The 232,928-nt window shown below is 42.5% G+C and overlaps 4 protein-coding genes, 2 long non-coding RNA genes and 1 pseudogene across 10 annotated transcripts; all 7 read left to right on the forward strand.

Moving 5' to 3' along the window:
• Positions 1–4,515: 4,515 nt before the first annotated feature.
• Positions 4,516–156,721, forward strand: LOC124146870 (glycoprotein 3-alpha-L-fucosyltransferase A-like). Of its 4 annotated transcripts, none has more exons than XM_046517386.2 (4): positions 4,516–4,991; positions 100,626–100,718; positions 134,296–135,792; positions 152,814–156,721. In XM_046517386.2, exons 3-4 carry the CDS (start codon positions 134,783–134,785, stop codon positions 153,154–153,156), a joined length of 1,353 nt encoding a protein of 450 aa, XP_046373342.2. In that variant the 5' UTR covers positions 4,516–4,991; positions 100,626–100,718; positions 134,296–134,782; the 3' UTR covers positions 153,157–156,721. The 4 variants fall into 4 exon arrangements, with proteins under 4 accessions (XP_046373342.2, XP_046373347.2, XP_046373341.2 ...); XM_046517391.2 differs by lacking the exon at positions 4,516–4,991 and adding an exon at positions 91,541–91,632; XM_046517385.2 differs by lacking the exons at positions 4,516–4,991; positions 100,626–100,718 and adding an exon at positions 129,290–129,436.
• Positions 74,436–74,849, forward strand: LOC125374873 (putative protein TPRXL; the record flags this gene model as incomplete). Its single annotated transcript, XM_048386557.1, has 2 exons — positions 74,436–74,534; positions 74,736–74,849. Coding segments are annotated over 2 exons (213 nt in total), but the record flags the coding sequence as incomplete, so codon positions are not given.
• LOC125374874 lies at positions 74,889–76,934 on the forward strand (annotated as a pseudogene).
• A 16,057-nt stretch (positions 156,722–172,778) lies between the features above and the next one.
• LOC124146871 (DNA damage-regulated autophagy modulator protein 1-like) lies at positions 172,779–196,233 on the forward strand. Its single transcript, XM_046517393.2, has 7 exons — positions 172,779–172,973; positions 180,007–180,136; positions 189,935–190,002; positions 191,387–191,529; positions 192,911–193,091; positions 193,735–193,820; positions 196,031–196,233. The coding sequence occupies exons 2-7, from the start codon at positions 180,015–180,017 to the stop codon at positions 196,223–196,225; spliced, it is 795 nt and encodes a 264-aa protein (XP_046373349.2). The 5' UTR covers positions 172,779–172,973; positions 180,007–180,014; the 3' UTR covers positions 196,226–196,233.
• Positions 183,825–187,012, forward strand: LOC125374655. 2 transcript variants are annotated; one of them, XR_007218724.1, is made up of 4 exons: positions 183,825–183,835; positions 184,717–184,836; positions 185,525–185,647; positions 186,104–187,012. It is a non-coding gene; the product is annotated as an uncharacterized LOC125374655 (long non-coding RNA). The 2 variants fall into 2 exon arrangements; XR_007218723.1 differs by lacking the exon at positions 183,825–183,835 and having other exon boundaries at positions 184,527–184,836.
• A 6,104-nt stretch (positions 196,234–202,337) lies between the features above and the next one.
• On the forward strand, positions 202,338–204,603 carry LOC124146873. The gene is made up of 2 exons (XR_006862742.2): positions 202,338–203,136; positions 203,644–204,603. It is a non-coding gene; the product is annotated as an uncharacterized LOC124146873 (long non-coding RNA).
• A 3,974-nt stretch (positions 204,604–208,577) lies between these two features.
• On the forward strand, positions 208,578–220,230 carry LOC124146842 (ferredoxin-fold anticodon-binding domain-containing protein 1 homolog). Its single transcript, XM_048386263.1, has 6 exons — positions 208,578–208,648; positions 209,188–209,388; positions 214,088–214,253; positions 215,529–215,732; positions 217,572–217,730; positions 219,079–220,230. The coding sequence occupies exons 2-6, from the start codon at positions 209,205–209,207 to the stop codon at positions 220,226–220,228; spliced, it is 1,863 nt and encodes a 620-aa protein (XP_048242220.1). The 5' UTR covers positions 208,578–208,648; positions 209,188–209,204; the 3' UTR covers positions 220,229–220,230.
• Positions 220,231–232,928: the final 12,698 nt, after the last annotated feature.

The following is a 232,928-nucleotide window of genomic DNA, read 5'->3' on the forward strand; positions in this document are numbered from 1 at the left end:
CAAGCTACCATCATATAGCTGGAGTGCGGCGTAAACAAGAAACAAAGCAAACAAAGCAAACTTTCTAATAAGAATGATTTTATCCTGTCTACAGATATAACACACGTCTCAAAACTCACATTTTGAGATAATAAACTGTTAAAGATGTCATCAGTCGAAATAGAACTGTGTTGTTGAAATGGCTTATATTTTTTCTATACGATTTCTTAAAAACATTCCATAGTCCTACGTCTAAAGTGAAATGGCTATTTCATCACGTGGGGTTTATTAGATCCGGGGTAGAATAGGTCTTCAGCAACCCATGCTTGCCGTAAAAGGCGACTATACTTGTCGTAAGAGCCGACTAAAGAGATCGGGTGGTCAGGCTCGCCGACTTGGTTGATGCATGTCATCGTATCCCAATTGTGTGGATCGATGCTCATGATGTCAATCACTGGATTGTCTTGTCCAGACTCGATTATTTACAGACCGCCGTCATACAGCTGGAATATTGCTGAGTGCGGCGTTAAACAACAAACAAAACAAACAAATAATTATTGCCAGGCAAATGTACTAAAGACATAGGCCTGTGCTGCACGTGCGTTCCATATGATATTTAGATGTGGTTTGAGTGTATCCGCCATCAATTATCCCAGCTCGGATTCGAACCATGGACCTCATGAACCCAGACCAGGCCCCTCATATTCAGAACCAAAGAGGGGACTCCATGTCCTGCTATACAATTACCTTACTCGGACAATAACCGACATTGAGAACCCCGCTTACATCCGACCTATTATATACATGTCACTAAACAGATGGTATGTCATATGTTATTACTTGGTTTCATTATTAATGTCTGTATTTCATGGCAACAAACTATGAATTCAAACGGGTCTCCTACCATGACAGGAACATCTTACTTTTCGCCCCGTCATCGCATAGCCACGCCTAGTCACGAGCTATCGTTAGATATCATCCACAGGCAGCCCACAACCTCACTCATCATTTAGATGACTGTCGTAATGGCAGCTGCTGAAACTAAACTTGGGAAAATGTGACCTCAAGGGCACGAGCGTTGTACTTGGTGCACTGATGGAGATGGGTATCCTTAGGAAGGAGTCATGTTATGGACAGTTGTCATAACAGCCCTCAGGAGTGTGAGTGAGTGGATGATGATAGTTGAACGCCGCATCAGCAACTCGGCGAGCCCCAGGAGTGAGGGAGTTGGGTTTAACAGTGTTCCAGTAATAACACGGCGTGTCAGGTTAATGTGGGAGGAAAGCACGAAGTGATGCAGGTCTCAGACGCTTACCACTTCGGTGAAACCCACGAGCAAGGGTATGGTGCTGACAAACCTAGAAACATAATGGGCGTGAAACGGGATTCGAACCTATAATTATAGGTTTCTGGCGTGCCCAAGGGACGCAACTCTGCACAGCGAATCGCGGCGCCTTAGACGACTGAGCCACCTGGGCCCCCGAGCCCCAGGAGAGATGAGACTACTACACTCTCACCCGTAAATAATTTTATAGCACACGAAAGTTTCACATGTATTATTTCCCTTTGGCCAATACGGTTTACTTTATATTATAGTAAAAGCCTTTCTACAGCTTTGTTTTTGTACAACTGCTTTTTTTATAATAAAGTTTAAAATAATTTAATTTCATTCAACGACGCGCGGAACCAGTTATGTCAGTTTTGGAACACTTATATTCTCAAAGCTCCGTACAGCGATATGTCATACTTTGTCTAGGAGACGAGGACATGACTGCAATATGTTATATGTCATGAACTGTTTTGCAGTCATGTTCGTGGCTTTCATTGCGCTGCGTAAGCTTACAACGTGTCGAGACTGATTCTTTCCACGATCTATTAAGATGAATTTACTTTCAGCCAACGTGAGTTTTCAAATATTCCGCACAAGGCAGTGCAATAAATGCCATTAAATAAAACACCTACTCATTCTGTATTTAGAAAGTCATATTCTGGAATTTGAACTCCGAAAGGAAATACTTCATAGAGCTCGCACATCTAATCATACACTTTCTGATACAGTGATATGTTTATGACAAAGGTATCTTCTGTCGCAATTATAGCATTTACACCATATGATACGGCGAGAGTCAACGCCGGCAGCAGTGTCGGAGGTGTTGACGCGTTGAACACCAAACAGGAAAGGTGCCATCCCAGGTGTTGAGGAGCGAGTTGGTGTTTCAGGAACACGTTGTTCTAAAGCTGGGTTAATGGATACGAACTCGTGCCGTAGGCGTAGAAGGCGGACACATGAACCACGGGCCTACATATCTCATTGCGCATTAATGACGTACTTATTCAACAAAGGACATAACCTGGTTGAAAGTTGTATGAACTGTTTGTGTTTGAAAATACTGAGCATTAGTCATAATATGACTTGCCTTTGCATGCATGTATTTTTTATTATTATCATCATCATCATCATCATTATTTATATTATTATTATTAGATGAGTTGTGTTCTTGTGAAGCGTGACAGATGTAGCTATTTTGGTTCAACCAATTCTTCTTTAGGCAAGACAGTTGATTTAGAGGTATTGTGAGTGTGGTGTTTAATGGCGATTTTTGATTACGATAATACCACTAGTCTAATCGATGTTAATACCTGAACAGTATAACCTCGTTAATAAGGACTGTGCCGTTTCAGTCCAATCGTCCGGATTAACAAATGTCCGTATGAGCGAATTCCGTATTCAGCAATGTCACGTTGATCATATATGGACGTCCGTGCGAAGATTCGGGTCAGAATAGGTCTTCAGCAACCCATGCTTGTCGTAACAGGCGACGAACGGGATCGAGTGGTCAGACTCGCTGACTTGCTTGATGCATGTCATCGTATCTCAGTTGCGTAGATAGATGCTCATGATGTCAGTCACTGGATTGCCCGGAGTCATAAAAGTGGAATATTGCTGAGTGCGACGTTAACCAACACACAAAAGTAATGCGCAGGATGGCGAGGTTCCTAAGACGAGCAGGATCCGGATTCACGAGGCTTAAATACATATTACCGGGACGCTGTTCAGAATTGCGTCCCTTGGGCAAGCCATAAACCAATTATCGTGGGTTCGAATCCGGGTTCACCCTAATTATTCTTCTAGATTTGACAGTGCTCGTAGAATTAATCAAAGTGGTAAATATCAAAGACCTGCATCACTGCGGAATTCTCTCCTACATCAAGCTGACACGCCACGATATAACTGGAATACTCACTCACTCATACTATATTACACATCCATAACTAACTGTTGATTATTTTAATAGTTCACGTGCTGTGTAGGTGAGCCTTACTTATAACGGTGTCTAATAACATTGGGGCACGGGGGCACAGTCGTGTAAGGCGCCGCGAATCGCTGTGCAGAGCTGCGTCCCTTGGGCACACCAGAAACCTATAATTGTGGGTTCGAATCGCGGTTCGCACCAATTATGTTTCTAGGTTTGTCAACACCACACCCGTGCTCGTAGGTTTCACCGAAGTGGTAAACGTCTAAGACCTGCATCACTTCGGGCTTTCCTCCCACATTCAGCTGACACGCCGTGATATAACTGGAATACTGTTAAAAGCGGCGTTAAACCCAACTCACTCACTCACTCACTCTAATTACAGGGGTAGGATAGTGGGTACCCGGTTTGCTTCTTCGACATTCAAAGGCTCCGGGTTTGTTAACGCTAAGTGATCAGTATAGAAAGAACATTAAGGGTTTTCAATTACTCACAGCCACGCAACAGGAATAAAAAATAATTAACGGATGGTGGATAAAAGATGAAAGTACCAGTGAGCTCTGATAGATGAGCGGTTATCAACCTGTGCATCAGAGAATCTATTAGTGTCATCTTTCAACTCTCACGCTGTGGATTGCGACGTTGTGTAACCATTCATTAAAATATCTCACAGTCGGATTGAAAATCCCAGCCTTTCATCACAAACCGAGAGACTCCGTTCTTCCTTCCAATGCTTAAAGCTCAGCTGATGGGTAATGCGATAAATGGTCAAATTTTGTAAATTTTAGGGTATTTTTAGCCTCGCCTTGTCGTCAGAACCTCTCTGTCTCCTGCCAAGCCTCGTCCCATCTTGTCTGCGCAGTACCGGACAGCTTCCCCTTTTCACAAGAGGACATGCCATCTGGCCTCACAGCGAAATTAGTCCCGTCTCAATCAATCAATCAATCAATCGTCACACGCCAATGTTATATAAGCGTGAATCGACGCCAGTTCTGCAGAGAAATCATATTACACCGTTTTTGCACTCACGTAAATTCCTTGGGGGTAGTTTGCAGTAGGTTTATAACAGAAACAAACCGGTTGACGTGTGAACTGCTAGCCCTGCGTGACACAATTCATCCTTCATTTCTGGGATACGCAGATGCCGGCCCTCATCTTCTCATTGCAATCAGACCTGTCGCATCACCAATACATCACGTGACCAGAAAGCGCGTGCATGTCGGTAATGAGGCTCCCGTGGCCAACTGATGCGCTCGCCCCTTCCGCCATCTTGTAGGATGCATCGCTATATATTGATTTGCCTCTGTATCATGTTTGTCGGAAAAATGGCGCAAGCGATTAGGGGAAAATCGAAGTGGAAAAACTCCATTATGTAATGCCGTCGGACCTCCACACAGTCGTCCGAGCAGGGCTAATCTCAAAGTTCCTCTCCCGCTCGTTCGGGAATCCGTTTAGACGAAGAATGCGCCACCAACACTAACGATGGTGAAGTGTCAATGACAGCTTGGCCGCTGTTTGTGTTGCCATAGTGACCGGTCTCCCTAGAGATGGGCTAGGACGACCGGGGATGATTCCATAACTTTCATGTAAATACCAAACGGGAATGATGGAGATTCCAGTCCTTGGATTGGTGTCGGACTCGTGGATCGTACGTGGAGTGTCTTTCCTTGAATAGCGACAACAGCCAGGAGGATACGGTGCAAGCCTAAAAGAGTTCTCGTGGAATATGCACCACGACCGATCAATGGCCACACTAAGGTAGGAACTGCCTAACTCCTCGCGATCTCTGAGTCATTGTATCTGTCAACAAATCTGCTGTTTCCTCCCATCTTATTCCAGCGTTCAAGGCGTCATCAACTGGTACAGCTCCATCGTTGTTTAAGCACAGAAAGTTATACAACAGTGTTGCTGGCAACACCGCTAGTTCTCGGGTCATTCCGAGGCATGTATTTGTAGCTACAGTGCGTTCCGATTGTAAACAACTGGACAAGCGATCGCTGATTTGGGCTTTGATCGGATGCCTCACGTTTAGGTTAGAATTGTTTGATTGGTTGATTTACCCTGTATATTAATCCTACAGATTCCACACATCGTGATGGAAGAAAGCTTTGTTTACAGTCGTATGTTCTCTTATTCTCATGTTGTCCCAGATCTCGTCTTAAAAACTGGAGCTATTTCATTCATGTCAGAACTGGCATCTGACAACATAGACCACAAATCTCACGCGATCTCACGATCGCATTCACGGCACGTGCATTCAACGCGTCAGATGATGAATGTATGATAATATGTACAATTGTACGAAATGGTGCACCATCAGATGATGAAATTTATGGTTTTCAATTTCATTCTGTTTTCATTTTCAATTTCGTATATGATCTTTTTTTCTCTGCCTTGAATATTGAATTGACTATTTCTTACAAAATAACATATTTGTACGTTCCAATAATCACGATGTAAAGGATTAGTATTTGTCACAATTTTACCAAAAAAGCAATGCGTGTGATGCTCATCCCCGGTTTTCTCTTGAACATTAAACAATCAGGATCCGGTAGTAAAAGCACTAACCACATCAATAGCAGTAAACAGAAGTCAACAATAAATACTGAAATTCTATTTTTTAAAATGAACTACATTGGTCATTGATATTTCACCACTGTTGTTTTAAGGTAGGGCTATTGCTAAAAGTAGACCTATTGCTGAAGGCATAAAATGTCGAACCAAGAGAGACCCTAAAAGGATGGAGAGATAATTATTTCAGCTTTACACCACTGCCAGCAGTGTATTGTGTCGGGCAGAGTAAAGTTTACCGTTATATATGTTCATGGAATACAACAGTAAATACGTTTTCGGCGAGGAGGAATATTTTGACTGAACTTAATGAAAATATATATATATATTGTAACTAGATATTGACTCGTTTGTACTCTTTTCCTTTTTATAGTAATTTGTGATGGTTTCCGTTTTCGAGAATACCTGGGGCGGTCGGGTAGCCTAGTGGTTAAAGCGTTCGCTCGTCACGCCGAAAACCCGGGTTCGATTCCCGACATGGGTACAATATGTGAAGCCCATTTCTGATGTCCCCCGCCGTGATAATGCTGGAATAATGCTAAAAGCGGCGTAAAACCATACTCACTCATTCACTCGAGAATACCTGTGTAGCTGATTTTCTATCACCCATTCATATAATACCCATCAACATATTACCTATTACAACCTGTGGAATCTGTTTACGCAGATGGGGACTGAATATGTTCCTGGGTTTACCTTTTGAATTGTCTTCAAGAGGGAATGGTAAACGGAGTATGTGTTGCACGAAACGCAATACACACAATATTTTGGGGCGGTCGGGTAGCCTAGTGGTTAAAGCGTTCGCTCGTCTCGTCGAAGACCCGGGTTTGATTCCCGACATGGGTACAATGTGTGAAGCCCATTTCTGGTTCCCTCGCCGTGATATTGCTGGAATATTGCTAAAAGCGGCGTAAAACAATACTCACTCACTCACTCACAATATTTGACAAGCAGTACAGCATATGCCCCGATACCGATTACAATACGACCACGAATATAATGATCATATCGTGACCAGCTTTTGAAACATGTAAGATGTTATGTCTTTTTATACTGACAGTGTTATCATTTCTGTCGACCCGTGAAGATCCGGGTCAGAATAGATCTGATTGTAATTCATCAGTTTGTATAATCTTGGACGCGGCGTTAAACCCAATTTCACCTCACCTCACCTCATCAGTTTGTGGAAGGTGAGGTGAGGTGAAATTGAGTTAACGTCGCGTCCAAGATTATTGCACTTTTATAGCGACGTGCATGCACGTGTATGTGTGTGTGTGTGGCTGCTTGTACTAGTCCAGACTGATGCCGATTTATAGTGCTAGGCCAATGAGATACCATGCCGCAGTTTAACATGAATACCCCACTCAGACACAGTATACTGACTCCGAGCCGACCAGTCCTTGTTTTAGCCCCTTAATGCCGAGCGCCAGACAGGGTAACAACAAGTACCATCTTTTAACGTCTTTTGGTATGACGCGGCTGGGGATCGAACCCCGGACCTTCCGCTCTCCGGGCGGACGCTCTACCATTAGACCACGGAGGCGGTCATTTGTGGAAGGAGATAAATACAAAGACTATATGGACTCCCTGGTTTGTCTCACACAGTAGGGGGGCACGGGTGGCCCAGTCGTCTAAGGCGCCGCGATTCGCTGTGCAGAGTTGCGTCCCTTGGGCACGCCAGAAACCTATGATTATGGGTTCGAATCCCGGTTCGCCCCGATTATGTTTCTAGGTTTGTCAGCACCATACCCGTGCTCGTGGGTTTCACCGAAGTGGTAAACGTCTAAGACCTGCATCACTTCGGGCTTTCCTCCCACATTAAGCTGACACGCCGTGATATAACTTGAATACTGTTAAAAGCGGCGTTAAACCCAACTTACTCACTCACTCACTCACTCACACACACAGTAGACTGCTGCCATGTTGGATTCGATCAGATTCCTTCAGATATTGAGTTGTTCAGCAGTCTGGTGATTTCATGGCTGAAAACCAGGGTACCGTAGTCATCATCAACAGATGTTGCACTAATTGTCACAGTCACCAGAAAATTATAGACCTGTCGTCGGAAGTCAGTGTTCGTCAACTATTTTTTTCGATGGCCGGACGCTCACAACCGTATAAGGTCGTTTAAGGACAGTGGAAGCCGTTTTCGTGTCAGATTAATTGATTGTAACTTTATTGCATACCCAGTGGTTAAGGTCTGCGTATGAACCATTTATAAACTATTGTGAGAGAGAGTATAGTATGAGAGTGAGTATGGTTTTACGCCGCTTTTAGCAATATTCCAGCAATATCACGACGGGGGACACCAGAAATGGGCTTCACACATTGTACCCATGTCGGGAATCGAACCCGGGTCTTCGGCGTGACGAGCCAACGCTTTAACCACTAGGCTACCCGACCACCCCTAAACTATTGTGAGTCGGAGATGATGTGCACGTTGATGAATTCATTATTAACATTATTATTCATTACCGTGTGTTCCCATGTTTTTTAAGTGAACAATTGACTTGCCATTGCATGTGTTTGTGACGGGTGCCACCAGTGGGGCAGGATACGCTCACCTTTTCGCTAACACGGTATCGACACTATTTGATAGTGATTCAGTTTCACATGTTCATGATATAGTCGGAATAATACAGTCAGAATTGACTCTGCTATTAGCAAAGATTTCTTATGATTATGAACACTGTTCTGTCGCTTTTATTTAGTAAAATACTGTAAATGGACGAATGAATCCAAGCGTTCTGGTCGGAGTCAGGCCTTGGAAAGTGTTTGGTACACGACCAGCATCGCATGTCATAACCACCTCATATTCATCCAGCTGTTCCTTGCATAACAATGAGGTACTGGGGACCTATTCTGCCCTGCGTACCCTTTGGGGGAAATGCTTATGATACAAGAGACCTATTCTTCCCCGAAATCCCCACACTGAGACAAAAATGGGGTACTGGGGACCTATTCTGCCCTGCATCCCCTTTGGGAGAAAAGCTTATAATACAAGAGACCTATTCTACCCCGAAATCCCCACAGAGAGACAAGCATCAGGTACTGGGGACCTATTCTGCCCTGCATCCCCTTTGGAAGAAACGCTTATAATACAAGACACCTATTCTGCCCCGAAATCCCCACACGGAGACCAACATGAGGTACTGGGGACCTATTCTGCCTCTGCATCCTCTTGGGGAGAAACGCTTTGAATACAGGAGATCTATACTGCCCCAAAACTGTTAATGTGCCCGGTGTAAGTGTCATAATGTTCTTGTATAGACATCAACTCGACATTCTCACATCCAATCCTTGCCGGGTCAAATTGTCACACCTCTGTTAACGGTTTAAAGTTGGAACCCGTTGTGTGGAAAACAGCTTGCTCCCTGTGGTATATTTATCACTTGATGTGAGGAGTTTGTCGAGTCTCTCGAGGTGTATGTTCAGATCAGCCTTCTCTGCTGCAGTAGGTGCAAGATGGCACTTAGCTTGATTCGACCATTCCTTATTTGCTTATTGTTTAACGCCGCACTCAGCTATATGACGGCGGTCTGAAAATTATTGTGTGTGGACCAGACAATCCAGCGATTGACATGAGTATCGATCTATGCAAATGGGATACGATGACTTGCATCAACCAAGTCAGCAAGCCTGACCACCCGATCCCGTTAGTCGCCTCTTACGACAAGCATGGGTTACTGAAGACCTATTCTAACCCGGATCTTCACGGGTCCATATATGATAGTGAAGTTAGTGGATACGTTGGGCGTAATTATTAAAATGGGTCTTTGATAGGCATTTAAAACTTTTTTTTCACATTAATTCCTAAAAACAAGGCAAGGTAACAACACGTCCCATATTTTAACGTCTTTTGGTATGACGCGGCTGGGGATCAAACCCCGACCTTCCGCTCTCAAGGCGGACGCTCTACCACTAGACCACGGAGGCGGTCATCTATGTTTAGGCCTTTCATATCATATATCCTATCGGGGTTGAAATACATTTGTTGTTTCTCATACCTTAATATTCATTTAATAATTAAGCGCTGTTGAGAAACGACCTTAAACTTAAATTTCATTTTTGTCCACGCCATTCCATTTATACTGTTTTGTTGGTTTGATTCGTATGTTGTTGTTTGGTGTTTTTTTGTTTTTTTTTCGTCTTTTGTTTTTTTTTTTTGTTTTTTTTTTGTTTTTTGGAAGGGGGGGGGGGGGGGGGGGGGGGGCGGGGCTAGCCGTGTTCAATTGGCTTCGGGCCCATCTCAACTTTCTACGAGAATAAAAAATGTTCTTTTATCTTTCGGGTGGATGTAGTCTGTTGTCGGAACCCACTTTTGCCCATGCGTGATGATGGTGAAGAGTTGGAGTAAGGGGTGGAGGAAGACGTCACTTCAGGTACAAAGAGATTGTGGGGGTTGTAGTGGAGATTGAGTTTGTGTTGACGAGAATCAATTCTGAGTTAGGAGAATAATCGCGCCTTAAAAAGATTCATGAATAACAGAGAACAGATTAAAAGATAGACCGATAAGACTTATATTACGTGATCAATGAATAAAACAAACCTACCACACAAGTTCTCATTAACAATTTCCTTTGATATAAACAACATTATACATGAAAGCCCGTTCACGTGCTGTATCTTAAAGTGACATTTTAGAAAATGTAGTTTCAATGAAGGTGAGGTGAAATTGGGTTTAACGTGCACGTACCCGTGCGTGCGTGCGTGTGTGTGTGCCTGTGCTAGTCCAGACTAATGCCGTTTTATAGTTTTGGGCCACCGATATGTAAATCATGCCGCAGTTTAACATGAATACCCCTCTCAGACATTTGTTTTATCCCCTTAATGTCGACAACCAGGCAGGGTAACAACAAGTGCCATATTTTAACCTCAAATGGTGAGACGTTTCCGGGGATGGAACCACTGACCTTCCGCTCCCCGTGCAGATGCTCTATCCACTTGACCACGGATGCCATTTGTAGTTCAACGAAGACATAGTTGACTATGGATTTAAGCTTCTGTAATATTATTGTTTAATGCTTGTACCAATATCATAAATTTAGAAAAATAAAATCCTTAAGTCGACCCTGTCTTCATGCCTCTGTAACAAGGTGACCGTGACAGACGTGTCTATGAATCACAACTGACAGCTGCACTATTTCTCCCACAGAGTGAGAGGTGTGGAGTGTTGACGTGGCCTCCTAGGGGAGCGTCAGTTGATATGCTGGTAACAAGTACCGATTAGCAAATTGAAACTTTTTACACAAAGAAATCAAAAATGATGACTAACTCCTGCATGGATATTCTTATCCCCTAGTTTGGAAAAACGTGAATACAGCGATCAGAATATGCTTCAATCTGTCCTCCGTCCGTTTTCCGTTCCCGGAGCAGAACTAAAAAACAGTTGAATAGCTCTGGATGAAACTTGCCATATAGATAAGTCTAGTGGTGACTTTTGATGTTTGGGATATTGTAGAATACTGAACAGCATTATTTTTGGCATCTCTGAACTTAAAATATCCACTGGCAATGGACCCAAAGTTGGGTTTAAGTAGCCAAACTCCGAATTGCACCAGATCGGGGGATATGTCATCTCCTTATAACTTGTTTTATTTTCGTTCTGATAATTATGAAATACATAAGTTCTATAATATTACATATGCGTGACACCCGAGAAGAGTTAGAATAGGTCTTCACCGCCGTCATATAGCTGGAATATTGCTGAGGGCGGCGTTAAACAACAAACAAACTAAAACATATGTGTGGATATAGTAGGTCATTAACCATGTAACCACAACAGAGAAGGTAGGTATTTATTAACTGTGTCCACACTATACAACTAAATATTTATGGACAGAAATATACACAGATAATTTAATTCGCTCTTTTAGACATGTATACTAAAACACTTTCAAGGTAAAAATGGTATTAAAAAAATGAAATTCCGTTCTCAGTATTTAGGCATGAGAATATCAAACACAACAATGTCATTTTCTCATAGTCATCGTTCTTTTTCATAAAAGTAAATATTTACCGCTAAGTTCGTTTTCTTGTGCTTCGAGTTAACGTTGATTATGCATTTTGATTATGCGTTTTGATTGTCTGTCAGTATACATACATACATACATACATACATACATACATACATACATACATACATACATACATACATACATACATACACACTCACACACATACATCGTAAGAGGCGACTTACGGGATCGGATGGTCAGGCTCACTGCCTTGGTTGAAACATGTCATCGTATCCCAATTGCGTCGATCGATGCTCATGATGTCAATCACTGGGTTGTCTGGTCGAAACCCGTCATGTAGCAGGAATATTGCTGTTTGCGGCGTAAAACAACAAAGAAACAAACAACACGTTGTGCCAATGTGACTGTAGTGGCAGTGTTATATAGACGGCTCGCCGGAGTCTGGTTGTTACATAGGGACACAGTGCCACACACAGGTGGAAAACAATGAAACAATATATATTATTTCCAATTCTCAAATGGCATGCAGAAGTTCTGCTGCTACCAATATCAGATGAGCCACGATTACTAACAGAGAACTAGGATTACCGCAATGCTTGTATTAACATACACGAACTCGCACACGTTTCAAATGGAAGTAACTTAAACTGTTCTTTGCTCAACTTGGCAATATTAACTTCCGAGGTTGATTTGGTTCGAGTTTCTGAATTAATTTGCATAATTCCCCCGATGCCGCTTCTAACTTAAAACACGATGTGGTTTTTTTGTTTTTTTGGACACGATGATATCCCATACATCACTTAATTTACAAAATATAACTTTTACCGAAGTGATGTGGCTATTACCACAACCAGCCTCGTTTAAAAGAACGTCTGTATACTCCACTAACCTCGTTTTAAGACACGGCTAACATTGCTAGAGGTCAGTCCACCATAGCAAAGTACACACAAAACAACAGTCATCCTAGGTTATTGTTAACGTTGATGGGGGTACGGGTGGCCCAGTCGTCTAAGGCGCCGCGATTCGCTGTGCAGAGTTGCGTCCCTTGGGCACGCCAGAAAACCTATGATTGTGGGTTCGAATCCCAGTTCGCCCCGATTATGTTTCTAGGTTTGTCACCACCATACCCGTGCTCGTGGGTTTCACCGACGTCTGAGACCTGCATCACTTCGGGCTTTCCTCCCACATTAAGCTGACACGCCGTAATATAACTGGAAAACTGTTAAAAGCGGCGTTAAAGCAAACTCACTCACTCACTTAACGCTGATAACGTCGCTTTTTTTACTGCCTGTGTACGGCGATAATTGAATAAACCACTGGGGTTTTATGAGGGTTTTTAATGAAAAAAACGAGGGAAATGATTCGTCCAACTTATGAACCTTCATAATATTTAGACCCGTGAAGATCCGGGTTAGAATTGGTCTTCAGCAACAATGCTTATCGTAAGAGGCGACTAACGGGATCGATGGTCAGACCCGCTGACTTGGTTGATGCATGTCATCGTATCGTAAATGCATGGAGCGATGCTCATGATATTAATCACTTGATTGTCTGGTCCAAACTGGATTATTAAGACCGCCGTAATATAGCTGGAATATTGCTGAGCGTGGCGTTAAACAACAAACAAACAAACAAATCATAATAATTGTATATACATTTTGGTAACCAAAAAACGGTCGCCCGAATACAATGAACAAGCAGCTTGCACTGGTCGAGATTTGAGTTGTATGTCGGCTACAAAACTGGATACAACCGGCCTTGGCAATTACGCCCGTGCAACACGACTTTCTCGTGACAACTCGCTCACAGCTGTTGCCTCGAAAAGAGTGTTTAGGGAGGCTGCGTGTGGATGAGGGTCCAGCAGGTGCTGGGATGCACTCAATGATGATGTTTATCGCTAGCAAATTGGATATTTTATTAAAAGCGCACTTTTCAATTTTTGTCATTACTGAAATATTCCTTATCCCCCGAATGGCTTGAGTTGACTGTAAAAGTATTGAGCGAACATGCAGTTTTCTTCGTTAATTATTAATTGCGATATTTCCTGTTTTTAGAGGCGAGGCGAGGACTATGATACAACATGACATGAATCGACCCTTCGCCAAGTGTTGTGGCAAACTAACCATACTAGGCGGAATAGCTTTAAAACGGACGCTGTTTCGTTTATAAAGCTTTTTATGAGCGTGTAATGTCTATCTGAATTAACACAGCTACCGTCCATCTCCCTTTGAATAAGTGATAGAATAAAGCCTCTCTTAAAATAAAGTACTTTGGTAATAGAGCACCACAGCCACTTCCGACCGAGGTCAGTGCAAACACCTTTCGTCCATCGACAGAGCGGTGTTTATGTCACTTGTACTGTTCTTATCACAAAACTTCACACATCGCGAAGTCTTTAACCGAAGCCAGGTTCATAAAAAGAAATTGGATTTTTTTAAAGTCTGCCCCGGAGCAGGGTCGTATTCAAGGAACCCACTGAGAAACCAACGTCAACAAATTAATCACTCCTCACAGCGCAGCAGGCGTCGGCACATAGGCAACGGAAAGTGGATTTGTGACTGGTGGGAGGCTTGAGGCCCTGTTTGGGAGTTTACAGACGTACGGAGTATCGACGTCACCTGTGCTGGGGCTGTAAAGGTCAAGGTTAACGGCCAGCGTGGCACGGGAAGGCTGAAATCGCATCGTGAGATGATATTGTGTCACTCATCGATTTTCAATACGACATACTTGCGTAAGAAAACCACACTACTGGGCTTGCTATTCTTATTATCTTTACAAAGTTTGCCAAATTAAATGCGTGTTTCTTTTCAATGGATCAAAGATGGGAACGTGTGTCTTCATTAATGGAGAACTCGCTTACCGATCGCATGCATGATAAAATTAACGCAACAATTATTCCCACAAAGTCAGAAATGTGAAACGTTCGGTTTTTCCTCAGGATGCCTCGGGAGTTTGACGGGTTGTTGTCTGAGCCAATAAACACATTGACGTAATAAACGCGAATGAAGAGGTTGCCATGGCAATATGTTCAAATTTCTTTAACACAGAGTACACATTAGAAGGGAGTTATATTTAATATCAGCTGTAAATAGATATTTTGTATTCAATGTCCATTAAAACACATAAATGTTTCACGAAAATTACGCATCATTAGATTTCCCTCCTTTTTTACAGTTTATGGATAGTTTAAAATCAGCTGTCGTAAGCATGTTTACAGACTGTCCATCTTACTATGTGGATGCGGGGCGGTCGGGTAGCCTAGTGGTTAAGGCGTTCGTTCGTCACGTCGAAGACCCGGGTTCGATTCCCGACATGGGTACAATGTGTGAAGCCCATTTCTGGTGTCCCCCGCCGTGATATTGCTGGAATATTGCTAAAAGCGGCGTAAAACCATATTCACTCACTCACTCACTCACTATAGGGATGCGCCAAATTACGAATCAGTAGTTACCTCCCCTTCTTTAACAGGATCGGGATGTCAGGCTCGGCAACTTAGTTGATGCATGTCATCGTATCCGAGGATCATTTCTCATGTCAGTCACTGGGTTGTCTGGTCCAGACTCGATTATTCACAGACCCCGTCATATGGCTGGAATACTGCTGAGTGCTGCGTTAAACAGCAAGCAAATAAACCAACCCCCAATTCCTGCATTGCATTTTAATAGATACAGTAAAGTACGGTTATAACGAACTCAAAGGGACTACTTATTTTAGTTCGTTATAACCGTAGTTCGTTATAAGCATATACACAGTATAACTACAGCAAATAGTCGGGACCAAAAAGTAAGTTCGTTATATCCGTCAGTTCGTTATAAGCGTGTTCGTTATAACCGTAGTTTACTGTAGTCATGTTTAATGTCAGCTGTGAGCAAGTCATTGATTTACTGACATTCATTCGATATATGATATAAGCCAGTTCCACATACAATACGGAGCGATATATTTACCTCGCCATCTTGAATGGCATGATGGGAGTCCTTGGCTTAATTCTACGTGAATATGGAAGCCTATTCAAGGAATGGAGAGCCAAATTAATGTCCCAGTCCCTCTTGGGGCTACAGGGCAGTACCATTACGTTGTGCTGTCCTGCCTTAAAATTACATTTACTGTTATTGATTGTGGTTAGGCTGGACAGGATAGGACAGTAGTGTTCTGACTGGACATCTGTAACACTGTACAGGAGTACACGGGCTGGACATCAGCAAACACTTGTAAACACAAAATGAACATCAGTAAACACGTATTAGACAGGAGTAAACCGGGACTGGACACCAGTAAACACTTGTAAACACAAAAAGAACATCAGTAAACACGTATTCGACAGGAGTAAACACGGACTGGACACCAGTAAACACTTGGAACCCGAAACCAATAAAATAAACATTTGTTAGACAGGAGTAAACATGAACTGGACACCAGCAAACAAATTTGATCAAGCATGCTAATAACGAAATTTACCTGTCCTTGTGCCATCAACATTTTTTACCTGTTGTGCTATTACCAAATTTGACCTATCACTGAGCTGTCAACACATTTGGCCTGTGGCTTTGCTATCGACAAATGTTGGCCTGCTGTGCTATAAGTACAAATGAACTGACGTAAAGCTTCAAGCACAGTTGACCTGACGTAAAGCTACAAGCACAGTTGATGTGTCGTAATGCTGTAAGAACAGTTGACCTGACGTAATGCTACAAGCACAGTTGACCTGACGTAATGCTACAGGCACAGTTGACCTGACGTAAAGCTATTAACACAGATGACCTGACGTAGTGCTATGAGCACAGTTGACCTGACGAAGTGCTATGAGCACAGTTGACTGACGTAGTGCTATGAGCACAGTTGACCTGACGTAGTGCTTTGAGCACAGTCGACCTGACGTAGTGCTATGAGAACAGTTGACCTGACGTAAAGCTATGAGCACTGTTGACCTGACGCAATGCTACAAGCACAGTTGACCTGACGTAATGCTACAGGCACAGTTGATCTGACGTAAAGCTATTAACACAGTTGACCTGACGAAGTGCTATGAGCACAGTTGACCTGACGTAGTGCTATGAGCACAGTTGACCTGACGTAGTGCTTTGAGCACAGTTGACCTGACGTAATGCCATGGGCACAGTTTACCTGACGTAATGCCATTGGCACAGTTGACCTGACGTAATGCTACAAGCACAGTTGACCTGACGTAATGCTACAAGCACAGTTGACCTGACGTAGTGCTTTGAGCACAGTTGACCTGACGTAAAGCTATGAGCACAGTTGACCTGACGTGGTACAATCTTTATAGTGGCCCTGGCGTCGTGCTAGGAGTACCGTTGACCCGACTTCGCGCTATAACTGCAGATGTCTATGGGCAGGCGCGCGGTGATGTAGCACTTGCTCTATCGGGCCTGGTTCAATAACGGTATCTCTGTAAGTGACAGTAACAGCGATAATATCCACCATGCCGTCTCTCTCCCCACCACTATCACCCCAAATACAATTATTGCAAACGGACACTCTGGACGTGTGTGTTTTCCTTCAAAATGTCCAAGAAATAACCTTCACTCCCGCCACCGGGGGAGCGGGAGAATTATAGGCAGTGTTAAGAGAGGACTCCGATAATAAAGCGTCTCGTTATGCCCGCCAATCCCCCATATATCTGCTCTCTCCACGTGCCAGACGCCAGGCTCTTGATTTACGACGAGTCATCATCGCTACGGACGCTTCGAGTTTCATAATGGGACCTAGTTTAAACCGCTATACAGAGGCAAGGAATCGGGAACTTAAAGTGCTTTATGATATCCCTCCTCAACATTCGGGAAAATTAAAGTAACAAGAAACTCGTTCACCGTTATTAGATACTATGTAGCTGTTTCTTCGTTCGTATTATTTCTCCGAGCGGTAACAGGAACGCCACTTTCTCCTGCCTCGGGTTCGACACGATGCAGCGATATTGGGATTTTCTATATGCAGCCTGACACCGAGATTAATATGGCGCCTTTACGTGGCTAATGCTGTGGTTTAATAGGCTCGTCCGATCGTAATGTCTTCTGATAATGTTACTTTGTTAACTCTCAGACAAATATATAGAATTGGTTACCCATTCCGCGTAATGACATATAAAGCGGGATGTTTACAATGTTTGATAATATTTTCTGGTAAATCACCTGCACGATGATAACGCTGTTGATGTTATTACGATGAAAGTGTTTGCTGTTGCTGTTGGGATGATAAGTGATGAAGAAGAGGCTGCAAACAGACAAACATTTAATGTTTGTATGACATGTTTATGTCAGTCAGAAACTTTTAAATACTGCCTTGGTATAGATTTGATATAAACAATGATAAAAATGTCTCTGGTACTTATATCACGTAAACGACAAGGGTGAGGAATGAGTGAAATCTTGAAAGCGTGGCTTTGGTTTCCTTCTGTAACGGACGATCTTATATTTCTGTAGGAAGGTTAGCAGAGGCGAAGAGCATCACTCACTCACTCACTCACACAAAGCTAACTCGTATGTTAAAGTTTTGCTGTCCATCGTCCATTATTTTTATTTCGTTTGTTTGTTGTTTAACGCCGCACTCAGAAATATTCCAGCTACATGACGCCGATCATATAATAACCGAGTCTGGACCAGGCAATCCAGTGATTGACATCATCAGCATCAATCCACGCAATTGGAATATGATGACATGCATCAACCAATTCAGCGAGCCTGACCACCCGATCCCGTTAGTCACCTGGCCTCTTACGACAAGCACAGTCGCCTCCTACGGCAAGAATGGGTTGCCGAAGATCTATTCTACCCCAGACATTCACGGGTCGTCAATTTTTCAAGGTGGAATGTGATTCGGTATGAGGATGTTTGGTATCCGAAACGTTTGGTACACGAGTGTTTTGTGCCCGTTGTTGAACCGAAGCTTTCACGAACAGTACAGACCAACCCTATTTGTCTTGTCTACATTTAAAAAAAATGTGGTCATGTTTTTATTCATATTCATACCTGTTATGGTTTGCTTTATGCGCTGTTCCTTATCTTGAAGGAATCCTAACCAATCGTTCAGCCGATTTTTGGTTTTGCCACACAAACCACAAATTATAACCATACGAATTCGAAACTGAAATACCTCAAGTCTGTCTGACCCAATAATTATATACTGGTCCATGTAAGTACAGATATATGCATTTTTGTATGTAGACCAGTTGTCTAAATCGTAGGATATTTGGAAATGGCCGCACTCAAACATAGTCCTGGAGTACATGTAGCCCTTTTAACGACAGGAATTTTCTGTCATCGATCGTCGGATTATCGAAGATGGTTGATAAGCTCTCTGTGGTTGATGGTTCAGGGGCAGATAATCTGTCTTTGGGATGACGTCTGCTGCGATGTTGGCAGACGATAGCTCACGAGAGTCGTCTGCCTAAAGGGTCCAGACAATGCCTAATGATAGCTCCTCATTGTCAGTTCACAGACGAGCGACAGACGATCGTTTTCTGAATATTATAGCCGCTTGCGAGATGTATTGTATGGTCCCGTCTGATTGTGGTGTAGCAGACGATAGTTTATGAGTGTCGTCTGCCCGGGGTGTTACGTGGTATAGATTGGGTGTTTCCTGTGCCGGAACGGTAGCAAACTATGACGCCTGCCGGTCTCGTTTGTTTTCATAGTTTCTATGTGTGAGACATTAAGCTAGGGTAGGCGGCGAGTGAAAGCTGTGGTGTTAGACGAGGTGGTCTACACCGAGGTGGTGTTTGGTTGTTGCTTACATTATTCAAATGCTTTGCTTGCTGATAAAGCGTAAGGTTATGTGTTTGTGTCTGACAGGTGCAAGACTATATGATGAAGTCGGACACTTCGGGCAACAACGTCGCCGTCTTCAACACGTTTCGGTCCCTGTTGCTGTGTCGGTTTATTAGATTTAATGCCACCAGAAATGGATTGCGTTCTCCAAAATTTTACGGAGGGGTCTATCTTGTCTGTGACAAAACAAGCCCCGGTCGATGTCGAATCCTCCCGATTCTTACCATTTCGAGTCCTCGGTGTTTCAGCACCATTTCCTATATGCTTTGAAAAGTATTTCTGTTGCTTGTATGACGTGTTCATGACGTGTTCTTGACGTGTATGTGGAAGGAAAACTCAAATAGACAGGCGGTACATGTTTGGCACTTTGGTGATTTGTTTGTTTGTTTGTTGGTTTGATTGTTGTGTAACGCCGCACTCAGCAATATTCCAGCTATATGACGGCGGTCTGTAAATAATCGAGTCTGGACCAGACAAACCAATGATTGACATCATGAGCATCGATCTAGCAATTGGAATACGATGACATGCATCAACCTAATCAGCGAACCTGACCACCTCATCCCGTTAGTCGCCTCTTACTACAAACATAGTTGCCTTTTGCGGCATGCATGGGTTGCTGCAGATCTATTCTACCCCGTATATTCACGTGGTGGCTCTTTGGTGAAACTCGCGAGCACACGAATGCTGTTTACATACCAAGGAATCTTGGAGTAAACTCTATCACCAGCTGATAAGGGCAGTTACCAGTGACATACCTTTGCACATCAAATTATGGCACCCGAGTCCTCGGACTTTTAGATGTTGGCGTTGTTAATATCAGTGAGTGAGTGAGTGAGTGTAAATAAACGAGTCTGGACCAGACAATTCAGTGATTGACATCATGAACATCGATCCACGCAATTTAGATACGATCACATGCATAAACCAAGTCAGCGAGCCTGACCACCCGATTCCGTTAGTCTTCTTTCACGACAAGTATAGTCACCTTTTACGGCAAGAATGGGTTGTTGAAGACCTATTCTACCCCGGATCTTCACGGGTACTGTGAGAGTGAGTGAGTGAGTGACTTAGGTTCAATGCCGCTTTCAACAGCAATTTGACAGGTGTTGTTCCAGAGTTCCTCACTTTAGAAGTACCAACGTGCACGTCCTGCGAGAAACACAGTTTTAACTTGGTGTTAGGTGAAATTGGGTTTAACCTTCGCGTCCAAGATTGTTGCACTTATAAGAACGCGTGTGCGTGTATGTATGTGTGTGTGTGTGCGTGCGTGTGCGTGTGCGTGTGTGTGTGTGTGCGCGCGCGTGTGTGTGTGTGTGTGTGTGTGTGTGTGTGTGTGTGTGTGTGTGTGTGTGCGTGTATGTATGTGTGTGTGTGTGTGGTTGATTGTGCTCGACCGGCCTAATGCCGATTTATAGTGCTAGCTCACTGAGATACCATGCCGCAGTTTAACATGAATACCCAGCTCAGACACAGGATATTGACTCCGAGCCGACCAGTCCTTGTTTTAGCCCCTTAATGCCGAGCGCCAGATGGGTAACAACAGGTACCATCTTTCAACGTCTTTAAGTATGACGCAGCCGGGGATCGAACCCCGGACCTTCCTCTCTCCGGGCGGACGCTCTACCACAAGACCACGGAGACGGTCGGTTTTAAGTTGACTCTTGTCTTGGCGTGACAATAATAACAAAGAAACCCGTTCCATTATCATAAATAAAACCCTTTTCATGATAAGAAAACAAAAGCTTTGCAGCTGATACTTTATTGGAGTTCCTACAACCACTGCCATAATCTATATTCCCATCACACAACCACAATGGTACGGGGTGTGTTTTCTGATCTGATGAGGGGGCACGGGTGGCCCAGTCGTCTAAGGCGCCGCGATTCGCTGTGCAGAGTTGCGTCCCTTGGGCACGCCAGAAACCTATGATTGTGGGTTCGAATCCCGGATCGCCCCAATTATGTTTCTAGGTTTGTCAGCACCATACCCGTGCTCGTGGGTTTCACTGAAGTCGTAAACGTCTCAGACCTGCATCACTCCCGGCTTTCCTCCCACATTAAGCTGACACGCCGCGATATAACTGGAATACTGTTAAAAGCGGCGTTAAGCCCAACTCACTCACTCACTCACTGATGTGATGAGATTTTTCTCGGAGGGAGGATTTACGCCTCTATGTTGATGAAAACAGACGGGGGTGGTTGTAATCTGCGTCTGTGCTGTTGTTTAATAATAGTACGGTCAAATCACACAATTTTTGTATAATTGAAGTGTGAAATGCCTTTGTGTTTCACGCGTCTTCTAACGTTATATGAAGCGATTACGTGGACCTTAATAGCGGTATTCTGTTCACTTACTGACGTTTGCTATCAATCTAGTGGTCTAGTGGATAGAGCGTCTGACCGGAGAACGGAAGGTCGGCGGTTCGATCCCCGGTCGAGTCATATCAGAAGACGTTTAAAGTGCATCGACGTCATTATTTTAGTGCAATAATCCTGAAAGCGACGAGACACCACTTATAACGAGAATACAACAATATTTAATATTACATCTCTTGACATGTGACTCACCATACTCGCTACTCTACACACTATATAAATGATGTCTCCTTAACGCTGTGACATCATTCGGAGTGTACACCTAACAAGCAAGTAGTAAGTGGGTACCCGTTAGGATGATAATTTGAACCTTATATAGCCTAAAAGCATACGATACAGGTTCAAGAGCTGAGAGAATGATATTTCATTGACGGTGGTAATACTATTTCTGAAAAACGTTTCTGTGTGCAGTGTAATGCCATGTAAATGAACATCAAGATGATTATGATGATATGTAGCTTCGTTATGGCTGATTTACTTGTAAGCCGAGATTGATTAGGTTTTGACCCGGTAACGGTCCGTATTTGTTAAGTGCATGGCTGCATCCTGTTGATATGGAACCAGGAGAATGGTGATCAATTAAGCTGCCAGTTCAAAAGGATGCTTTGAGATTACAAAATCCATCCATTTCTCATAATGCCTTCGTGTTGTGTGTGGTGTGGCGGGGGGGGGGGGGGGGAGGGGGGTTGGGATCTCATAATGTCTTCTTGTGTGTGGTGTGTGTGTGTGTGTTTGTGTGGGGGTGTGGGGGGGGGGGGGGGGGGGGGGGGGGTAGGTCCCGGTTCCTCGTGCTTCATTCCTTGATCTTTGGGACATTTGTTCCTGAACATGGTGACCATAGATACAGTAACATTTCTGGCTTCAAAGCTTCAGGACAATTTGTCAAAAATGAAATCAAATGCTATCTTAGGTTTACTGAGAAAACAATATGGGAATTGCCTGGCTTCCTCAAAGATAACATTTATGTGAAATTTGGGGATAGGCCATTTAGTCAAGAAGTAGACCCATGGGCTCCATCTATGCTTCCTTTCTTGAAGATCTGTTTCTGTCTGCATATGAAGCGGAAATTTTCTGCTCGGATTGTCAAAGTCAAAACAAGTGAATTTGGACAAGAAGTTTAACTTAAGCTTCAGGTATATCGATGATCTGATCTCGGTGAATAATGTTCAAATTGCCAACTCCCTTCCCCTGATGTATCGTCCTGCACTCCAAATAAAAGAGATAACTGAAAACGCCTCATCCATTTCATTGTTAGATCTATGCAGGGAGGTTCACAAGGACAAACAACTCTCGAAAGGACTTGTAGGACATGAGGGATGGCTTTTACTTTCCAATAGCCAACTTTCCCTTGACGCCTATCAATATTCCTGCAGCTCAATCCTTTGGTGTCTACATTTCGCAACTTTTGAGATATAATTGAGCATGATGTTTCTACGAAAATTTCAAAAAGCGTCATACGAATCTTGATCAAGATTTGTTTGATCGGGCTTTAAACATTTTAATGAACATGCGGAAGTATTTTCAAATTTGACGCATCGGTGCAAAAACGGTGTCCACTGCAATTCCCTATTTTCACTTCTGACATGTGTTCTTGTGTTTTTTCTTGACCAATTGACTTGCCTGTGCATGTGTTTGTGATGAGTGCTACCGGTGGAGCAGGATACGTTCACCTTTTTCGCGAACAGCTGGTATCATCACTGTTTTAAGTGATTCATAAACATATGCATATGATGTAGTCCGAATCGTACAATAGGCTTCACCTTTAGCAGATATTTCTCCCCAGAAAATTGGTACCTGCAATGTTAGCTCGTGTAATAAATGTTGCCATGGGAACCATTATGAAGTCTGTGCAAATTCAGCGTGTGATATCAATCAAATGTTATGAAAATACAGATATAATTGAGTATACATATTCGTTTCATTTTTAAGCACACCGTGTATTTATATGCTTTTGAACTATCATTGAAGCGTGTGGTGTGACCGTCTGATGGTATTCCAGGCGGGAGTCGAAATTAACCGCCTCAGAATAATGGCGTTATGTTGAGGAGGGACCACTTTGGTGTGTGTTAATCACAGACGCGTTAGTGGAATGAGGAAGCTGAAGATCGGTGGACCGATTTATCATTTTCCATCATGGTGTCTTGCGAATAAAATCATTCAGGGTAAACTTGTTATATCAGGTCCGTTAATCAGTTACTGTTATGAAATATGGATCTATAGTTTTATATACAAAAATAGATGCGGTTGATGTACACGAGTCGTGTATTCAATGCATAGATGGAGCGTAAAGACAAGATAGGATGGAATAGAATGGACCTATTGTATACATGAGTTATTGTCTCGGTTTCAGCTCGGTCTAGTTAGGAAGTTAAAAAAACTGTCTATACAATAAACCATGCAGAATTGTAAACCGCCGCATGAATCGGTATGAATCATACTTTACAAACAGTGAACTATTTGAATCTGTGCCCAACTATGCACAGCAAGCACCATACATGTGATTATAAAGACAACTAACTAAAATTTCTAATATCAAACCCCTTGTTTTACATGTGTTTATTGAACAAAGTCATGCTTCATAGAAGCCTGGTATTTAATCGTAGTGAACAATAAGTTGCAATAGCAGTGTGAAGGGAGAAAGTTCGAGTGCGTGTTACGTGCTTGACCGGAATTCCTCCCTGGAACCATTCTGGCTGGCTGCCTGAATAACATACGATACATTGCAAAGGTAGTGCGCAATAGAGCTATTCGGGTAAGGGAGATAATCACTCACTCTCAGTGATACAGCTTGAATAAGATACGATTACAGCATTGCAAGGTCAGTGCGTGATAAAACTCTATACTACGCCTATAGCTAAAGGAGATAATCGCTCAGTGCGCAATAGTTTATTCTTACAAAATATAGACCGGTTAACTTTAGCGAAAGGAGATATATTTCCCCTAAACATGTTTAGCTCTTCTGAAAACAAAATGAACAAATTGCATGGATTATCTACATTACGAAACGTGACTAAGTCACAGAGTGGTTAAACCATGTCCCGATTAAATCACTCTCATTCCATTTTAAAAACTCCAAATGTTTCAGAGAAACCAATATGGCGCTCTCCATCCGTCAAAAGCAAACTAACCTTTATCCCTTAAGTGTGTAATCTGCTACCCCAGCTGGGGCCATTGGGTAACAATTAATCGCAAGCTGTCAATATACAATACAAATAATACATCAAGATGGCAGTTTCCATGTAAAGATTAAGTATTTCTAAGCAACTTGCTTGCCAAAGGTATAAGGATCTATATCGAAACTCCGCCTTTACAGTATTAAAGAAGTTGTTATCCATAAATTGTGTCTACTTTGTCATCCGACAACTTCTATGCAATGTCTATCAAACAATGGGGAACAGGGTTTAAAAAAATGCTAAAATATAAGCAGGTTGGTTATCATCGAACTCCAGCTGGGCTTGTAGACGACTCACCAGTCTAAGATGTATTGAAAAAACACAATTAGTTCTCAACCTTATCTAATGTTAATTCAACAATTTATCACAAACTTAGCAGTGGGATATTCGGGTAATAATCTATCATAATTCTATTGAATGTTTCTGTACATTCTATCAATGTCTATTTGTACAAAGCTGTTTTATGTACGTACAGAAGTGAGACAGTAATAAACTATTGTCTGTCTGTCTACAATGTATTCCGTACAATTAAACCGACAGCTCAGCACAAATATATCATACATGGAAAATTGTATATATTTGGAAATATCATCTATCCAAAGCATATACAAGCTTGTATATCTGGATGTTTTTTGCAGTGAAAGATCTGTATTGCAGGGAGAGACACCTATCTTAGGCGGGTCACAGTCCCGTTACACAACATGACGTCATTGAGATCTTGGCCCGTTCCAGAAAGCGATCTTTGCGCTACGATTGTCGTAAGACTCTACTGAAATATGGGAGTAACGATCCTCTTAGCACTAAGATTACTTTGTTGAACGGGCACCAGATGACCAAAATGGGCGTTCAGAATGACTTAGGCTTTGGGTGACCATTGGATTGGCTAATGTGGTCTCGGTTTCAGCTAGGTCTGTGTTGCAGGGCGCGACACATCTCTCTCTTAGGCAGGGCACAGTCCCGTTACACTACATGTCTGTAGATGGCACCTAATGAGGATTCCGTAAAGATCGGACTAGAAAAGCTTGGCGTAAGAGGCGACTATGCTTGTCGTAAGAGGCGACTAACGGGATCGGGTGGTCAGGCTCGCTGACTTGGTTGATGCATGTCATCGATCCCAATTGCGTGGATCGATGCTCATGATGTCAATCACTGGATTGTCTGGTCCAGACTCGATTATTTACAGACCGCCATCATATAGCTGGAATATTGCTGAGTGCGGCGTTAAACAACAGAAACAAACATACCTTATCCTGTCAGTTGTCCATTGGGTGCGTTGTGTGTTGTGTTCAACATTTTAGGGTTACAACAGAACATTTCAATAGTTCATTACAACCGTTGCGGCAAGTGGTCTTGGGCACAGCGCACAGGTCACAAATCAGGTGAAGCTAGTTGGGAGAATAGTCGGATGGGTGACCCGCAGTCGGCCGCTTGACTCCTGAAATTTTCTTGCCCCCACCCTGATGCACATGTAACGCACGTGGTGTTTCCCTTGGCAGGTCACTCTGTTATACATCTGTTCACCCAGCAGTCAATGGGTACCCGGTAGGATGAGTTGGATGTTAATATGGCAGTTATCGTCCAGCGCCTCACAGACAGCTTGGTTTGTATACTCCCAGGGAGCTGAGAATGATAACGCGTGCACATTGATCGATTGCCCTGAGTGATAATATTAGGGCTGGACATTTGTGTATTGAGACGAATTGTATTGAGAAGTACACACATAATTATTATTTATTTTTAATTATTTTAGTCAACCCGGGACATGGCCATGGATGAATCTAGTTTCATTGCAGCATCTGCTGTGAGAAACTGTCGAATATTCCCGATGTTCTGGATTTGCAATAAGCAAGCCTTTAAGATGTGGTTGACATTTTTTTTTTTTCAAAAGTGGTTCAGGACATATCTTTAAAAAGTGCTGCTGAGTTTGATTGGTGTAGCACCTAAAGCTAGTACTCTGGTGGATTCTAGAGGATTCTGATAGTAATAATGTATGGTTTGTACTGTACGTGATTCCTTGTCATCGAGGGCCAGTGTGGTGTGCGCAACTCGACTGTTGTATGACGTGGTGATTGAATCTGTCCTGATTCGTTTCTTCAGAGATGAAACATCTTATTATCTTCCCCAGGAGTTACAGCCATGGCATCTTCCCACATCTTTGATTTAAATGTGAGCATCCATGTTCTGCCAGAAGAATATTTTTTATAAGGTGTCAAATTGCGGATCAAAGTATTTCCACTCGTAGATGACAGGCGTGGAACCAATTTCTTGCACGATCTCCATACTTTTCTCAACGCACTTTAGAAAGGGACGTGTACAGTTAGAATTATTTTTTTTTATGACAAGACAAAGACAAAGACAAGACAAGACAAGACAAGACAGGGACAAAGACAAGACAAGACGGGGACAAAGACAAAGACAAGACAGGGACAAAGACAAGACAAGTCAGGGACAAAGACAAGACAAGACAGGGACAAAGACAAGACAGGGACAAAGACAAGACAAGTCAGGGACAAAGACAAGACAGGGACAAAGACAAGACAGGGACAAAGACAAAACAAGACAGGGACAAAGACAAGACATGACAGGGACAAAGACAGGGACAAAGACAAGACAAGACAGGGACAAAGACAAGACAAGACAGGGACAAAGACAAGACAGGGACAAAGACAAGACAAGACGGGGACAAAGACAAGACAAGACAGGGACAAAGACAAGACAGGGACAAAGACAAGACAAGACAGGGACAAAGACAAGACATGACAGGGACAAAGACAGGGACAAAGACAAGACAGGGACAAAGACAAGACAAGACAGGGACAAAGACAAGACAGGGACAAAGACAAGACAGGGACAAAGACAAGACAAGACAGGGACAAAGACAAGGCAAGACGGGGACAAAGACAAGACAAGACGGGGACAAAGACGAGACAAGACAGGGACAAAGACAGGGCAAGACGGGGACAAAGACAAGACAAGACAGGGACAAAGACAAGACAAGATGGGGACAAAGACAAGACAAGACAGGGACAAAGACAGGGCAAGACGGGGACCAAGACAAGACAGGGACAAAGACACGACAGGGACAAAGACAAGACAGGGACAAAGACAAGACAAGACAGGGACAAAGACAAGACAAGACGGGGACAAAGACAAGGCAAGACGGGGACAAAGACGAGACAGGGACAAAGACAAGACAAGACGGGGACAAAGACAAGACAGGGACAAAGACAAGACAAGTCAGGGACAAAGACAAGACAGGGACAAAGACAAGACGGGGACAAAGACAAGACAAGACGGGGACAAAGACAAGACAAGACAGGGACAAAGACAAGACAAGTCAGGGACAAAGACAAGACAGGGACAAAGACAAGACGGGGACAAAGACAAGACAAGACAGGGACAAAGACAAGACATGACAGGGACAAAGACAGGGACAAAGACAAGACAGGGACAAAGACAAGACAGGGACAAAGACAGGGACAAAGACAAGACAGGGACAAAGACAAGACAGGGACAAAGACAAGACAAGTCAGGGACAAAGACAAGACAGGGACAAAGACAAGACAAGTCAGGGACAAAGACAAGACATGACAGGGACAAAGACAAGACAGGGACAAAGACAAGACAAGACAGGGACAAAGACAAGACAGGGACAAAGACAAGACAAGTCAGGGACAAAGACAAGACAGGGACAAAGACAAGACAAGTCAGGGACAAAGACAAGACAAGACAGGGACAAAGACAAGACGGGGACAAAGACAAGACAAGACAGGGACAAAGACAAGACAGGGACAAAGACAAGACAAGTCAGGGACAAAGACAAGACAAGACAGGGACAAAGACAAGACGGGGACAAAGACAAGACAAGACAGGGACAAAGACAAGACATGACAGGGACAAAGACAAGACAGGGACACAGACAAGACAAGACAGGGACACAGACAAAGACAAGACAGGGACAAAGACAAGACAAGACAGGGACAAAGACAAGACAGGGACAAAGACAAGACAAGACAGGGACAAAGACAAGACAGGGACAAAGACAAGACAAGACAAGACAGGGACAAAGACAAGACAGGGACAAAGACAAGACAAGTCAGGGACAAAGACAAGACAGGGACAAAGACAAGACAAGTCAGGGACAAAGACAAGACAGGGACAAAGACAAGACAAGACAGGGACAAAGACAAGACAGGGACAAAGACAAGACAAGACAGGGACAAAGACAAGTCAGGGACAAAGACAAGACAAGACAGGGACAAAGACAAGACAGGGACAAAGACAAGACAAGTCAGGGACAAAGACAAGACAGGGACAAAGACAAGACGGGGACAAAGACAAGTCAGGGACAAAGACAAGACAAGACAGGGACAAAGACAAGACAGGGACAAAGACAAGACAAGACGGGGACAAAGACAAGACAGGGACAAAGACAAGACAAGACAGGGACAAAGACAAGACAGGGACAAAGACAAGACAAGTCAGGGACAAAGACAAGACAAGACAGGGACAAAGACAGGGACAAAGACAAGACAGGGACAAAGACAGGGACAAAGACAAGACAAGACAGGGACAAAGACAAGACAAGACAAGACAGGAACAAAGACAAGACAAGACAAGACAGGGACAAAGACAAGACAAGACAGGAACAAAGACAAAGACAAGACAGGGACATAGACAAGACAAGACAGGGACAAAGACAATATATATGTCTGCACATACACATACTCACATGTATATAGGAGAAGTACTTGTAGGTGCAATTAGAAGTGTTCTTTGTACCGGGTTGTCAATTACATGCACAAACATATAGTACAGACACAAATATCGTATGTAGCATTTTTTATGGAATATAAGTAACCCTGTAATAAAAACTCAAAGGCCTAATTTGGCACGGCTATTATCGTTGGTCCTTTTTCACCATCCCGCGTTTCTGTTTTTCGGCAAACGTCTTCAACGTGCTCCAGATTTCTCCCATATTAAATCGACACGCCATGATCACGCCACAATAACTGGAATACTGTTCAAAGCGCTTTTTAACCCGCTTCACTCACTCACTCTAGTCTTACGTATTATCATTCATCGATCTATACGTTCCTAGAATGATTTTATAGCCAACAAATTCAAATTTCAAATTAACTTTGATACTTTAAACTACTTTAAAAACTCTATACCAACACTAAATCAATAATCCATCGTCGAGAATACATCACATAATCTTGTTTATTGTTAGACCGATAATACAGACGAGGTTTTAAAGGTCTATTTTAAAGATTTGATCTAATAGCGATTAACAATTTACAAAAAAATTCCGCCCGTTAGATCAACTGAAATGCATCAAGGGAGATGGGTGTCTTTTCTACTGGTGGTATAATCGAATATCTGCGTCTAATCACATAGTCATGACCCGCACTGGCATGTGTTAACGTTTCTTCTCGTCAGCCGCTACGATTAATTGCCCCAACTCGCCGAGTCGTCCATCCTTTACACAATTTAACAAAATGTCTTCTTATTTTATTCGATTAATGAAACTTGTTGCGCGCGACGTGTTGTGTAGGGGCTGTTTTATGCCTTGGAGTCGGCAACTGTAATGTCATATCAGAAAATAAATATGTCCTCCATCCAACGTGTGTGGGTTTTGTACACGAAACATGTATGATAATTGGAAAACGAGGTCTTGCGGTAGATGGGAAATCAATATCATGCAAACGCGTTATCTTAAAGTTATTGTCGCTTAACGAGTAGCTAATACTGTGGATTAATATACCTTGTTGACATGTTTATTTATAAACAAAAGCGACAAGACCCATTCCAAAATAATAATGATAAAAGCAACAAATTCTTTCCATGATCATAAGGCACCTCTGCTGAACGCAGAGTTAATTATACGATTCCGACAATATCATAAGCATGTGTTTATGACTCGCTATCGAAAAGTGATGATACCAGATGTTGGCGAAAAGGTGGGCGTGTTCTGCCACACCGGTGGCACCCGTTGCAAACACATGCAAAGGCAAGTCAAATATGCACTTGAATAAACATGGGATATGGTACAAGTCAAAATAGGGAATTGCATAAGACTGATGCTTTAACGTTGGAGCTGTCCTTCACACGTCGACCATAAAACAGTTTTATAGTTTTACTAAGACCTTGAATGCTGTCCTGATCAAACAATTTTGAGCAAGCGTATGGCGTTCTTGGAAATCTTCGAAGAAAGAGCATGAACGATTGTTGTGAAATGAAGAGACCAAAGCCTGGAGCTGTTGGAATATTGCTCGACATAAAGGGTAAGTTAACAGTTGCATAAAGAAACAGATCCGCAAGGGAGGGGGGGGATAGAAGCCAAATTAGTGCCCATGGGGATGTCAACTTCCTCCATTAAAGTCCTGTCCCCCAATTCACATATTATTTTCTCAGTAAACAAGTGGACGTTTGTTTTCATTTTTGGCAAATTGTCCTGAACCTTTGAACCATGTTCACTGGCAAACGCCCCACAGATCACTAAAAGATTATTTTTTTTCTTAACTTTGTCTTGTTGGATGGTAGTGACAGTGTTTCCAAAATTCACGAAAATCCTTTTAATTTTTGAGAATCTACATCACATCCACCTTTCTCTGAATACTTTCTGTGAATGAAACAAATTCCTTCCTTGAATGTATTACGGATTTTGGTGATGTGTCTCAGAGCTTGGGAATCCGTACAAGAGAGGAATGGGGATGTCAAGCCGAACGTTGGCGGTACTGATGCAGGTCCTGACAGATACCTGTTCCTCGGGGATCAGTGTGATGTTGCTCAATTTGATTGTTGTATGACGTAGTGATTGATTCCGTCCAGATTCATTTCTACAGAGTGAAAGGAATTACAGCCATAACATATTTTAATACCTTTGATGTGACTTTGAAGGTCCAGGTTCTGCGAGAAGAATATTTTTTATAAGGTGTCAAATTGCGGATCAAAGTATTTCCACTCGTAGATGACAGGCGTGGAACCAATTTCTTGCACGATCTCCATACTGTTTTTTATGAAACGCACTTTAATAATGGACGTATGCAGTGAGAATAAGTTTTTTTATGGAATATAAGTAACCCTGTTATAAAAACTCAAATGCCTAACTTGGCACGGCTCATCATCTTTGGTCTGTTTTCACCATTCCAAAATTCCTGTTTTTCGGCAAACGTCTTCAACGTGCTCCCGATTTCCCCCTAATTAATTCGTGGCACCAATTTCTTGCACGATCTCAATCTGTTTCACGCAAGTCACTTAAGCAATGGGCGTGTACTGCGATTTGTAGCAATAGGGGCTGAGTTTGTGATGAACGGACGCTTTAATCACTAAGCTACCCACACGACCCGGAAGTGACACTTTGGGATTTGGGTAGCCTAGTGGTTAAAGCGTTAGCACATCACACCAAAATCCCAGGTTCGACTCACTTCATTTGTACTGTTTTGTGGCAATAGTTTGTTAAAGGCAGTAGTGATGATTGTGGCAGCAAATTGATTGAGGCGCTCGTACAATATCGTATTTTGGTAGTGACCTTGACAGAGAGTAATTAAGAGTAACCTCCCTTAGTTGTGGTTGATTATAATCCAAACTCCGCCCTTGCTTTTGACACCTGCTTTACCCTTTCGGTATAGAGAGTTCCGCTGTAAGGAGCTTGTTGATTCACTTCCGTGACTTACATTGTTCGAGCAGTTTCTAGAAACAGTTTCGAGAAGTCTGGCTGTACCTGTATACGGGTGAGACGAAGGCGATTCGAGACCTCTATTTACGGCCTTATCTGCTTCCCCATAGCGGACTCGAGGACTATCGAAGAGAAGCGTCATCCCTGTGTGCTTCAAGGCATTCCACTGTGACAAATCCTGGACATTCGTGAGAGAACTGTCGGTGTAACTGAGCCTGTTATTTATTGCTGTTGCCACATACACGTATTTGACCCACTGTATTGCATTTTATGATTGTAGACCTAATCCCGTGTGTTTCATTGTGGTTTGTTAATGTTCATTGATCGTGAGGGGTTGTTGTCTGATTTCACGGTACAGTACGTGTCAATTTCTGGCTTAGCCTTCGTGTTACTGCTTGGGAGTTAACACGTAACAATACACTGTGTTGAGCCTATTTCTGGTGTCTCCCGCCGCGGTATTTCTGGAATACTACTAAAAGCGGCGTAAAACTAAACTCGTCACTCACTTTATTGACATATATATCCCAAATGTTCCAATAGTATAGATTGTTACCAAGACAACATTCACAATCAAGCACCAACAACTATTAACCCATAAACTAATGTCAAGGACCATCTTCATGAGGCAAGGTAGTTAACAGACTTAGTAAGTCCAGTTTCCACTCTTGCCGAAGCAGGCTGGAATTATGGAGTCACATTTTGGCTGGATCAACGAGTCTAGATCTATACATAGTCCAATCAAAATCGCCTAACGAAATCGACATCCGGTTCGTAAACTGCCATGCAGATTTCGGTCGATTGCAGGATTTGCAAAGCATGTGTATCGCTAATTCGACGTCAACAGATCTTTTCAAACTCTCTTTAATCAAGGTTGTCACGTCATTTGGTGCACTTCGCAAAGTAAGACCCATTGTATCACAATACAGATGTTGAATATCGATCAGATCGTCTTGACCGGCAGACGCCATTTTCTTTGAAGCAAATGCAAGTTATATGAGAGGTCGAATCTGATTGGTCAATAGGAGGGACATTGAAGGGACATCACTCGTAATAGCCACTGGTGGCGCTACGATCGAGCCCAGAAATTCCATTCCCAACCTTGTGGTTAAAGCGTTCGCTAGCCACGCGAAGCCCTAGGTTCGATTCCTCAAAATGGGTACAATATGTGAAGCCAATATCTGGTGTATCAAAGCATTATATTGCTGGAATATTTTAGAATCGGCGTAAAACCATTCTAACTCACTCGCTCTTCTTTTAATGATGGGAGGCCAATGCCTACTTAAGAAACATGGCAAAAGAAACGCATCCCTAAGTATACGGAATGACAGCTGGAATAGCACTGCCATGGTGATTTAAATCAACCCTGCTATCGGTTTGACTAACATTTATGTTGGACTAAATCAGCCCTGGTATCGGTTTGACTAACATTTATGTTGGACTAAATCAGCCCTGGTATCGGTTTGACTAACATTTATGTTGGACTAAATCAGCCCTGGTATCGGTTTGACTAACATTTATGTTGGACTAAATCAGCCCTGGTATCGGTTTGACTAACATTTATGTTGGACTAAATCAACCCTGCTATCGGTTTGACTAACATTTATGTTGGACTAAATCAGCCCTGGTATCGGTTTGACTAACATTTATGTTGGACTAAATCAACCCTGCTATCGGTTTGACTAACATTTATGTTGGACTAAATCAGCCCTGGTATCGGTTTAACTCGCACCCTTAACAACTCCATCTTGAGATAATATTTCTTCAGCAAGCTCATTTCGCCAGTTAATGAGGATTGTCTCCCCTGCCTTTATTGCATGGCGGGCCGCTGTGGGCAAATCTCACGTCAAATTGCTGACGTTGGGGTCGCTATTCGCGCTGACAATCCCATCCAGACATTTCATAATATTTGTCCAGTATGAAGCGACAAATTGGCTTTTACCCGTCATTGCTGCCACAAATCGAGTGATTGAGCCAAGCGTTACGCTGTAAGGAGCTTATTGATCTCTTATGATGGAGAGCTCCTCATCAACAGATACCTGTCAACGTTGTTCGTACTTGATGTACTCCCAACACTGTTCTACGTTTTCCTCCGCTTTTAGGATTCGCTATGAATAAAACATATTCCCGCCTGTGCGGTGTGGGGAGTTCACCTAATGTCAGCCTGTATATTTACTACAAACTACATCCTCCCTACTCGACATTTCGCAATCTGTCAGCCTCTGTACCGATCTCTTAGCTCCTTTGATCTTGGGTTATTTATGCCGCTTGTCATTGCGCGTGTGTATCCAGTTCGAGTGATCAGTGGTTCTTACAGTAATGCAATATTCATATCAGAAGGAACAGACAAAATGGCGAGTAGCCTTTACACTTAGTTGTTTTTGTTCAGTTTTGTTTGTGACGTGAAGGTGTTAAATTTGATTACTAAATAATTTCCTAACAGAAACCACGTTGCTGTTCAGATGTATTTGTGTATAACGAATGTCAACTCTTCTGTTTATAAATTCATCCCATGGTGTTTAATATGTGTACGTGCATGTCATTGTGAGTGAGTGAGTGAGTTGGGTTTAACGCCGTTTTTAACAGTATTCCAGTTATAGCGCGGCGTGTCAGCTTAATGTGGGAGGAAAGCCCGAAGTGATGCAGGTCTCAGACGTTTACCACTTCGGTGAAACCCACGAGCACTGGTATGGTGCTGACGAACCTAGAAACATAATTGGGGCGAACCGGGATTCGAACCCACAATCATAGGTTTCTGGCGTTCCCAAGGGACGCAACTCTGCACAGCGAATCGCGGCGTCTTAGACGACTGGGCCACCCGTGCCCCCGCATGTCTTTATATGTATATATGAGCCTGCTTGGACGCCTGCATGCGTTCCCGTGTGCGTTTATGTATGAGTGAGTGAGTGAGAAAGTTTGAACATTATTCTAGTTATATCACACTAAGCGTGTCAGCTTAATGTGAGAAGGGGCGGTGGGGTAGGTAGTCTTTAAAACGTTCGCTCGTCACAGCGAAGACCCGGGTTCGATTCCCCACATGGGTACAATGTATGAAGTCCTTTTCTGGTGTCCCCCGCCGTGATATTGCTGGAATATAGCTAAACGTGGCGTAAAACCATACTCACTCACTCATTAATTTGGGAGAAAAAACCCAATGCCGGTATCTGACAGTTTGTACATGGAAATGCTTGACAATATCATTCATGATTTTACAGTAAGTCAATTTTGTCATGATACTCCTCCCAACCCCAGCACAACATCCGCGACTCGTGAAGATCCGGGGTAGAATGGGTCTTCAGCAACCGATGCTTGCCGTAAAAGGCGACTATGCTTGGTCGGGTGGTCAGGCTCGCTGACTTGGTTAAAGAATGTCATCGATTCAAATTGCGTGGATCGATGCTCATGATATTAATCACTGTATTGTCTGGTCCAGACTCGATTATTTACATGCCGCCTGAGTGGGGCGTTAAACAACAAACCAACCAACCCCATCACAACATCAGCATCCTCCCTGCGGTGACTCGCGGTCCTCTCCGATCCACTCCTCCTCATCCTCAGGGGCGGTCGGGTAGCCTAGTGGTTAAAGCGTTCGCTCGTCACGCCGAATACCCGGGTTCGATTCCCGACATGGGTACAATGTGTGAAGCCCATTTCTGGTGTCCTCCGCCGTGATATTGCTTGAATATTGCTAAAAGTGGCGTAAAACCATACTCACTCACTCCTCATCCTCATCACGGCACCAGCCCGTCCTGGGCCCACTTGCTCAAAGCGATCTTAGGGCTGTGATGATCGTAACTCCCATGCTTTAACATAGGCTTACAATAGTCGTAGCACTAAGATCGCTTTGTGCAAGTGGGCTCTGGTTAGTAAATTCCATCTTTACAACACACGAAACACAAGGCTATATTAATGAACATAGTGAGTGAGTGAGTATGGGTTTACGCCGCTTTTAGCAATATTCCAGCAATATCACGGCGGGGGACACCAGAAATGGGCTTCACACACTGTACCCATGTCGGTAATCGAACCCGGGTCCTCGGCGTGACGAGCGAACGCTTTAACCACTAGGCTACCCGACCGCCCCTTGTATGAACATAGCTTCCAACCTGACAGCTTAGATGTAACAAAACTCCACAAACTAAGTTATCGCTTGTGTCTGTGAAGAATACACACTAATTCCTCAGTCAGATAAAAAGTGTTACACTCAAACCACGGTGCGGCGCTTTGGGACTTGGCTGCATTTTTTGTGCATGAAGAAAAAGGATTTGAGTTTAGAGGACTGAAATCTAGATTGATCGGCTTAGCTCTTCAATAACCCAGGGACATAGGCGCGCAAACCAGTTGCTCGTTTTCTACATAAATGAAGAAAGCCATACGTTTTATATGCATGTATGTAAATCCGTTTACTGCATACGGTTGTGGTCGGCTTTTCGCCGTCGACGTTTCCCTGGGGGGTATGACGTCACGCTGTGATCAACGTTTTGCCAAAGACCTATTCAGATTCATATTCAGACTCAATCACGCTTCGATTCCCCGCTTGTAACATACTTTAAATTTGCTATGAATTCATCCCCGCGAGGCACCGATGTAAGACTCTCTGTAACGTTATTTCTGAAAGTGACGTTATTTTAGAAGCGCTCTGATTGATCGAGGACGGAGGTCAGAAGGTCAAGCGCGTTGCGTGCAGTCGACAGTACCGACACGCTGCCACACGCACTCGTCCCTTGATCAGCCCGATAATGACGTCAGATTCGACGTATTTAATTCAATCAACCAATCAGATGGTGGCATGTCATTAAGAAGTAATTATGCTGCCATGTCGGTGATGTTTACGATGTCTGGAGTGTCGGGTCAGGATGCAATAAGCCTTATTCCCGTGCCCTCGCATGCTATTTGAAGTTTGCCATTTGCGTGCTGTCCTTTTACCTGATTAGATAGATTGTTTCTGGGAAATGCAATTGTGCCCGACCATCCCCTGCTTCGAGGGCGGTGGGGTAGGCTAGTGGTTAAAGCGTTCGCTCGTCACGTCGAATGGGTTTCTAGTCCCCCCACGAGTACAATGAATGAAGACCCGGTTAGAAAAGGTCTTCAGCAACCCATGCTTGTACAAGGCGACTAACGGGATCGGGTGGTCAGGCTCGCTGACTTGGTTGATGCATGTCATCGTATCCCAATTGCCTGGATCAATGCTCATGATGTCAATCACTGGATTGTCTGGTCCAGACTCGAGTATTTACAGACCGCCGTCATATAGTTGGAATAGTGCTATGATATATTTGCAACGACCCACGCTGTAGGGGGTGCTAAGGCACACAATCAGACACCGAGCCTGACCGCCGTCATAGAGTTGGAATAGTGCTATGATATATTTGCAACGATCCACGCTGTCGGGGTGCTAAGGCACACAATCAGACACCGAGCCAGACGGGCCTAAGATGCTGTTGACCAAGTCTATCCCAGAATCCCCTAGGGGGGTGCTGCTCTATCTTAGAGGACCGACTCCTTGATACTCTTGGCTGGGATTTTGTCTGGATATTAGATATAATTTTACTTAAAACTATAAGCGTGAATATTGTTTTAAGAATAACACTTCTAACAATGTAATTCTTCGTGGCATACAATTTCTTTCAGCTGTCTGAAGCAAAAATGTTTTTGCAAGAATGTTCTGGGACTACTTTTTCGAATAAATCCCATGATTAAATTCTCGGTCCCTTACCATTCCTACTTTGGCTCAGATCAACTCTTTCTTGCAGTATCAGCCTTAATTACTGCGTCAGCAACTACAACAAAAGGCTTTTTGCTGACTCGACAATATTTCTGGTTAAATGTCGCTGGTGCTTGAAAACCAAACCAAACCACATGTACATTCAGTACAAGTAGACCGACAAGGGATCAACGATAACTTCCAGACGACGACATGTTCATGCTAATCACATTTCTGTTCCCGACTCCAGTCAAGTACACCTACCTAACGTTACTAACGGCGTCATATTTGGGATCACACTCTGTTATTAATCGATTATCCGTAATACGCTCAAATCTGCCCGCATTATATGGAAGCACCGAAGGGCCAAGAAGGCTTTGCCAAGCCAAGAAAGCTTTTGCGGGTGAACGCATGTCTTACTTGGCAATCACGACAAGTCAGTAGACTTCTGTCATCACACTTCCTTAGAGCGTGGATCATGTCTTCTTATAACCGTGGCCATTGTCAGTTCTTTTTGAGCTGGGGCGGTGGGGTAGGCTAGTGGTTGGTGGTGCTCGTCACGTCGAAGGCCCGGGTTCGATCTTCTACATGGGTACAATGTCTGAAGCCCAATTCTGGTGTACCCCGCCATGATATTGCCGGAATATTGCTAAAAGCGGCGTAAAACCATACCCACTCGCTTTCTTGATCTCCTTGACTGGTACCATTTGGAAACATATATTCGACAGGTTGTATTTTCCCTCGGTTGCCGTAGTAACTGACCTTGACCTTTGACCTACATGTATAGCAAGGTCAATATGAAAACACCCATATAATAACGTTGTAGTATAATATACTTGTCAATGAATCGTCCACATCAAAATAATAAATGCCAAATACAATTTGCACATGTAGAACCTCCCTCGTGGTCTTAAGTGTACCAGAGTGTAATTCCTAATGTAATATATGTTACATTTCAAGTCTTACAAAAGGCTTTGTCTATTCATACCAGAGGAGGACCGCCTCCGTGGTCTAGTGGTAGAGCGTCCACCCGGAGAGCGGAAGGTCCGGTGTTCAATCCCCCGCCGCGTCATACCAAATGACGTTAAAAGATGTTACTTGTTGTTACCCTGTCTGGCGCTCGGCATTAAGGGGCTAAAACAAGGACTGGTCGGCTCGGAGTCAGTGTACTGTGTCTGAGTGGGGTATTCATGTTAAACTGCGGCATGGTATCTCAGTGAGCTAGCACTATAAATCGGCATCAGTACGGACTAGTACAAGCAGCCACACAAACACATACACGTACATGCACGTCGCTATATAAGTGTAATAATCTTGGACGCGACGTTAAACCCAATTTCACCTCACCTCACCTCACCAGAGGATCTCGACATAAGCAACAATGTGTCCACTACGTGGGCTAACTTTCCGCTGCATTACTTGAACCATTGAGAAAGACATTAACCACACGTTTGTCAAATCGTGGAGGACTGCCAACTATTTCTCATCGACGTAAACACCCTTGTTTGTTTCTCTCTTTAAACTAAACTTTATTACAAAAAAACGTCTAAAACATTCCTTGAAAGTTAAAATGGATCACATTTCGTCAAATATGGATGTCAAGCCTAAAGCGTCTCCCCGACACAACGATGTTTGTAAAGGCGTGAAAGAAGTCCCGTTCGCGGCACGTTCACGCCGGCGTAGTTCGTGAAAGTCACGTTCCGGGCGAGATTTGACGAGATATCGGGCGAAGCTGTTGAAGTCTCGCACGGTCACGTTACCTCTGTTCCAGGGCGTAAGCGTTAAGGCGTGTTTAAGCTGTCGATTGGAGCCTGCGGCGTGAGGATTGTGTATTTATTGTAATTGATTGTGGTGTAATACACGTGTAATATCAACTTGCTTCTGCCACTTGACACGTAACTGCTTGTAGCTGTCACATCTTCATCGAGTGGTTACATATCGCCATTTAACTGGAGCTGATCAAATTCAGCTGTTATCAATGGGGTTCAGTCCGATTATTTTAAGACGGTATCAGAAGTCGATATTCAGAAGCTTTTGATTGGCGTTAAAGCACAGCCAGGAAGCAACCAAGAACCACGATACATTATGGGATATTAATTGTCCTTCCAAGAATACCTAACATATAATTAGCAACCCAGTTGGTTACTAATCATAACAGTACAATACTGTCCACATTCAGATAATCTCTTATCTCATTAAAAACAACACACAAAAAACCCTTTGAAGGTCTATCTCATTATCTCGCTATAAAGAGACCCGTGAAGATTCCGGAGAAGAATTGGTCTTCAGCAACCCATACTTGCCGTAAAAAGGGACTATGCTTGTCGTAAAAGGCGACTAACGGGATCGGGTGGTCAGACTCGCTGACCTGGTTGATACGTGTCATCGATCCCAATTGCGTGGATCGATGCTCATGATGTCAATCAATGAATTGTCTGGTCCAGACTTGATTATTTACAGACCGCCGTCATATAGCTGGAATATGCGGCGTTAAACAACAAACAAACAAACACTATAAAGAGATAAGACTGAGATTAGGTGAGGTGAAAAGAGGATTATTCGTTTGGGATTATTGCACTTTTATAACGACGTGAATGCACGGGTCTGTGTGGCTGTTTGTACCAGTCCGGACTAAAGCCGGTTTAAGGGGTCCACTAAGATACCACGCCTCAGTTTAACATGAATAACCCGCTCAGACACAGTATACTGACTCCGAGATGACCAGTCCTTATTTTAGGCCCCTTAATACCGAGCGCCAGGCAGGGTCCCAACAAGAACCCCACTGGACCACGGTGGCAGTCACATGCTTCAGATGGAAGTGTGGTCTACAACTGTTGTTGTGCCGTATATAGTTGCAAGGCCCAGTCGACTCAGGCGTCGCTGTGCAGAATTGCGTCCCTTGGACACGCCAGTAGCCTATGATTGTGGGTTCGAATCCCGCTTAGCCCCAATTAGTTACTACTTTTTTCAGCACCATACCCGTGCTCTTGGGTTTCACCAAAGTGTTTAACCTACATCACTTCAGACTGGGGGGCACGGGTGGCCCAGTCGTCTAAAGCGCCGCGATTCGCTGTGCGGAGTTGCGTCCCTTGGGCACGCCAGAAACCTATGATTGTGGGTTCGAATCCAGGTTCGCCCCGATTATGTTTCTAGGTTTGTCAGCACCATACCCATGCTCGTGGGTTTCACCGAAGTGGTAAACGTCTGAGACCTGCATAACTTCGGGCTTTCCTCCATCATAAAGCTGACACGCCGTGATATAACTGGAATACTGTTAAAAGCGGCGTTAAAACCCAACTCACTCACACTCACTTCAGACTGTCCTCCCACATTACGCTGACACGCCGTGTTATAGATGGAAAACTGTAGAAGCGACATTAAACCAAATTCGTTCACTTGACACACCGAGACCAAACTTTAATGTGGGGGAAGCCAAACATCATATACATTTGTGTCTTTGGTGAAACCCAATCGGCTTCATCTGGGATTCTCATCAACGACCATGAAATCCTGTCACGAGCAAGGGACGCAACTCTGCAATATGTGAAAAAGTATACACTTTGTAAAAGCGAATTGCCACGCATTACTCCTCTGGGCCGCAAGGGTCCCCCTTCTGAAATAAAATCATTCACAATTCCCAAATCCTTCGACAGCTTATGTGCTGCAGGATCAGTCTTGTTAAAGTCGTGTACCTCGCAGCCATGTCCGGGAGCAGTTCAATAGGTCAATAAAACCCTCAGATAAACACGTTTACTTTTCCCACCACGCATATACTGCATTACTGCCTTGAAAACCGGGGTCGCACATCTTGCCATAATGTCTAGTATGAAAAGCGTGAACTCTCAGCGCAAAGACCTGGTTATTCACAAGCCGATCCCATTCTTTCTGGTACAACTGTTTTTTACATTATCTTTCAAGCGAGCATGATGTGACTCAGAGTGACAAAAGTATTATGACCAGTGACTTTGAATATGTGTTATTTATAGCCAGACTGGACTATCTAGGTCAGCCCGGTTTGAACAGCCAATCGCAATAAGATTGAGAACCACGCCATTGTCGCACTGCCTGCGGACGTCAGAGAAGACAACCATTAATAGCCACGTGAATAGTAGAAGTTAAATATGCATAAGACTTCCATTTTAACAAAGAATTTTATCGAAGTATTATTTTAGACGGAAGATAATATATCCCAAAAATGGTATGCATTGCACACGTGACAAAGGGCGTTTTATCTGCGATGTACTCTCGTATGATGTGATAATATTAGTAACAATGTGCATATTTAATATACGCCAAATCCACGCCATAGAGCGTGCTCAAAACGCTTCATTATTACTCCGTTCTTTGGATCAGTTTGCACTCGTTGTTTATATTCAGCTCCCTGAGGAGTGTACAACCCGAACTGGCGCTAGAAGGGCGATTTGCTGTTCAGAAGTTGGGGGGTTTTACGTGGCCACAGAGGTCAAGGTCATTGGCTGAGGGTTTTCGTGTAGTGTTAATCAGAAATACGCTGCAGTTCTAAATGGGTGCTACCTCAATAGTTCACTGAGAATGTCCAGTCACGTCGTACCTCACTAACATTAGTTTTAGGGAGAATGTTATGTTGTTGTCTCAGTGTGGATATATGTGTGTTAGTCTTGTGTCACAACAGGGTGTCCATGCAATGCGGGGCTTCCATGAACATGTGGGGTAATCCGACATTATTTCTAAAAACAGCAGTAACAGTTATTACATAAGCAGTTATAAGTCTGAAAATGTTTTGCAGAAAATGAGTCCTAAGGTCTGATGCCATGTTTCTCTGTCATAAATTTGAATTGAAGCTTGTGAATTGTTTTTTCAGTGTTCCGAAGATTGGTAGTTATAAAATATAATGAGAGATTTTAAAATGTGATTTTTTACCCAAAAGATCCCTTATCTGATGGTTGGTCACATTATTATCCAAAAATATTCTTCCAACTTGTTTTCTTTGAAACAGTAACAACTGTCTTGTGTGTATATAGTACAGCTACAGCCGGAGTGGTAGAGCGATTGATGATGTCATTTAATTGTGACGTCATGTTAACGATGACATCAAAATCGTCTTCAAAGCATCGTGATTCTGTTTCAATGTACATATCGTGAAAACGCCTAGGGATCGTTGATCTCACCCAAACAATATCTCCCGTGGATGCAAGTTTTGGGTGACAAATAGACATTATTACACGAGAATTTGCGTCATATACGAAACGAGTGTCAGAATTATGTATTTCGAGAGCGAGAGCGAGAGCGAGGGTAATACATGATTGAGTGAGTATGGTTTTACGCCGCGTTTAGCACTATTCCAGCAATATCACATCGGGGGACACCAGAAATGGGCTTCACACATTGTACCCATGTCGGGAATCGAAACCGGGCCTTCGGCGTGACGAGCGAACGCTTTGACCACTAGGCTACCCGACCGCCCGGTACTACATGAAGTCTTACACGAGCTTCTCAAAATATATTATTAAACCAAGTGAAAAGATCATTGACTGTGCAAACCCGATACAGCGCCATTAGGATGCCTATTACCAGAACCACTTTCGTACCATCTTCTGAAACAACGGCATCCGTTTGATAAAGAAGAAGTGGGCCAACTCATCCTTTCCAGAGGCAAGTAGGTCAGTCGTTTCCCTTTAAGATACAAGTTGTTAGTTCGATGCCCCAAATGAGCTCTATTTATAACTTCTATGTTTTGCGTTCAGTCTGGCTGTGGGTATACCAAAACGGGCGTTACCCTCGTTCAATGGATTTCTAATGATGGATTTGTGACTGTTTCGCTGAATGCACATTATCAATAGTCGTGATTGGCCTGCTCGGGTATTTACTGTTCTATAGCCACTTAACCCAGCCTTAACATAATCAGTCTTCATTAAGTTTGAGGAAATAAAAGAAAATTTCCCCCCTTTGAAACATCCTCGCTAAACTACAAATTACCTACAGAACGATATATTTAACTCCATCATATGCATTGAACATTGAATATTTATTCAAATATTTACTAATTCCAGTTATTGTCTGTCGCTCGGCAAAAACTAACCTCATTACACAGAGCGAACACGGCTGAACCTGAATGAATAGGGCTCGTTCCAAATTAATGTTCCGTTCTACCAATTTGCATACGGTGACCTTGGATGTTAACTCCCAACACTGCGTCTCAATATCTGATGACGGAGTGGAAGGCAACAATTGTCAACAAGCTCCTTACTCGATGTTGCGCTGCCTGGACATATTTCCGCCAGCGCGAAGCGACTGACTTCTGTCAATGTGAAAGGGCTAGAACAACATTTACACATCGTTAAGATATTTACCAACGACGAAGAACAAACAGACTCCCGTGTAACTTGTATTCCGGGTCGGTCTTGAGCGTGATCCTTGATTACGGTCGTGGTGAGAAATAACTGGCTTGTAAGGTCGAGAAAAAACAGGTGCGTGTCAAGGAGACAGTTTTGCCACATGAAGCAACTCCCCAAAAGGTGTTTTTTTACGTCTGGAAATATATTTTCATCTTCGTTAAGTAACTGACATGAGTTTTTATTTGAAAGGTTGTTATTGATGGGCCAGAGCCAAGAAGGTGGTTCGGCGGTAACTAAAGAGAGGAGACATGCCATTTGTGTTTGGTCGTGGCGTTGATTTACACCCCAAGCTTAATGGCACTCTCTTAGTTAAATGTGTTTTTTTGTTGACCTTGTATTTTAACGACCTTGCAATTTAATGTCTGACAGATACCCAGATCAGTGTTACAAAAATTTAAAGGTACTTGATGATAATGGTAAAACATTGGGTTTTAGATGTGAGAAATGTATTATTTGTTAGTGGCTTTGTATGCATGGATTTCCCAAGATGTGGGTGATCCACAGTTATTTATATAATTATATATTTAAGCAAAAACTAAAGGATTTATTTTGTCAACAGTGGCACCAAAGTATTTCTGTATCACTTTATCTCAGCAATTACGGCAAAGTAAAATCATGGTTACAAACCGAAAGATATTTAACTTGTTTAAACGATAAAAGTTTAATTAGAGCTTATTGTAAACTTAAAATGTCTTTGCACAATTCTAATGTAAATGTAAGTCGCAGGTCCAAAGACGGTGATATTGTGAACTCTATTTGTACAAACTGTTCACCCGGAGAAGTAAAGGGTGAATACCATGTCTTACTTCTATTTGAAACGTATGGTAAACAACGGTTATAACGAACTCAAAGGGGCCACTAATTAGGAGATAAACCGCGCTAAATTTAAAATTTGAAACCTCACGCTGCGCGCTCGGTTCCAAATTCAATTTAGCGGGGTTAAATCTACAGGTAACCTAGCTCTACATTGAAAAAACACAGTATGTTTATCTCCATTCTACCATGACTAAATTAAACGCGAACTCTTTGGTGTTAGCAAATATACTGAGTGAAACGGCATGGATTGAGTTCAGTGTTTTGAGTGGGTTTTCGATCTGAATTACGGAATCACCGAACAAAATATGGTGCTGTATATACTCAAGCAGTTTGTTTACACCGTAATACTTCACTCGAACATATCACAGGCATTGAAAGCATATAAGCACGGCAACTTGGTAAGCTAACATGAGGTGAGCATCCCTAAAGAAAACAAAGCAAGCTTTGCAAGGCTTTCGCTCTACATCGCGCGTCACCATTATGACGTCATATCGCTCATTGTGACGCAAAAGATATGACGTCACAGTCGTATATAGAAAAGCGCCAAAATTTCAAGCTCTCTGTTGTCTCCAAAACGTAAATACATTCCCTTTGTTGATTTCTGTCGTGTTTTTCTGCACGAAATGTATTGCCACACATCCTTTGAATATTGTAGTAACCGCATCTGTGCATTTTGTAACCTGTAATTGTAGATATAGTTATTTAAATATGCCTACCGACAATGACTGAAAATAGTACTATTCTATGAATATTAGCTTCCGCGGTGATGCGGTCGTCAAACCAGCTGTTTCAATCAGAGGGGGTTTATTGTGATTTAATAGCCTCTGATTGACCAATCAGAATCGAGTAAATTCCAAATTCATGGTAGAATTTTAGTTCGTAATAACCTTAGTTCGTTATAAGCATATATACAACAAATGGCCGGGACTAAAAAATAAGTTCGTTATATCGGTGAGTTCGTTATAAGCGTGTTTGTTATAAACGTAGTTTACTGTATTCCCATTTGGGGTATACATTTCTCCCCATGTTGCATTATAACAGTAATTGAGATTTGAACATGGATACAGTGAAACGTAGATGATGGCAACAGACAAACAGGTTTGCAGCAAATTGTTATAAGTTTCACTGTGCCGATACCCGCAAATTTTGTTATAATTAAAACCAGATTAATGTCTAGACAACCACCACCATCAGCCATACCCACCTTCCGCCTCTGACCCCCACTTTTAACATTCATTCCGTTGAAGAAGAGTACTCTTAGTGTCTGCTGTCTGATGTGAAACATCTCCGCCAATGTTTTACGCATCACATAATAAGACAGTCTCTCCGTTTCTCTCCGTTATGTTGTTATGATAGACCTGAAGAGAGGTTCTCAAGAAGGCTGCATTATACTAACAGGCACTTGGTTATTCCCAAGACGTATGATATTCATCTACTTCAAGATGCGTTCCAACTCTCTGGAGGTTCGTGGTCTGCTGGTCCAACTAAATCACAACTGTTCCTCTGGTCAACTAAAACATGCTTGATAGGGGCAGAGCAGTACTGACCAACAACCCTTATAATGGTTAATATACAATTCTACTTGCTTGAGGACTTAAACATTGTCATGTGAAATATATATGCGCGATACGGGCCTCTATGTATACATTACAAGCCCTTAGTATGAATAGAAAACTGACTTGGGATCTATGGCGTTTCACTGGCTCAATCTACTTATAAACATTGAAGTTATGATCAGTTGGGAATCGATAACGGCAGTCGTCTTTCTACAAAGCAAATCTGATACATGATACTAATTGTAACATTACGTCTCCTCCCGACTAATCAAGAATATTGAACAAGACAGGGAAGGCTGCGCGTCTTTGGTGTCATGACTGTTAAATCGGCCCGTCCTCCCTAGAGATTGTCCATCTTTGTAGCTGAAAGATGAAAGTGTTTCATGTGGTATGTCACGTGGTATGTCACGTGGTATTTATGGTATGTGGTATGTGGTATGTCATGTTGGTACAACCTACCTATCTCACAGTGGATAGTAACATTATTTCATATTGTACATTAACGCTATCTCATAGTATATAGCATTGCTATTAACGTTATTTCATAGTGTATTGTACTATTATTGTTATCTCATAGTGTATAGTATTGTTATTAACGTTATCTCATGGTATATAGTATTGTTATTAACGTTATCTCATAGCGTATAGTATTGTTATTTACGTTATCTCATAGTGTATTGCATTGTTATTAACGTTATCTCAAAGTGTATAGCATTGTTATTAACGTTATCTCATAGTGTATTACATTGTTATTAACGTTATCTCATAGTGTATAGCATAGCTATTAACGTTATCTCACAGTGTATAGCATTGCTATTAACGTTATCTCATAGTGTATAGCATTGTTATTAACGTTATCTCATAGTGTATTACATTGTAATTAACGTTATCTCATAGTGTATGACATTGTTGACATTATCTCACAGTGTATTACTTTGTTATTAACGTTATCTCATAGTGTATAGTATTGTTGTTAACGTTATCTCATAGTGTATATCATTGCTATTAACGTTATCTCATAGTGTCCGGGTTAGAATAGATCTTCAGCAACCCATGCTTCTCGAGAGGGGGACTAACGGGATCGGGTGGTCAGGCTCGCTGTCTTGGCTGATGCATGTCATCGTATCCCAATTATGTGGATCGCTGCTCATGATGTCAATCACTGGATTGTCTAGTCCAGACTCGATTATTAACAGACCGAAGTCATACAGCTAGAATATTTGGAATATTGCCGAGAGCGGCGGTAGACAACAAACATTTAAAAACGAAAACATATTGCTACGTAGGTGGTGGGGTAGCCTATTGGTTAAAGTGTTCGCTCGTCACGCTGAAGACCTGGGTTCGATCGCCATCATGGGCACAATGTGTCAAGCCCATTTCTGATGTCCCCCGTCGTGATATTGCTGGAATATCTCTGAAAGCGGCGTAAAACCATACCCACTCATTCACTCATTCACATATTGCTGCATCGACTGTCGTGATGATATGATACACTAAAAAACGAACCAAACAATCAGCGGTTGATGTTTTTTTTTTTTAATCTCTTCAATCTCCAGGTGATGCGCAAGTATCAATTTAAGTACTTTTGTATTTAACTGTCTGGGCAATGGGGAACAAGATCCTTCAACCTGGTTGATTCTTCTCACATTTAGAATCCTCATTCACAGACCCCGTCGGGAATGCTCTTGTACCGCGTTGAACACAAATAAGGTTGCGTAGACGTCTAGCCCGTGACGTCACGTTGCCTACCGTCACGATGCAATCTTAGCGGTGACACAGACCTAATGTACAAATAATATGCAGAATTGTATTTACATGATGTGTGACATAATTTCACAAATACAATATAGATGTGAAATTTCAAAAGCTAGGACACTCGTGAATGTAGCCTAGTTGTTAAGCGTCACGTCCTGGACCGCATCTGTTATGACATCGTGAGATGTCAGAATCTTAACAGCCGTGACTTCAAGTCTCAGATAGGTGTTAAGGCTGACATTGTCAAATAGAGACTCACTTAACACGTTTCACTTAGATGCCTACTTCTTGATAAGAATACACGCCCTTTCATACCACGACGGTATAGTTATAGCAACAGGCTTCATGCTATATCCTGTCGGGAGCACGGGTACTCCTGTCGTCTAAGGCGCCGCAATTCGCTGGACAGAGTTGCGTCCCTTGGGCGCGCCAGAAACTTATGATCGTGGGTTCGAATCCCGGTTCGCCCCTATGTTTCTAGGTTTGTCACACCATACCCTTGCTCGTGGGTTTTACCAAAGTGGTAAACGTCTGAGACCTGCATCACTTTGGGCTTTCCTCCCACATTAAACTGACACGCTGAATATATTGGAATACTGTTCAAAGCGGCGTTAAACTCAATTCACTAACTACTCCCATATCCAGGGGCGGTCGGGTAGCCTAGTGGTTAAAGCGTTCGCCCGTCACGCCGAAGACCCTGGTTCGATTCCCGACATGGGTACAATGTGTGAAGCCCATTTGTGGTGTCCCCCGCAGTGATATTGCTGGAATATTGCTAAAAGCGGCGTAAAACCATACTCACTCACTACTCCCATATCCTGTCGAAGGCCTTTTCGTTGTCAAGAAAGGCAGCATGGATGGGTATTGGGTGCCAGTCTTAACATTATGAAATAACAGGCTGAAGACGATGTGGGAAGTCAGGATTAACAGTTTTAATGTCGGGTTCCAGTTTGCCTAGAAACAGTCTCTCAAACACGCGATAATTAGAAGGGCTGTATTTAGCTTTATTTCCTTTGGAGGTCGGAATAATAGCTCCAGTTCTCATTATGACAGGGGGCCACGGATGGCCTAGTCGTCTAAGGCGCCGCGATTCGCTGTGCAGAGTTGCGTCCCTTGGGCACGCCAGAAACCTATGGTTGTGGGTTCGAATCCCGGTTCACCCCTGTTTGCTGGAACACACACCTTTGATTTAGCGTCCTCATAAAAGTCCGTTTCAATCTCCGTGTCCGTGACGTCATTGTCATCAGTCCACATAGTGCAGATGTCCTCAAGTGATTGAGTATGGTTTTACGCCGCTTTTAGCAATAATCCAGCAATGTAACGGCGGGGACACCAGAAATAAGCTTCTAGCATTTTACCCACGTCGGGAATCGAACCCGGTCGTCGGCGTTACGATCGAACGCTCTAACCACAAGGCTACCCGACCACCCCTATAAAGTTAAGACACTTATGTAGTGTTAAGATATGTTTATATATAGTGTTCAGACACTTATACATGCAGTGTTAAAATACGTATACCTATAACGAGTCGCTATACAGATATCCTGCACAGTGAGGGGCGGTGGGGTAGCCTAGTGGTTAAAGCGTTCGCTCGTCACGCTGAAGACCTGGGTTTGATTCCCGACATGGGTACAATGTGTGAAGCCCACTTTAGGTGTCACCCGCCGTGATATCGCTGGAATATTGCTAAAAGCGGCGTTAAACCATACTCACTCACTCACTCACTCACTCACTCACTCACTCACTCACTCACTCACTCACCCACCCACTCACTCACTCATACACAGTGACATTGGGGACTACGATGCGTGAGCCAATAAATCAGCAGTCTTCGTTTAACATAAGTAAACAGCCTTGGCCTCATCATCTTGCCCCCTGGGGATGCCAGGCCTTGTGACGACGTCCTGCACGACCGCCCAGCCTCTACACCATCGGTCTTATGTCACGGTTAATCTCTGCATCAGCAGTATCTGCCGCATCACTGATCATCGCTGAACATAACCGGTAATCATTCGTACAAACACTAATGTTTCGCTAAGTATCTTGAGCGAAGATCGTGACTGGGCCAATGAGGACCCCATTCAACACGCGGAGAGAGGTCGGCGTGCAAATTGTCTGTCCGACAGGCGCTATGAAATATTTACAATATCACGTGATCGTAGGAGGTCAAACTGGCGGCAATTGCTAGAATCCCATGCATGGTCGTAGTTTTCCACTGTTGTTGATAATGATTTAGACGTGAACTGTGTTCGTCAATTTCCCTCCCTGATTGTCTGGAGGAATGGGTGGTAACCCAGACGTCCTAAACGAGACCTTTAACTCGGGTACACGCCATTACTTCCTTGAAGAAAATGCTACTGTGAGATCAGGTCATATATGTGGAAATGTAACGAGATGCGATGATATCTGTAATTTGGAAATTTAGATCAGAATATGTCGAACTTATATTGGCCGTATCACGTGTCATCGCGGCTCGGTCGAGATGGTACTGCACATAGAGGACAAAATATACTGTACAAAATAAGGGATTATGAATTGGGGGGGGGGGGGGGGGGGTTATGAAATTGGCTGCTCAGTCTTCATTACAAAAAGAATATTCCCCAAATATTTATCATCCCTAACTTATTTGGTACATGAAAATTGCTGATGTCTGCAAACTAGAATTTGACAAAATAATAACTTTAATCTTTAGAATTTGTTATGATGTCTGTTTGTTTGCCGCAGTTTTACATGAATACCCCACTCAGACTATATAGACTATACTCAGACAGTATACTAACTCCGAGCCGACCAGTCCTTGTTTAGCCCCTTAATGCCGAGCGCCAGACGGGGTAACAACAAGTACCATCTTTTCACTTCTTTTGGTATGACGCGGCCGGGAATCGAACTCCGGACCTTCCGCTCTCCGGGCGGACGCTCTACCACAAGACCACGGAGGCGGTCTCGCCATTACATCATGTACAGCTTAACACATTGGCAGTGCTCAATCTATTTCTTTCTATGCTTTGTCATCGTTGAAACAATCTGCCCCGTCAGCACGGTGTGAAAAGGAAATTGTGTTCTTTCGGAAATAATGAATGTTTTATTTTGACGAGATTGAAATAGTTAATATTTTATAACTAATCGACGGTTGTAAAAGGAACCACCAATGAACACGCATTTCGAGGAAGAACTAAATATCAAGTCATTCAACATTGCAGAGAATGTTGTCATCGTCACAGAATACAAGCCGCCTCCGTGGTCTTGTGGATGGGGTGTCTGCCCGTAGCGGAAAGTCGGGGTTCGATCCCCGGCCGCGTGATACCAAAATACGTCAAGAGATTGTTCTTGTTGTTACCCTGTCTGGCGCTCGGCATTGAGGGGCTAAAACAAGGACTGGTCGGCTCGGAGTCAGTATACTGTGTCTGAGTGGGGTATTCATGTAAAACTGCGGCATGGTGTCTCAGTGGGCTAGCATTATATAATCTGCATTAGTACGAACAAGTACAAGCGACTAACGGGATCGGGTGGTCAGGCTCGCTGACTTGGTTGACGCATGTCATCGTATCCCAATTGCGTGGATCGATGTTCATGATGTCAATCACTGGATTGTCTGGTTCAGATCCGTCATATAGCTGGAATATTGGTGAGTACACAACAAACAAACAACAAGCAGCCACACACGTCCATGCATGTCATTTTTATAATGTTGAACTCGACTTTAAACCCCATTTCACCTCTCCACAGACAACAAATTTATCTTAAACCAGCATGTATGCGTGTATGCGCTTCCGCGAAGATTTAGCAGAAATCGAGGTATGACCTGAACTGCGCATGATCAGTGGTATTGTCGTCTGTGCATTTGATTAGCTATTGTAGAATTATGGGCCGTGATTTTTGTAGGAGCCATGAGCTGGAGTTGATTATTTACTGTGACATAGCTGTAAAATCGGTGATGGTGACGAACACCATTCGTCCACTCCCTGACATAATTATATAAAAACATTGCTACATGTACCTTAAAATCGCATACTAATTCTGTTGTGGGTGCGATCTCACTCACTCACTCACTCACTCACCCGCTCATTCGCTCACCCGCTCGCTCGCTCACTCACTCACCCGCTCACTCACTCAATCACCCGCTCGCTCTCCCGCTCGCTCACTCCCTCGCTCACCCGCTCACTCACTCACTTACCCGCTCACTCACTCACTCACTCAGTCACTCGCTCACCCACTCACTCGCTCACCCACTCACTCACTCACTCACTCACTCGCTCACCCGCTCACTCACTCACTTACCCGCTCACTCACTCACTCACTCAGTCATTCGCTCACCCACTCACTCACTCACCCGCTCACTCACTCACTCACTCGCTCACCCGCTCACTCATTCACTCCCTCACTCGCTCCTTCACTCACTTACCCGCTCACTCACTCACTCACTCACCCGCTCACTCGATCAATCACACGCTCGCTCACTCACTCACTCACTCACTCACTTAACAAAAAAGCTCCCACGCAGCACTCCGCCATATTGTTTAAACCCACCTGAGTCATCTATTTCGACGTGTTTCTGAATTAGAATAAACACGATAAACACGATAAACACGATAAACACGCCGACAATTGTCAGACACAAGTGAAACAGTTGACTTCGGTAGTTGGACTACCAACATGTAACATAACACCTTTAAAATAATGTTTGAAATCCAGACATCAGACCTTACGCCTGGTTCGCCTCCTCTGCTCTCATAAATGTCAGAGTTTCTCAGTCTGTCAGTGCAACATAGGTTGCCGACATTGATGACTCGGCTTGTTGCTTCATCTGCACATCCCCCTCGGCAAAGCCTGTCTCACAGCATCATCAACGTTGATGTGTGTGACGGTCACTACTTCATTTGCACGTTCTCCCGGCCCTGTCACCCACAAACACGTCGTGTTCCGCATAAATTGCCTCCGGCTTGCCTTGCCTTTGCATGTGTTTGTGACTGTACCACCGGTAGGGCAGGATGCGTTCACCTTTTCGCGAACACCTGGTATCATTACTTTTCGATAGGGATTCATAAACAAATGCTTATGATATAGTCAGAATCGTACAATCGACGCAGCTTTTGGCAGAGATTTCTTATGAATATTGAAAGACTGAACCCCACACAGTATTAGAATCTGTATTTTACCAGGAAAGTGTTATCCCAAAAATAATTTGAACACTTTCTAAATGGCATTGTTTATTCATAGCTGTCTGCCATAGGAGCCGTGCCAATTTACACTTGTCAGAGGGGTACACAAAGTACGTGATCTAGACTACCAGTTCTTGAAGCTTCTGTGGCTGAGTGGGTTAGACCGCCGTCTTTGTGTGCTGGCGATTAGGTACCGCACTCTGGTAGTGTGGGTTCGAATCTCAATCCCCCAAAAGTACTAGTAGTTTACGACAAAATGTGTTAACCTAAATATAACATTTGTTACATTTGACCACTTTCTTAATGGCACTGGGGCGGGCGAGTAGCCTAGTGTTGTAAAAGCGTTCACGCCGAAGACCCGGGTTCTATTCCCGATATGGGTACAATGTGTGAAGCCAATTTATGGTGTCTCCTCCTGTGATATTGCTGGAGTATTGCTAAAAGCAGCGTAAAAAATATACTCACTCACTAACTCAGTCACTCATTCTAAAATGGCACTGTTTATTCATTAACATGGAAAGGGTTTTGTCACTTTTATTTTGGGGAGCACGGGTGGCCCAGTCATCTAAGGCGCCGCGATTCGCTGTGCAGAACTGCGTCCCTTGGGCACGCCAGAAACCTATGATTGTGGGTTCGAATCCTGGTTCGTCCCGATTATGTTTCTAGGTTTGTCAGCACCATACCTGTGCTCGTGGGTTTCACCAAAGTGGTAAATGTCTTAGACCTGCATCACTTCGGGCTTTCCTCCCACATTAAGCTGACACGCCGCGATATAACTGGAATACTGTTAAAAGCGACCTTAAACCCAACTCACTCACTCACTTTTATTTCGTATCATGTCCAGTGAGGACTTATCGTCCAGTATTTCCCCATGATACCCATGCTACCATCACGGATCACAGGTCGTTCCATCAATGTGCCAGACAGACCCCCTAATTGTGTAGTGGGTGAAGGTACTGCCGTCACCCCGACATCCCCAGCAGCGGCTTCATCACTTGGGGAGCATCCACATCGGCGACTCCGAAGCCAAGTCCCAAGGGACTGTTCAGACAATTTTATTTCTGACACCAGAATCATCATTTCCTAACGCCAATGACTTTGGGCGATATTGGATATTCGTAAACTTCTAAATGTGACATTTACAAAATCTTGCAAGAAAATCATGTTACAATCGTCTTCTTGCGTACTTTGGGGTGTTCTGCTATTTTTTATTTCATCGGGTTTGGACTCTAATGGTTATACGAAATTACATATTACACAGTTAAACCGACTCTGGCGCTACGTCAGAGGCTATGATTGCTCAACATGTCTATTCGCACACCAACTATGGCGCATACACTGGGAATAGGGGGAGGATGGACCAGCTGGATGCTAAACTCTACATTATCATTCTCATATTACTCGTGACACGTGTATGTGTCTGAAATTGTACCCATGACACGTGTGTCAAAAATATTACTGACACATGTGTGTGTCTGAAATATTTTCCATGACACGGGTGTCTGAAATAGTTATCATGACACGGGTGGGTGTGCGTGTCTAAAATATTACTCATGACACGTATGTGTCTGAAATATTACCCATGACACGTGTGTGTGTCTGAAATATTACTGACACGTGTGTGTTACCACGTATTTTGTAAATACATGCCATGTACCGCATATGCTGGGTTAGGCGTTGTGTTGGGCTTCAGTACACCAGAGTACAAATCTGCCTCGAAAGGAATTTCAGCTTTTATCAGGGTGTCGGCTTAATGCTCCGACATATTATTGCATTTGAAATATTGATATGCTGGGCAAAAGTGATGAAGGGATACTGGTGCGCAGGAAATACAATCATGTGTACTTGACCTGGACATCCCTGGTGAAGGGATGAGACACCGTGGTTATGGTGGTGTGGTTGTGATGGTTGTGTTGGTGTTGGTGTTGGTGTTGGTGTTGGTTGGTTGTGTTGGTTTGTTGTTTAACGCCGCACTCAGCAATATTCCAGCTATATGACGGCGGTCTGTAAATAATCGAGTCTGGAACAGACAATCCAGTGATTGATATCATGAGCATCGATCCTCGCAATGTGGGATCGATGACATGCATCAACCAAGTCAGCGAGCCTGACCCCCCGATCCCGTTAGTCGCCTTTTACGACAAGCATAGTCGCGTTTTACGGCAAGCATGGGTTGCTGAAGATCTGTTCTACCCTGGATCTTCACGGGTCTGTTGGTGGTGGTGGTGGTGGTGGTGATGATGATGATGATGATGATGATGATGATGGTGGTGGTGGTGGTGGTGGTGATGATGATGATGATGATGATGATGTTGGTGGTGGTGATGATGAGGATAATGGTGATGATGATGGTAGTGGTGGTAGTGGGGGTGCTGTTTGGTCGAACCTGCGCTACACATTTGAAAACCACAGCAATCTGATTGCATGGACATGACATATACCACTCAAAAATGTTATGGACCACCAAATTCTTTCATTACTATAGTTCATCTACCATGTCATGACACTGATTAACTATAATAAAGAATCGGCTCGTCCTTAACTTGCATTGAGTAGAATATATGACCATGACTCGTTACAGCTGATTTCCATAGACATCCTTTATCCTGTACTTTATCCTGCGATGTCAAGGCATAGAAGGATGACCATCAAAGATACTGCGACATCCACCTCGGCGAACTCGGGACTTCACAGGAGAGGACTTATAGAGATTGATAGAAGCAATAATTGACGCTCCTCACAAACACGGCCCATCAAAATACATATCCGGAACACGGGTCATGGCGCGATCGCGTCTCAAATTGGATGTTTTCTTTTTTGTGTAATTATCCCAAATAGTTTTTATTGCGAACAAGTTTCTTTTTTAATTCGGGCCCTGCCATTAGTCAATATATGTGCAGTGAATTCCTCTATATGCCATCGCTCAAAGACGATAACGCAGACTGTCAAACCCCTTGGGACCCAATATCCCTATTACACTCGAAATTATATATAAATGTGTTCCTATTTCGTATTAATAACTTTGGAATGCCATTCGGCGCATCCTACGCGGGTCACGACATGTAGTGCCATGGGAGAGGAAGATATTATACGGACTACTTTCTGATGAGATTGTGTCTCTGCGTGCACTGCCGGAACTACTCTTGGGATGTGACGTCACGATGGACCGGCTCGAGCTCCGCGGGACGGCTACACTATCTGGTCGTAGCTGGGGTCTTGGGGGACCTCATGTGTCAGAGAGGTGTAGGGGTCATGTCGCCTTGGTTTCGTTCTTCGTGCACTGGTGGTGAGTTGGAATCCGAGATTCACACCGATTCTAAATCCTGTGGGTTGAGGTGAGGTGAAAAGGTGTGTGTGTGTGTGTGTGTGTGTGTGTGTGTGTGTGTGTGTGTGTGTGTGTGTGTGTGTGTGTGTGTGTGTGTGTGTGTGTGTGTGTGTGTGTGTGTGTGTTCTTGTCCGGACCAATGTCGTTTTATGGTGCTATCCCACTGAGATACCATGCCGCAGTTTAACATGAATACCCCACTAACGCACAGTATACTGACTCCGAGCCGACCAGTCCTAGTTTTAGCCCCTTAATGCCGAGCCCCAGACAGGGTAACAACAAGTACCATATTTTAACGTCTTTGGTATGACGCAGCCGGGGTTCGAACCCCGGACCTTCCGCTCTCCGGGCGGACGCTCTACCACTAATCCGCGGAGGCGGTCTAAATTCTGCGGATGTACTGTTTGTGAGCAGTAAAACTACTCCTACTGTGTCGCATGAATACACTCACCTGGTATCATCACTATATGATAGTGATTCATAAACACATGCTTATGACGTAGTCTGACTCGTACTCCGGTTTCAGCAGAGATTGCTACCGGGTAGAGCAGGACATGGTTCCCCTTTTCAAGAACACCTGGTGTCATCACTATATGATAGTGATTCATAAACACATGCTTATGACGTAGTCTGAACCGTACTCTTGTATCAGCAGAGAGTGCTACCGGGTAGAGCAGGGCATGGTTCCCCTTTTCGTGAACACCTGGTGTCATCACTATATGATAGTGATTCATAAACACATGCTTATGACGTAGTCTGAATCGTTCTCTGGTATCAGCAGAGATTGCTACCGGGTAGAGCAGGACATGGTTCCCCTTTTCAAGAACACCTGGTGTCATCACAATATGATAGTGATTCATAAACACATGCTTATGACGTAGTCTGAATCGTACTCTGGTATCAGCAGAGATTGCTACCGGGTAGAGCAGGACATGGTTCCCCTTTTCGTGAACACCTGGTGTCGTCAGTGATCTTCCGTGATCCATTGATATATTTTTCTTCAGTATTTTTTTCCTTTTACGCCCAATGGAATCCGTTTCCTTGGATACTCGATTTTCTGACGTTGACGTTTTATTTAAAATTTATATAAAGTGTTTCTCTACCCCGTGTGTAGTATAGTTTCCCCCAGAATTATAACTGTTAAAGCACGAGGACGCGTGTGGATGCGCTTTCTTGTAATAGCAGTAGTGAAAGAACGATGTTACCAAGGATACTTTACAGCACGGTGGTAGTAATTTGAGCAGCGTCATGACGTCAGCCCATTATGACGTAACTCAAAAAGTGTACTTTATCGCAGGATAAAGTACAGTCGGCGCCTTTGATATTTTAGCGAAGCATCCTAGATATTATGATAATGGTTCTGATTTTGCCCTTTTCACTACGTCTAGTTCTTGTTATCTGTATTAGTTTATTAATAGACTACAATACATTACCTGTATGCCTTGAATTTCATTTCCCGACAATGGTTGTTAACCAATTCCATTTCGGAGTTACTCATCGTCAATGCTAATGTCAATAAAAAACACGGTTTTTAACCAGTAATATGGATTCTCGTCAGAGCAGAATTCAGTTCGACTTCGACAAAACAGACATTCCTATCTCACATACATCTTCTTGTACAGTAAATAGCATCGCGGACATCAGCTTCTTACAACCCACTGATGAAGTACCATCTCCGACGTCTCTCGATATAAATATAGTAGTGATGATTTGTTTCCAGGAAGACAGGATCTGGTATTCATGTCCAATGATATGTGTTATTAAAACCTTCAGTCTGATCTTGACTCGAGCTAATTTACTTCCTTGCACCATATTCTTTTTCTTATAGGTAATAAAGAATTTATTCGGCTTTCAACGTTTATGACGTGTATAATGACAATGGCAGCTCTCGCGTCGGCTACAACCACAGTGCGGATAGGTCGCTGCGGCAATGACGGTCTGTGTTATAGTTGGGAAATGGGGTTGCACGTCGCCTTCAGGATTCTTGCACTTATATAGCGACGTGCGTGCGTGCACGTGTGTGTGCTTGTACTCGTCTGGACTAATGCCGATTTAATAGTGCAAGCCCATTGAGACACCATGCCGTATTTTACCATGGATACCCTACTTAGACACAGTATACTGACTCCGATCAAACTAGTCCTTGTTCTAGTGAGTGAGTGAGTTGGGTTTAACGCCGCTTTTAACAGTATTACAGTTATATCGCGGCGTGTCAGCTTAATATGGGAGGAAAGCCCGAAGTGATGCAGGTCTCAGACGTTTACCACTTTGGTGAAACCCACGAGCACAGGTATGGTGCTGACAAACCTAGAAACATAACCGGGATTTGAATCCTTGTTCTATCCCCTTAATGTCTAGCGCCAGGCAGGCTAACAAAAAGTACATCCTTTTAACGCCTTATGTTATGACGCGGCCGAGGATCGAACCACCGACCTTCCGCTTTCCGGGACCACGGTGTATGTTTTAAGAGTCCGGACGGACCGAGAACAGCTCCCAGACATTTGTCCTGGAATAGCTCAATAGTTTCTTTTCAGAAAACAGTCATCAAATATTCATTGTTTTCTCAACCGTCCGTAGCTTTCAAAGATTATTCATCGTTTTGTTTAACTATCGCAAACTATCAAAATGTCGTTAAGTCTACAATCAGGCTGGGATTAGCATTCTAACGCTATGATGTCCCTCCTGGTTGTCCCGAGGAGACCTGCACTTGCAGGAATCAGTCGATTCCCCCGACAGACAAACACAACACGGGATTCCTACTCTATCATCTGAATATTTGTCTATTTGCATTCCTCCCATCGTTATGAATATTTACATATGGAGGAGTTAACTGCGAGTTCCTTATAACTAAGGATGAAATATTGGTGCGGATAAGAAACGATATTCTAGCGTTTTAAGTTCGAGAGTACTGTATCACTGTTTATGTTTAATTTATTATCCTCAGTTTCGATTTCTATCGGTATTCCAAGTTTTATAACTACCTTGCAGTTTACGGTGAATCGATGCGTATACGCCTTGGGGTTATTATTGATAAAACTTAAAGGCCAATGACGCATCAAGACTTTTTTAAGCTAACCTGACCTTAAGCTGACGTCACGCGTTCGTCTATGGTTTAATGTCTTTTGTTTGTATTAGAGCTGACGTCACGTGTCCTTTTATGGTTGGATGTCACATATCCTTATTAGAGCTGACGTCACGTATGTCCGATTGTGATCTGACGTCACATGTCCGCCTGTGATATGACGTCACTTGTCCGCCTGTGATCCGACGGCGCATGCCCGCCTGTGATATGATGTCACTTGTGCGCCTGCGATATGACGTCACATGTCCGCCTGTGATATGACGTCACTTGTCCGCCTGTGATCTGACGTCGCATGCCCGCCTGTGATATGACGTCACTTGTCCGCCTGGGATCTGACGTCACGTGTAGGCCTGGGATCTGACGTCACTTGTCCGCCTGGGATCTGACGTCACGTATGTCCGCCTGTGATCTGACGTCACATCTTCGCCTGTGATATGACGTCACTTCTCCGCCTGTGATCTGACGTCACTTGGCCGCCTGTGATCCGACGACACTTGTCCGACTGTAATCTGACGTTACTTGTCCGGCCATGATTTGACGTCACATGTCCGCGTACCAGCTAGTGTTCAGTGTCTTCCTCACGATGGAATTATTGATGACAATGGTTGGTAAATTCTTCCCGCAGCGACTGGAATAGCGTCAGATTGTCACTGCTGTTATTTCATTATCAGTGAACCATTCGATCAATATTGCACGTAGCTACTTGCTCTGAGAATTGACTGAGCCATGAAACAACAGCACGGGTGATATCAACTTTGATCAATGGCGAAACGGATGCGGATATTCCGCCCTTACGGAAGCCACTCGTGCACTTTGGGATTGAAGGTCAAGGTCACGATACAATGGAACATGTTCTGCGCATGTTCAACGCTTAGGTGTGGCAAGCGTCGGTAAGGACAAACACTGAACTGAATCACCCGACCCAACCCTGTGGCATTTCCGACCCACTGATTGAAGCTGAATGGTTTATAACCACAGCTAACCACATTACATTACTCATCTCACCCTTCAAAGGCTACAGACTCACTTAGACTCGGAATCATAGTGTACGATATCGATATATCGATACTGGGAACCGGCTGACCGATGAACCTGAAAACCTGTCATTTCCGTCTGAGTGGCCACAGACGTCCATATCACAGTAAGTGGTCAGGACAACAGTCTCTAAGAGGTTGTGGGACGATCTTCACATCCTCCGGTATGGCAATAAGTCCCGTGATGAGGGTTTTGTGATATTATATGATGCTCAACTGTTTACCGTCTGGGTACGTGTCGTATAGAACGTCCCGAGTCCGTCCTTCGTCCAGTAGTCATTGAGGGCGGTTATGTGATCCTTTGTATTAGACCGGAAGTGGTGATCGAAGTGCGCCCCTGCTGAATCCTCATCCCAAACAACGCTGCAATTAGTCTTCTGAATGGAATATGATGATAATCCATACATTTCTACTTATAAGGCTTCGACTGTAGGAGCTGTGTGATCTATGGCGGGTGTTTCATTCTCTTGATGTGTTTCTGAAATCTGTGATTAAAAGTCGCGCACCGTTAGTGTCTCTTTGATGTGACATGTTCATTTAAATTTGGACTTTTTTTTCAAAATTATTTTTTTTCATGTTTTTTTTCTGGTTTACGTTCGCGGTTTGAGGCACTTTGTGTTATTCACATAGCAGCAACTAAATCATTGCCATGATATCACGTTCACTTAAACTTGTCTCAATTTAATGAACGGAAGTTCTTATAGTGGATCGGGACAGCCTCCGCCGTCTCATAGCTAGAGCGGAGTTTGGTGGTTCGATCACCGGCCGCGTCATACTAAAAAGCGTTAAAATATTATGCTTGTTGTTTCCCTGCCTGGCACTCGGCATTAAGGGGAGAAAATAAGGGGTGTGGGGTACATGCTAAACTGCGGCATGGTATCTCAGTGGGCTAGCACTATAAAATCGGCATTTGTCCGGACTAGAATAAGCAGCCATACACACACATGTTTGCACGCACATTGCAATAATCTTGAACGCGACGTTGAACCCCTTTTTACCTCACCTCGCGTTAAACCCCATTTCACCTCATCTCACGTTAAACACAACCTGTCATGGCCGCGACAGATGCTTTGCAATTTAGATGGTCGTTGCTTATAAAGAGGTTATTTAAAAAAACCATTATACCACACTGACATGAATAAAATGATAACTGAAATAAATTAAAATAGTATTATACCTCAGTCCCCAACGTATCCCTGGGGTCACATCTTCCATTTAACATCTGCAGTGACAGTTATACTCTCACAACCCAAGCACAATTCCTGCAGACCCGTGAAGACCCGGGGTAGAATAGGTCTTCTCCAACCCATTCTTGCCGTAAAAGGCGACTATGCTTGTCGTAAGAGGCGACTAACGGGATCGGGTGGTCAGGCTGGCTGACTTCGTTGATGCATGTCATCGTATCCCAATTGCGTGGATCGATGCTCATGATATTAATCACTGGATTGTCTGATCCAGACTCGAATATTTACAGATCCCCGTCATAAAGCTGGAATATTGGTGAGTACGGCGTTAAACAACAAACAAACAAAACATTTTCCTGCAACTTTTACAACCCCATACATTATACGGGTTGTCATTGACAACGTATAAATATCCTGTTTCCGTGTTTGTCGGAACAGTGCGATAAGCATATATACGTATATAAATGTAACAGCTGTGCTGCCAGTATTCAGTGGAAACCGACATGACATTCAAGAGAGTGGCTGAGGTATCCTATACATTAATGTAAATAAATCCATTATGACGGCGTCCTGCTATATCTGTTGTTTCAGATTCTGAGCCAGGTGTTCACAGGCTTTTTATTCTGGCTTCGTAAAACTGACACAACTAAAGGTCATTTTGCAGACTTATAGAGGAAATACATCCCAGGTATAGCATTTTTAAGTCAGAGAAATCACTCGACTCCGGAAGTGTAATCAAGAGATTCTCATGATGTCTCCATAACTGATAACGCCTTTGGGATGAGGATGGTATATCATGGTTATCTGAGATACGAAACTGAAGATGTTGAGGCTGTCAAGTCCGCATCAGCTAATGGTTTCTAAGGTTGATACGGTCATGTATTGAGTGAGTGAGTGAGTTTTGTTAAATGCCGCTTTTAACAGTATTGAAGTTACATCACGGCGTGTCAGCTTAATGTGGGAGGAAAGCCCGAAGTGATGCAGGTGTCAGACGTTTACCACTTCGGTGAAACCCACGAGCACAGGTATGGTGCTTACAAACCTAGAAACATAATCAGGGCGAACCGGGATTCGAACCCACAATCATAGGTTTCTGGCGTGCCCAAGGGACGCAACTCTGCACTGTGAATCGCGTCACGTTTTGAGGTGTTGGAGAAGTGTTGATAAATTAGAACACTCTCGTTACAGTAAGTCATGTTGTTTGTTTGTTGTTTAACGCCGCACTCAACAATATTCCAACTGTTAGACGGCGGTCTGTAAATAATCGAGTCTGATCCAGACAATCCAGTGATTGACATCACGAGCCCCGATCTACGCATTTGAGATACGTTAACATATTACGACAAGCATTGGTCGCCTTTTACAGCAAGCATGGGTTACTAAAGACCTATTCTACCCCGGATCTTCACGGGTCACCAAATCTTTCACCACCCGCTCGTGATAATAATTTGTTTTGATAACGAACTAACCAGTATCGAGGGAAGGCAGACAGATTTGAACTTATATCTAAGTTTCAAACTTCTTTCATAATTGATTTTTATTGAATCTCTGACAGTCCAGTTGTAAAATCAATGATTTTCTATCAATTGCCATAATTGACCCCCGTGCACTGTTGGTCTGGCCACATGACCTCATTCCGACAAATCTGTTGCGGTTTCCGGTCTGGTTTGCCGAGGCAAATCCCTTGATTTGGGCCTGTTGACCAGTCTACTGACCACCAATGTCGACTGACCTCACGCAATTTACAGAAAATCTAATTACAAGATTGAAGGATGTCGCGTCCTATAGTTCCCGGCTTTGGTAAACAAGATGACGTCCGCCCATGTTGAGATAGCGACCCGAGCGTCTCACAGCGCCCACCGCAGTCGGGAAAACAGTGATGGAGAAAGGTTACATCGCAAATAACGGAACTCGGCGGTTCTGGCAACCTGCAATTAGCAACGTTGCGGTGGGATTGAGAAATAAACCCCGTTCTTGACCTCGCGGCGCTGGGCCCTGATGGTCATACAAACTTTGACTTGTCTGCTGTCTGATACTGGGTTTCATGTGGTTAATCATGTCTGTCCATCTACCTTATGCAAGACTGAACGACCTGCCCAGATATCCATGGCGTCTCCAACAGCAGGGGAAGGCAGTCTTGTAGGTGTGGAGTGTAGGCTTATTCTCTGTAGGCATCCGAAATCTTGTTTTCAGCATAGTGGTAAACTTCTAAGACCTGTATCACTTCGGGCTTTCCTCTAAATTAGCACGCCGTCATATACATGTAATTGAATTCTATTTTGTGCTCTAGACCCATCGCTATATGGCTGAAATATTGCCGATGCGATGTAAAAATAGTTTTAACTCACTCACTCACTATGCTCCAGGTTAAGTCTTCAGCTGAGAATAAACGGCAATATGATGATGATGATGATGATGATGATGATGATGATGATGATGATGATGACGATGATGATGTTTGTTGTTTAACGCCGCACTCAGCAATATTCCAGTATATCACGGTGGTCTGTAAATAATCGAGTCTGGACGAGATTCGGCTATACGATAGAACAACTGTTTGATTGGCATTGGTGAGGAAATAACTAAACGTACAACTTTATGGATAACAATTTCTGGTTTATTGCATATAGCCATATATCGTATCCCAATTGCGTAGATCGATGCTAATAATGGCTATCACGGGATTGTCTGCTCCAGACTTGCATATTTAATGTACAAGAAACTAGAAGAGTTGTTATCCATAAAGTTATTTATTTTCTTAATCGTTTTTACGGGTTCTGACGCGTTGCGATGGCCTACAAATATCAATGACGCTCTACTCACTAGGCTAAAAAACCACGCCCGCGTTTGAGTTGGCTGTCGTTCCACGTGTTTTCCCCCCAGCCTAGCGCCAAGCAGTCCTTCTGTAGTTCAGTGTTTGAATCCTTATTAACGCCGTAGTTTCCAAGATACATGACGGTCTGTAAATAATCGAGTCTTGACCAGGCAATCCAGTGACTGATATAATGAGCATCGATCCACACAATTGGGATACGATGACATGCATCTACCAAGTCAGCGAGCCTGACCACCTGATCCCGTTAGTCGCCTCTCCCGGCAACACACGACAACCATATACCCAGACCAACCTTAGTTCTGACAAGCGGAAAACAACATTCACTCATTAAAAATACCTATACTGTAGGGCACAAGAAAGTATACACATGAAAATTAGATTTGACCAAACAATTACAAATGTTATCTAAATGTCACAATAGGCCAAAAACACTTCTACACACAACTATGGTACCCGTTTCAAATACAAGTACATCACCATAGAATAACCATTTCTTGTTTGTTCCAATTTAAGCCAACATCAAACATGGGTGTATACTTTCTTATGCCTGGCAGTTTCGCTGTGCAGAGTTATGTCCCTTGGGCACGCCAGTAAGCTGTGATTGTGGGTTCGAATCCCGGTTTGTCAGCACCATACCCGTGCTTTTGGGTTTCACCGAAGTGGCAACGTCTGAGACCTGCATCACTTCGGGCCTTCCTCCCACATTTAGCCGACCACCGTAATATTACTGGAATACTGTTCAAAGCGGCGAGAAATTGCTTATTCACTATATCCCTGAGATATGTATATCTGTTATTTGTACAGCGTTATTTTGCAGGGTATTTGCAGTGCGGCATTGTATTACCTTCCATGTATAAAATGCTTGTGAGAGAAAAATATTTAGATAGAGGATGACAAACAGCAGACCAACATAAGTTTTAGTTAACATTCGAGTGGCAACACCTTCCAGACCATCTCTACTATTCCAGACACCCTGATGCCAACGCCGTCATTGCTTGCAGAAGATCTACCTTGTGTCTGGAAACGAGTTTTGGAAAACAGTAGCTTGCAAATCTTTGTCTTATTTAAAATCAAGTTGATTCCGTTTTAAAAAATAGTTTCAAAATTTCAACGACACTGCCTCAAACTTCATTCCCTTCTATAATAATATTATTTCAAACCAAAAACTTTCCACGCCGCAGGCATTAGAACCAAGTTAACTCTGCAGCCTCCCGTTTCCTCGAGAAATAGCGACAGAGCCTTCAGATACAGTCGATAGTCCTTTTCATATCTCTCAAGTTGTGGCTTCAGTTCGCGGCACAGCTTCGTGTTATCTCTCTTTACGCTCATTTTGTCTTCACGTGCCGCCATTTTCTCTCCTGTTGACTAGAATTCAACTTAACGGTATTCACACTTGTCAAATTTGTCATGCAGGTTTCTCAAGTTGGTGATTCTGAGTTGAAGACGTTCCTCTCTCCTCTGAGAGGATGTAATTTCGTCTTCGGAACTCTACAATGGTTTTCCGTCAATTTACTGAGCTGATTTTTTCCCGTTCTTCAGCAACTGTCGACTCTGTCAAGACACTTTGCGAACTAGGAGCTGGTTTTAACTGATCATTTTTTAATAGAATGAGTTACAAAGCATGTATTCTTTATTTTTGTTTCATTTAAAGCCTGCTGGACAATATTACGTGTTGAAAACGTTTTTAAAGAGGAGTTAATTTGACGATTTCTAAGGATGTGAAACATTTCACTGATTTTAAAACGATGATGTAGCGTGTTGGAGTGATGGAAGCATCGTGTACAGTATAAAACATTCCCCATCGAACAGGTAATTAAACCACACTAAATGTGTCGCGATGTGATACAGGATTGTATCAAGCGGTTGACACACAATCAGTCACTGGTGTTTTTTGTGTACATTATGACTATTGTGTAGAAGCAATCTACAGAATCTCGTTACGAAATACTTTTTAAGGTTAAATGCATTTTAAATTTGTTGCCGCGACTTGAATCGATGATAGGCGTTTTTAGAACTGCTTTACTTCCAAGCCGTGTGTGATATGTCCAACGTGTTGTGATATATCCGACATGTTGTGATATGTCTGACATGCTGTGTGATATATCCGACATGCTGTGTGATATGTCCGACATGCTGTGGGATGTGTCTGTCTTGCTGTGTGATATATTCGACATGCTGTGTGATATATCCGACATGTTGTGTGATATGTCCGACATGCTGTGTGATATATCCAACATGTTGTATGATATGTCTGACATGCTGTGTGATATATTCGACATCCTGTGTGATATATCCGACATGCTGTGTGATATGTCCGACATCCTGTGTGATATATCCGACATCCTGTGTGATATGTCCGACATACTGTGTGATATATCCGACACGCTGTTTGATTTATCCGACATGCTGTGTGATATATCCGACATGATGTGTGATATGTCCGACATGCTGTGTGATATGTCCGACATGCTGTGTGATATATCCGACATCCTGTGTGATATATCCGACATGCTGTTTGTTACAAACGACTTCATGGAGGCTCTTGACTCATGCAGAGAGTACGAGTGAAATTTATTCACCTCACCACTTGCATATATGTATTGTTGGCTTGGGACTGACTGCGACAAGGTCATTCTGGGTGCATTAATGTTTAAATCTGCCAAGTGTGATGTATGACAGATCACGCCAAGAAAGTGAGACCCCTACACCCATGTGAGGAACATTCTCCCCATCTTCATCTTCTTCATCTACACGTTACCACCATCGACACGCCTGTCCGAGCCGACGACACTTCATTCCGACACTTCCTCGACGTCACGCTATTCGACCATCAACCCATCAACAGTTTTCACAGGCTAAGAAGTATTTTTTGTAGTCTGACACTTCGGTAAAAAAACGTGCCCGAAGAGGGGAGTCTTAAAATGTTGTTTTAACTGATTTCCACGTTCCCCCTTGACAGCAATTTTATTTGAATGAAATATTCAGATAATGGCCTGATCGGAGCTCTACATCAATACCAACAGCGGTTGTGATGCTCTGGCGAGGCATAACGCCCACAGCAGGAACAAGGGTGGCGAAAACAATGCGGATTCGGGGCTGGTATTAAAGCCCTTATACGTCTTGGCTGTATAAGAATCCAAAGCAAATAAGTTAGCAGAAAGGTCAAGGATGAAGATAAACTGAATGCATGTATAAAACACGCTTTAAAAAAGATCAACGAAGACGTCAGCAGGTCGGTTGGCCTCGTGGCATTTGGTCCTATTTTGAAAAGACAAATATAAGATCTGTCAACGTCGGGCTGTGCACACGGCGATGTAAAGGGGCTATATGTCAGTGCTGGTGAGGGTCTTCTGACCGCACCGCTGACACCAGCCATACAACTGCTGATGGTGAACTTTCCCATTTTCAAATGAAGACATCAGAATTGACAGGCATATACTGTTGAATTAGGCTTATCCTTCAATTCTAAAACAGCTCGTGCAGCTCTGACAGAAATGTGTTTAGGCCTCAGTCACAGATCCTTGGTAGGACTCTCGGTGGCGGATTCTCGTAGAATCTTCTTGCCGTGGTCTAGCGGTAGAGCGTCCGCCCGGAGAGTGGAAGGTCGGGGTTCGATCCCCGGCCGCGTCATACCAAAAGACGTTAAAGTATGGTACTTTTTGTTACCCTGCCTGGCGCTTGGCATTAAGGGGCTAAAACAAGGACTGGTCGGCTTGGAGTCAGTGTACTGTGTCTGAGTAGGGTATTCATGTTAAACTGCGGCATGGTATCTCAGTGAGCTTACACCATAAAATCGGTATTAGTCCGGAGTAGTACAAGCACATACACACTCACGCACGCATGCACGCGGGCACGCCCGTGCTACCCGTGCTACCCGTACTTATGGGTTTCACCAAAGGGGTACACGTCTGACACACACACACACACACACACACACACACACACACACACACACACACACACACCATTCACACACACACATCACACACACGCATCACACACACCACACACAACACACACACACACACACACACACACACACACACGCACACTCCTCTGGGCTATAGCAAATCCATGTCACATACCATTATTACATGAAAAGAAATGACTGACACAATTTATGAATAACAACTTCTTTAATTACTTTAATGGCGACGTTTCGGTATAGATCCTTATACCGTTGTCAAGCAGCCTTGTATCTGCTATGTCATCCGTCAACTTAAACGTAATGCCTATCAAGCAATTCAAGAAATGACTGGACAAAAATTACAAGCTGTTTAAAAAACATCGATTCCTCAATAAACATTCACAACCAGATACCATGCTTGCCGTAAAAGGCGACTATGCTTGTCGTAAAAGGCGACTAACGGGATCGGGTGGTCAGGCTCGCTGACTTGGTTGATGCATGTCTTCGATCCGAATTGCGTGGATCGATGCTCATGATATTAATCACTGGATTGTCTGGTCCAGACTCGATTATTTACAGACCGCCGTCATATAGCTAGAATATTGCTAAGTGCGGCGTTAAACAACAAACCAACCAACCAACCAACCACAACCAGATACAGCTTGATGTACCACAAATTCATACGAACTAAACAACGCATACCAGTACTCTGAATGAGTGAGTATGGTTTTACGCCGCTTATAGCAATATTCCAGCAATATTCCAGCAATATCACGGCGGGGGACACCAGAAATGGGCTTCACACATTGTACCCATGTCGGGAATCGAACCCGGGTCTTCGGCGTGACGAGCGAACGCTTCAAACCACTAGGCTACCCGACCACCCACCAGTACTCAGACACGCAAAGATATTCAAACGAGGTATTTCGAAATTTATAAAGACAAAACAAGACTTACTTTAGAACGATGTAGTATAAATACAGTAAACTACGTTTATAACGAACAACGGTTATAACGAACTGGCGGGTATAACGAACTGTTTTTCTTGCCCCGGCCATTTGCTGTGAATATGTTGTGTATATTCTTTTAACGAACAACGGTTATAACGAACTAAAATTAGTGGTCCCTTTGAGTTCGTTATAACCGTAGTTTACTATATTAGCAATAAGTGCTTACGGAAACTGTTAATGTTAAACTAATGTAATTCAGATTAGGGTTTTTTAACAAGACAAACCTCCATTGGTGACGTACATATATTCTGGCTTATCAAACATGTACGGGACTATGCGATTCCTACACAATTTCTTTAGTTTAATACCAACAAAACCAAAGCGGTTGTATTTTATATCCAGCGTTTATTGTGTATTCATGTCGTTACTTGAGTACATAACGAGATTTGACCAGACAAACAAGTTATTGATACTGCAAGCAATGATCCACGCGTTCGAGGTACGACAGCACGCAATCAACCAAGTCAACAAACCTGACCACCCGCCACTAACGACAAAGACTACTTGGAAATCCCTCGGGGTTTGAATACAAAAAGGGTCATACTATGTTGTTTGTATATACAGTAAATTACGATTATAACGAACTCAAAGGGACCACTTAATTTAGTTCGTTATAACCGTAGTTCGTTATAAGCACATTTACAGCATTTATATATATAGCAAATGTACTGGTTCAAAAAACAGTTCCTTGTATCCGTCAGTTCGTTATAAGCGTGTTCGTTATAAACGTAGTTTAATGTACTCCGAAACGTCGTGTTCCTCATAATAAAGAAGTTGACATCCATAAATTCGCTGCCTTATGTGTATCACGTCTGAATGCCTTTCAAAGACGTGATCTCTGGACATGGTCAATAGAGCATTCCTTTATACAGTTATTGTTATTAGCACATATAAAACGTGTATACTATTTGTTAAGTTTGTCAATGTAAGGACAAATTCAGTCATGACAGCTGAGAATGAATGTAACTCCTTACCATTTTTTTGGTCAAAATGATAGAATCTATAAATAAACATTTATATCAGAGAGGTTTAATAATTTAACAACAGGAAAAGCGCGCGCTGACGTAACGCCTACATTTTACTGTTATAAGGGTTAGAATAAGAGTTATCGGTCTTGTTTGAAGCAGTTCTCGTGTCCAATATGGAGACCTTCGCGAGAGGAGCAAGTCTTCTTCCGGAATGACACGAGTTGGTCACGTGATGAATGTCACGGCGTATGCCGGAAACAGATGAAAACCTATAGAACACGGCCCTTTGTCATACAAGGGTACGATTTGAAGTTGAATTACTGAAAATATATATAAAGGAATTGCCATATTCACAATTATGTTTGTTTTTTTTAAAAAGTTGACTCTGCGTACCACATGTGATTTTATTTCGTATTTCCTCGTTGTCACTAAAAGGAGGCCATATTTATATATGTTACCGCCAATGTTGTTATATGAAGTCATGTATTTAATTTTTAATGTATCTTCGCCTGTATTCTTATTGAACCACAGACGCGGAAGATGTGATCCTTTACCTACAAAGTACATTTTTGTGTTTTTTTGCTGGCTGTTTTTTTTCATTCTTTAATGTGGTTCACGTGACAAGTTTCACGTTACCATCTGTAGGAATTTCTTTCCCGTCGAAACAGTTTCAATAAAAATAGCGACTCTGAAGAAAATGCAAAGGTTTCTATTTCCCCTGAGGGCATGGTGGAATCTGTGAGTTCCATGAATACATGATTACACACGAGTACATCTTACACACTTGACATGCCCCAAAAAACGTTACTTATTCTCGGATATACACATGACGTCACCAGCCTACATCTTCCCGTGGCAAGGGCGTTAACTGACTATAAAAGTCCAATTTCCACCATTGCCGAACCAGGCTGGAATTCCTGGGCTCGATCGTAGCGCCACCAGTGGCTATTACAAGTTATGTCCCTTCTATGCCCTTTTTATTGACCAATCAGATTCCACCTCTCATATCACTTGCATTTGCTTCAAACAAAATGGCGGCGCCAAGTCAAGACGATCTGATCGATAATCAAGATCTATATTGAAATAAAAGGGTTTTACCTCGCGAAGTGCATCAAATCACTTGAGCACCTTGATTAAAAAGATGAAACGATTTTCAAACTATCTGTTGATGCCAAGCTGACGGTACACATTCTTTGCAAATCCTGCAGTCGACCGAAATCTGCGTGTTGAAATCCATGTTGTATGCGAACGGGATGTCTAGTTCGTGACGTGATTTGGATTGGACTATGCATAGACTCGTTAATCCAGCCAAAATGTAATTCCGGAATTCCAGCCTAGTTCGGCAAGAGTAGAAACTGGACTTTAATAGTCAGTTAACGACTCTGCCCGGGAACACGTCAGCCTACGAATATTTCTCTTCATACTTGTAGGTGTAGTTTGTTTATGTTGATTTTAAGCAGATACGTGAATTGTAGCTCTCCGATAGTTATTTAGGAACACGCGTGGCAGATTAGGTGAGAGTGAGTATGGTCTTACACCACTTTACGCAATATTCCAGAAATATCACGGCGGCGGACACCAGAAATGTCCCAGCAATATCACGACAGGGGACGCCAGAAATGCGCTTCGCACATTGTACCCACGTGGGAAATCGAAGCCGGGTCTTCGACGTGACGACAAACGCTTTGGCCACTAGGCTACCCCACTGCCCCTGATTAAGTGAGAAGGTTACATGAAGCTGGTCAAGGTGGTTACATATGCAGTAGATGATTTCAAAACCTGTGAACCGTTGTGAAATTGGTATGGACTTATTTACCACAATGTCGCTGTGACGAGGAAGGAATGGGATATTGTCTCGACTCTCTCCTCTGTCCGTGTCTTTGCTCTCTCTGCGGATCTTTAGTCATTTTGGGAGAAAGTTTAGTCAGAAGAAATAGTTCATTATAGTGTCACGTACATGTTCCCAAGACAAGAGCGTTAACTGACTATAAGAATCCAGTTTCCACCCTTGCCGAACTAGGCTGGTATTATGGAGTTACATTTTGGCTTGACTAACGAGTCTATGCATAGTCCAATCAAAATCGCGCAACGAAATCGAAATCCGGTTCGTAAACTGTCGTGCAGATTTCGGTCGATTGCAGGATTCGCACAGCATGTCGTCAACAGATATTTTCCAAATCTTTTCAAAGTTTTTAATCATTTGCTCACATGATTTTATGAAGTTCGCGATGTAAGACCCGTTTTCTCACAATATAGATCTTGATTGTCCATCAGATCGTCTTGACTGGGCGCCGCCATTTTGTTTGAAGCAAATGCAAGTGATACGAGAGGTGGAATCTAATTGGTCCATAGGAGAGGCATAGAAGGGATTTAACTCGTAACAGCCACTGGTGGCGCTACGATCGAGGGTTCGGCAAGGGTGGAAACTGGACTTTTATAGTCAGTTAACACCCTTGCCTCGGGAAGATGTGTCACGTACTACATACATATACATCAGGTCATTTCACAAGTTGACCCGTGAACCCGAGTTAGAATGGATCTTCGGGAACCCATGCTTGCCGTTAGAGGCGACTAAAGGGACCGGGTGGTCAGGTTCGCTAACTTGGTTAATTCATGTCATTGTATCCCTTTTGCGTTGACGAGTGCTCATGATATCAATCACTGGATTGTCTGGTGCAGGCTCGATTATTAACAGACCACCGTGATATAGCTGGAACGTTGTTAAACCACAAACAAATGAAATGAAATGAACATTTCTTTTATAGATGAGCACCCAGTAAAAAACGAAATATTGAAATTGTGCGCACAAATAACATCCTCACCCTCACCCTCATCCTCACCCTCACCCTCATCCTCACCCTCACCCTCATCCTCACCCTCATCCTCACCCTCATCCTCGTCCTCATCCTCACCCTCATCCTCACCCTCATCCTCACCCTCATCCTCGTCCTCATCCTCACCCTCATCCTCACCCTCACCCTCGTCCTCATCCTCATCCTCACCCTCACACTCATCCTCACCCTCATCCTCACCCTAACCCCCGTCCTCATCCTCACCCTCATCCTCGTCCTCATCCTCATCCTCACCCTCATCCTCACCCTCATTATCATCCTCATCCTCGTCCTCACCCTTACCCTCATCCTCACCCTCACCCTCATCCTCACCCTCATTATCACCCTCATCCTCATCCTCACCCTCACCCTCACCCTCATCCTCATCCTCATCCTCACCCTCACCCTCATCCTCATCCTCACCCTCACCCTTACCCTCATCCTCATCCTCATCCTCACCCTCATCCTCACCCTCATTATCACCCTCGTCCTCGTCCTCACCCTCACCCTCACCCTCATCCTCACCCTCACCCTTACCCTCATCCTCATCCTCATCCTCACCCTCACCCTCACCCTCATCCTCATTATCACCCTCATCCTCATCCTCACCCTCACCCTCATCCTCATCCTCACCCTCACCCTCATCCTCGTCCTCACCCTCACCCTCATCCTCGTCCTCACCCTCATCCTCACCCTCATCCTCGTCCTCATCCTCATCCTCACCCTCATCCTCACCCTCATCCTCACCCTAACCCCCGTCCTCATCCTCATCCTCACCCTTACCCTCATCCTCATCCTCACCCTCATCTTCATCCTCATCCTCACCCTCATCCTCACCCTAACCCTCGTCCTCACCCTCATCCTCACCCTCATCCTCACCCTCGTCCTCACAATCATCCTCACCATCATCCTCGTCCTCATCTTCATCCTCACCCTCAACCTCAACCGCATCCTCAACCTCAACCTCATCCTCACCCTCATCCTCATCCTCGCCCTCATCCTCAACCTCACCCCCACCCTCGTCCTCACCCTCACCCTCACCCTCGTCCTCATCTTCATCCTCAACCTCACCCTCGTCCTCACCCTCAACCTCACCCTCACCCTCGTCCTCTTTACCCTCACCCTCGTCCTCGTCCTCAACCTCACCCTCATCATCACCCTCATCCTCGTCCTCACCCTCACCCTCATCCTCACCCTCACCCTCACCCTCGTCCTCTTTACCCTCACCCTCGTCCTCGTCCTCGTCCTCAACCTCACCCTCATCCTCATCCTCACCCTCACCCTCAACCTCACCCTCACCCTCATCCTCACCCTCACCCTCACCCTCATCCTCACCCTCATCCTCGTCCTCACCCTCACCCTCACCCTCGTCCTCACCCTCGTCCTCACCCTCACCCTCATCCTCGTCCTCACCCTCACCCTCACCCTCATCCTCGTCCTCATCCTCACCCTCATCCTCGTCCTCACCCTCGTCCTCGTCCTCACCCTCACCCTCACCCTCGTCCTCACCCTCGTCCTCACCCTCACCCTCATCCTCGTCCTCACCCTCACCCTCACCCTCATCCTCGTCCTCATCCTCACCCTCATCCTCGTCCTCACCCTCGTCCTCGTCCTCACCCTCACCCTCACCCTCATCCTCACCCTCGTCCTCGTCCTCACCCTCACCCTCATCCTCACCCTCACCCTCATCCTCGTCCTCACCCTCACCCTCACCCTCACCCTCACCCTCATCCTCGTCCTCACCCTCACCCTCACCCTCATCCTCACCCTCATCCTCGTCCTCACCCTCACCCTCATCCTCACCCTCACCCTCACCCTCATCCTCACCCTCACCCTCATCCTCATCCTCACCCTCACCCTCATCCTCGTCCTCACCCTCACCCTCATCCTCGTCCTCATCCTCGTCCTCATCCTCGTCCTCACCCTCACCCTCATCCTCAACCTCACCCTCATCTTCACCCTCATCCTCAACCTCACCCTCGTCCATATCTTCATCCTCAACCTCATCCTCATCCTCATCCTCATCTTCATCCTCATCCTCGCCCTCATCTTCAACCTCACCCCCATCTTCAACCTCACCCCCACCCTCGTCCTCAACCTCACCCTTACCCTCATCCTCATCCTCAACCTCACCCTCATCTTCACCCTCATCCTCAACCTCACCCTCGTCCATATCTTCATCCTCAACCTCATCCTCATCCTCACCCTCGTCCTCATCCTCAACCTCACCCTCGTCCTCGTCCTCAACCTCAACCTCACCCTCATCCTCGTCCTCACCCTCACCCTCGTCCTCGTCCTCACCCTCACCCTCATCCTCGTCCTCATCCTCAACCTCACCCTCATCTTCACCCTCATCCTCAACCTCACCCTCGTCCATATCTTCATCCTCAACCTCATCCTCATCCTCACCCTCGTCCTCATCTTCACCCTCATCCTCAACCTCACCCTCGTCCTCGTCCTCAACCTCAACCTCACCCTCATCCTCGTCCTCACCCTCACCCTCGTCCTCGTCCTCACCCTCACCCTCATCCTCGTCCTCATCCTCAACCTCATCCTCGTCGTCATCCTCAACCTCACCCCAAGCTCTGAACACCGCCTGACATTCCCTACTCACCAGTATTATCCCCAACCCTCCCGAATATGTCGGTGTATGGACATTGTCAATACTCTCTCCTACATCAATGGTGGATTAGCTCCCTGTCATTAAATGTCAGGAGATTCTGGTTTCTGAAGCAGCGCCTTCGTGTTTCTATCACTGCTCTCTGGTAGCAAGAATGAATATTCATATTTATATTTGCACACATCACTCCCCGTCACATTACCCGTCTCTTCACGATGTAGGAGTAAATGGATGTGTCAGTCACAGCTCAACATCGCGAGCAAGAGCTAAAAGAAATCATTCTTCATGTTCCTTTTTAAATAAATATCAAGCGGAATGTTTTTACAATGTAACACGAAAGTCCTTTGTGAAAAAGTGAAAACCTCTTAATCTGGATTTAAACTGAATTAAAAATGCATAATGTGTCAGAATATTTTTCAAATACAAAAACTATAACTAAACACCGGCCGTAAGAATTTCTGATCATCGGCGTCAATCTGGTGTCCTATTTCAAACAACTTTTCTTACACCTACAAAATTTCATTATAATTGCAAACACCAATGCCCTCTGTGCGCTTGTCAGGGTCTAGCTTCGAAGGCTGCGCAACCTACATCTTTGCCAGGGGGGTAAAGAAATGTCACATGATTTACGTGTAGTTTTCTTGAAAATCGCAATTATATTACTCCAGCGTTTCGGGTTTCACAAACTGCCCTATTATTCTTCCAGGATAACGATATCCGCATGCGGCGTGTGCTATAATGTTTCAGAATTTATAGTTGAATAGTTTTCACTCGGAGTCCATGGATAGCTGTGTACGGAAGCGCGTTAGGGCCGTTTTTACCAAGTTCGGAAAATTATCCATGCTTTTTTTTAATCCCAGGGGTGGAGCATCATCACTGAATACACTGATGGTATATGCGCATGCGCCGTGACGCAAACATGCCACCCGCCGTTGATGACATTTAGCGGTTTCTGGGCCGTACATTACCGACCTTATATAACACGCGTTATATATCATAATGACCGACCGCCTCCGTGGTCTAGTGGTAGGGCGTCCGCCCGGAGAGCGGTAGGTACGGTGTTCGATCCCCGGCCGCGTCATACCAAAAGAAGTTAAAAGATGGTACTTGTTGTTACCCTGTCTGGCGCTCGACATTAAGGGGTTAAACAAGGACTGGTCCTTGTTTAAACTGCTCGGAGTCAGTATACTGTGTCTGAGTTGGGTATTCACGTTAAACTGTGGCATGGTATCCCAGTGGGATAGAACTCTGAAATCGGCATCAGTCCGGACTAGTACATGCACGTGTGCATCCAAGTGCATACACATCGCAATAATCTATCTACCCTGAGGGGGCACGGGTGGCCCAGTCGTCTAAGGCGCCGCGATTCGCTGTGCAGAGTTGCGTCCCTTAGGCACGCCAGAAACCTATGATTGTGGGTTCGAATCCCGGTTCGCCCCAATTATGTTTCTAGGTTTGTCAGCACCATACCCGTGCTCGTGGGTTTCACCGAAGTGGTAAACGTCTGAGACCTGCATCACTTGGGGCTTTCCTCCCACATTAAGCTGACACGCCGCGATATAACTGGAATACTGTTAAAAGCGGCGTTAAACCCAACTCACTCACTCACTATCTACCCTGAAACGCTGGGCCAGTGGCCCTGGGTAAATGTAATTTGTACAGAATGATTACCCTGTAGACAAAAGTGGTCATTCCGAGTTTGAGTCAGTCCCAGCAACACATCCAGGCGACTTAGTGCATCGCGGTGGTCGGGCTTGGTGACTCGGTTGATTGTACACCGACGGCGGGGATCGCTGCTTCTGATATCAATCCCGACTGCTGCCACAGTACACCGACGGCGGGGATCGCTGCTTCTGATATCAATCCCGATTGCTGCCACAGTACACCGACGTCGGGGATCGCTGCTTCTGATATCAATCACGATTGCTGCCACAGTACACCGACGGCGGGGATCGCTGCTTCTGATATCAATCCCGATTGCTGCCACAGTACACCGACGGCGGGGATCGCTGTTTATGATATCAATCCCGAATTGCTGCCACAGTACACCGACGGCGGGGATCGCTGTTTCTGATATCAATCCCGATTGCTGCCACAGTACACCGACGGCGGGGATCGCTGCTTCTGATATCAATCCCGATTGCTGCCACAGTACACCGACGGCGGGGATCGCTGCTTCTGATATCAATCCCGATTGCTGCCACAGTACACCGACGGCGGGGATCGCTGTTTCTGATATCAATCCCGATTGCTGCCACAGTACACCGACTGCGGGGATCGCTGCTTCTGATATCAATCCCGATTGCTGCCACAGTACACCGACGGCGGGGATCGCTGTTTATGATATCAATCCCGATTGCTGCCACAGTACACCGACTGCGGGGATCGCTGTTTCTTATATCAATCCCGATTGCTGCCACAGTACACCGACGGCGGGGATCGCTGATTCTGAAATCAATCCCGATTGCTGCCACAGTACACCGACGGCGGGGATCGCTGTTTCTGATGTCAATCCCGATTGCTGCCACAGTACAGCCACGGCGGGGATCGCTGTTTCTGATATCAATCCCGATTGCTGCCACAGTACACCGACGGCGGGGATCGCTGTTTCTGATATCAATCCCGATTGCTGCCACAGTACACCGACGGCGGGGATCGCTGATTCTGAAATCAATCCCGATTGCTGCCACAGTACACCGACGGCGGGGATCGCTGTTTCTGATGTCAATCCCGATTGCTGCCACAGTACAGCCACGGCGGGGATCGCTGTTTCTGATATCAATCCCGATTGCTGCCACAGTACACCGACGGCGGGGATCGCTGTTTCTGATGTCAATCCCGATTGCTGCCACAGTACACCGACGGCGGGGATCGCTGCTTCTGATGTCAATCCCGATTGCTGCCACAGTACACCGACGGCGGGGATCGCTGTTTCTGATGTCAATCCCGATTGCTGCCACAGTACACCGACGGCGGGGATCGCTGTTTCTGATGTCAATCCCGATTGCTGCCACAGTACACCGACGGCGGGCATCGCTGTTTCTGATATCAATCCCGATTGCTGCCACAGTACACCGACGGCGGGGATCGCTGTTTCTGATATCAATCCCGATTGCTGCCACAGTACACCGACGGCGGGGATCGCTGCTTCTGATATCAATCCCGATTGCTGCCACTGTACACCGACGGCGGGGATCGCTGTTTCTGATGTCAATCCCGATTGCTGCCACAGTACACCGACGGCGGGGATCGCTGTTTCTGATGTCAATCCCGATTGCTGCCACAGTACACCGACGGCGGGGATCGCTGTTTCTGATGTCAATCCCGATTGCTGCCACAGTACACCGACGGCGGGGATCGCTGTTTCTGATGTCAATCCCGATTGCTGCCACAGTACACCGACGGCGGGGATCGCTGTTTCTGATGTCAATCCCGATTGCTGCCACAGTACACCGACGGCGGGGATCGCTGTTTCTGATGTCAATCCCGATTGCTGCCACAGTACACCGACGGCGGGGATCGCTGTTTCTGATGTCAATCCCGATTGCTGCCACAGTACACCGACGGCGGGGATCGCTGTTTCTGATGTCAATCCCGATTGCTGCCACAGTACACCGACGGCGGGCATCGCTGTTTCTGATATCAATCCCGATTGCTGCCACAGTACACCGACGGCGGGGATCGCTGTTTCTGATATCAATCCCGATTGCTGCCACAGTACACCGACGGCGGGGATCGCTGCTTCTGATATCAATCCCGATTGCTGCCACAGTACACCGACGGCGGGGATCGCTGTTTCTGATGTCAATCCCGATTGCTGCCACAGTACACCGACGGCGGGGATCGCTGTTTCTGATGTCAATCCCGATTGCTGCCACAGTACACCGACGGCGGGGATCGCTGTTTCTGATGTCAATCCCGATTGCTGCCACAGTACACCGACGGCGGGGATCGCTGTTTCTGATGTCAATCCCGATTGCTGCCACAGTACACACCGACGGCGGGGATCGCTGTTTCTGATGTCAATCCCGATTGCTGCCACAGTACACCGACGGCGGGGATCGCTGTTTCTGATATCAATCCCGATTGCTGCCACAGTACACCATGGGCGGGGATCGCTGTTTCTGATATCAATCCCGATTGCTGCCACAGTACACCGACGGCGGGGATCGCTGTTTCTGATATCAATCCCGATTGCTGCCACAGTACACCGACGGCGATGATCGCTGATTCTGAAATCAATCCCGATTGCTGCCACAGTACACCGACGGCGGGGATCGCTGTTTCTGATATCAATCCCGATTGCTGCCACAGTACACCGACGGCAGGGATCGCTGTTTCTGATATCAATCCCGATTGCTGCCACAGTACACCGACGGCGGGGATCGCTGCTTCTGATATCAATCCCGATTGCTGCCACAGTACACCGACGGCGGGGATCGCTGTTTATGATATCAATCCCGATTGCTGCCACAGTACACCGACGGCGGGGATCGCTGTTTCTGATATCAATCCCGATTGCTGCCACAGTACACCGACGGCGGGGATCGCTGCTTCTGATATCAATCCCGATTGCTGCCACAGTACACCGACGGCGGGGATCGCTGTTTCTGATATCAATCCCGATTGCTGCCACAGTACACCGACGGCGGGGATCGCTGTTTCTGATATCAATCCCGATTGCTGCCACAGTACACCGACGGCGGGGATCGCTGTTTCTGATATCAATCCCGATTGCTGCCACAGTACACCGACGGCGGGGATCGCTGTTTCTGATATCAATCCCGACTGCTGCCACAGTACACCGACGGCGGGGATCGCTGCTTCTGATATCAATCCCGATTGCTGCCACAGTACACCGACGGCGATGATCGCTGATTCTGAAATCAATCCCGATTGCTGCCACAGTACACCGACGGCGGGGATCGCTGTTTCTGATATCAATCCCGATTGCTGCCACAGTACACCGACGGCGGGGATCGCTGCTTCTGATATCAATCCCGATTGCTGCCACAGTACACCGACGGCGGGGATCGCTGTTTATGATATCAATCCCGATTGCTGCCACAGTACACCGACGGCGGGGATCGCTGTTTCTGATATCAATCCCGATTGCTGCCACAGTACACCGACGGCGGGGATCGCTGCTTCTGATATCAATCCCGATTGCTGCCACAGTACACCGACGGCGGGGATCGCTGTTTCTGATATCAATCCCGATTGCTGCCACAGTACACCGACGGCGGGGATCGCTGCTTCTGATATCAATCCCGATTGCTGCCACAGTACACCTACGGCGGGGATCGCTGTTTCTGATATCAATCCCGATTGCTGCCACAGTACACCGACGGCGGGGATCGCTGCTTCTGATATCAATCCCGATTGCTGCCACAGTACACCGACGGCGATGATCGCTGATTCTGAAATCAATCCCGATTGCTGCCACAGTACACCGACGGCGGGGATCGGTGTTTCTGATATCAATCCCGATTGCTGCCACAGTACACCGACGGCGGGGATCGCTGCTTCTGATATCAATCCCGATTGCTGCCACAGTACTCCGACGGCGGGGATCGCTGTTTCTGATATCAATCCCGATTGCTGCCACAGTACACCGACGGCGGGGATCGCTGTTTCTGATATCAATCCCGATTGCTGCCACAGTACACCGACGGCGGGGATCGCTGCTTCTGATATCAATCCCGATTGCTGCCACAGTACACCTACGGCGGGGATCGCTGTTTCTGATATCAATCCCGATTGCTGCCACAGTACACCGACGGCGGGGATCGCTGCTTCTGATATCAATCCCGATTGCTGCCACAGTACACCGACGGCGGGGTTCGCTGTTTCTGATATCAATCCCGATTGCTGCCACAGTACACCGACGGCGGGGATCGCTGTTTCTGATATCAATCCCGATTGCTGCCACAGTACACCGACGGCGATGATCGCTGCTTCTGATATCAATCCCGATTGCTGCCACAGTACACCGACGGCGGGGATCGCTGTTTCTGATATCAATCCCGATTGCTGCCACAGTACACCGACGGCGGGGATCGCTATTGCTGCCACAGTACACCGACGGCGGGGATCGCTGTTTCTGATATCAATCCCGATTGCTGCCACAGTACACCGACGGCGGGGATCGCTGCTTCTGATATCAATCCCGATTGCTGCCACAGTACACCGACGGCGGGGATCGCTGTTTCTGATATCAATCCCGATTGCTGCCACAGTACACCGACGGCGGGGATCGCTGTTTCTGATATCAATCCCGATTGCTGCCACAGTACACCGACGGCGGGGATCGCTGTTTCTGATATCAATCCCGATTGCTGCCACAGTACACCGACGGCGGGGATCGCTGCTTCTGATATCAATCCCGATTGCTGCCACAGTACACCGCGGGGATCGCTGTTTCTGATATCAATCCCGATTGCTGCCACAGTACACCGACGGCGATGATCGCTGCTTCTGATATCAATCCCGATTGCTGCCACAGTACACCGACGGCGGGGATCGCTGTTTCTGATATCAATCCCGATTGCTGCCACAGTACACCGACGGCGGGGATCGCTATTGCTGCCACAGTACACCGACGGCGGGGATCGCTGTTTCTGATATCAATCCCGATTGCTGCCACAGTACACCGACGGCGGGGATCGCTGCTTCTGATATCAATCCCGATTGCTGCCACAGTACACCGACGGCGTGGATCGCTGTTTCTGATATCAATCCCGATTGCTGCCACAGTACACCGACGGCGGGGATCGCTGTTTCTGATATCAATCCCGATTGCTGCCACAGTACACCGACGGCGGGGATCGCTGTTTCTGATATCAATCCCGATTGCTGCCACAGTACACCGACGGCGGGGATCGCTGTTTCTGATATCAATCCCGATTGCTGCCACAGTACACCGACGGCGGGGATCGCTGCTTCTGATATCAATCCCGATTGCTGCCACAGTACACCGACGGCGGGGATCGCTGTTTCTGATATCAATCCCGATTGCTGCCACAGTACACCGACGGCGGGGATCGCTGCTTCTGATATCAATCCCGATTGCTGCCACAGTACACCGACGGCGGGGATCGCTGTTTCTGATATCAATCCCGATTGCTGCCACAGTACACCGACGGCGGGGATCGCTGCTTCTGATATCAACCCCTATTGCTGCCACAGTACACCGACGGCGGGGATCGCTATTGCTGCCACAGTACACCGACGGCGGGGATCGCTGTCTCTGATATCAATCCCGATTGCTGCCACAGTACACCGACGGCGGGGATCGCTATTGCTGCCACAGTACACCGACGGCGGGGATCGCTGCTTCTGATATCAATCCCGATTGCTGCCACAGTACACCGACGGCGGGGATCGCTGTCTCTGATATCAATCCCGATTGCTGCCACAGTACACCGACGGCGGGGATCGTTGCGTCTGATATCAATCACGACTTACATCATGACCAGATATCGGTCCCTAATCGCTGTCAGGCCCTTTTTTGTTGTTTGATTGTTTGTTGTTTAACACCCCACTCAGCAATATTTCAGCTATTTGACGGTGGTCTGTTAATAATCGAGTCTGGACCAGTGATTGACATCATGAGCATCGATCCACGCAATTGGGATACGACGACATGGATCAACTAAATCAGCGAGCCTGACCTCCCGATCCCGTTAGTCGCCTCTTACGACAAGCACACTCGACTTTTACGGCAAGCATGGGTTGCTGAAGACCTATTCTAACCGGGATCTTCACGGGTATGCTTGTGCTAGTCTGGACTAATGCCAGTTTTATAGTGCTAGCCCACTGCGATACCATGCTGCAGTTTAACATGAATACCCCACTCAGACACAGTATCCTGACTCAGATCGGACAGTCCTTGTTTTAGCCCCTAAATGCCGAGCGCCAGACAGGGTAACAACAAGTACCATCTTATAACGCTTTTTGGTATGACGCGGCCGGGCCCGCACCCCCGACTTTCCGCCCTCGGGGCAGACGCTCTACCAGACCACGGAGGCGGTCTTCCTTGGTATACATACCACACTATTCGTCCGTAAAACGCAGTGTCCGGATAAACGAGGTCCGAACTAACGGAGTTTCAATGTATTGGAATGATGAAGAAGACCAAGATGGATTCACCAGTACAGTTCTCAAAGAGACTTACATACATCCCGTGAAGATTCCGGGGTAGAATAGGTCTTCAGCAACCCATGCTTGCCGTAAAAGGCCACTATGCTTGTCGTAAAAGGCGACTAACGGGATCGGGTGGTCAGGGTCGCTGACTTGGTTGATGCATGTCATCGATCCCAATTGCGTTGATCGATTCTCATGATATTAATCACTAGATTGTCTGGTCCAGACTCGATTATTTACAGACCGCCGTCATATAGCTGGAATATTGCTGAGTGCGGCGTTAAACAACAAACAACCACCACTTACATACAATTTGCATCGACTCTTAAACTAGAATATCTTTTTGGTCCCAGCGTGTTTCCACACACCTCATCCATCGCCCCCAACAACGCTACAGGTTGCTCCTCATTAATTTCCGCTCATCTGCTGACGAAGTGGATGATATGTGATGTCCTATACAGCGTCCCCGACCCCGTGTATAGCCGTCCAATTAACCATGAACGTCCGTACATCCATCAGTCTGTCAGTGTTCGCTGCCATGGCGGAGATACCCCTCAAGATCGATGCCACTGATGGATCGTAGTTGATCGATCTTCGCCAAACATGCCGTTTCTCATTGCTGTGATAGGTGTTTTACTCTTTCTAGGCTTGTATTCCTGACATAGAAGGCGGTCGGGTAGCCTAGCGGTTAAAGCGTTCGCTCGTCACGCCGATGACCCGGGTTCGAATCCCGATATAGGTACAATGTGTGAAGCCCATTTCTGGTGACCCCCGCCGTGATATTTCTGGAATATTGTTACAGCAGCGTAAAACCAGACTCTCCCAATCACTAACATAGAAAAACGCGAAGCAGTAGCTAGGATAACAGAGAATAAAGGTTAAAAGGCGATCGCGTTTTAGCAGAATATGTAGCGTTGACATTTTGTGATGGCAACTTTAACAACACTGTCAATCTTGTTGTCCTCGTTAAATGGAAGTGGCACTTTTATGTATAAAGTTTAGATCTAGACTGGATTTACAACAGCAGACGAGATTAATAAGAAGTATAATTATGATATTCAAAATTGTGGAATTTATACAATTGCTACACCTGGTCCCCAGCCAGTGGCAGCCACTGTCCCCCATTCCTGTTTTAAGTGGGTAGCAAAGTATGTCAGCTTTTAATGTGGGAGGAAATCCCGAAGTGATGGAGGTCACTTTTGCCGCTTAGCTGAAACCCACGAGCACAGGTTTGGTGCTTACAATCCTAGAAACATAATCAGGGCGAACCTGGGTTCGAACCCACGATCACAGGTTTCTGGTGCACCCAAGGGACGCAACTCTGCACAGTGAATTGCGGCGCATTAGACGCCTGACCAGCGTCAGTAGATATGAAATAAAACTATCCCAGCAACCGATTTGCGACAACATTAGTCTAAATGGACATTAGTTCCAAAGGCTAATTACCCTGTAGCCATGACAGTGATATGTCTAGAATCAATTATTTGCCCTTACTTATGAGACGCTAGTCCCATTTGTTAACCCATACGGTCATCCTGAAACAGCTGTGAGCCTATTTCACCTCTCATTATTACTACTGTTTATAGATATGATAAGATCGTATTTTATCAATGTGCCACACGGCGTATGTTACACTGGAATAAAAACAATTATCTCAGAAATATGATATACTATCCAGTCTATAAGGCATATGAGACACAATTATACCATAGTAAAATTAATGGTCCCTTTGAGTTCGTTATAACCGTAGTTTACTGAAGGCAGTGATAACGTCAAGTCGATGGCTTGCGGTACATACACATTTACTTTATACGGGTAGATGATATACAGTAAACTACGTTTATAACGAACACGCTTATAACGAACGAACGGATATAACGAACTGTTTTTTGGTCCCGTCCATTTACTTTTTATATGCTGTAAATGTGCTTATAACGAACTACGGTTATAACGAACTAAATTTACTGTTTACTGTTTGAGTTATAACCGTAGTACTGTAATACAAAAAGAGCGCTCAACGACGTTTTGAAATATCAGTACATTTAAAAACCACTGATACAAATATTTTTCTATTAGATAAAAACATATCACAGTTTAGTTCAATTAAGTGCATTGATAGTCTGAAGATTAATGAGAGAGATGAAATGTCCTAGTCTTAAACAAAGTGTTCGCGACAGGGAAAGCACGAGCAATGGCTCTTCACAGTGCATCAACTGGATCCATGTCGACAAAAAATGGATTAACTTGAGAGACTTCCTGGAACATAACCATCAGAATAGAATTCCAAAAAAAGGTTTCATCTTCAACACTGCGGAGATTACAAAATTTACTAATACGTTCAGAAAGCGGATTTTTTTTTAGATTTGTGTCCCTATGAAGTTCCGGGTAGAGAATAGGGCGTAAGAGGCGCCTAACGGGATCAGGTGGTCAGACTCGCTGAATCGGTTGATCCATGTCATCGTATCTCAATTACGTGGATGGATGCTCATGATGTCAATCACTGGTTTTTCCGGTCTTGACTCGATTATTTACAAACCACCGTCATGTAGCTCGAATATTGCTGAGTGTGGCGTTATACAACAAACAAACAAACAATTTTATATTTACTTGATGTCAGATGACCTTGGATATATAAGCCTTGGTTCAGAGACGAAACACATGAGGTCTTACTCACAGACTAGCTAGGGTTAGGCTAGGTGCTCCGGGGCACCAAGGCGACAACCACTCCCACTATGTGCTGACCTGGCACATAGTACTTCTTGTATACAGTTAACTACGGTTATAACGAACTCAAAGGGACCACTAATTTTAGTTCGTTATAACCGTAGTTCGTTATAAGCACATTTAAAGCATAAATACAGCATATGGACGGGACCATAAAAAGGTTCGTTATATCCGTCAGTTCGGTATAAGCATGTTCGTTATAAACGTAGTTTACTGTATATCTACCCGTATAAAGTAAATGTGTATGTACCGCAAGCCAACGACTTGACGTTATCTCTGCCTCCCGAGAACCATACACCGATCCTCCGCATATAGGAATATGCAAATACAATAAACTACGGTTATAACGAACTCAAGGGGACCACTAATTTTAGTTTGTAATAACCGTATTTCGTTACAAGCATATAAATACAGCATATATATAACAAATGTCCAGGACTATAACAAAGGTTCGTTATATCCGTCAGTTCGTTATAAGCGTGTTCGTTATAAACGTCGCTTACTGTAATCATATTCACGGGGCAACGGTTGTAACAACATTCGCCAGTTGATACAGTTGAGAACAGGACACAATCCATCACTTGGTGTTAGCGAGTATCTAAGTGAATTACATGTCAACAATCAAGTAAAACTTGAAACGAGATATGAAAATCTGTTTCCAATATGTCCTTGGAGAAATAGATTTCATATGATGGAGAGGCGATATGTTCACCCCATGAAGCTTTCAACAAGGCTGAGGGTGGTTTTCAATCACTTCCCTGACAGGCGACGGTCTATTGAGCGTACACAGCCCGCCATGTTCACGTGATATCAAGTACACAAAGGGTTTGATTGTTAAGAGATTCGTCCAAATTGGATTGCATTACAAAACATTGATTTGCAAAAACTGCATGTGCTCCCACCAGGGGGGGTGGGAAAACAGTTGAAATGTTTGTTTGGATTGAAAATGATCGAGGGTAGAAGTGGGTATGGATAATTATAGTACCGTTAGATTTTGTCTCAGGCCGCACCTGTTCGGTGTTGGTTGCGTCGGTGTTTTGTCATCCCTTTTAAAACGGACACAATCACCTTGGCAAAACGGACACTGTCACCCTGACAAAACGGACACTGTCACCATGACAAGACAGACACTGTCACCCTGACAAAACGGACACTGTCACCATGACAAGACAGACACTGTCACCCTGACAAAACGGACACTGTCACCCTGACAAAACGGAGAATATCACCATGGGGTGACGAACAATGTCACCCTGACTAAACGGACACTGTCACCCTGACAAAACGGACACTGTCACCCTGACAAAACGGACACTGTCACCATGACAAGACAGACACTGTCACCCTGACAAAACGGACACTGTCACCCTGACAAAACGGACACTGTCACCCTGACAAAACGGACAATGTCACCTGACAAAACGGACACTGTCACCCTGACAAAACGGACACTGTCACCATGACAAGACAGACACTGTCACCCTGACAAAACGGACACTGTCACCCTGACAAAACGGACAATGTCACCTGACAAAACGGACACTGTCACCCTGACAAAACGGACACTGTCACCCTGACAAAACGGACACTGTCACCATGACAAGACAGACACTGTCACCCTGACAAAACGGACAGTCACCCTGACAAAACGGACACTGTCACCCTGACAAAACGGACAATGTCACCTGACAAAACGGACACTGTCACCCTGACAAAACGGACACTGTCACCCTGACAAGACAGACACTGTCACCCTGACAAAACGGACAATGTCACCTGACAAAACGGACAATGTCACCTGACAAAACGGACACTGTCACCTGACAAAACGGACACTGTCACCATGACAAGACAGACACTGTCACCCTGACAAAACGGACACTGTCACCCTGACAAAACGGACAATGTCACCCCTGACAAAACGGACAATGTCACCCCTGACACAACGGACAATGTCACCTGACAAAACGGACACTGTCACCCCTGAGAAAACGAACACTGTCATCCTTGACAAAACAGACACTGTCACCATGACAAGACAGACACTGTCACCCTGACAAAACGGACACTGTCCCCCTGTCAAAATGGACACTGTCACCCTGACAAAACGGACACTGTCACCATGACAAGACAGACACTGTCACCCTGACAAAACGGACACTGTCACCCTGACAAAACGGACACTGTCACCCTGACAAAACGGAGAATATCACCATGGGGTGACGAACAATGTCACCCTGACAAAACGGACACTGTCACCCTGACAAAACGGAGAATATCACCATGGGGTGACGAACACTGTCATCCCTGACAAAACGGACACTGTCACCCTGACAAAACGGACACTGTCACCTGACAAAACGGACACTGTTACCCTGACAAAACGGGCACTGTTACCCTGACAAAACGAACACTGTCACCCTGACAAAACGGACACTGTCATCCTAACAAAACGGACAATGTCACCCCTGACAAAACGGACACTGTCATCCTAACAAAACGGACAATGTCACCCCTGACACAACGGACACTGTCACTTGACAAAACGGACACTGTCACCCCTGAGAAAACGAACACTGTCATCCTTGACAAAACAGACACTGTCACCATGACAAGACAGACACTGTCACCCTGACAAAACGGACACTGTCCCCCTGTCAAAATGGACACTGTCACCCTGACAAAACGGACACTGTCACCATGACAAGACAGACACTGTCACCCTGACAAAACGGACACTGTCACCCTGACAAAACGGACACTGTCACCCTGACAAAACGGAGAATATCACCATAGGGTGACGAACAATGTCACCCTGACAAAACGGACACTGTCACCCTGACAAAACGGAGAATATCACCATGGGGTGACGAACACTGTCATCCCTGACAAAACGGACACTGTCACCCTGACAAAACGGACACTGTCACCCTGTCAAAATGGACACTGTCACCCTGACAAAACGGACACTGTCACCATGACAAGACAGACACTGTCACCCTGACAAAACGGACACTGTCACCCTGACAAAACGGAGAATATCACCCTGAGGAAACGAACACTGTCACCCCTGACAAAACGGACACTGTCACCCCTGACAAAACGGACACTGTTACCCTGAGAAAACGAACACTGTCACCCTGAGAAAACGAAAATTGTCACCATGACAAGACAGACACTGTCACCCTGAGAAAATGGACACTGTCACCTTGACAAAACGGACACTGTCACCTGAGAAAACGAACACTGTCACCCTGACACAACGGACACTGTCACCCCTGACAAAACGGACACTCATCACTGACTAAACGAAAAAAAATCTCATCGTAGCCCCAATCCCCCCCCCCCCCCCCCCCCCCTCCCCCCCCCAGCTCCCGAGATTTGAGCCTGTATTAACTATAGAAACAACCCCATATGAACATTATAACAGCGTAACCCTCCACTTTAATCCGCTCTCCTCTGCTTAGAACGCCTCCCGTGTTATACAGCTTAACTAATTTCCATTCATCACCGACAAACACTCTGCATCGAGCCCGCAACTGTTAGCCAGCTCATACATAGACCAATGCCATTCTGTGGGTGCTCGACAGCCAACGGAACGATTTATCGGTTTTTGTCCGCTTCCGCAGCAACGGTAGATGAAGTGCATGATGTGACTGTCGGACCCACTGATGCTCAATCCAGGTAGGCTAGGCTTAATTTAGCATCATCACATACCTAGCTCAGCGTTCAATTACTGAAGGGCCGACACTGTGTTCTCTGCGAAACATCATTCACGATGGCGTTCAGTGCGGTTGGATGCTGTAAAGGTAATTAATTTCGAAATTAAAAGTATTTTTTATGAAAATACAGTTTTGCAAATTGTGTGAGAGGTGGTTCTATCGGTAGGGCATGCTTACCCTTTTCGACCACCTGGTGCCATCACTAATTTTTAGTTACCCATGCATTATTTTCACCGCTATTTTGCCATTACGACCCGTGAAATTTGTTTCGGGGATTATCAAGATTGGTTATTCTCTGGCGTTGCGGTTTTTTAATATTTACTTACAATTAGTTTTTTGTAATTTTTTCGAAAGTGTTTCAAGGTCACATCTTTATTCTAAATTCTATTTGAAATGCAGTGATTTGATAATAGTTCCACAGTTGGCCATTATCGATCCGTTTCATGCCTGTGTATCCATCGGTACAATATACAATGTACAGACATATAATAAACAGATGGGATATATTAAACATATAGTATAATGAAATACAGAGCGATCTGCTTCCTCGCTTTGTTTATTTGGAAACAGCTGTCGCAACTTGTTTTCAGCATCATGCAAAGATAAAATGGTGTTTTTTTTAATATTAAGTTTTGTCTAGAATGACCGTGCACATGTATTGATTTCCCTGTTTTCGACGTCATAAAACTTGAATATTGTTTGTTGATCAACGTCGCAAGCGGTAACTAATCGAGTCTAGACCAGACAAGCCAATGATTGATGCCGTGCCAAGATCAATGAAGTCGACCCTTAAGAGGAGGTTCCTAGGGGACTATTCTTACCTGGAATGTCAAATGGCGGCGTATAACACCATTCAATCATCATCGAACTGAAGGGCTGATAATAAAACTATTAGTGATGGGTGAGTGAGTGAGTGAGTGAGGGAGGGGGGGGGGGGGGGGGGAGCGTCTCTGTTATGATAACTACAGTTATTTCAAAATCGTTACATGCAGGACAAGCTGTGTTATGTCAGTTGTGACTGGGTTCGAGTGAGTGAGTTTGGTTTTACACCGCTTTTAGCAATATTCCAGCAATATCACGGCGGGGGACACCAGAAATGGGCTTCACACATTGTACCCAAGTTGGGATTTGAACCCGGGTCTTCGGCGTGACGGGCGAACGCTTTACCCACTAGGCTACCCGACCGCCCCTGGGTTCGAATTTTCGAGAGGTTCTTTAATATTATGTCCAGATTGGTCTCAAATATTGTGGAGTTAGTAAGCAAACTGTTTATCTAAAATAATGTCTCAGTTGTAAAAGCGGAGTAAGGGGGTAAGGATCGATCGGATCGTTGAAACAAAGCGGTTGTTTACGGCCCGATTGCAGGAGATATACACAGTTGAAATGGAAACGCGCTGAACCGTCGGTAATTTCGGTAGCAAGTGAGTAGGGTTTCACGCCCCTTTAAACAATATTCCAGCAATATCACGGCGGGGGACACAAGAAATAGGCTTCACACGTTGTACCCACGTAGGGATTCGAACCCGGACAATCGGGGTGACGCACGAACGCTTTAACCATTAGGCTACCCCACCGCCCCTGTTTTCGGTAAACGTAATAAGATTTATTTATAGACAATCATAAACCCCATTGTTTTTCTATCCGAAATACTCCTTTGCTGAAGAGATTTGTTAGTACCAATTTATAATTACTGTTGTGTCACCATGACTCGGAGCCGCATGACTTTGATATTGAACAGGTTACTGTAGGGAGACAGGATAAGATGAGGACCCCGTCTACGGATCGCCGTCATGTAGCTGGAATACCGAATCGCGTGCGGCGTAAAACAACATACAAACACAAATCCCTGGGAGCAACTTCGGGAATTTTTTGGACGTTTGTGATGTTTAACGCCGCGGTCAGCAATATTCCAGCCAAATAATTGCAAATGACCGCAGCCGGTAAATAATCAAGTCTGGACCAGGCAATCCAGTGATTGAGATGCGCCACGATCCCCGCCGTTGGGGTATGACAAGTCAGCAACCAAGTCAGCGAGCATGACCATCCGATCCATTAAGTCACCTTTTGCGATCAGTGTAGAATGCTTGAGAACTATTGTTGCCCATCTTCCCGAGGCAAGGAAGTTAACTGACTGTAAGAGTCCGGTTACCACCCTTGGAACTACGCTGGAATTTCTGGATTCGGTCGTAGCGCCACCAGTGGCTATATCGAGTTATGTCCCTTCTATGTCCCACTATTGACCAATCAGATTCCACCTCTCATATCACTTGCATTTGCTTCAAACAAAATGGCGGCGCAACGTCAAGACGATCTGATCGAACATCAAGATCTATTTTGAAATAAAACGGGTCTTATTTCGCGAAGTGCACCTATTCACTTGAGGACTGTGATTAAAAACATGAAAATATTCGGAATATATCTGCAGACGCTAATTTGACAGTTCACATGCTTTTCAAATCCTGCAATCAACCGAAATCTACACTGCAGTTTACGAACCGGATGTTGATTTCGTTACGCGATTTTGATTGGACTGTGCCTAGACTCGTTAGTCCAGCCAAAACGTAACTCCAAACTTCCAGCCTTGTTCGGCAAGAGTGGAAAATGGACTTGTTCAGTCAGTTTACTCCCTTGCCTCGGGAAGATGGTTGTAACCCGGAATCCCCACAAGGTTCCATTTAAAATAAGCCAGTAATTTGGGAAGATGAATATCATAAAACTATTGTAATAGATTGGTTACAAAATCGCAGTATTATATTTCAGATAAAATGCAGTCTGGTTCCCTGGGTATGCTGCGTTGGCGCTACCAGTGTAGCGCCAGCGCAGCGTACCCAGGGAACCAGTCTGGTTGAAATGCCCCAGTAATAGTTACCTCCCCTAGTTAGATCCATCATAGTAATTTGACGCCCAGTGTCAGGAAATACGCAGGCAGCGCTTTACGATCCCTTTCATTGGAGCAGAGCTAAAACCTCTTTGTAAAGTACGAATCCATTGTAAGTATGTAGATGCACGTCTCAGCCTTCGTGACGATATTTTATATGAAACCTTGTACTTAAAGGTTTAACTCTATTAAAGCTTTTTCAAGAGCGACGCTCATTCCCTACATATATGCACACACACTGCGCTTAAACGGCGATTTCATTGAGATCGAGTGCTCTGTAGGTGTGAAGCATCTGATTGAAACCGACATCTGATATGGTTTTGAGTAGACCCGATAGTTTGTGTCGAACGTTGTTATTTTAACTGGTGGTTAAAACCTCCGACCCTATATGACGTGTCGTTGGCATCGGAAACAGCCGTGTGTCGCGTTCTGTTCGTTGGTTATCATCATCATCATCATCATCATCATCATTTGCTTTTATAACATTAACCATCATCACAATCATCAATATCCCTTTTCCGAGAGTACTTGGCCTCAATTTTAATTATTCATTCTTATAATCAATACATTTTATTTTTATAAAACCCCATAGGATCCGGGTTAGAAAAATGTTTTTAAATGTTTTACGATATGGCTTCTTGTGCTTCGTGCGCTATATCTATCGGGGTAGCCTAGTGGTAAGAGCGTTCGCTCGTCACACCGACGGTCGATGATTCAAATTCCTAAACGGAATGCTGGGATATTGAAAAACTACATAAAGCCATATTCAGTGGCTGTATTTATGAACTCAATAATTGAATGAATAAAAGCGGAACTAATCTCAAAACTCATATTTCCCTGTCGCTGTTCACAGTCTGTCTATATACCCCGCTTCCATAACAACGCCCTTCCCGTGCTGTCGTGCTATCAACATTTCAACGCTGCAGTCTTTTGTCGCCCAGGGATCCCAATACAATACTGATAACCATATGGCGTGATGTATTCAGCATTCAATAGAATAAAAGCGTAAGTGCCTGCTTTTAAAAAACATGTCTGAATAATGTCAAGCTTCAATCGACAACATCAAATAACGAGAACAAACACACATACAAACGTGTAACAGATGTCCCGTTAGGCTCCGTCAGAAAACTGCATGATTAATCACGAGAGAAATAAACATTTTATAACATATGTGAGTATATACGTGTGTAGTGCTTAAGGCTCGTAAGTCATTTCACAACGGCGTTTAAACATGGAGTGGTTGACGGTTAACGCAGCTTTAGGACGGAGTGCGTACCTTTTAGTGTAAAATGTTAGTACGTCAATGCCAGACAATAACCATCCTCGATTGTCCGCCGAAACAGTGTGAGTTGGATTTAACACTGGTTTGAACAGTATTCCAGTTATATCAGCGTGTCAGCTTGATGTTTGAGGAAAGCCCGAAGTGATGCAGGTCTCAGGCGTTTACCACTACGGTGAAACCAACGAGTACGGGTATGGTGCTGACAAAACCTAGAAACATAATCGAGGGGAACCGCCGAAACAGATTCCATTTGGTGTATAAGGCAAAGTATCATGAATGAATGGATCACTGAAATCTGTGATCACAATAGGTGTTCGCAAGAGCATGTCCTGGGACACCGATAAGCTTCATACGTTTTTTCGTGATGAAGTTATAAGTTTCCAATGTAATTATTGTTTTGGTGATGCGACGCAATTATACTATGTTCTGCTTCTGGTATTTAAAAAAAGTCGACACTGAACGCTTAACATTCGCGTCGCTCTCGTGTCTTGCTATTAACTATACAAGTTAGGCGTTTCAATCAATCAAATCCAGGGTGCCTAGGTTTCATCGGGGCCATCTCATTAATTAGGCATTTAAGAAGTCTCTTGTTGCCAATAGCTTCACCGCTATCACTTTAGACCACTTGGCGGTGATGGATGATGCAGACTGACTGATTGCATGATGCTGAGGAGACTGCGGCTTGTGTAGAGCGCCACCTGCCGAGCGATGTGACCACGTGGCTGGGGAAGTTGGATGCCCGATGTCCATTCTTCATCTCGTAGTCCAGGGGACGATTTCTGATGCGTTGGTTGGTTGAATGATGTTAAAGCACCATTTAGTAAGGAGAGTGGTTTCCGATACGTCGGTTGCTTGTTCGCTTTTTAAGCACCTTTTCGTAAACGAGAGATGTCTGATGCATCGGTTGCTTGTTTCTTGACCAAGCAACCTTTAGTTCACGATAAGAGGTACTGATGCATTGGTTGGTTGTTTATTGTCCATGCATTTTTAATTTCACGATAAGGGTTTCTGATGCATTGGTTGGTTGTTTATTTCCATGCAACATTAATTCACGATAAGGGATTCTGATGCATTGGTTGGTTGTTTATTGTCCATGTAATTTTTAGTTCCAATAAGGGTTTCTGAAGCTTGGTTTGGTTGTTTATTTTCCATGCAACATGTTGTTCACGATAAGGGTTTCTGATGCATTGGTTGGTTGTTTATTGTCCATGTAATTTTTAGTTCACGATAAGGGTTTCTGAAACCTGGTTTAGTTCACGATAAGAGTTTCTGATGCATTGGTTGGTTGTTTATTGTCCATGTAATTTTTAGTTCACGATAAGGGTTTCTGAAGCCTGGTTTAGTTCACGATAAGAGTTTCTGATGCATTTGTTGGTTGTTTATTGTCCATGTAATTTTTAGTTCACGATAAGGGTTTATGATGCATTGGTTGGTTGTTCATTTTCCATGTAATTTTTAGTTCACGATAAGGGTTTCTGAAACCTGGTTTAGTTCACGATAAGAGTTTCTGATGCATTGGTTGGTTGTTTATTGTCCATGTAATTTTTAGTTCACGATAAGTGTTTCTGAAACCTGGTTTAGTTCACGATAAGAGTTTCTGATGCATTGGTTGGTTGTTTATTGTCCATGTAATTTTTAGTTCACGATAAGTGTTTCTGAAACCTGGTTTAGTTCACGATAAGAGTTTCTGATACATTGGTTGGTTGTTTATTGTCCATGTAATTTTTAGTTCATGATAAGGGTTTCTGAAGCCTGGTTTAGTTCACGATAAGAGTTTCTGATGCATTGGTTGGTTGTTTATTGTCCATGTAATTTTTAGTTCACGATAAGGGTTTCTGAAGCCTGGTTTAGTTCACGATAAGAGTTTCTGATGCATTTGTTGGTTGTTTATTGTCCATGTAATTTTTAGTTCACGATAAGGGTTTATGATGCATTGGTTGGTTGTTCATTTTCCATGTAATTTTTAGTTCACGATAAGGGTTTCTGAAGCCTGGTTTAGTTCACGATAAGAGTTTCTGATGCATTTGTTGGTTGTTTATTGTCCATGTAATTTTTAGTTCACGATAAGGGTTTATGATGCATTGGTTGGTTGTTCATTTTCCATGTAATTTTTAGTTCACAATAAGAGTTTCTGATACGTGGGTAGGTTGTTTATTGTCCATGCAACATTTAGTTCAGGAGAGTCATTTTCCATGATGTTGATTGAGAGATGATCTAGACTTATTATTCTCTGGCGTTGATGTTTCACGTATACACGTACATGTGTTCACGAGACAGTTATTCCTAATGTCTTGGTTCTTGTTTTATGCACGGGCACAATTTAGTTCACGAGACAGTTATTCCTAATGTCTTGGTTTCTTGTTATATGCGCGAGCACAATTTAGTTCACGAGACAGTTATTCCTAATGTCTTGGTTTCTTGTTTTATGCGCGAGCACAATTTAGTTCACGAGACAGTTATTCCTAATGTCTTGGTTTCTTGTTTTATGCACGAGCACAATTTAGTTCACGGGACAGTTATTCCTAATGTCTTGGTTTCTTGTTTTATGCACGGGCACAATTTAGTTCATGAGACAGTTATTCCTAATGTCTTGGTTTCTTGTTATATGCGCGAGCACAATTTAGTTCACGAGACAGTTATTCCTTATGTCTTGGTTTCTTGTTTTATGCGCGAGCACAATTTAGTTCACGAGACAGTTATTCCTTATGTCTTGGTTTCTTGTTTTATGCGCGAGCACAATTTAGTTCATGGGACAGTTATTCCTAATGTCTTGGTTTCTTGTTTTATGCGCGAGCACAATTTAGTTCATGGGACAGTTATTCCTTATGTCTTGGTTTTTTGTTTTATGCACGAGCACAATTTAGTTCATGGGACAGTTATTCCTAATGTCTTGGTTTCTTGTTTTATGCACACTTAGTTCACGAGACAGTGATTTCTGATGCGTTGGTTGTTTCCATGCAAAAGCATTCACAATAACATCACACGTTATATTTGTCTTCTACCGGAAGTTCCCGCCGTGGGGATTCCGGGTAAGAATCGGTCCTCCAGAACCCATACTGCGACCGAATGGGTCGGGGATCAGGCTCGCTGACTTGGTTGATTGTGTGTCATCGCGGATCTTTGCTCACAACATCGATCACTGGATTGTTTCATCCAGACCCGATTATTTTCACGCAAACTAGAATATTGCCGATTGATGCGTCAAACAAACAGACAGACAGACAAACAAACAAGCAAACAAAACATAATAAAAATAATTCTCTTCTCATTACTTATGTTTTACGTTGATCAGGACAGGGTTTTTAACAGACAATTAACCAGATCGGGGGCACGGGTAGCCCAGTCGTCTAAGGTGCTGCCATTTTCTCTGCAGAATCGCGTCCCTTGGACACGCCAGAAACATTTGATCGTTGGTTCGATTCCCGGTTAGCGCTAGGCTATGGGTTTGTCAGCACCAATCACGTCCTCTAAGATTTCATCAAAGTGGTAAAGGTCAAAGACTTGCATCACTTCGGGCTTTCCTCCTTCATCAAGCTGAAACGCCCTGATATAACTGGAATCCTGTTTAAAGCGACGTTAACCTCACTCACTCACTCACTCACTCACTACCAGACTACGAAGCCATCTCTTGTACTTCTTCAAGGGCCAAACTCTCTTGAACAACGTCTATAGTTACAGTCCTGCAAAATCGTACCGATGAAATACAAAATAAATATATATTCGAAAGCAACAATTCGTCTTAAATGGCATGAAAGTTGTTTATTTGTCCATACCAACTAGTTACCATAATTTCAGATATTGTCATGAAGTTGAGAAAATATTGTTTAACAAACTCTCATGTAATTGTTGGTGTTTCAATGTCTGTTGTTACAAGGGGGTCTGCGCAAGAAACATAACAGCTGAAGTGTAAGGTAGTCTCAAAACTTCTATAATCCCTTTCTTTCATAATATGAAGCTTTGATTCCCGTCTCAACATTGTCAGTGCATCCCCCCCAACTTGCAATAAGCATGAACATGAAATACCAAGGTTTTCAAATCAAATGTGAATTTCATTCATGTACTGTATTGTAATGATATATTGAGCTCGTTCTGTTTGTTTTATTATTAGCATTTGAAATTAGTTGTATAGCAATACTAAGAACTTCACTAACATTGTTTTGAGTATATTTTACAGATTCTCATTGTTTCAATTTTTTTCATGTACATAATCAAGGTGCTGAAGTGATTTGATCTACTTCACAGTGAAGGACCCGTTTTATCACAATATAGATTTTGATTATTGATCAGATCGTCTTGACTGGGCGCCGCCATTTTGTTTGAAGCAAATGCAGGTGATACAAGAGGTGGAATCTGATTGGTCAGTTGGAGAGGCATAGAAGGGACACAACTCGTAATAACCACTGGTGGCCCGACACTCGAGCAAAGAAATTCCAGTCTCGTTCGGCAAGGGTGGAAACTGGACTTTTATAGTCAGTTAACTCCCTTGCCTCTAGAAGATGAACTTGAGCGACTCTACAAAGATGTAGATTAGTTTTATTGCCTGAGTCGACGGAGATGGCAACTCAACAGACTCGTGTAGGCTATCTGACCTGTGAGTTGGGCCATGCTCTGTCGGAAACCTAGCTTGACATTTCGTGACATTACGAAAGCCGTTTAGCTCGTCACGACGGTCATTGTTGAGGCACTCCATCTGATAAACCGCATCATTTCCTGCAGTAGATGTTTCCATCGTTTGTTGAGCTAAAGTGACAACATATCTGATAAATATGCACCAAATGTACACAACCTCTTTGTGACACTAGGTGTGTTGAATGTTTTTGTTCTCTTGTTACGAACATTTAACATTTTATGGGTTTTTTTCCGTTTGCCCTCACTGCGTAGATTTTACCTTTAATGTAAAATATGTCGCCATTGTTTCAGATGATATGACCAAGGAGGAGACGAGAAGCTGGCTGCGTGGGTAGACCAAGCATGGTCGAACTTCCTCCTCGTGCCTCACTGAAGCCAGATCAGGTATGATACCCTATTTATCACAAAGTTAGTAGACTGTTTCCTAATCACATGCTCATGATATAGTCGGAATCGTACAATCGCCTCTGCTTTTGGGAAAGGTCTTTTACGAATATTGAAAGGGTTTCGTCGCTTTTTTCACTTAGTTGTTAACAATACAAAAAGTAAATATTGAAATTCTTAAAAATCTATTTTTTTCCTTCCCATTTTATTTAAAATCAGCACATAGAATAAAAGAGATACTGATAGATCGATAAAAAGCGTATAACTGTTACTCCTGGCAGCATGTTTTTGGTTGGGTTTTTTAATTTCTTTTGATTTGTACATCTCGTTATGTATTGAAATCTTTATTTTTAAAAAGTGTCTCTTTTCAGTTAGACCTAAAAACCTTTTGGTTTGAAATGTTTTCGCAGTACTCGCAAACAGCCCCAAGTAGTAAACAACCACAAGTAGTAAACAGACCCAAGTAGTAAACAGACCCAAGTAGTAAACAAAACCTTAAGTGCTCCGAAACACAGACTCGTAGACATATGCTTACTGGGTCTCCTGTTGGGAGGAAGTTATGGATGGGGGAGTGGTCCTATATGTTTGCGAGCGAAGGTCCTCCTGACTGAACTGAACACAATTTTATTACACTCACAATCACTAGATTGTCTTGTCCAGACTCGAATATTTACAGACCGCCGTCGTATAGCTGGAATATTGCCGAGAGCGGCGTTAAACAACAAATCAAAAGAAATAATTAAAAAATATTACACTCAGGCCGCTTTCGGCGTCATTTGAGGGACATCATATACATCACTGTACATAAATATACAATATGTATCAACAGATTTACCAAGTAGTGGCTTCGGTAAATAAAGAATCAGTACAGGGTTAAGTTATATTGATAGAGTTAAATAGCAGCATTTTAATTGTACAAATAATATGTTACTATTAAAAAACAAATTCATTTTGATGCATATTTAGTGTAATGTAAAACATTATCTAATTAGCTGTTTTCTCTCGTTTTGAAATAGTGGACAGATAAATAGATAGTGGAACTCATCACCTGAATCAAATACTTTACAAAATGGGCATTTTCTTTCAGTTATACGTATATTTCCTGCTTCCAGTTTCAATTGGGCGATTGTGATTGGAGGTTATAAGGCGTTGTTATCTTTAAATGGCATTTGAGAAGCTGAAGTATCAACGGAGAGTTTTATCTTTATTGTCTCAATCTGAGGTGACGGGACAGGTGCCTGTACATTTAACAAGCTAGTCAAGGTACCAGCATCTGTACCGAAACGTCGTATTGAAACAATAAATAATTTAAAATCGACAGGTCAAATGTGTCTTCATGTAAAGGAATCGGTGTCACATGTGTTGCTGAATGAATTAGCACGTGTATTATGGACAAACAGAAAGAACAGATGTGTGACATGGCTATTATTCCTGTATGATGTTCCCGCCTGCATTTAAGTACAAAACAGAACTGTTTTTTGGGGGGTTTTTTGTTTTTACGCCGCACTCAGCAATATTCCAGCTACATGACGGCGGTCTGTAAACAATCGAGTCTGGACCCGACAATCCAATGATTGTCATCATGACCATCGATCTTTGCAATTGGTATACGATGATCAACCAAGTCAGCAAGCCTGACCACCCGATCCCGTTAGTCGCCTCTTACGACAAGCATAGTCGCCTCTAACGACAAGCATAGTCGCCTCTAACGACAAGCATAGTCGCCTCTAACGACAAGCAAAGTCGCCTCTAACGACAAGCATAGTCGCCTCTAACGACAAGCATAGTCGCCTCTAACGACAAGCATAGTCGCCTCTAACGACAAGCATAGTCGCCTCTAACGACAAGCATGGGGTGCTGAAAATCTAAACTAGCCGGATCTTTACGGGGTACCACATATAACTAGTATGTTTGAAGCGTTGATTTGAGACCTTTACCTTTAACCCGGAACCGATCGCGTGGGAGCGGTGGTATAGCCTCTTGGTTAAACGTTCGCTCTTCCCGCCGGTACGATTCCCCCCCACATGGGTACAATGTGTGAAGCCCCTTTATGTTGTCCCCCGCCGTGATGTTTTTAGAGTATCCCTAAAAACGTTGTAAAACCATCCTCACTCACTAATACTATTGACGTGACCACTCTTTTCAAAGTCAGTGTCTTGTCCAAATTGTTAAATGGAATAATCGCGGAACCTCAGTGAGTGAGTGAGTTGGGTTTAACGCCGCTTTAACAGTATTCCAGTCATATCGTGGCGTGTCAGCTTAATGTGGGAGGAAAGCCGAAGTGATTCAGGTTTTAGACGTTTACCACTTCGGTGAAACCCACGAGCACGGGTATGGTGCTGACAAACCTAGAAACATAATTGGGGCGGACCGGGATGCGAACCCACAATCATAGGTTTCTGGCATGCCCAAGGGACGCAACTCTGCACAGCAAATCGCGGCGCCTTAGACGACTGGGCCACCCGTGCCCCCCGCGGAACCTCAACTCGGAATTTTTAACCCACCTTTGTTTATATCATTATCTAAAGCTACCTACCGAACAGCAAGCTTTATATAAAATAAAACAAAAAATAGAACAAAAGAAACAAATGTCAAATAAGTATATATTGATTTTTTGGTCAACTTAGACATGCAACTTGAGTATTCCCCAAAGCGGCGTAAAATTCGACTCACTCATTCCTCTACATACGATATCTCTATCTCATATGTTGAACATGCAAACATGTTTTGCTGATTGCTGCAAAAGTTCGGTGATTTTAAATGTCAGACCAGTTCAGGTAATATTTCCATGTTTGCATATTGGCCTGGGCTCGTCTTCTTTCAATAATAGTTTTTAAATGTCAGCATTCAATAGGTTGATGAAGGAGCGGCCATGCGCTCCCAGCACACAAACCTTCCGCCATACTGTACGCCAGCAGTGGCCTACTCATCGATCCGTCTTTGATGAGTATGATTCAAAATTCAGGCCAGCTCAAGTCTTTTGATTACAAATAAGTTCCTTGATTGCAGTATTGAGAACGAATAAGGAGACAAGGTATTACCTAATATGGCATATGATACCATCGATCCTCATATTTAAGCCATTTCCTGATGTAGCGAAGAATCATGCATCGCTCTATGTATTAAACCCATTGGAGAAAGTTAAGGAAATCTGTCTAAATAAAACTCTTATTAGCCCTGGAAGTCGTGGAGCAATATTACTTGTCGTCTCGTTCACATCAACCCAGTCATGTGTAGACGGTCTCAGGTCTTTTTCCCATTCCTGTCAATTGCAATGTCATTAATTTGTTTCAAAACTCCTTGCAGGGACGAGAGCGACGCCCATGAATTAGCGTGGCGGAAACCGCCGATAGCCCTTTTGGAGGGATAGATCTTGTCCTCAAATCAATTGTGACAGAAGCTTTTGGTGAAATTGCCGCATATCCCGATAGCTACATGGTAGATCAGCCTGGAAGTAGTCAGTCGCCATTAGACAGAAGGAGTTTTCAATATCAGGTGTCTCCATAAGCGTTTTGAGGCCCTGTTGGGAATTGCGTCTAAACACTGTTAAGATTAATCTGTTACATTTAGTGTTTTGACGGTCCGATGTATGACTGCTTTATTTTTGTTTGTTTGTTTGTTGTTTAACCCCGCACTCAGCAATATTCCAGCTATATGACGGCGGTCTGTAAAATAATCGAGTCTGGACCAGACAATCCAGTGATTGACATCATGAGCATCGATCAACGCAATTGGAACACCTGGTGTCATCACTATTTGATAGTTGTTCATAAACGCATGCACATAATGTAGTCGGAAGCGTCATATCGACTCTGGTTTTTGCAGATATTTCTTGTGATTTTGGAATGAATGTTGTCGCTCCATTTAAGAAATTGTATACAAATTTATGCTTGAAATACTTTTTATGTTTATTGATTAATTATTTTTAAACTAAATTTCACAATGGAACTGTTTATTAATTATTATTATTATTATTATTATTATTATTATTATTGTGGTTGTTGTTGTTGACCACCACACCTTACAAATCCTACGAGGACATGTTGCAAGCCTAACATTATATTAACAAAAAAAATTAAAAATGATCAATTCAAACGTGGTTTAGCAACTCTGGAACATCGTTGGGCTAACATTGTCCGATATTGCTTATATCGCCGATTTTTTTTAGAAAAGAAAAAAAAAATATCGCTCGATTTGATCGTCATGTCTGCCGGAAATAGCGAGAGACGACAGGAAGTCACGTCATTGGGCAATGCGCCCTTTATTTCACTACCGGCCGTTTAGGCCTCATTACCTCAAATCCGATCTGACATCGTCCAACAGTCGCCTATTTCTATTTTTGCCAGAAATGTCTGGGCTGGGTGTTATAAGCGAAGTTTCATGTGTATGGTGACGCGATGAATACGCGTGATGTCCTCTGCGATTTTATCTTCCGTTTGATGACACGTGGTGTGGACATGATGTCCTCTGGGAATACATCTGTTTAATGCCGAAGGTCTTTGCATGTTGCCATGGCGACTTGGTCGGCGTTTGATTACCCGTCAGACAACGTGGGTGTTACTTAGTATATTCTAAGGTTAATTACGGTGTTGTTTGAATATCAGCTCTGCTCGTTGAAGTTAAAGTGCATACAGTCTAATTTATTCAAACAGTTGTAAAATTTACATCCTTGATGAATTGTCACTCCGAAAATGGTACGATAGAATGCTGTTCACATGTTTCATTTTTCAATTCCCTGTTTTATTTTAACCTGATTGATATAAGAAATAGACCATATGCTATTCTGTTTCGAGAAGAAGCCCGGGGGTTGTGTGAGAGAAAAAAATATTGTTTGGTCTATTTTTCTCTGAAAGTGGGACTGTCTCCGTGGTCTAGTTTATAGAGCGTCTCCCCGGAAGGTCGGTGGTTCTGTCACCGGCCGCGTCACACCAAAAGTGAGTGAGTGAGTGAGTGAGTGAGTATGGTTTAACGCCGCTTTTAGCAATATTCCAGCAATATCACGGCGGGGGACACCAGAAATGGGCTTCACACATTGTACCCATGTCGGGAATCGTCATACCAAAAGACGTTAAAAGATGGTACTTTTTGTTACCATGCCTGTCGTTTGGAATTTAGAGGCTTAAAAAAGGACTGGTCGGCTCGGAGTCTGTATACTGTGACTGATTAGGGTAGCTGATTAGGTTAAACTGCGCATGATATAAAACCGGTTTTAGTCCGGGCTAGTATAAGCACACACACACACACACACACACGGCCACGCTATTTCACCTCACGTCTGAAAGATGAGTGAGTGAGTTGGGTTTAACGCCGCTTTTAACAGTATTCCAGTTATATCGCGGCGTGTCAGCTTAATGTTGGAGGAAATCCCGAAGTGATGCAGGTCTCAGACGTTTACCACTTCGGTGAAACCCACGTGCACGGGTATGGTGCTGACAAACCTAGAAACATAATCGGGGCGAACCGGGATTCGAACCCACAATCATAGGTTTCTGGCGTGCCCAAGGGACGCAACTCTGCACAGCGAATCGCGGCGCCCTAGACGACTGGGCCTCCCGTGCCCCCTCTGAAAGATGAACGAAAAACGTATGACCTACCTGTATGGGCATATTCGTTGTAATTAATGGACTTGTTGCATCCCTTCTAGCTTCTCGTCGACATGCCGGGTGGGGGTAGCCCAGTGGTTAAAGCGTTCGCTCGTCATGCCGAAGACCCTGGTTCGATTCCCACACAGTGTGTGAACCCATTTCTGTCTTCCCTCGTTGTGATTTGGCTGGAATATTACTAAAAGCCGCGTAAAACCAATCTCACTCATTCATCGACATGCCAGTTCAACCAACATGCTTATCTCCCTTTCATTTCTTGATAATGCTATACCAGACACATTTCTGGTGACATACTTCTATATTGAACCTGTTTAGCATGTGACGCAGGACGGAAGTGACATACCGGTGTATTGAAACCGTTTAGCTTGTCACGCGCGCCGGAAGTGACATACCGGTGTAGTGAACCAGTTTAGCATGTCACGCACACCGGAAGTGACATACCGGTGTAGTGAACCAGTTAAGCACATCTCGCAGGACGGAAGTGACATACCGGTGTAGTGAACCAGTTTAGCGTGTCACGCAGGCCGGAAGTGACATACCGGTGTACTGAACCAGTTTAGCATTACGTGCAGGACGGAACTAGACATACCGGTGTAGAGAACCAGTTAAGTATATCACGTAAGACGGAAGTGACATACCGGTGTAGTGAACCAGTTAAGCATATCACGCAAGACGGAAGTGACATACCGGTGTAGTGAACCAGTTGAGCATGTCGTGCAGGACGGAACTAACGTACCGGTATATTGAAGCACTCTAGCATGTCACGCAGGACGGAAGTGACATACCGGTTTAGTGAACCAGTTGAGCATGTCGCGCAGGACGGAAGTAACGTACCGGTATATTGAACCAGTTGAACACATCACGCAGGACGGAAGTGACATAACGGTGTAGTGAACCAGTTGAGCATGTCGCGCAGGACGGAACTAACGTACCGGTGTAGTGAACCAGTTAAGCATATCACACAGGACGGAAGTGAAATACCGGTATATTGAACCAGTTGAGCACATCACGCAGGACGGAAGTGACATACCGGTGTAGTGAACCAGTTTAGCACATCACGCAGGACGGAAGTGACATACCGGTGTAGTGAACCAGTTGAGCATGTCGCACAGGACGGAACTAACGTACCGGTGTAGTGAGCCAGTTAAGCATATCACGCAGGACGGAAGTGACATACCGGTATATTGAACCAGTTGAGCACATCACGCAGGACGGAAGTGACATACCGGTGTAGTGAACCAGTTTAGCACATCACGCAGGACGGAAGTGACATACCGGTGTAGTGAACCAGTTGAGCATGTCGCACAGGACGGAACTAACGTACCGGTGTAGTGAGCCAGTTAAGCATATCACACAGGACGGAAGTGACGTACCGGTATATTGAACCAGTTTAGCACATCACGCAGGACGGAAGTGACATACCGGTGTAGTGAACCAGTTTAGCACATCACGCAGGACGGAAGTGACATACCGGTGTAGTGAACCAGTTTAGCACATCACGCAGGACGGAAGTGACATACCGGTGTAGTGAACCTGTTTAGCACATCAAGCAGGACGGAAGTGACGTACCGGTGTAGTGAGCCAGTTAAGCATATCACACAGGACGGAAGTGACGTAACGGTATATTGAACCAGTTGAGCACATCACGCAGGACGGAAGTGACATACCGGTGTGGTGAACCAGTTTGGCACATCAAGCAGGACGGAAGTGACATACCGGTGTACTGAACCAGTTTAGCACATCATGCAGGACGGAAGTGACGTACCGGTGTAGTGAACCAGTTTAGCACATCACGCAGGACGGAAGTGACGTACCGGTGTAGTGAACCAGTTTAGCACATCAAGCAGGACGGAAGTGACGTACCAGTGTAGTGAACCAGTTGAGCACATCACGCAGGACGGAAGTGACATACCGGTGAAGTGAACCAGTTTAGCACATCACGCAGGACGGAAGTGACATACCGGTGTAGTGAACCAGTTGAGCATGTCGCGCAGGACGGAACTAACGTACCGGTGTAGTGAACCAGTTAAGCATATCACACAGGACGGAAGTGACGTACCGGTGTAGTGAGCCAGTTAAGCATATCACACAGGACGGAAGTGACGTACCGGTATATTGAACCAGTTGAGCACATCACGCAGGACGGAAGTGACATACCGGTGTAGTGAACCAGTTGAGCACATCACGCAGGACGGAAGTGACATACCGGTGTAGTGAACCAGTTGAGCATTTCGCGCAGGACGGAAGTGACATACCGGTGTAGTGAACCAGTTTAGCACATCACGCAGGACGGAAGTGACATACCGGTGTAGTGAACCAGTTGAGCATGTCGCACAGGACGGAACTAACGTACCGGTGTAGTGAACCAGTTAAGCATATCACACAGGACGGAAGTGACGTACCGGTGTAGTGAGCCAGTTAAGCATATCACACAGGACGGAAGTGACGTACCGGTATATTGAACCAGTTGAGCACATCACGCAGGACGGAAGTAACATACCGGTGTAGTGAACCAGTTTAGCACATCACGCAGGACGGAAATGACATACCGGTGTAGTGAACCAGTTGAGCATGTCGCGCAGGACGGAACTAACGTACCGGTGTAGTGAACCAGTTAAGCATATCACACAGGCAGAAGTGACATACCGGTATATTGAACCAGTTGAGCACATCACGCAGGACGGAAGTGACATACCGGTATATTGAACCAGTTTAGCACATCACGCAGGACGGAAGTGACATACCGGTGTAGTGAACCAGTTGAGCATGTCGCGCAGGACGGAACTAACGTACCGGTGTAGTGAACCAGTTTAGCACATCACGCAGGACGGAAGTGACATACCGGTGTAGTGAACCTGTTTAGCACATCAAGCAGGACGGAAGTGACGTACCGGTGTAGTGAGCCAGTTAAGCATATCACACAGGACGGAAGTGACGTAACGGTATATTGAACCAGTTGAGCACATCACGCAGGACGGAAGTGACATACCGGTGTGGTGAACCAGTTTGGCACATCAAGCAGGACGGAAGTGACATACCGGTGTACTGAACCAGTTTAGCACATCATGCAGGACGGAAGTGACGTACCGTTGTAGTGAACCAGTTTAGCACATCACGCAGGACGGAAGTGACGTACCGGTGTAGTGAACCAGTTTAGCACATCAAGCAGGACGGAAGTGACGTACCAGTGTAGTGAACCAGTTGAGCACATCACGCAGGACGGAAGTGACATACCGGTGAAGTGAACCAGTTTAGCACATCACGCAGGACGGAAGTGACATACCGGTGTAGTGAACCAGTTTAGCACATCAAGCAGGACGGAAGTGACGTACCAGTGTAGTGAACCAGTTGAGCACATCACGCAGGACGGAAGTGACATACCGGTGAAGTGAACCAGTTTAGCACATCACGCAGGACGGAAGTGACATACCGGTGTAGTGAACCAGTTGAGCATGTCGCGCAGGACGGAACTAACGTACCGGTGTAGTGAACCAGTTAAGCATATCACACAGGACGGAAGTGACGTACCGGTGTAGTGAGCCAGTTAAGCATATCACACAGGACGGAAGTGACGTACCGGTATATTGAACCAGTTGAGCACATCACGCAGGACGGAAGTGACATACCGGTGTAGTGAACCAGTTGAGCACATCACGCAGGACGGAAGTGACATACCGGTGTAGTGAACCAGTTGAGCATTTCGCGCAGGACGGAACTAACGTACCGGTGTAGTGAACCAGTTAAGCATATCACACAGGACGGAAGTGACGTACCGGTGTAGTGAACCAGTTAAAGGGGCACTGATCTAACGGACTGGTTGTTGCCTTTGTTATTGTTTTTCCCCCGTGAGTACCCGGATGATACGCAACGCAACTGAGCGTGACCAGAGACTGGGGTACCGTCTGCAAGGACAGCTAAATAAACTTTGAGGCTGGAGGCAATATTTGTTTTACGCATTTTTGAACACTGATTGGTTAACTGTGATCTATAAAGATTTCGACAAAGGGCGCATGTTAATTCATTTCTTCAGCCTAAACAAACAGACAAAAAGAACAAGGGAGCTCATCGGATGTCGTCATTTGGAAATACCCCAGATGGTTATAGTTTAATACTAAAAACAGTATCCATGCAGTGAAAGCATTTTCGGATTTCGGCTTGCGTCGATAATACGATTACTACTCTCTTGTTGTCATCCACGTTTTCTCGTATAACCCTACACTTGTGTATTTGTCGTCATTCACTTGATGCTCAGTTAATGAATTTATTACAGGTACAATTAGTGGTAGCACCACTTATATTACCTGAAAAAGGTTCCCATTTGGCATTTATTGTGTCTGGGGTAATTATTCAATCTAATTCCAGGTTTGAAGTGAGGTGAAATATGTGTTATGTAATATGCACGTGGCAGCCAAGCAAGAGATCAATGATCAGTTGATTTACTTCTTTTTGTAAATCAACGGATCGTTCCTAGTCATCAAAGGATTAACAGAAAATATGTTGATTGATTAATCACTGTTATCTTGCACAGTGGATATGTCAAGAGTGAGTGTTTACATGTCTAGGTTTACTAAAACAAAGGGAATACACTCATATCATGGCGCGACGTGCCGATGTAAAAACAACATACTTTGTTCAAAGGGTTAACTGATAATACGTTGATTGATTGATCATTGTTATCTATCACTCAATGGAAATTTTAGGAACCGTGGACGCTATGAAAATAGTTGTCACGTGGGCTTTCTCAGCCGACCATTGAGACTTGACACCTATGTAAAACACCTGAAACAATCCAAGCGATCAGTTGAGAAACAAGCACGGGTTATAATATCCCGAAACGATATATATCTTTTAAAATATTTGATTGTTACTGAGACACGTGACATCGATTAAGTTTCTTTGTACAGCTGCAGACGAGTGGGATATTGTTCCTTTGTGTTGATATTCACGGATACATTCCTCGAACAAGGAAGCTGCCTAAAACTTATACACATAAATTTGGTAGGTTGTAATTATGATATCTGCATTTTGTTTTCCTTCATTTGAACCGATTCGTTCTTGTTTCTCTACGTCTTGGTTGGGAAATTCTTCAATGCGCGATAGACGTTGTTGTCACAGGTCTTTTCCTTTGTAAGCGTGTATATATTACCGTCAATTTGTAAAATGTGATTCTCTCGGGCAATTTATAAAATGTGTAAATATTTAAGTCATTTTGACTAAAAAATCTGTCCAGATTGATCAAGACGATTAAAAGGGCCTACAAACATCACAACAGATTATTATGTAGGATTAAAAGCCAAACAACTTAGAAATGTACTTTTCAACGTTACATTTTCAGTCTCTTGGTGATGACATTAAACATCAAAATGTTTGGAATTCGTTGTCATAATAATACAGATGGAAATGTTTTTCAGTCACTTTGTAAAATAACTGAATATTTAGACGTTTAATAAATTTGTTACACATTTGACAGTAAAAAAATATACACACTATAAAAAAAGCATATGCTCAGGTGAAATATATACTTTGTGTTGCAAGTTAAAATAGTGTAAACGAAAATCGCAAAATTACCAAGCAAGTGACTTATCAAAACTTCGTCACCATTACCGATGCTACTCACAAAGATACCTACATTTCCTTATTATCTCGAAAACTGTATTTCATTTTGTTGATCAATGTGACCACACGCCCTTATTACTACCCATAACGTGACTAATGCGCTTACGAATGGCGCAGCAGAGGTCGCGAACAAGTCTAGATTTCTGCTATACATCCGGGTATTCACTGGGAAAAAACAATAACAAAGGCAACAACCAGTCCCGGGGAATTGCGTTAGATCAGTGCCCCTTTAAGCATATCACACAGGACGGAAGTGACGTACCGGTATATTGAACCAGTTGAGCACATCACGCAGGACGGAAGTGACATACCGGTGTAGTGAACCAGTTTAGCACATCACGCAGGACGGAAGTGACATACCGGTGAAGTGAACCAGTTTAGCACATCACGCAGGACGGAAGTGACGTACCGGTGTAGTGAACCAGTTTAGCATGTCACGCAGTGGGAATTGACATAGAGGCGTTTGCGCCATGTTGCTTGTCTTGCCGCCCGATATTTACACAGCCAATTCATTCAGCCATGTTTCGGCACTATACACTTAATTGGTCCCTGAATACCACAAGATCAAAATATACGGCCAAGTATCCTTTCGACTGGATAAATACTTGAGTGGTTATTGAAAGGTTTATTTTCGTAACGACAGTGATCCATGGCGCAACTGTTCACCAAACTGCGTGGAAAGCAACCGATACCTAATTGAACGATGCCTCGGAAACATGTTGATGGCCGCTAGAAATTATCACAAGGCGGTATCTTTTTTATGGATGCTTGTTTTGAGAGGTCTCATACATTATAATTAAAACTGAGATCAGAGACCATAAAACGAACCTTTTTTATGGCCCCTGCTGAGATTAATGGGTTAGTTTTGTTACATGTTATATATACTCTGCGTCTTGAATCGTTATATATAACTTCTCTAGATAACGCACGTTCTCAATAAGTCATTGTCAGTGTCGGGGTGTGAAAGTGAGTTTATTACATGCATTGGGGGGGGGGGGGGGGGGGGGATTATGAACCGAGTGTCTGAGGCTTGTATTTCTAGGGTAATTGCGATGGATGATACGTACACGAATGTAACAATAAGGCGATACCATACTGCCTTTTTAATGTATTCCTAATTTACATGTTGGCTAACAACGCTAAGTTACCAACCATTTGATATTCGGAGGTGCGTGTGAGGGGGTGGTGATGGGGGCATCGAGATGAGATATTTTTCTTCAGCTGCAGCCGCAAAAATAGACATATTTGTAATTAAAACTCAGCGCCTGATTTTTAAACAAAAAAACAAGGTCATTTTGATGGCAGGCAATTATTTTTTTCAATTTTTATGGGGGATTTATTCGCGGTTAAATCGACATGTAACTTTGCCCTTCAACACAGCATGTTCATTTGCATTCTACCAGGATAAAATCCAATGCACTTATTGGTGTTTGCGAAGACAGTGTAGCAACATATAGTGGGTGATCGATCTGTCGGAAGGACAAACTGATGTAAATCAGTGAACAAAGTATCGCCCTAAACATAATCAAACCTTTCTTTGCATCCTCATAATTTACCCGTTTAATAAGACAGCCATGCAATGTGTGCATCTCACCCCCTTCCTAAATCAACATGATGGGCACCCCTAAAGACATCTTCCTGAAGAAAGGGCGTTAACTGACTATAAAAGTCCAGTTTCCACGTGTAAACTGGACTTTTATAGCCAGTTAACGCCCTTGCCTCTGTAAGATGCCCTAAAGAAAATTAAGCAAGGTTTTCAAGTTTCCACGCAGTACGTCACAGAGTCATATTCCCTTGCGTTGAAGACCGCGACGATAAGCTAAACGTGTCGATAAAATGTCCATTTGGCTGTGACGTCATAAACTACTGCGACGTGTTCAAATTTTTCTTTTTCTTTCCTTTTTGTTGTTTAACACCACAGCTTACAATATTCCAGCTGCATAACGGTGGCCTGTAGATAATTGAGTCTGGACCAGACGATCCAGTGATTGAGCATCCATCATTCTACATTTCACCGCCAATAACCATATGTATCTATGTATTGTTAATCACAATTGGCTTTGAAAACACAAAATATCTCTGAACCTAGCACTTTGGGAAATCAGACAATTACAGGGATGGAATAAATGAAAGTCTTGTAGAGGTCTACCAAGTGAATGTCATGAAGTGGCCATTGGACACGGCTTAAGAACGGAAAAGATGTTGTCGATGAGTTAAATTCATAATTCGTTGCTATGGCAATAAGTTCCAGCTTTGGTTCACCTTTTGGAAAATTTGACATTTGCCAACAACGATGTATGCTCAGAAATTGCAATTAGGATAGGCTGGCGACACGTGTACCATAACTGGTCGATCACTGTGTCAGTTTAAACTCGTGCCTAATATACGAACTCATTTACTTGGCATCCTATTACTTTGTTAAGGGGGGCGGTCGGGTAGCCTAGTTGTTAAAGCGTTCGCTCGTCACGCCGAAGACCCGGGTTCGAATCTTGACACGGGTACAATGTGTGAAGCCCATTTCTGGTGTCCCCCGCCGTGATATTGCTGGAATATTGCTAAAAGCGGTGTAAAACCATACTCACTCATTCACTCACTCACTCACTCACTCACTCACTTTGTTAAGGATTTGTATAATTATGATTCGTTCGTAATTATTTTGCTATGCAAGCATCTGCACGACGGCAGCCATTCTCGGAGACAGATCTCTAACTGAATCATGGACTTGAGATTCTTCCCAATAATAATTAAGTTACTTACATGTAGGATTAGAACTTTTTGGTCATTTTTTACGAAGTTCGTTTTTATAATATTGAATTTATCTATTCATGTGTGCTTTAACAAAAGAAATGTACAATTTCACAACGGAAGTTTACAATCAATGTATACATATGTACATTGTGGAAATATCGCTAACATAATCGCACTGCACTGTAATATGCCGTTTGGACGAAACAAAGACGCTATTTTGGTCTATTGCCCTATACTTCACTACAAATTACTTGGTAACTTCAAGACTATGTCGATCAAGATCGTGGTCACTTGACTTGAAATGGGTGTGCTCTCGTGTGAGGTGTTTAATCATTATTTTGCGTCGTGGTCTTCAGGCTCAAAAATCTGTAGCTACCAGCATGTCTCGTGTACAAATATAATCCAGTAGTCATTCCCCGGGGGTGGGGATCTAATATAATTGACTCGGGACGACGATGAAGTTGCTGCAGATGTCCACAAGAAACGTACGACCTTCACGCTAGTCGTGTTGTCTATTACTGATGGAGAAATGACTGAAAGATTGCCCTGTGCATCTTCGAGAGGCAAGGGAGTTACCTGACTATTAAAGTCCAGTTTCAACCCTTGGGGAACTACGCTAGCTTTATGGAGTTATATTTTGGCAGGACTAACGAGTCTGTGCGTAGTCCAATCAAAATCGAGTTACGAAATCTACATCCGGTTCGTAATCTGCTGTGCGGTTTTCGGTCGACTGCAGGATTTGCAAAGCATGTGTACCGCCATCTCGACGTCTACAGATATTTTCCAAATCTTTTTATGTTTTAAATGAAGGTGTTTACGTGATTTGATGCACTTCGAGAAGTAAGACCCATTTTATTACAAAATAGATCTTGATTATCGATCAGATCGTTTTCACTGGGCGACGCCATTTTGTTTGAAGCAAATGCACGTGATATGAGAGGTGGAATCTGTTGAATAGGAAGGACATAGAAGGGACATAACTCGTAACAGCCACGGGTTGCGCTACGATCGAGCACAGAAATTCCAGCGTAGTTTGTCAAGTGTGGAAACTGGACTTCTACAGTCAGTAAACTCCCTTGCCTCAGGAAGATGTGTCCTATGTTGGTGCGGTCAGGCTATCTGGTGATTAAATCGTGGTTCGTCACGCCAAAGACATTGGGTACAATGTGTTAAGGTCAGTCATGGTGTCTCTCTCTGTGATCTAATGGATGACAGCTAATGGAGGCGTAAAAGCCGTTTCACTGATTTACATATTCGTAAGTCATCGTTTCTGCTTCTCGTGATGCCAGCATGTTGATTTGTCACGTCATCACTGTCTGTGCGTCCTCTCAACCTTTGCTAACTACGTCACCATTTCAAGTGCTTACGTCGTCATCGTTTCTGTCCAACTTTTTCACGGCGTCATCGCGTCTTGATGTTTGACATCATGTCTGATAACGACGTCATCGTTGTCTGTACACTTCATTCCTGACTCGATGACACCATTCCTAGTTCTTGGAACATCGCTGCTGCGACATCTAATGGCGATGTTGTTCCTTGTGGTGGCATTTGGTTCTATGCACAGCGCATCAGGTTAATAATAAGTTAAGCAACGTCGGTCGGGGAGAATCCTTGGATGGGTGTCCGCGCTCGGCCCCTGAGAGTTTCTAGAGCTTCGGTCCTGCCCCACACTGAACCACATGTACCACATGTGTTACTTCCTTGGATAAGTGAATCTGTTTGAAATGTGCTTCTCTTCACCCAGCAGTGAATGGGTACCCGGTAGGATGAGATGGCAATGTGGTTGTTAACATTCTCGTGCCTAACGGGCAGCTTGGGTCGTATACACCCCAGGGAGCTGAGAATGATTGTTGAGTGCACACTGATCTACTGACCGGGGTAATAATGTCTTAGCGCTTAGGGCATGCTTATGCAAGGGATACAGCACCATATAAGTGGATTATTATTATTGTTATAATCATCATGGTCAGTACAAGGGTAAATATTATGTTTGTGGTCACTATCTCCCTGCACGGTCCTGTTGGTCAGTACAAGGGTAACGACTATGCTTGTCGTAAGAGGCGACTAACGGGATCGGGTGGTCAGGCTCGCTGACTTGGTTGATGCACGTCATCGTAAGGCCAGATAAGTGGATCGATGCTCATAATGTCAGTCACTGGATTGTCTGGTCCAGACTCGATTATTTACAGACCGCCATCATATAGCTGGAATATTGCTGAGTGCGGCGTTAAACAAACAAACAAACAAACAAACCTTATCCTGTCAGTTATTCTTTGAATGCGTTCTGTGTTGCGTTCAACACTTTAGGGTTACAACAGAACATTTCAATAGTCCATTACAACTGACCGCTTGGAATATTGCTAAGTGTGGCGTTAAGCAACAAACAAACAAAACAAACAAAAACAAGGATAACATTTAATTCAGCATGAATACACAATGCCTTTTAGGAAGTGGTCATATGTAACATATGTTATACAGTAAACTACGTTTATAACGAACACGCTTATAACGAACTGACGGATAAAACGAACTTACTTATTTGTCCCGACTTTTTGCTGTAGTTATGCTGTATATATGCTTATAACGAACTACGGTTATAACGAACTAAAATGAGTGGTCCCTTTGAGTTCGTTATAACCGTAGTTTACTGTATTGGGATAACACTTTCTTACTTAAGTACAAATTCTAGTATTTTGGGGAGGGCTGAGTCCCATCGGGAATTCGAACTCGCACTCTTAAGTGAAAGCCTCGGTGGCTGAGTGGTTAAGATTCGCTGGCGTTGTCTACAAGAATTTGAACTTTACTCAGGATGTTTTTTCCAAATATAATATCTGTATCATTTAATGCAGCAGTTTTGACCAGCGACTGTCAGACGTTTTTCTCACTGCGCTCGCTTCCCATTACGGCACAAAACTCAGCTATGCATTCACATAAAAACGTACCCTCGTTATGAGGTTATGGTAAAGGGATCAGTCAAAGTAGATTTGAAAGGGAATTGGAAAGGCTTTGAAAGTTCTAACTTCTGACGTTATCGTTTGTGTTGAGAAGAATTCTGATTGGACTTTCGTGAGGGGATTACTTGGTGTAATAGAATATTGATATTGTCCACGATCTACTCCCAAACAAACAGAACGGTATCATTAAAAAAACACGAAGAGACTGCTTGTTCTTGATATAGATGCCAGTGCCGCTGGATACAACGTGAGTTATTAAGGAGAGGCGTCGCAATGGCTTTGGAAAGAAATGGATATAGATGTATACTTATAGGCATCAGTGTATATTGACGATGGTTGTATTGACACAGTCGGCAGATATACTCCATCAGGGCCAATGAGCGGAGCCTGTCGTCTACCATCTTGGCACACAGGGTGGCCATTATGAGCAGAACAATCCAACGAATGACCCCCATGACATCAGCTCGTATGGCCCTTCAGGGCACAATTTGTATATCACAGCTTATCCACAGCATGGCGTGTGAAAGAATTATTTCACATTTTTCTACAACGAGACATCATCATATACTACTCATAAGAAGTTAAGGGCCATCCGATTCTTTCATATTATTAGTTCCTCTTTCATGACATGGCAGATCAACTCTAGTACAGTAAACTACGTTTATAACGAACACGCTTATAACGAACTGACGGATATAACGAACTGTTTTCATCTTCCCGAGGCAAGAGAGTTAACTGACTTTAAAAGTCCAGTTCCCACCCTTGCCGAACTAGGCTGGAATTCCTGGGCTCGATCGTAGCGCCACCAGTGGCTATTACGGGTTATGTCCTTTCTATGCCTCTCCTACTGACCAATCAGATTCAGCCTCTCGTATCACTTGCATTTGCTTCAAACAAAACGGTGGCGCCCAGTCAAGACGATCTGATCGATAATCAAGATCTTTATTGTGATAAAACGAGTCTTACATCGCGAAGTGCATCAAATCACGTGAACACCTTGATTAAAAACATGAAAAGATATAGAAAATATCTGTTGACAACGAGTCAGCGGTGCACATGCTTTGCAAATCCTGCAGTCGGCCGAAATCTGCATGAAAGTTTACGAACCGGATTTCGATTTCGGTGCGCGATTTTGATTGGACTATGCATAGACTCGTTAGTCCAGCCAAAATGTAACTCCATAATACCAGCCTAGTTCGGCAAGGGTGGAAACTGGACTTTTATAGTCAGTTAACTCACTTGCCTCGGGAAGATGACTGTTTTTGGCCCCGTCCATTTGCTGTAATTACGCTGTACTTATAACGAACTACGGTTATTACGAACTTAATTTAGTGGTCCCTTTAGATTCGCTATAACCGTTGATAGAGAGACAGAGGGAGAGATATCATTAATTCGACATCTGGGTAGTTTATTTCATTTTTTCATTTTTTTACATTATATGTGAGACACGTCCATTCAAAAAAGCATATAAACGCATAAAACAAAATATACCATGGCATATAACCCCTTGCAGTAACTGGTTCCCTGCCCATGAAACCACTTCTCTTGCTGTCAATCAACAGTGGAACGGATACTTGATCTCTTTGTTGACTATCATTATTCACGTCATGAAAGTGACCCTCCACACGCCGCCGATAACCTCAGACATTGTTCCTTCAATGGCGGAATCAAAACATTGTGGTGGTGTTCACCGCGGCACGTAGTACAACTGGCAACAAGATTTCGGTGTTTTGAAAATTGTCAAAATAAACATGAGACGTAGGAAGTGAGCTAGTCTGACACAATGGATGAGAGTAGTGGTCTGTAGACGCCAGGGGTCGGGGGAACAGCATGGAGCCTGCGTGGGCAGCCTTTGTGTAATTGTCGGGGGGAATCACTGGCTCGAACAACATCACCTATCACCAGGATCCCCTTAGGGTACGTCGGTCTTCCCTCTTGGCATGCAATGTGTTTGGGAGAGGGATTCTCCCAAATTGACGACCCGTGAAGATTCCGGGGTAGAATAGGTCTTCAGCAACCCATACTTGCCGTAAAAGGCGACTATGCTTGTCGTAAAAGGCGACTAACGGGATCGGGTGGTCAGGCTCGCTGACTTGGTTGATGCATGTCATCGATCCCAGTTGCGTGGCCCGATGCTCATGATATTAATCACTGGATTGTCTGGTCCAGACTCGATTATTTACAGACCGCCGTCATATAGCTGGAATATTGCTGAGTGCGGCGTTAAACAACAAACCAACCCAAATTGACTTTGTTACGTTTATGGTGAGGTGAGGTGAGGTGATTATTACAGATATATGTATAGTGTGTGTGTGTGTGTGTGCGTGCGTGCGTGCGTGCGTGCGTGCGTGCGTGAGTGTGTGTGTGTGCGTGTGTGCGTGTGCGCTTGTACTAGTCCAAACTTGTGTTGGTTTTATAGAACTGTACTGAGATACAATGCTGCAGTTATAACATGATTACCCCACTCAGACACGCTACACTCACTCTACGCCGACTAGTCCTTGTTTCAGCCTCTTAATTCCGAGCGCAAGGCAGGGTAACAACAAATCTGTTGAAGTCTTTGACGCGGATGCGGATCGAACCACGGACCTTCCGCTCTCCGGGCAGACGCTCTATCCACTAGACCATTACGTTTATAGATACGCGTGTGTGTTGATTGACGTCGTACATAGAAGTAGTACAGCTATATGAGTGAGTGAGTGAGTGTGGTTTTACGCCGCTTTTAGCAATATTCCAGCAATATCACGGCGGGGGACACCAGAAATGGGCTTCACACATTGTACCCCTGTCGGGAATCGAACCCGGGTCTTCGGCGTGACGAGCGAACGCTTTAACCACTAGGCTACCCGACCGCCCCTCGTACCTAGAAGTAGTATGGCTATATGACGGAAGCTTATACTAATCAAGGCTGTACGTGTGGTTGATTTTACGAGCATCCCTGTTTTTCGTAAGTGTTCCAGTTGCGGAGATCGATGCTCATGACGCTAGTCACAGGATTGGCTGGTCCAGACTCGATTATTTCCAGTGAGTGAGTGAGTTGGGTTTAACGCCGCTTTTAACAGTATTCCAGTCATATCACGGCGTGTCAGCTTAATGTGGGAGGAAAGCCCGAAGTGATGCAGGTCTCAGACGTTTTCCACTACGGTGAAACCCACGAGCACGGGTATGGTGCTGACACACCTAGAAACATAATCGGGGCGAACCGGGATTCGAACCCGAGATCATAGGTTTCTGGCGTGCCCAAGGGACGCAACTCTGCACAGCTAAACGCGGTGCCTTAAACTGACCACCCCATCCATTTAGTCACATAGGTTTCTTGGGACCAATTCTAACCCTTAATCACCACGGGATTAAGAGATAGTGAATCAGCTAAGTTAATCGCAGCTTTGAACAGTACTGTAATTATATCACCGCAGGAGAGCCCCAGGTCCGGGGTTCGATCCCAGGCCGCGTCATACCAACAGAAGTTAAAAGGTCTTACTTGTTGTTACCCTGCCTAGCGCTCGGAATTAGGGGGCTAAAACAAGGACTGGTCGGCTCGGAGTAGGGTATTTATGTTAAACTGCGGCATGGTATCTCAGTGGGCTAGCACTATAAAATCATCAGCAGCAGCAAGTAGCAGCAACAGTAGGTCTTCAGCAACCCATGCTTGTCGTAAAAAGCGTCAATGCTTGTCGTAAGAGGCGACTAACGGGATCGGGTGGTCAGGCTCGCTGACTTGGTTGATGCATGTCATCGATCCCAATTGCGTCGGTCGATGCGCATGATATCAATCACCGGATTGTCTGGTCCAGACTCGATCATTGACAGACCGCCGTGATATATCTGGAATATGCTTGAGTGCGGCGTTAAACAACAAACACATAAATAAACAAACACGAAGGAGGCTCCAAGAAAGTGAGTTGGTATGGTTTTACGCCGCTTTTAGCAACATTCCAGCAATATCACTGCGGGGGAGACCGGAAAATGGGCTTCAAACATTGTACCCAAGTCGGGAATCGAACCCGGGTCTTCGGCGTGACGAGCCAATGCTACTCCCACCGCCCCACTTACCCATGTGGGAAATCGAATTCGGGTCTTCGACATGACGAGAAACCGTTGTAACATTTCGACCACCCACTGAACGAAAGTTAAGTGACAAAATGGCCTCGATTGCCTGGACTATACAACGAGAGCTACGAGAACGTAATTGTGCTGACCAAACTAGGCTAAAGTTTTCTGTGTCAAGCACACGTGATGTTGTTGTGGATGAGGAAGTGGTGCCTCCTGATGTAGCGTCTGGAAAAGGGTGTCACGTTACAGATGCTGATAGACCAAGTGTGTGTTTACGAGCATATGTAGAGCAAGACATGACCCGCGGGCAAGTTTCATCCAGAATGGCCTTGACGGAAAACCAATTATCCGGACGGTTCGATGTTCATCGGCCAAATTAAGGGCGACAATGGTCAATAGATAATTCCCAACCACATTGTCCGTCATTCCGTAGTACAGGGTCAAGGGAGGTGACATGTGGATGGGTTGGGTGAAGGCGGTGTCCTGGTAGATGAGTTGGGTCAAGGCGGTGTCCTGGTAGATATATTGGGTCATGGGCGGTGTCCTGGTAGATGAGTTGGGTCATGGGCGGTGTCCTGGTAGATGAGTTGGGTCATGGGCGGTGTTCTGGAAGATGGGTTGGGTCAAGGCGGTGTTCTGGTAGATGGGTTGGGTCAATGGCGGTGTCCTGGTAGATGAGTTGGGTCATGGGCGATGTCCTGGTAGATGAGTTGGGTCAAGGCGGTGTTCTGGAAGATTGGTTGGGTCAAGGCGGTGTTCTGGTAGATGGGTTTGGTCAAGGCGGTGTTCTGGTAGATGGGTTGGGTCAATGGCGGTGTCCTGGTAGATGAGTTGGGTCATGGGCGGTGTCCTGGTAGATGAGTTGGGTCAATGGCGGTGTCCTGGTAGATGAGTTGGGTCATGGGCGATGTCCTGGTAGATGAGTTGGGTCAAGGCGGTGTTCTGGAAGATTGGTTGGGTCAAGGCGGTGTTCTGGTAGATGGGTTTGGTCAAGGCGGTGTTCTGGTAGATGGGTTGGGTCAATGGCGGTGTCCTGGTAGATGAGTTGGGTCAATGGCGGTGTCCTGGTAGATGAGTTGGGTCAATGGCGGTGTCCTGGTAGATGAGTTGGGTCATGGGCGGTGTCCTGGTAGATGAGTTGGGTCAAGGCGGTGTTCTGGTAGATGAGTTGGGTCAAGGCGGTGTTCTGGAAGATGGGTTGGGTCAAGGCGGTGTTCTGGTAGATGAGTTTGGTCAAGGCGGTGTTCTGGTAGATGGGTTGGGTCAATGGCGGTGTCCTGGTAGATGAGTTGGGTCATGGGCGGTGTCCTGGTAGATGGGTTGGGTCAATGGCGGTGTCCTGGTAGATGAGTTGTCCAATGGGCGGTGTCCTGGTAGATGGGTTGGGTCAAGGCGGTGTCCTGGTAGATGAGTTGGGTCAATGGCGAGGATAGTGGATTTGGCAGTATAATGTGTCTTGGTGGGGTATCCATGTTAACTACGGCATGGCATCTCAGTGGGCTAGCAACATAAAACCGACATTAGTCTGAACCAGTACACACACGCACAGACACACGTCGCAAAATAAGTGCAATTGTCTTGAACACGACTTTAAACCCCATGTCACCCCACCCCACCCCACAACCCAAATCGCAATTTGATCCCAATCCCCAAACAATGAGTTATAATAAGCGTTATCTAGCTGATTAGCGTTAAGTACACATAGCCTCTCACCGAGTTCCTGACATGGCTATTTTTAGTCCAGCTGTCCACTCAGCATCCAATGTCCACGCGTGGCCTGCTACATGGCTTGGACAACTGGGGAGTGAGTGAGTGAGTGAGTATGGTTTTAAGCCGCTTTTAGCAATATTCCAGCAATATCACGGCGGGGGACACCAGAAATGGGCTTCACACATTGTACCAATGTCGGGAATCGAACCCGTGTCTTCGGCGTGACGAGCGAACGCTTTAACCACTTGGCTACCCGACCGCCAAGGACAACTGGGAAACAAAGTATAATGATACAGTATTTTTTTATATGAATCATAAACATTTATCGAATTGACGCTTCTTAAATGTTTAAGTGTTTTTGTTTGTTTATTGTTTCAATTCCGCACTCAGCAATATTCCATCTATTTCATTGCGGTCCGCATCAGTGGTCGAATCGGTCTTCTGCAACCAATGCTTCTCGTAAGAGGTGGATGCTCATATGATTCTCTAAAAATAATTTAAAAAATGATAGAATCCAAACCTGGACTAGCAAGCAGGGACACACACACACACACACACACACACACACACACACCATTGGTCGTCCCCTTAGGTATTACCGGTAGGCGTGTAACATGTCAGTCGATTGACAAACAATCGTCACCTACTTCACCAGCGCTCGTGTTGCACTGAATATCGGTAAATAATGCCACGTGCACCGATCGACTCGCAGATTACTTTTTCATGTTCAGTGTGTTAAGCTGTACTCAACCCTGCCAATGTCTCTCTCTTAACAATGCAACATATTGACGGTCGATGAAATGTTTAACATGTCAAGTTCGATCTACTGAATGTCGGACTGCGTCAGATCAGAAGAGAATTTTATTCTAAATGACAGCACGGATTTTGAAAATAAAGTTACAGAAATACCTTTGACTATTGTGCATAAATAGAATGGAAAGATTGTCAGTTAAAGACATTCGAACATGACAGTTTAGAATCCTGCATTCTGATTGTTACGCCAGAGGTATCAAATTAGAGATAATCGTACTATGTTTTCAATTTAAAGTTGGGTTAGCTGTAGATTTAACCGCGCGATATTGAATTCGGTACCTAACATATATGCGGATTAAAACCGAACATCACTGATCCCGATTTCGCGCTTTCAGCCCGCATAGTAATATGCTTTTGGCCTGTCTCCGTCTCTCTCGACAGGCAAAACGCAATACGGAAATGGATCCATGTTCCCGCATGGCGATATGCTCTAGGCTTTTTTTGCATTTTAACAAGTAAAACCGTGTATTTCTAGGTTCTCACCTCATCATCTTTGTGCTGTGTCCCTCAGAACGCCACGTCATCAGCACTGACCGCTCAGACCATGACGCCAACACAAAAGCAACTCATTAATCCGGACGGTACTTTTCCCAATAATATCATTCAGACTGACACATGTCTGGAACATCAGGTCATGAATACGGAGTATTCGGAGCTATATAAATGTTTACTTTTTATTTGATTACTTTAGTGTGAGTGAGTGAGTATGCTATTACGCCACTTTTAGCAATATTCCAGCAATACCACGGCGGGGGACACCAGACATGGGCTTCACACATTGTACCCATGTCGGGAATCGAACCCGGGTCTTCGGCGTGACGAGCGAACGCTTTAACCACTAGGCTATCCGACCGACCCTGCTTTAGTAGTAGTAGTAGTAGTAGTAGTAGTAGTAGTAGTAGGGCTTATTATTATAAGGGGATTATTAATAATTTATTATTAGGGCTTATTATTATTATTGTTGTTGTTTTATATTATTATTATCATCATCATCATCATCATTATTATTATTATTATTATTATTATTATTATTATTATTATCATTTCGGAAAGTAATCGTTTTGGGGATGGAGTTTCCGGACTCCCGGGTTTTATACTGTTAAAAAGCAAAACATCTTTCACTCACTGTCACTAACTCGCTTGATCCTTCACTCACTCACAATCACTCACTCACTCACTCACTGCAGTCCTGTCATCCAGACGGTCGTTCCCCCCTTTGTTGCTGCAGCTGCAGAGGTCAATGCTATTTTCGTTTCAAAGGTAATCGGATCAACCGCTACATCCCGCTTTAAAAGACATCATCAATTTCACATAACTGCATGTCTATTTCAAACGCGACTTCCGTCATCGGACGCAACAGGCGACGCATCACAAGAATATAGCCACATTTGTGACATACTCTGTAACATGTAGCAGGCAAATAGCTACACCCTGCCCTGCATATCACCTGTATTTGGTTTACCGCTCAAGATCCGATGACCACCATGCTAGTTTTTTTCCCGAACGTGACAGAGGAACTTTACATTGACTTGGGACACAGCTAAGTTGCCGCTCTCTGTAGATAAAGATGTACGGCGACCCCGCTTTGTTTGAACATGTACGCCCGTCTGAATTCTCTCCACTCTGCCTCTGTCCGGAGCAGGTCTAGCGTCGCGTCTATCTATTCAGCCACCTGTAAGTACTTAAATACTGATATAATTATCTTATCTTAATTTTGATGTTTCCTAAAGCTTAGTATTATGTTTGTTTGTTTTTGTTAACGCCGCACTCAGCATTATTCCATCTATAAGTCTGTTAATATTCGAATCAGGACTAGACAATCCAATGATTGACATCATGAGCATCTATCCACGCAGCTGGATACGATGACGTGCATCAATTAACTTCGCGAGCCTGACCACCCGATCCCGTTTGTCGCCTCTTACGACAAGCATTGTATGATGGAGACCTATATTCTTACCCGGGATACACACGGGTTGCCCAGTACTACATCATTTGAGTATAACATCTCTATTGTATTAACACAATCATGAATACCTCATGATATAGGAAATGAATCATGAATGTAGCTTACATGAATGTTTATGAAACATGTAATGGTTGTTTCATACGAAATCATTTCATAATTCGTGGAGAATGAAACCTATCGTATGCCGAGTATTTATTACTAGCCCTGAGCCATAAAAAAATATTTTTTACTAAAAGCCTAGGCAAGTCTAGATCAAACGAAACCAAGTCTAGTTTCCTTGATTCCACAACAGCAGCGGAACAAAGGTTCTTTTTAAAAAATAAGTTATTTCAAAGAAATGTTTCCAAGACTAAGTGTTACATTACGTAAAGGTTTTATTAAAGGCAACTGATGTCCATTTTATATGATTTCAAATTAATAATAATTGTGATGACAATTTTAAATGCTTTACACAATGTATTGTTTATCCTCTCGAATACAAAGTGTACTTGTTTTGACCACACCTCACCTCACCTAAACGTGCTCTTTGGTCGAGGGCTGTGGTAAGTTGGTAGCCATGTATCCTCTTGTGTGTCTTTCATTAAGCAGGCTTGTTTTTGTCTGATAAGTAAAGCGATTGTAATTAAGCACGGAGTTGTCTTCTCGTGAACCAGATCCCTCTCGCGTCTAATAAGCACGATTGTCTCTAATTGGGTTAATTAGCAGCCATTGATAGTCTCTGCCTTAGCCTTGACACTCATGTTCATCTGAGTCTCAATGAGTGTTGTGTGTTTATATATAGATATTTGGGGAGACGTTGGTCGGGGGGGAGGAGGGAGGCACATACTGCTCCATTTCGAGTACCATGTTTGTTTGTTGTTTAACGCTGAACTCAGCAATATTCAAGATACATGACATCAGCCTGTATATAATCGGGTGTGATATAGTCAATCCAGTGATTGACATCATGGGCATCGACCTACGCAATTAGGAAAAATGGTATGCATCAAACGAGTCAGCGAGCCTGACCACCCGAAACCGCATGGGTTGCTGAAGACCTCTTCTAACCCGGATTTTCAGTTCCATCATTCAGTTCCCTTAATGAAACCTTCAACAACATGCATAATACAATGTACGTTGTTGTGTGGATGTTGAGTTATTTCAGTGGAAAGTGTCTTTACAATTGTCAGAAAATTCTACCTAGGTTTACCCTGGACATCTCAGTGATTATCGTTTAAGATTACTAAGGTCTGGACCAGTTAATCCTCGTTGATGGGGTATAATTGGTCTACATACAACCAATGCTTGTCGTAAATGGCCACTATGCTTGTCGTAAGAGGCGACTAACGGGATCGGATGGTCAGGCTCGCTGACTTGGTTGAAGCATGTCATCGATCCCAATTGCGTGGATCGATGCTCATGATATCAATCACTGGATTGTCTGGTCCAGACTCGTTGATTTACAGACCGCCGTCATATAGCTGGAATATAGCTGAGTGCGGCGTTAAACAACAAACCAAACAACCTACATAATGAGGCGACAAAATTGGCTTTGTGGTAAAGCTCTCTCGCTCGCTCCCTCACTCCTCCCCTCACACTCTCACACTGTCACTCGTTCGCTCACTCACTCACTCACTCACATTCACTCACTCACTAATACACGACAACCTACTCAGATGAGGTTTTATAGAGAGAGAAAATTATCTGAATAATTATATATTCCTCCCACCGATAGGAAATATATGTCTGGCCTTAATAGATGTGTTTTAGTTCCTGTCATATAGGAGGATAATATCCGTTGTCTACACGACCTTGACATAATCATAACAGCTGTCGAGGTTGTCGATTCAGGTGAATCTAAAAATGTCTGTTGTTAAATGGAGTTCCATTAGCGTAGATTGTGTTTCTCGCAGAATGCAACGACGTACAGGTTTAGCATTGTGACAGGAGGGCGAACAATGGAAGGGAGGTAACTCGCGTCACTTTTCGCGTGAATATGGTCACGTCGTCAAAATATTGGAAATTTAACACTGGTTGGTTGGTTGGTTTGTTGTTTAACGCCGCACTCGGCAATATTCCATCTATATGGCGGCGGTCTGTAAATGAACGAGTCTGGACCAGACAATCCATTGATTGATATCATGAGCATCGATCCACGCAATTGGGATCGATGACATGCATCAACCAAGTGCCTGACCACCCGAACCCGTTAGTCGCCTCTTACGACAAGCATAGTCGCCACATTTAACACTAGAATAAAAGACTTGCCTAAAATTCAATGATTAGTCTTTTCGTGGTTGTCTCCCTTAGCTCTGCCAGATCCGCTGATGGTGGGTTCGAATCCCGGTGGCTCTCCAAACATAGTTCTCAGTATTTTGGACCGCCTCCGTGGTCCAGTGGGGACAGCGTCTGCCCGGAGACTGGAAGGTCGTTGTTCGATCCCCTTGCCGCATCATACGAAAATACGTTTACAGATGGCGTTCGGCTTCAAGGTGTCTGAGTGGGTATGCATGTGAACGCCTCCGATCTGCACCAAATCGGCCGTCCTCGCACACAAGGGGGCACTGGGGTCCCAGTCGTCAAAGGCGCCACAATTCGCTGTGCACTGCGGGCCTTGGACACGCCAAATCCCTGTGATCGTGGGTTCGAATCCTGATTCGCTTGAGGTTGTTGTTGTTGTTGTTGTTATTGTTTTTGTTTAGGGTCCGGGGTTAGAGTCGGTCTCCAGCATCCTATGCGAGTAGGATCAGTTGGTCTGACTTGCTTGCGTGCCATCGCATCAACAGTGTGGTTCATAATATCAATAACTGGATTGTCTGGTCCAGACACGATTATTAAAAGACCGCACAGTGCGGCGTTAAACAACAAACAAACAAACACGCCTCGCATTGGGATTTCACAGCTTACTCGTATTAAAGCATTCATGAAGCTGATTGGTCACAAGATGCGCGTGATGTAAATCACTGGATTGTCTCGTCCAGACTCGATTATTTACAGACCGCCGTCATATTGCGGGAATACTGCTGAGTGCGGCGTTAAACAACAAACGATGAACCTGTCACAATGAGCCGACATATGTACTTCCTCCTGTGAGAGGATCCTAATGGCTGCAAAAGTAACAACAATCAGACGCTAATAATAAACCCTTTGTACAATACTATCGCGACCCTTCAACCCGGAACATATGAACGCAGTCGTGTCGAGAGACGTAGAACGAGTAATACTCGTTTTGTAAACCTGAAGGTTTTCCTGGAGTTAGACACTTCTTCTGCTGTAAGTATAACCATCTTGTCTTGTCTGTCAGTTTCTCGTGGAAGCAAGTATGTGGTTGAGTTAGTCCATGGGGTAAAATAGACCACTGAATGTGTCCCATTGTGTTAACAAATTAGCCAAGATTTGTTTGCTTGCTCGGTAGACGGGATGCGTGTGTGTGTGTCCATTATCAAGGTTCTGTAGGGGGAACGATCATTTGATATTCTGGACGGAGAAGGACTGGGATGCTGTTTACGAAGACATAGCTACAAAATAATTTGTCCTCGGGTTGTACCCCCAAATAATTCAGCCACTCGACCAGGTGGAAGTTGTGGGTGAAAAAGAAATTGTTTGGCTCCCGGTCTGAGAAAAACTAAATTTGATATCAGCACTAGTTGAAAATGATATTTCAACAAGACGACCCCTGTTGTGTATCATTCTGCGATGTTGTGCGAAAGAATTGCGTTATTGAGGTATGAACCTGTGAACATTTTCATGGTCTCATCCAATCAGAACACCATCCAATCGAAGCCCGGTATATATAATAGGAGTGTGATCATATTGAAGCGGAGACTTCGCGCAGGAATGTAACTATTACATCCTGTGTGGAGTTTAGGAATCAAGGGGAGGTTACTCTCATACCCGGCTGTGAGTGGCCTCCCTTCCGTTTTCGACTTGCGCGAATTTCTCTGACGGTTAGAGAGGTGTAGGTATGTCTTGTTTTTATTTGTTTCAAGCAAGCAGTATCACTTGTCGACTGATTCATGTTTTCTGTGGATATTCTATGCATTACCTCTTGGAGCTGCGAGACATCTCTTTATGAAACTTCATCTTAAACTGTTCAAAGGGCTCCATCATTCATGGAATATTTAGATTCAATACTGAGCTCATATCACAAACCCTAAACACGTTCCATCTTACTATGTTAACATAATCAAATCCCACTTTGAATAACACTGCATGTTTTTCAAAATGTAAATGATCATTAAGGGCTGGGACGAGTGCAAATTTACTACCAGGGGACCCGACTCTACCCGGGTATCCACTGTACATGTAGGTCTCAAGAGTTGGGCACACAAAGTCACATTGGGAATGGTTTAACTGTACACATAGCCCTGGCCAAAACTGTTCAGGTGAGGTGAGGTGAAATGGGGTTTAACGTCGCGTCCAAGATTTTTGCACTTATATAGCGACGTGCATGTACGTGTGTGTGTTTGTGTGGCTGCTTGTACTAGTCCGGACTGATGTCGATTTATAGTGCTAGCTCACTGAGATACCATGCCGCAGTTTAACATGAATACCCCACTCAGACACAGTACACTGACTCCGAGCCGACCAGTCCTTGTTTTAGCCCCTTAATGCCGAGCGCCAGACAGGGTAACAACAAGTACCATCTTTTAACGTCTTTTGGTATGACGCGGTCGGGGATCGAGCCCCGGACCTTCCGCTCCCCGGGCGGACGCTCTACCACTAGACCACGGAGGCATATGGTCTCTTATGAAACGATTAAATCATGTGTACACTGAAGTTGACTGAAGCTTTTTCTTTACTCAAACATATACAAGTCAAAAGGAATGTGTGCATCATCAGAATGAAATGTGAACATTAGTGACTTGTTGTGTAACCACTGAGCTCGTGTTCGTTTTTGTCATTGAACAATATATCATGTCATGGGCGGATACAGAGGGGGGGTGCGCACCCCCCTTTTTATTTCGAAAAAAATCTTTATTTCTGTATAAATTACCACCAAAGACAATAAATAGATCTGAATTGGGCACACACACACACACACACACACACACACACACACACACACACACCTTTTAAAAAAAGCTGTATCCGCCCATGCATGTTACTAACCACGGATCCGGGTAGTACTGTGAGTACTTGGTCCTACTTCGGACCAACCCGACCCGAGTACCCGAGTCACCCGTCCCAGCCCAAATGATCATGCAGTATAGGTTTTGGGCGTAGAGAATTATGTCATTTCATTAGTGTCAGTAATAGGCGCATGTCAACATATCGTGTTTAGACGAACGAGGAAACGAAAACCTTTTATGAGAGTTAAATATTTGTATTCAGAATTATTACGTTGTCGTCCTGGTGAACAGGAAGGAAAAAACTGAAGTAGCTTGTGACCGAGGGAAGGAAGGGGCCTTCGCCTGGGTCTGTTGCGTTTCGTGATTTTGACCTTAAGTTGGCTTTTATTGCTTTACTATAATTCTACTTTGAGCGTGCATGTTATCAGTCATCAACAGACTGCCTGGCAAGGGAGATAATCCACATTTTACAGCCTCAATCTATGAATTTGTCACTGACCGGAAGAGTTAAAATTTACATGGACAGAATAAACAGATGTAAGACTTTTCCTTCTTTCTTCCTTGCCGACTAAACTATAGTGTTTCTTAAATTTAAAACACCACCTTTCAGATTATATTTCCGCCTTTGATTTCACTGGGTTTATGAAAAAGGACAAGATCAGGGCCCACTTGCACAGAACAATCTTAGTTACAATCGATCTTAGGCGGCTACAATCAACTTTATAATCACCCTACAATTGTCCTATTCCACTTGCACAAACCGATCTTAACGCGATTGTAAGACGGCTTGGATTTAAGATCGCGATCTTAACTAAGATTGAAATCTTCAATGGTGGAGGTACAAATATCTTAAACTAGACTCCTGTCTATGGTTGTCTGCAAACGCGCAAATCTTGCTGCGCATACAACGTGTAGAACCGGTTACGACATACAACACGTACCTCCCTCCACGCGCCTTGCACAGTTGAAAGGTCTCAACTATTTGAAGGAAACTATAATTAGAATGTTGGCATATAGATTTAGTGACATTCTTATTATGAAAGTAAAAAAAGAAAATAATAATAGATCTCTATGTCCAAATAACATAACAGGTAAATGTATGATCGTCATCTATTTGGGGGAGCTTTCCGTAAAATCCTAAATACATGTATATCCTTCATGTTTTAGTTTTGCCGCTATTACAAAGGATGTTATGACAACCTTTTCAAAACACAGTAAGACGGGAGATTTCAAGAATGCATGTACGGGAAATAAGAATAATGTTTCAAGAAAGAAGTTGTTTAATATATATTCATTTGGTATTAATTATATTTTTTAAAAAGTGTGAATTTTACTTTTGCTATTTATGGGATATTTTACACAAATTTCAAATGTCTCATCATGTGTATTTGCTTGTTTGATGAATATTTGTATTAGTTTCTTATAAATTCAGATATTACAACCGCTCGTGACTGTCCCACTCGATTTTGGATATAAACGTATGATTTTGCACTTCAACTTGTGTTTACTTGTAGATTATTTAATGATAAACTAAAGACAAAATAACTGACACGAATGTGACCCAAAAGATATACAAGGGGAGCTCGGCGGTTCTACAACATTAATACACTAACTGGGCAAGGAAGATTCTACGATACTTATACAAAGGGAAACCACTCCCATCTAGAATATAAACTATGATTAGCTGCCCTTGATTTATCTTAAAGGTCACGGACGTTACAAATCGCTTGCAGACGACTTAGGTTTTATCCTTCCCTTGATAAGGTATGTTGTTTTAGACTTCTTTCAGCATTGACACGGGTGGGAATAGTACTTTTAACTATCGACTCGATAGTTATGTGGTTCACTATCGCAATTAACGATATTTTTGACGTTAAATCTGTGGTGCGGTCTTCGTGTTGTTGAAGTGTCGATTCGAATCATAAAATCTAACGAAATAAATAGGCAGTGTTTGATCGTAAAGCAGATTATTAATGTGAAACTGGCCCTGTCTTGCACGCCATTTTGTCAGGGACTACAACGATCTTAGCTACTTAAGATTGGTCTGGACCAATTGTAAGTTTCGATTGTAGCTTACAATGATCTTAACCTACAATCGCTTTGTGCAAGTGGATGACAATTGTAGCGTAAGCCTAAGATCGCGATCTTAAGGATTTACAATAATTGTAGCGCTAAGATCGCTTTGTGCAAGTGGACCCTGGTCTGTTGGCCTGGATAGATCTGAGGCTGTCTACGGGCTTATTCCAATTAATTATGTTATAATAATAATAATTGTAGTTATTATTTTCCATGGCGCCCTCTACATATTCTGGGTCGTGCCAAGGAAGGACCTCCGTGTCAAACCACAAGCATGGTTGTTAGTAGTAGTAGTAGTAGTAGTAGTAGTAGTAGTAAATCAGGGAGCCTGACCACCCGATCCCGTTAGTCGCCTCTTACGACAAGCATAGTCGCCTTTTACGGCAAGCATGGGTTCCTGAAGACCTATTCTATACCGGAATCTTCGCGTGGCAGTATCAGTTATCAGAGACACCGTTTGCATATCTGGTTTAGATAAGAGACCGCGTAGACTGAACCAGTCAGTTGGAAGACATTAATCATAAACGCTTGAAGCCACCCGACTCGTGGTTGATTGGATTTGTGATTCAGCTCTGTGTCATCCATGCTAAGCACTCGGGGGCGAGGGCCCTGTACTTGCTTTAATTAAACTCGAGGACCTCTGGTATAATAAAGTCAACAAAAATGTTACCTAATATTTTGTTACGATGTAGACACACACTTACACCATTATGTGATATTGACGATGAATAAATATCAAAGCTTTCACACCTTTCACACACAATTTAAAGCACATAAAAATCGATCTCACCTGCTAACGCCAAAAAAACATGTACGTGTATTATTTGCAGGTGTTGACAGGCGCTTTGTCAAGCGCGCTGCGTTGTCATGTAAAACACAATAGCATTCATTAAAACACGATTCACTATTAGTTTTATTGTATAACAATTCGCCTAATTATAGGCAGGTTGTGATAACGTCTTAATTCGAGTTTTTACCTTGCAGCTCCACCCCCGGGCGAACCAGTCTTGTGGGTCACTCTCAGCTGGTCTCCTCCCGAACGGCTGAGACGGAGCTTCACCTGAATACCAAGGCGATCATGTGACAGCTATTAATAGCTTCCCACCCGCAATGCATTGTTTGCTTCGAGCCGAGGAAAATCGTTAAGTGTGTTTCCCAGGAGTCTTGGGTCGGGTGGAGAGCATTCTGAGCGTTCGGAGGCGGGTCGATGATAACTGAAAGATACAGTGCTTGGTTAGCTGTCTCTTCCACCACCTGAATCTTTTCCTGAAGGCATTTTCACCTGTGTAGAGTGTACTAATGTGAGGGGTGAGAAGACTGTCGTCCTTCCATTGACACAACTGTGAATAAGCCCTGCATGTGTGACTGAAGGCCCGCTGTGCTCGTTTTATCGGATTTACCTGTGCGTTACCGAGGCGTGGAGTCACAGTGTTGCAGGAAGAGCCAGGTACGTTGGGCCATACAGAACGCTATGCGGTTTTACCTGAAAAAGATTATTCAGTGGTCGTTGGGAGGATGTGTGACCATCGTACTCTTATTAAACCTTTATAAGAGAGATGTGTGGGTGTATGACACGGACGATCAGCCTCTACCCTGGGGACCGGATTTCAAGAGGGACGGGAATCCAAGGCCGCTCACCTTTGACGGACCGAAGATTCACGAACATGTTCACCGTGATATGGTCAGAACGAATATGTCAATCTCAGGCAGTTTACACGTGCAGCATGCGCAACACCCATCATCGGCGACGTCTGTCTATTATAGCCGTGACAATGACAACCAGGATCGTATAGTTAACCAGTTAGCATTTATACCTCCTCCTATCCGAGAAGCAAAAAAACGAGGGGAAGATGCTCCCCTCAAATCTATTCTTCTGTACCACGGATTCGGGGGGTGGCAAGTTAAAAAAGGACAGGAGACGTTCATTGACCAGAAATGTGGCGTTCAACGCTGTGAACTTATTGACAACAAACAGGATGGTGCGAAAGCTGATGCAGTTTTGTTTCATCATAACCCTGCCCGACCCTGGTTCGACCGCCCTCAGAAACAAATCTGGATATTGTTCATGCTCGAGTCACCGTATCACACGGCCGGACTAGGGGCGTTCAAGGACGTCTTCAACTGGACTGCAACGTATCGACACGACTCCACAATCGTAGCTCCTTATGAAAAATTTGTGCCGTACAACTCGAGTGTTTTAACTAAAAAACAAGACAAAAATTATTCCGCGGGGAAAAGTAAAATGGTTGCTTGGTTCGTTTCAAACTGCGGGGCCCGGAACGGTCGTCGAAACTACGCCGACGAGTTGTCGAAACACGTTCAGGTGGACATTTATGGTGCGTGTGGCAAGTTAAAGTGTCCGCGGTACCAGAGCAGTAAGTGCTTTGATATGCTCAACAAAGACTACAAGTTTTATCTAGCCTTTGAAAATTCCAATTGCAGAGACTATATTACCGAAAAGTTCTTCGTGAATGGACTGCAGTAAGTACCCTTTTCTTTTTATGATTGATTTAGCATTCTAAACGTTCTTTCTCCCATGTCTCGATCCGTGAAGATTCTGGTTAGAATAGGTCTTCAGCAACCCATGCGTTCCGTAAAAGGCGACTATGCTTATAAGACCCGTGAAGATCCCGGGTAGAATAGGTCTTCAGCAACCCACGCTTTCCATAAAAGGCGACTATGCTTGTCGTAAGAGGCGACTAACGGGATCGGGGTGTCAGGCTCGCTGACTTGGTTGATGCATGTCATCGTATCCCAATTGCGTGGAACGATGCTCATGATATCACTCACTGGATTGTCTGGTCCAGACTCGATTATTTACAGACCGCCGTCCTATAGCTGGAATATTGTTGAGTGCGGCATCAAACAACAAACAATCTTATGTTTTACACCTGCATGTCAACATTATATTTGCATTGAAATACAATGGATTACTGGTGTTTTATTGCACAAATGCAGTTATCAATGAAACATTATCACTGGTGTCTGTGTGCGTGCGTGTGTGTGCGTGTGCGCGCGTACGTGTTTGTCAATCGCATTGCACACCAACCCCCTATGATTTTTTAGACACAGTACATGTTAACTGCAACTTGGGAATATTGTGCCCCAAATACGAGCTTCATAACATAGCACCCTTTAACCAGAAACAATAATCCAGCGTCCTGTAGTACGGTGATCTGGTTTGTTTGTTGTTTAACGGCGCACTCAGCAATATTCCAGCTACAATGTATATGACGACGGCCTGTAAATAATCCAGTCTGGTCCATACCACCAACTGATTGGCAAACATGCATCAGCCAAGTCAGCGAGCCTGACCACCCGATCCCGTTAGTCGCCTCTTACGACAAGCATGGGTTGCTGAAGACTAGTCATCAAGATATTGTCTTAAAAAGAAATTTGGTTTTGAAAAACTGAATTATCGCTCTTTGCAAAATATTTTCTTTTTCAGGGGTAGTATTGGTTAAATTCAGAGACAGTGCTTTTTAACAACTGTGGTTAGCACTGTTTGCGTATACTAGTCTGGAAAAGGAACCACGTTACCCTTAATATACTACTCAAAAGAAGTTAAGGATCACCCGATTCTTTCATATTGGTAATGTTAATCTGTCATGGCATGAGAGATTAACTATTGTAATATGAAAGAATCGGGTGATCCTTAACTTCTTTTGAGTAGCATATTTTAGAAATCACTCCAAATCAGGTCAAGTCTAGATAGCCTCAGCTTAGAAAGTAACCTTTATTCGGGTCACTATTTGTGTTTTTTATTTTGTAGCTATATGTTTTTAAATAAGATTTTTATTTCTGGGACTTAATGTTGGACTGGTAGAGCGTCCGCCCGGAGAGTGGAAGGTCCGGGGTTCGATCCCCGGCCGCGTCATACTAAAAGACGTTAAAAGATGGTACTTGTTGTTACCCTGTCTGGCGCTCGGCATAAAGGGGCTAAAACAAGGACTGGTCGGCTCGGAGTCAGTATACTGTGTCTGAGTGGGGTATTCATGTTAAACTGCGGCATGGTATCTCAGTGAGCTAGCACTATAAATCGGCATCAGTCCGGACTAGTACAAGCAGCCACACACACACACGTGCATGCACGTCGCTATATAAGTGCAATAATAATCTTGGACGCGACGTTAAACCCAATTTCACCTCACCTACTGTTGGACTGGTGGCGATGCAGAGGGGTAGATAAAACAAAAATATTCCTGTTAGGGTCAAGGTGACATTGCCATCCTCCTTGACAACAATATATACAGAGCGCTTGGTTTCCGTGCGATACCGGCATGTGACGACACCGCTTACGACAAGCATGAGTTGCTGAAGATCAATTATAACCCGGATCTTTATGGAATCCCACTGTGTTTCGAGTCATTAACCTGTTGTGACGAAGGCACCCTATTTGTTGTTGCAGTTGATTCTGAGCTTGGTATACTGAATGTGTATTTTAAACAAGTAAAACTGACACAGCCATAGGTCATCATGCAAACATGAGAGAAAATATACATCAGTCATGTCATAGCCTCCGTGGTCTAGTGGTAGAGCGTCCGCCCGGAGAGCGGAAGGTCGTGGGTCCGATCCCCGGCCGCGTCATACCAAAAGACGTTAAAAGATGGTACTTGTTGTTACCCTGTCTGGCGCTCGGCATTAAGGGGCTAAAACAAGGACTGGTCGGCTCGGAGTCAGTTTACTGTGTCTGAGTGGGGTATTCATGTTAAACTCCTGCATGGTACCTCAGTCCGGCCAAGCGCGCGCGCACACACGCGCACACACACACACACACACACACACACAATAATCTTGGCCTCCACGTTAAACCCAATACTTGTTGTTACCCTGCCTTGCGCTCGACATTAAGGGCTAAACAAGGACTGGTCGGCTTGGAGTCACTATACTGAGTGGGGTATTCATGTTAAATTGCGGCATGGTATCTCAGTGTGCTAGCACTATAAAATCGGCATCAATCCGGACCAGCAAGCAGGGACACACACACGCACGCACACACATGCACGCACGCACACGCACACGTACACACACACACGTACACACACACACACGTTGCTTTTTAAGTGCTTTAATCTTTTGCGTGACCTTAAACCCCATTTCACCTAAGCTTTATATTGTAATATACATATTGTGCAACAGATGTACGTTTTGTCACAGTCGATTATCTCTCTCGTTTTGTATATTAATCAATATATTTAAACCAGATCACGGCGGGGGATGTGGCCAGGTACATATGTCGGGGTCCGTGAAGATCTTGGTTGGAATAGGTCTTCAGCAACCATGCTTGCCATAAAAGGCGAATCGGCTTGTCGTAAGAGGCGACTAACGGGATCAGGTGGTCAGGCTCGCTGACCTGGTTGATGCATGTCATCGTGTCCCAGTTGCGTGGATCTATGCTCATGAAATCAATTCGACTGCCAGCTGATGACTGAAAAATAACTAACCCACGCTAGGTCCGTTATACAACAAGCATGTGAATAGTGAACAAATGTACTGGTAGCTGGGTTATCGTATGATTGGCCCTGCAACCGGCGCTCGATCACGCTTCACTACGCGGAGGACGCTCTTGGCGGCTGAGTGTAGGGTCGACTGTAGGTACATGTATTGGCAGTGAGTCTATATAGACTGTGTGCAGTCTCCCTTGTAAAGGGCAGTGTGTATTAGCGGGATATATCCATTGGGAGTCGTGTTTGTTTGTTCCACGATCCACGTTTTGGATCGATGACATGCATCCACCAAGTCAACGAGCCTGACCACCCGATCCCGTTAGTCCCCTCTTATGACAAGCGTGGTCGTCTTTTACGGCAAGCATGGGTTGCTGAAGACCTATTCTACCCCGGATCTTCACGGGTCTTACTAAGTGTACAGGGTGTCGCCTTTTTCGACAAGCATGGGTTGCTGAAGACCTATTCTACCCCAGATCTTCACGGGTGTATTCTGACATGCATCAACCAAGTCAGCGAGCATGAACACCCGATCCCGTTAGTCCCCTCTTACGACAAGCGTGGTCGTCTTTTACGGCAAACATGGGTTGCTGAAGACCTATTCTACCCCAGATCTTCACGGGTGTATTCTGACATGCATCAACCAAGTCAGCGAGCATGAACACCCGATCCCGTTAGTCCCCTCTTACGACAAGCGTGGTGGTCTTTTACGGCATGCATGGGTTGCTGAAGACCTATTCTACTCCGGATCTTCATGGGTCTTACGACAAGCATAGTCGCCTTTTACGGAAAGCATGGGTTGCATAAGGCCTATTCTACCCCGGATCTTCACGGGTGTTTTCTGACAGTAATCGTGGAGAGTTGACACGCGTCAGTTTAAACTTCACTCACTCACTCACTCACCCACTCACTCACTGACTCCCGCTGTGGATTAGTCAACGAACGTAACCTTGACCTTCTCGGTTGCTATAGAGACGGTACTGAAACTGTTTGTGTTGATTTCCCTTCATATGTCATCGGTGGTAATAAATATAATATATTGCGCGCTTAATTTCATATCAAGTTTATGTCCCTCGTGCTATAATTTTCAATTTGTCCCCGGTACACATCGGCCAAATTATTTCACTCGGGACATAAACTGGATATTAAATTGTAGTCGTGTTATGTCCTGTAACACCTACCCGGATGTAAATCCCAGACAGCGTATGGTTGTTATAAATCAGCGTTAGAAATTGGCACTAGTCCTGTGGTCCTTGACAAACTGCTCAATAGTTAAAGGGGAAGTGTACACGCAAAAATCACTTTCTTTCTTTTTCTAAACAAAACGCAATTTTAGAATTAATTAGTATCTGTGTTTGAAAATATACACTCATTTTTTTCACAGTGAAAGTAGGAAGCTCACAATAGTGTGAAAATGATATGCCGTTATGATGCCTTCGTTTTTCGAGCTAAACAGTCCTGAGTTATCCCCCTTAGATTATGACGTAATTGGTGCCAATTCAACTGGGTCCCTGTCTATTCTCAACGCAAAAGATATCAAGTACCAGTTTGCGGTAAAACAACATGGTCTACGACACACTCCGGCGCAGTGGTGACTCAGCATAACACTATGCTGGCTGGCATCTGAGACGCTAGAATCACACATCTAGACCTACACCACGTGAAGCGGCTCTAACAAAGCATGATGACGTCATAATGTTTATCAATTGGCACCAATGACGTCATATTGCAAGGGGCATAAGCCATGGTGTTTTTGTTGTGGAAATAGAACACTTGGTAAATGTGAAAAATATAAATCGTTTTAATGCGAAAAATATGTTAATTAATTGTGATATTTTTATATTTTTGTCTATGACACTTCTAGGTTAACACTTTTAATGTGGAAAAAGTACAAGAAAAATAGGTTAATTTCCGTGTGAACTTGCCCTTTAAGGTATCGTAAGGACCAGTAGAAATTTGCTATTTTTAAGAATTTTACTATATGTTATCATTATAAGGACTAGTGGGCCACAAATGTTAGTTTCTATGGCTGTAAATGTGTATATATTAGGTTCAATGTATTAAACACATGTTACAGTTCACATGGCTTAATATGCATGTGATTTTTATCGATTCGCTGTGCCGGCTGTCAATAATAGCTCGGAAACATTTAATGCCCTTTCGAAAGAAATTTAGGCTTCGTTGCATATTCCTATGATATAGTTTGCGTATGGACCTGTGCTCAACTGGGTACAGTTAAAACCTCCGGGACAGAAGTTGTTTTTTCTGACGAGCAAGTGCGGCTTAAGGTTGATACCTCGAAAAAGAGGTATATTCTTTGGAGTATTAAGGTGTATGTATGTTAGTGAGGTTTGTAGTTAATACGCTCACACATTAAGCTGACCCGACTTGATGCAACTGAAGTACTGTTGAAAGCGGCGCTATCACAGTTAATACCTCCTTTTAGAGGTACTGTTCTAGAGTTGTGATGTGTATTTGATATTTTTGAGAGAATTAGAGTTGATTTATCATCCAAAGGTTGCTCCCACAAGAGATATCGCTTGGGTGAGATATTATACTCGTTTACAAATCCAACGTCTAATTGGGATTGTTTTATTCATCCAACCAGAAATAAGCAAAATGTTGTTGTTTTTTAAAATTTACTGTCGTTAGCAATATATTATTAATGCTATGAATCAAGCTTCTTTAAAATTATATTTAAATCTTCAAAACACAACTAATTATGGTGAATCGCGAGAGGAACTTAAAATAATTCATTTGAAATTGGTACTTTTTAATATATATTTTTACCTACCGACCTAAATTGTCTTATATGAGTGAACTATTGTTCGAAGCGGTGAAAGTCAAACTCATACTTTCACACTGCGTTCAAGACGTTCATACATCAACAAATATGTCAAGAAGGCTCTCGTTAAAAAAATATATAGCGGCCATAAGCGTTTCAAGAGGCTTGGGGGAACAGCGTCTGGTTTGTCAAGTGTCTACCCTTTATCGAGGCCCCGGCTGGTTGTATTCACGATCAAGGTAGCGCGATGTTTTTCTCGTCCAAACTCTACTTAGATTACCAGGTTATTGTGCAGATGACTGCACATCTCGCATCGGGAGGAGGGTGTGGTGTGTTCACGACGCCAGATTCATTCATGTATGAACTGCATTCGCAAAGGTAAAGACACCCCACATCGAGTTTCCATGCCAACGAATTTGACCGAAAATGGCGGTAGAGCTCCTTCCCGGAGTATTGCTTGAAAACCGTACAATATTTCTTCACCAAACTTGGCCAATATGTAGGCCAAATTATTATTCGAGTTTCCATGGCAACGACTGTGACAGAAAATGGCGTTAGTGCTCCTTTCCGGAGTATATCTTATAAAATGTTTCTTCACCAAACTTGGTACATAGATAGGTCTAGTGGTAAACTGATGCCTTTTAATAGTTTGGGATTTGTGAATGTATTTTTCGAGTATCCACAGCAACCGGACATGTCATATTGGCGGGGTGTGTGAGTAGATCATGCTTGTTCACTGTATGTGTTTTGGGGGGTGTATATCTACCAGTTTCTATTGCTAAAGTACCACATTGTAACTTACTAAGGGTATAACGGTATTATGCTTTATTATCAGAGTTCACATGTGTTCACAGATGAATGTTCATTCAGGCGCTAGTTGCGTCATTGATCTTGCTTAGCTTGTCAGGTTTGAATAACTAAAACTTGTAACTAATATCAGGCAGTATTCTGGCCATGGTTGACTGCTCCAGGAAGCTTATAGGATCGATCACTCGGTTAAATACGCAACTGGCCCTCTTGGTGGTTAGGGAAAGGAGTATGGAAAATACCGAAGTTCCGGGTTTAAATTGGTCTTCAGCAACCCCTGTTTGTAGTTGTAGGGGATTGTGCTTGTCGTAAAAGGCGACTGTGCTTGTCTTAAAAGGCGACTGTGCTTGTCTTAAAAGGCGACTGTGCTTGTCTTAAAAGGCGACTGTGCTTGTCTTAAAAGGCGACTGTGCTTGTCGTAAAAGGCTAATGGGATCGGGTGGTCAGGCTGGCTGACTTGGTTGATGCATGCCATTGTATCTCAATTGCGTGGATCGATGTTCATGATATCAGTTACTGGATTTTTTTTCTTTCTTATTTTTCTTTCTTTCTTTCTTTCTTTCTTTTTTAGGGGGGGGGGGGGGGGTATACAGCATTAAACAGGCACGGACAACCTACCCACAGCTAATTTATATAACGATAACATACGTTATGCCTGTTTTCAAGTAGATATACCGTTACGTGTGTGAATATCCGGCTTAGATCCATGCTGAACGTAGGATATCGGATTGTCTGTAGGTATGTTTGTGGTTTCACTGTGTCAAATAACAGCTCATATTGGCGTTAGAGATTAAGCCGTAACTCGGCTTCGCGTTGCCAAGTTGCTATCACCAGATTCAGATTCGCGACACTGCGCCTGAACAAACTGCTATTTCTATTTCAATATCATATCATTGAATGCTTATTGTGTAGAAATCTTCCAAATGGCTGTTCAAACAGACCAGAAGACTGTGCGTCGAATTGTGTGTATAGTGTATAGGGGCCAGATACTGTGGAGCCACACACTTCAACAAAAAGAAATCTGTTTAGGGACCGACCGAAACAGGTTGGTTTCAAATACCCATTATTATTCCCCGCCGCGAAGTGGAAGGGTGATATAGGGATGGGTAGTGTCCGTCCGTCCGTCCTTTAGTCTTTCCGTTCGTCCTTCCGTCTGTCAGGTTTCGTTTCCGGAGCAGAACTCAAAACCCTTGAGCGATATCTTAACCAAACTTGGCACATGGATAGGTCTAGTGGTGAAGTGGTAACTTTTGATTGTTTGGGATTTTTGAAAAAAATATTTTTCGAGTTTCCATGGCAACGACTTTGACTTAGACTGAAAATGGCGGTTGTGCTCGTTTCCGGAGCTGATCTTGAAAATATTTCTTGCCTTGCACGCAACAGAACATGTCATATTGGCTGGGGATATGAGGGCTTCATGTTTGTTCAAGTTTATATTTTTATTATCATCTCAGTTAATGACAGGTTGGACAAATGAAGGTGTAACTTCTTTAAATGACTCGTGAAGATCTGGGTTAGAATAGGTCTTCAGCAACCCATGCTTGTCGTTAGAGGCGACTGTGCTTTTCGTTAGAGTCGACTGTGCTTTTCGTTAGAGGCGACTAACGGGATCGGGTGGTCAGGCTCGCTGACGTGGTTGATGCATGCCATCGTTTCTCAGTTGCGTGGATCGATGCTCATGATATCAATCACTGGATTGTCACGTCCAGACTGGATTATTTACAGACCGCCGTCATACAGCTAGAATCTTGTTGAGTGCGGCGTTAAACAACAAACAAACAAACAAACAAAACTGTATGAGCTTTGGTCTCTGGCATGCGAATTGCGGCGCGTTCGACAACTGGGTCAGCGTGCCTTTCATTCATGTTATAGTTATTCCTTGTCTGATTCAAGCAAACTGAAGTGTAACGGATATCTCCTTGTCATCATGCGACCTGTTACTTCAGACTTTGTGATGAGAGTGTCATTGTTTCGTTCGCATGGTCCTGTTACCTCGTGGTACAGGATGCTATGGTTTGTGGTATAAGAGTCGTAATTGTTTTGTATGTTAGAAAATAGAAACTGTAACATTTGATGAACATTTCAGAATAAGACGTTGTCGAGAAGAAAACTTAAATTGTTCTATGTACTACTTGTATTGAACATAACGATCCACCCTGAGTGAGTGAGTTGGGTTGAACGTCGCTTTTAACAGTATTCCAGTCATATCACGGCGTTGCAGCTAAATGTTGGAGGAAAGCCCGAAGTGATCCAGGTCTCAGACGTTTACCACTTCGGTGAAACCCACGAGCACGGATAGGGCGCTGACAAACCTAGAAACAATCGGGGCGAACCGGGATTCGAACCCACAATCATAGGTTTCTGGCGTGCCCAAGGGACGCAACTCTGCACAGCGAATTGCGGCGCCTTAAACGACTGGGCCGACCGTGCCCTCGATCCACCTTGAGAGTATCATGACTCGTCTTTGCGGGCAATATCGGCGGATAGGATGGTAACAGTATGGGGTGGCCTTGTGGTTAAAGAGTTTGATCAATACGCCGAAGACCGTGGTTCAGTTCCTCATATGGGTACAGGACCGCCTCCGTGGTCTAGTGGTAGAGCGTCCGCCCGGAGAGCGGAAGGTCCGGGGTTCGATCCCCGACCGCGTCATACCTAAAGACGTTAAAAGATGGTACTTGTTGTTACCCTCTCTGGCGCTCGGCATTAAGGGGCTAAAACAAGGACTGGTCGGCTCGGAGTCAGTATACTGTGTCTGAGTGGGGTATTCATGTTAAACTGCGGCATGGTATCTCAGTGAGCTAGCACTATAAATCGGCATCAGTCAGGACTAGTACAAGCAGCCACTGACACAAACACACACGTGCATGCACGTCGCTATATAAGTGCAATAATCTTGGACACGACGTTAAACCTCATTTCACCTCACCTCATATGGGTACAGTGGGTACAATATCAAAATCAAAAATGTCTGATTCCCCTGCTGTGATATTGCTTAGAGCAGCCCTTAAAATCACTCACTCACTCAATCAATCACTCACCAACCAAGCACGCTCGCTCACCCACTCACTCACTTCCCTATTCATCAACTCGAGGTCGTTTAGTGGTTCAAGCAGGGGCACAGGTGGCCCAGTCGTCTAAGGCGCCGCGATTCGCTGTGCAGAGTTGCGTCCCTTGGGCACGCCAGAAACCTATGATTGTGGGTTCGAATCCCGGTTCGCCCCGATTATGTATCTAGGTTTGTCAGCACCATACCCGTGCTCGTGGGTTTCACCGAAGTGGTAAACGTCTGAGACCTGCATTACTTCGAGCTTTCCTCCCACATTAAGCGTACACGCCGTGATATAAATGGAATACTGTTAAAAGCGGCGTAAAACCCAACTCACTCACTCACTAGTGGTTCAAGCATCGCTTGTCGTGAAGACCCAGGGAAGGATAGGTCGCCAGCAATCCATGCTTGTCGTAAGAGATGACTATGCTTGTCCTGAGAGGCGACTGAGCTTGTGGGTTTCACCTAATTGGTGAACGTCCAAGACCTGCGTCACTTCAGGCTTTCGCCCCGCATCAAGCTGACACACTGACTAAACCGAAAGAGTGCGGCGTTGAACGAACAAACGAACATACATAGTGTAGGATGTTATAATAAAGGATGTAAATATTGACTTATTTTACTGTATTCTGTTTGAGGTGAGGTGAAATTGGGTTTAACGTTGCGTCCAAGATTATTGCACTTATATAACGACGTGCATGCACATGTGTGTGTGGCTGCTTGTACTAGACCGGACTGATGCCGATTTATAGTGCTAGCACGCTGAGATACCATGCCGCAGTTTAACATGAATACCCCACTCAGACACAGTATACTGACTCCGAGCCGACCAGTCCTCCGCCAGACAGGGTAACAACAAGTACTATCTTTTAACGTCTTTTGGTATGACGTGGTCGGGGATCGAACCTCGGACCTTCCGCTCTCCGGGCGGACGCTCTACCTCTAGACAACGGAGGCGGTTCTTCTGTTTGAAAATTGCATCGCCACCAACTGTTTAGTTTCGACCAAACACCATATGACGATTATGACGACAAACAATTCACCCGTCAAGATCCGGATTAGAATCCGGTCTTCAGCAACACATACATGCGAAAGAGGCGACACCCTGTACACTTAGACCCGTGAAGATCCGGGGCAAAATATGTCTTCAGCAACCCATGCTTGTCGAAAGAGGCGATTATGCTTGTCGTAAGAGGCGACTAACGGGATCGTGTGGTCAGGCTCGCTGACATGGTTGATGCATGCCATCGTATCCCAATTGCGTAGATCGATGCTCATGATGTCAATCACTGTATTATCTGGTCCAGACTGGATTATTTACAGACCGCTGTCATTTACCTGGAATATTAAGGCGTTAAACAAGAAATAATCCATTTGTTGTGGCCTTGGACCTCACCCTTATCGTCTTTCAGCGAGCGTAAACATTAACACTTATGTAAATATCCCAGTGGTTGCCCCTAGCAACTGTACACCCTCTTTGTGGAGGTCGTACTAACAACAGCTTAGTCAGACACCCTGGAGAAGAGATAAATACGACTTAAATACGTCTGCCACGGGCAAGCGCTGACTTGACAAACACCGTGCGTCGCATGACTGGGCCTGGGTCCCGTGAGTTTAGGAGTGGGTGACCCGCTTGTATTGTCATGAGGGAAATCAAACATGGGTGTTCTGTGACACGAGCGAGCGCTTTAACCACGAGATTACTTACCACCATGCCATTAACCCAGCCAGTCGCGTTAACCCCGCGTACAGCTATAAGCTAGTTCACAGAATTAACTAAGTGTTTGTTTGTTTGTTTATTTGTTGTTTACCGCCGCACTCCAGCAATATGACGGCGGTCTGTAAATAATCCAGTCTGGACCAGACAATCGAGTGGTTGACATCCTGAGCATCGATCCATACAGTTGGGATACGATGACATGCATCAACAAGTCAGCGAGTCTGACCACCCGATCCCGTTAATCGCCTCTTACGACAACCAAAGTCGCCTTTTGCGGCAAGCATGGGTTGCTGAAGACCTCTCTACCCCGGATCTTCACGGGTTTACCAGGTGTACAGTATTAACCTGGCGTACAGAAAATACCACGTGTACAGAATTAGCCCATGTGCAGATTTAACCGTGTTCAGAACATATATTTCCAGACGTCGACTGTATACAAAATTAGCACTTGCTTAGCTCGTCTACTGATATGATATCGATTGCAACTTACTCAATGGCACAATCAATGCAGTACCTGGACCTGAGCGGTTAGACGTCAACTATTGCCCAGGGACCCGCTCCACAAAGCGATCTTAGCGCTACGACTGTCGTAAGCCTATGTTTAAGTATGGGAGTTACTGTGAGCTGAGGTGAAATGGGGTTTAACGTCGCGTCGAAGATTATTGCACTTATATAGCGACGTGCATGTACGTGTGTGTGTTTGTGTGGCTGCTTGTACTAGTACGGAATGATGCCGATTTATAGTGCTAGCTCACTGAGATACCATGCCGCAGTTTAACATGAATACCCCACTCAGACACAGTATACTGACTCCGAGCCGACCAGTCCTTGTTTTAGCCCCTTAATGCCGAGCGCCAGACAGGGTAACAACAAGTACCATCTTTTAACGTCTTTTGGTATGACGCGGCTGGGGATCGAACCCCGGACCTTCCGCTCTCCGGGCGGACGCTCTACCTCTAGACCACGGAGGCGGTCTATGGGAGTTACGATCATCTTACCGCTAAGATCGCTTTGTGGAACCGGGTCCAGTTTTCAGTACACTCATAACTCTTTTCTGCATCAGTGATTTGAACGGGCCCCGTGAAGATCCGGGGTAGAATAGGTCTTCAGCAACACATGCTTGTCGTAAGAGGCGACTAACGGGATCAGGCTCGCTGACTTGGTTGAGCCACTTGGATTGTCGTCGTATCCCCATTGCGTAGATGGATGCTCTTATTGTCATTCACTGGATTAACTAGTCAAGACTCGAATTTTTCCAGACCGCTGTCATATAGCTGGACTATTACTGAGTGCGGCTTTGAACGAAAGCACAAGTAGGTTTGAAGTCAAAAACGGTGTGCCCTCAAGTACATGCAGGATTCTTCACAAATACAGTCGAACCTCGTTGTGTCGAATTAACGTTTGTGTCGAGCTCATTTGGAAGTCCAAAGTATCCAAATGAAGCTTAACATTGACCTGATGTCTCGAACCTTTTTCCAGGTCCCCACGAGTTCGACACATCGAAGTTCGACTGTACATTGTAGTGATGTAGGGCAATATTTGCCAGCGTTAGAAATTGGCACTAGTCCTGTAGTCCTTACCAAACTGCCCAATGGTAAAGGTATCCTAAGGACTAGTAGAAATTGGCCAATTTTAAGGGTTTTGCTGTATGTTATCATTATGAGGACAAGTGGTCAAAAACAGTTTCTAACCCTGTTTGCGCGATATAAAAATATTATTAAGACGAATTGTTGACTTACTGCCCGAACAAATACATTTGACATGACGATCAATATTTATCATAACAATATGGGTCGTATCAGGGAACGCATCGATCGACCGATGCGTGCTGCTGTGCATTGTGTATATTTTGCAGTGTAATATGACAAACATTGAACGTATCCCTATAGCCACTAATACCTCAGCTGTCTCATTGTTCGTGTCTCACTGAAATCAGAGCAGTCTTGTTCATTGTTTTCTTGATATGAAACCTTATCCACGCGCCCAGTCGTCCCTTGGGCCCGGATGAAACCTATGATCGTGGGTTCGAATCCCGGTTCGCCCCGATAACGTTTCGAGGTTTGTCAGCACCAGAGCGTGCTCGTGGGTTTCATCAAAGTGGTAAACGTCTGAGACCTGCATCACTTCAGGCTTTCCTCCCACATTAAGCTGATACGCCATGATTTAACTAGAATACTGTTAAAAGCGGCGTTAAACCCAGCTCACTTACTCTCTCACATATACACGCCCCGTTTTAAATGGGCATCAAATGTAGCCACTAAGAAATCGTTAATCGCAAATGTCAACCTTCGAGGAAAAGGGAGTAGGTTTGCTATTATTTGTTTAAGCAGTATATTGCTGTGATTTATTCTCGTTCAATGATAGACCCGTCTTCACCAACCTATGCTTGTCGTAAGAGACGACTAACGTGGTCGGGCTCCTTTTGATGCTTGTTAGTCCTGCACCGTGACCGTGGAATATATTTATTTTATGAAAAAATAATAATCTAGAAATGCATACAAAAGCAAGTCTAGCCAGCTCAAGCTAGCTCTATTCCACAGCATAGAGAAAAAAATATTATTTTTAGAGTCAAGAAGGATATTGTGTAATATAAGATTTCAGAGACTAAATGTATTTTTAGAGTCAAGAAGGATATTGTGTAATATAAGATTTCAGAGACTAAATGGATTTTTAGAGTCAAGAAGGATATTGTGTAATATAAGATTTCAGAGACTAAATGGATTTTTAGAGTCAAGAAGGATATTGTGTAATAAAAGATTTCAGAGACTAAATGGATTTTTAGAGTCAAGAAGGATATTGTGTAATAAAAGATTTCAGAGACTAAATGGATTTTTAGAGTCAAGAAGGATATTGTGTAATATAAGATTTCAGAGACTAAATGGATTTTTAGAGTCAAGAAGGATATTGTGTAATATAAGATTTCAGAGACTAAATGGATTTTTAGAGTCAAGAAGGATATTGTGTAATAAAAGATTTCAGAGACTAAATGGATTTTTAGAGTCAAGAAGGATATTGTGTAATATAAGATTTCAGAGACTAAATGGATTTTTAGAGTCAAGAAGGATATTGTGTAATATAAGATTTCAGAGACTAAATGGATTTTTAGAGTCAAGAAGGATATTGTGTAATATAAGATTTCAGAGACTAAATGGATTTTTAGAGTCAAGAAGGATATTGTGTAATATAAGATTTCAGAGACTAAATGGATTTTTAGAGTCAAGAAGGATATTGTGTAATATAAGATTTCAGAGACTAAATGTTAGTCTAGATGCTTGTCTTCGTATCCCATTTGCGTACATTGATGCTCATGATGTCAATCACTGGCTTGTGTTGTCCAGACTCCATTATTGACCGCCGTCCATTATCAGTTATTTAACATCAACCACTTTTTAGGTACTGCATTATAAATGTCTGGGTGGTTCCGTGATTTGCTGTCCGTGGGTTGCGCCCCTTTACCGCGAAGGTTTTTTTTTGTCTGTTGTTATCGCCGCACTCAGTAATGTTCAAGCTAATGACGATAGGCTGTAAATAATCCAGTGTATGCCAGACAAAGAAAGGATTGGTAATGTGTAACGTCCTAAGCGCCCGATATGTGAGAGCACGCAAGCAGCCATGTTTTAGAGTCGCCCCGAGTCGGATCATATGATTTCTCCAGCAACCCGCGTTGATCAGGCGCGCTCATGGGGTTCCCTAGCCTGGGCCCCGGTTCACGAAGCGATCTTAGCGCTAAGTTTATGGGTGTTCGGGAACACCTAGGCCCACTTGCACAAAGCGATCTTAGCGCTAAGATGATCTTAACTCCCATACTTTAACATAGGCTTACAATAGTTGAGCGCTAAGATCGCTTTGTGCAAGTGGGCCCAGGGTGTCGGTTCTATTGCTTAGTGATTCATAAACACATGCTCGCGATAAAGTCGTAATTGTACAATCGGGTTTAGTAGAAAGTGGTGGTGATATTTGCTCGAATATTGCTTAAAGCGGCATAAACCCACTCACTCACTCACTTCACTCCAATTGCATGGATCGATGCTCATGATGTCAATCACTGGATTGTCTGGTCCAGACTCGATTATTTACAGACCGCCATCATATAACAGGAATATTGCCGAGTGCGGCGTAAAACACATCTCACTCACGGTGGCTGCAGCTTGACCTCAGTGATCAGTGAATGAGTGAGTGAGTATGGTTTTACGCCGCTTTTAGCAATATTCCAGCAATATCACGGCGGGGGTTGCAATCGTACCCTGACAGAATCATACGATGCTCTCGCTTTCAACATCTGGTTTGTTTGATCCACAACCAATGATGATGATGATGATGATGATGATTAATTCGGAAAATTCGCTAATAACATCAACATAACATATGCGTTCCACGATGCTGAGTGAGTGAATATGGTTTTTACGCTGCTTCTAGCAATGTTCTAGTACTATCACGACGGACAACATAAATGGGCTTCATGCATAGTACCCATGTGAGGAATCGAACCCGGACTGACGATCCGACGCTTTGACCACTGTGACCACTGGGCTACTACACCAACAATATTTTACAAATATCTATTTTAAAAGCATTTCTCTAATATACATAGTTTCTTGATAGTAATTTTGGTGCCATTTTTATATAAAAAAAATCTCCTCACGTCTCATGAACAACAAATATAGGTCCCGTTGTTTGAACCTCATTAGACCGCCTCCGTGGTCTTGTGGTAGAGCGTCCGCCCGGAGAGCGGAAGGTCCAGGGTTCGATCCCGGGCCGCGTCATACAAAAAGACGTTAAAAGATGGTACTTCTTGTTACCCTGTCTGGCGCTCGGCATTAAGGGGCTAAAACAAGGACTGGTCGGCTCGGAGTCAGTATACTGTGTCTGAGTGGGGTATTCATGTTAAACTGCGGCATGGTATCTCAGTGAGCTAGCACTATAAATCGGCATCAGTCCGGACTAGTACAAGCAGCCACACATACACACACGTGCATGCACGTCGCTATATAAGTGCAATAATCTTGGACGCGACGTTAAACCCAATTTCACCTCACCTCACCTTGAACCTCAGTATCACAACTGCCCGTTCACACCCCATTGTCTGCCGTAAGAACAAGAACAAACCTCTGCCCGTGGGGGTTCCTTGGGCTCAGAAACCCCTTCCCGTGGGGGTTAATTGGACACAAGAACCAACCTCTCCCCTAATATGTCCCAATTACCCTAACCGTGTCGAAAGAGCCAAATTCTGAATGAGGAATTAATTGGCCTGGCTGATTGTGTGACTTCGTTGCCAAACCTCATAAATTGTTACTCGTGATGTTAGATAAAGTTGCGACCGTGATAAAGGTTGAATACAACTGACGTAAAACAATATTCATTCACTTGTGCATATCTGAGGTGAACGGTTGGACATGGTTTAATGATGTTATCATTGTTTACAGTCGTTTGTCTAGTGGGTAAGGGTAGCCCAGTGGTTAAAGCATTGGCTCGTCAACCTGAAGGCCTGGGTTCAATTCCCAACGTGTGCAATGTGTGAAGCCCATTTCTGGTGTCCCTCGACGTGATATTGCTAGAATATAGTGGCGTAAAGCCGCCGTCATATAGTTGGAATATTACTATGTGCGGTGTTATACAACAAACAAACAAACAAACACTCTCAAAGTCTGGTGGATCAGCTCGTTTGTCAAACCCTCAGATATTGATATTTGTTTATTTCAGACATGACGTCATTCCTATTGTGATGGGAGGATCTCCGTCGGACTACAGGCGAGCTGCGCCGCCCCATTCCTTCATCCACGTGGACGACTTCGAGAGCCCCAGTGCTTTGGCGGAGTACTTGAAGCATTTGGACCAGAACGAGGATTTGTATAATGAGTATTTTCTCTGGAAAGGAACAGGATCGTTCATAAACACGTTCTTCTGGTGTAGGATATGTAGTCTGCTTCACGACGTTGATTCCAGGCCGCCATCTTGGTTTTCGGACGTTGACAATTGGTGGCGCGGGCCTCATGTTTGTATAGGGAAGGAATCTTGGCGGAATAAATCGATGGAGCTGAGCTGATGAGTGGGATCGAGATGTTTAAGAACAATACTATCGTCTGTGATCTTCTGTGATGCAAGAGTTATCTACCGTGACGGCGATTCCCCGTCGACCGGCAAATCCAGTCTGTTGCTGCCTTCGGACAATCTACGTTCCAAGATGCAATATTTTTATAATTATTTTCTAAATCTCAATTACCAAGATTTTGGAAAGATGTGTTTATATTCGTATGTGTCACATTAGGTTGAATGTGCATATGCATGGGCAGAAATCTCCATGGAAACGGGGCCAAGTTTGGGTCGGAAGATCAAGTTTCCGATTGTTGTTGGAATTTGTGGGTGTAAGCATTGGTGTGTTGTGTGGGGATATTTATCGTTGAAGTAACAAGCTCAAGTCATTTTTTATGAGGTCTTAAAATGGTTTTTTTTAAAGAACGTTCGCTATTAAAACCTGCATGGTTGTGACTATAGCTACGTATACCCCTGCCTTTGTCACACCCACCGTGGGAGATATTTGACGGGTGACAGAGAAATCGGGTTTCATCCGTCCGTCTTTCCGTTCATTCGCCTGTCACGCTTTCCGACGCTGGCCTCAGAGCCGGTTTGAAATAATCTAACTGAACAAAGACTACATGGTTAATTTTTTTCTTTCTTCTTTAAAAAATAAATTTGTCTGGAAAAAATACACGTATTCACGGTAGTTTTGTTAAAAGAGCGGAGACCAAAACTATTCAAATGAAATTAAGTTCAGAAATGATACAAATATGTATTAAGATAAACATGACATTTGCATCCACGATAACTGAAGACTTAATCTCCGTACTGAATCCATAATCTTGTGATTCAATGAATCTTACATATATAAGATCTTATGTAGTCATGCTCCGTTCTTCACATCGGTTGGGGTTATCTTCGTTTCCTTGGTTACGTTGTTGTGAAAAGAGATGTAATTGTCATGCGTCATCACTTTTCTACACATTCAATAACCCGCGGGGTTTTTTTGCGTTGGCGGGGAATATTGGCGACCAGGCTACCGTGTGTATGTTGGGTCGTGACGATAGCGTTTGTCAAATATCGCACTAAATAATTCACTGATTGCTAGGGTACCAGCTGCAATGCAGCCGGCGACACGAATCTATCGCTTACAGGTTGACTTTGGCTTAAAATGACCAGATGTGAAACAGTATGTATTGTATTCTTCTACAGTAACTGTTATAAATCTGATACATATACATTACCATGACAAATATAATTCATACGTATGTTCACCCAGTTTCGCTTAATCAGAAAATCAATAACCCTGCGGATTAAATATTTACTGGTGCGCGGGGATACATTGAATTAATTTAGATAGGACAAACTATTTGAAATAGCCGAGGTTCGTGATTGGAAAAAGATAGCTTGTGTCACATGACAGTCAGTTGAGTATCTGGTTGAAATATGGCCTCCTCTCCTGTTGATAATTAAACCGGGTGAATATAGGTAATGTTTTCGATAAGACAGAGCTTCAGGGCCACGAAGATAATCTCCATTCCTTGAAACGTTAACTGCTTTCTTAACCATCAGAATATTAATGCTCCGGTGGCCTTGTACTTGGTTTAGTGATTGACGCGGCCAATGCTACCCCGGGTAAGCTCGGATTGGTCCACCGATCCCAGTACACATTCGTGACCACTCGTGTCATTCCGGACAAACCGGGGACGGAAAGGCGCGAGTTGTGACGATTGAACTCATTCGTGACCCAACTCGTGTTATTCCGGGACAAGCCGAATAGCGACTCGTGCCCCTCTCATGGCCATTTTTGCGACCGGGTTCCGTCTTAGCGCAGACGGGCATACCTAAAACAATTGTCAACTCGTTGCGTAATGGTTCACATTTATTTCCCCATGTATTATATATATTTCAGATGCAATTTAAAGCACATCGAGACATGTGGAATTATACAGTATGATTGAACACATTTAACGGTGTCTTAGGTATATTCTTAGATGCAAGACATATGTAAAATAAAAAAATATTTCTGAGGGATTCTTTGACGAAGAACTTGAAATCATACGCGCATTATGATTGGTTTGTCGTATTTTCGCACATAACATTCATCGATAGGGGGACGAGTCTTCTTGCAGGCTACGGAAAGGGGCGAGTGGTGACGAATGGATTGAACTCCGAGGGCACTGAAACGGTGGCAGACGACTGTAGCGAATGTGTGAGTTTAAATTACAGTTGCATCGGCAATATTGACGCCATGTAGCGATAAGAACAAGGTATTCATTATCAAGTCGCTGTTAATACCAAATGTATGTGTTTATGATTTGATATATAATACTACCGTTATTGATATTTTCTATTTTTGAAAATATATTGTTTTCGTTGTTTTTGTACAGACACACTATGCTCTTAGTGTTTGTGAAGTGTTGTTGTAGTGTTGGGAGAAGGCAGTGTTGTCGATTCCAGGGAGTTTTTCAAACATCTTTAAATAGTAGCTGTGACCTGGGTTTATCTAAACATATAACAGCTTTCACGAGCTGATCAAACACAACCCGGTGTTTCATTCAGAGAAATTGTATGCTTGAATTTCTTTAGTGAACTACCATGGTCCGCTATTATTCGAGGGGCAAGGGTGACCTCTTAGGCGTCGCTAGTCGCTGTTTAGAGTTGCGTCCCTTGGGCACGCCAGATACCTATGTTTGTGGGTTCGAATCCCGTATCGCCCTGATTATGTTTCTAGGTTTGTCAGCACCATACCCGTGCTTGTGGGTTTCACCGAAGTGGTAAACGTCTGAGACTGCATCACTGCGGGCTTTCCTCCCACATTAAGCTGACACGCCGTGATTTAACTTGAATAGTGTTAAAAGCGGCGTTAAACCCAACTCACTCACTCACTCCATGTTCTTCGACTCTCGTCTAAAACTGTCTCTCTCGAATTATCGTCTTTAACGACGTTAGAACATCTGTTTTATACCACTCAAAAAAAGTCAGGGAAAACCCGATTTGTTCATGTTACAGGTCATGGCAGATTAACTATAGTACAGTAAACTACGGTTATAAGGAACTTAAGGGGCGGTCGGGTAGCCTAGTGGTTAAAGCGTTCGCTCGTCACGCCGAAGACCCGGGTTCGATTCCCGACATGGGTACAAGGTGTGAAGCCCATTTCTGGTGTCCCCCGCCGTGATATTGCTGGAATATTGCTAAAAGCGGCGTAAAACCATACTCACTCACTCACTATAACGAACTTAAAGGGACCACTAATTTTAGTTCGTTATAACCGTAATTCGTTATAAACATATTTTAAGCATATATACCGCAAATGGCTGGGACCAAAAAAACAGTTCGTTATATCCGCCAGTTCGTTATATCCACCAGTTCGTTAAACGTAGTTAACTGTAACATGAAAAGAGTCGGTGTTCTTGACTTCTCACGGTTTGTCCCAAGACTGCTCCCTTGTATGTCAACACTGCTGGGTCCGTTTCACTCCCTTAAAGTCGAATGTGTTACCAGTTGTGTAGCGAATTCGGGTTGCCATGAATGTGGGTTACTAATGAATTGTACAAAGTTGCTTGTTTTGGTTTTGTAAATATTGAGATCGTTACAAGACTTGTTGTTTTATGTAAGTTTATGAAGTGTTGATGAATTTGTTATGTGTTAGCTGGAGACATTCCATTTCAGAAACAAAAACCGCTGTCATCATATTGCCATGTTAGAAGTTCCCATCTCTTTGAAGGAGATGCTTGGTAGTGACTATAGTGAATATTCACGGATAATTCGGGGGCATGGATGGCCCAGTCGTCTATGGCGCCGCAATTCGCTGTACAGAGTTGCGTCCCTTGGGCACGCCAGAAACCTATGATTGTGGGTTCGAATCCCGGTTCGCCCCAATTATGTTTCTAGGTTTGTCAGCACCATACCCGTGCTCGTAGGTTTCATCAAAGTGGTAAACGTCTGAGACCTGCATCACTTCGGGCTTTCCTCCCACATTTAGCTGCCACGCCGCGATATAACGGGAATACTGTTAAAGGCGGCGTTAAACCAAACTCACTCACTCACTCACTCATGACATCACATATCAGTAAGTTTTGAAAATGTAAGTCATTAGCAAAACTTGTCTTACAAGCGGCTCATCTCCGGTTTGGCGTCGTAATTATTCATTTAAAACTTAGACCCTGTCTCTGCGTAACTTGGGTATTTATTAAGTCAAGGGGAAGCAACAAATGGGTTCAGTTAGTTGACCTACAATGAAATTTGCTTGGATTGCCAAGCTACGCTAATCCATCATCCATCCATCCCCTTTATGGTCCTCTGTTGTGTGGATGTAGTTAGTGTTAGATTAAACACACGCGCAGGCACGCACACACCGACAGACATACGTACGCACACAAGCAGAGGGAGAGCTGTAGTCAGATATTAATAGACATGACTAGATTATATGAATACAAACTATGCCGTAAAAGGCGACTATGCTTGTCGTAAGAGGCGACTATGCTTGTCGTAAGAGGCGTCTATGCTTGTAAGAGGTGACTATGCTTGTCGTAAGAGGCGACTATGCTTGCCGTAAGAGGCGACTATGCTTGCCGTAAGAGGCGACTATGCTTGTCGTAAGAGGCGACTATGCTTGTCGTAAAAGGCGACTAACGGGATCGGGTGGTCAGGCTCGCTGACTTGGTTGATGCACGTCATCGATCCCAACTGTGTGGATCGATGCTCATGATATCAGTCACTGGATTGTCTGGTCCAGACTCGATTATTTACAGACCGCCGTCATATAGCTGGAATATTGCTGAGTGTGGCATTAAACAACAAACCAACCAACCAATACAAACTAGATATATAAATGTTTGGTTAATATGTTCTGTCATTAGGAGGAGAATAATCTCGAGTTCTTGTTCCACAAAACGATCTTAACACCTATAACACTGACTTACGACAGCCGTGGCGCTAACATCGCTTTGTGGAACGGCCCTGTACAGACACCATAACAAACTCAACGTCTTACTCGCCTTACTTTACCAGGATCCGCTGACCGCGGGTTCGAATCCAGCTGATCCTGGATTTGTACCATACCGCGCTTGTAGGTTTAAACGCCTACGACCTTGGTCGCATTGTGCTTCGTGGTATAAATAACGTTGACGCGACCTTCACCCACACTGCTTGGGGCGCTGCTGTGCAGAAGCGAAGAGAAGAAAGCACTGACGCCATTTCTACCGGCTCCGTACATTGTTGATAAATACATGCCCACGTTGTCATGCTGTGTATTTTCACATAGAAGCTTAATTTTTGGATAATAACGTTTATGGTTACATTGGTGCACATGGGTCATGCCCGACAAACCACTAGTATTTGCATTCCCGATAAAGCGCTCGTACCTGCATGCCTGTAAAGGCCCCAAAATCATCATACCTAAAAAGGACGCTAATATTTCCTTTGCTGAAAATACGCGCTGATATTTCAATACCTGATCAGGCGCTTATCCATGCATTATAAAGGTTTTAATATCGGCCTATAAACGTCACAACAATGTAACTTTTGATGGTGTAACCAATTCTGGTTGTTCATGTCAACTCCCGTCATTCCAGCCTTTTCATCCGAATCTCCATGTCTGCATAAACGGGGCCATCTGGGCGTGTCACGTGGACTTTGAATGTAGGCATTGCTTGGTTAGTGGTATGCGCACGTGCTATCCGAGGTGTGACGCAGCCCACGTGATGTCCTGGGAGATGTTCACTGGCTCGGACGGGCGTGAATGTTTTTGTACTTCATTCATGTTTTGTTAGCAATAATTCGGAAGCTTGCTTTCCATTGTAACTTATGTTGACTGGGAGAGCCCGGCGTACAGGATGGAGGGATTAAATCGAAAAAACATGCTGTTTTGTTTCAGTTGAAATTTCTAAATAAACCGTCCTATTATTAATAAACACGTGTGTATGTTGTTTGTGCCTTGGTTATGATGTGCACGATGTCCATGTATTCGAGACCGCCTCCGTGGTCTAGTGGTAGAGCATCCACCCCGGAAAGCGAAAAGTTCTGTGTTCGATCCCCGGCTTCATCATACCAAAAGACTTTAAAAGATGGCACTTCTTGTTACACTGTCTGGCGCTCGGCATAAAGGGGCTAAAACAAGGACTGGTCGGCTCGGAGTCAGTATACTGTGTCTGAGTGGGGTATTCATGTTAAACTGCGGCATGGTATCTCAGTGAGCTAGCACTATAAATAGGCATCATCCAGAACTAGTACAAGCGGCCACACACACACACACACGTACATGCACGTCGTTATATAAGTGCAATAATCTTGGACGCGACGTTAAACCCCACCTCACCTCACCTCATACCACAAGACGTGAAAGATGGTGACGGCTGTCTTGAAGTAATCGAGTCTAGACCAGACAATCCAGTGATTGACATCATCAGCATCGATCCACGCAATTGGGATATGATGACATGCATCAACCAAGTCAGCCAGCTGACCACCCGGACCCGTTAGTCCCCTCTTACGACAAGCATAGCCGCCTCTACGGCAAGCATGGGTTGCTGAAGACCTATTCTAACCTGGATCTTCACGGGCCTCATGATATGCATGTTTGGTGCGCATTGAAAGAATTGAAACACTCCCCTTTTAGTCTACGCTGTACTCTTCGGGGGCACGGGTGGCCAAGTCGTCTTCGGCGCCGCGATTCGCTGTGCAGAGTTGCGTCCCTTGGGCACACCAGAAACCTATGATTGTGGGTTCGAATCCCGGTTCGCCCCGATAATGTTTCTAGGTTTGTCAGCACCATACCCGTGCTCGTGGGTTTCACCGAAGTGGTAAACGTCTGAGACCTGCATCACTTCGGGCTTTCCTCCCACATTAGGCTGACACGCCGCGATATAACTTGAATAGTGTTAAAAGCGGCGTTAAACCAAACTCACTCACTCACTATCTGAGTTATATTATATATGATATCTGTTGTAGATAAGTGTGTCACAAATATTGAACGCGAAGCGAATTTGATGCGCATGGGTGCTTTTTTCGTTTAATTAAGTTTCGATCTTGAACAAATCTCGGTATGTGTCCTGCTTAAAAAAGATTCTAGCATAACTTGAAAAATGTAATTGTAACATGTGTGGGTGCTTGTCAAACTTGCGACGTTATCAAAGCTTATACTATTGACTTTTGGTCTAGGCACGCTGTATATTAATGAATTCACACCTGTTTCATGCTGCAACAAGTTCATACACTCATATGATTATGTAGACATGTGAAGTATATGACCTCGCTATAACGCCAATATAATATTGCATAGACCCAAGTTGGTAACGCTTCTTCATTATTAAATGTATTGGAACATCAAGAGGAACTTCCCTGCCCGTGCACCTAGTGAGAGCATTGTACCTGGGCGTGGCACTTACTTACTTACTTACTTACTAACTTACTTTGGAGATTTAACGTGCGCTTTCCGACTGATGCGTATTTCGCACACGGGCCCGGCCAGGCCATTTAATGTGATTTTGATTTGGTAGGTTATTGTGTTTTTAGATGCGTTTTATTAGTCCCGTTTTTATTAAGAATACGCCTAAGGCCTTGAAGTTTTCTAGTTTATTTTGTGGGTTTAGTATTGCTTCTAGACATACTTACTTACTTACTTACTTTGGAGATTTAACGTGCGCTTTCCGACTGATGCGTATTTCGCACACGGGCCCGGCCAGGCCATTTAATGTGTTTCCGAAAGGGGCGAAAGTGGTGTGTGCAACCCAAGAGGGGGGTTTAGGGGTTGCTTATATAGAATTTGGTAATTTTGAGATTTGGAATAGATGCCGATGGGGTTGGGGAGAAGAATTAAGGGAGCTGGGTATGGTGGATGTTTGTTTGTTTATGTGATTTTGATTTGATAGGTTATTGTGTTTTTAAATGCGTTTTATTAGTTCCGTTTTTATTAAGAATACGCCTAAGGCCTTGAAGTTTTCTAGTTTATTTTGTGGGTTTAGTATTGCTTCTAGAGTTAGAGCCTTGTTTAGATTGAGGGTGGTTTGTAATGCGGTTCGATGTGTTAGGTAGTGTGTGCAGTGGATGAGTGCGTGTTCTGGGGTTTCTGGTTGTTTGCAGTGTGGGCAGTTACCTGCAGTGTGTTTTTTTTAAAAATTTAGGTGGTTATTTAGGTTGGTGTGTCCTGTTTGGAGTTTAGTGATTACTCTGTCGATTTTTTTGGATGGATGGCGAATTTTTGGTTTGGTTAGTGGTTTGCTGAGCACTTTTTTGATTTGGCTATTTGAGTTTAGATATAGGTTATGCCATTTTTTGTGATTTTTTGCTTGTTTACACTTTTAATTTCTGATTTTGAGATGGGTAAGTTTAAGCTTATTTCTGGGATTTTGAGGGATAGTTTAGCTGCTTTATCGGCGTTTTCATTACCGTATATTCCTACGTGGGCGGGTATCCACAAGAAGGTTATTTGTTTGCCTGCCTTAGTTAGGTCGTTGGAGCTTTTAAGTATTTGATTTATTAATTTAGGTCGGTTTTTGGTATTTTTGTTTTGGAGGGCTTGCAGTCCACTTAGGGAGTCGGTAAGTATTAGGATTTTTTTGTGTTTTTTGGATTCTTGATTATGGAGGGCTGAGGCCATGCCCATTAGTTCTGCCGTGAATATTGGGGTGTTTAGGTCTTTACTGCATTTAGTTGTTAGGTTTTGGATGTGAGCATCCCAGGTGAGATGTTCATCGAAAATAAGTCCTAAGAATTTGGTTTGTTTTTGAAATTTGATTGTTTGATTGTTTAGCTGGAGGATTGGGGAGGCGGGTTTCATGTTTTTATGTTTGAATACTATTCCTGTTGTTTTAAGGGAGAAGCCCCATTTGTCAGCCCATTGTTGTATTTTATTAAGAGATTTTTGGAGTAAATTTTGGACCATGTTCATGCTTTTAGTGCGGATCCAGATGGCTCCATCATCCGCGAATTTTGATGTGTTTACTTTAGGGGATAGGCCCTCGAATAGATCGTTTATCATTATATTGAAGAGGGTGGGGCTGAGGATACTGCCCTGGCTTCTAGACAGGCAACGAGGCGTTTTAGTAACAAGCGATTACATCTTTCTCTTTAGTTTAAGGGTTTAACCTCACTGTGCCCTCACCCCAAATGTTGTTATAGTGGATAGTAGGGGATTAACACATTAAATGGCCTGGCCGGGCCCGTGTGCGAAATACGCATCAGTCGGAAGGCGCACGTTAAATCTCCAAAGTAAGTAAGTAAGTAAGCATACTGCCATAACAAAATGACTAAAGTTAATGTTCAATGTTGCTAACTCCCAAGGTGGACAGAAGATGCAAGAATCCTTAAGTTTGCGGATTATGTGACAGAACAGTGGGTGGAAGCTGACAGGAGAAACGTGTGGAACCAGTGTGGGACCCTGGGTTCCAGGACAACCAAACACTTAGAAGGCTGGCACTCAAAGCTGAAGAAATCTGGCTCAAGTCATCCAAACATCTTTAAATTTATTGACATTATCAAGAATGAACAATCACGTTCAGAGACATTATTGATGCAAATTCATGCCGGAGGACGAATGACACCAAAGAGAAGGAAATATCTCCAAATTGACGACAACATCCTGATAGGACAACTTTTTGAGTGGCAGTCTGACACCAATTGAATATGCTGACGCTGTGGCTGAATATGTTGGATTGTGAACTGAATATTTCTGCTGTAAAGTGAATTTGAAATTTATATTTATTTATGCAATACGTAATCTATCAATATGAAATATATGAATTTTTTTTAATATATGCTTCTGTAAAGTGAATGTACTGTTGAAATGTATATGGAATTTTATGAATCTAACAGATAGTAATTGTCTCTATATAGACATGCAACAAACTATAGGCATAGGTAATCCCCCTATTGTTACCCACTTAACCACGGCTGACTACACCTGTACCCTATAGCAATAGGTGAGGGCACAGTGAGGTGTTCCCAGTTTAAGGACAATTAAGATCACTGAAACATTCAAGTGTGCCCGTTACGCTGTTTTGTTTGGTTTGTTTTTTGTTTAACGCCGCACTCAGCAATATTCCAGCTATATGACCTGTCAATCCAGTGATTGACATCATGAGCATCGATCCAAGCAATTGGGATACGAAGTAACACTGTGGTGCATAGAGGTTATCACGCGAGTAAATCGTAAACAGTGTTTATTCCTAATACAGGATATTTACCATCCCCAAACACACAAGCGTGATATCCTCTTTATGATATTATGTCATTCTTCAATTCTGTACTCGAAAATCTCTTCCCATCTCTCACAAACATTATCTAAACATTGCAAGTTTCCTGGAATGTGCGCATTTATATATATATATATATATTACGTCAGAGGGTAAATGACGTGGGTAATTAGTGGGTAATAACGAAATTATTACACTCGCTTGTGTGTCATACTGATTTTACAAAACTCTTGAAAGAATTCCTGTATTACCGTCGCCCGCGCTCGGGCAATACAAGACTTCTTACACGAGCTAGGGGCGGTCGGGTAGCCCAGTGGTTAAAGCGTTCGCTCGTCACGCCGAAGACCCGGGTTCGATTCCCGACATGGGTACAATGTGTGAAGCCCATTTCTGATGTCCCCCGCCGTGATATTGCTGGAATATTGCTAAAAGCGGCGTAAAACCATACTCACTCATTAACTCTTACACGAGCTCCGTAAAATATGTATGACACTTGCTGGTTTGTATTTAAGAATTGACTTCAATATTGTCTGCGGTTATGGATACATAAACACCAACATGAACACTTTGTACATCTACGTAGCGTAGAGGAGTTACGCAAATGTGCACATCAGTATATGCATTTAAGTCCGCTTAAACGCAAGAATATATTGAAGTCAATTCTTATCAATACATAGGTCAGCAATAATAACTTGACAGACGGCTTATCATTAACACAAAAAAATGAAGACAACGGTCAGAAATCAGAGGCATCGTGCAGCACACTAGAGTAGCGCTAACCCAGTCCACCCTATCATCAGCCAATCAGGACGTGGCATTTTTTAGGTTTATGGAAACATAGACGCCCAAACAGTTGCACGGTTAGCCAGTCATATACCATGGAATCACATGGAATTTATTTAATACACTGTAAATTAGTCCTGCACCATGACCGTAGAATATATTTATTTTATGGAAAAAAAATCTACAAATGCATACAAAAGCAAGTCTATCCAGTTCGAGCTAGCTCTATTCTGAAATCAGCATAGGGATTTTTTTTTTTAGGGTCAAGAAGGATATTGTGTAATTGTGTAAGATTTCAGAGACTAAATGCTAGTCTAACTGTAAATCTGTTCTGTAAATAATCGAATCTGGATCAGACAATCCAGTGATTTACATTATGAGCATCGATCTACGGAGTGAGTGAGTGAATATAGATTTACGCCGCTTTTAGCAATATTCCGGCAATATCACGGCGGGGGACACCAGAAATGGGCTTCACACATTGTACCCATGTCGGGAATCGAACCCGTGTCTTCGGCGTGACGAACGAACGCTTTAACCACTAGGCTACCCGACCGCCACGTGACATGCATCAGCCAAGTCAGCGAGCCTGACCACCCGATCCCATTTTACGACAAGCAGGGGTTGCTCAAGATCATTTCTAACCCATGGGACCAGATCTTACATTGTAAAGGAAAGTTTGCTTTTAGTGTTTTCTCAGAAAGGACACAATAACTAACACAGCCCCAGCATGGCCCGATGACTTGGGGTATTGCTCATGCTGTCAATCACTGGTTTGAATATTACTGATTGTGGAATGAAACAATATGCATGACAGATATTATACTACCATCAGTATTAAAACTGATCAGTTGAGAAAGTGGCCCAGGTAGCAGTCCGACTTTGGGCCAACGTTATCACTTACGTTGGGCCAACGTTGACTATCAACGTTGGCCCAACATCATTTTGACCGGCGGCCCAACGTTGGGCCAACGTCAGAATTCCGACCGCGACATTGCCAACGTTGGGCCAACGTCTGAATGCTTACTGGGGACAAGATCAATACAATGAAATAGCCAGTAAGGTTCACAATATGTCTCGTTTCGATATGAATCGACGAAAAACTTATAAAAACTTTGTCTGCATTTTTTGTTAATGGTGATAATAACGTTCCATTCGAGCCAAGAATATTAACTTTTTTAAATTTCTGTTTTAATAAATCGCTGTTAGGATATAAAACCACAATGTTGATCACATGGGCTCTTCTCTCTGTAGGACAGCCGCTATAGCTCATTCAACAAACCGTCGTATAACAAATAAGCTTTTTTAACACGTGTGCTTCAAACATGTTAAGGGAATTAATATTTAATATCTCAGTGCATGATGGCAGTACTTTCTTTTCTATCACAAAAGCTTTAGGATGAATCGATTAAAGTAATTCCATGTCAGCGAAAAGGACTCATCAACCCCACTTGAAATCAATGAAAAGATTAACAGTACTGTCTTCTGGTCCATGCAGCGTAGAGCATGGTTCCAGATCGTTGAAGTTACATGTCTTCGAGAGGGTCGGGCGTGGGGGGTGGGGAGGGGAGGGGGGTGGTATTCGATTGGATTGTTCAGGGGGTGTCATATTTTGCTGACAACCCCCATCTTATGTAAAAAAAATCTTCTTATAAATCTTGAGTGACATTGTGATGACCAAATCACACAACACGTAATATAACATTAGTGTTTAAATACTTACACAACTTGAAGACATGCTGGGCACCGCGTGTAATATATCATTTTACGTGCGCTTCTCAGCCTTTGTTGTGCTATCTTTGTTGTTTAACACCGCACACCAATATTCAAGCTGTAAATAATCGAGTCTGGGTCAGATAATCCAGTGATTGATATCATGACATATGATCACTGCAATTGATATACGATAACATGCATCAAACAAGGCAACGAGCACCTGACCACCCGACACCATAAGCCACCTCCAACAAGCATGGGTTGCTGAGGACCAATTCTAACCCGGATCTTCATTGGAAGGGTGGGGCAGAGATCATATACATGTGTACGGTATATGGTCTCTGGGTGGGGATTTGTTGATCACAGTACCACGCTACAGTAGATGCATTTTGTTTCAAAGTAGTCTTGACTTGTTCATCTTTTTGGTATACATCTAGTTACGATTGAACGTGCAACTAATACAGAGGTGGTGGTGAAATGGGGTTTAACGTCGCGTCCAAGATTATTGCACTTATATGGCGACGTGTGTGTGTGTGTGTATGTGTGTGTGTGTGTGTGTGTGTGTGTGTGTGTGTGTGTGTGTCTGCTTAAATTGTACTAGTCCGGACTGATGCCGATTTATAGTGCTAGCTCACTGGGATACCATGCCGCAGTTTAACATGAATACCCCACTCAGACACAGTATACTGACTCCGAGCCAGTCCTTGGTATAGCCCCTTAATGCCGAGCGCCAGACAGGGTAACAACAAGTACCATCTTTTAACGTCTTTTGGTATGACGCGGTCGGAGATCGAACCCCGGACCTTCCGCTCTCCGGGCGGACGCTCTACCACTAGACCACGGAGGCGGTCACTAATACAATTGCTGCCTGAAACACGTGATGTAGAGACTAAGGATGTGAGCCATGGCAGACCAAGTTTTAGTCATCACAGGCTCCCCAAGCAGTGCCCACGGGCTCTACGTCTTTAGTGTCAAGTACTAAAGCTTCTAACGGATCTACAAATCGCAGTGCTTCTAAGTGTGTCGGGCACTGAGCCGAGTATAGCAGATCGAGTGTTAGTAAACACAAACCTCTCAGACAATGACCTATCATCAATCGCAGTGCTTGTAAGTGTCTCGCAAAGTTTGTTAAGAAGGTCACTGGTGCAAACCTGTATCTTTCAATGAGTGGGTAACAGTTTTGTTTGTAAGATAACAACTGAATAAACGTGAATTGTAAGTCATATACAGGCAAATACCACCTGCTGATCATAGATAATACCAATATATACTTCCGTATAGCTCCATGGTGTGCACGTGATGGCGAGTCGACCAGACAATCTTGTGACTGACATCATCATAACATGCAACAACCAAGTCAGCGTCCTTAGATTGTACAGTCAGGGGCACGGGTGGCCCAGTCGTCTAAGGCGCCGCGATTCGCTGTGTAACCATAACTATCAGTTTTGTCAAATAATTTCCCCGAGACTTAAATATTGTGCAAGAATTGCCGTCAGTGGGATCGCCAGTGACTATGAACATAGAGAGGGTGTTGTGAAGTTCATTAAGATTTAAACTTTATTTCAAGGCACGTACTACCTCAATGATATTTACAATGTAAATGTTGACAAGTTCTTTTGACGAATGCTTCCTATGGCGTCTCCACTGCCTAGGGTACTCACAGCATTCGTGTTGAGGTGTCCAAATATTGATCGACCCAGCAAACAGGTGTGTGTATGCACGTGTTTGTTGCACCTTATACTGCGGCGTGTTGTGTAAACAAGGAACAGAATACACAGGTGGTGCAGACAAGCTGCTGCGAGCCTATTTCATAGACAAACAGACAGGATACTATGCACACGGTTTTTATGAAACAATTATCGATGTGTAATAACATTGGGCAAGACTTTTGTGGATTAAAAAACACAAACATTTGGAAAACTCAATATGTTTGATATTCATATCCATATACCAAATGATGATTCGTGTTTTTCTGGGTCAAAGATTATGAAAATATGACAGTTAAAAAGACGGGTTCGCCAAAATCTATCACAGCTATAGGGGGTTTGGATAGTGGGGAGGGGGTGGGGGTGCTACAAAGTATAAATTTGGACATTATAATTTGGTAGTCTGGTAATTCATTACAGGAATCGGCCATGACAAATGGTAGGGGGTGGGGATCAGCAAAATACGGTACAGCCCTGGGACCAATACCACTTGGTGACATGTTTAAAAATAGCAATGGTCTGACTAACGTTCCGGGCAAAAAAAGTATACACTTGAAAACAGTGAAGAGCTTAGGGCCAAAAGGGGCCAAAATACACTTTAGCCCTTTCTGCATATTATTGCATGAATAACATCTATGAGTTCTTGTCTACTTGTAGATTAATTATTGTATGTTTTCATTGATAACTTTTTGAAATATACCTATTTAAAATTCTGTAAAAGGGCCAAAGTCAAGTTCCAAATAGGCCAAAGTCACTTTGCTAGATGTTGGCCCTTTTAGCTCTCATTTCCGTGTGTGGCTGAGACTGGTTGTTCAAGAGATTTTGAAAGTTTGGACTCATTATTATTATGTTTCAACTATTTCAACAAAGTTTTAAAAGAACTTCAATAGTATGTGTTTATACTTTCAGTAGTAGTTCAATCAATCTCACATGTTAAATCAAGACCCGTGAAGATTCCGGGGTAGAATAGGTCTTCAGCAACCCATACTTGCAGTAAAAGGCGACTATGCTTGTCGTAAAAGGCGACTAACGGGATCGGGTGGTCAGGCTCGCTGACTAGGTTGATACATGTCATCGATCCCAATTGCGTGGATCGATGCTCATGATGTCAATCATTGGATTGTCTGGTTCAGACTCGATTATTTTACAGACAGTCGTCATATAACTGGAATATTGCTGAGTGCGGCGTTAAACAACAAACCAACCAAAGCAAAGCAGAGCAAGAGCAGTGACACCAAGCGGGGGAACCAGTCTAGTCACCACTGCGCCGTGTGGCCAAGTTGTACGCATGCAGCCAATCAAAACGCGTATCAGCATCACGTGATATATACACGTAAAAGAAAATGGCGACTCCGATAAACGTCGGTAACATACACTATTCGGCATCCAAAGTGTCACCACTCAATAAACGACCGATGAAAAGTAGGTACGTAGATTAACTGTAACAAATTTATGAGTTTTGACGGTTGCATCGGTCCAATTCTCTAGGTTAAACTTTTCACAGTGCTATTTGAAACGTCAGTCTAAATGACTGTAGGCAACACTGTAGGCCTAGACGAGATTAGGTCCTTTGGCCTAATACGTTTCTAAAACTCAACATACGCTCATAAATACACTTCACAGTTTTAGATCCTGCAAGAAAGTATTATGTGATGTCATTAACAACCATTTCAGGGAAAGCATAAATACAACAGTCGACATCTGAAAATAATGTATTGACAAAGAAGATTTCCCCATTTTCGCATTTCACGAAAAGGTAAGGATGTCATCTGTGGGTTGACTCCACGTCCTGCTACATACTCCCCCGTCAACAGAAGGCACGTCCCGGGCCGTATAGTAGGGTACTGAGGCTTATTTTGCTCAAATCTAATATGAACGTGCTCAGCCCCACGTTGGGCGCCAATGTCGCGGTCATAAAATTTCCGAGTCCATTGATGGGATTCGAACCACGGACCTTCTGATCCGAGGTCGGACGCCTTGTCCACATGACCAAAGTGGTTAACCCCGTCAGCAAACTGACAAGGTAAAGGATGTCATCTGTGGGATGACTCCACGCCCTGCTACATAAGCACGTACTGTTAGTGTATTGTGAGCTGTTGTATGTTGCCGGCAAGCATGGGTTGCTGAAGACCTATTCTACCCCATTTCAAGGGTCCGCTGACATGGCGACATGACGGCTGTCTGAAAATAATCGAGTCTGGACCACACAATCCAGTGATTGACATCATAAGCATCGATCCACGCAATTGGGATCGATGACCGTGGATCAACCAAGTCAGCGAGCCTGACCACTCGATCACGTTAGTCGCCTTTTACGACAAGCATAGTCACCTTTTACGGCAAGCATGGGTTGCTGAAGACCTATTCTACCCCGGAATCTTCACGGGTCGACTCGCCAATAGAGTATCTTTGGGATGTTCTCGGGCAGAGAGGTACCCAAGAGATCCGGCACCCGCCAATGTGGCCTAGCATGGGAAAGTTCTTCAGACGGAATGGCGGGCAATACCATAGCAGCCATACGCAAGTTTATCAACAGTATGCATCAGCGTAGTGCCATTCGTCACCACTCGCCCCTTTCCGTAACCTGCAAGAAGACTCGCCCCCCCTATCGATGAATGTAATGTGCGAAAATACGACAAACCAATCAGAATGCGCGTATGATTTCAAGTTCCTCGTCAAAGAATCCCTAAGAAATAATTTTTGATTTTATATATATCTTGCATCTAAAAATATACCCAAGACACAGTTAAATGTGTTCAATCATACTGTATAATTCCGCATGTCCCGATGTGCTTTAACTTGCATCTGAAATATGGGGAAATATATGTGAACCATTACGCAAAGAGTTGACAATAATTGTTATAGGTTACCCGTTTGCGCTAAGACGGAACCCGGTCGCAAAAATGGCCATGAGAGGGGCACGAGTCGCTAATCGGCTTGTCCCGGAATAACACGAGTTGGTCATTAATGGCGTAGTGCAAGTATCGCCCAACATGGTGGACACACCAGATAGTGATCTACACGCCCGAAATTAATTTTCAGACTTTTTTCGTCATTAAATCCTCTTTTCGTCTGTTCCTTTTTTGTACGTATTATAGTTGTACCGTGTAAATTAGTAGATTAACCTTCTGTGTTTTTTAACATTTAGACACGTGTGTCGTAAACATCGTATGACATGAACACGAATATAACATTCTATTTTTTACCGAAGAAGATGTCTCAATATAGAACGAATCTAAAGCCCCCGTTACACTATCACAAACTTTGACCAAGTTGGGTGTTTACACTCAACAAAGGTTTTGACAGGCCGTCAACGTTTTGGCGGGAATTATCTTGCCAAGACGGATGCTACTGACGAAAAATGTTTTGCTGTTGTCATATGTATTTTGCATATGGCCATGTTGAAAAGACGGAGTCTGAGTACACAACGGCATATTTGGTCCCGAGAATGGCTGCTCGTTGTTGAACCAAATCAATTAATTCTTCCAACATCTCGTCAGTCCAAAATAGTTGACTAATTTTGCCTTGACTCGATGCACTTCTGGTTGAAAAGGGATAGATGTTCCTTGCATTCTGATTGGCTAAATTAAATCAACGTTATCAAAGTTTGACGAGAAAAAGGATCGGTTTCTTTTCCATCAAAGTCGGTCAAAAACTTTGTCAACTTTTTTGACAGCATGTTACGCTATCAAAAACTTGGTTCAAAAGGACTTTGACCAAGGTTTTTTTATCAAAGATTTTGATAGTGTAACGGGGGCTTTAGTGTTTAGCAAGTCGCAACAGCAGCGGAACCACAAATATCTAGGGCGCTTTGCAAGCCACGAATCGCTCAGAGAAAGCAAATTAATCGCTCATCCTGATGTCTGCAACAGTTCGAAGCGCTTGCCAACTCTTCCAAAATGGCGGCGCAACTAGCGTTTGGTTGCCTTGACGTAATGAAGAACGTAATAGAAGAGGCTCGATGACGAGCTGATCGAATTTATGACTACTTTGAAGATGTACAGCAGGCTGAGGATGATGGGGTCTTCGCTGCCTTTGCTGATTTCCTCGTTGATCCACTCAAGAATTTCTTGTTCCGCTGTCAAAGTAAGGCGCCATTTTGGTTTGAGAACGAAGCGACCTCAGCCAGCGATTGTTTCGCTTGCAAGCGGCTGAAAGTTAGCGCACTGTTGTAAGGCGAATCGCTGTACATCGCTTGCAAGCGATTGGCGCTTTGCAACGCACCCCTAATAACATCAACAATCTTCAGCTATGACGTCATTTCTAGTGTGACGTCATTCCGACCTCATGTCTCAATAAGATTCGAATGACGTCAACAATGCCGCCCGGATGACGGAAACAATACACTGGTGACGTGATATGACCCTAGGGCACACATGATTTTTATGAACCCGATATGTTTGCCCTGGTAGGTAATAAACAATGCCATGAGACGCTTCGAAGCATTATTACGCAAATGATTAGCATGGATTTAATAAAGACTTTATATAATTTATAAAATAATTAAAGATGTAGATAATAACTAATTTGGTACACCTTTGGAAAACTGAAAATTATGTCACTCGGGACATAAACTTGATATCAAATTGAAGCTCGTGTAATATTCTATACTTATTTCACTCGGGACTTAAACTTAACATTAAATTGAAGCTCGTGTAATTATTTCACCTTGAACCAATGGATAACATAAATGTTTACAACACAGATAACGTCTTTTTAAACCAATTCAATGATTCCTGCTTGGATAGATAGAAAAGGCATATACCCCTATGAGCTTTGTCGTTCCTTTCGTACATGTATTAAAATTCACAACACATACTTCGTTAATAAACATGTAGAAAATGTGATGTAGGTTCCAAACAGGTAAATCTAGCGCCCTTCTTTTTAATTTTTTTTTTTAAATAACTCGCTAGAACTTACGGAATGGAAGGTCGAGAAAGCTGCACGAAAACAACAGTAGAAACATTTATTGCCGTGTGCGCTACCATCTAAACAAGTGCAAGAGGAGTTCACTCCCCTAGAAGTTGTTTTGGTTTTTCCTGAGGTAAAAATAGCATTGACGCTACTTAAGCACAACAAGTTTCAAGGTTGTAATTAATCAAGTATTATTAATAAATTTTAAGCTTGTATGCTCATAAGTTTGCCCATATTTAACACGAAATTAACAAATTAAATTTTCCTCAATACGAAACCTACAAACCTGTCTACCAGGGAGCAAACATGGAATTTAATAGTTGAGATGGTTGTCAGTTTGGGTAGGACAATATCACAAGATGGTATTTACTTTTATCATTCATTCACGTGCTTGTGACGGCTGATTGTAAAATACTTCCTAGTGCTGGGCGTTGTCATGGTGGTGACTTCACGTGAGCTTGTCAGATGTGATAAGTTGCATGGTAACATTTAGAAAGCAAAGACACCCATACCCGCTTCTTCCACGAAATAAGGTACGCTGGATCAAGCCCAGAATCAGATATAATACGTCAACAGATTGTTTTCATTGTCGTTTTCAGCAATACATGATCACACCTTTGTGATTATTTAAATTGTACTGGGTGCCGCGCTATGACGTCTTACTTTGTGTTTTATGACTGCTAATTAGTTTTAGCTCCAAGCAGATTATTATTTATTCGGGACTGTGGGAATTAATCGTTTTGACAGAAGACAGATTGCTTTGTCTGTTTGTGCAATTGGTGATTATAATGTTATTTTATATTTATGATAAAACCAATATTTTTCAACAACTGTTCCAGCTTCATAATCAAGCTGTCTATATATAGTGTCAAACAAGTGGAAATTACTGGTTTGAAGCAGGATTTGAGAGAAAACTTTCTTGCAAACCATTTTAAATATATTTCATATCACTGAGATTTGTTTCATATGATTGATAAAATGCTGTTTTAATATGCAGTATGCCTACATAGTTTCCGAACCCGTGAAGATTCAGGGTAGAATAGGTCTTCAGCAACCCATGATTGCCGTAAAAGATGACTATGCTTGTCATTAGAGGCGACTAATGGGAGGCGCACTGACTTGTTTGAAGCATGTAATCAATCCCAATTGCATTGATCAATGCTCATGATGTCAATCACTGGATTGTCTGGTCCAGACTCGATTATTTACAGACCGCTGTCATATATCTGGAATATTGATGAGTGCGGCGTTTAACAACAAATAAACAAACAATCACTGGATTGTCGGGTCCAGACTCGATTATTTACAGACCGCCGTCATATAGCTGGAATATTGCTGAGAGCGGCAATGGACAACAAACAAACAAACAAACATAGTTTCCATGGATCTCATTGAACAAAAAAGATGTGTGAGATTTGTTCTGAATGAAACTCATCATGCTACTCCCGAATGTCTTTGATCAAAATGGAAGTTCTATACCTTATTATACAAATGATTCCCCCTTTGTCTGTCTGACCGGACCTTGTCACACCACAGTAAGGGTGAAATGATTACATTGGTGCATCGTGCGTTTAAATGTGGTGATACGATGCACAATAACATATTTTCTGTATCAATACAAGATGATACACTTGCTGAAATAAATTACTTACCGGTACTACTCGTTTTAATGACCTTAGCATTTTTGTCATTCAAATATTGCGAAATGTGTTGTAATTAGCATGATTAGTGTTTCAAGTTCACTACTAAAAATATCCACTACGAACATGTGTCTACAGCTAGCACTTTCTTCTGAACCTGCTCTGAAATATTCATAGTAGGAAGTTACCACGTGATTTGACGTATGTATACATGTAACTATACATCTCGTATCATCATGATCATGACCGATGTCTCATGATTGGGACCCTGCTGTATCATTTCACCCCAACACCTCAGGGGTCGGGTCCTCAGGTCTTTGTTTTTGCATATGGACCTCGTCAATAGTAATCATTCATTTTGTTATACCGAAATTCACTTTGAAGTTTATGAATATGATCCAGGGTTTGAATAGATCTTCAGCAACCCATACTAGCTGTAAAATGCGACTATGCTTGTCGTAAGAGGCAACTAACTGGATCGGGTGGTCAGGCTCGCTGACTTGGTTGATGCTTGTCATCGATCCCAATTGCGTGGATCGATGCTCATGATGTCAATCACTGGATTGTCTGGTTCAGACTCGATTATTTACAGATTTATTTTGCTGAGTGCGGCGTTAAACAACAAAGAAAGAAACAAAACATGTTGCCAGGCTTGCCAGTGGTAGAAATTGACACTAGTGCCATACTAGTTAGTCCTATGGTCCTTGCTATATTGTCCCGTAGTGAAGGTATCATAAGGACTAGTAGTGAGTGAGTGAGTGAGTATGGTTTTATGCTGCTTTTAGCAATATTCCAGCAATATCACGGTGGGGGACACCAGAAATAGCCTTCACACATTGTACCCATGTCGGGAATTGAACCCCGGGTCTTCAGCGTGACGAGCGAACGCTTTAAACACTAGGCTACCTGACCGCCCCCATAAGGACTAGTAGAAATTTGTCATTCTTGAGGGTTTTGCTATATGTTATCATCATTAGGACTAGTGGACTAGAAATAGTTTCTATCACTGTATGCATGAGTAGAACAATGTAGAACTGGATGAATTTAGTGAAATGCTGTGCCAAAAAGGGAAAAACTTTCCACTTGATTAATTGATGTATTTTATGAAACTGAAACCAATCTATAGTATAAAAACAAGTCTAGCCAGCTCAATTCCACATCAGCATCAGGAAATATTTTTATAGAGGCGAGACATGTATTGTATTATAAAAGATTTCATATACTATACGGTAGTCTGGGGTGATACATGTTTCGTATTCCCTGGTCAATGTAACAGTGTTGTGACAATGTGTTGAAAGGTCAAGGTTCAGTATGGCCATGGGATTTGTTTTCGTCCAAGGATAATGTTTCATGAAACTGATAAGTAGGAGATGTTGACTCAGAGGTGTTGTTCTGATACAGTGTTGTTAGACCTGGGGTACATACAGTGTTGTTCTGATACAGCGTTGTTAGACTTTTGGTACATACATTGTTGTTCTGATACTGTGTTGTTAGACTTGGGGTACATACAGTGTTGTTCTGATTCAGTGTTGTTAGACTTTTGGTACATACAGTGTTGTTCTGATACAGCGTTGTTAGACTTGGGGTACATACAGTGTTGTTAGACTTAGGGTACATACAGTGTTGTTCTGATACAGTGTTGTTAGACTTGGGGTACATACAGCGTTGTTAGACTTAGGGTACATACAGTGTTGTTCTGATACAGTGTTGTTAGACTTGGGGTACATAGAGTGTTGTTCTGATTCAGTGTTGTTAGACTTTTGGTACATACAGTGTTGTTCTGATACTGTGTTGTTAGACTTTGTGTACATACAACATTGTTCTGATACAGCGTTGTTAGACTTGGGGTACATACAGTGTTGTTAGACTTAGGGTACATACAGTGTTGTTCTGATACAGTGTTGTTAGACTTGGGGTACATACAGTGTTGTTCTGATACAGTGTTGTTATACTTGGGGTACATACAGTGTTGTTAGACTTAGGGTACATAGAGTGTTGTTCTGATACAGTGTTGTTAGACTTTTGGTACATACAGTGTTGTTCTGATACTGTGTTGTTAGACTTTGTGTACATACAACATTGTTCTGATACAGCGTTGTTAGACTTGGGGTACATACAGTGTTGTTAGACTTAGGGTACATACAGTGTTGTTCTGATACAGTGTTGTTAGACTTGGGGTACATACAGTGTTGTTCTGATACAGTGTTGTTATACTTGGGGTACATACAGTGTTGTTAGACTTAGGGTACATAGAGTGTTGTTCTGATTCAGTGTTGTTAGACTTTTGGTACATACAGTGTTGTTCTGATACTGTGTTGTTAGACTTTGTGTACATACAACATTGTTCTGATACAGTGTTGTTAGACTTGAGGTACATACAGTGTTCTGATACAGTGTTGTTAGACTTGGGGTACATACAGTGTTGTTAGACTTGAGGTACATACAGTGTTCTGATACAGTGTTGTTAGACTTGGGGTACATACAGTGTTGTTAGACTTGGGGTACATACAGTGTTGTTAGACTTGGGGTACATACAGTGTTGTTCTGATTCAGTGTTGTTAGACTTTTGGTACATACATTGTTGTTCTGATACTGTGTTGTTAGACTTGGGGTACATACAGTGTTGTTCTGATTCAGTGTTGTTAGACTTTTGGTACATACAGTGTTGTTCTGATACTGTGTTGTTAGACTTTGTGTACATACAGCATTGTTCTGATACAGTGTTGTTAGACTTGAGGTACATACAGCATTGTTCTGATACAGTGTTGTTAGACTTGGGGTACATACAGTGTTCTGATACAGTGTTGTTAGACTTAGGGTACATACAGTGTTGTTCTGATACAGTGTTGTTAGACTTGGGGTACATACAGTGTTGTTCTGATACAGTGTTGTTATACTTGGGGTACATACAGTGTTGTTCTGATACAGTGTTGTTAGACTTGGGGTACATACAGTGTTGTTCTGATACAGCGTTGTTAGACTTGGGGTACATACAGTGTTGTTAGACTTGGGGTACATACAGTGTTGTTCTGATACAGTGTTGTTATACTTGGGGTACATACAGTGTTGTTCTGATACAGTGTTGTTAGACTTAGGGTACATACAGTGTTGTTAGACTTAGGGTACATACAGCGTTGTTCTGATACAGTGTTGTTAGACTTGGGGTACATACAGTGTTGTTCTGATACAGTGTTAGACTTGGGGTACATACAGTGTTGTTCTGATACAGTGTTGTTAGACTTAGGGTACATACAGTGTTGTTCTGATACAGTGTTGTTAGACTTAGGGTACATACAGTGTTGTTCTGATACTGTGTTGTTAGACTTTGTGTACATACAACATTGTTCTGATACAGTGTTGTTAGACTTGAGGTACATACAGTGTTCTGATACAGTGTTGTTAGACTTGGGGTACATACAGTGTTGTTAGACTTGAGGTACATACAGTGTTCTGATACAGTGTTGTTAGACTTGGGGTACATACAGTGTTGTTAGACTTGGGGTACATACAGTGTTGTTAGACTTAGGGTACAAACAGTGTTGTTCTGATTCAGTGTTGTTAGACTTTTGGTACATACATTGTTGTTCTGATACTGTGTTGTTAGACTTGGGGTACATACAGTGTTGTTCTGATTCAGTGTTGTTAGACTTTTGGTACATACAGTGTTGTTCTGATACTGTGTTGTTAGACTTTGTGTACATACAGCATTGTTCTGATACAGTGTTGTTAGACTTAGGGTACATACAGTGTTGTTCTGATACAGTGTTGTTAGACTTGGGGTACATACAGTGTTGTTCTGATACAGTGTTGTTATACTTGGGGTACATACAGTGTTGTTCTGATACAGCGTTGTTAGACTTGGGGTACATACAGTGTTGTTCTGATACAGCGTTGTTAGACTTGGGGTACATACAGTGTTGTTAGACTTGGGGTACATACAGTGTTGTTCTGATACAGTGTTGTTATACTTGGGGTACATACAGTGTTGTTCTGATACAGTGTTGTTATACTTGGGGTACATACAGTGTTGTTAGACTTAGGGTACATACAGTGTTGTTCTGATACAGTGTTGTTAGACTTGGGGTACATACAGTGTTGTTCTGATACAGTGTTGTTATACTTGGGGTACATACAGTGTTGTTCTGATACAGCGTTGTTAGACTTGGGGTACATACAGTGTTGTTAGACTTAGGGTACATACAGTGTTGTTAGACTTAGGGTACATACAGCGTTGTTCTGATACAGTGTTGTTAGACTTGGGGTACATACAGTGTTGTTCTGATACAGTGTTAGACTTGGGGTACATACAGTGTTGTTCTGATACAGTGTTGTTAGACTTAGGGTACATACAGTGTTGTTCTGATACAGTGTTGTTAGACTTAGGGTACATACAGTGTTGTTCTGATACAGTGTTGTTAGACTTTGGGTACATACAGTGTTGTTCTGATACAGTGTTGTTAGACTTGGGGTACATACAGTATTGTTCTGATACAGTGTTGTTAGACTTTTGGTACATACAGTGTTGTTCTGATACAGTGTTAGACTTAGGGTACATACAGCGTTGTTCTGATACAGTGTTGTTATACTTGGGGTATATACAGTGTTCTGATACAGTGTTGTTAGACTTGGGGTACATACAGTGTTGTTCTGATACAGTGTTGTTATACTTTGGGTATATACAGTGTTCTGATACAGTGTTGTTATACTTGGGGTATATACAGTGTTGTTAGACTTTGGGTGCATACAGTGTTGTTCTGATACAGTGTTGTTAGACTTGTATCAGTGTCACATGGCAGTCTTTGACTGTAAGTGTTACACATGTAAGTGTTATTCCATGAAGGTATTTCTTCAGCGGACAGCTGCTGTTATCGGTAAATGGGTGAAGACAGATACTATTTTTAATTCTGTTTAAAATAATTTGCAGATACATAAACAATGACAATAAAAAAGAAATGAGTGTATTTTATGAAATCTTATATTTGCTGCAAATTGTCAAATTTTCACTTCCTTGGTCCATAATCTAGACGTTATGAATGTGTAAGCTTACTAATGCATTATTTAAATAATGTAATAAACATATCTTTCACATGTTTGAACAGTAGGATTAGACCTTTTAAATGCTGTATAACATGTAATATTGACAGTAGCGGGTGACCTCGCCTACATGAACACTACCAAGCTGACTGCCGTTCATTTCCCGATGCTCTGCGCATCATGGAATTTGCTCACATGAGGCACTGTCTTCATCAGCTGATGAACATCAACAAATACAACTTCAATCCTTAAGTAGCAAAGATGTTTTACGAGCAGATATTTTCCTTGATAAATGTTGGCTTCATCTATCACACATGAGTCTCTGGGAACTTTCAAGTTAAATAAAGTCAATGTCACTCACATTTTGATTTTTTCAAGACTTTGTTTCAGGTTAAACTCAGGTTGAAATTGATTATTCATATCTACTCATTAGGTTTACACCATTGTGTACAAGTTTGAGATTGAGTGAGTGAGTGAGTGAGTATGGTTTTACGCCGCTTTTAGCAATATTCCAGCAATATCAAGTATCTTTACATAATGACTCTCCATGATCATGTCATCATATCATTTTTGACAGTTCTCAAAACAAACATCTATTTGAGAGCCAGCTGATATATAAATGCTCAAACATTTAACATTGTTACAATTGCAGCATTGTGTTCAAATTTGATGTCTTCAACTGTAATCAGTTATAATAAATAGCAAACAACTTCAAATAAATGTAATCTTTTATTTATCACGATTGTAATCATGGTAATAGGTAAAGTTTCATGGCCACTTGCGTTCCATTTTGGCTCCTGATTTAGAATATTTACTTGGCTATCAACAAGTAAGTCAAAAAGTGAACTTTGATCCCTGTACAGTGTTGTTAAACAGTGTTTCTTTGTTTCAGAGTCCACCATGTATTCAGCGCTAGGCTTCCTGCCGATCGCCCTCGTGTTGCTGGCGGCGGGGACATTCGTCGTGTCCTACGTCATCGCTGTTGTACGGGGCGACGTCACGGCTGCATTTCCGTACATCAGGTACAAGAATATATCAGAACTATGTATGGTTTTCATGTGCTTTTGGTGCAGGGAAATATAAACACTTCTGTTCACCTTCAAAACCACCAATGAATAATGAAAGCTTTTTATGTTTATTTTTACTTTGAATGAAATATTTAAATACATGTACCCCCGTAATTTTCAAAAAAAAGGATGAAAATTCCAATTTTGAACAAAATGACGTAATTTTTCCCCAATTTGTCTGCCAAGATAAAGTTTTGAGATAAATCACTGAAAATGAATGGGAGTGTTAACTACAGCCTGCTTTAAAAATAGTCTTGTCCTGGAAATTTTTATGGTGGATTTTACACAGTATTTTCCTTGATACGATTTTCTTTCTCAAATCCATATTTAAAAAAGTAACCTGCCATTCAGCTTGATGATACAAAATTAGTTAAATATGAAGTTTTTTTATTTTTATCAAAACAGCTTGAAGAGAGAGGGAGGGAGAGTTACTGATGATATTTTACACAACATATTTTCAACATTGTGGAGGTTCTTGAGTACTCAATGCCTGCAAATTTGAACATTTGAAATTTTCAGGTATCAAATTTCGAGGGTTGATTGTTAGGTTCTGAGTCTCTCATAGAAGGAATTATGTAATAGTGAAATCTTTCGTTGTAGACATTAAATTATGTCGTAGAGATATATCAACAACAGCTTGAGTCATTTGAGCAAATTGTTTCTCTGTGACAAGTCCGTAAAATAAGCAGGGTCAAACGTGTGGAACATGCAGCACATCTTATTGAATGTATTCGGTCAGTGTTGATGTACTGTTCTGTAATAAAAATTTATTTGTTATCTACTCTAGCATGTATATTACAAATGTCATCTTCCCGAGGCAAGGGAGTTAACTGACTATAAAAGTCTATAGTTTCAACCCTTGCCAAACTAGGCTGGAATTATGGAGTTATATTTTAGCTGTACTAATGAGTCTATGCATAGTCCAATCAAAGTCGTGTAACAAAATCGACATCTGGTTCGTAAACTCAGGGATGTGAAATCTCCACGGAAACGCGGAAAATCGCATTTTTTTAAAACAGTAGTCCTCGGAAAAAATCATCTTCCGCGTAAAAATATATTAATTAACACTCCGAAAAATATTATACCGTCGCGGATTGTCCTGTTTTCGATCAGAGCTTTCAGCATCATAGATTTTTGGACATCATACGTTTTCTATCACGATTACTTGCACTTTAACGTGGGGTGTGGCATCACACAGAAATTGTAAATACTCAGATGATGGCTTGTTTTTAAGATAAAGTTGTCTTTTAGCCTATATGTGAATGAGATGTTTTACAGTTGTTCCACAGGGACTTGATGATAGCGTGTATAGCATAATATATTCATGTAGAAAAAAAATTCACATCCCTCTATATATGTATACAGAGGGGTGTAAATGTTTTTCGACAGAATATATTATACTATACACACCAGAGCTCCAGATAAGCTGCGTATCTGCGTAAAATACGCATCAGAAATGCAGAAATACGCAGTAAAATAAAATCCAAGGGTATCAAATACGCAACGAACATTACAGATGAGTCCTTATTCACTAGAGTGCCCACTTTGATACCTATGAATTTCAAACAGTTGTAAATTTAATTCCAAGGAGAGTATCTGCAAAATCTGAACTACATTGGATACATCATGAATTTTGGAGATAGTAAACATATTTTGAGCTTTTTAAACAATGTATATAAATTAAATAAAAGAATTTTTAAATTAAAACAAGTGTGTTTTCTGAGTTCTGTTTGTTACATGTCTGTGCATACCTCCAATCTGTAGGCTGTATTCCACATTCAGTTCAATATTAATGTACGATTTTAACAGAATGTAACAGGTACCTTTGTACTTTAACAGATTTCAATAAAAAAAAAATTGAAAAAAAAAAAAAATTAATACAAATGTACAATTAATTTGACAAGTGTCGGACGTAACAATGTCTGTCCTCGATGGGTGGTGAACAAAAACATCATTTTGTAACGAATTGTGAAACCACAGAAAGTTACTTCGGAAGCAGAATGAAAGTTGGTGATCAATGTATGTTAAACCTAAACATGAAATCAAAACAGGTTTGCAACCACAGAAAATAAATGCAAATCATAAACGTCTATAGAAAACTCTGTCCCACTGTTACGGGCGAATTGTCGATCATAATTTAACTTTTCTGATCGCTACACGTCATCTGGTTTATATTCCGTCATCGGATTTGCCAAGTTCCGGTTGGTTTCCACATGATACGAATTACATGATTGCCGAAATTTGGTCAGCAGCAGAGATGGCGCCAGAGAAGAAGGATGCTTCCACGTCTGTCTCGGTAAGTGTAAATGTTACAGGCGACCCAATGTTACGGGCGAACATTGAATTAGTCGATTTATATACGATAGTTCAAGTTTTCACCAGTTCGGCCACAAGTACTTTAGAAAAGTAATTCAAACACACAATTAAACACGACTACTAGAGTTTGCTTCGCACTATGAATAAGAACAAGCTTTGCGCAAAGCCTCGCATAGAAAAAGTTGGACAGACTTACTTCGTTCGGGCATAACATTGAGACAGACATTTTATTGTCGGTCGTAACAAGTGGACATATTATCTGACGGTCGGACAAACTGGTAGACAGACGACTTCGGTCGGGCAAAATAGTATATATTTTTATGGACCTACCTGTAATATCATTCATTTATTTAATCTATCACATTTGACAATGTCGGAAATACGTATTCCTTTTCAATTTATCATTTTACATCGATAAATTAAAAAAGTATTCACTGTTTTCCGTGATGTTATTGAAAATAAAATTATCGCACAACGGGTCCACATCGAACATGTCAAAGAGCAAAATATAGACGTTTTAAACAAATCTTTAAATATATTATACAAAGTAATAAATAAAATCAACAAAAATATATATAAAAGTAATCAAACTTACATAGATGGGTTATTATTTCCATATGTTCGTGTATCGCGTGTAATGCAAGTCAAATGACATCTCGGCTTTCATCGCCTTGAATTCTCGGCTCGGACACAATGTTTAATGCCATAATATATGCATGAAAAATCTTTGTCACAGCTCATAACCTAGCACGATGCATTCACGAAGTTCCGTATTTTTAATATATATCATGATTTCCTGCTTAAAACGTTCAGAATAATACGATTTAACGAAAATCTTTCGTCAACTTCTGAAAATTACCAAACACGAACTTGTTATCACAGCTGTAATTTGATTGGCTGCCTTAGGTCACGTGCTCAAATTTGGCTAATCGCGAACCTTGTAGCAGATTTCGGCAAGAAAGCCTCATAAGAAACCAATTTTATTCCAATGACATCGATTGTTATAACTACGGAACAAAAACCAGACCATGTTACGAGCGTGTAGATGGAGGAATAAGCTTTCCAGCGATGTGTCATATGCCATTCTTCAACGAACGTGTTATTCATACGAAGTCTCGAAAACGGGGGTATTTCTTCATGTTACTGAGCGGACAGCCGCTGTTATCGGGAAATGGGTGATGACAGAAACTATTTATAATTCTTTTTAAAATGATTTTCCAATTACGTAAACAATGAAAATAAAACAGAAATGGGTAAGTGGATTTTATGAAATCTTATATTTGCCGAAAATCGTCAAGTTTTCGCTTCCTTGGTCCTTAATCTGGATGTTAACTACGTGTTAGCTTACATTTTATTTATTTACAACAAACTTATGCATTATTTTAAATAATGTGAAAAACATAACTTTCATATTTATAAAATATAGGATTATAGGATCAGACCTTTCAATTGATGTATAACATGTAGCAGCAAATATATTTTACAAGCAGATATCTTCTTTGATGAATGTTGGCTTCATCTATCACACAAGAGTCTCTGGGAACTTGTGAGTGAGTGAGTGAGTTGGGTTTAACGCCGCTTTTAACAGTATTCCAGTTATATCGTGTCCCAGCAGTAAACACTTCTGGTTGACTGGTGTTGAAAGAGTTAATTGACTCATTTATATCTTGGAGCTACTTTAATCTTCCATGGGGCTATGTAAAACATGTTAAACATTTACATACAAGGGTTAAAACAATAAATGACATGAAAAAATGTGAACATGAATTTAGGTTAGGATGGATGACTTTTTGTAAATTAAAACCTGAGAACTGTACTGTTTCAAAGAAAATTATACCTCCATATAAAAATTACTCATTCAAAACTATATTATAGTTTTTTTAATTTGAATGCTGACATTTTTCAAAGTAGGGCCGAACAAAATTAATTGTGCGTTTCCTAGATTAGGATTTTAAGTGTGTAGGTCTACATCAAGCTTTATAAAAGTGAGTTTAAATTAAAAAAATAATGATAAAAAAATTCCCTATTCCTTAATCCTCGGAACATTTCATAAAAAATCAAAATATCTCCCCCCTCCCCTTTTCAGTTTTTTTAGCTTGGCGTAACAGAATATAAGTGTTGTCCTAGTTTGTTTATGAATAAAATATAGATCTATATGTTTATTGACAGTGCATTTTGCTTTATTGTAAATTAATGAATGTACTTATTGGTCTCATTAGAATGGTGAGAGGTGTAGGCGATGGGAGGCAGCTGAAAAAAGGTGACCAAGACTACATCGAACAGGAACGAAAGCGAAAAGCTGATTATAGGGGTCGGATGAATCCTGAACAAGTTGACAGGTAACAAACTTCAGAATTAACTTTGTGTTTTCCAATATAAAAACAAGATGGAGTTACTCCAAGTCAACAAGGGAAATATATATAGTCCGATATGTAGTAGATTAATAGATGGGTCCATTTCTCTGTTTATCAGTATGATCACATTGGACTCAACAATATACTTTTGGTTTTTAACAAAATGGAAACTCACATCCTCCAAAGGGAAGTAATTATACACAATATCATTACAAAATCTCATTTATGCTTAATAAATTAATCTTAAAAATAAAATACCACCTGGATATTAAACAAAACTTCAAATTTATATTTACTATATGGATGTGCTTCACTTTGGTAAAAGCATGGTAAATTACAATTATTACTTGTCTTGATACTTCCTAGATCACAATTAAATTCAGTTATACAGTCTATATTTTGCTTATTAGAACCACTGTGGCAAAGTGGTTAAGTCTAGAACTCAAAATCCACAGGAAATTTGGGTCTGGGTTCAAATGAAAAGTTGGCCGAGTTTGTGGCAGCCCAATCTAAAATTAACCTGGTTGTTCATGGGGCAATATTTACATTTTCAGTCTTCTGTCTTCAGTCTGCTTTCGTGAATCCTTCAATAAAATTAAACTGTGCAGCTTGCTTATGAAATCATGTTGAAGTGGCAAATACATATTATATATTATAATTTTGATTTCAACAGGTGGATGATTGGCCATGGGTGACTTTTTTCACTAAAGTGAAACAAAGATGGCTGGCAAAGGACATCCACCACACTGTCATGTTCGAAGAAGTCAGAATAGCAATTGATTGGACATTATTTGAGGTAGGACATTTAATAGAACTTTATCTAACTCAAAATATTGCATCATATTTCTGACTGTTGTACTGAAAGAATTCAAGTTTTTGGTCATGAATATAATGTTGTTTAAAGGGACAGTCCCCGAAAACACTGTTTTTATGGTTAGATATGTTAGCATGTGCTGTGCATTGGAGCTGTACAACAATTTCAACAATAATCTTCATCTGCACATAGATAATAACAAAATAGCAAATTAGATTCACTATGAATGGACAGATTTTCACCAAACTTTACCATGTGTTGCACAAGTGTATCTTGCAAAAGTGAAGTGTAGCATACTAAAGTAGGTCACCTTACCTATATATTATTGACTTATTATCTTTCGATGAGGGACTATGAATTGCCTTGCCTTGTATGTTAATGTTCTTCAATTTTTAACATTTTATTGGTGATGCAATTATATATATCTTGTTGATACAGGAGATGACTAACGCCCTGTCCACCTTTAGAATGGACTACGAGATCAAGAACCAAGAGGACACCAATAACCAGTTTCTGAATAAACATAAAAAGGAGTATGGCAAAACTGATATTGGTCATTGAGATAAACAATATTCAAGATACAGGATAGCTAATGTTTAATTGCACAGTGGAAGACTTTCAAAGTTAAATTAAATTAAATTAATTTTTCTAAAATGATTTTTCATGTGGATACAAAATAGCAGCAATTGTACAGCTTTGCCTAGGAATAATTTATTGTGTCGCAGTTTTTTCCTGATTAAGTCTTGCGATAATACTTTGAATTCATCAACAATTTGAAGTGGTTTGTAAAATATTCAGTACAATGAATAATTGTCAAACAGTTACTGAATATATAAATTATAAAGGGTTATTCCTAAATGAATGTTTGAGAGGGCTGGGATGTACATTTAAAAATATTTAATGAGTGGTGGGGATATCAAGATTCCACAATCTGTTATTTTTAATATACAACTTGCATACAGCATTATAGTTTTAAAATTTGATGGGCGTGTGGGGTCCCTGAGTCTTAGAAAATATCTTCCTGCCCTGCCCACATTAATTTCTGGAAAACCCCAAACCACATTCCAGGCTGTTGGGAATCTTGTCTACCGATAAACAATTGTACTTGGAATGAAATTATGTATTAATACAGTAATGGAATGTGTTATCACTATATATTACAACTTCATTACAATGTAATTACCCTGGTGTGTTAATTAGTAACTTAATGTCAAAATAATATCTAGAAACAAAAGAATTTTCTTCTAGAACATATTTCGGGCATACCATGAGGCACAAGCATTTTTTTTTACAAAGTAGACACATTTATAGTTGGTTGTAAAGAAGACATAATTGCATGATACTTCATGAATTTTTATGCTTAATTAGATATTATTGATATGCATATGATTTAATTCAGAAATAATGAACAGCTGTTATTTTCCGGCGATGGGACAGCCTTATTGGGTTGTTTATATTGAAAAATATTCCATGGTTATAGACCAGTTAGAAATTATTTTGAGATACATCGTCATCACCATTGTAGAATTTGTGACTTGTCACACAGTATGATTTGGAATATGAAATAAAAGTGGTTTGCAGACTGTATTTTATCCTGTTTTGCTTTGTATGTCCTTTGTTCGTCCTGACATCACAAATGTCTGTCCTTTGTTCGTCCCGACATCACAAATGTCTGTCCTTTGTTCGTCCCGACACAAAACCCTGATTTTTATTTGTCTTGTGCTGCTTAAATAGTTGTAATTAACCTTTAATTGTTTGATTATATCTTAATGTACTTGTAATGTTTCATTCCATACTTCAGGGAACATTTAATTTTTCTTGTAAATTGCTATTTTAAAGCATCATGTCTGTCTCCGTTTGTCCCAACACTTTTTGATTTTTTTTTAACCTTGAAAGAGTTTCAAGACATTGATATATTCACATGTATTAATCCCATTTTGGGTGGCAAGTTGTACCCACTACCCGAAATGCAAATGAATTAAAACAGATTTATATGAAGAAAACTTAGGTTTTGTCTGTCCTCGTTCGTCCCAACATGTCTGCGTACCATCAGTGTTTTCATGTCAAAATTAAACAAACTGAGCCAGATATTATCTTCCCATGTCCAAAGATGAAAAAAAGAATGTTTAAACTTGTCAAAAATGCCACCACCTTGTCTTTTCATAAATATCTAAATACTGACTCCAATGTAACACTTCAATGGGCATAAAAGTGAATAAGGACTCAGATACGCTACAAAAATAAAACTTGTGCGTATCATCAAAATATTGTGAAGTAACCCTGCGTATTCGATTAGCAAATCAGCAACTTATTTTGAAATTATAAACGGACATTTCGTCAACCTTGCCAAACTCCACGATGACAGTTACATCATGATCATTTGCCATCACACTTTCTTGTGGAAGTATCGTGGTAGTTTTGAGTCCTATAAAGCTCTCGAACCCACACGACACCAGTTTGCAGGGACTAGATGAATAGTGTTTTAAATATTTACCTTAAATACCCACATGTGTAAAAACTAGTGGGTAACAGAAATTTGAATACCCAGATACAATTACTGATACCCAATGATTTTAAAATGCATGCGTAAAATACCCACAACACCAAAAGCTTATCTGGAGCTCTGACACACTATCATCGAGTTCCTGTGAGTTGTTCATGTTATTAGCGAGAAAACAATGAATGTTTCTTCAGCATCCGAAAACCAATAACACGGGGATGTATGTTTTATTAATGTCTTATGTTTGCAATGGAGTGTTTTTGTTTTTTTCAACAAAAGGTAAGTGAGTACAAGGTAAGTTTTTTTCAATATGCTTCAACATGGGGAAAGGGTCAGACAATGCACGCTTGTGACAGTTGTCCTTGTGGCTGGGGGATGGGGGGTGAAGTTTATGGCAGTATTGCTCCCAGACTCGGCGGGAGTTTTGCTGCATCAGCCATCATATGTTTATTTGACTTATTGACTTTTGCCATTTTCATTTCTTGGTGTGAATGTTGTCCAAACTGCACGAAATTGCTTAAAATGCAATCAAATGTTTATAACATTTCTTTGGGAGGGGGGGACGTCCCCCCCCTAGACTTTTCCTCTTTTTCCGGGAAAACCTGCTTACATCCCTGTAAACTGCTGTGCAGATTTCGGTCGAATGCAGGGTTGCAAAGCATGTGTATCAACAACTTAGAGTCAACAGATATTTTCAAAATCTTTCATGCTTGTAATCAAGGTGCTCATGTGATTTGATGCACTTCGCGATGTATGACCCGTTATATTACAATATAGATCTTGATTAGCAATCATATTGTCTTGACTGGGCGCCACCATTTTGTTAGAAACAAATGCCAGTGATATGAGAGGTGGAATCTGATTAGTCAATAGGAGCAGCATAGAAGGGAAGTAACTAACAGCCACTGGTGGCGCTACGATCAAGTCCAGAAAATCCAGCCTATTTCGGCAAGGGTTGAAACTGGACTTTTACAGTCAGTTAACTCCCTTGCCTCGGGAAGATGACAGATGTGGGCCTGCAACTTTCAAGATGGGCTAGCTACATTTATGAGACACGAGCCTGCCAGCTTGTTGGCAATGAGAATTATTTCTGACATTGCCTCTCAAAAATCTGACAGTACAACAGAGTCAAGGAAGGAGATTTTGTCACTCTTCATGCGATTTGGTGAGGATAATGTGCCTACCTACTATCTATCATTATCCCCCGCCCAACAAGTTGGGGATATAGAAACGGGCTCCGTCTGTCCGTCCGTCACGTTTCGTTTCCGGAGCATAACTCAGAAACCGTTCAATATTTTTTCATGAAACTTTGCATGTCTGTCAGGTGCATGCTGATCTGGTGCCTTTTGCTATTTAGAGATTATAGAAATTTTTATTTTTTACGTTTCCATGGCAACAAGATGGACTTAGGTTCTGTGAGGGTAGGGTTCCTTTCCGAAGCATAACTCAGAAACCGTTCAATATTTTTTCATGAAACTTTGCATGTCTGTCAGGTACATGCTGATCTGGTGCCTTTTGCTATTTAGAAATTTTAGAAATTTTTATTTTTTACGTTTCCATGGCAACAAGATGGACTTAGGTTCCAAACTCTTCTTTTTTTACAATTTCCATGACAAGTTCCACCTCGGTTAAATAAGGTTAGGGTTTGTTTACATTTAATTATGTCATTAATTCTGCAACAGAGGCGGGGGATATAGCGTGGCAAACTCTTGTTTCACTTTATTTGCCAAACAGACTTAACAAGGTCGTTGAACTCTGGTCTGTTTCAGTGACACTGGAGCTAAGATTCCGGAGAGCAGCGTCTTCGGGCAGTTCCTAAACCTAGCTGCTTTCATATGTGAGTTCACATCAAATAGCTGATTATGTAACTTAACTTCCACTTGGTTGTATACTCCCCAGGGAGCTGAGAATGAGATTTGAATGCACACAAGTTTATTGACTAATGCCTCATGTGAACATGCTTGTGTGGCACCTGGTTCTATGTGAGTGGACAAGTGATAGCGTTCATGTATTACAATATGGATTATTATGATGATTCAGTAGAAAAAGTTGTGGCTGAATTATGCTCATGGAGTCAACTAGCTGATAAATATTGTAAAATGAAGACAATTATTATCACTTGATAACGTAACCATGTGATCAAAGACTGATAAATCACTTCAAGGCCAACAAGTAGTCTTACCTTATATTTCAACCTGCAAAATCTACATGTTAAAGTGACCCGTGAAGATCCGGGGTAGAATAGGTCTTCAGCAATCCATGCTTTCCGTAAAAGGCGACTCTGCTTGTCCGAAAAGGCGACTAACGGGTGGTCAGGCTCTCTGACTTGGTTGATGCATGTCATCGTATCTCAATTGTGTTTATCAATGCTCATGATATCAATCACTGGATTGTCTGGTCCAGACTTGATTATTTACAGACCGCCGTCATATAGCTGGAATATTGCTGAGTGGCGTTAAACAACAAAAACAAACACACAAAAAAACATGTTTCAGCATTCAGGAGATCTTGACGTACCTGGAGGACTCAGTCCCACACCAATTCTTTTGTAAAATCACCGTAATTCAGCAGCTAAAATTACAAAATTCTGCTGTTAAAACATATCATTTCCCCTGAAACATTAATACAAATTTATTTTTTCTTTACAATTATTAATCTCTTGCTTTGAGGGGGGCACGGGTGGCCCAGTCGTCTAAGCCGCCGCGATTTGCTGTGCAGAGTTGCGTCCCTTGGACACGCCAGAAACCTATGATTGTGGGTTTGAATCTCGGTTCACCCCGATTATGTTTCTAAGTTTGTCAGCACCATATTCGTGTACGTGGGTTTAACCGAAGTGGTAGACCCGTGAAGATTCCGGGGTAGAATAGGTCTTCAGCAACCCATGCTTGCCGTAAAAGGTGACTATGCTTGTCGTCAAAGGCGACTAACGGGATCGGGTGGTCAGGCTCACTTACTTGGTTGATGCATGTCATTGATCCCAATTGCTTGGATCGATGCTCGTGATATCAATCACTGGATTGTCTGGTCCAGACTCGATTTTTTTACAGACCGCCGTCATATAGCTGGGATATTGCTGAGTGCAGCGTTAAACAACAAACCAACCAACCAACCAACCAAAGTGGTAAACGTCTAAGACCTACATTACTTCAGGCTTAAAAAGCCGCTTTCCTCTCCTGACATAGATCAACTCTCCTGACAAACTGATATTTCACCCATTCCAGCGTTCTGCACAATGTACATCCGCTACAAGATGATTGATGCCATATCAACTGGAGAAGATCGGTGGTTGGTCCGAATGAACCGGTTCACGATGGTGATGGGCATCATCTCCTCCCTCGGCTGCTCCATGGTCGCCAACTTCCAGGTGATCACACAGCCTCAGTTGAATAGCTAGAGTAACAGTAGACGAATGATGCATGGCTCGGCCTGTCCTCCTCAGTGTTCCAGTGTCTTGTGTTCCAGTGTCTTGTGTTCCAGTGTCTTGTGTTTCAGTGTCTTGTGTTCCAGTGTCTTGTGTTCCAGTGTCTTGTGTTCCAGTGTCTTGTGTTTCAGTGTCTTGTGTTCCAGTGTCCAGTGTCTTGTGTTTCAGTGTCTTGTGTTCCAGTGTCTTGTGTTTCAGTGTCTTGTGTTCCAGTGTCTTGTGTTCCAGTGTCTTGTGTTCCAGTGTCTTGTGTTTCAGTGTCTTGTGTTCCAGTGTCTTGTGTTCCAGTGTCTTGTGTTTCAATGTCTTGTGTTCCAGTGTCTTGTGTTCCAGTGTCTTGTGTTTCAGTGTCTTGTGTTCCAGTGTCTTGTGTTTCAGTGTCTTGTGTTTCAGTGTCTTGTGTTCCAGTGTCTTGTGTTCCAGTGTCTTGTGTTTCAGTGTCTTGTGTTCCAGTGTCTTGTGTTCCAGTGTCTTGTGTTTCAGTGTCTTGTGTTCCAGTGTCTTGTGTTCCAGTGTCTTGTGTTTCAGTGTCTTGTGCTCCAGTGTCTTGTGTTCCAGTGTCTTGTGTTCCAGTGTCTTGTGTTTCAGTGTCTTGTGTTTCAGTGTCTTGTGTTCCAGTGTCTTGTGTTTCAGTGTCTTATTTCTGTAATAATAAATACCCGGGACACATTTGCAGCCTCAGATCGTGTAGGGAAGTGATGTCACCCTCTCCATCTTGCTTATTGGTAATTTTCAGCAGTATTTCTTAGAAACTAGAAAATTGATTGCATGACTATTTTCGGGATTGTGTCATCTTAATGAGACCCAAAATATGCTATGGTAAAGCTCACACTCTCACATGCTCACACACGCAGGCACACACCATATTCCACTCTCACTCACTCACTCACTCACTCACTCACTCACATACGTACAGAATCTTACACACACACACACACACACATGCATATGCACACACTCACTAATACACCATCTGCCACTTTCACACTCAATCACACCAACAATCACTCACTTCAACACTCACTCACTCACTCACTCACTCACAGACACACACACATACAGAATCTTACACACACACACACACACACACACACACACACACACACACACACACACACACACACACACACATGCATATGCACACACTCACTAATACACCATCTGCCACTTTCACACTCAATCACACCAACAATCACTCACTTCAACATTCACTGACTCACACACGCACTCACTCACTCAAATGCTCACTCACACACTCACTCACTCACTCAAATTCTCGCTCGCTCACTCACTCACTCACTCACTCACTCACTCTATTTTCCAGGAAGGAACAGAGGTGGAGGCAGTTCACATCTCAGGGGCGTTCTTGGTGTTCGTAGGTGGGGTGATCTACACGTTCCTCCAGGCGGGCATCTCGTACCACATGTACCCCGACTACAACGGCCTGCGCATCTGCCGCATCCGCCTCACAATCTGCCTCACGTCCCTCACTTGCCTCATCATCAGTATCCTGCTACATCAGAGAGTGAATGTGAGTGAGTGAGTGTAAGTGTGTGTGAGTAAGTGAGTGAGGGAATGAGTTAGTGAATGTGGTTGTTGTTTTCAGCTGGACTCGCTAAGCTGTAGTCTGTAAATAATGGAGTGAGTATGGTTTAACACCACTTTTAGAGCAATATTCCAGCAATATCATGGCGGGGAACACCAGAAATGGGCTTCACACATTGTACTCATATTGGGAATCGAACCCGGGTCTTCGGCGTGACAGGCGAACGCTTTAACCACTAGGCTACCTGACCGCTCTGTAAACAATGGAATCAAGGTATGATTAACCAAAGGATTTGACATGTACAGTGTATTTTCTACCTCGTGAAGATGTGGGTTAGAATTGGCCCTCAGCAACCAGTTTGTCAATAAGAGGTGAATAACGGGCTCAGGTTGTCAGGCTTGCTGAATTGGTTGATGCAGGGCATCGTATCCCAATTGCGTGGATCGATGCTCATGATGTTAATGAGGATTGTCTGGTCCAAACTTGATTGCTCACAGACTGCCATCAAATAGCTGGAATATTGCTGAGTGGGGTGTTAAACAACAAACAACAAACAACAAACAAACAAAGAAGCAGGTTATTTCTTCCTGACCCGTGTCCAGCCCTTGCTGCAGCAGGTGTGGCTTTGTACAAGTGGAATGCTGTGCCCCACACCAAGACCAAGTTAAAGTGGGACGAAGGGGACCCGGTGAGTACATTAAAGGGGCCCTCCTCCCTTTGCAAGCCATCTTTCCCATGGTAGAGGAGTTAACTGACTACAGTCAAGTCTCGTTAATCCGACACTCGTTAATCCGACAATCGGCTTTATCCGACACTAATGATGGGAACCGATTAAATCAGTGCTATTTAGAACCGTTAATCCGACAGTCTCGCACTCCGACTCCGACACACCTAATTTGCAACAAATTAATGAAATCACTCATTAATCAGTCATCAATCTGACACAGTGAGTCGCGTATTCCGTTATCATCTGCCTGCGAGTACACAGCCCGTGTTTTGATGTGAGACAAATCAGCTGGTAGCTGCATATTACAACGGCTGCAGAGATAAACTTGCTTAACAATAAACAATTAATGCTTTCATTAAAGAAAATAGGATTAATCACATGCTTAGATTACCTCAATCTTATTAAAATCAGATACAAGTTCTCGCTATTGGCGAGGACATCCCACTAGAGGTCACGTCGGAACAACCTTTCACGAATAATGACCTACCAATGAAATGACTAACAGGAAGTCAACGTTAGCCACTTAGAAAGCAGCTTTCTTAAGCTTTGTGGTACCAGTTTCAAAGTTGCGACTTCCATTGCAGACTATGCTTTTTAAAGTCATACAGTCCGTTACAGTTGTTTTGTGTTAAACTTTAGAGGCTGCATGATTAGAACACATATTCCGATAACAATGTAACATAACTATATGAATATTTATTTTATATTTTTTTATCACGTGTTTGAATCGTTAGCTATCGTGTTGTCCGATTTTCAATCACGAACGTTGATACTACTTAATTTCATTTATCCAACATACATGTACTTGTTAATCTGATATAATTGTATGCAACCATTGACGTCGGATCAACGGGACTTGACTGTATAAAAGTCCAGTTTTCACCCTTGCCTAACTAGGCTGGAATTAAAGAGTTATATTTTCCTGGACTAACAAGTCTATGTATAATCCAATCAAAATCGTGTAACGAAATCAACATCTGGTTCATAAACTGCCGTGCAGATTTTGGGCGATTGCAGGATTTGCAAAGCATGTGTACCGAGTCAACAGATATTTTCCAAATCTTTCATGTTTGTAATCAATGGGTTCATGTCATTTGTAAGTAAGACCCATTTTATTACTATATAGATCTTGTTTAGCGATCATATTGTCCTGACTGGGCGCCACTATTTTGTTAGAAACGAATGCCAGGAATATAAGAGGTGGTATCTGATTGGTCAATAGGAGGGACAAAGAAGGGACATAACTCGTAATCGCCAGTGGTGTCACTATGATCGAGCCCACAAATTCCAGCCTAGTCAGTTAACTCCCTTGCCTCGGGAAGATGTTGGCAAGCTGGTAAAACGTTGATGTGTCATTATTGTTTTTGATTCCCAATATTAATGAGTAACTCTAAAAATTAAGATATCTTTGTAGATCCCTCTAATAATCTTTATGCAAGATAATTGACATCTTAATTGTTTCTAATTTTAGACTTTAGCTTTGTAAAAGTGTTACATGACATTCATTTCCATGCCCTGAAGATAATGAATACCAAACAAAAGGGCAGCCTCAACATGAGTGTTGCTATAAATAGATTTCTTCTTAATATAGTTTGAAGAGAATCCATCTCTGTATGACATAAGTGTGATGCATCTCAAACACAGCTAGAGTCCGGTCCATGTGAGAAAGACTGACCTGCAAGCAATGACACGTAATTGTTTTTTCAGTAGGTAAATAATATTGAGTTGTGTAGCTGTAGGCAACTGTTGTCTGTGCATGCAAGACCATTACTCCCAATTTGACTGTGTATCATTCCAGTTTTTATGTTTGTCCACAGGGATTCACAGCTCATATTGTCAGCACGATCGGGGAGTGGCTCACAGCTTTCACTTTCTTATCGTTTTTCTTCACGTATGTACGAGATTTCTCATTCCAGTTTTTATGTTTGTCCACAGGGATTCACAGCTCATATTGTCAGCACGATCGGAGAGTGGCTCACAGCTTTCACTTTCTTATCGTTTTTCTTCACGTATGTACGAGATTTCTCATTCCAGTTTTTATGTTTGTCCACAGGGATTCACAGCTCATAGTGTCAGCACAATCGGAGAGTGGCTCACAGCTCTCACTTTCTTATCGTTTTTCTTCACGTTTGTACGAGATTTCTCATTCAAGTTTTTATGTTTGTCCACAGGGATTCACAGCTCATATTGTCAGCACAATCGGAGAGTGGCTCACAGCTTTCACTTTCTTATCGTTTTTCTTCACGTATGTACGAGATTTCCAAAAGTTTCGTCTCACCATCACCACACATCCTCTCGTGCGACATCTTGATGAAGAGCCATATTTAGACCAAACGCCAAATGAACGTACACATCTGCTCGCCTAGATAGGAAGCGGCACCGTGAAAAAAGGACAACACATCCAGAGGGGATATTTTTTGAGAGAGTCATTCTTTTCATGGTGATCTTGAATGTCCGTCAACATAAATGATACTGTCACTCTTATCAGTTTCTTGTAAATGGTAACACTGAACATTGTTAACTCCATTTTATTTATTTTCATGGCCCAGCAGATGCTTTGTTTTCGCTGTTATCTCATATGATGAGAACTAGGTCTGGGTCGAGTCTAAATTTACTACCCATGTACCATTTCCCCGAGGCAAGACCGTCCACTAGCCTTTTTGTCAAAGTCTTGTTTCCTCCCTTGCCATTTCAAGCGCACAATACGATTGGACTATCGCACATGTTGATAATCCAATCAGAGAACTTTTCATATAATCATCATCCACGACTAGTACACCTTCCCATGAAAGTGATTTACCATTGTCTGTCTTTGTTGACAAGAATATGCCTTTTTCTTCTTTTAAACCCTCCAACAATTGCCTAAGGTTTTGCGTCAGGGATGAAATCGTGAAAGTTTTCGTTATCTGATCGACTGGGTCGTCGCCTAACCGCGATCTGATTGGATATCGCTTTTTCATTACAAGGGGCACATCTCTTGATTTACGCAAGGTGGCGCCAGGGTTGAGCCAAGAAAAGTGGCCTTGTGGCAAGGGTAGAAACTAGACCTTGACATTGGTTACTGGACACGCTTGCCTCGGGAAGATGCCGGAGTACCTTACTCCTTAATACCCAGAACTACCTAGGTATCCGCTGGAGGTCTCAAGAATTGGATATAAAATGTCAGATTTGTTTTACTGGAGCCCTGGCAAAAACCATTTACATACACGTATTAAACGATCTGGTCATTCATGCAATGAAGTTGATGAAAGCTTTAATATCTTTATCATATAAAAGTCAGAAGGACATGTAGGGATTATGGGTTAGAAGTGGTCCCCGGCAACCAATGTTAGTTGTAAGAGATGACCAAATTACTTGGATGGTCAGATTCGGTAACTTGGTTGATGGGATATCATTGTACTCCGACGGTATGGATCATTGTTCACTATATCAATCACTGGATTGTCTGGTTCAGACTCGATTATTTACAGCTCAAATATCGCCGAGTGCGTCTTTAAACAACAAACAAACAACATGTCTGGAACAAGCGTTAACTTGGTGTATTTGCGATAATCCCCAGGAGTTAACGATGTGTCATTGTATGTTGTGTTATCATGATAATTTGTCAATTCCTCTTTACTAACAAAGTATTGTAAAAAATAACATATTTTTGTAGTCATCTGTCATTTTGAAACACTGAATTTTTGTTTTTGTGGCCTCATTTCTTTGCCCAGTTGTAGAGTTCAAGGTTCCATTGTCCGTAGGTCATGCATAAATTAGATTATCATTACATGTTAAGGAATATAGCCATCTGTTGACCAGTCACTGTCTTATAAAGACCCCTTTCAGCCTCATGACATAATGTTTGACAGGACATCACCCGATTGTCACGTCACCAATTGATCCTGTTTGTAATTAGAGTTACCATGCTCTGATGGCCATCTCAAAATGTAATTGTCATAAACACATACACATTAAGACAATATGTCTGTGTAACCATGGTAACTTGTGAGTTCATCATGATGAATTTGTTTGCACGTGTCTCCTAACTGTTTTCGTGATATTTTTTATTATCTGTTCGAAATGAACAGTTAAATCCCAAGACTTTGGTGAAGATCGATTCTATAGATCAGCATTAGAAACAAACCGTTTTAGCCCACTCGTCCTTATAATGATATAGTATTGCAAAACCCTTAAAAAGGGCAAATTTCTTCTAGTCATCATGATATTTCAACTATTGGGCAGTTTGGCAAGGACTACAAGACTAGTGCTAATTTCTAATGCTGTATATACTGAACGAAACAAGTTAGGGACCATGAATATATTTGGGGATATTTTTTGTTGTGAAGATTAAAATATGTTCATGATATGTACCTTTTTTTGTTCAGTATATTACTCATGACATTCAGAAAGAAGATGAAGAAAAACGTGAGATATCAACCCTAAAAAAGAACTCTTCTCGGTCTTATTGCGTGATGTTAGTGACTTCAGAAACAATAGAGGATGTTATCTTGTATTGTTCTGAACAATAGTAATGTGATGTAACAAATGATCATGGAGAATCTCTACAATACACATGACAACTATGAGAATGTTACAATTGTTTGTTACACTTATGTGTAATATGAAATAAATATACAAGTTTTGTTGGGGACACAGATAGTTCATTCTGTTTATATATGTCATAACCAGAGACCATACACCCATCAAGACTCGAGTTGTGACTAATGTTTGTATCCTGTCCATAACAAAACCATGTCCAGGAGGCTGAGGGCTGTTCTCTCTACCTCCCCTCGTTTTGCTGAGGTAACAAGACATGACTTCTCATTCTTACAAAGTGCTGCTGTTTTACCCCCCAATAATGTCATTGTTTGTTTGATTCTTGTTATGTCCGAGTCCGGGCCTTAGAACAGGTGTTCATTGATGACCTCAGATGAGGTGTTCATTGATGACCTCAGATGAGGTGTTCATTGTGACCTCAGATGAGGTGTTCATTGTGACCTCAGATGAGGTGTTCATTGTGACCTCAGATGAGGTGTTCATTAATGACCTCAGATGAGGTGTTCATTGATGACCTTAGATGAGGTGTTCATTGATGACCTCAGATGAGGTGTTCACAGAGCTCCAGATAAGCTTTTGGTGTTGTGGGTATTTTACCCGTGCATTTTAAAATCATTGGGTATCAGTAATTCTATCTGGGTATTCAAATTTCTGATACCCACTAGTTTTTACACATTTGGGTATTTAAGTTCAATATTTAAAAACGCTATTCATCTAGTCTCTGCAAACTGGTGTCGTGTGGGTTCGAGAGCTTTATAGGACTAAAAAATACCACGATACTTTCACAAGAAAGTGTGATGGCAAATGATAATGATGTAACTGTCATCGTGGAGTTTGGCAAGGTTGACTGAATGCCTGTTTATAATTTCAAAATAAGTCACATATGCAGGGTTACTTCACAATATTTTGATGATATTTCACGCAGATACACTGCTTATCTGGAGCTCTGTGTTCATTGATGACCTCAGATGAGGTGTTCATTGATGACCTTATACAAGGTGTTCATTGATGACCTTAGATGAGGTGTTCATTGATGACCTTATACAAGGTGTTCATTGATGACCTCAGATGAGGTGTTCATTGATGACCTTAGATGAGGTGTTCATTGATGACCTTAGATAAGGGGTTCATTGATGACCTCAGATGAGGTGTTCAATGATGACATCAGAACAAGTGTTCATTGATGACCTCAGAACAAGTGTTCATTGATGACCTCAGAACAGGTGTTCATTGATGACCTCAGAACAGGTGTTCAATGATGACCTCAGAACAGGTGTTCATTGATGACTATAAACAAGTTGTTAATTGATGACTGAAAAATGTGTTCATTATGATTTCAGGAATGGTAATCATTTGTGATCTTTAGACAGGTAATCATTGATTAGCTCAGGATAGATGTCATTGATGATTTGGTATAGATGTTCTTTGATGACCTCTGTATATTTTCATATTTTATTTCTTTTTTTAAAACGATGTATTATAAATGACTATGATGAAGTGCTGTCATGTATATATTAACTAAACCTGCAGGTCAGAACATCAGCTGCTTTCATTGCATTGAAATTGAATGTCCTGCAAGAGACTGATTTTAATGTTTTACAATGAACAGTTTAGTTTTAAGCATATTTTGTGTTTACTGTTTATGATGAAGAATAAGGTTACAGATGAAGAGAGTTAACTCATTCACAGCTTCATCTGGTACCTCGTTGTACCTCTTTACCCATGAAGATCCGGGTTAGAATTGTTCTTCAGCAACCCTTGCTTGTCCCCCGTGAAGATCCAGGTTAGAATAGGTCTTCAGCAACCCATGCTTGTCCCCCGCGGAGATCCAGGTTAGAATAGGTCTTCAGCAACCCTTGCTTGTCCCCCGTGAAGATCCGGGTTAGAATTGGTCTTCAGCAACCCATGCTTGTCCCCCGTGAAGATCCGGATGAGAATTGGTCCTCAGCAACCTATGCTTGTCCCCTGTGAAGATCTGGGTTAGAATAGGTCTTCAGCAACCCATGCTTGACTCCCCTGTGAAGATCTGGGTTAGAATAGGTCTTCAGCAACCTATGCTTGTCCCCCGCGAAGATCCAGGTTAGAATAGGTCTTCAGCAACCTATGCTTGTCCCCCGTGAAGATCCCGGTTAGATTTTGTTTTCAGCAACCCATGCTTGTCCCCCGTGAAGATCCAGGTTAGAATAGGTCTTCAGCAACCTATGCTTGTCCCCTGTGAAGATCTGGGTTAGAAAAGGTCTTTAGCAACCTATGCTTGTTCCCTGTGAAGATCTGTGTTAGAATAGGTCTTCAGCAACCCATGCTTGTCATCCGAGGTGACTAACGAGATTGGGTGGTCAAGCTCGCTGACTTGATTGATGCATGTCATCATATCCCAATTATATTCATGGTAATGATGTCAATCACTGGATTGTTTGGTCTAGACTTGATTATATACATACCGTGCTGTGTGCTGTAATACCATACCGAATTCGACGTAATAAGCACCCCCCTCTTATAAGCGCCAACGGCGATATTTACTAATATATTGGCTAGGGAACAATCCCAATTAGCACCCCTTCCAATTGATCAATGTACACAAGACTTTTTTATTCGTGTATAATACGCACTCAATTGTTATATGCACCCTATTTTTAATTTTGAGAGCGCCCTGGGCGCTTATTACGTCGAAAACGGTATTTCCTTTTCAGTTATGATCTGGCAGCATGACTGCACAATTAGTTGTAGTTAATTTAATAAAATTCTAAATGATAATAATAGGCATATCCAGCTCAGCATATAGATAAAATAAAAGATAAGTTTATTGTGTAATGGACTCTATGTTTGGACTCTATGTGTGTCTAATCAAGTTATTACATAGACTTTCATAATAAGTTGGTACACAGCATACATATAATGTGATTTATTACTTGCCCGTGAAGAGATCACCCGTTTAATAAACATACAGCTTTATTACACATTGTGTAATACCAAAACGCGTGCTTATGAACTCTCGGAACACGTTTCACGAACAAATATTGAAAGCTCTCAACATCCCTTGGCTTATTCAACGACATTGGGTGTGGAGTTGATAGATCGCTGAGAGGAGCTTATGCACACTCGATGACCCCAGCAACCTTGTTGCTAGGCTGACGTCACATGGCATTGTTTCGCCGATGGATCTTGCATCAAAATTCCACAAATTACGTCATCGGGTATTGTGACGTTATTGAAAACTTTGAGGTGCAAGGCCCGTTCCACAAGGCGATCGTATTGTAGCGCAACGACAGTCGTTGGTCTAAGTTAAAGTATGTGAGATGTGAAAGTCTTAGCCCTACGATAACTTTGTGAATTCTAAAGGTAGACCCGTTGTATGGTATGAAATTCATACGTTTCAACTTTTGACGTGTTTGAAGTATTATTCTGTTAAACTCATGTCGTGGATCATGTAGGTGTCAGCCTATTCGTTCTCAACAGTATAATTCAAAAAACGTTATAAATTGCAAGTAATAAATAAAATACTAAACGAGCTCCCGTGGAAAACCAATTTTATGAAACTCGTGAATAGTTGTGGTATCTGACGAGCGAAAGCGAGTCAGATACCACAACTATTCACTCGTTTCATAAAATTGGTATTACACGGGAGCTCGTTTAGTATTCTATATAACTGTAACATGTTGTAAATATTTGTATTATTGTGTGGTAAATACAATTGCTTTGACCATTATATCATTGATTGTGAATAATCAGAAATCTGATTCAAATCATCTGTATGTAATTTACATTCCATCTCATTCCTGTTCTGTGGTATAGCCAGAAACTACTGCTAATAGATATTTCAGGGTAGGATGGGTCCCCTTGACCCAATGCTTGGCTTCACTACGGGTTTCTTCTTTCCAAAGTGTCTCTTCCTTTTAGGTATGCCGGAGCAGAACCATCCCACCCCACCCCACCCCACCCCACCCCCGCCCCTGTACAAGATGCTTGTCTCCCCCTCTGTACCCAATCCTTATCTTCTTCCCTTCGGGGTACCATTTTCCAAAGTGTCTCTTTAACCCCAAGGTCAAGGACTTAACAATAGAGACAAGGTTTAGATTTGGAGAGATTTTAGAGTGGAAGGAATATTTTCAAAATGATTCAAAATAATATTGATGATTAAAATAGTATTGCTGATTTATACAGCACCAGATTCTATGCAGAAGGGTGCTGAAAACACATGATCCATGTCAAATAATGTGTGTGCTCATTTTATTCTCAACTCCCTGAGGAGTATGTAAGCTTTAATTTTGTCAAAGGTTGTGATAAATTTATTGACATTTTGTTATAGTTCTATAAAGAATCTCTAAAATTCATTGGTTGATCCTTATCATGTGATGAAACAATAAATTTCAATGCTGACCTAACAATAGAAACTGACCCGAAAAGGTTTGGTCAAATCACGTTTCTGACACTGACTTCGAATATTGATTCTTCACATGATCACTCTTGTTTTGTACTTTCGTAATATTGATCAATACTGACATGGTGTCCGTGAGTGGCAATGTACAGTTTGCCAATCTTTCTGAAGATTAATTTTTTTTCGATAAAATCCCTGCACCCCCACCCATTCCCCTAGAATATAAAATGGTCGGACCCTAAACAAATATTGTTTTCGTGTTTGAGTTGGACATATTGTCCTCTCCTCCCTTCCACTTGTAAGCAGACAGTGTATACATGTTTGAGTTGGATGTAGGGACAGGGCATCGCCTTGTGCCACCAGGTACGGTGGCCCATAAGGGACATGAAGTCTGTTTTTCAATACATGTATTTTGATATTTCACTTACTGTTATCATAACCTTTTGCAAATAAACACGATTTGTCAAACAAATATGTGATAAATCATGTATAAAGAAGATATTGAATCGCTGAAAATGTCAAAAAACTAAAATGAAAATGTCAAAAACAAAAACAAAAAGGTCAAAAAATAAAATGAAAATGTCAAAAACAAAAACAAAAGCGTAAAAAAATAAAATGTTTTAGTTCTTGACCTTTTCGTTTTTGTTTTGGACATTTCCATTTGAGTTTTTGACATTTTCGCTTCACATTTCAGAGATTCAATAGCTACTTGAAAGTACATTTTCCATGTTTTCGGTTGTTTTTATACATGATTTATCACATATTTGTGTGTCAAATTGGGTTAATTTGCAAAAGATTACGATAAAAATTAGTGAAATATCAAAATATTGAAAAACAGATTCCATGTCCCTTATGGGCCACCGTAACCAGGAGTGTTACCGTGGTTACATGAGTCAGTACAGGATGATGATGATGAGGGTGGGAACATAGTTTCCTGGTAAGCGAAACAATTTTGAGTCTACTATTTCGAACATGGCTCTGGACCTCACTTTCATCCAACTTAGTGTTAACATATGGACTATTATTAGCTGAGCTTACCAGACCAAACAGAATTTTACTAGACTCAGGCTTCGAATTAGGGCTAAATTCGCGTAGTGGTAAAACAATATGGGTGCATGGATACGAGTTGTGAAGAAAATATGATTTTATAGAGATTTATGATGATTCGAGAAAATATTTGTACAGTGTGATTCTTCAAGCAACTATATGTATGAAAGGGGATGATACAAAATCAAATATACTGAACAAATAAAGTTAGGGATCATGAATATTTCTGGGATACTTTTTGGTTGTGAAGACAGCATACAATCTCATAAAAATATTTATGATCCCTAACTTTTTTTGTTCAGTATATGTAAGGAGGACATATATACAAATGACTTTATTAAATACTATTCCTGACAGTGTGTACTAATTTGGTAATGCGTTGTCTAAGTGTCTCAAGGTCTATTACTGAAGCCCTTGCACCAGGCTCCATTTGCTTAATGTAGAAATACTTGCTCTCATGGAGACAGAAAAGTGGTCCAAGGCCACGTTCCACAAGGCGATCGTAGCACTGCGACTGTCGTAAGTCTATGTTAAAGTATGGGAGTTATGATCATCTTAGCGTTATGGTCGCTTTGTGGAACGGGACCCAAACTTGTAGAGAACATCTCTGGTCTGAATGCAATATAATGTTTTTTTATGATGGTGACCAAAGATGACTTGTGAGTGACTGAAGCTGGTAGACCAGGTTCTGTCTCCGATATACATCCTGTTGACTGACAAAAATAATAGTATATGTGGATATACAGTGTACATGCTTGTCAGAATAAACGTTTATACAGTTTACTTATGTTTTGATCATTTCGAAATGTGACAGTTCCTAGGTAATGTCTGATTTTCAAGTCCTAGGACTGGTTGCACACAATCTCATTAAAATCAGATCTTAGTTCTCGCTACCGCAAAACGGCATTCATTTCAAATTGGCGACTACGCTTCGAAACATATTTTGACAAATTCTCGAATAAAAATTTGAAACCTGAACAAAAGAACATTCTGGAATGGCTAATAGATGGTCTAGATTATATGGATTCAGTCGTTAAACCCGTACCTATCGTTCAGAATACCCCGTGTTGAGGTTCTCGTGGTTGCATGATTAGAAATCACATTCCGACTGTCACTTTCATGATCTGGTAAGCGACGCTCTGATTGGGCGGATGAAAGGTCGTTCTGACGTGACCCCTAATGGGATGTCCTCAGATCTTTGTTTAGCGGTAGCGAGAACTAAGGTCTGATTTTAATGAGATTGGGTTGCACAAAGAGACTTTAAAGCTTTGACCATTGTAACTCCCACACTTTAACATACGTTTACAATTGTTTTTGTGCTAAGATTGCTTTGTGCAAGCGGCCCTGGTTATCAACACTTCAACCAGGAGAGGAATCAAGCTTTTACTTGGATTTGTGAGAGTAAAATGCATCAACATATACTGTGTAAAAATAGTAGGGGATATTATGTTTTTGACTACAGAAAAATACACCAATGTCTGGCAATGAAAGTAAGTGATGCATGTGGCAAGAACATTTCTGAAGAAATAAAGCTCCTAAACACAACATTGTGACGGCCATGAAGCATGTGACCATGTGACCTCGGACAGCACGTGCAAGGGGTGGTGTGCCAGATTTACCATTGTCACTCTGACCCGGTGGTGAACAGACATATTGTTTTAATGGAACCAAACACTCTAGACACATTATAAAACATATTTAATCATTAAAGAAGCAACATCATTGATCATGAAACGTTTGCAACGTGCTGAACGTTTACGTGCCATGTTGCAAATGGGCACATGTCGGAATAGTGTTGCCCAAGCGCTGCATGTTTCTCATTCTGTCGTCAGCAGATCGTGGCCCGATACCAACAAACATATAACGTCAACGATCGACACCCAAGGGCGACAACTCCAGCCCAGGACAGTTTAGTCCGAACGATGCCATTAAGAATCGGTTGCAAACTGACATTCGGATAAGGGACCGGTTGCAACAGGTAACCGTTGTAAGATCAGAGTACATGCCCAGACGGTGCGAAATCGTCTGCACAGATGGCGTTTGCGTGCACAACGTCCACGTGTCATCCCAGAACTTACTGCACCTCATTGGAATCAGATGCGTCAGTGGTGTAGGGATCGAAGGTCAGTACTGGGATAATCCACGTTGGTCTATAATGGTGTGGGGTGGTATCACAATGACTTTCCGAACTGCGCTTCATATTGTCCATGGCAGAGTCACAGGTCAATGCTATCGGGACAACATCATTGCACAATTTGCTTCTAGCCCGTGTGGAATTGGGAGTTAGCATGACTCATTGCATATTTATTTGAGAGTCATGATTGCCATTTAAAGAAGTGCACAGCTAAAATAATATAAAACAATATGACGTAATGGCAATGCTGGTGATTGAAACAGGTTATGGTGAACATATAAATACTTCTGCCACAGTCCTTTGATCGTTTGGTGGAACCAAATCGCGTCAAATACGCCACACGGCCAAAGGGTCAAACTCAATATATAAATGTATGAGGAATGGTACACGACGCTTTTCAGCAAACCTTCAGCTTGGGGATTTTGTCTCTGATACGTGTTCTGTAATTAAACATCACTGGCGTCTGTTAGTATTGTGTATCCGTAACCTGTAGTGTTTTCTGAAGTGTAATTTTATTTCTAACAAACTCTACTCAATTAAATATATTTGCGCGTTCGGTTGGAAATTGAAATGATCACGGTTTCGTCTACAGATAACCTTCCTCTAATTTGAAAACACATTATGTGTATCTCTCAACGACATTTGATTGATAGGTTGTGAGTGAGTGAGTACGGTTTTACGCCGCTTTTAGCAATATTCCAGCAATATCACAGCGGGGAACACCAGAAATGGGCTTCACACATTGTACCCATATCGGGAATCGAACCCGGGTCTTCGACGTGACGAGCCAACGTTTTAACCACGAGGCTACCCGGCGCTCCGATAGGTTGTGAGCCTCACTTAGAAAGACTTGACCTAAAGACATTAAAATGACTTACTTTTCAACATAATCCCTTCTACGTTGTTACACTTATGCTAACGACGTTTGGGGGATTTAATACCATTTTCGTAGAAGTCCTCATGGCTGTCGAAAAAGTTCTCAACAGCTGCTATGACGTCATCGTCCGACTCGAAATAGGTTTCGGCTGGAGTTTTCTACATGTTTTGGAACAGATGGTAGTCTGACGGAGCCAGATCATGGCAAAAAGGTGGGTCCCACTCTCGCAGTTTGTAGCAGTGGCAATGGCTGATTTGTGCACTTGCGTATTGTCCTGGTTTAAGAGCACACCTTAAATCAGCTTCCCACGTTTCTTAGTCTACATTTCATCCCGTTATCGCCCAAAAGTGCAGCATAATATGTTCCGTTTATTGCCTTCACCTCATGATGACACGTTTGGCATCCCTGAACAAGGGTGCCATAACCTTTCCAGCTGATGAGAGAGCCTATTGAACGAGCTTTATGACGCTCAGTCATTCGCCGGTCGGCCATTACCATTCCGTGTTGTACTGTTCATGGATGTTCACGGATGGCTTTTGGTCATTGAACGTTTCTCAAGTTGGGCCATTTTCCAAAGGTCACAGGCCCCTGCTTATTTCGGGACGAAACGGTTTGCTCAATAGCCACAAGTGTTTGTGGTTATAACTCAAATCCAAACGTTTCACACCGCACATTCACTAGAGCTCGCTCTCTCTCTCTCTCTCTCTCTCTCTCTCTCTCTCTCTCTCTCTCTCTCTCTCTCTCTCTGTGCAGAGTTGCGTCCCTTGGGCACGCCAGAAACCTATGATTGTGGGTTCGAATCCCGGTTCGCCCAGAATTATGTTTCTAGGTTTGTCAGCACCATACCCGTGCTCGTGGGCTTCGTAAACGTCTAAGACCTGCATCACTTCGGGCTTTCCTCCCACATTAAGCTGACACGCCGTGATATGACTGGAATACTGTTAAAAGCGGCGTTAAACCCAACTCACTCACTCTCTCTCACTCTCACTCTCACTCTCTCTCTCTCTCTCTCTCTCTCTCTCTCTCTCTCTCTCTCTCCCTCTCTCTGAAAAATACAAGTTTACTTGCCCTATATGATATTGTTTAAAACATTCACTCACTCACTAGCCCATTAAGTAATTAAGCTTTGCCATTCCTTTGATTTGAGTAGGTTTACATTTTTACTGCTGCAATTATATCGGATGGCTCAGATATATGTTATTACACCGCAAAAATCTGGGTTAGAATTGGTCTTCAGCAACCCATGCATGTCGTAAGAGGCGACTAACGGGATTGGGTGGTCAGGTTCGTAGATCGATGCTCATGATGTCAATCACTGGACTGTCTGGTCCAGACTCGATTTTTTACAGGCCGCCGCCCCATTGCTGGAATATTGTTGAGTGCGGCGTTAAACAACAAACAGGAGATATATATTAATTATACGTTATGGTTCCTGATATTGCACATTTTCAACAATTATAATTCAACCTTTCACTTAAATGTACATGCATATTTAAATATTATGACTAAGAAATTAAAATGAATGTTATCTTGCTAACAAGGTATGCGAGTTGAAATAGTACTCAATAGTATATTTTACGACTGTTTTTTATGTAAAAAATATTAAATTTCAGCGTTTACTTGTTTGTGTAAACGAAACACTCAATAAGTATAAATTTTCAATTTTGAAAATATATTGACAGTGTTCGTATTTGAACTTGAATAAGACTTGCGTTCTTCCTACGGTGAGTAATTTAGAGTTACCCCCCTTGAAAAACAAGTGCCCATGAGTTCAGAAGAGCCTGGACGAGTGTTCGCGCGAGAAATGTTGTTTTGAAGTATGTGGTTTGTTTAAAATGTTGGCAAATGTGATATCATTTTAAACTTTCAACTATTATATACACCAATTTCACCAACAAGTAAGAAGCACGATATTAGCTCAATGTGTTTGATAAGCCCTAAACATGCAAAATGTTATGACGATCGACACTAAATTCAGTTGCCGGTGTCGAGTTAATTTGAACCCCATGGACTTGTTATAGGAATAATAGAAAAATAAACACACATCACTAACATTTTGTGGCTGGTGGATTTGTAAAAGGAAATATTTGAACACCTTAAATTACAATATTTTCAAAAACACATGAATGTTTAAGATAGCCTTCCATACACAGATTATTTTTTTACATTTGACGTGTTTACGTGTGTGAGTATATGTGTGTAGAAGGGGTTTATGACAGAAGCAAGTTTTCAATATGTCAAATGTGGTAATAAAAGAGGTACTTGCAACAAAGCTTTAAGCTAGCGCCTGCTAATAAATTACTTTCATCATGTGAAGTCAGATCCCATTACATGTGCCTTGCTTCCATTTCACCAGCTGACTGTAGTGACGAGATGGAGGCACCCCTCGAAGGGAGACTACTCCTTGTTGGAGAGGGAGATTTCTCCCTAGCTGTGGCGCTGGTGTCAAAATGTGGTTTCCATGGAGATCAGGTGTTGGCAACAAGTCTGGAAACGGAAGAGTCCATCGAGAAACATCACCTGGCTTCAAGGAACATACAGATTCTTCGGGATAGAGGTAATTCCTTCATCGACCTCTCCTGGTAGTGTGTGGGGCTGGACGAGTCCAAATTTCCTGCCCGGGTACCTGAACCCCTATTACAAGAGCTGGGACGGGTAACTCGGGTACTCGGGTCGGGTGGGCACTGAGTAGGACCCGGGTACCCACAGGACTACCCGGATCCGTGGTTAATCATGTGATATATTGTTTAATGACAAAAATATCTAGAACTCTATGGTTACACTACAAGTGATTAATGTTTGCATTTCTTTCTGACTATGCATGCATTCCTTCTGACTTAATATATGTTTGCATAAAGACAAAACTTCAGCCAACTTCAGTTTATGCATGACCAGATCGGTTTATATGTGTATCTAAATACAGTTTTCCAGGGCTACGGTCTAACTATTCCCAATCAGATATTTGGACCCATCTCTTGAGACCTACAGTGGGTACCCGGGTAGGGTCGGATAATAGGGGGGTGGGTACCCAGGTAGTAAATTTGGACTCGTCCAAGCCCTATCTATTACCTGACCTTTGTTGGGTACCCGCTGTAGGTCTCAAGTTGGGTACAAAATGTTCATTTGGGGATTGTTTTACCAGAGCCCTGGCAGAAAGTATTTAGGAATATCGATAGTATAAAACAATGCGATCGTGCATACACTGAAGTTGACTGAAGTTTTGTCTTTACTCAAACATATAAATTCAGAAGGAATGTATGCATAGTCAGAAAGAAATGCCAACATTAGCAACTTGTACTTTTTATTATTATTGTCATTAAACAATTTATCACATGACTAACGGGTTCGGGTAGTCCTGTGGGTACCCGGGTCCTACTCAGTACCCAACCCGACCCGAGTACCCGAGTTACCCGTCCCATCCCTAGTATTGTGCATGATACTCATCTCATGATAGAACAGAGGGATGGGAGAAGAGGACCACTTGTTGTTTTCATACATCAGTGACCCAGAAAGCACAAAGATTAGGAATATTACCGACAACATAATACAAACAGCAGCATATACCAAGTTCTGTGCGATGACAAAGGGTTTATTATTGATATATACATCTAATAAATATTCTGACTCAAGACAACAATTGCTTAACATAAGGGTCGAGTGAGTGAGTATGGTTTTACGCCGCTTTAGCAATATTCCAGCAATATCAGGGCGGGGGACACCAGAAATGGGCTTCACACATTGTACCCATGTCGGGAATCGAACCCAGGTCTTCGGCATGACGAGCCAACGCTTTAACCACTTGGCTACCCGACCGCCCCTAACATAAGGGGAGGGAGGGGGGACAAAGTGTCAAAATACAGCTGGGTACATTGCAATTTGCCGCTGTACAATTTAGCTAGCAGTACTCATCCCTAAAATACACATGGTACATTTAGGCGGGGATTTATCTAGTACTACTCAGAGGCCGATATTCGGACCCAAATCTGCAGCAGATGTCAGTAAAAAAATTCCGATTTGGGACAAGCAAATTCCCAATTGATGTTACTATGTATTAATATATGTGATTAATAACTAATTGTATGCCTTTGTAGAAGTAACCTGTATTCAGTTATAGCAAGACTTATAAATAGGAACATGTTTTAATGCTTTGTTTTATGTAAGTGTATTAAATGCAATCTCAAAATACCTCTCAATTTCAGAAAATACGAACTTTTAAAAAATCCCAATTTTGAACAAAACTATGATTTTTCCCAATTTGCCTGCCAGGGGCACTGTATTATAAACTCTAGATAAATGCCTGCTAGGACAGGATCAACTGGTAAAGATGTGATTATTAACTGGTATGTGTGTTTGTTTTGGACAAGTATGAACGGTAAAGATGTGATTATTAACTGGTATGTGTGTTTGTTATGGACAAGATCGACTGGTAAAGATGTGATTATTAACTGGTATGTGTGTGTGTTATGGACAGGATCGACTGGTAAAGATGTGATTATTAACTGGTATGTGTGTTTGTTATGGACAGGATCGACTGGTAAAGATGTGATTATTAACTGGTATGTGTGTTTGTTTTGGACAAGTATGAACGGTAAAGATGTGATTATTAACTGGTATGTGTGTTTGTTATGGACAAGATCGACTGGTAAAGATGTGATTATTAACTGGTATGTGTGTGTGTTATGGACAGGATCGACTGGTAAAGATGTGATTATTAACTGGTATGTGTGTTTGTTATGGACAGGATCGACTGGTAAAGATGTGATTATTAACTGGTATGTGTGTTTGTTTTGGACAAGTATGAACGGTAAAGATGTGATTATTAACTGGTATGTGTGTTTGTTATGGACAAGATCGACTGGTAAAGATGTGATTATTAACTGGTATGTGTGTGTGTTATGGACAGGATCGACTGGTAAAGATGTGATTATTAACTGGTATGTGTGTTTGTTATGGACAGGATCGACTGGTAAAGATGTGATTATTAACTGGTATGTGTGTTTGTTTTGGACAAGTATGAACGGTAAAGATGTGATTATTAACTGGTATGTGTGTTTGTTATGGACAAGATCGACTGGTAAAGATGTGATTATTAACTGGTATGTGTGTGTGTTATGGACAGGATCGACTGGTAAAGATGTGATTATTAACTGGTATGTGTGTTTGTTATGGACAGGATCGACTGGTAAAGATGTGATTATTAACTGGTATGTGTGTGTGTTATGGACAGGATCGACTGGTAAAGATGTGATTATTAACTGGTATGTGTGTTTGTTATGGACAGGATCAACTGGTAAAGATGTGATTATTAACTGGTATGTGTGTGTGTTATGGACAGGATCAACTGGTAAAGATGTGATTATTAACTGGTATGTGTGTTTGTTATGGACAGGATCGACTGGTAAAGATGTGATTATTAACTGGTATGTGTGTTTGTTTTGGACAAGTATGAACGGTAAAGATGTGATTATTTCCTGGTATGTGTGTTTGTTATGGACAGGATCGACTGGTAAAGATGTGATTATTAACTGGTATGTGTGTTTGTTTTGGACAAGTATGAACGGTAAAGATGTGATTATTAACTGGTATGTGTGTTTGTTATGGACAAGATCGACTGGTAAAGATGTGATTATTAACTGGTATGTGTGTGTGTTATGGACAGGATCGACTGGTAAAGATGTGATTATTAACTGGTATGTGTGTTTGTTATGGACAGGATCGACTGGTAAAGATGTGATTATTAACTGGTATGTGTGTGTGTTATGGACAGGATCGACTGGTAAAGATGTGATTATTAACTGGTATGTGTGTTTGTTATGGACAGGATCAACTGGTAAAGATGTGATTATTAACTGGTATGTGTGTGTGTTATGGACAGGATCAACTGGTAAAGATGTGATTATTAACTGGTATGTGTGTTTGTTATGGACAAGATCGACTGGTAAAGATGTGATTATTAACTGGTATGTGTGTTTGTTTTGGACAAGTATGAACGGTAAAGATGTGATTATTAACTGGTATGTGTGTTTGTTATGGACAGGATCGAATGGTAAAGATGTGATTATTAACTGGTATGTGTGTGTGTTATGGACAGGATCAACTGGTAAAGATGTGATTATTAACTGGTATGTGTGTTTGTTATGGACAGGATCGACTGGTAAAGATGTGATTATTAACTGGTATGTGTGTTTGTTATGGACAGGATCAACTGGTAAAGATGTGATTATTAACTGGTATGTGTGTTTGTTATGGACAGGATCGAATGGTAAAGATGTGATTATTAACTGGTATGTGTGTGTGTTATGGACAGGATCGACTGGTAAAGATGTGATTATTAACTGGTATGTGTGTTTGTTATGGACAGGATCAACTGGTAAAGATGTGATTATTAACTGGTATGTGTGTGTGTTATGGACAGGATCGAATGGTAAAGATGTGATTATTAACTGGTATATGTGTGTGTTATGGACAGGATCGACTGGTAAAGATGTGATTATTAACTGGTATGTGTGTTTGTTATGGACAGGATCGACTGGTAAAGATGTGATTATTTCCTGGTATGTGTGTGTGTTATGGACAGGATCAACTGGTAAAGATGTGATTATTAACTGGTATGTGTGTGTGTTATGGACAGGATCCACTGGTAAAGATGTGATTATTAACTGGTATGTGTGTTTGTTATGGACAGGATCGAATGGTAAAGATGTGATTATTAACTGGTATGTGTGTGTGTTATGGACAGGATCAACTGGTAAAGATGTGATTATTAACTGGTATGTGTGTTTGTTTTGGACAAGTATGAACGGTAAAGATGTGATTATTAACTGGTATGTGTGTTTGTTATGGACAGGATCAACTGGTAAAGATGTGATTATTAACTGGTATGTGTGTGTGTTATGGACAGGATCGACTGGTAAAGATGTGATTATTTCCTGGTATGTGTGTGTGTTATGGACAGGATCGACTGGTAAAGATGTGATTATTTCCTGGTATGTGTGTGTGTTATGGACAGGATCGACTGGTAAAGATGTGATTATTAACTGGTATGTGTGTTTGTTATGGACAGGATCGACTGGTAAAGATGTGATTATTAACTGGTATGTGTGTGTGTTATGGACAGGATCGACTGGTAAAGATGTGATTATTAACTGGTATGTGTGTGTGTTATGGACAGGATCAACTGGTAAAGATGTGATTATTAACTGGTATGTGTGTTTGTTATGGACAGGATCGAATGGTAAACATATGATTATTTCCAGGTGTGCGTGTTTGTTTTGACGTGGATGCCACTGAGTTGCAGACATGTGCAGCGCTGCAGGTGATGGAGGATGCCCGCTTCACACGCATCATCTTCAACTTCCCTCACGCGGGGGGCAAGTCCAACCACAAGAAGAATAGAACCCTCCTCAATAACTTCTTCTCCAGGTGTTGTGTGCAGTGTCCTATCTAGACTCGCTTCAGTGCGGGGATTTTTAAAGAAAAATATTTATTCCCTAAAAATATAAACAAATTATGATTTGCCTCATGTTTAAACAATGAAAATACTTAGTTAGCTGGACATGTTGGCTGATCTAAAGAATAATGTGTTTAGGGTCCCAAAAAATTGTTTTCCCCCTCCTTTCGGAGAAATGTTTTATGTGTTTTGAAGTGTTGATTGAAAAAATATTTTGTCTCATTTCATATAACCCTTCCTTCCCCCGCCTCCTTCCATCCTAGTGGACTGGCAGCTCTAAAAAAATAGTCCCCCGCAATTTTTGTCAATCCCAACTTGCAACAAATAAACCAACATATGAAAATTACCTGCTTTTTATTCTTTAAACATCAAGTCCAGCGCAATGGAGTAACTTAGTTAGATTTACACGCCATTCACACAAAGTTCAGTCACAATTTTCTCTTTCTTTTTTGAATATTTCGAGACTTACGACGCTACAGAAATATATTTAACCTTGGTTCAAAGCAAAATGTTATTTCCTGGCACTAAAAATAGACAAGGGGAAACCCTGATGGTAACTGACAAGCTGACTTCATTCGGAAGATATACTTATATGAATATTGCTGAGGTTTTGTTCAACAACAAAGATTTATAAGGTACTTAATTTGCCAACCCACAGGGACTGGCAGTCACATGAATTACTGGTCCAAGACTAATTTTACCGGTCAAAAACTGGTACCGTATTCGACGTAATAAGCGCCCCGCTCTAATAAGCGCCCACCCAATATATTGGCTAGTAAACAATCCCAATTAGCACTCCTTCCGATCGATCAATGTACCCAAGACTTATTTATTCGCATATAATACGCACTCGTGTGTTATGTGCACCCTTAATTATGGGCAATCAAATTCTAGAAAAATATATCTGTCGCATATAAACATTTCAGTGTGTCAGCATAAACCATGAAATTTATCTTTCAACTCTTTTTTTTCCACCAAAATAATATTCTAATAAGAGCTCCCTATTTCTAATTTTGAGAGCACCCTGGGCGCTTATTACGTCAAATACGGTAATTACCGGTAAACGGGAACACTGATTAAACACTTGGTTCCCTACTTGTGCTGTTTCAGATATATTGGAAACAGGAGAGGTATCTCAGAATAATGCTGTTACGAGATGTTTTAGAATCCTTTATTCCAGGACCATAATATTTGTTTCTACATTTATAGCTACTTTGTAAACAATGCAAAAACATTTTTGTTCCAAGTGCTGTGAAAGTGTTGACTCCGGGCGGTCAAGTCATGGTGACCTTGTGTAGAGGTCAAGGTGGGACCCCTGCTGATCAACCAATGAGGGCGTGGCATGACAGCTGGCAGGTGGTTTCCATGGCAGCCAATGCAAGCCTCATTCTCACTCAAGTTGTACCATTCTCTGCGGAGGAATTCCAGGAATACAACTCTGTCGGCTTCAGGTATTGTCCATAAAGCATCTTACCTTTAGATTATACAGGGGCACGGGGGGCTAGTCTGTCATACAGACCCTGAAACAAATATTTCCACTACAGCCCATGCAAGTCTATAATGTTTGGCAAGTCTAGATTACAGCAGTATCAGGGTCAGTACCAATCTCATTAAAATCAGATCTTAGTTCTCGCTACGGCTAAACAAAGATCTGAGGACATCCCATTAGGGGTCACGTCAGAACGACCTTTCATCCGACCAATCAGAGCGTCGCTTACCAGATCATGAAAGTGACAGTCGGAATATGATTTCTAATCATGCAGCCTCGAAAACGTTAAAACGGGGTATTCCAAACGATAGTTACGGGCTTAACGACTAAAATCTATACAATCTAGACCATACGTTTCCCATTCTAGAACTTTCTTTTGTTCAGGTTTCAAATTTTTAAGTGAGAATTTGTCAAAATATGTTTCGAAGCATAGTCGCCAATTTGAAACTAGTGCCGTAAAGCACAAGTAAGCTGCCTTCTGATTGGCTAATGTCGACTTCTTGTCAGTAATTCCATTGGTCGGTCAGAGTTTGTGAAAGGTCGGTCTGACGTGACCCATAATGGGATGTCCTCAGATCTTTGTTTAGCGGCAGCGAGAACTAAGATCTGATTTTAATGAGATTGGGTCAGTACAATTCAGCTGCACAGAGCTTGTAATTAACAGTCATTCTCTAGCTGTCATTGGTGTTTAGTGTTAGCAAATACTGAGCCTCCCCGAGTCTAATAAATGAAGAAAGTCTCTGGACTCCTTTTTGTTATACCGTGAACTAAGTTTATAACGAACACGCTTATAACAAACTGATGGATACAACGAACTGTTTTTTTGGTCCCAGCCATTTGCTGTATATATGTTGTATATATTTTGTATATATTTTGTATATATGTTGTATATATGTTGTATATATTTTGTATATATATGCTTATAATGAACTACGGTTATAACGATCTAAAATTAGTGGGCCCTTTTAGTTCGTTATAACCATAGTTTACTATAAGGTAACGCTCTTTTTCAGGGCATTATCATTTGCAGAAACCTGAGGTCTTCCATTAACTGCCCGACGAAGGAGGCAGTTGAAAAGACCGAGGGCTTCTGCAAATGATAATGCCCTGAAAAATAGCGTTACTGTTATTATAGCTAAAATGGATGGAACTTGTTATCAAATATAAAGAACAACAATATCGGTTTTGAATCATTTACTGCAATCAACACGAATGTCACTGACCCACTTTTACAAATATGGATACGTCATAGAACAAACCAGATGACGTCACTATTGAACGTGACGTCACCTATCCCTATCCTATGAAGTCACCTAACAACAGGTGTGATAATGGCCCGTCGTCAAGCAATATGAGGGCATTATCAAGTTACAGTGGCCCGCTCATTTCTGATAACATGCGGGTGGTTTAATGATAATTCTATCCATTTTAGCTATAATGTATTTTATAACTATTATTTAACAACTGTTTTTTCTGTAAAATAATGTTCATTTCAGAGACAAGATGTCAGTCTGGTGGGGGGGGGATTGTCCAAGGCACAGCTATTTGCTGTGCAGAGATAACAAATGTGTCTGAGAGGAGTGAGTGAGTGAGTGAGTGAGTATGGTTTTACGCCGCTTTTAGCAATATTCCAGCAATATCATTGCAGGGGGCACCAGAAATGGCTTTACATATTTTACCCATGTCGGGAATCAAACCCGGGTTTCGGCGTGACGAGCGAATGCTTTCACCACAAGACTACCCGACCGCCCCTGTCTAAGAGGAAAGAATTAATGTGTCCTTGTTTTTGTGTTTGCAACAGGAGCCTGGACAAAGGTTTCCACACGGAAGGAGCTCTGACCCACGTGTTTGAGGTTGCGGAGTCGGTGGCTGTCCCCGACGGTGTGCAGGACACGGGGGAGCTGGTCTGGGGGGAGAGGACGTACACCTGCCCCAGATACCTGGAACACAAGCTCAACAGGTGTAGTGTCAGCTTTCTACAGCCCAGGCCCTACAGAGCTACAGATAAGCTGCGTATTTGCGTAAAATACCCCCAAAAACTACCGTTATTCAAAACCCAAAGACTTTCAATTAACTTGCGTACAGAAACGCATACATTAAATGGAAAACTCAATTGTTTGAAAACAGCACACGTAAAAAGCCAATGAAGCTAAACAACGGAGCTAATTTCGAGTAAAAACTCAATTGCTCATAAATTTATCTGGAGCTCTGGCCCTAGTGTTCCCGGAACTTATTATTCAGGGTTACTAGTTGACTCTTTGAAAAAATAGTACACCCTTTCGTTTCGAAATAACTAGAGATTTTTACAGGAAACCACTACACCACTAAAACTGTGTGTTTAAACCACTAAATCTGTTTGTTTAAACCACTAAATCTGTTTGTTCATGTGACTTTGCATGCAGCTTTAATAAAAACAGTAATTGCTGTGTGCAAGGAAAGTTGACAAGAAGACTTCTCCCTTGCTGATATTGTTGTCTGCCAAGATCGGAGAGTTAAGACATTGGGACATTGAACTGAGGATGCACACTCAGCTCTTTAGGCCAGGCCTGAATAGCTTAAATTCTTACGGATAACATTGGGTCAAAATTGACAGCTTTGTTATATGGCTGTGCTTTCTGCATCGTTTGAAATTTAACAAATTTATTGTTTGATAGGCATTTCTGTAAAGTTGACGGATGACAAAGTAGAAACAATTTGTCCTTGACAAAGGTATAAGGATCTACACCTAAATGTCGCCATTATAATTAAATAAAGAAATTGTTATCCATAAATTGTGTCTACTTTGTTAACAAATTTAATTAAGGTGGATTCCTGCTGGTAATATTGGATCAAAATTGACAGCTGTGGTATGTGTCTGTGCATTCTGCATCGTTTGAAACTTAACAGATTTATTTTTGCTGTACGATTTCCTACTGGTAAAACTGGATCAGAATTGACAGCTGTGGTATGTGACAGTGCTTCTTTCAACATTTGACAAGTAACTATATTAACTTGGTTGTATTATTTTGGGAGGGCGGGGGTGACCCAGTCGTGTAATGCGACGAAATTAGCTGTGCAGAGTTGCACCCTTTGGGTATGCCAGAAAACGATTGTTGGTTCGAATCCGGGTTTGCCCCGATTATGTTTCTAGGGTTGTCAGCACCATACCCGTGCTCATTGGTTTCACCGAAGTGGTAAACGTCTATGACCTGCATCACTTCGGGCTTTCCTCCCACATTAAGCTGACATGCCATGATATAACTGTAAAACTGTTAAAAGCAGCGTTAAACACAACTCACTCACAATTATTTTTGCGTGTTGTATTCCAGGACGTTGTTGTACAGCCTCCACCACCCTCTCCATCAGCTTCGCGCTGTTCTCGAGGAGTTGATGTCGGCGGAGCTCGGGAGCCAGGCACACCACCTGGACACTCCATCTGTGGTCAAGGAGGGGTCTGGACCTCGACTGGTCAACCAGGGGGACGCACAGACTCATGCGGCAGTGTACGACTTCTTCCCCCCGCCGTACTCTTTACGGGAAAGTTTCCAGTGTCCAAGTGATTCAGCCAAGGAGGATGGAATCGTCGAAGAAAAGGAGCAGGATGAATCGGAAAGGTTTACGAATGATTTGACACCTGTTGGTGACAACCTCTCTGGTCAATTTCATCTTAGATCAGGTGTGATTGAAGAGCTACCTCCCATTGTGTCGCTCATGGCAACTAGTGGTGTCGCGTGTCACATGGTGTCATGTGACATGTATGGTCAGCGTGTGATTGGTCAGAAGACCAGTTGTGTTGGTCACCAGATGATGGTTGTCAGTCGTGATGGGAATCCTGATGAACAAGTTTGGGCTATCAGTCGGGTTGTCCAGAAGGCTACAGGTTTGTATTCTGACATTACATCTGTTGATGATGAGAATATCGCAGTGAGCACTGATTTCGGGGAACTGAGAGTATCTCATGAAATTCAGGTGGTGTCGGATCAAAAGAACACAGGGGATGTTTGTGGTTGTGTGTTAAACTGGACCTGTCCTGACGATAAGATGAAACTGATTCTTGTTGTCCTAGACTTGAACAAAATTGTCATGAAAGTCCATGAAATTCCTGTACTGTCTCTTCTGTGGTCGACGGATCCACGTTTCAAGAACCAGTTTGCAGACAACACAGGAACCATGGTCAAATACAAGCCCTTCAGTCTCTACTCGATGAAATTCTTCCATGATTTAAGTTTCTGGGAGAACCCGACAAGACAGTTCGAGGAGCAGACGTTACACGACATTGTGCGTGAAGTGGCTCGGGATGTGGTGACCGATGTTAGGATGATTGACAGCTACCGTGATTCTGAAACTGACAGACAAAGTCGCTGTTACCGTATGACGTTTCAGTCACATGACCAGGCTCTGTCTTACATCACTTCCTGGAAGCTACAGAGCATGCTCAGACTGGAGGTTGCAAACAAGATGGGAATAATTCTGAGGTAGTGATGGTTCATTATCGGGCAAGAGGTGGAGTATTGTTATGAATGAGTCCATTTTATCAACACCGTCATCGGGACATCCTCATCAGCACCCTCTTTAAGGACGTCCTCATCAACACCATCTTCAGGGACTTCAGCAGCAAGGCCCTCTTCAGCGACATCCTCATCATCACTATCAACACAGTCATCATGGACAGCCTCATCAAGACCCTCTTCAGCGACATCCTCATCATCACTATCAACACCATCATTGGGAACATCCTCATCAACACCATCTTCTGGGACATCCTCATCATCACTGTCAACACCATCATTGGGAACATCCTCATCAACACCATCTTCAGCGACATCCGCATCATCACTATCAACACCATCACCGGGGACATCAGGATCCCCACCATCAACACAAGATAAGGCAAGGGGGTGGTCGGGTAGCCTAGTGGTTAAAGCATTCGCTTGTCACACCAAAGGCCTATAGGTTCCATTCCCCACATGGGTACAATGTGTGAAGCCGAAGTCAGGAGTCAGGTTCTGGGATATTTCTGGAATATTCAGGGTTTTCCATAGTATTGTGAAAAAGGAATTTTTCTACATGCCCGGCCATGCTTGTTTGCCATCAAATACACTGTGACAACAGTCAGTGCTAGACAGAAATACTCTCAGCTGATTGGCTAGTGGGTAGTGATGCCAGTTACACATTTCAGTTAGCTATAAATATAGTCAAAATTCCAAGTTTCTAATTATGAAATTTATTTTAGTCTCATTTAATTCTGATATTTTGTAGAATTGTTCAATTTTAAGCAACTAGTGGAGTAGCAGTCAGTATTTTTTAAGAATATTTTAAATACTCTGAGTTTTAATTTCATAAGGTATGACTTGTATCAGGGACTTATACGCATCTTGAAAAACTGTGAATATTGCTAAAAGCAGTGTGAAACGTTACTCGCACACCTAAGGCTAGGGGAGCTTGTTTTAACACTTTAATACAAAGAATTACAAACATGGATGAAGTAGACAGAATCTTGGTACTGATTTGGAAAGATGCAATCATTCTGATTGTTTTGGGGACTCTCTTGATGGAGTTTTACTAATGATACCTTTGTGCCTTTGTAGCAAACATTGTTTAATTTGTACATGTTCCAGTCATATTTTTTAGTTCTTTTTGAAGTTTGAAGAAATTTTGAAGTTTGAAGTTTGAAGTTACAGTAATATGTGAGGTACCATATATATACTCACCGCCAAAGAAACGAGAAACATATAGAGAAGTATGTACGTCAAGAGGAGAAGTTTCCAATGTGTACCACTTAATGACAAAACTAACAGTCAAGTGGTACCACAGTGTCTTGATTCTTATCACAATATGCTGCACGATTTCCAAACTTTACACGATAATCCTGCATGAGAGTCTTGAGACAAATGGCGACGATCTATGACATCACATGTGATGGCTTCATAAGCGGCGGTTCACGCAACGTAACAGTATCTTCGTTTGTCCACCGAACCAATTTAATATCTCTTGAAGATCAGTGATTCTTTATATAACCAACATGTATAGTATTCGCATTTCTTTGTTGGCGAATATACTTACTGAGCAATTTTGAATTATTTAGTGGTTGCCCGTCAAGTCACGACCTCCAGATAAGCTTTTGGTGTTGTGGGTATTTTACCCATGCATTTTAAAATCATTGGGTATCAGTAATTCTATCTGGGTATTCAAATTTCTGTTACCCACTAGTTTTTACACGTGGGTATTTAAGTTAAATATTTAAAAACACTATTCATCTAGTCCCTGCAAACTGGTGTCGTGTGGGTGGAGAGCTTTATAGGACTAAAAAATACCACGATACTTTCACAAGAAAGTGTGATGGCAAATGATCGTGATGTAACTGTCATCGTTGAGTTTGGCAAGGTTGACGGAATGCCCGGTTATAATTTCAAAATAGGTTGCTGATTTGCTAATAAAATACGCAGGGTTACTTCACAATGTTTTGATGATACACACAAGTTTTATTTTTGTAGCTTATCTGTAATGTTCGTTGCGTATTTGATACGCTTGGATTTTATTTTACTGCATATTTTTGCATTTCTGATGCGTATTTTACGCAGATACGCAGGTTATCTGGAGCTCTGGATCTGCTTCGTAAATTATGTCAGGAATTTGAAACATATTGTCAGGTGCTCATTTTGTTAATTCTTGTTCTCATTGATATGTTTTTTTCTTGTATCATAAAGTTCAATTCACTGATATGTTCTTGTTCATGTGCTTTGTCCTTCACGTTCTGCTTTCTGGTACTTGTGCTCGGTGGGTATTGTCTGGTCTGATGTCTTTGTAAAATATGGACAACCACATCCAAATGTGCCTTGATATTAAATCAGCAGCAGTTGATAAAAGTTTCAGACCCCAAAGCTTGCCGAGTGTTGACATATTTGATTTTAAAAGAGCATGAGGGCGAGTGATATTAAACCTAACACGGGACGCATAAAACCCCATATACCCCGAGTGATCGGAAAGATTTCCACCCGTATCCCCGTCTAAAAGTTGTATGTGTATGCAGTGTCCCTCAGTCCTTTTGGTTATGTAATTTGTCTTAACGAGTCATCCTGCTACCACTAACTTATCTTACCAACACGTTTTAATACGACATTGTAAAAGAACTTATACAAATCAAAAATTGATAGAAAACAGCTGTCTGATTGAGCTGAGGTTAGCTTGTGCTATGTCATGTGCCTTCCATTGACTCGGGGTGGGGAGCATGTGGCTTTTTGCTTCGTAACGGGGTAAAATGGATTTATTCTGCCTCTCAGAAATCCACGTGCAGCATGTCTTGCTCATGGTGGGATATAAGGGATTTATTCACTGTTGAGATATGTATTTCCCTCCAAGGCGGGATACGTAGTATTTTATTAAGATCATAGGATTGGTTGGTTGTTTTTTTGTTTAATGCTGCACTCGGCAATATTCCAGCTATATGACGGCGGTTTGTAAATAATTTAATCTGGACCAGACAATCCAGTGATTAATATCATGAGCATCGATCTGTGCAAATTGGATGGATGACATGCGTCAGCGAGCCTGACAAGATCACGTGAACCAATCAGATCTCATCATTCTGACATGGAGGTATGACAATGAGTAACATACCACATCGTCGTATGATTACACGAACAACAAGTCTTGACTACCCGATCCATTTCTTCTCGTACGACAAACATTGGTCATTTGGAATGTTTTGTAACCAGAATATCCATGGCATCAGCTCGAACAACAGTCACTGAGAGCTGGATACTGCCAAAGAATATCAAGGTTCTCGGGAGTCATGTCTTGAGTAAACAGACGAGACCGAGTTCTTCCATTGCGAGTAAACTTTATTGCAAAAAACTAACAAGTAATCATGAACACATTGATGTGAATCGTGTAAATTAAGTGAACACGTATGAGGCAAATTGTGAACAGTAAACACTCGGGCCACACGTGAACAAGGTCGTCTTATTGCTGTCCACTTAACATCTGGCGCCAAGATGACCTTGCTCAAGTGCACCTTTGTAGTGTAACAACTTGAATTAGGTGCAATGTTATTTGGTGTAGAAGCACTTTCTTCCCGTGGTGCATTTGGAAAATGTTAAAATGTTGCGGCTTTTTAGTATGGCAACCTGTGCAGATTCACAGAAACAATTTCGAAATTCTTTTGAGCATGCATTTTGCGATTATGAAACCGATGGTTTTAATAAAAATCTGAAGAAAGCTAACCAGGTCCCCACTTCAGAAATAAGTCCCAGTACTTCAACTGTCATCGGCAAGTAATGAAAGTCTAGTACTTCGATCACTTTGTGAACTGGACCCTTTCTGACTTGCCAGTCACACCAGGACACCAGGCACCTCTTCAAATCTTTCTTTGTTCACAGACATGAACAGGTGATTTGAGAGACATAGAATGTTCACTACAACATTAAAAGCAAAACATGAATAAAAATTTACCTTTCATATACATAATAAAATGTTAGTCATCCAAATAATATATCATCTTCAAGACTGTCCATTTAATTGGTCCCTTTTCCAATCAACTATTTCATGTTCATGGCCAAACTCTTTCCAAGCCTGGATACCACAATATTCCAATAAACAGACTGTCGTGAGAATGGCTTCCAGTCCATGGTAAATTTGGCATACCGTAATTGTAAAACTGGGTACTATATGCACATGGACTATTTAATACAGGCACTGTTTTCATCATTACTTGGTTTACTGATCATTTGAAATAGAATTTCAAAATATTGTACAAATGTCTCTTATAAACCAACACCTATAAATGTATCTCTATCAAGGAAGGGAGATAATTCTTCAGCACTATAAAAAAAACTCTCCCAACATTGGAGGGGAGATAACTCTCCCAACACAGCAAGGGAGGTAACTCTGAAGCTTTGTGTTAAAGTCAACATACTAAAAAGCTCATTTCTTCCATTTCCTTCTTTCCAGTTTTTGCCAAAATACTAAATCAATATTTATTTCAAACACAGAAATACAATAAAAAACCTGTAAACCAAGTAACTAGAAAAACAAAGGCCTTATCACAATTTGAAAAAAACTTGAGTACACAGGTCTTTGGTAGTAAACAACAATGAAAGCACATCGTAAACCATAGGAAGCCTTGACTTAACCAGACATGGTGAAGAGTTAGTGCTGAATAATACAAGCTGTAACCGGGGCCAACCTCACAGCCCCCTGGTCACGTACACCTTGAGGTATTGCTCAACTCGGATCTTTATTGGAAACACTGTTATCACAAAAAGGCTGAGTGAGTACTTAGAATGTTTGTGTTTGCAAATAAGAAAAAGATACTTAGTCTAAGGATAAGAATTTATGGATGAACAACTTCTTTATTACAATTAAGAGCTGTTATGTTCATCCATAAATTCTTATCCTTACTTAGTACTCCAACTTCTAAATGCCTATCAAAGAAGCTTAGTCTAAGCACAGACCTAATACAAGGCTGTGGTCTAAGTTAATCTCTGGAGAATAAGTGATCTCAGCACTAAATATATGGGACTTGTCCTTTGATTTGAGTGTTTAATGCCTCACTCCGCAATAGTCCAGCTATAGGACGGTGGTCGGCAAATAATCAAGTCTGGACCAGACAATCCAGTGACTGATATCATGAGCATTGATCTACACAATTGGGAGATTGAGCCCGCCCACCCGATCCCGTTAGTCACCTCTGACGCCATGCTTTGGTTGCTGAAGACCAATTTTGAGGAATGAGACGTACAATATCCTGCGCAAGGCCAGTGTACGATTTGCAGTGCTCAACTGGTCACACAGTACATACTGATTCCACAACGGGTGACCACGGCCTTCAATTACATCTTGGAATGGAGCCCAGGAATTTTGGAAAAACAAGAAAAATACAACTGTAAAGCCCTAGAAAGTGTATGCCACTGGAATGTTGCGTTACCCTACATGTCTGGTTGAGACAAGCCCCGCATTGCATGACCACCCTGTTGTGACACAAGACTAACACACATATATCCACACTGAGACAACAACAAAACATTCTCCCTGAAACTAATGTTAGTGAGGTATGACGTGACTGGACATTCCCAGTGGACCTGGTCAGTGTGAACCATTGAGGTAGCACCCATTTAGAACTCGGAATATCAATAAATGTGACCAACCTTGAGATAAGGGACCTGATGCATGAACAATCACATTTTGACTTCTTACTCTATCTTAAAACTACAGTAAAACCACAAAAATATATTTGATAAGCTTCAATTCATATTTATTACAGACTAACATGGCATAAAACATTTGGACTCCTTTTCTGCAAATTCCAATTTTCAGGCTTATGACTGTTTATGTAATAATATAGTTTTTGCATATAATGTCTGATTAAGTGAAAGTAGACATGTATGCTGAAATACTTTGGAATAATATTTTTATTACATTACGATCTTACGAGAGAGAAAAAATCATATTTTGCCGTTAAAGCAAAATAAAATTTAAATTTCTTTTCTGATATTTTTAAATATCGCAAATGAGAAAAGAATAATTAAACATGAAATATCACTCAAATTAGTTTGTGTTGAATAGAGGATTCACTGCGAAATACGCAATCAGTGTTTCGCGTAAAGTTTGAAGCAATGTAGACTGATAAGAGTTACGTCCCTTTGATATGACATATACATGCACTAGTTTTGGTGGGACAATGGAGATGTTACTACAGTCAAGGGGCTTAAATTCATCAAATTCAGAAGTGTGACCACAGTGAAACATCGACTTGAAGACAAAACATCTTTTCCAACCACCAATATTGTAAGAGCAAATCAACTAAAATAAAATGAATCGCCTTTGGTACACACTCCTCCCAGCATCCACTGAAAATGACCAAACTCTTTTTTTGTTAATAAAAACAGATGGCACATGACATTGATACAGGTCTAACACAACACAGAGAACTTCCACAGAGGCAAGATTTACTACAGGAAGTCCTCCACCTGCCTGGCACACTTGTGTCCGAGGAAACCTGCCACTACCAGCCCACATTCCGAGAACTGACGGTCTGTATAACGTAAGAGCAAAACCCACAGGAGTGAGTGAGTTGGGTTTAATGCTGCTTTTAACAGTATTCGTGTTATATGTCAGCTTAATGTGGGAGGAAAGCCCCAAGTGATGCAGGTCTCAGACGTTTACCACTTCGGTGAAACCCAAGAGCACGGGTATGGTGCTGACAAACCTAGAAACATAATCAGGGCGAACCGAGTTCGAACCACCAATCATAGGTTTCTGGCGTGCCCAAGGGACACAACTCTTCACAGCGAATCGCGGCACCTTAGACGACTGGGCCACCCGTGCCCCCCAAGACCAACAGGACAAGATGTCAGGCATGTACTTTGAGTAACCATGTCCATATGCCACTCACAAAAAGTTAAGGATCACCCAATTCTTTCATGTAAACTATAGTAATATGAAAGAATTGTGTAAGCCTTAACTTATTTTAGATTAGTATACATATTATATTCCAATATGCTCACAAATGAAACTGCAAAAATAAACAGAAATATGCCCTCGTTTTGTGCTTGGTTATTGAATATACACTCATGCTAATTATGGGAACAATATTACATGAATAGCATCCAAGTAAACACAATAAAGTACAAAATGAATCCTTGCATTTGAGACCTGACATACAGTGAAACCTGGTTAATCAAGACCCTGTTAGAAGGGACCTCTACTTTCTGGAGGAGAAGTGTTGGGATGGGCTATATTTAACTAGGATAATCTTCAGGGGCGAAGTTGGAGGGGGATTTGGGGGATGTAACAGACTTGAAAGTAAAAAAAATTTAGGTCGAAAAAATAATATGAATTGTAAACTATATTTTTAATTATCTTAAAGTTTGATTAGGATTATTAAAGTGATAAAAATAAAGAAATAATGATTGTTGGAACAAATTCTGTTTCAGTCATATAAAAATCCCATGGACAGTTTTTGTTGTCAAAGAGAACCTTGCTGTCGGCTGTAATAAAAAAAACTTTTTCTTCGTCCAAATTTTCAATTTTTAAGGTCAGTGGATCCGGAAACCAAGCCAAAAAGAATGTACAGACTCAGGATAGATTCTTATAAACCCAGGATTCGTCAATCCGGATAAGCAGTAGTCCAAAGTAACAGGGTTTTGCTGTCAGCTGAAAAGTGACCCCAAATATTTGATTCCAAGCCTGACAACATAACTATCATGTGTCTTGAGTCAGACAGCACTGTCAGAGATTCTGCCTTCTTTGATGCAGTGCCAACGCCTGGAACAACCTGCCCTCCAAGTATGGCACCAACGACACCATTCCATACTAACTAAATAAATACAATGAAATAATACACATACACATCTGAACACAATAAATACATTAAGTACATCAAGCATTGCCAGACCACACAATACACATGTTCTGGGAACAATATCTGTAATATGGTGCTGGGAATTCACTACCTATACATCAATACATCATGTCTGACTATTAACAACATATGACCAAGTACTCTCCTTCCCATGGGCCACAGTAACTTACTCATTCCATTTTCAACCATTTTTTTTAAACATGTTGGGTGGGATTAATTTTTTTATTTTCTTAAAGTATTCAAGGCATCTGTAACCAGATGCAGTTTACATGAAATTTAATGTTTGGTAGAACCATGCATACCGTATTTGTCTTAATAAGCAACTGGCAATGGGGCGCTTTTAAACCAGACACAACTTAAATCTGTTTTCAGAGATCGAGCGGTAAGGACAAATATAGTTAAACATTGATGAAACTAATTTATTTTTTTAAAGTTACAAGGTTATTATATACCCCAGGTGCTGTTTTCTGAAAAAAATGGTACACAAGAAATTTTGTGGTCTTTGTAGTAACGCTTATAAAGAATATATTGGTCTAAAGAGGGGTCAGGGGGTGCTTCATAGACCAGGGCGCTCAGTACGGTAAATGCTGTATGGTGTTTTTCATCAAGTAAAGAAAAAGGTGAGTTGAGATGAAAGGGGATTAAAAATCGCATTCAAGATAATCGCATTTACATTGTGAAGTGCGTAAAGACAAACGGGAATGGATGTATTATATATATGGAGGTATTCTCCACCTGGGATAATACAATTATGTGAGGTGGGTGGGGATGAAAATTGAATAACTAAGTTATTATGGCCTTAGAGATGGTGTATTATTGAAGCAAAGACTATGATAATCACCATAGTAACAAAACCAGTAGTCACACAGGTTCGACACAGATTATGGCACAAGTCGCTCTGCTGTGACATACAATAACAATAACAAAGATTCTTCGTAGGCTTGATGGTGATGTAAATTAACAGTTAACAGCATTTAACATTGGAAAAATCGGAAACAGGAATATGTCATTTGGCCAATCAAATTCAAAAACAAATATTGAAACAATCAGCAGAACAGATCACAACCGTTTCTCTTATCTCCACCAAGTGAAGTGGAATTTCGGTTAATACATTTATTAAAGTAAATTCTTTCCAGGTTTGTTTTATATTGGGTTTCAAATACAAAAAAATTGATGATATTCATTTTTGGTGTGAGTTTTCTGTTGATCTGATGTTGTTTGAGCTACAGTTAGCAATGTTCAAGCTTAATCATGGTGGCTGACAGCATGACAAGACAAACCAATGGCTGACAGCATGACAAGACAAACCAATGGCTGACAGCATGACAAGACAAACCAATGGTTGACAGCATGACAGCATGACAAGACAAACCAATGGTTGACAGCATGACAAGACAAAACAATGGTTGACAGCATGACAGCATGACAAGACAAACCAATGGTTGACAGCATGACCACACAAACCAATGGTTGATAGCATGACAACACTCAGGATACCTTGACAACTTATCAGATAATATACTGATCTTGATCTTCGCAGGTCATCCCAAGCAATTCCTACAGAGCAGCATAAAATAGCTGCAAAGTCCTAAACACGCAGGTAAGCAATGACAAGGACAAGCATGGTGATCATCATCTGGACACCTACATATGATATCTGTTGTCTGCTTAAGGTAAAACTTGCAATAAGCTACACACTTTCAACAAGGTACATGTTTTCAATACACTACACATGTTCAATAATGTTACGCAGAGCTCAGCCAATACTGAAAGACATTGTCAAACAAACAAAACATGAAGTCATAACATCTGTAAACTGCCTGGTACTTGGTATTGATGGCAAAACCTTTTCAGAAATACATGAGAAAAAATAATTGGATAAAAACCAGAATACTGACGTCTAAAGTCAGGTAGACATTGGCGTAAATGATGAAAAATAAATAAAACATTCCTTACTGCTTGCGACACAAACAGTAAGAGTTATGTCACAGTCATATAGGCAGGTTACTGAAACAAGCTTTTGGTCGGTTCCAATTCGATTATTTTCTCTTTAAATATTTTGGTATAAGTTTGGTTCTATTGAATCAGGTTAAATCAAATAGCTATAATTTCATCTGATTTAGAAGTAGTTTTAGGGAATCACTTACACAAACCCCCATTTCATTATACTGAACAAACAATATATTTTGAACATGACACATACACTGGTTATCTGGATAAGACGTAACAAAAAACAAATTAGATATTTTTCAAAATGAGACAAATTCTTTGAACACATGTCAACAATATATGTCACAATGGTCACGCAACATGAGTGAGTGAATTGGGTTTAGCGCCTCTTTTAACAGTATTCCAGTTATATCGCGGCGTGGCAGCTTAATGTGGGAGGAATGCCCGAAGTGATGCAGGTGATGTTTACCACTTCGGTGAAACCCACGAGCACGGGTATGGTGCTGTCAAACCTAGAAACATAATCGGGGCGAACCGGGATTTGAACCCACAATCATAGGTTTCTGGCGTGCCCAAGGGACGCAACTCTGCACAGCAAATCGCGGCGCCTTAGACGTCTGGGCCATCCGTACCCCCTGGTCACACAACAAAGTTAACATGAAAGATTAGAGAAAGTTGTATAAGCAAATAAGCCATCATTATGCAGGGGAGACAATTCACTTCCAAACCCTGGATACATAAAGGATATGAGAAACTCCCAGGGACGGCACTAAGGGACCAGTCATTGATATTCTGGGGGAGATGGGGTTGAAATTTTATTGAAAAAAATCAATTGTCCCAGAAAATGCTTGAAAAAATAATTATGCTTCAGACTTTTGAAAAACAAGAACTAAGACGTTGCAAGATGATTTTGACATGTTTAATAACAAAGTAGTTAGGTTCATGGCTTTATACCTTAGATCTGATCAGATCCTACACCTCCCCCCTCGAATATCAAATGGTCCGTCCCTAATTAACATATTGCTTCAGGCATTTTAGATTTATGACATCTTCCACTTGGGATTTTCTTAGGATTTGTTTGTTGTTGCTCAACACATACACAGCCATATTCCAGCTATATGACTGCCGGGTTCTTAGGAAATACACCAGTGTTCCATCTACAACTCGTCAATCTTATTTCAAATAAATTTTGATACTCTTCTGTTGTTAACAGATCATATTGAATGAGTGAGTGAGTATGTGTGAGTAAGAGAAACATTTCAAGTCACAGACAAATGTGATCACGTGTGAGTAGGGACCATGAATATTAGTTAATTGCATCTCTGCTTGTTACCATGGTTACAAGGATAAACTCTTATTGAGAATACAGATATAGTGTTTTAAATGGGAATATTATCTGGTAGTTTCTTTACATATAAGTTTGTTATGTCTGTTTCAACTGTGCTATACCGTATCTATCATAATTATAACATGTTGTAAATTAATGAATTAATAGTAGAAATAGTTATGATAGGAAATTATTAATAGTAAAAAATAGAAAAAAATGAAAAAACAATGGTTGTGATATAAATGAATGTTAGTAGTATGAATGATTGTGTGATACTGCCCGTGTAGCCCCCATCACGTAGGTAGCAACAGTCAGGTGTGTCAAGTACATGAACACACTGCAGCTCCAGACCTTGGCAACTAGACAGTCTTATAAACGTGGTTTACGAATCCACCAACTCCTAAAATTAAAATGTGAAGAAATGTATGAGAAACAGTGGGTTTATTTATTCCACCGACTCAAAATATATAAATGTTTACAAAAAAACCTGTTGCTATCAATATAAATAAATTACTTAAATACTAAAATTAAAACCTGTTGAAAATGTATTGTAAAAACTCCGTTCTCTATGTTAAATTGCTACATTATTTTCTCCTACTTAACATTTTGAGGAAATAAAAATTCATATTTGAAATTGGAATTAATAAAAAAAATTACCTACTGCCCTAAATTTTTTGGCCAAAAATCTGTAACAAAAAAAAGAGTCAGGCCTAACACAGATAATCACATTGATGAAAATACATACGGTACATGACACGAGATATCTACTGACCAATGAGATCATTTCACTTAAACCAAAGTATACAGCCAACTTCCAGTGTGAAAAATCAGCATCGCCTGAAGCACCCGTAAAATCTTGTTCCTCATCATCACCACATTCATATTTATCTATCACCTGCAGTTTGAATTTTGAGAAATGGGGAACAGAACATTTATTTCAAAGCCCAAAAGGTACTTGACAGCTGGACACAGATCAGAGTGAGGGCAAGTGTTTCTTTCCTGCATGATGTAATGGTTATACAGCATCAGCACTTCCCGAGGGAAGGGAATTAACTGACTTAAAAAGTCCAGTTTCCACCTTTGCCGAACTAGGCTGAAATTATGATGTTATATTTTGGCTGGACTAACACAAGTCTATGCATACCAATAGTCCAAGCAAAATCGTGTAACGAAATCGACAACCAGTTTTTAAACTGCGGTACAGATTTTGTTATATTACAGGATTTGCAAAGCATGTATACCATCAACATGCTGTCAACAGAAATTTTCCAAATCTTTACAAGTTTTGAATCAAGGTGCTCACACGATTTGATGTACTTTGGAAAGTAAGACCCGTTTTGTTACAATATAGATCTTGATTATCGATCACATCATCTTCACTGGGCGCTGCCATTATGTTTGAAGCAAATACAAGTGATTGGTCAATAGGAGGGACATAAAAGGGATGTAGCTCGTAATAGCAACTGGTGGTGCTACAATCGAGTCCAGAAATTGCAGCGTAGTTCGGCAAGGGTGGAAACTGGACTTTACAGTCAGTTAAC

The sequence above is a fragment of the Haliotis rufescens genome, unplaced genomic scaffold, assembly GCF_023055435.1.
Source record: "Haliotis rufescens isolate VD_foot unplaced genomic scaffold, xgHalRufe1.0.p SCAF_6, whole genome shotgun sequence".
NCBI lineage: Eukaryota > Metazoa > Mollusca > Gastropoda > Lepetellida > Haliotidae > Haliotis > Haliotis rufescens.

Excerpts from the sequence above, each read along its gene's own strand:
- LOC124146870 (XM_046517386.2), top strand. The coding sequence starts at position 134,783 with ATGCGGTTTTACCTGAAAAAGATTATTCAGTGGTCGTTGGGAGGATGT. Across the intron at positions 135,793-152,813 it reads TTCTTCGTGAATGGACTGCA|ACATGACGTCATTCCTATTG; the intron begins GTAAGTACCCTT and ends TGTTTATTTCAG.
- LOC124146871 (XM_046517393.2), top strand. The coding sequence starts at position 180,015 with ATGTATTCAGCGCTAGGCTTCCTGCCGATCGCCCTCGTGTTGCTGGCG. Across the intron at positions 190,003-191,386 it reads AAACCTAGCTGCTTTCATAT|CGTTCTGCACAATGTACATC; the intron begins GTGAGTTCACAT and ends CACCCATTCCAG. Across the intron at positions 191,530-192,910 it reads CCATGGTCGCCAACTTCCAG|GAAGGAACAGAGGTGGAGGC; the intron begins GTGATCACACAG and ends TCTATTTTCCAG.
- LOC124146842 (XM_048386263.1), top strand. The coding sequence starts at position 209,205 with ATGGAGGCACCCCTCGAAGGGAGACTACTCCTTGTTGGAGAGGGAGAT. Across the intron at positions 209,389-214,087 it reads ACAGATTCTTCGGGATAGAG|GTGTGCGTGTTTGTTTTGAC; the intron begins GTAATTCCTTCA and ends GATTATTTCCAG. Across the intron at positions 215,733-217,571 it reads TACAACTCTGTCGGCTTCAG|GAGCCTGGACAAAGGTTTCC; the intron begins GTATTGTCCATA and ends TGTTTGCAACAG.